The 250,642-nt window shown below is 35.2% G+C and overlaps 1 protein-coding gene across 1 annotated transcript; it reads right to left on the bottom strand.

Annotated features, from left to right (window-relative positions):
• Positions 1–24,015: 24,015 nt before the first annotated feature.
• LOC138804423 (inactive N-acetylated-alpha-linked acidic dipeptidase-like protein 2) lies at positions 24,016–238,406 on the bottom strand (the record flags this gene model as incomplete). Its single annotated transcript, XM_069988680.1, has 5 exons — positions 24,016–31,155; positions 65,268–65,466; positions 81,320–81,413; positions 193,375–193,470; positions 238,260–238,406. Coding segments are annotated over 5 exons (735 nt in total), but the record flags the coding sequence as incomplete, so codon positions are not given.
• Positions 238,407–250,642: the final 12,236 nt, after the last annotated feature.

Genomic DNA, 250,642 nt, shown 5'->3' on the forward strand with positions numbered 1-250,642 from the left:
ACATATGTATATACAAGATGCAGGGTATCAAAATCAAGTGCAGTGAGAACAGGGGATATGCCATAGGAGAAAGGACATATAAAGGAAACAACAACTACCAAAAATAATAAAGGCACATGGTACATTTAGAACAATAACAATAAAAACAGACCTCTTGTGTCCATATCTTGGTGTTCACTTCACTTAGCATCAACTTATATGGTCATTTGTACATGGTTTCTGTTGTTGTTTTTAATGTACTATGTGATTTTTGTTTCCTTTGTATGTTCTTTCCCCTATGGCATATCCCCTGTTGTCACTATACTTGATTTTGATACCTTGCATCTTGTATATACATTTATCTAATTTGAGGAGGGGAAGGGGAACAACAAAATGCTGAAACAAGGACACAGGATGACCCATTGCAACAATGATACTCACAAGACACTATGCTGGAAATGAACTTTACAACTTCAAGGGTGTGAGGAGGTGTGGGGGAGGTGGGGTAGGGAAGGGATAGTAGGAGAAAAAAACAAAGAATGGGGTAACAATGCTCCACAAGAAATGTGCTCATTACCTTACTCATGAAACTGTAACACCTCTGTATATCATCTTTACAATAAAATAAAATTTAAAAACAAGTTGTTTGAGCATAAAAATACAATAAGTGGTAGTTTATTAATAGCGAAACAATGTTATTATGTGAAAGAAATATCCTTAGACATTTTTTGTCTGTCATGGGTTTGAACTTGGGGCTTAGATGCTATCTGAGTCATTTTGCTCAAGGCTCATGCTCCACCACTTTGAGCCACAGCCTCACTTTTTTTTTTTTTTTTGAGTAGGTAATTGGAGACAAGAGTCTCATGTAGACTTTTTTGCCCAGACTGGCTTCTAACTGAGATCCTTTTGATCTTAGCCTCCTGAATAACTAGGATTACAGGCATGAGCCATCAGCCCGGCCATGGCTTTTTAGTCTTTTTTTTAAAGATATATCTATGCCCATATTGTTCTTTAGATGTTTAGAAACTGAATTAATTCAGACAAAGAATGTGGATCTTAGCAAAAACTTGTTTAGCTTTCATTTCTAAATATTACATACACATATGAGAAGATTTCCTTCAAGGAAATGCCTCAGTGGGAGCCCCAGTGATTTCTCCCTCAATTCTTTGCCAAACAAACCTTCTAGATCTTTCAAAATTCGTTTCAGAAGTGCTCCCAAGGAGTAAAATGGTCTGATGTGCACCTTGGGAGTCTTACACACTGTGCTGACCTGAATTCCCTGTACTAAATTCAGATCACTCCCTAATGTCAACAGAAGGTTTGTACATAACACAGGTTAAGGGTATGAAAGATAAATCTGCATAGTCCAAGAGGAAAATGTAGTTTGGATTTGAATTAATACCAGTGCTCTAATTTTTTGAGTATCAAGAAAATAGAATGATGAAGGTAGCATGAAGTACATTTTTTGCATTTGCATTTAGCTAAAAGTCAATTATAAAGTCCAATCATATTTGCATTTTATGTTGCAAAATGCCCTTGACCTAATTAAACTATTCACTGGTGCGGTGCAGTATTTAGAGTTATTTGCTACTTGTCCCTGTCTCTCTCTCTCTCTCTCTCTCTCTCTCTCTCTCTCTCTCTCTCTCTCTCTCTCTCTCTCTCTCTCTCTCTCTCTCTCTCTCTCTCGACAAGAATTTTACCTAGCATTTTCTGGATTCATTTTCCAAGCACTGATTTACATACATCTCTCCATTTTTCCCCCTTTTTTGTGTCAGGTTTTACATGGCCCATGGAAGACACCAAGTCTCATCTCGTAATCTTCTCTATGGTGTTTGGCAAGAAAAGTTACTCAAAGTTGTCTGTCACAGAAAGTTGCACTGGGAATTATTTCTCTTCTCTTTCACAGCTCTTCAATTGGTTATTTCAAAAATGTCAACATTTCCCCTCCAGCCTTTCCTGATTGGCTGTCAGTTTCGAAAGGAATGTGGGAAAGGCATTTAATACCACAGTTACCTGCAAAATCCCTGAGGCCAGACAGGAGCAGCCCTGGGTCCCTTAAACTTTCAACATGGAATGGCAGATCTGTTGCCTCGGTCACATGCTAAAGACAGAAAAGAAAAAAAAATACTTGACTAGCTTCATAGTGCTAGGATGCAAATCTGTCAAGAACAAACAGAATAGAAAAAAAGTATTTTGCAGTACTTACTTTCACTGCTTGAAAATAAGACTCAGGGATAGGCAGGTGACATATATTTTGGTGTTAAATTGTGTTCAACTAGAGACTAGAATTACTACACATCAGACAAATTGAAGCCATGCCACATTTGCCACAGTTACTAGAAGACCAATGTTATGGCCAGCACAGGAAGGGACAGACACAGAAGAAGTTTTGGGAGAGCTAAGAATCAGAAATGCCTTACTGTGATGATTTGTTTCCTCATAGATACTTGAATCTTAATCAGGTTTTTATAAATTATATAATCCTTCACCAAAGGAATTTTGTTGAGCTAATCAGTTATCATATAGTATCACTAAAGTAGGAATCTGGAGAAGGGGACTTGAGACTGTGAAGTAAACCTGAAAGTAGACAGTCCTAGAGGTAAAAGTGTCATTTACTTGATCGATGAGGATAATTAAGTGTGGGGACAGATGGGCCTGGGGCATGATGGTTATTAGTTCCATCACTCTTTTAATAAAATTCTGATGAAAAAATGAGAACTAGACTTGAAGTGACAGGACAAGAAACCAAAGTAATGCCTCATCATAAAGATAGTGTCAAATGCCACTTCCATAACTGTAGTCAGATGTTAAATTTCAGCCTTTCAAAACTGCTAATCAAGCATAGACTAAGATGTCATTTATAGTTTATGTAACTTTTGTGTAGGTGTATATTACAATTACATGTATATAAATGGATAGAAAATATTTTAGATTGAAAGGGGAGGCTCAGAAACAGCAGCAGAACAGACATTCATGCTGCTGAGGGGACAGGGGCTTTCTCTTCTGATAGTGTGACCACCGGGGCAGATCCCTGGGCTTTATTTTTCTTACTTTTTAAAAATCATTGTTGGGCATGCTATAGTATTTCTCTGGCTTTACATACCAACTTTTTCATTCCCATGAGTTCTCTTGTCATTCCTAAGTGAAGAAAATATGGAGAACCACTTTAAGCTGCAAACATTGTCTCAGTGAAGTAGTTGAAGAAGAAAAATTGTAGTTATATTGTATAAACCAGAACCTCTGCTGCATCCCAAAATTAAGTCATTTTCTTTCTCAATTCTCCAGTGGGAAATCTGCTTGGACATAGTTACTTGCAATGGGACAACAGATATCTTTTACTCATGGCCTACCTGTACTTGTCCCTCTGCACAGAGCTTGTAAATCCTTCTTTATGATTACTCCTTGCAGGACATGAACTAGTGTGTCAAGGTTGTTGTTTTTTTCTCTGAATCTTGCAAATGTTTAAAATTGAGCTATCATGGAAAGAATTTGCAGATTTGCTGGGAATTTTGTGGCTCTTTAGGTAAACTCTCATTATATGAAAGGACATCTGTAATTGTCTGTTTCCAACACCTTAACAACGTCAATCTCCAGACATTTATACCCTAGCTCACAGAGGCATAATTCCTTCATGTTTTAAAGCCTGATTCCAAACTGGGCCCTGGTGACTCACACCTGTAATCCTAGCTACTCAAGAGACTAAGATCTGAAAAATCACAGTTGGAATCCTGCCCTGGGCAGGAAAGTCCCTGAGACTTTTATCTCCAATTAACCATCAAAAAACCAGAAGTGGAACTGTGGCTGATGTGGTACAGCACTGGGCCCTGAGTTCAAGCCCCAGAACTAATGCATGTGTGCTCACACCCATGCATATGCATATGGAAACAAACACACACACACACACACACACACACACACACACACACACACACACACACACACACACACACACAGCACAGAGAGCAATTCTAGACCCAAAATTCTATCATAGGTTCCACAATGCAATAGTATATTTTGATGCAGATCTCTATTTGGACATGACAGAAAGCTTGAGGTATGTTATGGCTGTGTAGGAAAGTACAAGGGAAATGGTAATAGTGTTCATTCTTTCCAAAGAATTTCGCTTATCCTTTTATGCTACTGCTAATAGTAACATTGTTTGAGTAACAGTTTCCAATGATCTACTTTTGAAAACTATGAAACATTGGGAAAAATTTATAGATTAATGTCATATTCTTAACTTGGTAAAAGCACTGTTGCACATCACTAAAATGAGCTGTCTTTGAAGAAATTTGATTTATCTTGCAGCATGGAAGTCTTCAACCTTGAATATCTTATGGTATGAAACATTAAAAGTATATTTTACATTACATCCACTACGTACAAAATTATAAATATGTATAGGTATACACACAGAGAGACACATCAAAAGTTTCTTTGAATCTTGTAATCTTATCTAACTTCTTTCTTACCAGATTTTAAACTCTTCTTTGTGATTTTTCATTTATCAATTCTTTCTCTCAATGTAACTGTACTTCTTTTAGTTCTTTCTCTATCGAGGTATTATTTTGGCTTAAAGCCAAAGGGAAAACATTTCCCATTTTGGACAAAATAATATGGACTTAAAAATAGGTAGAAAATCTATTTAGAATTTCTCCTGGAGCCTGTAAAGAACCTTTACAATGAAGGGCTTTCTTTGTTTTTTTGAATAAGGAGGGAATGTTAGTCATTCCTTCCCCTAGCTTGAATCATAGCTATGGTAAAACTTTGTTGCTGTTTGTTTCTGATTTTGGTCCTGTTCCTGGGGCTTAAACTCAGGGCCTAGGCACTGTCCCTGAGCTTTTATACTCAAAGATAGCACCCTAGCATATGAGCCACAGCTCCACTTGGAGATCAGAGTTTCATAGACTTTCTTCCTCAAGTTGGATTTGAATTGTGATCCTTAGATCTCAGCCTCTTGAGTAGTTAGGAATATAGGTATAAGCTACCAGATCCCTGCTTAGCTATGGTATTTTTTTTTAAACATAGAGCTTTGCAATAATTATTTTGTTTCCCATAGCTATATACTGAATTCTGTTTAAAACTTTTGATGTTGAATCATATACTTTCTAGGGAAAAATATATACTCTGTTACATCCTATATAAGTGACCCATGGAGGTTAATATAAACCATAGCATCTACAATTAGCAAAACTTCCAGACAGGAAGAAAGTAGGGGCCACCAAACCATTCATGTAATTAGCCCTGCATCTCATTCTTCCCAAGAGCAAGTATGGACAAACAGAATGCATATATTTACCCAGGACCTGATAGGGATGAAATGTTGTAGTCCAACACATTTATCATGAACAAGCTTCACTCCTTGTCTTAGTGTTCTGTAGCTACCCTAACATGTATAAAAGGACTGGTGGGCTTAAACTGCAGAATTTATTTTCTCACAGTTCTATTGTTTGGAATTCTGAAATATAGGTATCAAAATAGTTAATTTCTTCTTGGCATCTAGATAACCATCTTTTCCCCATATTTTTATGTGGTCTTTCTTCTGTGTGTCCTTAGGTCTAATCTAGTGTTCTCATAAGAATGCCAGTCCTGTAGGCTCACACCTGTAATCTTAGCTAAGAGAATTTGAGATCTGAGAATCATAGTTTGAAGGCAACCTAACAGTTGTATCCAAAAGACTCCATTAAAACAGCAGAAATCCAAAAGACAGTGGCAGTGTGGCTCAAGTGGTAGAGTACCACTTGAGCAAGAGTAGTCAAGCCAGAGTTCAAGTCACTGAATTTAGACAAGCATACATACACACACACACACACACACACACACACACACACACACACACACACACACACACACAAATCAGACATGTAGATAAAGACCCATATTAATTACTAAAATATTAAAGAACCAAACCATTTGTCCAAGAACCTAAAGATAACATAAAATATAAACAATTTAAGAAAGAAAAAATAAATAAATTTCACAGTGTAATAAAAAGGTTTTACAATTTAAAGTGAGAGAGGAATTTTATATGACATCAACATTAGAGTACAAAAATCCTAGGGATTACCTTGGAATTTTCAGTACTCCAACAGAGATGGAAAACATCACTTTGCATGTTATCAGACACACTTCAGATTTAGAAATATGTCATAATTTATTCAAAATGAGTGAGGTGAGGCTAACTCATTGATGAAATAGTGAGGACTGTATATGTTTTGATTCAGAAAAACTTGGTTGTGTTATGGATCTCTGTCATCAAATCCTCTCCAGTTCTTCATAACTACATGATTGAACAATTTTAATGAAAAATACCACTTGAAATAATAAAAGACAAGTTTGGGTTTTTTGTTTAAATTAGTTTTATTTATAGTAAAGAATTTATACATGAAAAACAAATTGATATATTTTTAAAGCTCTTAGAGAACAAGAACTGTTTTTTATACATTATTAAGGGATTGTTTCATTACAGTGAATGCACAGCTATATATGGCTATCTGCCAATCTGTTAGACTCAATTAACCCTCTCACACTATTTTCAATTTATATCTTGTGTAACTCATACTTTTTAATTTGTATTTTCACTATACATATGTATTTTTATATACTCATAAATACACAATATTTCTAGACTATATTATTATTGGGATCAGTCTAAAACTCATCTTTGTCCTCTTACCAAAATGATACATGAAATATGTGAAGTACTAAAAGGGTTATTGAGTAAAAGAATGAATTAACTAATTAATGCATATTTTGGAGTACAGAATACTAAAGACAATTTCAAAACAGAAATATTTTAGGTCATGATTTCAACACCATTTATAAATGTAGGACTAATATTCCAAAAAGAGATTAGTGATAAATATATAGATTTGAGCTAGGTGCCAGTGGCTCATGCCTGTAATCTTACCTACTCAGGAGGCTGAGATCTGAGGATGGCAGCTCAAAGCCAGCTCAAGCAGCAAAGTCCATGAGACTCTTACCTCCAATAAACCACCAGAAAACCAGAAGTGGCACTGTGGCTCAAGTGATTGAGCATTCACCTCAGCTGAAGAGTTTAAGAACAGCGTCCAGGCCCAGAGTTCAAGCCCCACAACACACACACACACACACACACACACACACACACACACACACACACACACACACACACACACAGATAGATTTGAGATATATTGAGAGATGTGCTTCTGTTTTATTTTTACAAAGTTCTTTTTAATATTATGATTTATTTTAAGTCTCCTCACCCCAAGCCCTCTTAAAGAGGTTGTATAAATCCAAATTTTTTATGAACCCATATTCCATATGGCAATACATAAAAATTGAATAAAATTATGTCATCAATGCCTGTCTAACAAAAATTATTGACTGATTTTTATTATATGTCTACTAATTTGGTCTTTTTTCCATTTACTGACATAGATAGTATTATCTTTCCATTTGAAGATAGAAGCATCAAAGTCACAATTGTATATCAATAAATTATTTTATATGTAGATCTTTCAATTTTCAAAGCCTACATGCTGCTTTCTAACTCACCTACTTCACCAAGGGTGAAGAAACATTTTAATAGAGTGTAAATGAATATTGACCCTTACTTCCTGAAAAGGAATTCTTGATTTAGACAGACCCAAGACTCTTGAATTAGATAGAGCCATCAAGAGACAATATTACTACTTAACACACAATGATTCTTCATTAAGAGACTTTTTAAATATAGCCAGCTCAGATTATAGGCTACTGTGTTAATTCTAATAAATAATTGATTGAGTATATCTCCACTAAAATACAGAGACACTTATTTTGGAGACAATAACTTTGGGACAATTAGTATCACTTATTCACTTGACTATGACTTAATGAGAATTTTAAAGCTTATGTCATTATTGATATTGAAATCTGTAATGTCAGTTTGACTATAGTTCAACAAAAGGTGCTTGGTTTAATATATTATAAATTTTTATTGTGAAAATACAGTATAGAGGGGTTACAATTACATGGGCAAGATAATGGGTACATCTCTTATCAATTGCCTCCTCCTTAGTTTCCCCTTCCCATCCCTTCCCATCTCCCACCCCCCTCACCCCACACCCCCCCACCACTCACCCCCTCCTGGCCAGAGTTGTAAAGTTCATTTTTTGACATAACGACTTGACATCTCATTGTTGCAATGGGTCCACCTGAATCCCTATTTAAATTGTAATTTTAAATATTTCTAGTAAAAAAAAGGAATCTGTAGGCTCTGAGTGGTAATGAATTTAGAGTAGCTTTTTAAAAAGAAAAGGAAACTGAAGTTCTGTCTCAAGTGGAATGCTGTGGGTATATGCACTTTGAGTAATACTTCTGAGTGGAAGCAGTGGAGCTACTGATTACTGATTCTCCCTGTAAGTGCTGCAACAAGACAGAAAGTTACAAAGTGAGACATAAAAGGTACATTGATATTATACCTCCCATTTTAGGGAAAAGTGATAGTGAAGACTAAATCTTTTTAAAATATATACTTGAAACATACCAGTAATTTTTTTATTGTGAAAATACAGTACAGAGGAATTAAAATTACATGGGCAAGATAACAAGTACATTTCTTTTTTTTTTTTTTTTTTGAGTCCGGTCGTGGGGCCTGAACTCTGGGCCTGGGCGCTGTCCCTCAGCTCTTCAGCTCAAGGCTAGTGCTCTACCACTTGAGCCACAGCACCACTTCCGGCTTTTTTCTTATGTGGTGCCGAGGAATCGAACCCAGGGCCTCAAGCATGCAAGGCAAGTGCTCTACCACTGAGCCACCTTCCCAGCCCACGAGTACATTTCTTATCAGCATTGTTGCCTCCTCCTTTGTTTCCCCTTCCCATCCCTACTCATACCCCTCCCCGTCCCCCACCCGATCGTCCCCCCCACACCAAAGTTGTGAAGTTTGTTTATCGACATTATGACTTGTACATATAATTGTTGCAATGGGTCCACTTGTATCCCTATTTAAACGATTTGTGTCATATTGAATGCCTCTTTTTATGAAAATAGAGTGTTTTAAAATAATTCCTCCCCAGGAGTATAACTAAAACTACTGAGCAATTATGGAAAACAAAGAAAGGAAAGACAGACTAGGGAACTTGGGAAACCAGAAGGGACACCATAGTGAGATTCTCAGGTCTCTATTAATTTGTATACCCACACTTGTTGCTAAAGTGGGTAGCAATCTAAACATCCCAATGAAGGCAGGAAGAAAATCTCCAACAAAAGCGTATATATCAGTAAAAGGTTAGCTTATTCTACTCTAGCCAAAATACACTGAGAATCCTGCATCCCCCAGTCACCATTTATTCCAGTAGGGATCTAATTGGGTTTACTAGACCTTTTCTTGTTTGAAAAGAGACACCCACAAACCTCCTTAGAATAATGTTGGAGGTATTGAAGCATAGATTTGAGGATCTTGCTCCAACCCAGTGGTGATGCACTGCTCCTTCCTTGAGATATAGAGAAGACCACACGGGCAATGCTGGGCTCTCATCCCTGCTTCACAGTCACCAGGATATCATTTCTTCACTACCTGAGTAATATGAGAAGAGGTCTGAGGAGAATCAACTCTCACTACAGTACAATAATAACTAAGTCACCCTACCTCCATGCAATAGATGTGTCTGAGGTTACACAAGGATAAGTAACAGACAGCTCTATTCATCCATTTAGAAAGGTATCAGTGTACACCTAGAAGAAAGAAGCGAAATGCCCTTCTCAACCTTCTCAGTTGCAAAGTCAGTGGAGACCTACTGGGGAATGTGGACAACTATAATGGCAGAAACATAAGATCTTATAATGTGATAAAAGAACTCTACTCTCAATTTAAAAATCTCAGCAAAGCAAAACTCAGGAAGACATAATTAAAGCATAATTAATAGTCATTAAGAGGGAATTGATAGAAATATTAGAAGTATAAAATCTTTAGAAACCTATGATAAAATAATTCATGAGAAATTATGAACACAATTCAAACAAATGGGAATATAGAAGGTCTCAGCCAATAAATAAAAGATATGAAGCAATAGAATAAGTTTTCCAATCTAAACCACTGACAGAATGTAGAATGTGTGAAGAACAAAAGACAGACCCTCTGAGAACCATGGAACTATGTGAATAATTCCTAACACATGTAATATCATAGTCCTGAAGGACTAGGAGGAGAGTGGAGTACAAAAGTTCTTGAAGAACTAATGATTAAAACATTTCCAAAGTTGACAACAGTATATAAATCTTCAGATTAAGAAATACAATGAAATATATGCAGGACAAGAAAGAAGGGGAAAAAAATCTTGACAGCATCAAGAGAAATGATACCTTCTCTACAGAAGTTAAACAGTTTGAAAAACCACTTTCTTCTCAGAAACTATGAAAGTCAGAAAGAAAAATCAAACATTTTTCAAGTACCAAAATAAAGGACGTTTAACTACAGAATTTTATATCCAATCAAATTATGCTTCAGGGCAGAAGGGAAAATCATGGTTCATCCTTCAGATGAAAGAAAACAAATACACATTGTCCTTTGAAAACTGGCCCTCAATGATGGGCTAAAAGAAGTCCAAAAGACAAGAAAAACAATACAAAAAGATGGAAATTAGTGTGAAATATAAAAATATGAGTAAATGCAATAATACATTTTCCTACCTGTTTGGAGCTACTCAAAGGCAATCTAAAACAGTTCTAAATGCATTTAATGTGATATTATATATATATATATATATATATATATATACATATACATTATAGTGTATTTAAGGATATAGAGTTATAAAAAGATGTGGATTTTCTACTCTTCTATCAACTAGCAATAGTAAAAATATGTGATATATAGCTATATATAGATATACCTACCAGTTGGTTTTACTATCTCACAATGTTAAGATGTATTGATGTTAGTCAGAGGTGTTTCTGTTATGTATAACTAAGAGCACTTACTTGCTAGTACAGGACAAGCAATGACACTCAAAGTATCAGTCAGTGGTTATCTCACCGATTTGGACTTGATGTTAAATGAAGTCCTGCTGGTACTGAGATATGAAATTCTGGCAGATGATGAGATATAGCTCATGACTTTCTAATGGAATTAACATGCACGATTTTTCTGGAATGGAGTCTTCTGAAAATGAAATTGTATAAACCAGCTTGTGTCTCCTTTTGAACAGTTAGAGAGAGAGAAGAAATTCTAGAGCAAGGAACTCATTGCCTACCCTTATAAGGCATCTTCCCAGATGAAAACAGCAAACTTTAGACTAAATGCTGAAAGTAGAACATGAAATTCCAAAATTTCCTATGATCATGCCATAGCTTCATGTGTAGAAGTCATGTGTTTGAGTACATATAATTCCAAGTCTAACACCAAGAGAACCCAATTACTGCCTCCTGGAAATAGCAGAAGTTTTTATTAGATTAGGGAAGGAATTCAATAGTTTGTACTGAGACTTTAGGGAAAGACTCAGAGAATGTGATGTATCCAAACCCAAACTCTATGGAATTTACCTTGATATTTAAAGCAGCTCTTCTTTCCCTTGCATGATACAACTCTTTCTTTCTAGCTTAAACAAGTTTTTTTAATGTATAGTTAAGAGATAATTGTCTTTATTTCCTACCCATGACATTCCATTATATAGATTTTAAGTTTTTATCAGCTTAATCTGTGGCTATAATTGGAGACATATAGTACTTTGGAATAATTGTGCTTTTCAAACATCTGATTATTCTTTAATTATATAGCTTGCTCAATTTAGTATGTATGAAGTTGATTTAGAATATATATCTTGATAGAATTTAAGGATTTACTAGTTAGAAATGCTACAGGCATTTTAGTACAATACATCTAGTGTTTGTTATATGTTGCATAAGATGGGCCAGAAAATACAATGAGATGCAAAATGATGTTTTAAAATGGTTTAATAGTTGTTTCTTTGTGTTTTTGTTTCTTCAATATACATACAAGATATGCACTATTTGGAGATAACACATTGAAAACAGATGTTGTGGTAGAATTCAAGAGCAAAGTATCCATGGGTGAGCTGGGAAATGAGGTGACTTTTATTTGGTAATTTAAAAAATCACACCGCCTGGCGCCTGTGGGTCATGCCTGTAATCTTAGCTACTCAGGAGGCTGAGATCTGAGGATCACAGTTCAAAGCCAGCCCAGACAGGAAAGTTCGTGAGACTCTTATTCCAATAAATCACTAGAAAACCAGAAGTGTCACTGTGGCTCAAGTGGTAGAGCATTCGCCTTGAGCTGAAGAGTGCAGAGACAGCACCCAAGCCCAGAGTTCAAGCCCTATGACAGACCAAAAAATAAAAATTAAAAAATTAAAAAATAAGAAAAAAATCACAGTACATGTGCTATACACTAAAGCTTGTATTATTTAGTAAAGGTAAATATATGACAATATATTTTAAAATATACACATACACTCCAAATCTCTATCTATCTATCTATCTATCTATCTATCTATCTATCTATCTATCTATCTATCTATCTATCTGTCTATAAGCCTATCATGACTTACCCAAATTCGGGCTAGTCCAGGATAAAGAGTGAAAGAAGAAGAAGGGTGTCAGCATCCAGTGAGTGTTCAAGACTGATGTACATCATGTCATTGCAGTGGTGAACTCAGGGTTATTTTGGAAAGAAAAGAGTACTCAAAAATCTAAGAGTGGCTAGGTGCTTATGGAGTTTGCCTGTAACCCCAGATACTTAGTGAAAGAGAATTTTATGGGTCAGTCTTGAATGTAGTAAATGTTACTTAAGATACCTTTCAAGTAGCCAGAATTGACTTATATGGACAAATGCAACTATAGTAAAAGCTGGAGGTGGAACATTGGAAGTGATCTAACTCAATGAAGAGCTAAACAATTCAAAGAAAGATAAAATAATATTTAACATGAGAAGCTTAACTTTGAGTTAAAATGTTGTTGACCTTTATCCTAATCCTTTATCTGGAGAAAGTCTTAAATCAAAGTGCCTTACCCCTAAGGAAAACAGAATGTTTTGAAATCATTCCAATGTTACATGAAATACATGCTTGGTTCCCCTTCCTTCTGAACTTTCCCTATAAGTCTGTAGCTATTTATAAAGAAGATTTTATAAGGAAACAAAAGATACCTAAGCCTTTTGGGAATTATTGATCATGAGCAGATCAATAAAGTTCATCAGAATTGTCCTGGAGATATAGAATTTCATTGTGATCTCCCAGAAAAGTAGGAAAGAGCTCACAAAGTTACATGAGAAATGGAAGTTGGTTCAATGAAACACTGGAGATGTCTTTTTAATATTTTCTAAGGGCTTCTAGTCAAGATCAATAACTTTTAGGAGATATGTTTAGTTGGATTTCAAAGAACCCCATTTTGGTGTCCAGAATACATGGTAAGGGATTGTTAGCAGTTGTAAAATGAGTATATTTAGTAGAATATAGCAGGCAGAGTCTCCTTCTTTACCCAAAATAATAACTCAAATGCAATTTTATATTCCTATGCATTATATTACCATACACAGATCATATTAATAATTAATATGATCAGTAATGACTTAAAGATACAAAGTAGTGATTACAGATAGTGCAATCCTTACACTAAATAAAAAAGTTAGGTCAGTCATGTAAGGCAACACTAGATTACAGTTTCTTAATCAGAAAGTAAATCTGATTACAGCTGGCATTCATGTTTCCAAATTAATACAATTCCAACCAAAATCTTTCACCTATTAACTTACAATTTATTTTCTCCATCTTACTAAGTTAAAAGTATACCATGATATTACCATATTTTGTTATTTTTGTCTTGACAGAGCTTGGTTATACCTTTCCCATCTTTTTGCAATGTTATTTCAAACCCTTAGGTATGGGGAAAAATTAACACCAGATACCATCACTAGCATTAATGACCACCATTCTAAGGGAAAGAGGAAGGCAAGTCATGCCAATACTATTTGCATGATTTAGTATGACCTACATAGAACAAATAAAATTCTATAAACCAGAAGTCTGTAATGGTTAAGTGGTAAGACAGACACAGAGACTTTCAGAAGAATCAACTCACACACTTCGAAAGAATATCAATTTGTTTCCTTTTCACCCCTTGCCTTATCTCTTCATTTTCACTTTAGAGGGAAAGGCATTGCACTGTCTGAGCAACAAAGCTCCCACTCTTCAGTGAGCATTAGGAACTTACAACTAAATAATATTGATTCCTCTTTCAAAGACATTTGGAAATTAAACTCCTTATTTTGTTGCTTTCTTAATCAGAGGATAGAATATCTAAGTAATATTGTAAACACATTTTGGTTTAGTTGTGAAAGGGAAGGGATAAAATCAATCAGTGATTTAGTTTTGGAAATTTTGGGGGTTCCCTCTCACTTTTTTTCCCGTGGGAAAGTGGCTTGAGCTGAGTATCTTTAACAATTTTTCAGCAACAGCTGCTGATTGAGCCAAATACCGAAATACATGGAAGGTTTATGATGGATAGACATTTTACAAAACTTACTCTAGAAATTCCAATGGTGGTCACTTTCTGAATAGGCCAAGGATGTATGTAAGAATATTAGTGTAAAAATGCCTCAGCTTAATCAGAATCAGAGCCAAATGAACAATGGTTTGTAAATGTCAACAGGCTCTGTTTCTTGGTTCCAACCTGAGCTTCATGAATGAGCACATGAATGAGCCACCTACCATATCAAGGACAGAAACTTCAGAGCCAGTATTGTTTTCTGCAAAAGAAAGTTCTCAATTTACAGCAGCAGGAAACAAGGTTGAGCCACACCCACTAGGGACCAGCCTGCTGAGGTGATGTGATAATTCCATGCTGCTGGACTCAAGAGGCAATAAAACATTTTTTTTCTCTTCTGAAATAGACACTTGATTTAGATTTACTTTCTCTGCCCATCATTCTTCTGCCAGCTTCACAATACGTGGACTGACAGAATGTCTTTATATGTCAGCCAAGTATAGAAAAATACTTCTTATAAGAAATAAATTTTAACCATGAAATAAAAAGGGTACTTTTTCATGCTCATGAAAGTTATTGGTCTCCTCTTATATTTACTAGTTTTCTTCTGAATTATATTTTCTAGACTTACAGAGTAATAGAGTACCCTATTCTAGTTCTTTCACCAGTTTTGAGACCATTGTTACATTACTGTCAAGGTAAGTAAGACTTGTTTTTAATTGGGATTGTTCCATTTTCTTTCAAGAATTTACCTATGTATGGAATCAAAGGATGTAAATAGGAGTCTCAGTGTGATTATGACTCACATCATAATTGAGAAAAATCCTGTTTTTTGTACTTATGACAGAGTACTACTGTTTGTGGGTCCAAGAATTTGTGGACTCATCTTGAGTATGGCTTCCAGTGATGCACAAATCTTCACTTTCAACATCCATGAGCAGTCTCTTTCCCTCAGTTGTGCTGGAATTGGCTAGTGAATTGCTGTTAGTGAATAGATAATGTAGCAAAGTGACTGGATGCCATTTATAAACTGAAGTTATGAATAGACATGGGATTTAATCTTGCCAGCCCCTCTTGTACCCTGAGTTGCTTCAGATGGAAGGTAGAGGTTGCCCACATGGAAAGGAATTGAGGTTCTTAGCCCCACAGCACATAAAAAACTGAATTCTGCCAACAATTAAATAAGTAAACCTGAAAGGATTTTTTTCTACCCTGGCACTTCCAAGGGACCTGGTAGCAACATTGATTGCAAACTTTGAGGACACTCTAAGTCAGAAGGTCCAAAGTCACTAATGAATTCTTGTGAGTTTCAAAATAAGAAATGGTCAATTAAAAAAAAAAAAGAAATGGTATCTTATCAAGTTGTTAAATTTTAAGCTTTTTTAACACAGTAATAGATAAAATAGATAACTATATGGCTTAAAAAATACATATTCAACAAAATGTTTACCATTGGTTATAACATTTTAAGTTTTGCCTTTGGTCAAACAAATAATAAAGTTTAAGTTCATTGAATCTAGAACTGGTAATGAAAAACTAAAACAATAATACTGATTTATTATAGATTGTCTACATGAGATTTATACATAGTAAAACAAAATGAAATGATTGCATCAAAGTACATTTTTCTTATTAAGTGGGTGTATTTGTTTTAGACATAGTATTTCTTTTCTTTTCTCCACTTCTCTACCACTGCTGAAGAAGGTTATTGGTTTTGTGGTATACTTAACTTTTCCCACCACCACTGAGGTTTCATAATATTTACATGATAAACACAGAGAATATTAGGAAGAGAAATAAGGAAATAAGCAGATGAACCATCAGCTACCCATCTTCAAGGAGAGTGTAACTATATGTAAGATAAAAATGCTTTCTACTAAAATGTATAATCATTTTTAAATATAATAGAGTTTATTGTGGATACTGAGAAACTTAAAGGAGTTGATCATGGTAGAATTTATTTCAGCTTTTGAAGCAGTCTAGTGTCTTATTTATTTGATGGATAGATAGGGTCCTAATCTCTACAATAAAAGGCAGAATGGGTAGAAATTCTCTCCTTCTGTTAAATGTTCTATAGCTTCAGTAGTGCTATGTAGCCTAAAGTTCCATCTAACAAATGCCGCAGCACAGGACTTAAAGCTTGAAGGTTCGCCACGAAAATCAGATGAATGTTAAAATTTTCCTTGCACATTCATGATGTATTTAATCCCTGGTTAAAATATGAGTTTACTCAATGTTCTTTCAAACTGTCTCTGATGTGGTAATATACTGTTTTGCTTTATTCTCCTATTTTCTGAATTCCTTTGTCAATTCCCTGATTTCTTCAATTTTGTGTTAATTCCTTCTTTGTTTAACTTGGCAGTGTCAGTTTCTTACTCCCCCCAACACACACAACCCTGCTGATAGAAAGAACAAAAATACTGGTGCTATTGGCTCAACAAAGCTACTCAGGAAGTTGAGATCTGAGGATACAGGTTTGAAGCCAACCTGGGCAGACAAATCCCTGAGACTCTTTTCTCTCCAATTAATCAGCAAAAACCCAAAGTGGAGGTTTGACTCAATGGTAGAATGTCAGACTTGAACACAAAAGCTTAGTAATTACTTAAGGTCTTTAGTTCAAGCCCTACTTGTGGCACACACAAAAGCGGAAGAGGAACAAAAGAAACATTTTCACTGTTTAGATATAAGGAAAAAAAACTGATGAAACACTATAAGTTCAAGAATGGCAAGTATCATTTTAGAAGATTATCAAATAAGTTAAATATTAATGATGATGATGTACACTGAAGAACTAAAGATGAATTGAAACGTTTCTTAAATGTATAAAAAGAGCCAGGTGGAATTTTAACCTATATCAAACTATATTTTAACCTATATCAAACTACCTCATCTTTCTTCTCTTCCTAGGCATACTATTAGAAATTTATTAATACAATATGATAATGTTATTAGCCATATGAGCTTTATGCCACCCTTATTTTAGAGATAAACAAATGATTGAAAGTGTTTGTATCTTTCTCCCAACCATCTCAGTGATACAGGTGCTGCTCCAAGACATTGTTTGAACTTAGCTCAAAATCTAATACTGCTTTCTCTATACAATTTCAAAGCACATCAAACATAAGATGTTAGCCACAATGATTAATGTGGCAGATGATTGTATTGGCAGTCCCAAATTACAGGTTCACAGTGTCCTTCACATACAACATTTCTGTTAAGTTCCAGCAACAAATAAATATGTATTTTTTCAGCCCTATGTCAGGACTAAACTTGTAACTAGTTTTGGTCCATTATATATGGTGAGGATGACATTGCTTCACATCCATCCGTGAGTTGGGACCTTGTGTGCATCCCTTCCATCTTAACCTCCTTTGACTATCACTTGAGATCACCATCTATAGTATATGGCAAGTCATCTCAGTCAAAAAGTATATTAGAACCTAGTATGGCACTGATGATTCACTCCTGTTGTCCTAGCTATTCAAGATAATTAGGTCTGAGCATTTCAGCTCAATGCCAATTTAGCCAGAAAATCTAGGAAACTATTATCTCCAGCTGACAACAACAACAACAACAACAACAACAACAAGCCAGAAATGGAAGAGTGGTTCCGATATAGAGTAGCAGCCTTGAGTGTAAAAGCGAAGTGAGAACACAAAAGCCTGAATTCTACCCTCAGTACTCATACAAACTAACAAATAACAACAACAGCAATAACAACAAAACAAGCTATATTGTCCCCTAGAAATTCCAGATGATTACAAATGAGCCCTGCCAAATCAGCCAAGTTAAGACCATATCAGACTCTCAGTCAACTCAGATTCATGAAAAATAAGAAATGGAGGTTGCTTTAAGTTATTCAGTGTTGGAGTTGTTTCATACACAGAAATAGCTGTATTATATAGAGTAATATTTTGTATTCAGAAACATGTTTCCAAGGCATTAATACGCTCATTGGATCATCAAAACAAATTTATGGTCCCTGTAATTTTAACATAATAAATTAGGCATCTTGAGTTTTGGCATTCTGCATATAAAATATCTCTATATGAATAGTTTTATAGTTAAACAAAATTAATTTAAGTAGCCTAAATGGTTTATGTGAAGTATTTTCAGATTTCTAATTACGTTTAAAATCCTGATAGTGTAAACTTCCTGTCTTTGGGAACAAAGAGGAAGAACAGATCCAGTATGTGAAACAGAAATATCACTAATTGGTAATATTTATTGAGTGCCTACTCTGCCAGGCTCTGTGCTAAGTACTCAGTCTTCATTCTCATTTTTAGCCTAGGGTGACACCCACTTTGTACTTTCTACAGGAAATCCATATATCCTCATGGTGTTGTCTAATTAAGGATAAGCTCACAGAGCGTGCATTTACTACACTTTGTCAAAGTCAGTTTGCAGACTGTCAATATTCAGAGCTGTTTTAGGATCACACAGCAGCAATTGCAGCAGCACCTGAGAATCCAGGGAACATCCAGCTACAGAGTCAGCTGTATGCAGCTGCTGCAGCCACACGTTCCTGGCACTAGCAGGATGGACTGGCAGAGATTCATTGGAAAGGTTACCATGTTTTTAAATGCCCATTGGAGCAGCAATAGTAAAGTTACCGTTAGGAACATGTTCTAGGTTCAAGGAAGCTAAAGAATTTCATCATACATTCCCAGTCCGTGAAGACTGTCCCTGGAGGAAGCACTTTTCCCTAAAGAGGTAGAACAGCCCTGTTTTATCTTGCTCTCATGTTATCTTGCTTGTGTTCTTCAGGATCATCTAGGGAACACGATAAACAGCACAGATTCCTTAACTCATTCCCTGTAGTTTCATATGCTGTGGTTCTGGAGTTAAACTTAAGAACTTTTATTTTCAGTGAGCACAGTGTTTATGTGTGTTTGAGACATACTGCGTAGGTGTTTAAGTAGCAGAAGAGTCTCAAGGTCTCTTATAATATGCAGCAAGAGAGACAGTGCAACTCTGTAGCAGGAGATGTAATCTCTGTGGCAGATTGTGCCAAAGTAGCACAATGGCAGACAAATCTGAGGGCCGGGAAAGAGGGTGGTATTTCTAAAGCAAAAAGATGCTGAGAAATACCTGGTCTCTTGCTTCTCTGTGTGACCATGGCCTAAGTTAATGCTTCACTTTTTATTCATTGTTCATATACTAGGCATTATGGTGTGCCAGATCTGAAGAGCTTATTAGAAATTACTCCCACTCTTAAGGCAATTTAGGTCTAGTAGGGAGTTAGGCACATAACCAAATAACAGCAAAACTCATAGATTCCATCCTAATGGGATGAATTAGAGGAGGGAGGAATTAGCTTCAATGAAAGAAAAGAAGTCAGAGGTCCCGTCAACTGGACTTGGTTTTGAAGAATGAATAATGTTTGTTTTAATGCAAAGGGATAGAAAAGCATTCAGGCAGAGACAACAATGGGCAAAGACAGAGAAAGAATCAGATTATTTTGGATGAAAAACAATCATTGTGAACAGCACAGGATAATAGAGGGAAGGAAGCAGAAGTTAGAAACCAAGAAAATTAGAGTCAAGTAGTGAAACCATCTTGTGTGTGTGTGTGTGTGTGCGTGTGTGTGTGTGTGTATGTGTTTAATATCTGGGTTTGTACAAAGGGTTTCATGCTTAATCAGCTTGCTTGCTTAGCTGGCACTCTACCACTTGAGCAATGGCTCCAGTGAATTATTTTGCTGGGTTTTTGTAGTTGTTGCTGTTGTTGCCAGACCCTCTCAGAACCTCCTTTCTGCTTGACTGACTTTGAACTTTGGTGCTCAGAATCTCAACTTCCTCTGTAGGTAGGATTCTAGATGTTAATCACTGCCACCTGGCCTAATCTTATACTAAGAAAGTTAGAAATTATCTGTAATTCAATGAACAAAAGCAAGTAAGTGTCTAATCCATTTTGTTTTAACTGAAGCCAAAATATCAGATCTATTTTAGGGCAGTTTTCTTCATGTTTACACATAGGACTTTGTATATAAATACAGAATAAATTTCTACGAAATGTGTATGTTGAAGCATAGGAGCAAGACTTTTTTGGAGATAGAAAATTTATGAAATAATTAGGTTGAGAGGAAGTCTTGCACTTGAGAGCCCTGTCATAGAACTGGTATCTTTATAGGGAGGCAGACAAAGGTTCTCTATCTGCCATGCAAAGACACAGCCAGAATGCTTTACAGCAAACCAATGAAAAGGGCTCCAATAAAACCAAACTGGTCATCACTTAGAGCTTGATCTTCCCATTATGTGGAGCTTGAAAAATAAATATGTGCTGTTTAAATCACTTAATCTATGAAATTATGGCAGTATGTAAGTTTGCTCTGCATTTTTGTGTTTGAAATAAGTAAGGAGAAACAGTAGGAATGAAGGAAGTGAATGGATGTGCTAACAATGGCAGAGTTAGAAGCCTACTATTGCTGCCTTCCTTACTATAGTAATGAAAGATTACTTTTTCATTTCTACCATTACCTGACTCTGAGCTAAACATCACTGTATACATGCGATGAAGATAGATGGCAAAACATAGAGGTCCACAGGATTAAAGTCAAAAGTAATGAAAATAAATACTTGTGTGGTGTGAGAAATGAATGGCATGTGGGAGGGGTTAAGTTGTCCCATTGTCAAGACCACCATCACTGTGACACACCTATCACACTCTCCCCATAATCCCTCTATTTTCTATTTACACTCTTGCACACATTTCCATTTTGAGAGTCCATCTGAATTTGCTATTCAAATTGTAGAGCGTTCTCAGGTGTCAAGATTCATGAGGTCACATGTAAAGATAGAATATTGGTTAAGCTTTTCTCTCCTAAGTGGTGAAACTAAATCTTTTTTTTTCTCTTTCTTTTTTTTTTTGGCAATGACCTTGTCTTGTCTAGAGATGAATCAATGAATCAACCTAGGACTGGTAAATCATGAATAAATGATTTATGCTTGTCTTGATCAAATATGATAGATTGCTTGAATTTCTGACTATTACTGCATATAAAGATTTATATAATATACAAGTAGCCATGGGTTGGAAACAGAATTGATGTTTTTCTCCAAGGATATAGTCCATTGTGACACTGTAAATATTATTCCTAGCAAACTAGTCCTTGAGAAAATAATAGGGATATATAATCAATTAAGCATGATTTTTCTTCCCTAAATTCTTCATTTTCCGGTGCATTTCCTCTACATCTTTCTTCTCTGTCTCTTTCTGTTGCTATCTTTTACTTTCCTCTTCCCCCTCTCAATCTCCCTCTTCTTCCTCCCTACCTCGCCCTTCTCCCATCCCTTTTCCTTCCTCTCTTTTCCCACTCTGCCTTCCCTCCCTTCCTCTATCTTTCTCCCTCTCCCATCTTTTTGTCATATTCAAATCATACAGATAGCAAACAAATCTATTTATTAACAAGTTTTCCTAATTAATCTCATGAATCTCTCTCTCTATCCATCTATCTGAGTGTATACTCACAAAAATATCTCACATATACACATCACATGTTGGGAAATTTATAGAATTTATGAATATATAGTAAGAAGGACAAGGATTTCCTATTGGGAATTGGTTCAGTCCCCAAATCTGCAGTCTGCAAGCTGGAGACTCAGCATAGCTGATGGTGTAACTTCCACTCCAAGTTCAATTCTAGAGACAGGAAATCAATGTCCCAGTTTGGAGACAGTCCAGCATAGAGCAAGGATTCTTTATTTAGCTTTTCTTTCCATTCCATCATGGCTTCCAATTGATTGGGAGGCTTTACTCCAGCTTCTGACTGAAATATTTATCTCATCTGACACATGTTAACACTCACTAACATATATCTGAGTTTTATGACTGTAATATCTTCCAGAGAATTCTCTTTCTCAGAGGTTTCTTCACTCTCTGTATAAACATGGAGGCAGAACCTCAGTTGAGGCTTATTTGAAATATGGATGTTATGTGGGTGCTATTGCTATTGGTTTCCAGTTTACACTTCTTAAATGCACCTGGGTTTACCTCCTATGTAGCTGGATGAACAGGCATGCACTACCAAGCCCGGATCTCAAATATACTTTGTATTCGTCTTTTTTTTTTTGTACTTTCTGAAATTTTTCATTGTTTCTAGATCAGTTGGGGATGCTTTTCCTCTTCTGGCTATTTTTCTTTTGGTTTGTTATTCATTTCTTTCTGTTATTCTGGCTGGGAATTCAAGATAAATCAGGAAAGACATGATAAAGCTCTAGATATCTACCTTTACTTGGAGACTAGTATTTTTCCTTCAGTTTTGAACATTCTGATCATGCTCCATTAGATGAAGTTTGGTTTCTCAGGGCTCTGCTTTGAAAGTTGTGCCTAGTGCTGAATAAAACATTTTATTTGTTCCATCACCTCCATTGCCCTTCATTTCACTTGTATGAATAGAGTATAAGATTAAGTTAACGCTTTTCTCAGGCATTTCCTAGATTTTTGCAGACATTAAGTCAACCAACACTACTAGATCATTTATTTGTAAATATACAAATAAATGTAGATTGTAGATATACTACACTAAAATGGGAAATTTATATATTATCTGGTTGAATTTTTGAGCCATTTTATCGTTTATTTCCACTCTTTTCAAACATGGTTTTTGATTCAATTTATTGCATATCATTTTGTTTTATGCAAATTATAATCACTATGCCCCAAAACAATTTTTCAAAATACCACTGTATTTTTTGTAGGCTTATATACAATCTACTTATTCCATTAGCTAAATGATCCTAGGAAAGTTAAATCTCAATAAAAGTTAAACTTATTTAATCTAATCATTATATATTTATATATATATGTTTATATATATATGTAAATTTATTGAGCACCAAATCACATTCTAGATCTTAAACATGAGGAAACTCAGACAGATTCTCATGAAACCTGTCAGAGAGGAGACAACTTGTGGCATCAGGAATGGGTGAAGTAAGAGAAGGGCGGAGGCATATTGAGAGGCGAGGTAGGTGAATGCAGTCATAATATTATATACACACACACACACACACACACACACACACGTGAAAATGGAACTAGAAAAGTGGAGGAAAAAAGTGGGGTCAAGAGAGATGAAAAAGAATGATGAAATGGTGACATTGACCAAAATGCTTGATATTCATCAACTGAAAGTTTGAACTGAAAACACTGTACAACTACTTAAATATAATAGAAGAAAACACCACTAAAACAGGTAAGAGCAGAAAACTTGAAAGATCATAAATGTTTTGTTTTGCAATATTTGTCCACCTTTCATCTCCCAGGACTTTTCCAATCAGGACCCACAGTCCAGTTCAGGCTTAGGTAAACCAATTCAGCCACCAAGGTGGTCAATGGTTGTTTTTGCTACAAATGTGTTATTATTTAAAAAAAAAAGTCAGAAGGTAAAGAAAAGAATGAGAAAAGAAAGAAATGAAAGGCCATGTAGAGGATTCCCTAAACTAGTAGACACCCTCTTTTGGTTTAACACATTTTGCAAATATACTTTATTAATAAAACATAACAATGATGAATTTATTTTGCATATTTAAAATGCTATATAATCTTGTTATAAAGAATGTACTACAGCAATGATCTTCAGTTGTATTTAATATTTTAAATTGCTGCTTTAAACATTACCATCTCACTATACAATTCATTGCCTTTATGAATCAGAGCATGTTTTATAAAAGATGCCTCCATTTCATAGCATGATGTTCTAATTATGTGCAAATACAATGTTCATTTGTATTTTAATGGAAGAGGCATCCCAATCCCTTTTTGACATTCTAAATCAAAACAAATCTGCATACTGAGTCATATTAAGTAACACATAGCAGGTCACACAATAAATCCAGATCACATTGGTGCTGCATACACAAAGCACTAAATTTCAGTTGGGCATCCATACAAAAAATTACACATTCAACCATATATAATAATTAGAAAATCACAGACACATGCCTCTAAATTAATGCCACTAAAGTTACAACACCAACAATGACAATGAAAATCTGTATACAATGAACAGATTTCTGAATCACAGGTGATAATCAAATAATCCTGAACAAAACTTAAAACTTAAAACTGCAGTTCAGTGCAGTTTACTAATGGGACACCACTTAAGGTGTTTTTAATCTAATTAAATTAATTTATAGTGATAATCCTTCCAATTTTACTCCTCATTAAAGACTTCTGCTCACACTCATTTTTAATTTTAGAGCTAAATTGTTATAGCACTGAGATATTTTACTTTATTTAAGCATACATGAATATACTACATATCATATTATATATCACATTAAAATGTACATAAATAAACACAACAATTATATATATGTCAATATTTCTCTAATTTCACACATAATAAAAATGTTAAATTTATGATATATGTATATGTGACATTGAAATGCACATATAATTATCAAAAGGTCTTTATGATTTTCTGGCTGTATATAGAAGACACCAACATTGGACCTTTCAAATTGGCCTTAGAAAATTTATTTTTTTCTGAGTATAACTCTATTCTTGTTCTCCAAATAATAAGTCTGAATGTGTGATATATATATATATATATATATATATACATATATATGCACATTGCAAACAGACTCTGTTTGCAATGTATATACTAAATCAACTAATAGAGTGCCATCTCAGAAGTTAAATAGAATTTTCATAACATATTTGAAGTAGAATTCACTTATGTGAGTTATACTTAACCTTCTGGGTATTTTGCCCTTTCAGACTATTTGAGATGGTAGAACCAATATTTTGTTTGGACATTGTTTCTAATTAAGCAGATATGCCAAAATTGTCATTAAAGAGTAATAACATTTGCTTATAACTGAGAATACATATTTCATTCTCAAGAGGTTGATATGAAACAAAAACATCATTAATGTTAATAACAGTCATGTAAAACTACCAATATGCTGATAAAATGGTTTGAAAATGGTTAACAAATTTGAAAGACAAGATACATTAAATATTAATCATCTGCCTGGCAACACATTGAATAAAGTTCCTTTGACAGAGTCAGAGATTTATGATGATTGAACAGACTAATTAAATAATTACACATTTTGAATGAAAAAAATATACGTAGTTCATTAAAATAGATACTCCAACTGTACTCCTCTGGCTAAATTCTACTAAGACTCTAAGTGTGCATTTTAATTAGAACAAAAGACCAACATTAACTTCAATACAGCATAATAATTCATAATATAATTGCATATTAATCTATTGAGCTTATAAGAATATAGGCCATGACATATGCTATAGTACCAGCACTTGTGTGGTCTTTTGGTGTCTGAAGTGGTGCATATAAATTAGCCCCTGGAAAACAAAATCTATTTTCTCTGAGAAAATTTACTTCCATGCTTATTGGCTTAAGACATCAAAGGAATGAGATGGAATACTGTTAGGCTCTACTGCACTTATTAAAACATTATGTGGATATAGCAATGGATCAGCTGTGTCTGAGTTGATTTTTCAGTATATCCTGAATAGAAAAATAGAGTAGCTATACATTTCTTTGGCTTTGATGATTTGATTTTGGTTAAAAATATTAAAACTACCATTTTGATTACACAGTAAGCTCTGAACCTGTATAATTCCAACACAAAACAACATCAGAAAAATTAAAATTTGAAGCAGCTTGCACTTCTTGCATATTACCTGAAACAAACTCAGCTTAGTCCATTTGTCTATAGAGACTGATCTATTTTGAACACGGGATTATAATGTTTTCAAGAACTATGTCATCTTGCAAGAAGCCAGGACTCATGATTCTTGTCATCTCAGCTACCCTGAAGGTACTCGGAAGAACAATGCAAATTTACTAAACTAAACCTCTGGCTGATGAATAGACACATTTATCTTGAGATAGATAGAACTCAAAATTAGTTCTCTTGGGAAAAGAAGTCTAAGCCTATTGTCAAAATGAACCTAGAAAATGAAAACAGAAAAATTGACTGGAGATGGGGATGGCTGGTTTCAGAAAGAAAGGGTATATTTTACAGAAACCCTTTTTTTTCTGCATAAAACAAATCCACTTGACTGAAAACCATTGACAGTTAATGGGGTGTTTAGAACTCTGTGAAGCTTTTTCAGATCTTTTAGAATGGTAGGTTTAGATGAAGCTTTTTAATTTAGCAGATTGGATTTGTGTAAGTAATTCAAACATAGTAAGATGCCAGGGGTAGATATTTCTTTTCTCAAATACCCCACTGTTTGTCCCTCCACAACTGGTCTCCACTTAAGATGTTTTAGTAAAACTACTATATTGTACATATATTTACTGGAATTAGTGGGTCTATTTATTTCTATCAAACACATGGCTTAGTAGAAAAAGAAGTAATCTTTTTGTTTTGTTTTGTTTTTATCCTCTTTTCAGTTCTTTTTTCTTTTTTCTTTTCTTCCTTCCCTTTTTCTTTGGTTAATTCTCTTCTGTTGGTGTTTTGTTACTTCTGTACCCTTTGTCTTGTATATAAGTTTATCTGATTTGGAGATGGGAAGGGGAAGCACAGAAACAGTGCAACAAAGGGTGAAACAATCCAGCAGTGAACCCATGAGAGAAACCCACTAGACACTCCACAGCTTTGAGTGGAGAGCAGCCAGAGGGGAAAAATTGGGAGTGAATGAAGGAAGGGAAGACATTATTAAAAAGGAAATGTACTTATTACCAGAATCATGTAACTCTAACCCTTCTGTACATCACCTTTACAATATAATTTAAATAATAAAATAATTCCATACTATTAAGCATGTGTGGCTGAGTTACACTTAAATGGTCTTTTAAACCAAGGAGATAACAACTTGTTGTCCTAAGAGGAAACTTAATTTTGGTATAATTAATTACATATATCACAGAATGTCTGAGAAGATTTTTTTCCCAAGCCTATCAGTTTGTTGTATAAATAATTGTTGGTTTTTATTTGAGGCAAAGATGCTGATTCATCACTAGAGAGAAGATAACAAACCATTTCATAACAACTAATTTATTTTTGTGACATTTGTTTTACCAGTGGAGGAAACTACTCTATGTTATCTGTGTATTTAATTTAAAATATTAATTAGCTGGGGGTAGTAGCTTTAGCTACTTAAGAGGCTGAGATCTGAAGACTATGGTTTAAAGCCATCTCAGGAAGAATTAGAAATCAGAATTTTGTAGATTTGGGATTATTACAAAAGTAATATGTCTGGAATAAGAAAACATACTCCGATGCCCTTCTCAATTTTCAATTTGAAATATTCTGATATAGAGTGCTGATTTTATAACAAGATAGCAGGTCCTTTGTGAAGATGCTGTGCTTTGTCCTGACTTCAGGTGTCTTCTTTAAACACTTCCATGTTATCCCAAGTAACTTTTCTCTGTGTCCTTTGACTGGATTCTCTGGGAAATTGTATTAACCAGATATAATAGAGCAACCTGGAATTGAAAACAGCATACCTGCAAAGATGACACCCAACATACTGGCTTGGCTATATGGATTACATAGGAAAAGATTATCTATTCCCGTGTCACCGAAGAAAGAGCAAAGTGTGCTTCAGAAGAAATCACAGAAGCTTACAAAAGCCAGTAGGGCTTTTGCTAGTAAGTAAATATATGACTCCATTCAAGTTTCCTAATCATGATCATGTTTTGTTTTGGTTGAAGTCAGGGTCCTAAGGCTTACACAGGAATGTTTAACAGTTTTTTTCATCTCTTAGATCTAGGCTTTTCCACAATGTTCCATGGAATTTCTGTATAAACATAAATTTCACAGATATACATCTGTTTCATATGCTTGGGAAAAGAATTTTGTATGCTCCTCTATCTCCTGGCACAATTCTATGTATGAACTGTTTTGAGAAGTACCAGCCATCTATAATCCATATAACACTTGCTATTAGCTTACTCTGGACTTTATTTTCTTGGATTTCTCAGGGACAATTTAAATGGGATAACTCTGGAGCAGGCTGGATGTAATCATACCACAACCATAATCCTGTGAGTAAAGAAGTCATAGATGTAGAATACATATATAGAATTATTGGATTTTTATAAAAAAATTATAATTTAGTTTTTCACCCAGGCCTTTAAATAGACTAGTAGATATAGTTAAATAAATTATGGACATGAGAACTCACAGTTAACTGCTGTTTTCAAATAGCAAGTAGCCTATCATATATAAATTAAGCATAATGAGAATTTGAAATATAGAATGTGATTTAGTGGGATAGATTATTTTTAAACAAAAATAAAGAAGAATCTGTTCTGCTTTCAAAAGGATAGTGGGTTATAGGAATTTATTTTGGATTCTTTTCTAAGATGATAAACTACCAAACTGAAGCTAGATGGGTATTCTTTGTTTTAAATTAAACTCCATATGAAGTACTGAATGAAGACTGAATCAAAGGTTGACCTTTGCTTAAATATTTAAGATCCTTTGAGCTAAGGCTTTTTACAGGCGTATTCACGCATATCAGATCTTTGCAGAAAAAGAGAGGATATTGCTACCGACTCAAGAGGAACGAGAGGCTTTTTCGACTTCTTCTTATATATACTCCTGAAGAAGACAAATATTTTCAAACAAGTACCCTGGTTAAATTGTAAGGTAGTTTCATTTCTCATATAAAATTGTGTGCACACAGGCAATTCAAATGAAAATGAAGTTCTGCTTGAATTGCTTAGCTAATTGCCCCAATTTTCTACCTTGCTTTGAGCATACAAACATTACTTAAAATAGCAACGTCTGACCCTTATAAATCAATGAATCAATACTGATAAATTATTTTCCCTCAACTTTAGTTTTTTTTTAAAAAATAACATTGGATTTAGGCTCATCCATACCAAATGGACAGTTAGACACACAAGGACTATTTGAAATTTTCTGGTGAATTTATAAACAGAATGGAGAAATGCGTTCAGATATTGATTTTGAAAGAGAAATTTCATGTGGGATATTCTGAATTTGAATTACCTGATACCAAAAGAACATTTTACAAACTAGCTTTAAAGAGAAGAAGCAAAAAGTTTAACCTGACTCTTAATTGGAAGAATTTTGTTTGGTGAGATAGTTGGATGGTGGAATTACTGAATGGCATAGTCACACTAAAAAGCTGAATTTGCCAGAGGGGAGAAGGCTGAAAACATAGGAAAGGCAAAACCAAAAATACTGTCTTCATAAAACACAAAAACACTGTATTCATGGGGCTGGGGAGGTGGCTCAGTGGTAGAGCGCTTGCCTTGCATGCATGAGGCCCTGGGTTCAATTCCCCAGCACCACATAAGCAAAAAGAAAAAAAGCCACAAGTGGTGCTGTGGCTCAAGTGGTAGGGCGCTAGCCTTGAGCTAAAGAGCTGAGGGCCCCAAGACCGGACCCAAAAAACAAAACAAAACAAAAAAAACACTGTCTTCTTAAAACTAGATGCATGCATATATCCCAGTTACACCATAGCCATTACTAAGGGTAAAGAAAGAAAAAAAATAAGTTTTCATCAAGCATTTAAAGTCTTCATTAATTGATAAAATCAAATGTATATATATTTTTTAGAATAAGTTTATTTTTCTGTCAGTAGTGTAAAAAATACTTTGGTGCTTTTTGATATTTTGGGTTTTCAAATTGAAACTTTGCCTTGTTTTTTTTTGTTTTTTGTATTGGTCCTGAATAAATTATATAGAATTCTGTGACAAGTACCTTGCATTAAGGAGGAGCTTCAGAAAAGAAGGAAAAAAATCTCCTGGATGCTTTCATTTTATGGATGCTTCCTTTCTCTTATTTTAACACAAGCCAGAGAAAAAAGAAGAAAGAAATAATTTCTTTCTCATAAGACACGCATCACTCCTGAAACTCTTATAAATCAACTTGGGCAAAGTTATGGCGGGAGGGGGAGCTCAGAGCTAGTCACCTTATATGTTGTTAGGAAAAAAATTTGCATTTAAATTGCACTGTGCAGCTATCTGGAGATTTTTCCTTGGAATGTTTATAGCTCCTATTTTTTCATTAATACTTAAAAAATACAATTTCATAAACAGTGTATTACTACATTGAGTTGTGTTAAGAAGAGAAACTTCATTTCAGAAAATAGTAACATTCAAAGTGATTTTGGGCAACCCATTCAGAATACTTGGAAATCATTACACTGAACATTTCATAGAGAAGTTAATCTGAAACTATATCAATTCTCCATTTCTATTCTAAAAGCTTTCATTAGGAACATGTCCTGTCCACAGGAATGAAGGTGCCCCAAACTTCTTGAAATTTGACCCCCCATAAAAACACTTTATATATAAAAATACAGCAGATGTCTTTTTAATGGATAAATCTTAAGTATTAACTCAATAACTTGCATTTACCTATTCAGAAATAGATATATGAATATCAAATGTGCAAAATGTGTTTCATATGTTCATTAAAAATACATTGGAATAATAAGAAAAGCAATTAGAAAAAAGTCTTCAATGTCAGAAAATCTGGTCAGATTAGAGCTTTTGCTTGCAGAATTGTAAACAGTTGTTTTTTTTTTTTAATAGAAGAGTTTTCTCAGTTCTTTCCATCCAAGACACTCTCGAACACATGGAGTCCTGCTTTGAAGTACACCTGAGCTGAATTAATGCTACTCCACACATCTGATATGGCGGCTTGGAAGGTTTCATTTGATGGCTGTGACTCGCAGTGCTCCAGGATCTCCAGGAGCACTGAGAACTGTGGTGTCTTCTCATCCATGCGGTACAGGATGTTTCTAAAAGGAAATGTGAATGCATAAATGTTTAATGCACAAGGCTGCTTTCATAACGAAACGTAATGAGTATTGCCAGGAAGCAGAGAGGTCTGCAGTAGAGGATGCTATTATAAAAGTGCAATATCACCACTTTGCAACCTCTAGTGAATTAATGTGAATGGTCATTGATCATCAGTAGTTTGACATGTTGATGAGACAAGATGAGAGATATTAGACATTATATGCTTCCTGGTAGAAACACATGACACTATAAGAATGCAAAAGACATTTTCTAACATAATGTTGAATAAACTCTGATAAAGCTTCTAAGTATAATTGCTAACAAATATAAGAGATTGTGTTTATGTTAAATTATACCATGACATGTCCTACCAAAGTACAGAACGTGGGAATGCCTACATGAAAAGTAATTCAATTTATTTTAAAAATTACTTAGAATCAAACAGTTGGGAAGGATGACCCTTCAGACCAAGGTTTGCTGACTCTGTTCACTTAACATTTTGGTCTGTATTATTCATTATGTGGCAGCTAACCTGTATTTTATAGGACAACTAAGAGTAACCTTGGTTTTGTGATGGTAGATACCAATAGCTTCTCTTCTTCTTTCATTATTTTTAGTTGTACAAAGAGGTTTCAATACCACATGTCCATTTATGAGTGCAATGCATCTTGATTGATGTCATCCCTTCTGTTATTCTATCCCATTTCTCCCAACACCATTCCTCCTTTAGATGTAAGCACACACAAACATTTATATTTACACACACACACACACACACACACACACACACACACAGAGTCTCTAGATATCTCCCAAATCCTCTAGAAAGACAAAATTATCTCTAATTGAGAAGTGCTGTTTCAGACTAAAAGTGTCATCTGGTCACAAAGTCACAATTTTCCTAAATATTTACAAGGAAACTGTTTAAAATGTGATTATTGATTATTGGGACCAGTTAAAATTTTAAGTATGGTTATGGTACCATCAATATGTCTTTGAAAAGCATCCATGTCTTCTAGAAATATGTTACAGTAATATTTGTAAAGGTAATGTTAGTTGGTCTAAGGAATTGCCTTAAAATATTTGGAGGGAAGGGATTCATTATGCTATTCTCTTCTTCCATGTTTGAGATTTAGATTTTTCTGCATGTTTCAATTGTACAATAAGTTAGTGCCCTATAACTTGGAAAAAACCTGAGGAAGGAATATGATGTGCCTAAGTCACTTTATTTATTGATAGATAAAAGATAATTTTTTTTTTACAGAAAACTAATGACTTTGGCAACCTTGGTTCATTTGCAAACCAAAGTGTCTGGCAGAGCTGGAATTCTGTGTTCTCAAATAAGAGTCAAACGTGCAAATAACTGAAATACATTTCTCTAATTGTAATTGGAGAGTAGTCAGATCTAGTGGTAACAGGTGAAGATTACAATATGTGAAGGTGGAAAAAGGTACAAAACAGACACTATTGGACCTCTAGCCTAAAAGATCATATCTTTGACAAGGTCAACGAATGGAAGGATGTTAGAACAAGTGGGAAAAACAAACATTTGCCAAAATATGAAAATCACAAAATATCACACTGGGCTATGGAATCCACGTTAGTGCTCTTGTATGACCAGAGTGAGCAATTTTCAGAGAAGACCTGAAAGCAAGGCATCTCTGTGACAGATGGCCTGTTGTGTTGAGGGAAGGACATGAAACTCATTTTTAGGTGTAAAGGAAAATCAGTGAAAGTTTTAAATAAAAGAGATAGGTAATAATGGCAATGATAAATTTGGTTTTTTGGAAAATGTGGAGACTATTTAGTTCAGAGGAAAATGACAAAGACACGAACTGTCTAGTGATAGTTGAGTTTGATAAAGTGGACGGAGAGAGCTAGAGCACAAAATTTAATTGATTCACAATTTGACATTGTAAAACTCAAAATTGCTCTTTCTGGCTTTGCCATCCTCTTCCGCCTCACTCATTTTGAACTTTTCCACATGGACTTTTAGGTAGTTAGGAGGCATTGAAATCGCCATGGCCAGAACTCAGGAAAATGAACAATGGGATGGGTGGCATTGGCCAAGATGCATGACACTCAAAACCTGACTTATGGAATTGCAACCTCTGTGTGCAATCATTTAATAATATTTGGAAATTTTTTGTAACAGTTTGTGACACTATTGGTATAATTATTTAATAATATTAAAGGAAATTAACTCTTTGCCTTACATATCCAACTTACCTCTCCTATGTGCATGTCTTTTTCTCTGTTGTTATAGCCTGACTCTGATCAATGTTTTCTTTTTCTTTTTATAATGTACATGTTATTTTAAGAAGCCAGGACTAGAGCTGGAACTCAGGTCCTCATGTTGTTTGTTGTTAGCGTTTTGGTCAAAGGTGGTGCTCTGCCACAGAAGCCACATCTCCACTTTCAAGGATACTTTTTAATGTCCTTTGCAATTACTTTACCAGTTTCAGGTGTCATTATTAATCATTATATAACAAATAGAGTTCCAGAATTTCTGAGTATAATGGTTTCAAAAACAATATCAAATATTTCCATTCCCTGAGGACATTTTGTTCAGAATGCTAACAAACAAAAGTCATTATAATCATTATCATGAAACTTCTTTTAAATGAGATGTACCACTGCAATTTATATATTAGAAAAATATGTTTAATGACTCTCAAGCTGTTTCAGTGACTTTCCCATATCAATTTCAAACCTGAAATGAAGTAAATTTCTACACTTCTCTGTTTATTAAATGACAGATATTATTAATATTCCATTTAATGGTAAGATGATATTAGTAAAACATAAATGGTACAGGATTAATTCCTCAGTCAGAATTTCTTTAAGTATGGGCAGTCTCTTGTATATTGATACAAAATATCAACCATGACTATTGTATCGTGAAATATGAAGAAGAGAGAGAACATAAAAGAGGAAAATTATTCCCTGACAAGAAGGTTCAGACATAAAGCATAAGAAATTCAATGATTATTATTACTTTATTGAACCAGAAATGATATGCATATTTCTTAAAGACTGGCGCAGAGGAGCCTGCTCTATGCTGACATTTGTTTTCCTAACTAGTAAGCAGGACAGTGACATTGGTTCATGGTGACTATAAACACTCCAAGTGCATAGACATGGATCTTTCTTTGGTTTGCAAAATCCCACAAGGAGATAAACACATTTTCCATATGCTATATGATTCAAGTAATAGACTTGTGGCAAGCTATTATGTAAGATAAGCACTCACATTCATTTCCATCCAAATTTGTTGCAAATCAAAATAAGCCACAGATACTGAGATCCTAGTTGAATATAAGTGACTGGAAAGCTTTTATCTTCATTTGAGAGAAAATGTTCAATTTGACTAGGTGCTCATATATGTTAGGATAGTTTATCTTTATTATAATAGTAGAAATATATTTTTTACCTCCATAAATCACATTACCCGAAAAACACATTGGGAATAACAAAAACATCTCCTTTAAATTTTCATTAGAATGATCATTTCTCCTTCTGATTTTTAGAGGTGGCTCATTTTCTCTAATTTTTCTCTTCTGTGCTAAACTCCATTTCACTTCCTGCTTAAATACAATATATTTCTGTGTATAGATCTCTTCTTGATGAGGTAGTATCATATAATTTTAGTCTAAGTGTTTGAATTGAGAGTGAAACAAAGCCTAAGTTATGATTCTGAGAATTTATGTACTCAAATGTTAACCCTACCTGTCCCAATCATCTATGAAAAGCACAACTACTATTTGTTTGTTTGTTTGTTTGTTTTGAGAGGGGCTGCTCCTGGGGCTTAAACTCTGGGTCTCTGTGCTATCCCTGAGCTTTTATGCTCAAGGCTATTGCTCTACTACTTGAACCACAGTAGTACTTCTGGCTCTCTGTGGTTAAGAATCTCACAGACTTTCCTGCCTTAGTTGGCTTCTAACTGTGATCCTTAAATCTCTGCCTCCTGAGTAGCTAGATTATACGCATGAGCCATTGATGCCTGGCACATTTTTAGTAAATCAATTTTCCTACCTTTGAAAGGTTTACAGTAGATCCACACTTCTGGGGGAAGTTTTTCAGTGAAAAGTTCTCTGTATGCCCCTATAAAGTCATAAACTTGAACTTTACTCAAATGTAGCTTAAACATTTCAATAGTATATACTCTAAGAGTATTTGAATCTCTCTTTCCAAATTCTGACTAGAGCAGACTAGGAACTGACCAACTGCCTATGAAAAGTCTCGTGTAGGACAGGAAAACAGAGTGGAAGGAAAGTAAGAGATACACTTGCAGAATTCCCATGACAAGAATGTGTTTTTTACAGTTTCAAGGTCATATATTCCATATATTCCTGACCTTAGATATATTTGCTTTATTTTAGAACTCAGAAAAATTTTCTTGCAGAAACAATGACTGTTTGCACAGTTCTGATTCAATAAATCATTATCCCATTTGCATACATACAGCATGCATTTCAGTACGGCATGGTTGAGACATCAGACATAATTAAGATATGGCTTAATTGGAATCATTTTGGTGGTTATCATGTTTAAAATAACATTAATTCCACCCTCATGTCTATCTTCACTCATCTGTAACAATTTGGAATTTATAAATGTAATTCATACAGTCATCCTGACCCACACACAACACAAAGAGACTACTAAAAGGAAAGTGTAATACATTATTGATGACACTAATGAAATTACAACACACATCACTCATGTTAATGGATCTGTTTCAATGACACATCACAGTGACCAGGAAAGAGCAGCACCAAACTCAGAAACTAATTAATCACTCCAAGAAACATCTGTGAAAGAGATGAAGTATCTTTACTCAAGTGACAAATCTTTCCCATTCAACTAAGGCAAAAGAAAACTGGGAGGGAAATGGATTTTGAAACAAAGGCATCTAAAATCTTCATGAGTCATTTCCATCTGTGTGAATTAGCAAACCAATGATGGAAATGCTGGCTTCCTTTCAAATGCTCCTTCTTATATTCTGCAACGGGCATAAGATGCCACCCATTGCAAATCTTGAATTAACATTCATTATACCACACGTTGAGAAAATCTTAAATGAAATCACAAGAAATAATAGGCCATGTCTTTCAAACCTGCTTGGGTCTACAGGCAGGATGCAAAAAGAAAAGGCCAGCTCAATTTCTGACAATTGTTTCTTATTATTGTAGGATTGTGCAAACTGTACTTGTAGTTCACGGTGGATTACTGTATTTATATTGACATTAGAAAAGATTATTTGACTTGGATACCACATCCCTGAGAATTCACGAAACACATAGTTGTACTGTTGCTAGTACAAATAAATTATCTTTTTGGTTAAATTTAAGTTTGAATTCTCTCTTAATAAAGGCAAAATAGGAATTAGGAGCATTGTTGATATTGTCAAAGTGCAAGCTCACAATGCAAACAACAGAAGCAGAAGGATATGTGTGATAGATTATTTGCAAAAATGGCACCCTGCTTGGGGTGTAGTTAAATGGTGTACTTGCTTACTGTGTAGGAGACCCTGAGTTTAAGCCTCAGCACCAGGCAAAAAGAGGTGAATAAAAAAGAAAAGCTATAATTATTCTTCTCCTTGTATACCAGAACCTTTAAACCATGACCATGCAACTCAGTCTATAAAGGGTATATTCTATTTGCTCATGTTGAGCCCCTAAATCTCGTTTGGTTTTGGTATTTCCTTGGACAAACAGTGTGTGGTCTATGTATAAATAAATGCCTTAAAGATCCTAGACACTACCTTTCTCTCACCCAAGCCATCATGTGATCAGTTCTGAGTTGGCCTGCTAGAAGAGGAGACTGCCTAGAATGCAAAACCAGCAACCAGCCATAAATACAGCCAGGAGATATCGAGCGCACCCAGTCCTCCTCTACAAGGGCCTATGTGGCTACATTGAAGAACTATGACCAAAATTATTTTAAGTTTTAACTTTAAAGGCATTGTTAAAAGCCATTTGACTTTGAAGTGAATTTGAATAGATAAGTGATATCAGTTAATAGCATTTGTCTTCCTTTCACACAGGAAAGGAAGACAAGCACTACCAAATCAACACTTTATCTAGAATATGCAGATAGGGAAATCAGTCCTCTACCATTTCTTCCTATGACAACAGAATACAAAGTATGATGTGGGTTAGGATGTTCTTTAAGTGATCTTCTAAATTCAAAGAACTGTCAGAAAATCATGACAGGCAGTCTTTACAGACATGCATGTCTAAACTAGGTTATCTCTGTTGCTTCAATAAGAGCTTTTACATGTATTTACAGATATTTTGGCTTCAAAGAAAAAACAGAGTTAACCAGCATTGTGATCCCATTTCATATATCAAAGCCAAGCAATGTAATGTTATTAGAATATTAGAACGCAATTAGAATTAGATGAGCTCAAGAGGGTGGGGCTCTATGGTGGGATTAGAGACATTATAAGAAGAAGAAACCACTGTTTGTTCTCCTCCCAGCCAGAGGAAGCAAGAAGGATGTAACAACGTGCAAGCCAGGATCAAGGACCAAGATCCTCACCAGAACCCAGCTACACAGCAAGCCTGATCCTGAACCTCCTAGCTTGCAAGTGTGACAAATATCATTTATCAAGATATCAGTTCCATGGGGTTTTCTATTAGACAATCTTCTTTCTATGAGACTTTACAATGAAATGTATCCTATAGCTGAGATATAGCTCAAGAAACAAAGCTAAACATTATTATGGACTAAATGTTTGTGTCCCCTGACCTGAATTCATGTATTGAAGTCTAGCTCTCATAGATGGGAGTATTAAGATATTAAGAAGTAATTAGGATTAGTTGAGTTCAAAAACTAAGGCTTAAGGATGGCATTAATGACCGTAGAAGAGAAGCAGAGATTACAGCATTTTCTCTGGACTGCATGAGGAATTAATTATTATTAATCATTAGTAATTAAAATTGAGTAATATTCCCTTTATTAGGTGCACTGTTCTCTGTGATCATTTTTTGATTAAGAAATGGTTCAATCTGTTCTTAATAAAATTGTACTTAAGTGATTAAAAGTTATGTGTACTTTGGTTAACACTTACATTTTATGCATATTCAATGGTTTCCTTTGCAAAATCTATGTTTCTCTATCTGAAATTTAAACTAGGTTGGGAATTTGTTGATGTTGGTCAATGAGCTGACCTCTAGTAATCTTTGTCTACCTTCTTTCTTGAAGCCTAACACTTAATATATGCAAAAATAATACAGACAGCTCTTATCTGAGACCTTTGGAACAGGTGGCCTACATTGAGAAGAAGAATACTAATAGATTTTTTGAAGTCAACTTCTTGGCACAAGTCAACCTGACCTTGTATTCCATGCTAATGAATGTTTGGGGAGACATGTTAATCCAATAGTCTAAAGACATTATCATCCTGTGAACTCAAGACCTCTAGTAGCAGAATATGTTCTCTGTCTAAATTATACAAATGTTAGCCAGTCTGTGAAATGATTTTTTAATCTAAAAAATTCATGATAATTAAGTAAATATACTTAAATTATAAATGTCCAATTCTTGGATTTCACAAACCAAAGAAAATCTAAATTTTGATGGAAATAAAAGAAAATAGCTACAATAATGTTACTTTCATCTGAGAAACATCCAGAAAAAGGTTTAAAACAAATCAAATCTCTCCACCTGTCCCTGTACACAGGTAAACTTGGCTTACCTGTTATAATGTAATTTGAAAATTGTTTTCCAAATGGAGATGAGGAAAAGTGGCAGCAGGCAATTTTTCTCTGGTATTCAACAGCTGTGACTAGATAAAAAAATTGAGGATAAAAATGCCAGCTTTGCCCTCCTGAGGTTTCGTTAGCACATAAAGCATCCACTCAGAGAAGAAAAATAACATCTCAGAGCATTTTGCAACTATTTCTTACCAATGTCTGCCATTTTGGTTTTTATCATTTGTTTATACCCTTTACATTCTGTAAATGTATCTCCTTATGTGTTTTTCTATATGTAAATTAACATATCTAAAACTTTTTTCACATCTCTTGCACATGTATATGAGAATAGATATGCACCTAATCATATATACATATGTATATACACACACACACACACACACACACATACATGTGGGCATGTATATATTCAGAGAAATCGTTTTGTTCTTAATGGATCAAGAGGCAAAACTCTAAGTATATTATGCGGACCTCTACAAATCTAATAACTGGACAGAAAGCTGTTTGTTACACTGTAAACTCTTGTGTTTAGTAGTAATAAAAATCAATAGGAATAACAGCTATTCCAAACTAAATAAATATATTATGATCTAACAGATAAATGTCTGATTATGTTGTTTGTGGTCAGCATAGTAAATAAGCGAAGACAGAAATCTTTGTATTACTTAGAAGAATAAATCATTTCCAAAGCAGCCTGGTTTAATGTTTATTCTCAAATCACCAAATTTACTCTTCTAAGAGTAATCTTCAAGTTTTAATTTTTATTATACTTGTTTAAATTAAGACTTTCTTTACAGAAGTGCTAATTATATTAGTAATCTTCATACTTAATTACCTAGTATGAGTGTGAGCTGCATACCTGAGTGGATTTGCTGTTGGGTACAAAATAATCCAAGAAAATATAATCACCTTTTCTATATTGAGAATGGAAAGATAAAAAATTGGACAGTTTTGAAAGCAAATTATGAATTATACTCAAGTAATAATGGGAGAGGAAAAAATAGAAGAGAATCCTAAATGTTCAGTATCAACATTGTATCTATCTCAATTTGTGCTCTTTCCTCTTTTTTTATTTTTAGTTTTTAGGAGTCCAGGCTGACTTTGAACTTTCAATCCTTCTGCCTGAGCCTCCAGAGTGCTAGAATCACAGATGTAAGCCATCATGCTCTTTTCTATGTAAGTATATTGCTCCTAAACATGTTACTTTGTTGTATGTTTATTTTGAGTTGAAAACACTTAAAGACAGTGATCCTCACCCACCCACCCCCCAAAAAAATTATCAGAGTAAACTTCGGTATGAAAGGTGTTCTCAATACTGGAAGGAGCAATGAGTCTTATCACCAGCAATAGGGAATAGCTGAGGGAAAGTGACAAACAGAAACTTGTTAACTTAGCTTTTATATTCCTAACCACATTCTCAACTAACTACCTAGTACTCTTTCCTCATTAGTTTTTCAAAGCTTACTACTTATTATTTAACACAGTATCCAGCATCAACTATAGTTTTCTTACTTTTTTTTGATGAAAGTTGAACTCAATACCACAATTGCTGGGATTGTTCTCTGCCACTGAGCCATGCCTCCAGCCTGGCTTTTCACTGATTATTTTGAGTAGAGTCTAGGAAACTTTTATTCCTAGCCTAGTTTTGAACTACAGTCCTCCAGCTCTCAGCCTCAGTAACTAAGAGTATAAGCATGAGTTTTGGAGCCTGGCTTTAACTTTCTTTCATTCTTCATTTTTCCTCTTGAAAGCTCTCATTTGTATTTAAAATTATCTCAGAGAAAATCGGTGTGTATCTCTTAATGTCTCTTGTGTAAATTTAATCTTGGACCCAATGAGAGTCCCTAAGAGAATACCAGATAAATTCCCCTGCCCCCAAACCCATTACACCAGCTTCTAGATCCATTTCCAAATGTTTAATCCATCCAAAATATTTTATCCACTTTTCACTTCGGCAATGAGAAATATTAGTCTTTACAAGAGTATTTATATTAATTCAATGGATGATAACATGGAAATTGCTTAAAATGATGCTTGTCATAAACAAAAAAGTGTTTTTTAAATATAATCACACTCATTATTTTAATATTTCTTTATTTACATATTCATTTACTTTTGTGCTATTACTAAGGTTTTAACTCAGAATCTGGTTGCAGTACCATAGCTTCTTCATTGTTTTTTTTTTACTTAAGGCTGGTACTCTCTCACTTGAGCCACAGCTCCACTTCAGCTTTTATTTCTTCTTATTGTTGGTTAATTAGAGATAAGAGACTCATGGACTTTCCTACTCGGTCTGGTTTGAAACTGTGATCCTCAGCTTACAGCCTCGTGAGTAGCTAGGATTAAAGGCCTGAGCTACCAGAACAACTGATAGAGGATGGTGGTGAGGAGGGTGAGTGACAATATATGCTACAATGTCCTTCTCTACATGTCATTAGAATAGAACATGTCACCATGTGCTCTTCCTGTGACTTCTTAATGCTGCTTCTTTTATGATTTTCTGAAAATAAAAAGACCTTCTTTTTTTAATCATACACTAATTGCATCATGTAAGAGCATTATGGTATTTCTGTACACACACATATATTTTTCTGGGTTCATATACATCTTCTTATTTTTTTTTCTTTCTTTATTTTTTCTTTCTCTTCCACTTCCCTTCTACCTCACTGCCTCCCTGGCAGTCCTCTTCTTTTTGTGGGGCTTTTGTTTGTTTGTTTACTTTCATGCCCTTTTTCACCCCTCTCCGAGTGTGTGCATGTGTGAAAATACATGTAATATTTATCTGTGAAAGTCGGCTTATTTTACTTAATATGATAATCTCTTGTTCTATCTATTCTACAAAATGTTCTGATTTCATTTTTTTCATTCTCTCTCTCTCTCTCTTTCTCTCTCTCTCTCTCACTTTGTGCTATTACTGGGGCTGTTTCACTCAAGGCTGTCACTCATCCCTTGAGGCACACATCCATTTATAGCTTTTTGGGTTACTTGAAGATAAGTGTCTCACCGACTTTCCTGATTGCTGGCTTAGAACCATCATCCTGAGTTAACAGTAGTTAGGATTATAGGCATGCCTGACTTTCATTCTTCTTAATGGCTGAATAAAACTCCAAAGCACCACATTCTCTTTATCCATTCACCTCTTAATGGGCATCTAGTCTAAGTCCATGAACTGGCTATTGGCTATTGTGTACAGTTCTGATAAACAGGCTCTGCAGATGCTCTGCAGATGTCTTCATAGTCAGCTGACTTGAATTCTCTTCATTGATATTTAGAAGTGGTGTGGCTAGCAATGTTGTGGTTCTATTTTTTTTCTCTTTTGAAGAGTTTCCTTGTGAATTTCCATAGTGGTTTGGCTAACTTAGATTCCTAAACTCCACCTCTTATTTCCTTGCCAGGGTTAGTCACTTTGTTCTTTTTATGACAACCATTCTGAGTGGTTGGAAAAAAAATCTATCTGGCCTTTTGGTTTGTGATTCATATAGTAACTCCTCTCCTCTATATTTATAGTAAGTCTAGTAAATAGCTTTAGATTTCCTTTTATATGACAGCATGGGTATGTTATATTTCCTTTTAATATGACAGTATTGGTATTTTAGTTCAAAGTATGTTAGTTATAAAGAATATAATTTTTATTGTAAAGGTGATGTACAGAGGGGTTACAGTTATATAAGTCCAGTAATGAGTGCATTTCTTTTTGGACAGTTTCACTTCTTCCCTTTTTTTCTCCCAGCATTTTCCCTCCTGACACCAACCATACATGTTGTAAAGTTCATTTTCTTTTTTTCTCTTTTATTATTTTTAGTAGAGTAAAAAACATGGAGAAGCATGAAATTTGCCCAACTTCAATCTGAGAGCCAAGGTTTAGAAAAGAACAAAGTTGAAATGACTTTATTTTCAATAGATCTGTTTTTATACTTATATCCAAACAATATGCCAACATATACTAAACTTAAATCTCATGGGTGACTGATAGATATGGATAGAGAACATTTAAAGTAGAAATAACAAAATAAACCTTTTTCAATCTTCCAGTGCACAGCATATCCCGAACTTACCATAATTCATGGCTTCATCAATAAGAAAACGCAAATAAATTTTCCTGCTTAGACCTATGACAATGTTTTCCTTTTAACACTCAAGTTAGTGATTCTTGCCTGAGGATGTTTCCTCACTAAAATTGGTGAGTCTTAATGTAACAATGCAGAGCTGAAACAGCAGGAACTTTTCAAGCATAATAAAAGCACTGTCCTAATCTCTCACTGTATCACCCATTGTATCTCTGTTAAATGACTTCCTCTTTTGATGGAAGAAAAAGAAAAGTAACATAGATGTTACTTGGATGTTATCATTCATTCTTAGTCCATTTTCTACTGCTGTAGTAAAATCCCATAGACAAGGTACTTAATAAGGGAAATAATGTCTCAAAATTTAAAAAGAATCTTATCTAGTTTGAGCCTTCTCTTAGCATAACAAGGTGGATGGGATTTTAAATTCTGAGAGCATGTGAAATTAAGAGTATAGTTGAACACACACCAGAAATAAAGCTCATTGTTTTGAGAATGACACTCCTATAGAAACAACACCTAGATAAAGGTATTTGCCCACCAGAGAAGTTTCTCATCACCTCGTCATCTCTTCAATGTACCATCTCCCAATAGTATCATGCTACATGTTAAATTTTAATCAATCATTTGGATTACATAAAATCTTTTGCATCTTGACTCTAAGAAAAGTATTTGCTCAGTTAGAAGGAATGTTTTAAAGTGGTTGAAGAAAGGAATATCTCTCATGATAAGGGTAAACCATCGATAGTAGGATGAAAGAACCTGTGACCAAGACAGTTGGGCCCAAGTTCACTTCACTATGGATGAAGAAAAAGAATAAACGTAATTGTCTTAAAGTCTATTAGGAATTTAAAATTCTTAAAATCTTAATTCAGACTATATACATCTCAAACCTTTAACGATGCATTTGGTGGTGGCCACCATATTGAATATAGATCTCAAAACTCAGATCTCATAACTACGAATAATTTTAAAATTAAATAGACTTAATTGAGTTTCTTTAAAATCTTTACCGAGGATGTTTTGTTTGCCTGTGAGGAAGTCAAGGAATCAATCTTTTGTCTGTTTTATTGTATTGTTAGCTCTCTGTAGATATTTGATAGTAGAATAGAAAGAATTTCAACATTTAAGAAATAATGATTACCTAAAAATGTCTTCTTATGCTTTATTATTTAAGATGACTATAAGCAAAAATGCCTAAAATCTGATATGTTTCATTCTTGTAAGTTAATTTTTGGCTGTATAATGTTGCCTGTGTATAGATTTTTTTTTTTGCTTTATTTGTTCTCTTTTTGTTTTGAAGTTTTTCTAAAGCATCAGAAAATAGATGAAGCTTGAATTTTATTTAGCCTACAAGTAGCAAAGAAAATACAAAGATAGCTGATAATCTTGTTAAAAGGATTTGAAAATGCCCTCCCAAAGCTGAAGCCTGGAGGCACATAATTCAAGGAAGTGTAAGGATAAACGAGCTTGTTTTCTAACCCTGAAATAATAGTGTATGTTGAAAATGGTGACAGATCTTTAATTGTAACTCCACAAAGTGCCCTGCTGAATGGACCATACATCATTGACAAACAGGAATATAGGATGTAGGCAGTCGCCTTGACCTTCAAGCTCCAACTGTGTTTTGATCATCAAGAGTACATAAATTATATAATTTATAGTCTTTGAAAAAAGACTGTGGACACAAAGTTATAAGCCACATAAGTTCTTAGGGAGAAAAAGGGATAAACAGCCTCATCATCTGCAATTCATTCAAACTACTGACAAAATTCATGTAACACATGGCTTTTCAATCAGGGGCAAATAGCAAATGTTTATCGTCAGTTCCTTATTTATGATCTCATAATGTGGGTTCATTTTTGAGAATCTTAGATTTGGGCCTTGCAAGTCTGAAGCTTTCAAGTCTCAAAGGTCTCCAAGCAAACTTTTGGCTGGTTATCACTCAAAGATGAGTAACTCTGAACTACAAAAACTACAAAAATACTAAAATTACACTCTTTCTTGTACCCTCTAAAAGGGAGAACTAAAACTGGGATGATTGTATTTGTGCATGGTAACATTCCTGCTTATGCTAAGGTCATGCACCTGGAACAAAGAAATGAAACAAGATAAGCTATAGTAACCCTTGGAAGGGGATGTAACTGCCACCAAACTCAACCAAGGTGAACATGAGCAGTGCCAACAACTAGAAACAATGACATCAATTAATAGTAATCAATAAAAACACAGGAATGAATAAAGCAAAAAGATCAAATACTGAACTCTTCACTGGTTTTTCAATTTTGAGCAGCAGACTAGCTGCTAATATTTGCTCATGGGGCAAATGAGTCAATCATCTTTGAATGCCTTACTGCATGTGAGAGAATGTGGGACTCAAATGACTGCCAATCAACAGAAGAGAATGTTCAACATTACTAAATAGGTTTTGAGACACATAAAAAACGTATGTGTTTTTGGAAGCCTGCCAAGAAAAATCTCTCATTCTTCCATTTCTATCTCTGGAAGACCTACATCTCCTGGTTTATGAAAGCCAGCTTAAGCCTTTTTCCTGCAGAACACCTGCTAGGTCCTTTGCTGTTGAGGAATACAAAACCAAAAACCCTCTCTCCTTTTCCCCTGTAACTCTGCATTCTTCAACTGATTTGGAATTTGTACTTAGAGATGTTTTCTATCCCTTTTGGATACAAAGGGCCAGAGAATCACACTAAAGCACCACAGAGGTCACAAGAGCAGAAAAGCCCCATGATCCCTAGGATTGAGAATAGAAAACTTGAGAGCTGTAAAAACTCAGAAGCTGAAAGGAAATGTCTTTTAAAAAATTCAGCCCCCTGACTAGAGTCCACTGCTTGGCTATAACTAATATATCTGAGTTCAGCAACAAGGCCCTGTGATATTGCATCTAGGAGGAGAGAAACTGGAATCTACACCTAGGAAGATGCCAAACTCTAGGGTCTCTGGTGACCATGGAAATACAAGTGTAGTTTGTGGAGTCCCAACTCCCTGTATATCCTACTGTGTATACAAGGAGGAATCACGTGCAGGACTGAAGGTCAGTAAGTAGCTTGTATGCCTATGTTTGGTCCCCACTTATATCTATTGTGTTACCTGCTGTCATGAGATGAACACAGCCCAATGAACATCCCCAAATCCCTGCGCCTGAGACTTATAAATGTTGTGTTATCTAAAATGGTGTATTTCATTCTTAGCAGAGACTCACAATAGCCCAATCACAAGGCATATCAAAATGATCTCCAATAATTGGAAATAAGAGGTTTCTATAATGTACTTTTGCAGTTATTTCATTTTTCTTTCTTACTCTTTTTTTTGGTGTTTTTTTTGTTGTACCCTTCCTTTGTCTTGTATATAAGTTTATCTGATTCTCCTAAGTAAAAGGGAATCCCAGAAACAGCAGGACAAAGGTATAACTAATGCAACAATGACACTCACTAAACACTAAGTTGGAAATTAACTTTACAATTTGGAGAGAAGGGGAATGAGAAGGGGAAAGTGGAAGAAAATGAGAGGGGGGAAGGGTTCAAAAAAATGTATTCACCACATTACTTATGTAAATGTAACCCCATCACCTTTACAATAGGTAAGAAAATAAAATAGTGTCTTTGCAGATATGATTTATTTAAGGATCTTGGTAGGAAATTATTGTCTATTGTCTTGATGTGCTCTTAACTATGAATCTACATTTTAAAATGAAGCAGATTGCTGGGTCATAAGAAAGCTGCATGTTTAGGCTTTTCATGAACTTCCATATAGCTTTCCAAGTGGTTGAATGAGTTTACATTCCCACCAGCAGTTCAGTAGCATTCCCTTTTAGCCACTCCCTGCTAGCATCTGTTATTGTGAGTTTTATTGATAATGGCATTCTAACTGGGGAACCAGCCATTCCACTCCTGGTTATTTACCCAAATGACCACAAACCAGGCCACACTAAAACCACCAACACAAGCATGTTCACTGCAGCATTGTTTACCATAGCTAAAATATGGAATCAACTGAAATGTCCCTCAGTGAACAAATGGATGAAGGCAAATGTGGTATACATACGCAATGGAATTTTATGCTTCCATCAGAAAGAAAAAACAGCTGCGAACATGGCTAACATAGTAGAGTTGCTAGCAAGTGAAAGACCCTGAGTTCAAAGTTCAGCATTGACAAAATTAAAGAGAGAAAGAGAGATTTATAAAATATTACTAGAACAAGGGAGTGCTGGAGGCCACAGGAATGGACTTTTTCTTAGAGGTAGAGGGAGAATTTCTGCTGAAACATTGATTTCAAACTTGTCTTTCAGATATGTGAGAAAAATGAATATCCCTTGTTTTAAGACACTAAGTTCATAGCATTTGTTATGAAAACCATAAGAATATGCCTTATAACAAAGACCTATTAAAATTTATGAAACATTATAATGGTAATCACGAAAGTTTTCATTTTCTTATTTAAGCAAAGTTGTATTTACATAGGGAATTAACAAAAATGCTAAATACTAAGCAAACCACCCATTTCAAGGGGACACATTCCAGAATCTTCCCTGTTTCTGAAACCACAGACAATACCAAAGTCTTGAAAACTGTTTGTTTCCTATATACACAAAATGTGTACAGAAATGAACACAATAATTAAAATGGAAAGAGTAGTTATCAGAACGCTCCTTAATAAAAGTTAACAACATCATTATCCCATTCTTCTTTCCTTTCATTATTCTTTGAAGGAATTAAAAGGGGGGGTTATTTGAATAATATAATGATAATCAACCCTCACCAGGAGGTCACTACATGTGTAAAAAGTGGGTATCATAATACTGTGGATACTCTTGAAAAAAGGAAAAAAAATAGTGCCGGTCCTGGGTTTGAACTTGGGGCTTGGATACTATTCATAGAGCTTTTATGCTCAAGGCTAGCACTCTGCCACTTGAATCACTGCTCAATTATTGCTTTTTGGTGGTTAATTGGAGATACGAGTTTCATGGACTTACTGCCAAGGCTGGCTTCCAGCCACAATCATCAGATCTCAGCTTCATGAGTAGCTATGGTTATAGGCATGAGCCATCAACCCTGGTTCAAAAAAATATTCTCTTCTGAGTAGAACACAGGGGATGACATCATTCTCCTTAAAAGCAAGTGTGGTTGAAAACTTTGGAGTTGTTTACTTATGAATTTTCCCTTTGATATTTTCAAACCCGAGTGACACTAGGCTTTTAAAATCAGGGAAAGCAGAACCAATAAGAGTTAGGCACTGTGGTAGTACGCTGAGGTTAGTGAAATCTGTCTAAATTTCATCTAAATTGAGTACAATGTTGAATATAAATTTGATGAACTAATTTCACAAATTACCAAACCATAATGATTTATAGTAATACTTGTACAAAGTAAAAAATGTTTTATGAAATAAAATGAAACAAGGGCATTCATCACCTCTAGAAATTATCTTAAAGCATGTTATATCCTGTTCTGCATTGGTAACACTCAAAATCCACAGTGGTGTTTCTGTTTTGAAAATGAAATGGCAATGTAAATTACCCATCCCAAATATTCTTTTTTTTCCCAAAACTGTCGATTTCATAGGTCAGCAAAGAAGAGATGGAAGAGAGTAAGAAAGTGTTACCTCCTGAGCAATCAGTGGTACATTGAGTGTTACCTCTTCCTCCAAAATTTGTGTATCTGGCTTTTGAATGCTATGATATTAGATTACACTAAACCCACATATTTTCTAGGGTCATGGAATAGAATACATAAGCTCTGCTTGGAAAATGAGGTTTAGTATGACTACCCATAAAAATTATTGGAAAGTCCAACTGGCAAATTTGAAAGCTACTCCTTCCAAAGATATTTGGCTATATTCCTCCCATTTCATGTTATTGCACAAAAGTCAATTGCTATTTACATGTGATTATTTCTAGATGAGAAAGAGTAGGAAAGGTGAATTTTTTTTGTCTACATTAGGACTTGTCAAACATAACCATGCAGATACAAAGAGAATTTATTTCCAAGATTATTTAGACACTTTAAAGTACATAAGCAAAGTAAACTTATTTGAGCTGAAACCAAAAGAATTACTTAATTTGATTTTCTTTTAAACATGATAGGAAATTTCACAGACAAAAAAAATGAAGCCAAGCTCAGGTAAGTCACACCTGTACTCCTAGCTACTCAGGAAGCTGAGGTATGTGAATAGTGGTTTGAAGCCAGCCTGGATACATAAATCTGAGAGATTTTTTTTTTTATCTCCAATTAACAAATGAAACAGTGAAGGTATGGCTCATGTGGTCGAATGCCACCTTTAAGCAAAAGCAAAAGCTAAGAGAAAACACCAGGGCCCTGAGGTCAAGTTCCCATATTACAAACTAACTAATTAATTGACTAAATAAATAATTAGAGAGAGAGAGCACAAGAGATCACATGGCATTTATTTGCTGCTATGGGAAGATGGCACTTCAGCCCATCTCAGCCACCTTGTGCAATCTATGCTGTTATAAAATTTGGCTTTTACTAGGGAGAATTAAGTCCTTTACTCTCTCTCTCTCTCTCTCTCTCTCTCTCTCTCTCTCTCTCTCTCTCTCTCTCTCTCTCTCTCTCTCTCTCTCTCTCTCTCTCTCTCTCTCTCTCTCTCTCTCTCTCTCTCTCTCTCTCTCTCCTTCCCTCCTCCCCGTCTCTCTAGCTCACTGCCCTATTTTCATTCTCAGGCAGGTTTTGGCTTGTCAGCTTATCTTACCATGTGCAAGGTTTAGGTTATTTGATTGTCTGCCTTTCATTAGCTCACCTCATTATCCCACCTCTGAAGAAGTAACTCTAACTGCTGTTTAGGACTCAGAGTGACAGCCACTGTACATATTTCCTGTTGATTTTGGGACATGGATAAGGAAGCATCCTTGCCCAAGGAAAGCCAGTCTACAGAAGTCAGGGGTGGGCTCATGCAAAGTTGCATTTCCATGACCATCTGAGGCTTGATGGCACAATACCTTTTTAGAAACAGACTCACTTTATCTACAGCATGGCTGTAAAAATCTACTCTCAGTCCAGTATAGTAGTACGTGCCTACAATCCCAGCATTCAGAAGGCTGAATAAAGAAGTTGATAAATTTGAGTACAGTATGAGGTAAATAAAAAACTCCAGTCCAGCCAAGTGCAGGTGGCTCATCCTAGCTACTCAGGAGACTGGAATCTGAGGATTGCGGCTCAAAGCCAGCACAGGCAAGAAAGTCTGTGAGACTCTTATCTCCAATAAAAACCATTAGAAAACCGGAAGTGGCACTGTGCTCAAGTGGTAGAGCACTAGCCTTGAGCTGAAGAGCTGAGGGACAGCGCCCAGGCCCAGAGTTCAAGCCCCAAGACAAAAAAAAGAAAAAAGAAAAAAGAAAAAAGAAAGAAAAATTACATGAATTGAAACTTCAACTTATAAAATAAAAATAAGAAGCAGCTCTGTTAGTCTTGATTTTTTTTCCTCTGATCAATTATGAGCCGTTAGAATCTTTTGTAAAATCTATCTGCACATATTACAAACTCAACTTTATTTTTCTGTTACTTCACTAAATAGGTTCTCTTACAATTTTGTTTCACTTTAGCTTGGTAATAAATCTCAGTTGCTTAGTTAAACATTAGTCTATCTTTTGTTGCATACACAACTAAAACTTATGATTCTTTGGCTTGGAAACTATCTTTAGTAACATTGTTGAGCCTCTCCCAGTCATTTAAAGGCCCCAAGGAAAAAAACCCTGAAGTTCCCTAGCCAAAAATGAATTTGATTCCAATGTAAAAACAGCTATACTACAGATTTCAGCCCTTCCAATACTCTGCTTTACAGATTGTAAACTCATCACCTTAACTTCAACTCCTTCCATGATCCACAAGCTGGCCAACTGTGTGGGTTTAGCCATGTACAATCATGCAAATTCCTCTCCTTCCTTCCTTCTTCCTTCCTTCCTTCCTTCCTTCCTTCCTTCCTTCCTTCCTTCCTTCCTTCCTTCCTTCCTTCCTTCCTTCCTTCCTTTTTCTCTCTCCTTTTCTTTCTTTCTTTCCTTTCTTTCTTTCTTTCTTTCTTTCTTTCTTTCTTTCTTTCTTTCTTTCTTTCTTTCTTTCTTTCTTTCTTTCTTTCTTTCTTTCTTTCTTTCTTTCTTTCTTTCTTTTTCATTAAGTTGGGGTTTGAACTCAGAGCCTCCACTCATCCACACTTCCTGTCAGGCTTTCTGCCAGTTAATTGGGATGTATAGTTTTGTGGACTTTTCTGTTTGGACTGACATCAAAACCTAATCCTCCAGAACTAAGACTCCAGAGTAGTTTGGACTACAGGCATGAGGCCAGGGACAGCTAGCATCTGAGCCAAATTTTAAAAGTATTTCTCCCTCCTTCTCCTCTTCTTTTCCTCCCTCACCCCCTATGTTTCAATACTTTTCAGCTTTGGGAAACAGCTACATTTTGATTAGACAGCAGCATGTCATTTCTAATGTTTACTCCTTTCATTATCTCTCCCCTCTTTCTCCATATTGTAGTCAGAAATATCATTATATACTAAATGATAGATCAAGCAAGAGATAGGTTGATAAATTATGTTGGTATCTACTTATAATCACTCTTACTCTGTGGTCTTTAGTCCCTCACCTAGCCTCTAATCATGGCTTAAGTTATTCCACCAAATTGATTCACACCCTTTAAAAGAAAAAAAAAGAAATCATATCTTTTTAAAAAGTTTAACCAAATTTACAAGATGAAATTAAAATTATGTGATTGCAAATATTAATCTTAAAATTTGGTCATTTTGCAAGTTTAGAATTTTTGTGAAGCATGAGACATATCTCAACCTCACTTCCACCAACTTCAGCATGAGAGAAAACAAGTGAGAAGGTGAAGGAAGTTCAAGTTTCATAGGAGAAAGTAGGCAACAAGTGCTTTGCAATAGTTAGGAGGTAGAAGAGGAAATGATGCTGTTTGTTTCTGCAATGGTTGTACATAAACAGGTGGCATGAGAGCCACGGGTTCCTGAGAGTGCCTGACAAGAGCTCACTTGAGAACTGCAACAGCTGATACAGTTACACTGGGATATTTCTTTTTCCTACTATTCATTGATTCCATAAAAACAGGTTCAGTAGAGCTGGATGCAGCGGCTCCTGTTTGTAATCCTAGGTGCTCAACAAGTAAAGATGAGGAGGATCATGTTTCAAGGTAAATCCAGGTAAAAAGTTCTTTAGAACACATCCTAACTCATAAAATGATTAGCACAGTGGCACAGTCTTGTTATCTCAGCTAAACTATTAATAAGATGATGGCTATCCAGGAAGAAGAGGGCAAAACGTGGAACTTTATTAAAAAAAAAAAACAAAACAGAAAAGGGTGAGAGGCATGTATCAAATGGTAGAATACCTGGCAAATTCTATTTCAAATTCTAGTATCAATGAATAACAATAATAAAAACTGTATCTCTGTCACTTCCCACACATAAACTTTCGATTCTCTCATAGTCTCATAAGGTTAAGGTTAACCTTATCCTAGATTCTCTGTTTTTTTTCTCCTCTCAGCTTAATTTGTCTGACAAAGAAGGATTGAAAGCTGGGTGCCAGTAGCTCATGATTGTAATCCTACACACTCAGGAGACTGAGATTTGAGGACTGTTGTTCCAAGCCAGCTAGGGAAGGAAGATCAGTGAGACTCTTATCGCCAAAAGATGCCATGGTTTCCCTTATTTGCAATAACTAGTATATGTCTGAGTCAAGCAGAAAAGGTCAGTTAAGTTGATGTTAGGGAAATGAACCCTAAGATATGTATTCAAATGTTTTTTCTTTCTTTCATGCAATTGTTTCTGACACTTTTATAAGATTATTTCTTTGTTGCTTTGTGTGTCCCTCCCCCATGGTATAACCCCTGCTTTCACTGTATTTGATGTTGTTATAATTTGTGGAGGGGAAGGGAAAAAACAAATCGTTTAAATAGGGATACAGGTGGACCCATTGCAACAATGAGACGTACAAGTCGTTATGTCAAAAATGAACTTTTCAGCTTTGGTGGGGGGGAAGGGTTGGCTAGAGGAGTGGGGGGAAGATGTGATGGGAAGGGGAAACAAAGGAGGAAGCTACAATGCTTGTTAAGAAATGTACTCATTATCTTGCCCATGTAATTGTACAGTACTTTCACAATAAAAAAAAAAAAGATGGTAGTGGAGCTGTAGCTCAAGTGCTAGCTAGCCTTGAGCAAAAATTCTGTGGGACAGTACCTAGGACTGCAGTTCAAGCCCCGGGACTAGAACACACACACACACACACACACACACACACACACACACACACACACACACACACACACACACACACACACACACACACACACATGCCAATAAATAAATAAGTAAATAGAGAGGAGAAAGATTGTGAGGAAATAGTAGTATCCTATCATATATAATATGAGTGTTTTATTTTTCATTTTATTATATGAATCACATATTACCATATGTGATCATTTTATAGATGATGGGGTGAGTACTTTGTAGTGCGCCTTTTATTGTTTTCATAAAGTTTCAAGTTGATGCCTTCTCAATAGAACTATCAATTCATCTGCCTTTTTTATTAGTTAAAACATGTAGTCCTGTGCACTTGAAAAAAATTGGATCAGAAGCAACAACAAAGATTGTTAGGTGACAACTCATTAAGATTTTCAAGTGCCTACAATGGAAAGGAATAACATATCTTAAGAAGAAAATGCTGGTACTAGTAATCTATTTATCATCAAGAGCAAAATTATTCCTGAGATTATGAACTACTAAGCATGATGTACATAACACTTAAATCCATTTTTTAACAAAATAAGTTGTTCCATGCTTCAGCGGACACAAAGAAAATAGCACGGATATTCTTTTCACTTAATTATCTTTATATCACACTGTCTGTTGGATACTTGTATATATGAAACTATTGAAGGATGCCAGAATGATAATAAAATAGAGAGAAAATAAAGGAGAAAGAAGCAAAGGTAAACATTTCTAGCATGGATTCATGAAGAACCCAGATCTCATCAACTTTATTAAAGTCTAGAATGCAGTTTTAAAGTAATCAGAAGTCAAACTATGACTTTAAAATATTTCTCTAACTTTAGAGAACCAGTAGCTTATCTTTTTATGTAATTGATTATAGTGATGAAAAAGTACTTTATGTATGTGTGTGAAAAGGGAACAATAAAGCTTGTCTTGATTTTCAGATTGGCTACCCTTCTTATCTTGCCAATGTGACCACAGTCCTTTCATTTTCTCAGTTGATATGAGAAACCACCGTAACACTGACAAACTTCTACAAAATCCAAACAGAACACATGCATGGATTTCTGTTTTCATCATCCAATAGCTAGGCTCTCACACTAATTACCTTTATAAGTGAGTCATAGTCAACTTAATTTTGTGTGTGTGTGCTGGTATTGGACTTGATCTTAGTGCCTGGGCATCTTTCCTTAGTACTCTAGTACTTAAGTCACAGCTCCACTCCAGCTTTATGATGGTTAATAAGAGATAAAAAAATCTCATGACTTTTTAACTGCAATCCTCAGAGCTCACCCTCCTGAACAACTAGGATTATAGTCATGAATCATCAGCTCCTGATTCAACTGACAATTTAAACAAGTGGCTAGGGAAATGTCATGTGAATGCTGTCTTTCATGCTGATGGGACACATTATTTTGTTTAAATATTAACAAAATAAATGACAAAAAGTGAGGCGGGAATGTAAATAATTTTGTTTGTCTTAAAATTTAGGAGCTTTGTCAGGTACAGGTGGCTCACACCTGTAATCCTAGATACTCAGGGGGCTGAGATCTGAGGATCACAGTTCAAAGCTAGCCCAGGCAGGAAATTCCATGATACTCTTTTCTCCAATTAATCACCAGAAAACTGGTATCAAGTGATAGAGCACTCTCTTTGGGCTTATAAGCTCAGGGACAATGCCCCGGCCCAGAGTTCAAACCCCACAACAAACCAAAACAAAAACAAAAATTAGGAGCTTTCCTTTCTTCTTTTAGAAATGGAAACTTAACATAGGAAAGACATATATATAAAGCTAATTTATGCATTTATTCATAAAAATAGAAAAGTATGTATATAATGATCACAATGTAAAGATCTGGTGCCTGATCCAAGTTGTCAACATTCTTTTGGAAATTTTACATTGTATAGATTCTAAATCTCTTTATTCAGATAAAGATTCTTTTGTGCAATCAGTCGCTTTTATAAAATATTTTCAAAGCTTTGTGGTAATTCTTAATCATTAGTTGCCTCCCCCCACATAGTCATTACTGATAGAATTAATGACATGAAATACAATGGAGGGATTTTAGTTCCATTCAGACCACCCACTTATCACTAAAATAAAGGAACAACCAGAACAAAGCAGTCATTATCCTGATCCAACAGCAAGCATGAGGTTTTATTAGTTCTTATATAACTAACTTTAATTAAAACAGCATGAAAACTGTATAATAAGACTTCTGTTATATTGAAATGTTTTTTTTGGGGGGGGGTGGGTCTTGGGTTCAATATCTGCAAGGTTTTAGGATCAATTATATGTACTGAATATACTGCTTGAAATCTGATCACAGAGTATCTGAGAAATGTGTGTTCTACTGGTTTTGCATAATTCTTCATTTTGTGCTTTCCAAAGTACAAATTAGATCTAACATTTTTCAGATACAGAGGTGGGGAGCTTCCATATTTGAAAACTGCTTTTAATGGATTGCTTGCTTTGTTTATTCTCAGTTCAAGGCAGAAACATCCTGACATTTACACTGCTATTTTCCTGTTTTCAAGAAAGTGAACAAAAAATTGTGTTTGCTTGGATTCACTTGAAATAGTCCTCTAAACTTTCACAAGGCCATTCTAGCTGTCTCCGGAAGTCCTTTGTTATGGACCTGCTGCCTGCCACATTGTTATTTTTTTATTTATTTTAATTTTTGCTAGTTCTGGGGCTTGAACTCAGGCCCAGGGCACTGTCTCTGAGCCTCTTTGTGTTCACAGCTAGCACTCTAGCACTTGCGCCACAGTGCCTCTTCCAACTTTTTCTGAAGATGAGTCTCATGGACTTTCTGGCCAAGATGGCTTTGAACCACAATTCTCAGATCTCAGCCTCATGAATGCTAGGATTACAGGTGTGAGCCACTGGTGCTTGGCTCATATTTTTGTTAAGAACACAAGCCTATCTCTTTTTCTCTCTCAATCTCTCTCACACTCTCTCTTTCACACAAGCATGCAAACACATTCACTCTCATATATATGCATATACATGCATACACAATGCACACACGTGAACATGTGAACACACACAAGTAAATACATAGGTTCATGTCCAGATACTTTTCTTTAAATTACAAGTAAACCCTTCTCCCTAACCTCCTGATTATGGCCACCATTTGATACTCAGACACATCCTCTATAGAAATAGAGTAGAAATATGACTACCTAGAGAGCCTCTAGGGTAAACTTACTCAAGATGAAGCTGAAATTCTATAAGCTTAGGAAAACATGTAATAATATTGTTACATGCTCAACCCATTTCTTTTAAAGATAATAAACATCTTTAATTCATTCTTTATAATGGAAGCTAAGGCTAGTCACTTTCCCCAAGTCCTCATATCTCCTTGATAGCTGGCTTTAGACACTGATTCATGTTTGATTTGTTCTCAATTTTTCACGCTTCACACTGAAAGGATTGAAATGCAAAGATCCACTTACACTGTTAGTTCTATAGTAGTGTGTGTGTGTGTGTGTGTGTGTGTGTGTGTGTGTGTGTGTGTGTGTGTGTGTGCATTTGTGAATGAGAGGAAAAGTGAGCGGAGAGACAGGGAGAGAAAAATGATGGAGAAAGAAGAGAGAAGAGAGGAGAAAATGAGAGGATGTCGAGGGAAAAAGTATTTATTAGCTTTTTTCTGTGTAATTGATATTCCTTTACCTGTGTAGAAAGATTAACTGATTTATTCCATCCCAATGTATGAATTCCAGGTCATGTTGCTATAACTTGTACTCAAATATTAGAGCTTCTTTTTGACAGAAAACTTTTGCTAATCCCTTGATTTTCCTACTTGTAAACAAAAATTCAATATCAAAGACTATCTCTGCCTGAAAAGGAAGGATGTGACAATGCTTTCTGCTCTCACAACTTTAAGAAAATATAGGCTCATGTTTGAGTGAGAGGAAAAGAAAATAACAGGAAGAACACATCAGCCAAAGAAATCATCCCTTCACACATTGCAAAAATTACTGGCCAGGAATTAGGAGCAATTTGTTAATATAAGCTTGCCCAAAGTCTTACAAAAACAATACACTTCAATCACAAAATGTGAAAACATCTCACAAGAGTTCATATCTTAAACTTTATCTCACATAACAAGACTGTGAACTTTAAAGACGTGGAAAGAGAAGTTGTTTTGTACACTGGAAAACGTTTGTCAGTTGTACTACCCTAAATTATTTTGGAATTACTATTTAGATATCATTTAGTATTTTTTCCAATACTAGAGATTGAACTCAAGAACTCAGGTTCTCAATCAAGCTAGTGCTCTAACACTGAGCCACATTTCTGTTTCCTTTTCTTAAATAAGTTTTTTTTATTGTGAAAATACTATACAGAGGGGTTACAGTTACATGAGCAAGGTAATGAGTACATTTCTTATCAAGCATTGTTGCCTCCTCCTTTGTTTTTCTCCTCCCATCCCTTCCCTCCCAATTCCACAACTACTCTCCCCCTCCCACCCTCCCCTGCACCATGCCTAAATTGTAAAGTTCGGTTTTTCAACATAGTGTTTTGTACATCTTATTGTTACAATGGGTCAACCTGTATCCCTATTTAAACATGTTGCTTTTTCCTTCCCCTCCCCAAATTATACCATCAAATACAGGGAAAACAGGGGTTATGCCATGGGGGACGGACATACAAAGCAACAAAAAAATCACATGGTACCTTATAAATACGTTAGAAACAATATCAAGAAAGAAAAAAAAGACACTGAGTCCCTATCTTGGGGTTCATTTCCCTTATTTGGTCATATCAAAGAAAGATTGGACAAATGGGATTGTATGAAGCTGCAGAGCTTCTGCATGGCAAAGGACATAGCTAGCAAGGTCAATAGAAAGCCCATGGATTGGCAGAAGATCTTCACTAGCCATACAATGGATAAAGGTCTCATATCTAAAATATAATTGGAACTCCAAAAATTAAATTCCCCATCAACAAATCCTCAAAGAAACAACTGCCCAATAAAGAAGTGGGCTAAAGACTTACAGAGAAACTTCTCTGAAGAGGAAAGAAGGATGGCCAATAGACACATGAAGAAATGCTCAACCTCCAAAGGCATAAAAGAAAATGCAAATCAAAACAACGTTGAGATTCCACCTCACCACAGTTAGAATGGCTATAATCAAGAACCCTTATAACAACAGATGCTGGAAGGGATGTGTATTACAGATGTGTGCCACTGATACTCAGTTTATTTACTTTTTTAACTGAATATTTGTTTTCATCCAAAACTGTTGAAATTCTCCAGAGAGCAAGCAATCAGTATATGTTTATTAAGAATGATATATTCAAAATATAAGAAAAATGAAAGATATATCTCACTGCAGTGATGCAAGGAGGGATAAATTTGGGTGTCATTTGATTTTAAAACATTTTCTTCCTTGGTAGTGTACTATACAATTATTTTTATTTAGTAAATTTTGTATAGGATTTTACAGTTTATAAGTAATTTTCTCATATCTTATTAAATTTTTATCTTAATATGGATAGCCCTTTGAGATTTCTCATTTTAAAAATAAACAATGAATACACAGATATGATAATTAACTTGAAACATGTTATCCAAGTAGAAAAGGCATATTTATCTATTCAAATCTCCCCCTGCATTAACAGTTTCATTCTGTTAAAGATCTTCTGAAAGATCTTCTGTTGAAAGGTGCTATGCTGACAATAAATGGCAATATTAAAAGTAGATTACATGAAAAAGAGATGGAATAATTCCATACAGAAAAGATAGCCTTCAAATTAAAATGTGGAAAAACTGCACAATTCTGGACAAAACTACTGAATCTACAGCCACCTATTTATATCATGAAAATAAAACATCTAAAAGACAATGCAGAAGCAAATCTTGGAGACCTTGGGTTTGATCATCGCTTCCGGAATGTAACAATGAAAGCACAGTTGGTAAGCTAGAGATCATCAGCGTTAAAATCACCTGGCTCATAACTGATACTGAATAGAATGAAAGGTCCACTATATGCTAGGAGGACACCTTTGCATAACACTTAACTGATAAATAACAGATATCTAAACTATAACAAGAATTATTAAAACTCAACAATTAGAAAGAAAAGAAGCAAGTAAGCAAAATAATCAGAATGAAGCCAGGCACAAGTTGCACCTACCATGATCCTAGATACTCAGGAGGCTGAAATTTAAATATTTCAGTTTGAAGCCAGCCTGGGCAAAAAAGTCAGTGAGACTATGATCCTCAGTAAACTATTCAGAAAAAGCTAGAAGTGGAAGTAATGCTGTGGCTCAAGTGGTTCAAGTGGTAGAGTGCTAGCTCTTGAGCAAAAGAACTTAAGGATATCATGCAGGCCCTGAGTTCAAATCCCATGACTGACAGAAAGAAGGAAAGAAAGAGAGAGAGAGAGAGAAAGACAGAGACAGAGACAGAGACAGAAACAGAGACAGAGACAGAGACAGAGAGACAGAAAGGGAGGGAGGGAGAAGGGAGGGAGGAAGGAAGGAAGGAAGGAAGGAAGGAAGGAAAGAAAGAAGGAAAGAAGGAAAGAAAGAAGGAAAGAAGGAAGGAAGGAAGGAAGGAAGGAAGGAAGGAAGGAAGGAAGGAAGGAAGGAAGGAAGGAAGGGAACTGAAAGTGTTGCTGTGCTATGGCTCAAGTGGTAAAGCACTAGCCTTGAGCACAGAGATGCTCAAGGACACTACCCAAACCCTGAGCTCAAGCCTCAGGACCAGCAAAAAAAAAAAAAAAAAAAAAAGAACCATATCTCTGCAAAAAACATAGGGGTGGAAAATTAGCATATCAAAAGTAGTTCAATATCATATGTAATTAAGCAATTGTGAATTGAAATTTCTAGATACAAATGTACTTTTTTTGTCCATCACGCAGCTTTTACTCAAGGCTGGAGCACTGTTGCTGAGCTTTTTTCCCTCGAGAACTCCAGGAAATGGAAACGAGAGGTTTCTTAATTGTACGATTGGTAGTTCTTTTTTAATTTTTCTTTCCTTTTGTCTTTGGATTTATTTCCTTTGGTAGCTGTTTTTGTTTTCTGTATTCTTTGTTTTGTTTTATCTGATTTTGAGAGGGGAAGGGGGAGCACAGAAACTGTGGGATAAAGGGTGAACCAACAAAAGGACCATATAAGATGATGCTAAGCAAAATGAACCCATGATAGAGACACAGGAGGTTTTATTATTCTTGCTGTTGTTTTTAATGTATTTATGATGTACTGTGTGATTGTTTTTGTTTATTTTGTAGTTCTTCCTCCATGGTATAACCCCTGTTTTCACTGTATTTGATTCACTGCATCTTGTTATATACATTTTTCTAGTTTGGAGAGAGGAAGAGAAATAACAAAATGCTGAAATAAGGATAGAGTTTGACCCATTGTAACAATGAGATGCACAAGACGCTATGCTGAAAATGAACTTTACAATTTGGAGGCAAAGCGAGGAGTTGGGGAGGTGGAGAGGGAAGGGATGGTAGGGGAAATACAAAGGAGAAGGTAACAATGCTCAATAGGAAATGTACTCATTACCTGACTCATGTAACTATAACCCCTCTGTACAGTATTTTTACAATAAAAAATATACACTAAAAAAGTGTGAACCAAGTCAGCAGTGATACTTACTCAACACTATGTTGGAAATGAACATTTTTGTGGAGGGAGTTGAGATGGGAGGGGCAAAATTGGCAGAAAATGACAGAGAGGGTGACACTGTTCAAAAAGAAATGTACTATTTTAGATATGAGACCCTTGTCTGTTGTATGGCTAGTAAAGATAAATTAAACCCCCCAATAACAAATCCTCAAAGAAACAACTGCCCAATAAATAAGCGGGCGAAAGACTTAAAGAGAAACTTCTCTGAAGAAGAAAGAAGGATGGCCAATAGACACATGAAGAAATGTTCAACATCCCTAGCCATTAAAGAAATGCAAATCAAAACAACATTGAGATATCACCTCACTCCAGATAGAACGGCAAAAATCAAGAACTCTAACAACAACAGATGCTGGAGGGGATGTGGACAGAAAGGAACCTTACTTCATTGTTGGTGGGAATGTAAACTTGTTCAACCACTTTGGAAAGCAGTATGGAGGTTCCTCAAAAGACTTCACATAGAACTCCCCTATGACCCAGCAATCCCACTTTTGGGCATTTACCCAAATGTTTACAAACAAGACCACACTAAAGCTACCAGCACAACTATGTTTATTGCAGCATTATTTACCATAGCTAAGATATGGAACCAACCCAGATGCCCCTCAGTAGATGAATGGATCAAGAAAATGTGGTATATACACACAATGGAATTCTATGCCTCCATCAGAAAGAATGACATTGCCCCATTTGTTAGGAAATGGAAAAACTTGGAAAAAATTATATTAAGTGAAATAAGCCAGGCCCAAAGAAACATAGGTCCCATGGTTTCCCTTATTTGTAATATCTAGTATATGTATGAGTCAAGCGGAAAAGGTCAGATAATGTGATGTCAGGAAAATGAACCCTTAGATGTGTATTTTAATGTTTTTTTCTTTCATGCATGTGTTTCTAACGCATTTATAAGATTATCTCTTTGTTGCTTTGTATGTCCCTCCCCCACAGTATAACCCCTGCTTTCACTATATTTGATGTCAGTATAACTTGTGGAGGAGATGGGGAAAAACCAGTTGTTTAAGGATACAGGTGGACCTGTTGCAACAATGAGAAGTACAAGTTGTCATGTCCAAAACGAGCTTTACAACGTCGGTGTGTGGGGGGAGAAGGGGGGAAAGGAGAAGGATTGGGATTGGGGGGGAGGGGGGAGGCTGGGAAGGGATGTGAAGGGTAAACAAAGGAGGAGGCTGCAATGTTTGGTAAGAAATGTACGCATTATCCTGCCCACGTAATTGTAACTCCTCTGTACAGTATGTTCACAAATAAAATAAAATTAAATTAAAAAAAAAAAAGAAATGTACTCATTAGTGACTTACGTAACTGTAACCCCTCTGTACCTCACCTTTACAATATTTTTTAAATGTACTTCTTACAAAATCTAATGGCAGCGGCTGGGAAGGTCGCTCAGTAGTAGAGTGCTTGCCTTGCATGCCTGAGGCCCTGGGGTGGATTCCTCAGTACCACATAAGCAAAAAGAAAAACCCGGAAGTGGCTCTGTGGCTCAAGTGTTAGAGTGCTAGCCATGAGCTCAAGAGCTGAGGGACAGCTCCCAGGCCCAGAGTTCAGGCCCCATAACCAGACTCCCCCCAAAAATATCTAATGGCAATCAATATCACCAGCAAATATTAGTTTGAATTGGAGTAATACAAAAATCCAATTTAGTGCTAGCCTAAAGGAAAAATGTAACTGCTATGGTTTTCTTTCTTTCTTTCTCTATCTTTCTTTCTATCTATCTTTCTTTCTTTCTCTTTCTTTCTTTTTTCCTTCCTTCCTTCCTTCCTTCCTCCCTTCCTTCCTTCCTCCCTTCCTTCCTTCCTTCCTTCCTTCCTTCCTTCCTTCCTTCCTTCCTTCCTTCCTTCCTTCCTTCCTTCCTTCCTTCCTTCCTTCCTTCCTTCCTTCCTTCTCTCTCTTGAAGCCAGGACCTGGACACTTTCCCTGAGCTTTTCTGCTCAAAGTTAGTGTGCTACCACTTTGAGTCTTAGCTGAAGTTCTAGTTTTCTTGTTGGTAATGGGAGATAAGAGAACAGGAAGTTTCCTGCCTTAGATGGCTTTGAATCATGACCCTCAGAGTAGTTAGGATTACAGGCATGAGCCATCAGCACCTGGTTGTAACAATCACTTTTGAAAACAATTTCTTACAAAGCTAAACACAGACTTACCATTTGACCCTGAAATTGAGCAACCTTGTAATAAATGAAAATGTAATATAGTGCCAAAATATAGACCTACAGGATTTCAATATTTTAAAAAATTTCTGATGTTAGTTATAATATTGTTTAACCATCAACATATTAAAGCTTTCAAACTTAAGATATATGATTTGTTGTAATCATAATAACCAGAAAAAACTTGTTTAATGAGTATTCAATGAGGGGTAGACAACTGCTTCTCTCTCAATTCAAAAGAAGTTCATATATATTGCTAAAAGAGGAATAAAATGCAGAGAAATAATTCAATTTTATAGAAGGATCTTGTGCTTTGAGGCTAAGTGCCAAGAAGAGCAAATGAGGAAAATTGAGTACCTCATCCTATACAGAACTAATATCTTCATGTATAATTTTGTTGTTTTAGTTTGATAAGTGAAGGAAACAGAATAATTTGGAAATGTACCCTAAAACATAATTTTCCTACTCTGATAAGTATAGAAATTAAGATGTGGAGTCCCAGGAGGCTGCTCCCTGTAAGACTGCAGTCTGAAGCCTGCCAAACAGAAAAATCTGAGTGACTCCATCTCCACAATAACCAGCAAAGAGCCTGGGTAGACACTTGACTCAAGTGGTAGAGTGCCAGCTGTGAGCAAGCAAGATGAGTCACTTCAAGGCCTAAGTTCAAACACCATTATTGCCATAAAAACTAAAAAGAGATCCAGAGGGATTAAGTGCTTGTTATATCACAGAAGCTGGGAGCAAAGCTCACCAACCTAAACCTCATATTGCCCAAATAAGCAGGTGCTTCAAGACCCAGCCTGTACTCTGAAATTTACATAGACAGAGCATCAATACCTTATAAGAAACTCAGTATCATTAGTCATTCAGGAACATTGTTTCTTAGATTCTTTCTCATGTATAATTAAGATTTTTATACCCTTATGTCAGTTCTTTTGTTCCAATATGACCTTTGCTCATATGCATTTTGTCTTGCCTAAGGCTTATCGTGAGAAACTTTAAGAATAAAGAACAAAGAAATGCCAGGGAGAGCAAAGAGCAGAGGAGTATTTAACCTGAACTTTCATTCATAGATATATATGTATATAAATGTGTACATACATATATGTTTCTGTATCTATGTATATATACACATACATATGTGCATACATATACATGTAGATACAAATATATGTATACGTGAATTTTGACATTAATTTGACATATTAAGTGTATAAAAATTATTTTGTACTTTCAATTGCAATATATTTTTTATATACTATATATCCTAACATATACATATACATGTATGTTCACATATATACGTATTACAGCCTGTAAAAGAATCAATACTCAGTTGAATAAATGTATGGAAGTTATAAAATTCCTATCTATCAAAACACCCTAAAAGCAGAAGGATGTTGTACTTATTTTGTAATCTATATATTCTTATCTAATACCCCTGGTATTGGATAATTTTTAACATATCTCTTGTAGCCTCGTATGTGATATATGCCTGTAATTCTGGCTACTGGGAAGGTAGAAGTAGGAGGATTACAAGTTCAAGGCCAGCTCAAGCAAAATGAGAGATATCATAAAAAGATAAGAAGGATTGGCATGGCTGGAGTGGAAAAGTAATTGGTAAGCAAGCATGAGATTTTGAGGGATAACCCTCCCCTAGTACTTCAAAAATAAAATGTACTCTCTTGTAACTCTAGACAAATATTCCTACATCTTTAGTTATTTTGAAAACCATCTATATTTAGTCTCATCTGAATACTAAGCTTGATTGCCATCCTCATAAAAGGTAGCCTTTACAGTTAAATATAAGGTTGTAGATATGGTCTCACAGTACAAAATAGCCTGAGATCCTCACTCCTGCCACTTAGCTAAGTACATTTTCTCCAGTACAACTTTAACTCCATTGGCTTTTCAATAACCATGTCATATCTGACTCGTTGAAATTCATCCAAAATCATCTGGCCATGTTCTTTGTGATACTTGATGTCATACTGCTCAACAAAGTTCTATTGCATGTATGTGTGTGTGTGTGTGTGTGTGTGTGTGTGTGTGTGTGTGTACTATATACTTAAAATGCATAGAGACATGCACATACATTTGAGCTTCTTTTGGGAGGAGGGATCTGATTCTCAATTCATAAATATGCTAGCTGTTTTATAGTCTTCATTAGATAGTGCTTTGGTCTCAGAAGATACACAATTTGGAAGTTAAATAAAAACTCCGATTGAGGGAATATATATACACTTGATGGTGTATATAACCTACCTGTAAAACCCTGGTGGCACCTGTTGCACCAGAAAGCTCTTCTCCATGTCTTGGAGGATGTCATTCAGCATGCGGACACGGGTGGGGGCTCTCTCCTTGGGGTCGTTAGCTGGTCGCATCTCATTTGACTGGAAGAGTTCAGCACTCTCCCGCAGGCGTGAGGCTATGTCTAGCAGTGGATGAGTACAAGGCTGATCACCTGGTGGAAACAAATGAGCCCATTTCAGAGCAGACATTCTCAATGTGGCAAAATAGTCATGCCTCTAAGGTACAAACCACCAGACCACTGAAGACTGAGTGGGTTATTGTAGGCAGTTCTCTTCTTTCTGTGGCCTACCGAAAGCAAAGCTTTATGTATTTAAATCTCACCTGGCACAAGGTCAAAGCTTCAACGTCAATTCAACATTGATGATATATTCATTCTGTCCAAAGTACCATCTAAACTTGTTTATACTCTATTAAAATAAATTCACTGCTACTGTTAATAATAATTGCAGTAAAGAGAAACTGATAAAGTGTGTTTTGCTCTAGAAGGTAAACATTGTACCGAAAGAAATGCAACCATTACCTGACTTATGAAACAGTAACCCCTCAATACAAAAACAGTAAAATAATATTTTTAAAAAGTATGCAGTGCTCTAAATGTTATATCAAGCATTGTACATAATTATCTTATTTAATATTCATCACATATTTTAATTCTTATTTAAAATTTGCCAATTCTACGTAATTTCCTTTTCCTTTGATATCTATCACACCTTTCATCTGTATTATAGAACTTGAGAGTAAAGTTAAGCAACATGTAACAAGTCAATAAGTAACATACAGTACAAGTTAAGAAACCTAGTCTTTCTTTGGTCAGTCATGGGGCTTAAACTCCTGGCCTGGGTGCTGTCCCTAAGCTTTTCAGCTCAAGACAAGCACTCTGCCACTTGAGCCACAGAGCCACTTCGGCTTTTTCTGTTTATGTGGTGATGAGGAATCGAACCTAGGGCCTCATGCATGCGAGGAAAGCACTCTACCACTGAGTCACCTTCCTAGCCCCTAGTCTTCCTAAATTAAAACATTCATGCTCACCATGTCAAATTCTGTATTTGGGGGAAACCATATATGAAGCCATCTTTTCTTCTGAGACTAGGAGATATGTCACTACATGCTGTAGATTTATTACCTTTACTAGAAATTTTCTGTAATGTAAACTTGAAACTATGAAATCTACCAAAGATTGCCCTAAAAACTTTACATTGTTATGTTTTGCTCTTCAGATGATTAGTCTTTTGCTTTGTTTCTTTCTAATTTTGGAGAGTTACTTATTGGAATCCATTCTTGTATTAATCATACTCCGTAAAGATCCACAGTCATTCTTCAGAGAAAAGAAACTCTAGTCCTTTAATCCATCCCTGGTTTTGGTCAAGTGACTTTAACTGCCTGCTCTAGCACATTGTACTCCAAGTTACTATTCTTAGTGTCCTTAACTGTAAAGTGAAAGTAATATAATAAAGTAATCAAACAAAGCTACTTGAAAGGTTTGTTATAACAATTAAATGATGAACACTTACAAATTACATCATTTCCCTTTGACATTCCCAGGCGTTATGAGTAGGCAGCCCTCTTCTCCCACTGCTAAGCCCAGCCTGGAAGTACCAGCATCTCAAAGACTGAGGACTACTTATACCACAAAGGGGCAGAGGGTCTCTTCCTCCCTAGGTGAAGAAGGAATATCTTCTGGGAAATCTAAGTCGGCACTCCTAAGAGTGAGGATTTGAAGTAGGCAAATGGAAGGATAAAAGGGGGCATTAGGGGGTCTTCATTCAAGATAACTTTTTCCATGTGAAATGTACAAATGTCACCATTTCTCCCAACACTTGGTGTTGATAACAATGCAAATTCCCAGAAGTGTTCAATCTGTCTAGGAGATTTCAGGAATGTCTAGCTTAACATGCCTGTTGAATCAGTCTGTGTGCTCTGTAGTTTAAAAAACACTGTCCGAAGGATATATGCTAATTAAAGAAAAAAAAACAGTTAAAGGCAGAGCTGATACCTAAAATGAGACTGCCGCATTCTGATCAGTAACTTCTAATGGAATGATTGCTACAGGCCAGAAGTTTTTCACTAAATGAAAGCAGATCCAGTATGGTATGTTTATAAAATGTCTAAGGAACAATGAAAGAAAATGATGTAAAGAAATAATCCATTAAGCCGGGCATGGGTGGCTCAAGCCTGTGATCCTAGCTACTCAGGAGGCTGAGATCTGAGGATTGCGGTTGAAAGCCACCAGCTTGGGCAGCAAAGTCTGTGAGACTCTTATCTCCAACAAACCACTAGAAAACCGGAAGTGGTGCTGTGGCTCGAGTGGTAGAGCGTTCACTGAAGAGCTCAGGAACAGCTCCCAAGCCCAGAGTTCAAGCCCCACATCTGACCAAAAAAAAAGAAAGAAAGAAAGAAAGAAATAATCTATTATATAAAGGTAACAAAGACATATACATCCAGACTTACAAGGAACATTCTACCAGAATATAATAACTTTTTTGGTTTTATATTTTTATAAGTCTGTCTAGTCAACGATTATGGTAGAAGAAATAGGATTTGAAGTATCTTTCTGTTCACTGTAGTTAATGAGTAAAGTGTATTTTAGTAGTTTGCAAGTGTTTAACATTTTCTGTTTTAATGTGCATTACATAGACATTAATTAATTATTTTGTTCTGTTTTACAACAAAACCTGACATTACAAGAGGATATATTTTATTCATTTTTGAAACCATAGCCTCCAAATAACAGGACCTCTTTATGGAGACAACTCATTTCTTAAATTATGGCTGTTCACAAAAGTTAAAGTTTCAAGGAAATATCTTTGCATAAGGACAGAGTAAGCTGAATAAGGCACATTTAGACTTCAGTAGAATAGAAAGACTGAACAACAGAAAAAACAAGTTTGACATCCTTGAGAGTCTTCCATTTAAAAAAGAAAAATCTCTTCTGATCTAACATACACTGCAGAATTGAAGCCATTATTACTGAATCAAGTGAGACAAATTGTACCATTCTACCTTATTTATCTCTAAATGAATTTATCCCTCATGGTAGTGTAGATGTAGGAAATTGACAGTTTTAGGAACCAGTTGGTTCCAGAAAAGAACCTGATAATAGAAATCTGCCGACCACACCATACTTCTAAGGTATGAGGTTACAAATTGAACAGGAGTTCTACTTTCAATGTTCACTCAATCATTTTGATATATATCATTTCAAAAATTCCTACTAGTCATGTCTCTGTCAATTAGAGCTTGTTGCTACTTTAAATAAGACCCAGAAAAAATGTCACTCTCTCTAGAGAAGATTTGTGACCTAAATGACTGATTCCTGTTGGGGAGGAAATGAAGGTCTGTTTATTCATTGTCATTTACCTGCACATAGAATTTCACCAGGCATATCATTCAATCAATGAATTAATGGGTTAGATAGTTTTATCCTAGCATTTGCAATACTGTTATCCTTCTCTACTTCATTTGTCTTGTCTTTATGATGGAAAAGAATCCCACAGGATCAGCAATTACATTTTATTTGCGTTTATATCACCAGATGCTTACACAATAGCTTTTCTGCAGTTGCCATTTATCAAAAAATTTGTTGATTCAATGGTGAAATAGAAGATACTATCTAATTTGAGATATATTATTATATTAAGCAATGTCTATAAAACCATTCAGGGAGCTGAACCAAAAGAGGAGACTATTTTATGGTAATGTATGTTAAATGAAACTAAATTGATTAAAATATTTCGTACAAATAATCCATGAAAACTACATATATGTATATCTACTTATATAGATATACATATAACAATTTAATAGGCCTACTGAATGTCAGAACATAGTGTGAAATGAAGGCTGGGAATAGCTGAAATGTTAAAAGTATCAAGTTCTAGGGCCAAAAAAACCTAAATGGAAAATAGATATTTCTTTGGGGAAAATTATTACAGTTATTTTTATGTTATATACGTGGAGTCTAAATTTCAAGAATTTGGTATCAAAGACCAGATAGGAGTTTGGTCTGCTTAATTACTACCCAAGTGGTCTCCAGTAAATTATTTTAATCCTACTCTTCTGTATCTTTGGAGAAAATGGAAAATTGGCCTTTTACTTTCTAAATGCACAACTCACTATGCATGAAGAAATACAAGTTCCTTCCAACATATTTTTGAAAACCATGGAAATAAATACCCTTGTGGCATGTTTTAGTTTATCCTCAAAAGTTTACATTATCATTTTTAATGTCTGTGACCTACCAACTGCATTAAAGTCTTCCCTAAATCTACTTTAAGGAGAATTCTTGATTCTCTTCTGTAAGGTCTATGAATCTAGAGCTATATTTTCCTTTCCATAAGTTGACACTGAAGAAGGGAAATGATAGGATAAAGTGACAAGAATTACATAGATAACTTAAAATGAGTTTCATATATCTTTGTTCTTGAGGAAAAGCCTCTGGTGTTATAGAAATATTAACATTCAAGCAACATAATACAAATAATTAAAACTGCTTGCTAAATTTATCTTATGAGAGACAACTGAAATTCACTTCTAAAGTTCAACCAGGATATTTGCATCTCAAAGTAAAATGCATTTATGCTCTTATATATCCCTATTTTCTATAAGTACTAGGAAATAAGCAATGACACCTAGGATTAGATCTCTAATCTTCAGATTTTTCCAGATCTACTTAGAAATAGACCAAATAGAGTTAAACCTACAAAAATTGTAAATCTCATGTTACATAAATGCTTGGGAGGATGAGTAAATTGTGTAGTAGAATGTTTCAGGGGAAAGCCTGCAACTTAAAGAACAGATTGTGGTATTATCAAACATTCAAAGATATCTCAAGCTCTTGCAAAGTCTGGTCTTTTATCTAGATTAAAGCATTTGAAAAAGCATGTCCCCTAAACTGTGGGGACATGAGAGCCCCATGGGAGCTTAAAGCAGTAGAGGAAGAGTGATTGGATGATGTGGGTATGGAAAGCCTGATGCCAGCAGAGTGAAACTGCTGGTTTGTATGTTTGCGTTTGTGTTTGAGTAAAGGCTTATGATTCTAAGTCCTTGACATTACACAATGATCCTGCCCAAACACAGAATAAATGCTTATTCTTTCGTTCCCCTAATCTTTTCTTTTTTCATTTGCCCACTTTATTTATTTATTTATTACTTTTGAATATTTTTATTTACAGATGTAAGTAGTTGTACATAGTTGTACACCATTCACCAGAGTTGTTTATGAATACAGTGCATCCTGATCAATCTCACCCCTTTCATCTCTCCCAACTCCCACCCCCCACTTCCTTTATTCATCTTAATTTTAGGCTATGTATTGATATTTTTTTTGCAATTTCACAAAGCAGTTTATATGTACAATGCAGCTTGATCTGTGTTACCACCTCAACATCTTCAACCACCTTCAACCCACCCTGTCCCTTATATTTTTCAATTCTGTGGTATATTCAAGGAGTTATTGCCTGTTCTCCCCTCTTCCCCTTTCATTCCTCTACCCCTCTCACCTTGCTGCACCTGTTCCTGTTGAAAGTACCCATTTCCCCAGTCCTCACTCTTTACTACATCCAGATAGCCTGTTCTCTACCTGTAGAAATTGCCCTTTGACCTGTACATCAAAACTTCCTCAAGCTAAAATGTACTCTCAGACCTATTCAAATCACAGGATGGAAGAAATTATGGAGTTTCTTGGAGTCTGTCAATCAAACTCCTCACATCTCTTCATTTTATGAATATATATTATCAATAATCCCTTCTTTACCAACATAACTTCCACTGGACAGAACCAGAAAATAATGCTCACATCTTCTTTTCCTCTTCCCTCAGTACTTCTATAAGTACTCCTTAACTTCAAACTATTACATTCTATTAGTTTCTTTTAATAAAAAGAAGAGAGCTGGATATTATAAAACAATATTAGTAAATAGAAGAAAAGAAGCAGATAGATGAATGATGAGAGGAAGGGAGGGACCAACAGTAGAGACAAGGGATATGGGGTAGATTTTGAGATCTCTGCATTCCATCTTAAAAGGGTCTAAAGTGTATGAGAGGTGACAAATTCTCCCCACTAAGGGAATTTCTTGACTTCTAGAAGGTCTTCACTCAGCATTCTGCCCTGAGAGTGTGGTTCATGAGGCTGTTCAGGACTTGGAATCTGACAGACTTGTATTCTGTGGTATATACAAGGAATTCTTGCCTGGTTCATGTTATAACTTGTGACTTCTTCAGTGCACATTTCTGGACAAGATTCAATATCTCTATGAGACTGAATTCCTTAATCTTTAAATTGGAATTAACACTTAGGTCAGCTCTTTGAGTTAAAATGCACTTGAATTATGCACAGACCTACTATTATAACAAGGCACTTCATAACTTGGTATCTTATTGGTATAAACCCCTATGTATTCATTCTGTTTTAAAACTCTGATACATTTTGTATATATGTATGTGTGTATACATATATATTCCTATATGTCACATATTTGTCATGTATATGTCATTGTGTTATAGATATAGATAGATAGATAGATAGATAGATAGATAGATAGATAGATAGATAGTAGAGATAGAGGCAAGGGATCTTTCCTGGTGCTTGCTAAGCAAGTGATCTATCACTCATTACTTAAAAAAAATCTTGCACAGGTATGTCTGGACTATCCTGGACTATGATCAAATTAAATACATTTCTTATCTATTTGAGATGACAGACATATACCACCTGTCCTTGTATTGATTAGTGCAAGGTTTTCACATTTATGACTAGACTGGCCTTGAACTGAGATTCCCTGATCTATGCCCCTGGCATAGGTAGGGTTTACATCCACGTTGTCAATTCCCATCTCTTCAACCCCCAGCTATAACTGTCCTATTATAAAGAGTGATTTTACAGTCTACTACTCTACTCTGGTCCCTTAAGAGTTTCATAGTCTAAAATTTTTCAGATTTTTATTTAATATTCACTTTTGCATCTTCCGTTTCCATTTTATGAGGGTAGTTCTTAAAGCCCTGTCAATTTTCTTTTAAATTAAGAGAGAAGTATACTGCACATACTTTAAAACTACATATTTCTATTACAAAGACATTCTTTCATAGCATTTCACAGAACCTATTCTTCTATGGATGAGTCTATCATAGTTCTAAAGGTGCTAACAATTGCACAATCACAGGTTTGACTTCACTGATTTCTAGTGTCAAGAAATACTTTGATTTATGTTCTGAATAATACAGTAGTTAAGAGCAGAATAGAAGTTATTGGGTATGTGTGTATTATTTAATAGTATCTTCACAACATTTATGGCATTACTAAGGAAAAAGAAAGAAATTGCCAATACAATTTTAGCAAGTGGAAACAATAGTTCTTCATTATCCTCCGTTTCTCTGATTCATGTTGCCCACATTATGATTAATCTCAATGAATCATCTCAGGTACTTAAAGACATTAAACAAACTAAACTCAGATAGAGAAAGAAATTTGGAGACTAGGGAGCTACAGATATTTAAGTAATCTAACACTGATTTAACAATGTACAAATAAAAGGATATTACTTACAAACAACTATGCCTACATGCTAGAAATTATCCAATATTCCCAGGAGCCAAGACAGCTGCAAATCTAAGAAAATTTTCAACACTACATGAAATAAATTCCCCCACCAGTGTCTATTGGCCTGGTGGAGAAATTGACCCAAGAGCTCCTTGCATGTTTCACAGATGCAACACAGAGTTCACGAGCACTGTGTGCGAGGGAGCACATGATCAGCTGCTGAGAAACTGTGCAATTCGTTCTCAAATGAACTGTTTTCATGTATGATTCTTCTTAGAATTGTCTGCCCGAGGCAGATAGTAATTGGGGTGTTTGTGTGCATAGAGAGGTGCTGTCCCTGAGCTTTGGGGCTCACGGCCCAAGGCCTCAAGAATCTCATGGACTTTCCTGCCAGGGCTGGCTTTGAACCACAATCCTCAGATCTCAGCTTCCTGAGTAGCTAGAATGTCAGGCGTGAATCGTGGATGCCTGGCTCGATTGTATATTTAATAATATATGTGACTTTACACCATATAGATTGGCTAAACTACAAAATGGAGGAAAAACCCACAAACAAAAATCAAACAAAATTGGTCAACATGACAGTCAGAATACATAAGCACTATGTTACATCAGGATTCAGGTAGTTTGTTTGTGTTGTTCTGTTTTTCATTTTTTATTTTAAAATTAAAACTCAAGGCCTTTTGCAAAAGTATTTTTCTGTAAGTCAGGCAACAGTGGTTCACATCTGTATACCTATTTAGGAAGATATGATCTGAGGATAGCTGAGACAGCTTAAGCAAGAAAGTCCATTAGGTTCTTATCTTCAATTAAGCACCAAAAAGCTGCAGTGGAGCTGTGGCTCAAATAGTAAATCACCAGGCTTGAGAGAGAAAGCTAAGCAAGGGTACAAGGCCCTGATTACAAGCCTCAGTGCCAAAGAAAGAAAGAGAAAGCCAGAGAGAGAGAGAGAAAGAGAGAGAGAGAGAGAGAGAGAGAGAGAGAGAGAGAGAGAGAGAGAGAGAGAGAGAGAGAGAGAGAGAGGTATATAAACTTTGAAGTGTTACAAGTGAGACAGTATGTATAAAATAAGGGTGGAAAGCTCTTTCCCGACATAGGCACAGGCTTTATCTTGAAAACACAGGTAGAGAGAAAAATGCAGTACAATAGACCATTATTATAACAAAGTAGGAAAACTGAGAAGTCAGAAACAAATTGCAATCAATGTAATGCAAAAAGCAAATGTGGAGAAGCTGAGAGCAAGGACAGAAAGGATGATCACAAAGGCAATCTGTATGAATAGCTGCAAATTGTCAGGCAGGAGATAAACAAAAGAAGAAGCACAATTCTGAGGAACACAAAAGGAACCACACTTCTGGAATAAAAACTGATGGAGGCTATCTGATAATAATGTTAGTTCAAAGAAAAATAGGAGGCAGGGAGAAATCCTAGCTTAAGTAAACAAATATTACTAACAATGTGGATTGAAATCAAGTTTTACTAGTGATCCAGCTTTCCTCAATCTTTTGTTGGACTGCGTGTGGATTATCAATATAAAACACAATCTTTAATATAGTGATACTGTCCGAATTCACAGAAAAGTCCAATGAGAATTGAGACCATCTCTTTTTAGAAGTTAACACACAGTGGATTGACAATTGTTCATAAAGTTGTCCCTCTGCTATTTAAGCAATCAAGCTAAGATATTTCTCATGGAATGCCTTGAATTTCTAGTTACATAAAATAATACTCATTTTCAGAAAGACCTATTCAGGTCAAATCATAATTGGAATTCCCATGGGAAGAATATCTTTCTTTAGAATTGATACACCCTAGGGCAGACTATCCTGGACTTGTTAAGGAGCTCAAAACATCAGGAACAAGCCCACTGATTATGCTGTGTACACAAATAGACCCACACAGAGCTGGAACTGGTAGTAATTAAAACCAAGATTGGAGACAGATGGGCTGAGAACTAGAGTCATGCAATTTGTACTGCCCATAACTTAATTTTGCCAATTGGGAAATTCACTTTATATTGCTCAAAAAGAAAATTAAGCAGATTAGATAGGTCTCGATCACTTGTGATTGCAGAAAAGGACCAAGTGACACTTAAAAATTCAAACTGTAAATTGAAGAAGACACAGGATACTTGTCTTAGGGGCATCTTCACCTTGAAATACTATTTCTTCTTCTAAAATGAAGTGACTGGTTTTAATGAACTATTAGAGCTAATAAAAAAAAGCAAAAGAAAACCCCAATCAAATCTTCAGTGTCAGTTATTCGAGATATGAACAGAAATGATGCCAACAACTATTTGATGTTTATCAAGACAACCAGGAGGTGGCAACAAGCCACACTGTTCAGAATTATATTTCCTGCTGAGTTTGCTTGCACTAAATAATGTCTACATAGCCTGATCAAATGAAAATGGGCTTTCATTTTATTTGGTCAAATGCTACTTTGATAATAATCCAAGATAATTAGCATTCAGAATTTTGACAAAGTAAAATAGCCAAAAATCATCAGTACTATAAAGTCATTAATTATTTTATATTATTGTTTTACACATTCACAAATGGGTGAAGTAGATGACAGAAAACAGAGAATATTAAAAGCTCCACTTTTTATTCTGCTTCCACGCTAAGTGTGTGGTGCTATTTTAGCTTTTTTCTGGCTGTCTTATTCGGGGGGTGGCTAACTAGTACCATGGCCTTCTTCATGGAGGTACTCTTCTTTGTCACAAGTACCAGTGAGTCTTATCAGTTATCTTATCAACCACAATTTATGCTGTATCTCCATATACCATGAATAAATATATACATATTTATCTTCTATTATGTGTTTGGCATTGACCAAATATTAACGGCCAAGGTCACTCAGTCAAAATGAGCTTTCAAGAATGACACAATAAATCACCTCCAACAAATTATTCACTGGTAAATTATCCCTCTTTCTGGTGGTTGTGAGAAAGGCAGAGAATGGTCTGCTGCTACTATAAACTAGTGTAATAAATAAATAAGATGGCCGGTTGTCAAGGGGTAAAAATTACACTGTTGAAAATGCAATTGGTTTCAGGGACCTTCATACTTATACTGTTTGCAGTAAGAAGAAACAGTATTTTATAGTTCAGCCTTGAAGGTCAATTTTTTTAACTGTAATTTAGAACTTTAAAATAATCGCTGCTCACTATCATAGCCAAATAAAAATAGATGAAAAATTTAAGGTGTATTAAATAGCAAAATTATGTTTCCATTAACAAAGCACGGCAACTCTAACTAATGAAATTATCTAGCTTTGTAGCTAAAATTGAAATACATATTTACATTCTAAGTCACTTTCTCCTATTAGCGTTTGAATTTATTCTATTTCAAAAATAAGGTTATAACAACCATAATCAATGTCTGCAATTTAACAAACACTTATTAATGTTTTATCATAAAAATTTTAAGTAAGGATGATTAAATGGTTTAAAGGTAACAAACCCTAAGACTTTGATCAAACACACACTTAAAGCACGTTAAAAGGAAGATTTTTTTTCAGTCTCCATTTTTTGTTCCATTTTCTTTTGCCTGGCTTTGATTTTTTTAAATGTAAGTACCTCTCAAGTTTGGCCACATCTTTGTGAGTGAAAGTGACAGTGGGAAGATTCACAGAGTTTCACATCAAAAGAAACAAAACATAAAAATAACCAACAATCAAAGGGAAGTTCTTCACCTTCAGCAAGAGCAGTCTGAAAAATCAGCAAGAAGCCAAAAGTGCTCCTGGCCATTCCAACAGAAAGCCACAACGCGAGGAGAGTTGCATTTACACACAGCACTGTCTGTTCTGAAGTGGACATATGACAAAAAGTTGGATTTTGTTTTTCTTTTGCTTTACTTTTTTTTTCTCTTGAAATGACACATTCCCGAATCCCATCATTCAGATTTTCTTTACCTTCTTGCATTAACCAACTGCCTTTCTTTCACCTCCCTCTCAAGACATGACTCTTTGTCCTTCTCTGCCTTTTCCATCCCGTGGCTCTAAAGAAGAATTTTCAGTATTTCTAAGTTCTTGCTCATCCTCTGACATTTTTAAATCCTGACTCAGTCATTTCCTCTTTCAGGACTAAGCTCTTCATTTTTGGCAGTTTCAAAATCTGCATAGACATTATGGTTTTTCTCTCTTTTTTTCATTTTTAGCATCTTAATTACCTCCCTAACCACAATCTAAACATGACTGATACCAGTATCTACATGCTATGATATCATTTTTTTAGGCATCTCATTTTGTGCTATATGCTTTCAGTAAAGACATGAAGTCTATTGGTCCGTCTTTCCTTTCATTTTCGCCAACTTTTTCCCCCATAATCTTGCTTTGTTTCTTTGGTCTTTCACAGGTATTGCTCCTTCACCTAAACGTCCTTAGTTTATCATCTTTCTCTAAGAAAAATCTGTGTCATTGTTTACACTTGTATCTGCCTGATCTATTCTTCCTAAGGCATTTGGAACATTACTCCCAGAATGTGTATTTTAAGACACAGAATGGATATTTAAAGAAATAGTATAATCAAGAAAAGATGATCTTCCTCATCCTGAATCAAGCCACAAGAGAATTCTCCAACCTACTTCTACAGTCAGTCACAAGATTTTCATGGTACAGGTACCCTTATAATACATGGAGGAAGAAGCACTCTTTCTTTCTAAGACACAGACAGGGGTGCAGAGTAGTCTAAGCAAAGAGGCTTGGTAAGTTCCTCCCTGGTTAATATTTTTTGAAACAAACTCCAGGAAATGGAAACAAGAGTTTTATTTTTCTTGTTTTTAATTACGTTTTTTATTGTGAAAATACTGTACAGAGGGGTTACATTTACATGAGCAAGGTAATGAGTACATTTCTTATCCAGCATTGTTGCCTCCTATTTTTCTTTGTTGCTGTTTTTGTTTTCTTTTCTTTTTGTCTTGTTTATTCCTTTATCTGTTTGGGGGGGATGGTAAGGGAGGGGCAAAGAAAGGGTGGGACAAAGGGCGAACAAGTGCAGCAGTGATATTCACTAGATACTGAGTTGAAAATCAAATATACAACCAGGCACAGGTGTCTCACACCTTTAATCCTAGCTACTCTGGAGGCTGAGATCTTAGTATCAAGGTTCAAAGCCCAGCCCAGTCAGGAAATTCTGTGAGACTCTTATCTCCAATTAACCACTAGAAAATAGGAAGTGGTGCTGTGGCTCAAGTGGTTGAGCACTCCCCTGAGCTGAAAAGCTCAGAGACAGTGTGCAGGCCAAGAGTTCAAGCCCCACGACTGACAAAAAAAGTAAATGAATAAATAAATAAATATAAAGAAAATGAACTATGCAGCTTGGGAGTAAGGATAGGAGGGAAACTGGGAGAGAGAGAAAGAGAGAGTTCTTAACTAAGGCAAAATCTTCTAACCTGGCCCTTCTCTTTCTGATGAAAATGAGACCGGCAATGTTCCTTTTCTCTTGTGAATGCAGTTTTCTCCATGCTAGACTCATGCCATTGGGATAAGCATCCTAAACCTTCTTTGCCTCCACAGTTTGCAATCTGCCACACATGACCTCAGTTTATCAATATCTATTCCCTTCTGAATCCCTCCACAAAGGCTTTTTCTTACACCACTCCGTAAACTTGCTTTTGTTGAGATCCCAACCAACTTCAAATTGCCAAACCCAGTGTTGAATTCTCAGTCCTCATTTTCCTTGTCTTGTTAGATAATGACTCCCTCCATTTGGATGTTATCCATGTGCTATCAGGATGTTACATTCATCTGTTTGTTCCTTTTCTCCTTTGACCACACCTTCATGAGACCCTTCTCTGACTACATCATTTCTCCCGGTTTATAAATCTTGAATTACCTCCCAAATCTTAGACCATTTATGTTCTCTCTGCACACAATTCCTTAATAGTCTTACCTAGGACAGTGCTCATGTTTCTATTTCCAAATCAAAGCTCTCCTGTGCATGTGGGTACAGCTACTAAGTTCGACCGTAACTCTTACTTTGAGATTATAAATTCTATCTACAGAGAGTAATATTAGAGTTCAACTTGAGTCTAATGCTATATTCTAATTTGCTTTATTATTTTTGTGTAAGTTCTCTTCTGCCATAGGAATGTATATATGTATATTTCTTAGGTAGTGAGTTTAAATCATATTTTATTTAGTTCTTTTTTGGCTGAAGTGTTCTTCAGGTATGTTGTAATTGAATTATACCAGACAGACATACCATGAATGATTAACAATTTTGTTAAGTGTGTAAAAGAAGAATTCAGGGGATCCTGTGATCTGCTTAGGAATCACATGTTTGTTTTTTTTAAACTGGTAGTGGAGCTTAAATGCACCTCCCCATCATACTCCCCACCCATGGCCCTATGCTATTCCTTACCTTAAATGCACCTCCCCATCATACCCCCACCCATGGCCCTGTGTTATTCCTTACCTTTTTTGTTCATGCTGCCACTCAAGTTGTACTTCCACTTATAGTGCTTAGCTGGTTATTTTGATGTAAGACTCTCACAGCCTTTCTGCTGGGGCTGGATTTGAACCTATCCTCAACCTCAGCCTATTGAGGATCTAGTTTTATAGTATTACAGAGCCACCAGTGCCCAGTTTACATGCTAAATATATATACATGTTTAACTTTGTGAAGAGAAAGATCATATATTGAAATAGATCCTTAGCTACACGCAGAAACCTGAGTAATTATATAATTCTAACGATGAATAAGAAGTCCTATTTTGGTTTCATAGTCTACCTTATTCAAATCTTCATATTGCAGTTATGATATTGAAACACTATAGCTATTAATGGACACTTAAAAGTGTGTTAAATTAATAGAACTTACTATTTAGAATAGTTTTGTAAACACATTTGTTTCTACTGGTTTTAATCATTTAACTTTTTTGAATATAGCTTTTGTATTTCTTACAAAGATATTTTCAGAGACAATACAATTTTAAATGAGCCCATTTATCATAGAAAATAGGATTCAAGGAAGAAACTTGTTTATAATTTATATATCTATTGTTCAATGGTATTGCTTTGAAATAAATGCATTTATGTTCTTTTGCTCTGTGTGATAGTTACTCCTTTAGAGATAGACAAGTAGCTATGTATTGTATTGTAAAGAACCTCTTTATTCTCTGAAGCTTTAAAGCATTGTATGCAACACCAATGACATTTTCTGGTGGGTGAAAATAAAATCTAAAGAAAAAGCCAAATGGTCTACAGCACAAATAAAATAGATACTTAAAGATTAAGCTTTCAGAAAAGTGATTATTATTCACAGAACTATTTAATATTTCACTTATATCTGTTCTTATTTGGTAAAATTTCATATGCTTGGTTTCCCAGTTTCAAAGCCCTAAATAGTTTAGAAATAGACAATTTGAGGGGAACTAGTGACTGCTTTCATAGACATCCAGAAAACAGTGAAATGCAAGTCTGGTGATAGTAAGAAAGAAGGAAACTCTTCAGACTGACTTAAACATACAAAAAGCACTGCAATATGAAGCCATTTTATTTGAGAACAAATAATCCTAAATAGCTCAATAATTCCCCACATCATTTCCCAGCCACTACAATAAAAGTTATAAAAGATTCATTGAGGGAAATGTGTAGTTGCATTGGAGAATTTTTTGAGTAAAAAGGAATCTAGAATGTTTAATTTAAAAGAAAATACTTCAAATTTTAGTTATGGGTAAACATTTGGGTGGATAGGATGGTCAGTTTTCAACGATTGCTACCTAAATACCATAGTTAAAGTATTAACTTTGTATTGAAAAGTAACTGCCTACAAATCATTTATGAAAGATCTGAGGAACAAATGTGTAATTCAAGAGGAGGGTGAGATTTTTAAGCACAGTATTTCCCTTTGCATTTGGTTAGTGGAGATAAACAAGAACTTCACTGAAAGGTTTCTATATGAGTAAAGGGTAAATGGAAGCAGTGATGAGGACAGGTCAAATTTTGTAGATAGATGTACTCCACCACGAAGAGAGTGAGACAGAGATGATGGCAATAATTCTCTGGTTGTGTCTTCCTTATCTTTAACCCTAGCCCACATATCAATTGTAAAGAATGATGCCCAAACCTCACAAAAACCATCCATAGAAGAAACTTCTAACTCCGTCTTGTATAAGCAGACTGGGTCTTAGTTACATTGTTGAAAAATAATTGGAACCCTGACTGAAATTATTTCCCATGTACCTGTAAATAAGAGAAATTGTTCATCAAAAGTATCTCTGATAAACAAATGTAGGTGGGCCACTCTTTAATTCTGATGACTGGCCTGATACTCTCACATAAATACATCTTGTTTTTGTTGATATGTTGCTAAAGTTTTGGATCCTTCTCATGATAACCATCTAGAAGAAGCAAAAAACAACTTGCTATAGCTAAAAAAGCCATAGGTACTTCACCCATTCCCTAGTGAAGCCTAGTTGGACACTTTGTTATTTAATAAAATTACCATGATTTAAAAAGAAATTACCTTTAAGTCTGTTTTGCACTTCTAAAGCTATATCAAGAGCATTAAAAGGAAGAACTGGATCGCTGGCAATTTGCAAAAGCACTTCTCCGGAGAGCTGAAAGAAAAAAGAAAATATCTTACCATTATTCCATAATTAAGAGATTTTTGCTCTTTTATTTGTCTCCTTGCATATATTTTATACAAGCCAAAACTTCAAAAACACAGAGGGAAAATATATTTTTATAAAACCTCTCTTTCTTAAATCTTGTAAATTTTTATAAAGAAAAAAGCTCAATAACTTGTTCATTTCAAATAAAAGCATAAAGAAACAAAACAACTTGTAGTGAGTACAAGTTGGAGGAAATTCAGCTAATAAGGAGGCTAAAGGAAGTTGAAATGGTAGAAATGGATTATTTCCAACTAGGAAAATAGAACAATAAACCTTGTTGATATTGTTTTGGGGAAGCGGAAATGTGTAGAACAATGTGTAACAATCAACAACCCCCCCCCCCAAAATAATCAAAAGTAATTAAAAGGTTTTGTCATAGCTTGTTCCTTCTTTGAGCTCCAATGCTCATAGTTGAAGAAATTGTAATCAAATTCAAAACAATTCCTTATATAATAGTTCTGAATTTGACCCAGAAAGGACCTATTAAAAACCAATTCTGATTTTGTGATTTGATAAAACTTCAGCCTAGCAGCTAGGCACTGGTGGTTCATGCTTGTAATCCTGGCTATTCAGGAGGCTGAGAACTGAGCTTGAAGCCAGCCCTGGAAAGTCCATGAAACTCTATTTCCAATGAACCACCAAAATGCTAATGTGGAGCTTTGGCTCAAGTGGTAGATCTCTAGTCTTGAGCACAAAATCTCAGAAATAGCACCCTGGCCTTGAGTTCAAGCTACAGCAAGACACAAAAGAAATAAAACCATTAAAAAACCCCACAAACTCAACTCCAGACTAAATTAATAATCAGTTTTCTTCTCTTAAAATGTAATTCAAACCGAATGTTCTTTTATTGTTTTAACTACTGTTTTCCTTTTGATTTGCCACACTCCTAATCTTTTTCCAATGCTATTTCTTCATTTTTCAAATCACTGTTTAAAATATTTCAAATAAATAAACATTTAAATTATACCCTCCAAAGCTCATAATCTAACTTTTCATCAACACCTATTCTAACACCACCCCATTCTAAAACTGTATTTGAAAACCAGCATATGCACTACAGCTGACTAGCATCTGCTTTAATACACTCAACAAGTCATGTGCACTCATATGTATCTCAAAGGACCTCAGGGCTGACAGTAAATGCCATTGTTATCTCTCCCTCTGTCTCATAAGTGATATTTAATATTTATCTGGGCTTAACAAATGTCCCTATGTCTCTTAACATAGGATTCCCTGAACCCAACACACAGGGAAACGTGTCAGTGTTGATATTATTAATGTACCATGAAATGTGGTTAGTGAATGAAAATATTGTCTTGTGTAACTACACAGGGAAATCAGTACACTAACTATAGACAGTGCAGAAGCTGTAAAAGATAGAAATTACAAGGAAAAATAGAATTTTAATATCCAAATCTATATATTCAATAAGGACCAAATTCCATTTAATGTTTAAAATTGTATTTCCCAGTTGTTTGTACAATTCATCTCATGATAAAAATATAATCGAATCTGATCTTCTTCTATATTCTTGGAGAAATAGCTCTTAGAAATAAAGACAAAAAAGAATCCCTCTGATAGCTTTTATTCCTCTGAAGTATTTTTTTCTCCCAAATGTAGCAACCAGTTTGTTCCCAATGCCTAAGATGTCCTCGCAGAGCTCCATCCCCAGCATATAGTGATCACAAACCCCCTGGAAACTTGCCAGCTCTGAGCATGCTGTGCCTTGCAAATAGAGAATTGTCTGCAGTAGGTTGATAGGAATCCTTCTGCTACTTCACCCAGCCCATCTACATCATGCAAGAGCAGTGATATTTGGGAAAGTCTATTTATAAAAAGGAATTTTTAAAGAATACTTAACATCATAATTGTTTCCTTTTCCCCAATTTGTACTGGGTAATAGAAAGTATAGAATAAACATGTTTTGTTTACACTTTTGGAATCTGGAAAAAACTCATTACACAGATTAAAATGAAAGAAGAGGGGCAAGAAAAGAGACTTTGTGTTCTGCTTTTAAAAAAAGGTATTTTATTCTTTTTTAAAAAAAAAACTATTTAGCGGTTTCAACAATTATATGATCTGTCAATGTCTTTGCTAGGTTTTTGTTTTTCCTAAAAGAACTTGGCATCTAAGAGTGGGAATTCTAAGGAACCTAGACCATGACAGAATGTGTAGACCAAATTTTTTAAAGCAGCTTCATAAGCTCATATCCCAGCCTGGGCTATATCGCATGCACTTCTTTACCAAACTGGAATTTAGTCCTCTTCAGGAATGGAAGAGCAGCTCTTCCATAGTTCATATAGGAAAGACATTCTTTTCAAAGTGTTTCCTAAGTATGCATTTTCTTTTATTATACTGTTAACCATAGAGGATGGTCAGAGATATATGATCCTAACTGATTTGAATGTGTATGTTATTTTTATTGTAATATATGACATGTTAGGACCAAATTCTCTTGGTTGGTTATAAAGAACTGAAACCAGATTTGAAATAATTAGCTTGTATATATATATATGTATACAAATATATACACATATATGTGTACATATGTATGTATCTATGTGTGTGTATATATACATATATACATATATGTATATATGTATAGATGCATTGGAGTTTGACCTTGGCCTCTATCTCTCATTTGGCTTTTCTTCCACTAAAAGATGTTGCTCAACCACACAAGCCACACCTCTACTTTCAGTTTTGTCTCATAGACTTTTCTTTCTGGGCTAGCTACAAACTATGATTCTCATACTACAATTTTCTAAAAAGCTAGGATTACAGATGTGATCCACTGGTATTGCCTGGCTAAACTCAAACTCTTTTACACCATCATGTTTTCTTGTATGTATTTCTGATAATATTTTACCACACTCTGAACTATTTCTTTCAACTGTGTATGGTTATACTACAGTATTTCATTCTCAGTATGGTATTGTTTGAAATTGTCCTACCAGTATATATGCAGGTAACTAAATCTCAAATTCATAGTTGATTATATTTGAGTAAAAGCAGCTTTGGGAGATAATTGGGATTAGATCAGATCATAAGATTTTGGCACTATATGGGTTTAGAAACTATAAATAAAAAAGGAGTGTGTACATTCTTGAGCTCTCTCAATATGTGATCATTTCCATCATGCTATGACCTAGAAAGAACTTCAGAGCCTACCCCATTGATATTGGGCTTCCAAGCTTTCAGAAATGTGAAATGAATATACTTCAATTGTTTATAAATTACCCAACTTGTGATATTTTGTTGTAGTCATGTTAAGTGAATTAAAACAACTATAGCACAAAGCATCAGTAAAGAATTATTCAACATTTGTAAAAGTCCATGATTCTAACTTTATACAAATACATCAGTGTCAAGATTTCTGTCATTTCTTATCTCTATTCAGGCTGTCTCAGCTTCTAATAAAAAATAAAGGAAGAGTGAATTAAGAAAATAAATTATTGGGCTGGGAAGGTGGCTCAGTGGTAGAGTGCTTGCCTTGCATGCATGAGGCCCTGGGTTCGATTCCTCAGCACCACATAAGCAAAAAGAAAAAAAAAAGCCGGAAGTGGCGCTGTGGCTCAAGTGGTAGAGCGCTAGCCTTGAGCTGAAGAGCTGAGGGACAGCGCTCAGGCCCAGAGTTCAGGCCTCACGACCGGACCCAAAAAAAAAAAAAAAAAAAAGAAAATAAATTATTCAGTGCTAAGAATATATGTACATATACACACATATATATATATGTGTGTGTATATATATAATATATAATATATATATATAATATATATATATAATATATATACATATATATGTATATATATTATATATATATATTATATATATATATATATACCCATCCTGGGGCTTGACGTCAGGGCCTGGGCACTGTCCCTGAGCTTCTTTGGTTCAAAGTTAGCACTCTACCACTTGAGCCACAGTGCCACTTCTGGCTTTTTCTTTTTATGTGGTGCTGAGGAATTGAACCCAGGGTTCATTCAGTCTAGGCAAGCACTCTACCACTAAGCCACATTCCCAACTCTGGAACTAAGAATATTTTTAAAGCATTTCATGAATTAATACTACATAGTAAAGAATTGCTATCTCACTAAGTAGTGTTGACTCCCACAAATAATTTTGATACTAGGCAAGAATTGACTATCAAAAGAATAAAACTAGAAGTAGACATGTGTCTCAACTAGAGTGGCAACCTTGATCAAAACAACCAAAAGCCGGGCACCGGTGGCTGGTGGCTCACACCTGTAATCCTAGCTACTCAGGAGGCTGAGATCTGAGGATCACAGTTCAAAGCCAGATAGGGCAGGAAAATCTGTGAGACTCTTATCTCTAATAAGCCACTCAGAAAACCTGAAATGGAGCTGTGGCTCAAGTGGTAGAGCGCTGACTTTGAGCTGAAGAGCTGAGGGAGAGTGCCCAGGCCCAGAGTTCAAGCCCCACAACTGACAAAAAAAAAAAAAAAAAAAAAAAAAAAACGAAACAAAGGAGAGTGAGAGATCCTGAGTTCAATCCAGAGTATTGGCACAAAAAACTTAAACTGTGGAGTCTTCTTTCAAATTTGAAGGAAATAAAGCCAAATGTAGTTATCTCATAAGAAGATGACCATAACATAGTTAATGCAGATAAATATTCAACAGAAAATTTTAAGAAGAAAACTAACTGGGTGCTGGTGGCTCACACCTGTAATTAAAATTACTTAAGAAGCTGAGAGCTGAAGATCAACCTGGGTAGAAAATTCTGTGAAATTCTTATCTCCAATTAACCAAACAAAAATCCAGAATTGGAGCTGTCACTCAAGTAAAAAACCTTGAGTAAAAAAAATCCAAGTAAGAGTAAAACACACTGAGTTGAAGCCCAGTATTGGTACTAGGTGTAAGTATGCATTTATGCATGTATGCACACACATACAGACATACTTACATTTATACATATGTACATACATTCATATATACATAAATTAAACACAAATTAAAGTAACCATAGTTCATAGCTCATGTATAATCTAAAACATTGCGAACTTGATTTTATGTCTTCAGTCAAATTTAAAATGCAATGGAACCCTGGAAAAGAGGTTGATTTTGTGAGACAATTACAGCTTCTGCTTATAGGTACACAAGAGTAGGGCATTGCATAAAACTTGGTCATTAGGCCATGATGTGACATAATATGACAAAACAAAGGTCTATCACAAAGCATTTGTCTTGTAACTGACTGAGTTCTGTGTATTAGTAATGTAATCACTACTGCTCTGTGAGAAACAAGAGAGCTAAAATGTATAAAATCATTTTAAGTTATTCCATTTTTAGCATCCCTGGAATTTAACTTTACACAGTGAGAAAACATGAATGGATGGTTTTTTACAAAACAGCATATCTTTTCCTACTTGTAAATACACCATGTAATTACTCCACATTTATGGGTTTTAGGACATGTGAACTAGTGTATAACAGAGGAAATGTATTTCAGAGTTGGGGAGCAAAAGCAGCAAAATGAGGTAGCATGATGCAAAAATACTTTTTATATAAACATGAAGGATCCAGTATAATGGGAACAGAGATCCTGGTTAGTAGGAGGTAAATTTTGTGTAGTGTCAGGGAGGAATAAGAAAACCTAACGTTCAACCAGTGCATATGACCATCATTCAACACTCATGGAGGAGTCCTCTTCCCTTCTCTTAAACTTCAGAGCAGCAGCATTATCTGATAAATTACTACCTAGTGAGAGTCCTCATGAATAGTGATGTTCAGACTTTTAAGTTCATCCCAATATTACCAAATTCTGATTGATGTCTCTCTACAGTAGATGACCCTCGATTTAGCACTCAATTCCCTGTGGATAACAAACCTTAAGGCAAGGAGATAGAGGGATTTCCTCAAAGATAAGTAGAATAAGAAGCAGTCTCTCAGACCTGATGATCCATTTCTAGAGCTGTGGTGAAATCAGTGCATCAAAAAGAGCAGAAGTATTTGTTTTCCAGCAAAAAGAAAAAATTATATGGTCTTATCTAAAACTAGTGCAAAAAGTCTATGCCCTACTGACAGCAAAAGGCACTCTGTAGAATTCTCAGGATCTAGGAGGCTGGGAAGGTGGCTCAGTGGTAGAGTGCTTGCCTTGCATGCATGAGGCCCTGGGTTTGATTCCTCAGCACCACATAGGCAAAAAGAAAAAAGCCAGAAGTGGCGCTGTGGCTCAAGTGGTAGAGCGCTAGCCTTGAGCTGAAGAGCTGAGGGACAGCGCCCAGGCCCAGAGTTCAGACCCCACAACCAGACCAAAAAAAAAAAAAAAAAAAGAATTCTCAGGATCTGTCATCTAAAATATTCTGCAAATGTACTAACTTGTCTAAATATCTGCATCCATCCTATTCTTCTCCACATTATAACCAGAGGATATTATTATTATTATTATTAGTGATGGTATTGTGGCTTGAACTCAGCCTTGAAATCTTGTTTGGCAGGTTCACTCAAGGCTGGTGCTCTATCACTTGAGCAATATCTCTATTTCTGTCTTTTTGCTGGTTAATTGGAGATAAGAATTTTTCAATCCAGGCTGTCTTTGAACCATGTGCCTAAGATCTCAGCCTCTTGGGTAGCTAGGTTTACAAGTATGAGCTAATTACTTAAAATGAAATTTGTTAGCTGGGTGCTAGTGGCTTCCTCTTGTAATCTTAGCTAGTCAGGAGGCTAAGATCTGAGGATCACTGTTTGGAGCCACCCTGGGCAGGAAAGTCTGTGAGATTCTTATCTCCATCCTTTAAAGTTTAAAGTTACTGTTGTTTTGTTTTGTTTTTCACAATTCAGTTTTTTGTGCTTGCTAGGCAGATGTTCTTCAAGTTGAATCATGTCTCTAGTAATTTTGGGGGTGGTTTCTCATGATTTTGCTAGGGACACAGTCAGGCTATCCTCCTTCTACTTGCTGCCTTCCATGTAGCTGCACTATGGACACAGCCATTTAGCTAATTGATTGAAATGGTTTCTTGCTAACTTTTGCCAGGGCTGTCCTTGAACCATGATTCTTTTGATCTCTTCTTTACAGGGATTGTAAGACTAACCCCCCACACCTAAAAAAAAAGGCTTACTGTTTTTGACTTTTGAATACAGTGCATTTTCAGTTAGTCATATGCTATGAATTCTTAGTGCACTAGAAGGAAAACTTTTTTAAAATTCCAACTTTTTTAAGATTCTCATTCTTAACATGTTTTCCAACATTTTCCCTGGGCTGATTCACAAACTAATTTGTACATACATTTTGTGAATAATTACCATGTGATGTTAATAATAATTCAGCTCTTCCTATGTGCCAGACAATACTATAAATTCTTTTCATGAAGTAATATATTTAATTCTTATAGGGGCCTTATTCAAATTTACAGATGAGAAAACAAAAGCATTACTCAATTAACTAAATATCCTAGGGCCATTCATTTAGTACCTGGCAGTTTTAGGACTGCAACCTGAACACTGGCTATGGCATCTGGAATCTTCATCATAGCACCGTATAGCACATTTTTCTTTATTTTTCAAACTCCTTTGTCATTTGAACAAATCATTGGCTACTGGAAAATCATTGGAAAACCATTGGCTACTGACACATTTACCAAAATTGAACACAGGATTCTGAGAAATAAACAAAGGCATTATATACATCTCACAAATATTTAAAGTAAAAATATGTACTAAAAATATAGTTATAGCCCTATAGGATTATAACTTTTATACTTGTCATTATTAATTTCTAACTATGCAGATTCTGGCTGCCCACCTTGGCAAATGGATGTAGAGATTTGTGAAGTAAAACAATCTTTAAGATGCCCTAGGCTAGTTTTCCTCATTTTATTACAATAAAATATATTAAATAAACATGCAAGATTGATTAAAGTATTGATTAAATAGATATCCAAAACTGATTAAATAGATGCACAAAAACTGAAAAATCAAGGATGTGAAAAGGAGACAGTAATTTATTGGCTGGTATTTATCAGTCTTTGTCAATTCTAAGTTATAAGTCCAACCTTTGGCGAAATGATTCTGAAAATGGTTCAGGGAATATTTCTAAAAATGGATGCAATTTCAGCAGTTGGCCATTCATGCCCACTCATGCTGCGTAAAGGTAGTTCCAGGGTTAGTTAAATATTTATTGGAACACAACTATATGTCAGGGCCTCTGTCAGGTCCCTGGGGTTTTTAAAGTGTTTCTCATAAGAGAAGACAGATAGTGACTTCACTTATAAAATAATTAAATTCCACAGGGTGCTATGGAAAAGTACACAGGGGAACTAACTCACCTGAGGGACCAGAAAAGGCTCCTATTAGGAAATTCCTTCTGTGAGCTAGGCTCCATATCAGGCTTTACTTCACCCAGTAAAGAATCACAAGAAATTTGACACAAAGCATGCCTGCTTTCATTCATGTATACAAGATTACTTACTTGGATTTTATATGTATTGGCACAAAAATATTTCAAACTTAAAATTATTTTATTGCTTATTTAGCATATATGTGTATCTATGTATATATATATATATATAACACCAGATATGCCCCCACAACTGGAAAAAAATAGATATTACTGTAGCATCTGTATGACAAACAGGAAGGGGTTAAATCATTGTGTATTCACTATATCATTCACTTGATAATTTATCCAAATCAATCATAAAGAGATAGATTAGAGTCTACTTAGCAGTTTGTAATAATACTAAGGTATATATACACACTTAGATAATTCATAGTACAGATATTTCAGAAAGAAATCTCAATGCTTTGTTTATATTTTTTTAGAGATTGTGTTTGTACAACATAATTCCAACTGTATGTACAAAATAAAATTGTTTTATAAATTAAAAACAAATACTTCAATGGCTCATAGCTATGTGCATATGACCAAAATAAAATGAGGCTTATTGAAATGAACTCAAAGTAATTGAAACAAGAGTTTTTAATTTTGTTTATTGTACTGTTTGCAGGTATTTCTTTCTTCTGTTTCTTCCCACCCTTTGGTTTATTATTATCATTATCATTATTGTTCTCATCATTTAATTAATTATTTTGCTTTTTATTTCTAATTATTATTATATTATTGTGATGTCACAGTTTTTTATTTCTTTACCCTTTGTCTTGTATATAAGTTTATTTGATTTGGGGAAGAGACAGGAAATCACAGAAACGGTGCGACAAAGGGTGAAACATTCAACGGTGATACCAAATACTATGTCGGAGACGAACTTTACAACTCACGGGAGGCAAAGGAAGGCTGAAAGGGGAAAAAGTGGGAGAAAACGAGGAAGAGGTAACACTGTTGCAACAATATGATGTACAAGACGTTATGTCGAAAAAAGAACTTTACAACTGGTGCGGGAGAGGGGGGCAGGGAGGGATGGGAGGGGAAGGGAAAAAAACTAATTAACTAGGGACACAGGTGGACCCATTGCAACAGTGAGATGTAGAAGACATATCGAAAAACGAACCTTAAACTTGAGTGTGGGGCAGGCGGGGTGGGGTGTGGAGGGGTAGAAGGGGGGGCAGATTGGAAGGGATGGTAAGGGGAAACAAAGGCGGCAACAATGATTGATAAGAAATACACTCATTACCTTGCCCATGTAATTGTAACCCTCTGTACAGTATTTTCATAATAAAAAATAAAAATAAATGTACTGATTACCTGATATATGTGACTATAACCTATCTGTACATCACCTTGATAATAAAATTTAATTTTACAAAAGAAACAATGCTTAAGGATGAAGGCAGCATCCAAGATAGAGTTATCCTCATCTACAACTACATAATTAATTGATATTTTTACTTGAATTCTTAATTAGTTCTTTTTTTATGTGCTAGTTGAACACCTCCAAACTAAACCTCTGTTCTTTATAGATTTGGATATCTGGTGACATAATATCTAGACATAACACGTGCTGACTGTTGTTTCAAATTTGAGTAAAAATATCAACATAGAAAAAGAATGACAATAGCAAGAAAGGAAAATCCACTTGTGTCCCTATGTTGGGGTTCATTTTGCTTAACATCATCTTATCTGGTCATATGTACACAGTTTTTGACTTTTTTTTGCTTGTCCCAGACATATACTAGTTACTGAAAATAAAGGAAACCACGGGACCTGATTTTCTTTGGGCTTGGCTTACTTCACTTAATATAAATTTTTCCAAGTTTTCCATTTCCTAGCAAATGGGGTGTTGTCATCCTTTCTGATGGAGACATAGAATTCCATTCTATATAATTATATATGTAAAACTATATATAATTATATATATAACATTTTTTGATCCATTCATCTACTAAGGGGAATCTGGGTTGGTTCCATATCTTAGCTATGGTAAATAATGCTGCAATAACCATAGTGGTGCTGGTAGCTTTAGTGTGGTCTTGTTTGTGATCATTTGGGTAAATGGCCAAAAGTGGGATTGTTGTGTCATAGGGAAGCTCTATGTGGAGTCTTTTGAGGAACCTCCATGCTGCTTTCCAAAGTGGTTGAACAAGTTTACACTCCCACCAACAATGCAGTAGGTTTCCCTTCTGTCCATATCCCCTCTAGCATCTGTTGTTATAAGGGTTCTTGAGTATAGCCATTCTCACTGGGGTGAGGCGGAATCTCAATGTTGTTCTGATTTGCATTTCTTTTATGACTATTGTTTCTAATGTATTTATAATGCACCATGTGAATTTTGTTTCTTTGTATGTTCCTCCTCCACCATATAACCCTGTTTTCACTGTGTTTGATGTCAGTGCCCTGCATCTTGTATATACACTTCTCTAATTTGGGGAGGAGAAGGGAAAAAACAAAATGATTAAATGGGGATATAGGCTGACCCATTGTAACAATGATATGCACAAGACACTATGTTAAAAAAAGAATTTTAAAATTTGTTTTGTGGGGGGATGTAGTTGTGGAGATAGTAGTGGGAGAGAAGGGATGGGAAGGTGAAACAAAGGAAGAGGTAACAATGCTTAATAGGAAATGTACTCATTATCTTGCTCATGTAACTATAACCCCTCTGTACAGTATTTTTACAATAAAAACATATTAAAAAGAAAAAGAATAACATCATATTTTATACTATAGAAACTATAAGAACATTAAAAAGCAAAAGAGATATAAAACAACAAAAAAAGAAAATGGTTCTTTTGAACCTGATCCTTCCATGTAGGGATAAGTTGAATTTAAATATTGTAAAAAGTATAAAATTATATTACTAATGCAGTTTGTTTCCTGGATATAAGTGCAGTAAATGCCATTTAACACAGTGAAACACAAGGACTTTGGATTCTTTGATATATTCACTACAAGTTTCTCATAGCAATTTACTCTGGAGTAGACAGTGAGGTTCAGTTGAGTCTAAACCATATGCATGGAAACAAGGTGTGATGCAAACAGCGCACATTGTCAAGCTTTACATTCTCAAGATTACTCTTGCCTTTCTCTCATGTTGCTTCGTGACTGGCAGAACTTCCCCTGCCTCTAGCGCTAGCGATCATAGATCCCATGATGATCCACAGAAAATGTGAAGAGTTTTGATACTTCACTCAAGTTAGCCAATTAAGCTGTGCAAAGGGGTTTTTTATCATTTTGTTAGAATAGTTCACTTGCAAGGAACCTAGAATTCTACAATTTGGAGCAAGTCCTATAGCAGATATATAAGTCAAGATGTTAGCAAAGAAACAGAAAAAAGAGATGTATAGCAGTCTATACAAATGTTCCAATTGCTATGCAAACTGGGCTTTGGATGTACAAAGAACTATTCTTGGAGATTAAGTTTTGCTGAACCTTAAAGGAAAATGTGTGTGTGTGTGTGTGTGTGTGTGTGTGTGTGTGTGTGTGTGTGTGTGTGTGTGTGTGTGTGCAGGTGCACACATGTGAGGGTGTGCATGTGCATGTGTGTGTGTGTGTGTGAGAGAGAGAGCGATAGAGGCAGAGAGACAGAGACAGAGAGACAGAGAGAGAAAAGTACTGGGGCTTGAACTTAGGGCCCCAGCTCTCACTCAAGGTTGGAGCTCTATCACTTGAACCATACCTCCATTTCTAATTTTTTGCTGGTGAATTGGTGAAAAGAGTCTCATAGATTTCTTCCTAGACTGTCTTTTAGCAGCAGTCCTCAGATTTCACCCACCTAATTAGCTAGGAAGACATAAGTCACTGGTGACTGATTGGACACGCCTTGTAATAATTATTCTATATTAAAAAACAGAGGTAGGAACAGTTGGGCAATGTTGCAGTAAGAGGTGAAGTGCACATTCTAATGCTAACCATTGAGTGATTCAGTTTTGTTGGAAGGAGTCTTTTAAATAAAAAAAGAAAAAATGAATTTTTAGATGTCTATTACAGTGTTTATCTTTCCTTGTCTACCAATTCCCTGTTAGAGTAAAATATATTCCACTTAGATTGAAATAATTTGACTCATGAAAAGTACTTTCTTAAGGCAAAACTGTAGTATTATTGATGAAATAATCAGGTAAAAAACATAAGCTCTTCCTTTCAAGAGACAAAGGAAGAACTTATTTGGAAAGATTTAGAAGAACGGTTTACATGTCTTCCTTCATCAGATGATTGGTAACTCACATTACCATGTAACCAATATCACCAAAAATTATGAGTATTGAAAGCACAATGAACTTAGAGTACACAGAATTAGTCCTAGAAATCTCTGTAACCTCATTTGATTACTTCAAGTTTTAAAATCCAATCATAATGCTCTATTAAAGTTTTAGTACATGGTTGGCTTTTGAGGGATTCTGATAAAAATATAGATGATTTAACAAGCTTTTTGTTATGACTGTTTTCTGGAACCTAAAGTAGGCGAAGCTACTTTACGAGCCCTGAAAAACTTTTTTCTTAGGCAGCTTCTGTCTCCAAGTTCTGTGAACTCAACAGACTTCTACATTCTGAGCTCAGGCAGAAGTGCCCTCTGTTATGAAAATTCAGAGAGAGAAAACTTGTCCACAGCTTTAAGAATCTGCATTATTTGTTTTCAGAAGTGTGTGTGATCTTTGATCCTCAGAGAAATTAGTCACTTTGCAGTATATTGCATCACTTTATTATGTCTATTCACATTGCAAGAAAACTGCTCCACTAGTTCAGTAAAAAGGTAATATTGGACATCTATAATTTCAGTATGTTCCAAGGGAGGGAAGAGGAAAGCGGCAAATATTAATTAAAAAATCTACTGTGTGCCAGACATTCTCTAGAATAGTAAATACCTGATTTCATTTAATTCTGTCAACAAACCTGCCAAATTATATTAAGCAGTAATGTTATAATATAATTTGTGCCAGGCAATGAAGTGTCTAATAGATTACAGTAAAGAGCTGGAATTTTGTACTGCAGATTAGAATATGTCGATGGGATTTCTGGACTATTTTAATCAGAACATCATGAGGATTTAAAAAAATAATTACCTAAATATTATACACATACACATATATAAAACATACAGACACAAACACACACATGCATGCACACACACATACACACACAGCTGATTTAAGACCTTGAAAATCAGCACTTTAAAAGAAGCAGTCTGATGAATGAAGACTCAGATATTGGAACCAGGGCTAGATACATAAGTATAGATGTTGATCAAGATGCTGTGTGCTTATGAGTTGATGCATTGAATGGAAAATTCTTTTTATAACTACTCAATAATTTAAAATTACTTAAAATACATTTTAATAATATTTACATAAAATGGATATAATCAGAGTTTCTTGAACTCTGTAAGTGTATATTTTTATATTATGTAGCTTTTATGTTAAATGCCTTTAAAATGTAAAGAGGGATGAGATGGGCTTATAAAAAAGTACAGTTATAAATAATAGAGGAGGTACTAGGTATTAGTAAACCTGAGAAAAAAGTAATAAACTGATTCTGAAAGGCTTCTCAAATCATCCAGGTAATTTTTGAAAATGAAAATATGTATCAGGTAATACAAGTTCCACCATTTAAAATTATCATTTACATAGCAAAAAATAGGAAGAGTAATGTCCTTGTTATATTTTTTCATTCATATAAGTTGCTGGCAAAGTCTCTTTTAATGGTGACAATTTACCTATAGATTTAGGGTAATTGTAATGCAATACATAATTGTAATGAGCTACCTCATTCATTGAAGCAGATTAGGAAATGCCTGAATTGTATCCTAAATCTTCATTATGATATTCATAGAATAACTAGGATAACTTTTCATTTGTCCTCATTTATTAATGACAAAATTAATTGCTGGACAATATACCTTTTGAAATGTGTAATTTAAATATGCATGTATATGCAACCAAACTAATTTCCCAAAGGTCAAAAATTTTATAAAATTTACAGAGAAGGAACTGATGAAAGAAATCTTGGCTGTGTGATCTCATCACCTCAATTTGCAGATAAGTAAATAGGGGTTGCAAATTGAAATGACTTTCTGAATATCACGTGGCTGTTTGGAGACACAATCAGAAGTGGAAATAAGGTCTTAGATCTCTTTGTACATTGTTTCTATGCACAACAAATTGTTAGAAGTAGAATCCAAATTGGCTGATTGATTATGTGTGTGTGTATTTGCATGTATTGTGTGTACATGATAAAACTATTAAATAATAAACTTGACAAGTGTAATAAAAACAAAAACTGTACAAATTATAATAAGCTATGAGAATTCCACCCCCTGTATTTTTCATGGCACATGAAATACAGTCTCCTTATATTCAATCACCTCAGGAGTAAAGCTCAGCTCCTCTTATGACATTAGCATGTATCATCTCTATGGATTGTCCTTACCAGTTCTTATCCTGTATTCACTTATCCTGAATGCCTCTGTTCCCTTATCAATGGGTACTCATCCATTTTAAGGAATTATGTAAAGATTCTATATTTTCTTGTTACAATGTGGTTATTGTTTTGATTTGCTAAATATACAGAGACACTATAACTTCTTATTAATTATTCCTTTATGATGTGGTGTGTGTGTGTATGTGTGTGTGTGTGTGTGTGTGTGTGTGTACCAGTCTTGGAACTTGATCTCACAACCTGGATGTGATTCGTGAGACTTTGTGTACAAAGCTAATATGCTAACACTTGATCCACAGATCCACTTCCAAATTTCTGGTGATTAATTGGAGATAAAATGCTTAAATAAGGATACAGGTTGACCCATTGTAACAATGAGATGTAGAAGACACTATGTTGAAAAAACAAACTTTACAATTTAGGTGCGGAGGAGGGGAGGGGAGGGGTGGAGTGTAGTTGTGGAGGTGGGAGGGATGGGAGGGTAGGGGAAAAAAAAAGGAAGAGGTAGCAATGCTTGATAGGAAATGTATTCATTACCTTGCTCATGTAACTGTAACCATTCTGTAAAGTATTTTGACAATAAAAAATGTATATAAAAAAGAATCAAGTAGACTTTCCTGCCAGAGCTGGCTTTTAACAATCCTCAGATCTCAGATTCCTGAGTAACTTGGATTACAGGCGTGAGCCATCAGAGCATAGACATTTGTATTCATTTTTAATATACACAGATAATTTTAAAAAGTAAAGACCTAATTTTAAAACTGTTTTAATAGAATGTTGTAGTTATTTAAGAACAGTCTAGTAAACGATTAAACATTATATGTACTATAAAATTTAAAATTTATTAGAAGTCACAGAAATACTTTTAAATATATTGTAGCAGTTAATTCCACATACACACTCCAATAGTAAATATATTTCAGACAGTAGACTGAACTCTGAAGAAGTAACAAAGTTAGCTGTTTATATTACATATATAACATTACATATATAATATACTATTACATATATAGCCTAAGATTATTTACAATATAATCTATGAGTATCAATAATTTATTGTCACCACCTTACAGATAAATCTACTACTCTGCAGTTTGTATATGAAAATGAAACTGCTTTTTGACTTCAGATATCAAGATGGAGAAAAAAATGAAGCCATTTATAAAGTTGGGTTTGGATTATTTTCCTGTTAAAACAGAGCCTCTACTAAAGCATTTATATAAAAACATAGATTTATGAGGTTTTATAGTTTACTGATAGACTCAGTTGTGTTTCATTTAGGAAATTAGCCTTCAAGTTTGTCAGTTAAATACGATGTTGGTTGACTGGGGATTTACAATTGTTTAGGGTCCACTTCTGTTTTCTGTTTTTTAATACCATAAACTAGATGGTTTAGAAACATAAATATGGACTTCTTACAGCTCCAGAGGCTGGGGAGTCTTAGGAAGGTCCTAAGATTCACAGTTACTGGCCAGGGCTGCTTCCTTGAGATGCTGCCTTCTTGATGCCTCTTCATTCAACGGAAGAGCAAGAGCACATGAGCTCACCCGCAGCACCCCTAACCCCCCAACTTTCTGCCTCTTATGTAAGTCATGAAGTCTAATTGCTAATAAGCAATTTTAGGGAAGGTCACAACTACCGCTCCCACAGAATTTACTTAGTAAACTAGAGAATTCCCTAAAACCCCCAACTCTCAATACTATAGCACTGGGAACACATTTTAACCTACTAATTTGGGGGAGATACAAAGCCTACCTCATATCTGTCTCCCAATTGAGATTGTGATTTCCATAATGTGTGAGCAGAGAGAGCTGGAAGATCATTGATGGATGGTCAAGGGCTGACACTCGGAATTGATCTAAGTGTTAGAACCAGTCTCATTTCTCCAGCTGACTGATAAAGGCCTGTGAAAGGTGAATACTCTCATGTATATTTGGCCAGCAGTAGAGAGTTCTACCACACAGATCTGTGAATGTCAGCTCTGCTAAAAATACAAAGGGCTAAAGTTAATTAATCTTCAAAAAATTACATAACCTTACTCGGCTCCACCACTGTCATATACAATTGGACTAGATGCATGTTTTTAAAATTTTTAAGTACGTATCAATACTATATATATATATGTATATATATATATACACACACACATTATATATATATATATATATATATATATATATATATATAATAACGTTTTGGAGAAATGCAATTATATTTTCCTAAATTTTTGAAAAACAAAATGAAGATAAGATCATAAGATCATGAAATGAATTTGAGAGAAGGGAACCAATAGGATAAAAAAGAATGACAGAAGGGCTCATTTTGATCAAGGAGCACTGGACACTTAGATGGGCATGTTAACTTGAAACTATTTTGTGCAACCTGTGAAGTTTAGACAATAAAGTTAAACTAAGGTTAGGAGTAGTCCCTGCTTTTGATTTGGTATCCTGTCTCTTATGTATATATGTCTATCCGATTTTGAGAAGAGGAGGGGAAATAACAAAATGATGAGACAAAGGACAAAGAGTGAACCAACAGCGATATTCACAAGACACTATGTTGGAAATGAACTTTACCACTTGGAGAAAGGGGACTGGGGATGGAGAGGAAAGTGGGAGAAAAATGAGGGAGTGGGTAACAATGTTCGACAAGAAATGAACTCATTGCCTTATTTATGTAACTATGACACCTCTGTACACCACCTTTACAATAAAATTAAAAATTAAAAAGAAAAGAAAAAAGAAAGAATAGATGGATGAATAGAATTTTAAATAGATGATACATAGTGGAAAGACAGACACTTCCTCATGAGAGAAACAACGAATTATTAATGTTGAAATTCAACTGCTATTGTCACAGTATAAAGAAGTGGGATCTTGAAGAGGCGACTCAGTGTTGAGGGGTGCACCTTCCTTAACAGGCTAATGCTTTGATAAGGAATGACTTACTTATCAGCAGTATAGTCTTCATGAAAGGTAGACAGCCTGAGTCTCCTCCCTTTGTGCTGGATGTCCTCATTTCTATTCTGTCATGTTACAGGGTAGCATGTGACCCTCACCATATGCTGAACACATGCTTTCAGACTTCTAGCCTCAAGAGCCTTGATCCCATTGAAATTCTACTGCTTAAAGTTTTGTAGAACCTCAAAGTTTTGCACATTATGTCATGACAGACATATGTCACTACATGTGTACAGCTGCTTTTCATACATGTGTCTGTAAAGCTGTGCTAGTGGAATAACTGTCATTGGTATCTTTCCTAGTGGGCTCAAAGAACAATGGTACATTTTCCTTTGCTGTAGATGCTAGGCCTCCATGAGGTTCAAGGTCCATATGACTGGCCATCTGTGTAGGAGTCCAGGAGGGTCTTTCTTAACCCTTCTTCAGAAACTTTACAACTTTGCTTCCTACTAAGATTTCCTTCTTTAAAATCTGAATTTTACTTATCAAGAGCAGACAAAGACTACAGACAGAAATTTTGTTTTGTTTTGTATACCTTACAAGAAGGACAAAAACTGAATGTTAGTATTGCCTTGCAGGAGGATGACACATATTTGATTTATTGATATCATTGGGCTGTCAACCAGCACAGAAGGAAGGGAATAATTTAGGTCCAACCTGGTAGCTAGCATTTACATATTTTTCCTTTAAATTTTTTTTTCAGTGGTAAAGACGAAACCCAGAACCTCAAGCATGCTAGGCAGGTGTTCTAACAGAGCCATATATTCATACCAGATTTTAAATATTTATGATTTAATTATATTCTGTAACTGTTGTTTTTATTTCTCAACGACATCTTCTGATCCAGGAATAATGTATTATTATATTTGTTTTAGAAAAAAGGTTCATAATTTCAAATTGTATCATACTTTTTATGTATTTTATCATTATGATGAATAGATTTCATCATATACTCTCTCAGAAACATAAATAGTGCCAATTTTCAAGAAATAAATGTGTAGTTCACTACCATGAAATTCATTTGGGTTAACTCCATACTGTATCTTAGCTATTAGAGATAAATATAGATTTAAATTTCATTTTTAAGGAATTTAAAAATAAATGATAACCAAGGGTTTAAAATTTTAAATCTCTATTATTTGGATGGCAATAAAGAATATACTATTTTTTCTATTATATTTTTCTCTCCTTATAGCTAATAAAATAAACCAGTGGCAAAAAATGTTCCCATTCAAATGTTACCCAGTTGAAAGCCTTAAATGGAAAATAAACTTTATAAAGAAGGGATAATCAAGGCCAATGGGTTGGGGTGATGTTGCCAAATAGTCTGAATATGAGAAACACTTATTTCTGAGGCTCACTACACACTAATTATAAGGTAGGCTGGCATGGGTAGTTGTCTTTTATGAATAAATGAATTTTTTTTAATTTGTCAGTACCATTAAATCATAGATTGATTAAAACATATAAGCTAATCACTCTTAAGCTGCTTATATTAATTTTGAGTTCTGTAGTCATTAACTAGTAAACTATACTGTAGACATTTTTAAATTTAAAGTAGATATTTTGATGACTCAAAGTCTGATTCTAATAAAGTTTTTTCTAATCATTCATATTATTGAAATGAATTTCACTTAATTGAATATGCAAAACTTGCACTTTAATTATATCATATCTGTAGATACTTAATGATTCAAAAAGACATATGTACTTTCAAGCACACTTAATTAAAATAATGCAAATAATCTTAACTATTATTCTTTCTTGGTGCCTATTTTAAAATAATTTATATCATTTCTTATCCATAATTAATATTTTGTACTTAGTTCTGAACAAAAATAAAATTTAAAATAATTAATACTCATACCAATAATCTACTGAATAGTGTCTGTGTATGCTAGACATAAACATAAACATAAAATTCAATATATGGACAAATTTTGTGAAAGAATATATAGTAAATAGCAACACCAAGAAGAATCCTGGGATTCATTTGTTATTAAACAACAAAAAAATAATGGGATTGTTTTTCCCAGTAACCAGCATATAGACAATAAACAACCTACTTCAAAAGAATGCTAGGGGCAACAAAGAAGATATACATATATATATATATATGCAATTAAAAATATATGTATATATACACAGATATATTTTTACATATAGGTGCATATATATATATACACACACACATAGATGTGTGTGTGACAAAATATATTTATATATGTCTTTGGCCTACTCTAGATTCTATATGTGTATATTTGTCTGTATATGAATATTATGCTTATAATCATGTAATTACACATATACACTTATAATAAACTGCCAATCCTACTCTTGGCCATTTATTTAAATTAATTTTAGTTAGAATATAACAGAAGCACCTGTAAAGTGTCACAATTTTCACTTATGGAACAGTCCAGATATCATATAAATGAAGAATAGACTAAAAATAGGATATGTGCATAATATCATATATTATATATATATATTTGTTGTCCAAGAACATCTATCTGCACATACATATATAATCGAATATTACTGAGCCATAAAGAAGAATGGAATGATATGGAATGATGTATTTTTCCAGGACCTAGATGGATCCGGGAACCATCATATTAAGTGATACAAACCAGGCTTAAGATGACAAAGTTCTTAAGTATACTTTCATATAAGGAGTTTAGGTGTAAGGTATATTATATACAAAAGCACATGAACATGTATATATATGTGTACTATGTATGTATATAGTTGTGATTTATGTAATGAGACTCACTAAAATATGGAATATGTATTGTGAAATACCATGGTGAAGACCCTTTGGAGATTAGCATACAGTTTAACAAAGGACAATATTAGGAACTTGTAACATGTCATGTCTTGGTGTAGGTTCTAGGTGAAGTACTAAACAGAAGAACAAAAAGGAGGGGTAAATATAGTCAAAGAATTTTATACACGTGTATGAAAATGAAACAAGGGGATTGTGATACTCTTTTGGGAGGAGAGATGGGGAGAAAGTAAGAATGTTGGAGGAAGTAAATTCTAAACCTTCTCACTTTTCATCTTTTTGCAAATCACTACTTAAAATAATCAAGAAATATTTATCATTCATAGTACTCCTTCAAGATCAGGATCCCAAAGAAAGGTATCTAAACACTGAGGAGTCAATATAAGTGTCCAAGATCTGTGGATGTGTCCAGAACAGGCTCAGATAGGTATTGTACCCCTGTTTCCTGGATGATGGAAAGTTTTATAAACACCTTTTCCCAGACTAGGGCTTAAACCTGTTGGCCTCTTGTGCTGAAATATCCATATGGTCCAGCATTGAGTTTTGTCAATAATTGCAGTTTTAAGAAGTTTAGTTACTTGACATTTTGACACAATATAGGACCAGATGGGACCCTGATCCTTTGGTAAATATGGCTCTGATATATAATTGCAAACCAAATGTAATTAAATAAGCAATTGAAACCCTTAATAACCAGAAATGGTATATATCCTTTCTTGTGCATATTCCTTTCCACACTCCTGCTGTTCTTCATGCTGCCTTTTAAACCTTTTGCCATTTGTATGTTCCTATGCACTCATCATTTTTTTTTTTTTTTTTGGTCGGTCGTGGGGCTTGAACTCTGGGCCTGGGCGTTGTCCCTCAGCTCTTCAGCTCAAGGCAAGCGCTCTACCACTTGAGCTAGAGCGCCACTTCCGGTTTTCTGGTGGTTTATTGGAGATAGGAGTCTCACGGTCTTTCTTGCCCGGGCTGGCTTTGAACCGCGATCCTCAGATCTCAGCCTCCTGAGTAGCTAGGATTACAGGCGTGAGCCACCAGCGCCCGGCTCATCATTTTTTTCCATAAATGTGAATGCCATTCAAAGCCATGCAAATGCCAGGTTATCTATATGAAGTATACAATATGTCTATATGCAATATACACAAAATATATTATCTATAGATGCACATATTATATATTTTAAACATTTATATATTTAAATATTTATATATTTTAAAATTTAGTGGAAAAATCCAGTTACTGCCTTTACTGTGATATGTCTATTTTTTTTTTTTGGTTGCTTGTGAGACTTGAACTCTGGGCTTAGGAGCTGTCCTTGAGCTCTTCTGCTCAAGGCGAGCACTCTACCACTTGAGCCACAGTCTACTTCCAGTTTTCTAATGGTATATTGGAGATAAGAGATTCACAGACTTTTCTACCAGGGATGGCTTTGAACTGTGATCCTCAAATCTCAGTAGCTAGGATTACAGGCATGAGCCAGAGCCTGGCATGTCTTTTCTTTTATCTTTTCTTTTTTTTTGTACTATTCCTGGAGCTTGAATTCAGGTCCTGGGGACTGTCCCTTAGCTTTTAGGTTCAAGGCTAGTGCCAAACCACTTGAGCCAAACATTCACTTCCCGCTTTTTGATGGTTAATTGGAGATAAGCATCTTGTAGATGTTCCTGTCTGGGTCGGCATCAAACTGGGATCCTCAGATGCCATTCTTCTGAGTAGCTAGGATTACAGGCATGAGCTACCAGCACCTATCTAGGATATGTCTCCTTAAAGGCATTATCCTACAAATCATTCTTTCATCCATATTTCATCATGAGTAAAAAGTTTGATAAGATGTTGAATGATTTTGGCCTGGATCAAGCATACAGATATTGTAGCCTGAGCTTGTCATCTAATTGGCTGCTTGACTTTAGACAAGTAAATTAAACAAAGTTTTAAATTCTCAATCTGTGATTCCTGATCTTTAAATGATGAATTAAAACATTCAACTTATAAAAATGTGGGCGGGGGGAGGATGGGAAGGAATGGAAAGGGGAAACAAAGGAGGAGGCTACAATGCTTGATAAGAAATGTACTCATTATCTTGCCCATGTAATTGTAACCCCTCTGTACAGTATTTTCACAATAAAAAATAAATAAAAATAATAAAAGATATTGTGAGCACCCAAATAATGTAATTTGAAAAATATTTATTAAAATATAGCATGAAAGCCATGAACCGGTACCTAACACCTGTTGTTCTAGATACTCAGCTGGCTGAGATCTAAAGACCAACTATCAAAGCCAGCCTGGCCAGGAAAGTCCGAGAGACACTTATCTCCATTAAGAACCAAAATGTAGAAAGTGGAGATATGACTTAAATGGTAGAGCACCAGCCTTAAATGAAAAAGCCAAGCCAGAGTACAAGACCTTTAGTCAAGTCCCAGTGTGGGACTACAAATAAATAAACAAATACATACAATAATAAAACCTAGCAAAAAATAAAACCCCTGCCTTATATTATTCACTCTTCTGACCTCTAATTACTTTCCACATGAGGTTTTGATTCATCTTTCAGATGTGGAGGCAAATATGCCTCACCTGAAAGATGAACTAGAATTTCATCCTTTCTTTATTCCCATCATCATGTGAGGCTAAGATATTCTCTGTGTATGTCAAGCCTCAGATTTGAAGAATAGATGCTAGAGCTCTTTGACATCTCAGTACCAAGAAGAGAAAAAATGTACAATCTTTATCCAAGTACTACATAAATTATGCAGTTTTGGAAACTTTGCAAGTTATCAAAATATTGAGGTTTTTGTTGTTATTGTTGTTGATTTTTCACTGCATTGTTCACAATATCCAAGTTATGATAGCCCACATATCTTACTATGGATGAGTCGGTCAAGAAAGTGTGGTACATACTCAGTGGAATTTGTTGTTGTTGTTCTATCCATTGTAGGGCTTGAAGGCTAGGCTTAGATTCTGTTCCTCAGCTCTTCAGCTCAAGGTGAGTGCTCTTCCAGTTGAGCCACAGCTCCACGTCTGGTTTTCTGGTGGTTTATTGGATATAAGGGTTTCACAGACTTTCCTTCCTGGGCTGGTACTGAAAGGTAAACCTCAGATCTCAGCCTCCTGAGTAGCTAGGATTACAGGCATGAACCACCAGCACTGGGCTACTCAGTGGAATTTTAATTATTAGACTGAATAATATGTATTTTTTAGAAAATTAGATGGACCTAGAAAAATCATGTTAAGTGAATTAAGTCACATTCAGAGAGACAAATAGTACATGCTCTCTTTCAAATATAGAAGCCAGTTCTAAACTGCAAGTATAAATGATATTATATACGTATATAATCATTTTAGATGATGCACACACATACACAAAACTAACTAAAGGATTTTATACATGGGGGATGAGTCCACAGATATAACTCCTTTGAACAACTAATGAACTGTGTGAAAATGAATACCAGGAAGCAGAAACATGGCTTTTTGGGAAAGGCAACAAGGGGCAAGAGTTTATGCAAATATACTCAAGGGATGTAGTAGGGTGAAGAAAGAAGACCTAGAGAATAAATATTACCTAGCTTTCTAGTTCATATTTTCATTGTTTTGACACAACAGTATTTGTAAAAAAAATAAGTCTGTTTATTATTATTATTTTAAATCTGTTTATATATCCCCAATATGAATTAAATGGCTGGATCATCAGGGATGATTGTAAACCAATCTTTGATATAGCTTTGCTAGTAATAGACTCACAGAATATGAGTGGACTTTAGAAATGATCTCTTCTAGATCCTTTCAAAGTGACACAGGACAGAGGAAAAACTTGGCCCACAGTAAACAGATCCACTTCCTAGGAATAACTGTAACCCCTCTGTACAGAATCTTTACAATAAGACAAAATTTAAAAAATACTGTTTCCCTGTCTTAGAGACTGTACAGTTTCTCCTCAGACTATTTAGAAAACACCAAGCCTGTCTGCCTTACAGTAGTTTGTGGAATGTTCTAGACTTCCTGAAGTATTTTGTAATTACTGTTGTTGTTTCTGAGATTTAATGATTTGCCATCAAAGAATTTCACTCTGAAAAATATAATACCTTCTTGAGCTGGAATTTAAAAGCCCAAAAATGCTTTTGAAAAGTTCACATGGCTTACAACAGTAATACTAACTACTCCAGAGGTTGAGATCTAATGATCTGATGATCAGCTCGAAGCTAGCAGAGGCAGACTTTGAGACTCTATCTCCAATTCACCAGCAAAAGTCTGGAATTGGAGCGCTGTAACCTTGAGCAAACAGCTCAGAGACAGCACCTAGGCCCTCAGTTCAAGCCCCAGTATTGATACCAAAATAATAATAAAAATAATGATAATAATAATGGTTTACATGTAGGATTTTTACAAGAGAAATTCTTGGGCTAGAAGTGCATTAGACGGGATAGTTCTGCAAGCCTAGGTTAGTTTGCTAATGGAATGATTTTTAGGCTTTCTGAAGACAAGCCAATGATAAGATTAAGTTTAATTAAAACAATTTATAGAGCAGCAAGTAAAGCATATTAATACCATTAGAGAAGATATCTGTAGCACATGGCTGTTTATGAGAAAAATCTCACTTTCACTTCTATTTCATTTTATTTTTTTCCCCTTAAGTGTATTGCTTCTCACATTTAGACATGATCTGAAGATCTATTTTTTTCTGGCCCACACTGTTTTCTCCCAGAGATTTTTTCCCTCATAATTTAATTCAGTAACAAATGTTTAGCAGGTGGAGAAGATTCCGTATGTACCAGAAATAGATAGCAAAGAAGTTGCTGTTTTTCATTCTTTGACCACTGAGAAGAGTTTTCATTCTTAGCTGCTTCAGGTTCTAAAATTAGGACCAATATGAGAACTTCCATAAGAATTTCACATGAGCTGGGAAACAACTCTATTATTCTGTACCTAGAATGACTACAGCTGAGATGGAAAGGTCATGGTCATTGACCTTGTTTAAAATAAGTTTGTTCATTGTTCAAGTATGTATTGTTGTTCTTTAACTTTGTAGGCAGCAAGTCTATTTTCAGTCCTTTCCTGTTTTCCACAAAGCAAGCACATCTTCCTCTTTAAAGAAATTTTGATTGATTTTAGTAGTAAAATCAAGTGTGTTTGTGTGTGTGTGTGTGTGTGTGTGTGTGTGTGTGTGTGTCTACCACTACTGGGCTTGAACTCAAGGCCTTGCACTCTTGCTTGGCTTTTTCACTTAAAGCTGGAACTCTGCTCTCTTGAACCACACCTCCACTTTCAACTTTTGGCTGGACAATTGGTAGTACAATTCTTACAATTTTCTACCCCAGCTGGCTTCAACCCATGATCCTCAGATCTCAGCCTATAAGGAGACTGCGAACACTAGCCCTTTTAAGAGAATGTATGTTGAGGGAGATGATTAGGGAAACTTTATCTTCTAGGATCATTTGTGAGAATTCTTTTTAAGAATATATGGAGATATATATCACCCTGCACCAGAATCAACTCCAAATGGATCAAAGACCTTGAAGTCAAAGCAGACACTCTGAAAACATTACAGGATGGAATAGGAGAAACCCTAGGTCTCCTTGGCTCAGGCCGAAATTTTTTGAATAGGGACCCGGAAACACAACAAATCAAAGAAAGGTTGGACAAATGGGATTGCATAAAGTTGCAGAGCTTCTGCAGGGCAAATGACATAGCTAGCAAGATCAATAGAAAGCCCACGGATTGGGAGAAGATCTTTACTAGCCATACAACGGACAAGGGTCTCATATCTAAAATATACTTGGAACTCAAAAAATTAAACCCCCCAACAACAAATCCTCAAAGAAACAACTGCCCAATAAATAAGTGGGCGAAAGACTTAAAGAGAAACTTCTCTGAAGAAGAAAGAAGGATGGCCAATAGACACATGAAGAAATGTTCAACATCCCTAGCCATTAAAGAAATGCAAATCAAAACAACATTGAGATATCACCTCACTCCAGTTAGAACGGCAAAAATCAAGAACTCTAACAACAACAGATGCTGGAGGGGATGTGGACAGAAAGGAACCTTACTTCATTGTTGGTGGGAATGTAAACTTGTTCAACCACTTTGGAAAGCAGTATGGAGGTTCCTCAAAAGACTTCACATAGAACTCCCCTATGACCCAGCAATCCCACTTTTGGGCATTTACCCAAATGTTTACAAACAAGACCACACTAAAGCTACCAGCACAACAATGTTTATTGCAGCATTATTTACCATAGCTAAGATATGGAACCAATCCAGATGCCCCTCAGTAGATGAATGGATTAAGAAAATGTGGTATATATATACACAATGGAATTCTATGCCTCCATCAGAAAGAATGACATTGCCCCATTTGTTAGGAAATGGAAAAACTTGGAAAAATTATATTAAGTGAAGTAAGCCAGGCCCAAAGAAACATAGGTCCCATGGTTTCCCTTATTTGCAATATTTAGTATATGCATGAGTCAAGCGGAAAAGGTCAGATAATGTGATCTCAGGAAAATGAACCCTTAGATATGTATTTTAATGTTTTTTTTCTTTCATGCATGTGTTTCTAACGCATTTATAAGATTATCTCTTTGTTGCTTTGTATGTCCCTCCCCCACAGTATAACCCCTGCTTTCACTATATTTGATGTCAGTATAACTTGTGGAGGAGATGGGGAAAAACCAGTTGTTTAAGGATACAGGTGGACCTGTTGCAACAATGAGAAGTACAAGTTGTCATGTCCAAAACTAGCTTTACAATGTCGGTGCGGGGGGGGGGGGGGGGGAAGAATGGGGGGGAAAGGAGAAGGATTGGGATTGGGGGGGAGGGGGGAGGCTGGGAAGGGACGTGAAGGGTAAACAAAAGGAGGAGGCTGCAATGCTTGGTAAGAAATGTACGCATTATCCTGCCCACGTAATTGTCACCCCTCTGTACAGTATGTTCAGAAATAAAATAAAATAAAAAAAAGAAATGAATACAGCATATCAAGTAGTGTTTGAAAATTAAACTTGAAAGTTAATGGATCTTGCGAACAAACATCCAATAAGAAAAGAACTAATTAAAAGCATTACCAATGCCTCTGAATGTTTTTATACTTTCAAATTGGAGGAGGATTATTTCCTTCTTACAGGTGGCTCCTTTCACCAGTACTGATAGATACACACAACATTAAAGGGCTAGAAGGCAATTAGTGAAAACATTTTCAAAGGGGCATCGCATTTTCAATTCAAAACCAAAATTCTTACGTTTTATGCTTGGATCTAAATGTGAAAATAATCATGTCACACTGTGCATGTAGCACATGAGAAGCTACAAGGATATTTTCTGTGCATGTCGGATTATCAAAATAAAATTTTAAATTATTGGTAAAAAAAAAGAATATATGGAGAGATTGTAATTTCTAAATAACAATGCCTTTAGTGCTTTATAACTCACACAAAGGAAACACCACAACTTTGGCTCCAGACTTCTATCAACTATTGCCAGCCCAGAACTATAACATTAGCCTTGTATCTCTTTTCTTTAGTACCATTTTATAACATTATTTGTTATCTTTTTAAATGTTAGAGCTCGGATGTCTGACATATTCATAATTTATTGCCTCAATGAAGAGAACCTTAGAAGAAACTGTAAATAAACACTTGAGGTTAGATGGTCTGAAATATTTACATTAATACATTAGCAATAGTGAGAGCCAGAGAACATTATTCAGAAAATTGAAATGGATGAATTAGTGTGGCATTCATCTAGTTTCTAAAACTGGACACTTATAGTGATGTTGAAAAGTGCAATAAAAAACAAAAAGACAAAAACACGTGTCGTCAGTATTATCTAAATAGAGCAAGTGATATAATTACAGTAATGCATTCATGTTAAGTGCATTTTTGAAAATATGAAAGATAAATATTGCGTGCAAGAGAATCCAGGCTTAAGAAATGTCTTTTCATTGCACAAGCAAGCACAGTTGCTATGTTAACATCATTGTTGCTATAAAATAACATCATTGTTGCTATAAAGTTGCACTGGAGCTGGCTTCTGCCACTATTTCATTTCATTTCATTTGTTATGGCTCTCACTGTAGAATCATAGCCAATGAGCCAGTTGGTGTGGCTTTCCTCCTATGCCTACAGTGCAATTTTTCAATGGAAACCATGACATTTCTGGGGAAACACATGTGTGAAATCAGCTGAAGTTTGTAGGCACACATGGGCAGGTGAAGGCCATAGGTCTACAGTGACAGGAAATACAAATGGAAAATTATCTGACCCATATAAAAATAGAACACCTGACCTACAGTCTGAAACAACCAGCACAGGAAGCAAAAGCTATCAGCTGAAAGCCACACTTCATCAGTACTGAACAGCTTCGCTCCTTTTGAATCTAGGACCAACAAAAAGTCAAATATGCAAATAGGCCCTCCTGATCACTATTGAATGTCTCACATCCAGTTGGCCTGTCTTTATTTTCCATAAACACACATCCTCCAATTAGATCATTCCTGAGAACTTCTCTTTATATGCTACAAAATATGATCACATAATTTTGCTTGCTTTTGTGTCTTTGCCCAAGGAGAGTGACCGTGTTTGACTCTCCAGCTAAGCACAGAACAAATAACCTCTCTGAGAGGTTTTTTTCTGACTTCCATGACAGTAACCAAATTTCTTGAGCCATCTCTCTCAGACTCCATCATTCTAAAATTCTCACGATGGTTTCTCTGTGATGTTCCCTTCCCATTACCAAAAGTGAAATACTGCTGTCTGTCAAATGGATGCAACTAACCATAATTTAAGACTCAAAAAAACACTCCACTGCTCTCGTATGCTTTTTCCATGATAAAGATTCATTTCAAGTCAAAACAATTTATGAATATCAATCAACCATAATTTAATTAAATATAGACATGTAAACAAGGTTAAGTTTGAAAAGAATGATGAAAAGTAGACTGGATTTCATTTCATAACATTTATAATAATTTCTTCATATAGAAAGTCAGGAGAGTAGAGAGACATCTCAGGCTGTTCTAAAAGCCAATGCACTGTTTCTTCACAAATTTCACATTGCCTCCTGTTAGTGATTTTAAATAGTACAAGTTCTGGCTCTGGAAATCTCATATGCATTGAAAATCTCATATTCCTTGCAAAGAGTAACATCTTTAATACCTACAAGAATTTCAAGATAGTTCTCTTTGTAGGCTCAGCTTTTGATAACATTCTTCCTAAGGAACATCATTGTCTTTTCATCAAATTTGCTTCAGTAGCCTTTTCCTATGAAGGAACAGGGTTCTGTGATCAAAAATCTTATTCATAGAAGGTTCTTCAACTTTTTCTGTACTCATATCCTATCTTCCTCTTAAAATATTCACTTTTTCTCTATTTGTTCTAATCAACTGACTCAACTGAAGCTGGAGATAAACTTAGCACTTCCTCTATTTTTAGCAGTCAGATTTTCCCTTTCATTTGCACTACATAAAATTTAATAAACACAATTCAATATGTAACATTTTACCATCAAACGAAGGCTTTCTCAGAGACTTTCACGTTTGCTTTCCAAAGAGCAATATAGAAGATAGTTGATTGCTAATATATAGGTGGTAAATTCCCTTGGATAGAGAAAATTAGTTTGACAACTTTTTTTCTTTAAAAGTTAAAGCTCGAAATATAACTTGGAAATCATAAAACAAAGTTTACTATCTCTGACATTCTAACTAGACTATAGAAAATGCCTTTAGAGATTGTCAAGTCTCTGAATTTCCTGTTCTCTGACATTACAAGTATAATATTGAAAATGTCTTGAAAAAAGTATTACAGAAGGTGGCATTTATTAATTATTTAAAGGACTTATTTTAATAATGCCTGTGCTGAAAAGAACTCCTATGATATAGATAGCAGGATAAAAATTCTTTCTAATTGTCATTCAGTCATTCAGCATATACTAAGGCTACATTTATTTGTGTTTCTGTGTGTGTATTCTACCATAAGCCTTAATGTGTGCAGTTCTATAAAGGTAATATTGCCTACTTAGTAAATGCTGGAATAGAATTTGTCTGTGATTCATCAAAGGTTAGGAGAATAAGTCTTAAGACAAGTAATTATTTATAGCAGTAAATTTCTGGCCTTTAAATTCAAAATAAAGGCAAAGGGAGAGAGAGAAGCCTGGGCATCTCATGGCCTCTCAGCATTAGGCTTTCGATGTTCTTGAATGGAGAGTTATCATTCATTGATCCTGGAGAAAACTCAACCAGGAACTCCTGAAGGGTGTGTTACATGCTAGCACACTCATGACAAAAGTCTACTCAAGAAAACAACTGACTCAACTGATATTTTTATAGGAGTACTGGGGCTTGAAATCAGAGCTTCAGACTTTTATTTAGGATTTTTACTCAAGGTGGAAACTCAACCACTTACACCACACCTCCATCTGGAGGAATTTGCTCTTTAGAGGGAAAAAATAATCTCATGGGATTTGTCTACCTTGGCTGGCCTCAAACTTTGACTGTCTGATCTCTATCTCTTGAGTAGGTAGAATTATGGTGTGAGTCACCAATGTCTGGCTTTCTACCAACTTCTTTATTTTTATTGTTCATATTCATAATAGGAAAAAAGTTAAGAATACTGAAGTCATAAAAATGCACACATATTGATTTCTGCTAGCATTTTTGTGAGCATTACTGAGATTGTTTTAATGTATTTCTGTTTCCTGAACTTGAAAGCTAACAGACTCAAATATGGCATTTCATCAAAGATTTGCACAGCCAGAACCTTGACACTCTACTACAAAAATTTAATCATATATATAAAGAAATGTTATTAAAAAATTTGAAAGAAAATGGAATTTGATAAAACTATTCAGAGTACTTTTTAAAATAAAACATTAGGCCACAGAATGAGAAGCATTCTAATTGCTATATGGGCTTCATATATTAGTCTATAATTCTGAGTGGGAAGCTGAAAATATTTTTGATGTTTAGTACTTTTTTGTGTTTGTGTTTCTATGAATGTATTAATGCATGTATCTCAAGTAATATTCAAGTCAAATTAATTCTGATGCTTTAGCTTCCCAAAATAAATGTTCCTCAGTTAAATTCTCTTCCTTATGAAGAACAGGAATCTGGGACTCCAGTATTCATGTGTATGAAAGATTATAATGTCTATGCTATCTTTGAAAGCCCCTATCAAACTCCTGTGGAACTTTAATTGCTACTGTCATGGTATGAAGAAGTGATACCTTTAAGGAGTAATTAAACCAAGAATCTTCCATCCTTATGAATGGTTAATAACAGTGTCATGGGGCTGGGAAGGTGGCTCAGTGGTAGAGCGCTTGCCGTGCATGCATGAGGCCCTGGGTTCAATTCCTCAGCACCACATAAGCAAAAAGCCGGAAGAAGCTCTGTGGCTTGAGCTGAAGAGCTGAGGGACAGCGCCCAGGCCCAGAGTTCAGGCCCCACAACCAGACCCTAAAAACAAAACAAAACAAAAACAAAAGTGTCTTGGAAAGCACTTCATTATTAAAAATGAATTTTGTCTTACATGTCCACTTACCACGCAGTGTGTGCCTTAATAGTTTGCAGGAAGAAATCTCTTACGCAGAGACCAACTCCTGGACACTGGCAGTGAATATTTTATTGCTTATAATTTAATGAGTATATGATATTTTGTAGTAAGAGAGGAAAACCAGAATAAAATAGTCTGTGTCTTAATAAATGTAACTCATGCACATACCATGTTCTAAATTCCAAAGCTTTCTCATATCCATTGGATTGACATATCTGAAATGCTTCTGGGCAGTTTAAAATCTCCGAATGGTTTCCTATAAATGTATTAACTAAATTCATTTATACAATGAATGTAATCCTGTAAATGCATTAACTAAAGTATGTGCAAGGGTAGATTCCAATAGTGTAACTCTTTTGAATGACTAACAGTTTAACAAATGAATACCAGCAAGCTGGAAGCATCGGTGAACATAGTCATAATATTCAGTGTATGTTCCTGAAAATGAAGCTAAGAAAATGGAGGAGCAAAATACAATTGGAAGAATGATGAAATGGGCAACATTGTTAAAGATGCATTGTACTCACAAACAGATATGCTGAACCTCCTTTGCGCAACTACTTAAAGATAATATTTTATAAACTGTAATGGGAACCATATATAAACACAAAAATATCCATTAATAAATTTAATGTAGATCACCATCTTAAATGAGTATATTGAGCTATGATCTAGCCATGAGCATCACAGCTTCTCATTACCCTTCCTGATCTTGTCTCTCTATGGTCCAGTGGATAAACCTATTTTCATATGCTGCAAATACTTCCCATCTGCTCACATCTCTGGCTTTTATTCATTCTGTTTCTTCCACTTAGAAGGCCGATTGCCACAATCATTGTATAAATTTTTTTCCTTTCAAGCAGTGGGTAAATGGATTTCCAAATGATGCCCCAAGCTGAGGAGGAAAAGACTTCCTCCTGTGAAGTTTCATTTATTCACATTTCTTTCATAACATTAATTCACTTTTCTTCTATAATATAGTTTGTTCTGTACAGCTCATTTCTCTTCACGGATGCTAACTTCCTCAAGGGAGGGCCTATGTCTGTCTTGTTGTTATTTTCATAGCATCAAGCAGAATATTTTGCACACCTTAGGTGCTCCATAATACATATTAAATACATGTTTGTGATAAAAATGTTCCCTGAGAACATGACAAATCAACCTGACTTTCTGATGGTGTTAAGCTCAACCTAAGTATTCGTTAGTCCTGCTATAAAATGTATAGCTACGCTGGAAAATATTTCACTGTACCTTTCCTTCAGAGAGACACAAAGAAGAGATCGAGAAACAGAAAGCTGGATGGCATTTGTTTTTGGTTTGTAATGTCTAGTTATTAACTTCCTCTTTGAATTTTTAAGTCATGCATTGTATTACCTTCTTAATTTTAATTGGAACAGTGGAAATAATTATGACTAATGAAAATATCACCAACTACGACGTTTACAGTGTAATGAATTAAATTTTAGAGATTAAATTCATTTATTCCTCAAAGAATACATCCCAAAACACCTCTTTCGTATTTAAAAATATTTTTGGAAGAATTATGCCATTTTTGAAATGAACCCAAAATAAAGACTCAAATGATTTTTCTTTTTTGCTATTGTTTATTTCTTGCAATTGTTTATAAGATGATTTCTTTGTTGCTTTGTATGTCCCTCCCCTACGATATAACCCCTGTTTTCACTGTATTTGATGTTGGTATAATTTGTGGAGGGGAAGGGAAAAAACAAATTGTTTAAATAGGGACACAGGTTGACCCATTGCAACAATGAGATGTACAAGACTTTATGTCGAAAAACGAACTTTACAACTTTGGCGCAGGGCGGGGGAAGGAGGGAAAGGCAGGGGAGCAGGGGATGGGAGCAGGGGATGGAAAGGGATGGTAAGGGGAAACAAAGGAGGAGGCAACAATGCTTGATATACTCATTACCTTGCTCATGTAATTGTAACCCCTCTGTACGGTATTTTCACAATTAAAATAAATAAATAAATAAAAAGAATTGTGCCATTTTAAGGGAACATTTTGTGAAATGACTTTAACCATTTTTTCAAGTACTGTCTTTCTAAAAAAATGTTGGTTTGTAGCTTTGAATCTCAAAGAACAAATGGCACTAATTACACCTACACAGACAAAGAATGTGTTAACTGTGTCTACAAAATCCCAACATATGTCCCTAGACTAAGAATTTAGGCTATTTCTTCAACAAGCATAGTTTTAAACATCACTGTGAAAATCACTACAACAGATGTTGGAAAGCAAACTCCAACAACAAAATTGCAATGTGGAGCCTACAATTTTGATAGTGCCATGACGGAACAAATGGGAAAACAGAAAAGTCCCTATTCAAAGAGTGAAAGGATCTTGTTGGAAACCATAGCTTATGTATAATTGAAAAAAATCATTCTACATAACATTCCAAGTGTGTATTGAACAAAAATGCCCAATTATCCAGGAACTGGGGTTTCTGGGGCATCTTTATAAATCTCACCATGAGCACATCAAATTAGGTGATTGTCAACACAGTGAGGAACCAAGCATCTTACAGCAATAAAGCTCATTAACAGCTTAGTGCTGAATCTAATTTTGTGTTTACCAATTACATTGTTAGACTCTTACAAAAGCCTAACTACCAGAGTGATGAGGAAAGGTTGGTCATGGGAAGAAATTACTTATCTGGATTTCTATTTTACATCTTTAAAAATGTAACTACTGTAAAGGGACATTGAAGAGCACTACTGCATTTGTTAAATTACAAAGAACTCAGAAATAATAATAGAAAGAGATGCCCTAAACTCAGAAGCTCACATTTTGTTTTTATGATACAAACATCATCTTCTGGACATTCTTTGCCCTCATCCTTCAAATTCATTTCTTATTTCTATGGAACCATCCTAGGCTCTTCAATAGAAAACACTTAAGAAATATTTAGCACTAGAGTTGCTGAACAACTCTGTTATAATTATTGACTAAAGGTATCATTTTTATTCTCTTTCAGTAGTTATACAATTCCAGAAGCTCCCAACATGTCAATTTAAAAATATAACCCATCTTGATCAATGTCACATCCTTCCATCTTTTCCAAAATAAATACTTTGCAATAGTACAACTAATATGATTTAAAAAACCAGCCTGTATCTTTTACCAGTTCTCAGGCAACAATGTTTGTCAGTAAGGATTTTTACTATAGTTCTTTAGGATATATTTAGTACATATTCAGTTTGATTTATGGTTTTGTGTGTGTGTGTGTGTGTGTGTGTGTGTGTGTGTGTGTGTGTGTGTGTGTGTGTGTGTGTGTGTATGTGTGTGTGTGTGTGTGTGTGAATGTTGGGGCAATCATCTCAGAAGATTTCATCACATTGTCAACTTGAGAAAGTAGAATGCTCTACATTTTTATATCTCTGTTAAGACTTTGATATACCTCATGAGCACAATTGGTATTCAAATCTACTATCAAAACAAGTGAACAAAATTACAGCAAACAACTTATCATTCCCATAATTAAAATGAATGTAAATAACTGTAGCTCTCCAATTAAAAGATATAGTTGATTATCTAGATAAAATCAAGATCCCAATATTTCTTGTCTTCATGAAGTATACACACTGACAAAGATATACATAGGCAGAAAGTAAAAAGAATGGACAACAACAAACTCAGAGCAAGAAGAAACTATACTCACAACTAACAAAGTGAACTTGAAACACGTGAGAGGAGACTAAAGAGACGCAATACTACTAACAAAAATAACCCATGAGAAAGGTTTAACAACTAGAATTATATATGCAATGACTACTACTGAGCCTGATTTAATAAAACATACATTAATGGACTTAAAGTAAAAGATAGGTCCATACTCTCATCAATAGACATATCATCTAGAAAAAAAATCAGCAAAAGAATTTCAGAGTTAAACTGCAACATACACTACATTAACCTATCCATCCAACTAACATAAAATATATGTTTTTCTCGGAAGCTGATTTAACTGTCTGCAAAATAGATTGCATTTTGTGCTCTTAAGAAAGAAATAGAAATAGAAGAAAATAAAATAACTTTATGTTATCAGATGATAACAGAATAAAATTAAAAGTCAATAGCAAGTGATTCCTAAAATCAGGAAGGGTGTAAGTATGTCTATTCTTATTCAATAAGTGGTTGAACACTTAGCAAGAGCAATTAAGCAAGAGATAAAATTTCACATAACTGCTAAAAAACAATCATGTTTATTATTTACAAATGTGGAGAAAGTATGTATCTAGAAATAGAACAACAAATGTGCAATATTCATGCACAAAAAAACTTAAAAATTATTTTGAAGGCATGAAAGGAAGCTTTGCCACAGTGAAAAATGTCCTATATTCCTAGAAAGAAAGATTAAGCTACAAAGATATCATCTTATAAATATGTTAGAAACAATTGCATGAAAGAAAAAACATTTGAATACTTATCTTGGGGTTCATTTCACCTAACATCAACTTATCTGACCTTTTCTGCTTGTCTCAGACATATACTAGTTTTTGCAAATAAGGGAAGCCATGGGACCTTTGTTTCTTTGGGCCTGGCTTACTTCATTTAATAGAATTTTTTCCAAGTCTTTCCATTTCCTAACAAATGGGGCAATGTCATTCTTCTTTCTGATGGAGGCATAGAATTCCATTGTGTGTATATACCACATTTTCGTGATCTATTCATCTACTGAGGGGCATCTGGATTGGATCTATATCTTAGCTATGGTAAATAATGCTGCAATAAACATAGTTGTGCTGGTAGCTTTAGTGTGGTCTTGTTTGTGATCATTTGGGTAAATGCTCAAAAGTGGGATTGCTGGGTCATAGGGGAGCTCTATGTGGAGTCTTTTGAGGAACCTCCATACCACTTTCCAAAAATGGTGCTTTCACTGTATTTGATGTTGGTATATCTTGTGGTGGGGAAGGGAAAAAACAAACCATTTAAATAGGGATACAGGTGGACCCATTGCAACAATGAGATGTACAAGTCGTTATATCGAAAAACAAACTTTAGAATTTTGGTAGGGGGGGATGGAAAGGGGAAACAAAGGAGGAGGCAACAATGCTTGATAATAAATGTACTCACTATATTGCCCATGTAATTATAACCCCTCTATATGGTATTTTCACAATAAAAAAAGAAAGATCAAGCTAACTACCACTCATTCTCTCAAAGGTAATTACAGATTTTCATCAAATTTCAATAAACCTAACAATAGATGGGGTAGGGTTTTCTTATAATGTAATTATCTGTGCTGAATTTCAAGTGTATCCAAAAAGCTAGCCAGTGAAGTTTTGAAAATTGCACAGTTGTAGGAACTTAATAAAAACAATCAAGTGCCATTTATACCCAGTTTAAATCAAATACTTTGAATAACAGTAAGATTTGGTAAGTCTTAGTTTCTTATTCAATTCCTATTGTTCTTTTTTCTAGACAAGAATGGGTTTACAAATTTGATAGCATTTTCAATAACCTGAAAATAAGGAGAGTGGAAATAAAACCCTCCTAGAGTAGCTCTGGGGTGTGATCCAGGATTCTTAATTAAAAGTTCCCCAAAGAAACAGCATTCCTCATAGAGGTGGGAGGGAAACTCAGGTACACAAGTGAACATCTGTGAAGCATAGCAAAATAAATCAGATGAAATTAATGCTTAATTTCTGAGTTTCATATTGCCGACTAAATCATGCTGTGAATTACAGGGTTTCAAATTATGCAGCTAAACCAGAACTTACTTTTTTAATGTGGAATTTTTAGTTTTTAATACAGTGAAATATCCAGGCTTGAATTTAGTCATTGCCTCAAAATATATATTAAAACAAAACAAAACAAAAACCTACATCATTTTGGTTCAAAATACCTTCTTTTACTTTTCTCGTATTTTTTCTGAATTATAGTAGACAGATGAAAAGTGTGCCTTTGTGGTAAAAGGAAAATATGGAGTCAAAATTGGACTGAATACCAATCCTATGACATAATCTGTATGCAAATTGTGAGCAACTTCCTGAACTCTTCTGACCCTCACTTTCCTCATTTGTTAAATGTGGATGATGATATTTATTACAGAACTGTTCCAAAGATTAAACGTAATAATGTATGTAAAGCAGCTAATTCATAGCAGTAATTCAATAAATGTAATTATTGCAAAGTGGCTCAAGCCCAGGTATAAAGTCATATTTCAAAGGCAGCTTGTGGATCAATAATAGGTCTTTCACAAATATGAGAGTTAGGATCTTGAAGAATTATTAACAGAAAAGACCTGACATGGAAGTATTTAAGATCTCATAGGAAAAAAAAGGATTTTGAGGACTAGGGTAATAAGAAAATCCATACAAAGTCATAGCACTATTTTAACACTAAAACAAGACAAAAAAGAGCTTATTAAATAAAATGCTCTATATGACAATTTTATATGCCCTAAATTATTAATGTAAGTAATTCCCATTTATCATCTCTCAGCAGCTAGAAAACATTCTTAATCTCCCCTTTTTGCAATTCTAAAGTAAATTTTAAACACCTATTTTCTAAAATTTTTCAGGCTATGTATGTAAAAGGCTGCCTCCACCCAGCCCACTCCATCCTCTCCACACCGGACTTTGTGTCTATTGGTGGCCTACATTTTCTGATTTTAAGATTCCATTGTGTGTTACTGGGGTTTGAACTTATCACCTCAAATTCTTGCTTGTTTCTAATACTTGAGGCACAGCTCCACTTTTGGTTGTCAGTGGTTAATTGGAAGAGTGTCCTGGACCTTCCTGCCTGCAAGCTTCAAATCTTGATTCTCAGCTCTCAGTCCCCAAAGCAGGTAGTATTACTGGCATGAGCCCCCAAGCTCTTCTTCTATTGTGTGTGTGGGGTGTGTGTGTGTGGGGGGGTGTTTTTGTGCTTATGCCCACATGCTAGCAGGCTTGTCCTGCAGCATTAACTCAGGGCCTGGGCCCTGTCCCTGACCTTTTATGCTTGAGGCTCATGCTTTACCACGTGAGCCACAACTCCACTTGTGGCTTTTTGCTAATTAATTGGAGATAAGAACCTCAGACACTGTCCTGCTTGAGCTGACTTCTAACCAAGATCCGCCAGAGTAGTTAGGTATACAGGAGTGATCAGCCCGTGCCCAGCTTCTTCCACAATTCTTTAATAGCTTTGTGAATGTAGTTCAAAGGAAATTTTGCTTTTGTCTCATGCTGCTCTTTAAAGGCACATACTCTTTTTCATTCTTCTATGCTTTACTTTTGATACTCACAATCAAATTTAGAAACGGGGTAGAATAGGTGTGACCCATATCATAGTAAGAATTTTAAAGAAAAAGTTCTCCCAGGTATTGTGAAAGACTGGAAATTTAAACCTGAATACTTACACAATCAATTTATTTTCTGTATGTATTTCCTGTGAAATTCTTCCTGTATTTCCTGTGAAATTCTTCCTTACAATAAGTATCAGTGCAAGAAGGATTAAGTTCAAATTTTTTGAAGGGCATTTCTATACATTTAATTGAAATGTAATTAAATCCAGTCACAAATAATTCCATAGATGGAAATTAGAATTGGAAAGAGAAAAGGGAATTAAAGTTAATAGGAAAGCAGAGTGATGTGCATATTCTTGGGACAGAGTTAATAATGCCCACTGGGTAAAAGGGAATTCTAAAGTTTCAGATTCATTCAGCCAGAAGCTTATGGAGATTCTGAAGAAGATAAAGAATGTGGATGTTAGAATGCCAAGCATACCTGTTAGGGAGCTACACAACTCTCCTCATCAAAAAGAAAGTATTTAAGTGAGTTTAGCCTGCAAATTATATTGAGTTCCAGCATGATTCACAAGGAGTATTTGCAGTGGCTGGGGAGGAATAAACTTGTATTTACAAGACTGACTTGTGATTAAAATGATTCAAACAATTTTATATATGAAGTCACACATATAGAGTCAAGACCCTGGCTAAAAAGTTATCTATGTTGTCATTCTTCAATTATAGAAATTATCAATCATTTTGCCTTCTTTACATATATATATATGTGTGTGTGTGTGTGTGTGTGTGTGTGTGTGTGTGTGTGTGTGTGTGTGTGTGTGTATGTTTGTATATATGTGTGTGTGTTTGTATACATACACACGCATATATATTCTTATATATATGTGTATGTATACACGCATATATGCACATGCTAGTCCTGAAGTTTACACTCAGGGCATTAGTGCTGTCCTTGAGCTCCATTACTTAAGGCTAGTGCTCTTCCACTTTGAGGCATGGATCCCTTTCCATCATTGGGATGGTTAATCAGGGATAAGAGTATGAATGTTCCTGTTTGGGCTGGTTTTGAATTGAGATCCTCAGATTTCAGCCTCCTGAGTAGCTAGGATTACAAGTGTGAGCCCTGCTGCCTGGAATACTTTACTTTTTAATCAGGCAACATACTCAAAAAGTCTACAATTTGACTGCCTTATATGAAAATAGGAATGATAATATGGTAAATGACATAGTTGAGATTAACTTAATACACAAACAATGCAGAAAGGAACTTACTCAATGTAAATTTAATTGAATTTAATCACTTATAATTGTGCTCTAGTAATTTTTACTACTATTGTTTTATTTTGAATTCTTTTTGAGATTATGCATCCTACAAATTATGATACACTTGAATATGATTTGCAAAAAATATACTATTTTACATATGTACAATGTTTGAGTGGGTGTGTCTCTCTGTGTGTGTTACTGCTATGAGTTAGCACAAACACAGGCATTCAGAGAATTGTGGCCTATACAGCTTGCAGATGGCAGGATACACTGATAAACCAAAACCTGCTTGACAAGGAAATGGGAGCAAGAAGCTACAAAAGAATGAGTAAGTAAGAAGGACAAAAGACTGAGGAAACAAGGCTCTACCTGAAACCCCAAACACACAGCAAGGTGGCTGAGATGGGCTAAAGTGTGGTCTTCCTTTCTTTTTGAAACAAAAAATTTATTGTGAAAATACCATACAGAGGGGTTACAATTACATGCCAAGATAAGGAGTACATTTCTTATCAAGCATTGTTGCCTCCTCCTATGTTTCCCCTTCCTATCCCTTCTCATCCACCCCCTGCCAAAGTTGTAAAGTTCATTTTTCAACATTATGACTTGTACATCTCATTCTTGCAATGGGTCTACCTGTACCCCTATTTAAACGATTTGTTTTTTCCCTTCCCCTCCACAAATTATACCAACATCAAATACATTGAAAGTAGGGTTTATACCTTGGTGGAAGGACATACAAAGCAACAAAGAAATCATCTTAAAAATATGTTAGAAACAATCACAAGAAAGAAAAAAACATTTAAATACTTATCTTGGGGTTAATTTCACCTAACTTATCTGACCTTTTCTGCTTTTCTCAGACATGTACTAGTTATTGCAAATAAGGGAAACCATGGGACCCAAGTCTTTCCATTTCCTAACAAATGGGGCAATGTCATTCTTTCTGACGGAGGCATAGAATTCCATTATGTATATATATCACATTTTCTTGATCCATTCATCTACTGAGGGGCATCTGGGTTGGTTCCATATCTTAGCTATGGTAAATAATGCTGCAATAAACATAGTTGTGCTGGTAGCTTTAGTATGGTCTTGTTTGTGATCCTTTGGGTAAATGTTCAAAGTGGGATTGCTGGGTCATAGGGGAACAAGACCTCAGAGTCAAAGTAGACACTCTGAAAACATTACAGGATGGAATAGGAGAAACCCTAGGTCTCCTTGGCACAGGCTGAATATTCTTAATAGAGACCCTGAAACACAACAAATAAAAGAAAGGTTGGAAAATTGGAATGCATGACATTGCAGAGCTTCTGCGTGGCAAAGGACATAGCTAGCAAGATCAATAGAAAGCCCACAGATTGGGAGAAGATCTTCACTAGCCATACAATGGACAAGAGTATCATATCTAAAATATGCCTGTAACTCAAAAAATTAAATCCCCCAACAACAAATCCTCAAAGAAACAACTGCCCAATAAATAAGTGGGCGAAAGACTTAAAGAGAAACTTCTCTGAAGAGGAAAGAAGGTTGGCCAGTAGACACATGAAGAAATGCTCAACCTCCCTAGCCATAAAAGAAATGCAAATCAAAACAACATTGAGTTACCACCTCACCTCAGTTAGAATGGCTATAATCAAGAACTCTAATAACAACAGATGCTGGAGGGGATGTGGACAGAAGGGGACCCTACTGCATTGTGGTCTTCCTTTCACATGCTGTTTATCTCTGCTATATTTCTTTTCTAATAAAAATTCCTATCACTTTCACTATGTTTGAGTCTTGCCTGCTTTTTTCTCTGGCCAGACATAAATTCTGAGTGAAAGGTATCCTTCACATCCATCCCAGGGAAACATGTGGAGGCAGGCAGGCACCACAGGAGAAAGACTATTACCAGGTTTATTAGAACAGCTGTATTTCCCCCAAGAGAGAGCACAAGGGCACCCTTCACTATCTAGGTAGCAGGAGGGGTCTGGGGACAGGAAGTGAGGTAGGTCTGAGTGGAGGGAGGGAGTGGCCAGCTGTAGGGTGTGAACTCCAGGGCTTGGAGAAGCTCAGGTCTAGGGAGAGCTGAGGACCAAAGGTGGGCATCATGCATATACTACAGTCAGTTTAGCTGCCCTAAATTTCCTGTAACCTTGCTTAGGTCATTTCTTATCCTAGCAAGCATTCCACACCTCAGGAAACTATACTCCCATCCCTAGAAAATATTCTTAAGGAGCAAATAGGACTGGACAGCCTGTCTTTTGTTATATTGTTGTCAGTGAATCATCCCAGAAGCCACATTTTGAAATATAGAATATTGGAGTCTTTATTACACAGTTAGCAGGCTGCAGGCAGCACTTTGGTACAAAGGCCTGCAAGCACTCAAACATAACACAGCTAGGAAATAGGCTAAAGAGGAAAAGCAAAAACGAAAACAAAAACAATACCAACAAGCCAATTCAACTCAATGGAGAGCTGAATTGGGATGCCATGATGACTGGAGACAAGCCAGGAGGTAGGACACTGGACAGGATCACAGAGACACATGTGGCCTTGCATCCTGGCGGTTAGGCTGGTCTGGGCCTAAATAGGTGGGCACTGGGGGCTGATCCCCAGGAAATTCCAAGTCCCAGGCACTAGACTGACAGATTCAGTAACCTATCAGCTAAGCTCCCACCCCTTCCTCCCAGAATCTGCACACGCCCATCACCTAGGAGGCAGGTGATGAGCAGGAGTGTTTCCTTCTTCTAGCTAGAAGAGGAGATGCGAGACCCTACAATCCACCATGTGGCCAATATGGTGCCGGCTCTACTTGACTTCTTCGATATAACTTTCCTTGCTAGTAATAATCTAACGCTAAGAATGTATTTTCATTATTTAATCAAGCTTTTCATACTTAGAACAATATTTAATATGCACATATGTACATATCTACTAGTATTCAAAGTAGGAAAATTCATTAAAGTACACATTTAAAAGTCTCTTTAAATGCATATTGTAAGTTTATTTCTTATTTGTTTGCTTTTAAATGTTTGAATACTTAGTGGACATTTGGAAATGGAAAGCTTTTGATGTCAGTAAGGAAATTATACCAAGGCTTTTTGTATATTTTATATCATTGATTATATCTACAAACATGGAATTTAGGATTAAAGTTATTCTTCAAATGAAGCTGTTAGTGGCTTTCACATTGAAAGGATATGCACAACCTTATTGATTTGTTTATCATTAGTTTCATAATAGTTACACATCATCTAATCTCCACAACACTACTTATTTATGAGTAGCATGACACTGACCCAAATATTTTCCAATCAGTTTTCTGTAAAGTTCATGGAGGAATAATTAAATACTTAGGAAAAATGAAAGCGTCTTCAATGACTGAATCCAAAGAATACAGAAATAGCCATTAAGACAATTACTTGTTTATGTATCTAGAAGATTAATTAGTGATGTCTGTGAGTGCCAGGATATTGGACTAAAAACAATGCCTGCTGTTTGGATGACATTACCATCTCAATAGAGAGACTGAATTGGCCTCTCTAAACTGGGAGATTCTCACCAAAATAATTAAAAGCCTGAACCAAAGAAAGTGGGAGAAATCAAGAAAGGGGGTAACACTGTTCAACAAGATATGTTGAACATTTCTTGTACATCACCTTTACAATAAAATAAAATAAAAACAAAATACACTTCCACAGATAATAGAGAATTCTTTCCTAACTTAGGTCTTTGTCCTATGACGGTGGATCTGTACTCTCTCTTTAAACTCAAACAGAAATATTTTCTTTCTTCCTGTGGTTTAAATCTGTCAACTTTAAATGGAAACTACACCATTAGTTCACTTTGTTCTTTAGACTCAAAGTAGAATTAAACAATTATTCTTGTGTCTCCAGTTGGGTTTCAAACCTGTAAGATCTTGAGATTTTCCTTTCTCTATGTGAGCCAATTCCTTATGATTTTATCTAGCTAGCTAGCTAGCTAGCTAGCTCTCTGTCTGTCTTACATAAAATGTAAACAATCTTTCATTTGCCTTATTATCTATGCATCTGAAAAATCATAGATCAACATAAAAATGGAAATTCAGGCAGATTACTGTTGAATGTGATCCTAGAGTCTAGGGAATCTGTGAACTAGGATGAAATCTGTTTGGGAAAAGCCTCAGTGGTGCATAAGGCCCTAAGAACCATAGCTCTTGCCTATTAGAATCCTGACCCTGTAAATATCCAGGAGAGTCCCAGGTAACCAGTACATAATTAAGAGTGTAACAAATAGGTCTCCTTGAAGTCATATATGGGAGTCAGGCAGCAAAATATAATCTTGCTTATAAAACTGAATTGTACTAACAATAGTCTATAAAACTCTCCCCAAACTTCTACTGACCATGTTAATTTTTTTATTGTGAAAATACTGGGGCTGGGAAGCTGGCTCAGTGGTAGAGCGCTTGCCTTGCATGCATGAGGCCCTGGGTTCGATTCCTCAGCACTCAAGATAAGCAAAAAGAAAAAAGCCGGAAGTGGTGCTGTGGCTCAAGTGGTAGAGCGCTAGCCTTGAGCTGAAGAGCTGAGGGACAGCGCCCAGGCCCAGATTCAGGCCCCACGACCAGACCAAAAAAAAAAAAAAAGAAAAGAAAAGAAAAGAAAATACCATAATTTTTCAGTGTGTATTTTAATTAAAAAATAAAATTTAATGGTAACACTTTTTAAAGTACTATAGTGGAGGATGAAATAAAATAAACATTCTCTAATATTTTACTTTATTGATATTTTTGTTTATGAGATAATATCTTGCTAGTTTAGAGCTTGCATGTAGCTGAGGTTTGACTCAAATCTTCTGTTCTCCTGCTCTGTCTTGTCAGTGCTGAGATTACAGGTGCACCTCACCACACTGGCAGCTTAAAGATTTTTAAATATGAGTTTTCAAAGATAGCTTTAGTCACATTTTTGCAAAGGTAATATTATAAAGTAATATCACATCATTTACTTTTGGAGATCAGAATTTATATACTCACTACAAAAATAACAAGAATGGACATAGAATCAAAATGAGATCATGGTTATATTTGTACTATGTAATTTTAAAAAGTAGATTACTTTTAGGTTCTGTTACTTAGTCCCTTGGCAATTAAATTTCTCCATTTTTTATATTTTGAACGATCAAAGAAGAGCCTAGATTTTTTTTTTCTTGTTTGGCAGTATGATATCCTTTTTTGTTAATGGTTTTAATGGTAATGATTTCCTAAGAATCATCTGACTCTTTAACTTTCAAGGAAATTTTACTTCTTTACAAAAGTATTTTAAAGATTACATAAAGGCTCATAAAAATGTATTTCTACTGTAAGGTGATATATTCTAATTACTATTGCCTAGTATTACAATAAACAATGATCTCTTTTGTCTTTCATTCTTTTATCGCATAATCTAAATGAACTACACTATATATATATATATATATATATATATATATATATATATTTTTTTTTTTTTGTCAGTCATGGGGCTTGAACTCTGGGCTTGGGTGCTGTCCTTGTGCTCTTCAGTTCAAGGTGAGCGCTCTACAACTTGAGCCAAGTGCCACTTCCGGTTTTCTAGTGGTTTTTTGGAGATAAGAGTCTCACAGACTTTCCTGCCACAGCTGGCTTTGAATCATGATCCTCAGATCTCAGCCTCCTGAGTAGCTAGGATTAAAGGCATGAGCCAGCGGCACCCGGCTAATATTTTTCACAAAAAGTAAAGAATGTGTTCTGGAATTTTAAGGATAAGAGTTATTTATGTTGGGCAACTAAAATTTACAGAAATATGGGGAAATGTGTTTATTAATCGATAAATATCCCTTTAGTTAATAGATATATAAATAGTAATAAACCATAAATAATAAATGCTAATTTTAACTGAAACTCTTTAAAAGGCTATGCATTGATTTTTAAAACATTCCCTTTAATTACTTTTGTGTTGGATTTTCAAATACTGTAATTCTCTCATTTGCTCCCTTCTCTTGTTCTGGACATTGTTCTGGGTAGCTATTAGGTTTCTTCATTATTCTGTAGTCTGTTAAAGTTGTTCTTTTGTAATAGTATGTCTTGATTTCTCAGTATTATTTGTCAATTATTTTTTCAAAGCTGACCTTGAGTGTATTAATTCTTTCCTCATTTGTGTCTACTCAAATGCAAAATTATTTCATTTTAAAAACTAAATAGCTACAATTTTACTTCCAACTTTTATAAGTACCTTTATTTCCTTTTTCTACCTTTAATCTACTTAATAAGATAAAATATATGCAGTATAATATTTCACAGTATTTTCTATAACAATTTGATTCTAAATTATTTTAGCTATTTTCCTCAAAATGAGACTTTTTTTCCTTTAGAAATTGTGTTTTCAGGTTAGACTTTATGAGTGTAAAAACATTTTTCTATCTTTTTCTTTGTTGTTAGGGACCCAAGGATCCTAAAAGAACCTGTAGAACTCTTTGTACTACATGGCCCTGGCTTACAGTTATAATGGTGTTTTGTCATTCTTTTCCTATAAAGTTTGGAAAGAACAGTCTTAGTAAAAATAAATAAACACAAAGAGCAGACGACTTGGATCAGGTACTAACCTCTTTAGGACTACAGTTTATACAAAGTCACAGCAACAAATGGAAACTGTTACAGAACTTGAGTTTTTAGGACACTTTTGCACAACAATCTTTCATCCAAATCCAGTTTTGTTCTCCATTTCAGACATTTACACTGCTCATTTACACCAACTCCCTTCCACACTTTTTTTTTTCTTTTCTTTTCTTTGTGTGCCAGTCCTGGAGCTTGAACTTGGCCTGTGTTCCTGAGCTTTTCAGCGCAAAGCTAGCGCTCTACCACTTAACACACAGCTATACTTCAGGCTTATTTTTTGGTGGTGGTTAATTGGAGATTAATCTTACAATCTTTCCTGCCAAGGCTGACTCTGAACTGTGATCCTCAGTTCTCAGATATCTTAGTAGCTTGGATCACAAGCATGAGCCACTGGTACTTGGCTCCTTCCCCCTCTGTTTTTTTTTTTGTTGTTGTTGTTTTTTGTTTTTGTTTTTTTTTGTTTTTTTTTTTTGTTTTTTTTTTGGTCCTGGGGCTTGAACTCTGGGCCTGGGAGCTGTCTCTCAGCTCTTCAGCTCAAGGCAAGAGCTCTACCACTTGAGTCACAGCACCACTTCTGGTTTATTGGAATTAAGTCTCAAGGACTTTTCTGCCGGGACTGGCTTTGAACCATGATCCTCAGATCTCAGCCTGCTGAATAGCTAGGATTGCAGGTGTGAGCCATCATCGCTGGGCTCCTTCCCCTCATGAGGCTTGTACTCTTGGCTTGGGCACTGTCCCTGCTCTCTTCAGCTCAAGGTGAGTGCTCTACCACTTGAGCCACAGGGCCACTTCCGGTTTTCTAGTGGTTTATTGGAGATAAGAGTCTCACCGACTTTCCTGCCCAGGCTGGCTTGGAACCGCGATCCTCAGATCTCAGCCTCCTGAGTAGCTAGGATTACAGTTGTGAGCCACCGGTGCCTGCCTGCCTTCCCCCTTTTTTATGCCTACATTGGAAGGTATTTTTAGTTTGCTATGTCCACTTTTTTTCCACTATTATGTGATATTTGAAAGGAGGTCACACATTTGTGTATTTTTAAAGCTTTCCACTACAATGAAAGCATATTTTACAGAGTCAAAAATCATTGTAGATCACTTTTTGTCTTTTGGAAGCTAAACCCATCACAGCTAAATTCTTTTTTAAAAGTGTTTTTTATTGTAAAAATAATTTAGAGAGGGGTTACAGTTATATGAGTAAGGTAATGAGTACATTTCCTATGGAGCATTGTCACCTTCTCCTTTATTTTTTCCCTACCATCCCTTCCCTCTCTACTTCCCCAACTCCTCCCCTACCCAAGTTGTAAAGTTTTTCAACTTAGTGTCTTTTACATCTCATTGTTGCAATGAGTCAAACTATATCCTTATATCGCATTTTGTTATTTCCCTTCCCCTCCCCAAATTAGAAAAAAAATGTATATAGAAGATGCAGAGCATCAACATCAAATACAGTGGAAACAGGGATTCTACCATGTGGGAAGAACATATAAAGAAACAAAAAAATTCACTTAGTACATTTTAAATATGTTAAAAACAATAGCAAGAAAGAAGATAACAAGTTGTGTCCCTATCTTGGGGTTCATTTCACTTAACATCATCTTATATGGTCATACGTAGATAGCTTTTGATATTTACATCCAAATTCTAATACTTACAAAGTATAAATATGGTTTGAAAGGAGATTTTCATTAGCGTGGTTATATGTAAATCATTTTGATTGTGAATTATACCCTACTTATTTGATATTAATTTAAAATGCCTTATTCATAGTTTGCAAATCTGTGGTTGCAACATATTAGGAAAGTATGTAAAACAGAGTATGTAAATTGAGAATAAAATTTAACTAGGAATTTCAAAAATTTTTGATTGAACACACATATACATTCATGCATGCAATATGACTTAATGCTTACATAAAGAAGAAATTTAACCTAGTAATTAAGAACTTGAGATCTGAAACCAACAGGTCTGGATATGTATCCAGGCACCAACATTCATTAGTGTTTTAATTTGTCTTGGCACAAAGACAGTCAAATTTAAAATCAGGTAATATGGGCATGGGTTCTACTTATATGTCTTCAAATATTATAAAGATTTTTGTCATATCAAGAATGTTAAGTACCATTAAACTTAGCCTAGGACTGGGTTAATACATAAATATTATTATTCTAAAAACAATAAACAAATTATTTCTTTTCTTTTACCAATCTATGTTTTCTTTTGATTATATTTATATAGCTCTCTATATATCTATATAAGCATAGATATAGTTATAATTACAAATATATTTATATATTTATATTGAGAGTTATATATACAGTTAAAATTATATAAGTATATTTAACTACATATAATATAATAATTATATAATTAAAGCTATATAGCTATAACTGTATAGAGAAATAATTTTATATAACTTTATAGAGCGATATGTTTGCATTTCTAAATTTTAAGTACCTATAACCATCTACTAGTGACATTAGACTATGAATTCCTTGGGGGAAAGACTTTTTAAGACACTAAATCCCAGCTATGTCTAGAACAGATTAATAAATCAGTGAGAAGTATAAACACTCCTTTAGAGAGCTCTGAAATAGGAAACAAAATCATTTTTACTGAAATATTAGACATTTCCCATACAGTCAAAATCACCATAAACTTTTTATGTACAAAAATGAAAGACATTTTAAAGATACTGAACTATCAAAAGAGCAAGGCTTTACTAAAATGGTATGTTAGGGTTAAAATACCCCTGAGCCTATAACATCTGAAAGCAATTGCTATAAACCTCAGGGCACGTCTGAGTTATTCAAAGCTCTCAAAACCAGTAATGATAATTTCATCCAATGGTACAGAGAATCTTTATTCCTCAGCATTTTCCCTTCCTCTTTCATGCAGATGAAAATGTGTGTGTGAAGCCAGCCATTTTTTCCTCAATTTCTCTCCTCTATCAACTTGATTCTTTACCATGATGTCTGAGCTCAAGCTCTAAATTCTTGCCTTGTTTATTTGTTATACTCTTCACTGACAAATCTTAACTCAAATTGAGTCTCTGAAATGCATGACATAAGCAATTTCATGGTAAGAAAATCACCGGCAAAGATGGCTTTCACTCACTTCTCGGCCACAGCAGTTGCTAATGTTAATAAGAACTAGTCATTTGTTTATCACCAGTGAAATACATTTCATATTGATTGCTTTGCCCCAGGCCTACAGTATTCCTATTAAGATTGCTAAAAAGAACTACAGAATTAATCACAGAAACAATAGCATATGTTCCGTTAATACTCTGCTTCAACTCAGAAAATTTTCTGCACAATAAATGAAGTTTCAAGTTTGTTCTCAGCAAGAATATGTAGTATAAAAAATGGATTTCAGATTATTAAAAAAATCACATTTAAGCCAGGTGCTAGTGGCTCATGCCTATAATCCTAATTATTTAGGAGGATGAGATCTGAAAATGACAGTTTAAAGCCTACCCAGGCAGAAAAGTCTGTGAGATTCTTATCTCTAATAAACTACTAAGAGAAAAGCCAGAATTAGAGCTGTGGCTCAAGTGGTAGAGAGCCTTGAGCAAAAGAATTTTATGGACGGTGTCTAGACCCTGAGTTCAAGGCCCAGGACCAGAAAAAATTTAAAATCACTTTTTATTGCTGAAATTTCCTTGTTATATTGGGATCATTCATTTACCAGCAATTGGGCTATGTCTTGAATCTTGCTCATTCTAAATTATTACTAACATTTTTGTAAGAACCCTCTTCACAAAAACCCATAGCCTGTTGATAGAAGCATACATCCCAATTGAAATGAAAATAATATTATCATCTTATTTTTTAGTGCCCCAGCTGCAAGGCTCTGTCTTGCCATTGGAATCTTTGAAATTCACCAAAAAAAAATCTCTGAGAGGTTGTCTTTCAGTTAAATCTAATTTAACTATGAGTATATAGAGACAGCTGAAGACTGATTAGCAAGGTAAAACTGAGGTTAGGTTATTACCATAGCAATTTAGGAAGAGCACTTTCCTACTGAAGAATAGAATGCTTGCTTGATTATTCAGATTGGTTCTCTATGATAATTAAATGCATGAACTTGCTTCTTCACTTTACTTTGCCTAAGAAGCTGCATTAAAAATATTCACACAAGGCCTCCCAAATATGTGTGTTTGTAAAACAGTCAAATGATTACTTATAAAATATGTTAGTATCTAACTACTTCCGTATACTTTAGACAAAGAAATCTCTGGGTAGTTAAAATATACTATGTAAGTTATTTTGATTTTCTAAGATCCACTCTAACTTAGTGATCAGACGTGAGAAAGTTCAAGAACATACAGAGATGGTATAGCATTCATCACCAGCAGAAGTCTATGAAGCAATTTTAGTTAATTTAGTGACAACTATTATAAAAAGGTGGAAGAAAATCCTTTACATTATATGGCAATAGGGAAGCTCTTCAAGTAATTGAAGATAGAGGTCTTTACAAAGCCTACAATTTCCTAATTTATTTCCATCTTTAATTATCTAGCTCCAGAGCTTGTCAATGAGATTCTCCAATTGTCACCACCCCTTCTTCACTCAGCCTATACTTGAGTCCTTTCATCTTTTTGTCACCATTCACCAGTGTAAATTTGGTCAAAATATACATTTTCATCTTGTCTTAAAAAATGCTGGGAAGGATGGGGGAGAATAACAGGAAGGATAACACTAATCAAGATGCATTTGACTCACAAATTGACATGTTGAGTTGAAGGGAAATAACAAGATGCTGAAATAAGGATACAGGATGACCCATTGTAACAATGAGATGTACAAGATACTATGTTGAAAAGGAACTTCACAAGTTTGGGAGGGGGAAGGGAGGAGTTGGGAGGTGAGGAGGAAAAGGATGGTAAGGGAAAACAAAGGAGTGAGTAACAATGCTCCATAGGAAATGGACTCATTAGCTTGCTCATATAACTATAACTCCTCTGTACAGTATCTTTACAATTATATATATATATATATATGAAGTCAAATCTTTAGCTGATATATTGATTAGTCTAGAGTATACTAGTTTGAAATACACAGAAGGAATAAAATCAGTCATAGGGAAGAACTGCTGGTAATTAGTTCTAAAATTCCATGATGCAAACTCCTCTATAAATGTGGTAGTTGTAACTGCAAAACAGAACATTACTAAAACCACTACAATAAGTTCAGGGGAATCTGGATGATCTGAATAGATTGGGTAAGAATGGAGTATCTCAGAACATTCCATCAGTCACCCATTTTTACAGAAGGGTAGGTGGGCCTTTTTATGTTGGACTGTTGCCAACCCCAAAACTTGTCATCATATAAAAAATAAGCAGATGCTGAATTCTGTAGAGAAGTCATTTCCACATCACTGAAAGAAAGATGTATGAATCTACACTTCAACTGATCAATTTCACTTCATATAAAAATCAAAGAAACACAATTTACCTTTTCCCTGATAAAAGATAAGATGTTTGACCTGTAGGTTATAGGTACCACACATAGTACTGTGAGATTATGTACCATGGAAAACTTAGTAGGCAAACTAACCCTAAGGCAGAGTATACCTGGGTCAAGAGATGCCTGTTGAAGGCTTACTTAACAGCCACATTCTTATACTGGGTGATATACTAGAATGAAGAAAAACTATAACATTCTTCATAGTGTGAACTACAGTATGATACAGGAAAGAAAAAAAAAACACCTCACTGCTATAATAAACTGATTGTCTTTGTTGAAAGCTTAGGCAGCTGAGATGAGTTTATTAAGAAACTGAGAGGACACAGATGGCCTACCATGGAAATTACTGGTGACAAGCAAAAGTCAAACAGGAACATCTCTGAGTTCTAAATTAATTCAAACATGGGACATTTCCTATCTTAATTATTACATATATGGATTCTAGAGGACGAGATGTGGAAGGCTGTAAATTTATCAGAAATTAAGACTGATTAATTCCTCAAAATTACATATATGAAACAATTTTCGTGTTTTTTTAGTATTAGTACATATGTGTTATTTTCACAAAAGTACATATACAGTATTTTGAACTATAATAATTTAGTGGAACACCTGAACTTACAATAAAAAATAGCCAAAGACTGGTCTGGGAAGGTGGCTCAGTAGTAGAGTGCTTGCTTTTCATGCATGAGGCCCTGGGTTTGATTCCTAAGCACCAAATAAGCAGAAAAAGCCAGAAGTGGCACTGTGGCTCAAGTGGTAGCGTACTAGCCTTGAGCTGAAGAGCTGAGGAACAAAGTCCAGGCCCAGAGTTAAGGCACCATGACTGAAAAAAGGAAAGGAAAGAAAAGAAAAGAAAAAGCCAAATACTAAATTAAATAGAATTAAAATTTATTTTTCAAGTCTGTTATATGTACTTTAGCTTTATATATATGTATATATATATACATATATATGTTGATAATATAAATAGCTAAACTACAGAATTTTAGAAATCAGGTTTAGTAGGAAGTGACAAATATGCTGAATATCTTATGACTTTTATAAACACAATCTTAAATTAGAAGAGACATCAAAATCATAGTAAATCCATCCTCTCAAAATTCTTCAGATTTTTTTATATTATAAAGTTCTTTGAAAACTAACTTATGATAAAGCTAAATGAAATAAAATAACTTTTTCAATTTCATTAAAATACTTCTGTCTATTCTTGTATCTCTTTCTATATGTTTTTCCAATTTTATACATTCTGAGAGATTATTACAGTAGTGGTTATGAAACATTAACAGTGGTTATTGTGATGGTGAGATTTGCAGTAACTTTAAATGTTTTTAAATGGGCTGGAGTTGTATGTAGCACAGATGATAGTACTTTTGCCTATGTGTTAGGCCCTATGTCAAATCTCTAGCATTGAAAAAGAAAATTTATTAAAAAAGATAGGTTTTCATAACAAGAGGAATAATTTGCTTAGGTAATGTGATAGAGTTAAACTAACCACTGGCTTTCCATGAGTAAGTTTAAAATTACAAATCTGGTTGATATCTTAGTAATTGAAAAATGAAAATTCAGTTAAATAATATTATTAATTTTACCTAGGTTTCACAACCAGAGAAGTCACTAACATTTTAATTTAGCCCTTAAAGACTGTTTTTCCCTTATATTTGTCTCCGTCAGCCAAAAACCCTTGCAAACCAAGAAATAAGCATTCTAATGTTTGATTAAAGGAAAGAAACATGAAGAATATTATACATTTATTCATTTTAATTTAGATTGTAGATGATGATCTAATCTGACCTCCCCTTTACTTAGCTTTCTTACTAAGCATGGTCTAATTCAAAATACACTACATCAGAAATAGGAAGATCTGTTGGGACTTAATGACCTGTACAAAAGCCTTGCTCTTAGAAGACAGGATGCAAATTGGTGGATTGGTAGAGGGAAAGGGAATCTCAGAAACAGCATGACAAAGGATGAACTAATAGAGCAATGATACTCACTTGACATTATGTTGCAAATGAACTATACAACTGAGGAGAGAGAAGTAGAGAGGGCTAAGGGAGATAAAATGAAGGAGGAGGTAAGAGTGTTTAAAAAGAGATATACTTATTACCTTACTTTAATAACAGTAACCACCCCCCCCCCCGTTCATTATCTTTACAATAAAAACTAAAACTAAAAATAATAAATTGTGGGGAAAAAACTTTAAAACAAGAAAAATAAACTATGTAAAAATAAACTATGTAATTGAGGCTAGGTAAGGGAGGGGAAAACGTGGGAGAAAAAAAAAGAAGTGATGAGCATTGTACTCAGAATCTGATTTATGGTACTGTAACCTCTTTGTGCAACTACTTAATAACAGCGATTTTTAAAAGTTGAAAAATTCTAAAATAAAGTTCAAATGAAACAATCTTTACAAAAATAACACAAACAGGTCTTTCTGCTAATGTGATTCTTAATGTGGTTAAAATGAAGTGATAGAAGTGAGTCAGCTGCACATAGAACAGAAAACAAAGAGGTGTTACAAGGGAAATAACCTTATCAGATTATTACCAACGATGATACACGTGCCTGAAAAATTCATTACCATTCCTCAGGAAATGATTTTGGCAGCTAGAGCATCAGTACCAGGGCAGCTGATCAAAACAGAGCAGGTCTAAACATATGACGCTCCTGTTTAAATGTGACCATTTTAAGAAAGCAGTTTGTATTTATAAGATCTCCTGCAGTGCTCCTGTATAATCACTTATATGAGTGTCAATAGTTCTCAATGAATACTAAACTAAAAATATTTTTGATTTACATATCATTCCTATTGAACATAGTAAGACAGAGAGAAAGAGAGATGCAGAAACAGAGACAGAGGCAGAGACAGAGAGACAGAAAGACAGAGAGAAAGAAAACCCTAACAAATTTACAAAGCAGTATTTTGGGACCCATATTGTGTAAACTATTTTTGGATTAGTCAAACATGTGATTTATAAATTCTAATTGGCTCTTTTTGTCTTTTGCTTGTTGAGCCTTTTGAAGTTTAGATTTTGTAATGAGCTCCATCAGAGGTTATGTAATTTATTTTCCTATCTTTTTTCAAAAGCTAAAAAACAAGCAAAATCCACACACCCTTTCCCTTTGTCTAGCTGCCAAATGTAAGAGTTTTGATCAGTGGTATTTTCATTAAGGTCACTAGGAGTTGAATCTTCCCTAGAGAGCTGATGAGATGAGAGGCCCAACTTCCCTTTGTTCAAGAAGGATGTGTGAAGACCAGCAGAATAATGTCAAACTTGGTACTTAGGCAAAGCACTCGGTATGTATGTATACCACTCATTATCTGGCAGTTAAGGTTCAGTCAGAAACCAGTGTTTCCTGAAGGGATTAAGATAGGAATATGCTTCTGGCAGTTTGAAACAAGCATCAATGAAAAGATAGCACATTTCCTAAAAATGATTAACTCTTGACTCCAGTTCTAATTCAGCAACATTTCCTTCCTTTAGCAAGTCCTGTTCTACCTGGCTTCAGTAACTAAATTCAGTAATTAAAGTATCACATGGTATGAAGGGGTAGGATCTCTCTTGATAACAATAATAACAGACAGCATGAATTATTATTATTTTTTGTTATTGGTCGTGGGGCTTGAAATCAGGGCCTCAGTACTGTCCCTGAGCTTTTTCACTCAGGGCTAGTGCTCTACCATGTTGAGCTACAGCACTATTTCTGGATTTCTGGTGGTTAATTGAAGAAAATAGTCACATCAACTGTACTGCCTGGTCTGGCTTGGAACTATGATCCTCAGATCTCAGCCTATGGAGCAGCTAGGATTACAGGCGTGAGCCGCTGTTGCCCAGTTATGAATTAAAGTACTATTATTTTAGACATTCTCACAGGATTTCAAAAATCATAATTTCATGAGCATTTAAAGAAAGGAATGAACAGTTTTGAAACTAACAGAATATTCAGAAAAGGAAAAGAAAGTTTAGTTTTATCTACTTCCTGAAGGAAAAGGAAAAGTTCAAATCTAGGTAGCAAATGAATGTTAGAACGTGAAGGTGGTAGTTTGTGTCTGTAATCCCAGCTCTCTCTCTCTCTCTCTCTCTCTCTCTCTCTCTCTCTCTCTCTCTCTCTCTCTCTCTCTCTCTCTCTGTTTCTCTCTCTCTGTCTCTCTGTTTCTCTCTCTGTGTCTCTCTGTCTCTGTCTCTATCTGTCTATCTGTCTGTCTGTCTGTCTCTCTCTCATGGGTTTGCTCTACTACTTAAGCCACAAGCTCCATTTCTCAATTTTTGGTAGCTAATTGGAGTCAGGAGTCTCACAAACTGTTTTGTCTGAGCTGATTCCAAACAAAGTTCCTCAGATCTCATCCTTCTGCGTAGATAGAATTACAGACATAAACCACCAGTACCTGCTTTAGCCAGCCTGGGCAGAAAAGTCAGTAGGAAGGTTATTACCACCAAATGCTGGAAGTAGAGGTGTGGTTCAAGTGGTAGAGAGTCAGCCTTTAGTGAAATGAAAACAAAAACAAAAACAGAAAAACGGAGCAAGTGGGGAGGCCCTGTATCAGCACAAACAAAACAAAATTTAAAATTATATATATATATATATATATATTATTTTTAAGGATCAAATGATTTTCTCTTGTGAGATGCTTGTAAAACATCCTTTGTTAATTAAGATTAACATTTGTTGATGTGGAAGTTGCTGGGAACATAGCTTAATTTGTAAAATGTGTGAGATTCAGGATTTGATCCCTTGCATTGAGGAGGAGGAGGAAGAGGTGAAGAAGGAGGAAGAGGAGGAGAGGAATAATAAGAACAAATAAAGAAGACAAAAAAGAATATTTTTCTGTTTCCTTTGTTGTTGTTCATTTGTTGTTGTTGTTGTTGTTAACAATTAGCAGCCAGTGGTTGTAAAATACAAAGAAAATAGTTTACATGTATACTAGAAATATTCAAACTTGCTCCTGGTTGATATTTTACTTTAATAAAAGATTTACTAAGAAACATTATTTGCAAAAATGCTGGACATTTGAATTGCCATGTTCGGGAATTTCAAAGTGTCACAGGGCAAAAAACAACTAGAAAATTCTCCTTTATTTTACTTACATAAAACTTATATGTCTAGCCGGGCGCTGGTGGCTCACGCCTGTAATCCTAGCTACTCAGGAGGCTGAGATCTGAGGATCTTGGTTCAAAGCCAGCCCGGGCAGGAGAGACCGTGAGACTCTTATCTCCAATAAACCACCAGAAAACCGGAAGTGGCACTGTAGCTCAAGTGGTAGAGCGCTCGCCTTGAGCTGAAGAGCTGAGGGACAGCGCTCAGGCCCAGAGTTCAAGCCCCATGACCGACCAAAAAAAAAAAGAAAAAGAAAACTTATATGTCTTATAGGAATAAATTTCCTGTTAGAGGCTGGGTGCTGGTGGCTCACGCCTGTAATCCTAGCTACTCAGGAGGCTGAGATCTGAGGATTGCAGTTCAAAGCCAGCCCAGGCAGGAAACTCCGCGAAACTCTTATCTCCAATAAATGACCAGAAAACCAGAAGTGGCACTGTAGCTCAAGTGGTAGAGCGCTTGCCTTGAGCTGAAGAGCTCAGGGACAACGCCCAGGCCCAGAGTTCAAGCCCCACGACTGACAAAAAATAAAAAAATAAAAAAATTCCTGTTAGTAGAAAAGTTGTCAAAATTTTGAAGTTAACTGAATGTTTTATTATCAAAATAGCAGTCTATAATTTAAGGGGATTTGGGCTTTTTGAAACATTCTTTTTTTTTACAACTTTCTTGAATTTTTTTTATTGTCAAGGTGATATACAAAGGGGTTACAGTTACATAAGTAAGGAAATAAGTACATTTCTCGTTGAACATGTTACCCCTTCCCTTATTTTTCTCCCTCATTCCCTTCCTCCAGCACCCCTAGTTGTACAGATCATTTCCAACATATTGTCTTGTGAGTATAGCTGTTCCATAGGTTCCCCCCTTGTCCTTTGTCTCACCATTTTGTTGTCCCCCCTCCCTTCCCTAGTTCAGATAAATGTATATACAATACCCAAGATACCAAAATCAAATACAGTGACAACAGGAGATAAACGATAGGGGGAAGAATACACAAAAGAAACAAGAAATCACATAATACATTAAACACAACATCAACAAAGACAAACCTCTTTTGTCGTCTTTATGAGATCACTCAATGTAGTTCCTGCATTCGTTCAGTACGGTTATTATTGACTGCACCAAGCTTCAGCTATGAGCATCCATGCTGCAGTTGAATTTCTGTGATTCAAGTGCTAGCTTATCTCTTCTGGCTCTATTGTCTTCCATGCAGTGGGATGAAGATATGAGCATTTACCTTATCAAGTTGTGCATAGCAAATGAATTCAAGGAAATGAACCATATAACAAGCACTATGGAAGTATTTGCTATGATCACATTTTATACCCTTGACTGTGAAATCATTCCTAAGCATTGAAATGGGTGTTTCCAACTGCAAACTGGGCTTGATCATTTAAATAATAGTCTTCTCAATGTAACATTTTGGAAATAATCCATTTGTTGTCTATCAAAACATTTTACAGTTTTCTCCTTTGGAGTAATTCCAAAGGCAAATGAGGAAATTAATCTCCTACCTCCTACTGCTGCACCTAGTCTTTACAAATTGGACTTAAAATATGATAATATGTAGCTGTACCATATTAATATTAGTAACAATAATAACAAAACTAAAAGTTACAGAGTATTTTTTCTAATTTACATATAAGAACTAAACTTTTAATGATTGTAGTAACCCTATGGGATTAACACATTGAAAAACTATGCCTTCATCTCAGTGAATAAAGAAGCATATCATTGAGACTTCCTTCTGTCCTTTCTTCCTTATACTTCCTTCTTTCTCGCTTTCCTTTTTCCTTCCTTCCTTCTTTCTTTCTTTCTCTTTCTTGCTTTCCTCATTTCCTCTTTTCCTTCTTTTCCTTCCTTCCTTCCTTCCTTCCTTCCTTCCTTCCTTCCTTCCTTCCTTCCTTCCTTCCTTCCTTCCTTCCTTCCTTCTTTTTTTCCCATGCCAGAACTGAGGCTTGAACTTAGGGCCTCACATTCTTGTTTAGATTTTTCTGCTCAAGGCCATTGCCCTACCATTTGAGCCATTCTTCCTACTTTCTGTTAGTTAATTGGAGATAATTCTCTGGTGTTTGTCTGCCTGGTTGTCTTTGGACCACAGTTCTAAAATCTCAGCCTTTTCAGTAGGTCTATGGACATGGACCACTAGTTCCTGGACATCATTGTCTTAAAGGAGATAAGGAAAAGTTTAGAGATGATTTACAGACAAGAAACCACCAAAAGTTTTGCACTATGATACAACTGTGTTATGATGCTAAAACAGTATATTTCTTCAGATGTTTTGATGCAAATAGATTGTCCTATGCTTTCTGAATTGAAAAGACAGACCCATGATTTGTGTGAAAGCTGTAACTAATTATAATTCAAAACCCCAAGTAACTCATAGTTCGTTCAGCTAGACCTTTTCCTTTAGTTTAATTGCTTTGAGATAAGAAAGTCATTTAGGAAAATAGAGCAATAAACATATGTTGGTACTCATTACTTTAATGAACTCTATGTATAAAAATATTAATGAACTATAGATATAATATTTTCCAAAATCTGGTTAGCCATTTTAAAGGATAAATTTTAAACCTCTTTTGGCCATTGGTTGAATGGTTAAATGGAAGTGATATGAACAAAATGAAAAAAAAATTAAATTTGTGGCACATACGAAATGTATAAAATATAGTAGTTGTTATTAGTAATGGTAGAGTAGGATCAACTTTTGATTATTATCAGATTACAAAGATCTTAGTCTGATTTTCGATGGTACTCAAGTTCTGGGGCACTAGCTATCATGATCACAAATGGAAAGTTAAGGCAGCCTAACAGTTTTGTCAAAGGGAGGGGGGGAAATAGCTTTATGTAGAAATACTACTGTCATTTCTACTAAAGCATGCCAAGGAGGAAAGAGTTATTGCAAAGGGAAAAGCAATCACGGGACAATAGCAGAAATCTTATTAAGATTTGAATACAGAAACACAATATAAACTGAAAAGAATAACTTGAAGTATGGTTTTATTTCCTCTCACTAATGTTGCTTGGTACTGTGTGATTTCTGTTATTTATTCTGTGGTCACTTAAATAGGACCACCCTCATTCACATGTGATATGGTTACAGTTTTTAAGCTATCTCATTTTTTGTTTGCACAATAAAATTCACAAAAAATGCAGTAAAAGCCAGATTAAATATAGAATTAAATCATGCTATTCTTAAGGTTATCATAATACAACGAACAATATCTCATAAAATAGATTTATGGCCATGCTGTTAAACTTCATCAAAAGTCTCAGTAGTTCTTCTAATAGCGACCTAGGCCAAACTTCAGAAATATTATTACATTTGTGTCACTCTAGTAGCTATAAATGCTCATTGCAAAGAAGGAAAGTGCTAAAAGAAATAATGTTATCAGTCTTCTCCACCTCTCTGAGTAATTATTAGAATAATAAACTCCAACAAGAGGACTCATGTTTTCCAATGAAATCATTCCTCTTAGCAGGGAGGTACAGTCATTTTTGCCTATTTAAGGATCATCTAGTGCTGTATCAATGTTAAGCCCTCATCTGGTTCATACTGGTCATAAAGATTGTACTCTGCATGGCAGGATGGCAGTCTAGCATGCAGCAAATTGGGTTAACAAAGGATACATTTGCTGCAGTAGCTTGGGTCATCTTTGAATAGAAATCATAGATGCCAAGGATGTCGAAATCAACAGACACCAAACTAAAACAGATATATGAATGTCTTTCTCATGAAAAACTCATTTTGTAAGCAGAAAAGTGAAAAACATTCTGGGGTTCTAGTTTCACCTTTTTGGAACTAAAAGAAAATATCCAATGTTACCAAACCATCTCAAGGGAAAATGAAAACCAAGGTGCTTATTTCCTATCTTTTACATCAGTGATCATATGTTAAATCAGATTGTATAATAGCACTAACGAAAAGAGGGTTCCAAGAAAAAGAGAAACCAGTGCCACATATCAGCTAGCTTCCATATCCCCTAATCTCCAAGTTTATGTAGGCAATAAAGTAGTTTTCAATAAATGAAGATATCTTTTGTGATTTTGAAATATGTGGCAATTTTGTGTTTTTTGCTCATGCTTTCAATTTCTGAAATATTTGAGCTGGCATTAATGTTGGTGTTTGAAATATCTGAACTAGAGAAATGTAATCCTCTCATATCATCCCCTCCAGCAGCCTGGGATTACACAGTTTTTTACATAAAAAGGAACATTTGAGAAACTGAATATTATGTTATTTACCACAGAAGGCCACATGTAGAGACAAAAATACACATTACTAACCCCATGTGCCTAAAACCTAAAGATGGTAATAGTAGAAAGAGCTAGATCAATTAACTCAAATAGAATTATTAATATACTTAATTTTTCATCATTTATTTTATTTATACTTTAATTTTATAAGCCTATTTAGAAACCATTTTGGGAGGTTTTTTTTGGTCATGGGCCTGAATTCTAGGCCTGGACACTGTCCCTCAACTCTTCAGCAAAAGGCTAGTACTCTACCACCTGAGTCACAACACTACTTCTGGATTTTCCTGCTTATGTGGTGCTAAGGAATCAAACCCAGGGCCTCATGCATGCAAGGCTACCACTGAGCCACCTTCCCAGCCCCCAGAGTTTGTTTTTAACCACCCACCTACTTATATTAAAAGGAAATCTATGCTACAGAGGTATTGAAAAGGAAAGCTATAAAATGAAGCAAATATTAAGCCACATCTTGTTACCTAAAGTAATATACAAAGCTACCAAAAGGAATTAAATAAAATCTTAATTTGTATCATTATGCCCATGGTGATAAACTGATCTTTTCCCTTAAATTCCAACAAGAAATGTTTTGTTTTAGGTTGGTATATGGATATATCCAAGTTTTGAAAACAAAGACTTTTTATAAAATAAATTATATTAATTAGAACAAGATTGTTAGGAGAAATGTTAAAATACTGATAGAGACAATAAATTTATTGTAACAAATAAAAAGGTGTTTTTCTGAGTTCTTTTTAAGAGAAGTATTAAATCTGGAAAAAAATTTTGATCAGTGAGTAGAGGAAACTGAATCAACATGTTTGTTTTAATCCTTTCTGAACTTTATTTTCTCATCTATAAAATCAGGTTGGAGCTGGTGCTGGTGCCTCATACTTGTGATTCTAGCTACTCAGGAGCCTGAGATCTAAGGACCCAGGTTCCAAGCAGACTGTGTAGTCAAAGCCCAGATATGACTATCTCCAATTAAGTAGTCAAACATTAAATATGGAGATGTGGTACAGTGGTAGAACACCATCCTTGAGTGAAAAAGCCAAGCTAAAATGGGGGGAGGACTCTAACTTCAAGCCCAGTACTAGGGAGCACACACATGCATACCTGCAGACCCACACACACACACACACACACACACACACACACACACACACACACACACACACACACACACACACACACACACACACACACACACACAAATCAGGTTAGTTATACCACATGATCGCCAGGTCCATTTCAGCTCTGAAATTCTGATGTGTTGCTCAATGCTTTATGCTAATAATTTCTGAAACATAAATTTCTGCCAGTCAGTCCTACAATGTTAAAATCAGTCCTGGATTCCAGAGAAGACAATTCTTAACCAGCTTTATTGTTTTGAGCAACTCTTTAGCCTCCTGAAATTTCAAATCACATGTATTTCATCTATAAAATAGAGCTATATCAAGTGCTCATTCTAGGAAGAAAAATACCAGGATATTATGTTAATTTGCTTTGCAGTGCTGGGATTCATTGTTAGGGCTTTATGTATAAAATGTTTTTAGAAAGAGAGAAGCAAGATGACTGACAGCAAACATGATTCTTACTGATAGTAAGAATTCAGTGACACAAAAGATGAAGAATGGAAGAAAGGAGAAACACCAGGATTTAGTGAAGATCCAGGAATTCACAGACAAGCAAACACAGCAGAAAAACTTCATCCCGGAGTCCGGAGCTACAGCTTGTCCAGTTGGTAAACTGGGGAAGGGGACCCAGCCGACTGCAACACCAGGTAAGTCCAGAAGGTTTTCCTAAAGGGTCCCTTGCAAGAGCACACAAGTCCCTCAGCTCAAGGATTAGCTGAGCTTCCCAGTGGGAGATAGTCCCAATCTGTTGTGAGAGTGTGGACTTGGAGCAGCTAAGACTTTCTTGGTCTCCCCTATGGCTGAGAGATATGGAGAGTCGCCATTTTGGAAATGGTTCCTTGGGAGCACATATCAAGAAGCAATCATAGTTGAACAACTCATAGGACATTGTGCTATAAAATTTCGTCATAAATCAGTCATAGGAGATGTGTTAAGCTCGTTTGGAGTGAACAATAGGGAACAGAAAAAAAAAGGCCTGTGGGAGACAAAGGATTGGGACCCCCACCAAACCTGAGCACAGAGAGACCAGAACAGCAGCTTTAGGTCCCTGCCCAGAAAAAGCTGTGATTCCCCAGAAAACAAACAAGCCAGAAATTCATATTGCTCTTTCCTCTTAATGGGTTGAAATGTTCTGAGTGTTTTATTCGTTTATTTAAATTGTTTCTTTTCTGTAAATCAGACGAAGGTGATTTACCTTTTAACTTCTACATTCTAGCATAACTCTCTTACCTCCTTCTATCTAATTTTATATTTTGGTTCTGAGTCCTCCTCTCTTTGGAATCAATGTTTCATCCCTGCCCTTACTCCCTCCTCATTTATATCCTCCTTATATATACAGTCCTATATACCAGCACAATGACTCACTGTCACCTAACCTTGCTTCCCCACCTCTAATGAGGAAGACCTCGTTAACTATTAAATACCTATATTACTTGAACATTTCTTGTGTTTTTTGTTTGTATTTTGCTTTCTCCTTTGTTGTATTTTTTGTTGGTGGTGTTTTACTTGATGTGTGCATGTTTGTGTGTGTGTGTGTGTGTGTGTGTGTGTGTTCAAATCCCCTTACTTTATCATCTTTTCTCCTTACCCAAACACAGAAATAATTGATTTTTCCTACTTGCATCACTACACCTTCCAATGGACCTCTCACTCAATGCTTAGCCTCCACCCTTTCTATTATCTCACATTAATGCAATATGTCTATCACTTCTTTCTTCTTCCTACTGCTACCTTGGTTAAAGAAGGCCTTTCTAGAATATAAAGATAAACCTTGGATCCCATATCAATGACAGTGACTGATCTTTATTTGAACTTACTACAAACACAAGGATGTGGTTTGCTATCTGTAATAGAATGAAAAAGAATCTTCCTCACCCAAGTGGAGAAGATTGCCTAATACAATGTCTCCACTTCTGAAATTGAATGTTTTTCAACCAACACTCACACTGCCAGTCCACACATTGCATTGCAGCCATCACTCCATCTTAATGAAGCTGAAAAAGTATACAGGATATTGAAATCTCAAAAACTCCTGGACCCATATGCATAAATCCCAGTGAAAATTCATAAAATTCATGAGTAAACAGGGTAGCATGTCTTCCTCAACCCTCACAATAATGAAGTGACTGTGAAGAGGAAGAAAGGCCAAACAGTAAGCTCTATATTTTTAAATGCTAGAGATTTTCACATATTAAAATGACTTCTGTCATTTAAATCTGATAGCTATATAGAAAAGTGTAGATTATTTATAAAGTATTTTTAAGATACCAATTTTATCATCATAACAAGCCAAATACTTTTCATTATTTACCTCTAATTTAGCCTGTTTCTTAATGACTGCATTTGAAGTCCATAAAGAGTTGGTTTGAAGCTGCAGAAGAGTGAAACATGCATTTCAATGAGTAACTGATTTCATCTTTATTTAAATATTTAGACATTGACATCCAATTGTTTAAAAATATGGTCTTGTAATGGTTTGCATTATGTCACCATGCATGTAATCTTGATTACACCAATCTCATTTTCTTATTGTAAGCTTCAAATTCCAGTGGGCTTACATCATGAACTTTGATGGATGAACTGGACTGTTCTGTCTGTCTGGGCAGGTGTGAGATAAATTGCCGGCAGGCTCTGATCTTTGGGCAAATTACTCTCCTTGACTACAATATATATGGATGAGATGTGTCAGTGCTCATATACACACTTGTCAGCTGTATTACCCAGATGATGAAAATACAAGTTAAGGGACCATCAAAATGAAGAGGGAGAAATTCCTGTGTCATAGGAAATTAGTGAAAGACACATCACTTTAATCTGGAAATACAATGAGTTAAAACCTTTAGTAGATTTTGATAGGCAAAAACATTTGAACCACTTAGTCAAATACAAGTAATTATGTTTCTCCTCTTCATCTAAGTTAGTTTTACTTAATACAAATAAAAATCAACACACTAATAATTTAGGAGTTTATGTGAAATCAGGTGAAAAATTTCTAATGTAATTCCAATAAGTTTTGACCACTTGTTGTAATTAAGAGTTTCTTGGTTATTACTTTTGCTTTAATTGAAAAATATTGCTGCATGAAAGGAACTTTTCGAATACATGAATATTTTATTTAAAAATCTTTTCTCCAGCTGCCCAATCTATGTGCACAAGCCTTGCAGAATATTTTAAAGAGTCAAAAGTAACTCCCCTAAGGAAAGATGGTTTTCATAAAATAATCTTCATCTTTCAGCTTCTTAATGAAAACATAAATTAATCTTGACTTTAAGAGTCAGGCTATTGGTCATAACACACACACACACACACACACACACACACACACACACACACACACATACACACACACACTATTATCTAAAAAATTTCAAGAAAATGTCAAATGACTCCTATTAAATTTGTGCTTCATCAAACTAATTTCTAACCAACATTACATTCCCTGAAGATAAAATGACACTAGTAAGACATCACTAGATGAGTTATTTATGACTAAGAATCCAACGTATATCCTAAAAAATATGAAGAATGAGGGAAGATATACATGGGGATGTTAAAAGGTTGACACCAATCAAGATATATTGTTTTCCTAAACTGATTTGTTAAATGGCAACTTCTTTGTACAACCAATTAAAGATACCCCAAGATAGGGACACAAATGGTTTTATCTTTCTTGGTATTGTTTTTAACGTACTTAAAATGTACTATGTGAATTTTTTGTTTCCCTTGTTATCTTCTTCCCCTACAATATAACCCCTGTTTTTACTGTATTTGATGTTGGTGCTCTGCATCTTGTATATACATTTATTTTTCTAATTTGGGGAGGGTAAGGGAAATAACAAAATGCTGAAATAAGGATACAATTTGACCCATTGTAACAATGAGATGTAAAAGACACTATGTTGAAAATGAACATTACAACTTGGTGGGGGGAGGAGTTGGGGAAGTGGGGAGGGAAGGGATAGTAGGGGAAAAACAAAGACGGAGGTAACAATGCTCCATAAGAAATGTACTCATTACTTTATGTAACTGTAACCACTCTGTACAGTATTTTTACAATAAAAAACATATTAGAAAAAGATACTTCAAAAAATTAAAAACACTAGTTACTTGATATGCGTGCGTGCACACACACAGTATTATAATTACGTTTAAGGAGGAGTGTTTATGAGAAAACGTTTAAGAGCTACTCTAAAATGCTACAGCAGGGGGATGGAAAGGTGCCTCAGAGGGCTGGGAAGGTGGCTCAGTGGAAGAGTGCTTGCCTTGCATGCACAAGGCTCTGGGTTCGATTCCTCAGCACCACATAAGCAGATACAGCCAGAAGTGGAGCTGTGGCTCAAGTGGTAGAGCGCTAGCCTTGAGCTGAAGAGCTGAGGGACAGCGCCCAGGACCAGAGGTCAGGCCCATGACCAAAAAAAAAAAAAGCTATAGCAAATTCAATTTTCTTTTCCTCTTGATACCACTCACCCAATTGTGTAATTCCATATTACTGAATGCATTTCTCCCAGATAAGACTCACATCTGTATCCTAAGGTACCTTACAGTCCCACAAAAACATGTCATGCAAGTATCATTCATATTTCTCTGTACATTCCTTGGGCCAAAACCTTAAATTGTAACAATAAAAGAGCCAGGCACCTGTGGCTCATTCCTGTAATCCTAGTTGAAATCTGAGGATTGAAGTTCAAAGCCAGCCTGGGCAAGAAAGTCCATGAGACTCTTATCCCCAGTTAATCACCAAAGGACTGGAAGTGGAGTTGTGGCTAAAAGTGGTAGAGTGCCAGCCTTGAGTGAAAAAGCTCAGGGGGTTCCAAGTTCAAGCCCCAAGCCCCCCCAAAAAAGTATTTTTATGTAGTTTTTGAAAATTACGTATTCTGCAATTATAGAAATACTACCAAACCAAATTAGCAAACTTCAGTGTGTATGTGTATGTGTGTGTGTGTGTGTGTGTGTGTGTGTGTGTGTATGTGTGTGTTACCAAGGAATCGAACCCAGAGATGCACTCTACCACTCAGCTAAGTCCTTGCCCCAAACATCAGGTTTAAAAGTATGTTTAGATGCTAAATGAAGCAACAATATATTCAAACTAAGTAAATGTTCAAAATTAAGATTAGTGTATCAAATATTTTATAGTTGCTATACATTTTCTACTTTTTTCATTCTGAAAACAATCCGCTATTCATTATGCTATAATAAAAATGTTTTGAATTCTCATCCTTTACAATTGTACATTGTTTTGCTTTACAAGGAAGAAGAAAAGCTATCCTAGCTATTTTTACCTAGTTTCAGTGTTTTCTCAGGGAAGCACCCAACTATTTCCACATGCCTCATTAGCTAACCACAGCAGAACAAATGCCAATCAAGGGGGCAGCAGTGGTACCATTAAAATATATAGTATCACACTCAATCATCAGTAAGTAAATATGCAAGATTATATTCCTTCAGGGCAGAAAATATTTCCTATAAAGGAATTAGCTACTTTTCAGGAAAGATTTCTGCGATTGTGAAGAGTTTATGTTCTGAACCCTGTGCCTCAGTTTTGTATCCCATAGCAACCAAGGCATTTGGATTACGTAACTCTTAACAATCACAGCAAGTGTGAAAGAATTGCAAGAGAAACATCTCTGAGGTTGTAGTGATATGGTATACTGTTAGTTTCTTTAGGTCTATCTGTACAACATCAGAGAAATTTCAGTATCTATAATGCTGAATTTTTTTGTTGTTGTTGTTTTGGTTTGTTTTTGGGTCTGGTCGTGGTGCCTGAACTCTGGGCCTGGGCACTGTCCCTCAGCTCTTCAGCTCAAGGCTAGCGCTCTATCACTTGAGCCACAGCACCACTTCTGGCTTTTTTCTTTTTGCTTATGTGGTGCTGAGGAATTGAACCCAGGGCCTCATGCATGCAAGGCAAGCGCTCTACCACTGAGCCACCTTCCCAGCCCTGAAAATGTTTATAGTTTGTTTTTAACGAATGAGTACCAAACTCACTGAAGACTAAAAAAACAAACAAAAAAAACAAATAAAAGAATGAGTACAATTTCCTTCTCACATACCTATTAGATTGTAGCCTGGTAATACTGGTAAAGAAAAATAAAATTCTAAAGATTTAGTTAAAATCAGTAAAATATAAGTATTCCTTTCTGATTCACATGAGTGAATCTATCACTATGTTAGTAAGCATGTAGAGACTTTTTATCTGCCTAGATAAAATTCTTTGATTTCCTTTCTATATCTTCATTCTAAAAACTAGGTAAATATCAGAATACAGCAAAACAAGATTCCTATGACTTTAAAATATTTCTTTTTGTTATCTTTAAGTAGTTGTAGAGAGAGGTTTTAATTCATGAATACAAGGCATCTTGAAGACTATATGACTTTGCCAAAAGAGAGGGCTGTTTTTATCTTTTACCTTTCATTTGGCTAATATGTATTTTACATTATATTTGAAGAATACAATGTATTTAACAATGTATTTTAATTAAGTATACAAGATATAGTCAATAAATCTTTGGACTTAGATATTCCATCACCATTTACCTACCTAAACCATTGTATAAATAGTGCATTTATACAATGTTCTGAACATAGAATCCTGGAATTAAATAGAGTGTGACTAAGAATAAACAAATAAGCAGGCCTGACTCTCCTAAGAAGGTACACTGTCATTCTAATATTTTGAAATCACTTTTTTTCTTTTTTTTATTGTGAAAATACTGTACAGAAGGGTTACAATTACATGGGCAAGATAGTGAGTACATTTCTTATCAAGCATTGTAGCCTCCTCCTTTGTTTCCCCTTCCCCCCTTCCCATTCCTTTCTCCCCCAACACTCCCCCACCCCCGTACCAAAGTTGTAAAGTTCGTTTTTGACATAACAACTTGTACGTCTCATTGTTGCAATGGGTCCACCTGTATCCCTATTTAAACAATTTGAAATCACTTTGAAACACTAACTCAAGTGATCTTGACTTAGTGACCCTTTCTGAATATAAAAAAATAAAATAGTCATTAATCCTTCAAGGCTAGTAAGAGAGTAAAATAACTTTATAGAACTATGCCTGGTGCTTTGTTTTGGGGGCCATTATTATGGGGCAATTAAAGGCATTCATTTGAAATAATAATCCAGATGGGCTTTGGTGGATCACATGAATAGTCTTAGCTGCTCAGAAGGCTGAGATTAAGAAGATCTTGGTTCAAAGCCTGTCCATGCATAAAAGTGCATGAGATTCTATCTCCAAATTAATAAGCAAAAAGCAGAGCTGGAGGTATGTTTTAAGTGGTGGTAGACCAGGTAAATTAACAAGCAAGCCAAGCAAGCAAAATGCAATGAATTCAAATCCCAGTATTGCCAGTAAATAAAACATAAACAAATAAATAGTAATACACTGATTTCATTTACCTAGTGCAAATAAAGTTGATGGCTATGTCACAGTCAAATATTTACTATTAGGAGAAACATTTTGATTAATTTAAGAGTGATATTGGTTACTGTTGCCCCAACTACTAAAGTTTTCAACTTGCTCTGAATATTTTGTGGATCAGAGTTTAGATCTCTGCAGGCCTATTCTATGTAATAATTCTCTAAAGAAAGATTCTTGTTAAATTGTGCTCAAACTATAGTAATATATGCTCATAAATTTTAGATACCAGAATAAACCAAGTTTTGTAAAAAAATTGAGATTTCACAAATTCCTTGAAAATTAACTCTCAAGAAACATATATCCTTTTGTTATTTCCCTTCCCCTCCCCAAATTAGAAAATTGTATATACAAGATGCAGGGCATCAGCATCAAGTACAGTGAAAACAGGGGTTATACCGTGGGGGAAGAACATACAAAAGAAACCAAAAATCACGTAGTACATTTTAAAAACGTTAAAAATAATATTAAACAAGAAAAAAACAGTTGTGTCCCTATTTGGGGGTTCATTTCACTTAACAAAATGCTGAAATAAGGATATAGGTTGACCCATTGTAACAATGAGATGTACAAGACACTATGTTGAAAATGAACTGTACAACTTTGCAGGGGGGAGGAGGGGAGGAGTTCAGAAGGTGGCTGGCGTGGGAAGGGGTGATAGGGGATAAACAAAGGAGGAGGTAACAATTCTCCATAGGAAATGTACTCATTACCTTACTTGTAACTGTAACCACTCTGTACAGTATTTTTACAATAAAAAACATGCAAAAAAGAAACATTTGCTTTCTCCTATTTATTTATTTATTTGAACATACTTGTTCAAACCTCAAGTGAATTTCACCCTAATCCAACAGAAAGTTTTGTTTGCCAGAAAAATGCTTATTTACTTCAAATGAAAGTTAAGTTTTAGAGAGTTTAAACATAAAAGAACACTTTAAGTTATTGTTGTTCATTATTGTTGTGTTATTGTTTTTGTGCCAGCACTGGGGCTTGACCTAAGAACCTGCAGCTCTTGCTTAAATGTTCTCTCAAAGCTGTTTCTCTACTATTGGAGCCACACCTCCACTTCTGGCTTTTTGCTTATTAAGTCTGATGGACTTTCCTTAATTGGCTGGCTTCAGATCAAGATCCTATGAGCTCAGCCTTCAGAGTAACTAGGTTTACTAGCTGAGCCACCGGTACTTGGCCATTTTAAATCATTTTTTTGTGAATTTTTGTAATATCAAGTAACTCTGAGGTAAATTTTCAACCACCAGAGAGTGTAACTGCTAAAACTAACTCTCATCTAACATGTAGGCCAGGAAAGGATTGTAGTGTATACTGAATAGTTAATAGTATACTGGAGTAAAAGTCAGCATTTTGAGAATTGCAACTAACTATAATATCAACTTCTTCGAAACTTCTGCCACATAAGTTTATATAAACCATTTGAAAACTCTGTACTTCAACTACTTACAAAATCAGGGCCTGGAATGGGCAATTCCAAAAGCCCCTTTCAATGTACCTAAAAATGCCATAGTAAATGACTTAAAAACAGGAAGGGCTAGTTACTTTATTTATACTACTTGCTTTTCTTCTCATGTGAATTTTCCTTTCACAGGGACCTGACTTCACAGTCCAGCATGTGTAGCAAGCATAATCGAACTTTGCAAACAGAAAAAATGGAAAATTCTAGTGTTGTAAAGCAACATGGAAAACTCATCTTCCGATCTGAAATACTTTAAGGGTACTATAAAAAGGGTGCTTTAAAACAGCAGTGATCTTTTCACACTTAATACTTAAATCTGGAGTACTTCATACTGTGGAGGTAGGATTAAACTTCTTTTACTGAATGCTCCTGTAACTTTCAAAAGTGATTTTCTAGTGATTTTCAAAAGCATTTTCAATAAGCACAAGACTATATTAGCATGCATGTTCTTCATAATGTAGGAAGAAACAACATAAACATCATAACAATAATAATCATTTTGCATTTTTGGTAAATTTCAAGTGACAAACATCTATCTATCTATCTATTTAGGAATGAATCTGTCATCTATCCATCTGTCACCTATCATTGATCTATTGTTATAAATATAAATGATATAGATATGTTTATAGATATCTATTGTTATAGACATAAATGATATAGAAATATTTATGGGTATAAATGATAGATATAGATACAGAAAGATATATAAATATTTTATGTATCCAATAAAAATATTAGAAGTGTTTGGTCTTCTTTTATTTTCCCACACTTCCCGATAGCAAGAATGGTATAGCTGGCCACCAGTGGCTCATGCCTGCAATTCTAGCTACACACGAGACTTAGATTTAATGATAAATGTTCAAAGCAACCTTTCTTTGATTTGTTGTGTTTCTGGGTCTCTATTAAGAAAATTTCAGCCTGTGCCAAGGAGACATATGGTTTCTCCTATTCCATCCTGTAATGTTTTCAGGGTGTCTGCTTTGATTCCGAGGTCTTTGATCCATTTGGAGTTGATTCTGGTTCAGGGTGATATATAAGGATCTAGCTTTAGTTTTCTACAGGTGATTAACCAATTTTGCTAGCACCATTTACTGAAGAGGCCTTCTTTCTTCCATTCTACTTTTTTAACTCCCTTATTGAAGATTAGATGGCTATAGGTCTGTAGGTTCATTTCTGGGTTTTCAATTCTATTCCATTGGTCCTGAGGTCTGTTCTTGTGCCAGTACCAAGCTGTTTTGATTACTATGGCTTTGTAGTAGAGTTTGAAGTTACGTATTGATATTCCTCCAGCACTGTTCTTTCTGTTAAGGATCATTTTTGCTTTTCGGGGTCTTTTATTATTCCATATGAATTTTTGGATTGCCTCTTCTATTTCCTTGAAGAATGAGTTGGAATATTGATAGGTATTGCATTGAATTTGTACATAGCCTTGGGAAGTATTGCCATTTTCACGATGTTGATCCTTTCAATCCAGGCACATGGGAGATTTTGTCACTTTCTAAGTTCTGTTTTGATTTCCTTTTTTAGGTTTTTAAAGTTTTCATCATAGAGGTCTTCCACTTCTTTGGTTAATTCCTAGGCATTTTATTTTTGTGGGGCTATTAATAATGGAGTTACTTTCCTGATTTCAGCCGCACTTTCTCATAGTTTAAAAGGGATACAGATGGACCCATTACAACAATGAGAAACACAAGATGCTATGTCGAAAAACTAACTTTACAATTTAGTTGGGGGGTGGGGAGGTGGGGGGTGGGAAGGTACAGTTGAGAAGGTGGAAGGGATGGGATGGTAGGGGAAAAACAAAAGAGGAGATAACAATGCTGGATAAGAAATGTACTCAATACCTTGCTCATGTAACTGTAACCCCTCTGTAAATTATTTTCACAATAAAAAAACATATTTAAAAAAAGGTCAAACCTGCCGGGCGCTGGTGGCTCACGCCTGTTATCCTAGCTACGCAGGAGGCTGAGATCTGAGGATCGCAGTTCAAAGCCAGCCCGGGCAGGAGAGACTGTGAGACTCCTATCTCCAATAAACCACCAGAAAACCGGAAGTGGCACTGTAGCTCAAGTGGTAGAGCGCTCGCCTTGAGCTGAAGAGCTGAGGGACAGCGCCCACGACCGACAAAAAAAAAAGGTCAAACCTGAGAAGACAAATTCTGAGACATGCTTATCTCAAATTAACCATTAAAAACCAAGAAATGGAGTTACAATTCTAGTGGTAGAGTACCAGTCTTGAGCCCAAAAGCCAAATGAGAGTAAGAAGCCTTGAGTTCAGGCCTTATTACCAGAAAAAAAAAGACAGAAAGATGTGACTTTGATTAAGAGTTCCTAACCTATTTTTATACAAGTGATTATAATAGTTTATGCATAGCTAAAACTACATTTCACAGCTTTATTTGCACTTGCACGTGTGTGTGTGTGTGTGTGTGTGTGTGTGTGTGTGTGTGTGTGTCTCAGTACTACGGCTAAAGTTCATAATTTCAAGCTGCTATCCTCAAGTCTGGAGCTCTACTCAACCACTTGGGCCACACCTCAACTTCTAGCATTTTGCTCCTTAATTTGAGATAAAAGTCTTGTGGACTTTCTGCCTGGGCTAGCTTTGCAATCCTCAAATCTCAGCTTCCTGCATAGATAGGATTACTGGCATGAGCAAACAACCTCTGGTTACTGGTCTTCCTGAGCTAAGGCTAAAATTCTAAATATATTTTGCAAAATTAGAATGCATATAGATGTCCTAGAACATGAAATAAACTCACATTTTAAGAAAGATCATGTAACATATCAATCCAAAAATTCATATGGAACAATAAAAGACCTCAAATAGCAAAATGATCTTCAACAGAAATAACAGTGCTGGAGGAATATCAATACCAAATTTCAAACTCTACTATAAAGCCATAGTAATCAGCACAGCTTGGTACTGGCACAAGAACGGACCTCAGGACCAATGGAATAGAATTGAAAACCCAGAAATGAACATACAGACCTATAGTCATCTAATCTTCAATAAAGGAGCTAAAAATAATAGAATGGAAGAAAGACAGCCTCTTCAGTAAATGGTGCTGGCAAAATTGGTTAACTACTTGTAGAAAAATAAAGCTAGATCCTTATATATCACCCTGCACCAGAATCAACTCCAAATTGATCAAAGACCTCGGAGTTAAAATGGACACTCTGAAAACATTACAGGATGGAATAGGAGAAACCATATGTCTCCTTGACACAGGCTGAAATTTTCTTAATAGAGACCCAGAAACACAACAAATCAAAGACAGTTTGGACAAATGGGATTGCATAAAATTGCAGAGCTTCTGCATGGCAAAGGACATGGCTAGCAAGATCATTAGCAAGATCAATAGAAAGCCCACAGATTGGGAGAAGATCTTCACTAGCCATACAATGGACAAGGGTCTCATATCTAAAATATACCTGGACATCAAAAAATTAAATCCCCCAACAACAAATCATCAAAGAAACAACTGCCCAATAAATAAGTGGGCGAAAGACTTAAAGAGAAACTTCTCTGAAGAGGAAAGAAGGATGGCCAATAGACACATGAAGAAATGCTCAACCTTACTAGCCATAAAAGAAATGCAAATCAAAACAACATTGAGATACCACCTCACCCCAGTTAGAATGGCTAAAATCAAGAACTCTAATAACAACAGATGCTGGAGGGGATGTGGACAGAAGGGAACCTTACTTCATTGTTGGTGGGAGTGTAAACTTGTTCAACCACTTTGGAAAGCAGTATGGAGGTTCCTCAAAAGACTCCACACAGAGCTCCCTTATGACCCAGCAATCCCACTTTTGGACATTTACCAAAATGTTCACAAACAAGACCACACTAAAGCTACCAGCACAACTATGTTTATTGCAACATTATTTACCATAGCAAAGATATGGAACCAACCCAGATGCCCCTCAGTGGATGAATGGATGAAGAAAATGTGGTATATATACACGATGGAATTCTTTTTTTTTTTTTTTTTGTCGGTCGTGGGGCTTGAACTCTGGGCCTGGGCGCTGTCCCTCAGCTCTTCAGCTCAAAGCGAGCGCTCTACCACTTGAGCTACAGCGCCACTTCCGGTTTTCTGGTGGTTTATTGGAGATAGGAGTCTCACGGTCTCTCCTGCCCGGGCTGGCTTTGAACCGCGATCCTCAGATCTCAGCCTCCTGAGTAGCTAGGATTACAGGCGTGAGCCACCAGCGCCCGGCTACACGATGGAATTCTATGCCTCCATCAGAAAGAATGACACTGCCCCATTTGTTAGGAAATGGAAAGACTTGGAAAAAATTATATTAAATGAAGTAAGCCAGGCCCAAAGAAACATAGGTCCCATGGTTTACCTTATTTGCAATAACTAGTATATGTCTGAGTCAAGCAGAAAAAGTCAGATAAGTTGATGTTAGAGAAATGAACCCAAAGATATGTATTTAAATGTTTTTTTCTTTCATGTGATTGTTTTTTTTAACACATTTATAAGATTATTTCTTGTTGCTTTGTATGTCCCTGCCCCCACGGTGTAACCCCTGCTTTCACTGTATTTGATGTTCGTATATGTACAAGTCATTATGTTGAAAAGGAACTTCACAACTTTGGTGCTGGGTGGGGGAGTGGGGGTGGGGGGAGGAGGATTCGGGGGAGCCTGGAGGAGAATTGCAGGGGAGGCGGGGGCGGGGTGGGGGGGAGGATGGGAAAGGATGGGAAGGGGAAACATAGGACCAGGCTACAATGCTTGATAAGAAATGTACTCATTATCTTGCCCATGTTAACCCCTCTGTACAGCATTTTCACAATAAAAAAGAAAGATCATGTAACATAGATATATGAATGGCATATTCATGTATCTTCATAATCAGCTAGGTAGTCATGTAATAGAAATATTGATTTTTTTTCAAGCTGAGAGTAACTTTCGAGCAGTGATATGGCCATGAAACATTTTAGTACCTCGAATCTCTGAGTAAGTTCAGAGATCCTATATGGGACATTGTTGGGATGAGAGGGTGCTGCCAGTAAGTCTTAAAAATCCTCTTTAATTCACCCTGTAGGTGAACTATAATGTGTTCAGTCTAACAACTGTATCTTTTCTTCATGTATTCTCCCATACAAATAGTTAAAATTTGACCTGTGCATATAAAATATAAAATTAAATAAAATATTAAAGCCTGGTTTGATATCCAAAAAGGGGCTAATTAAGAAAAACTGTGCTCATGGGAACTCTTGAAAGTGTTTAAATCTTAGGTACAAGAGTATATCATATCATTACTTTTTATTTTTATTGTTTTAAAAATTATTGTTTGTTTTATTACTGGAGAATGGATAGTTCTTAAAAATGTCAAGCTCAGATTACATTGATGATTATATCTATTCTTAAAAATCTCTATTGGGTGAAGAACTTATACAAACTCTCAACAATACTTGGATCTCTATTTTTGTTATGTTGTTCCTATAAATCCCTAGTGACTTATTCTGTCCTATCTTTAAATAATAGGAATCTTCTGAAGTCTGTTTTTCTCTGGATTAGCTGTGATAAAAAACCCTCTCTAAAATGAATTAGAGTGTTGCCACAAAGCCTCACCTTAGTAGATCTCATCATTTAATCATTAAATACCATATGTTCATTCAGTCTCCATAACCTTGGGTAAAGAGACTTAAATCATATCAAACATATTTGACCTGAGCAATCTTCTCAGATTGCCCTTGAAAAGTAAGTCCATTTTGTCATTATACTCAAAATGATAGTTATATTGTCATGTCCCTATACTTTGTCACGGATTCCATAATTTTCTTTAGTTATAGAAATGCATTTCATTAAACTAAAGGCTACATAAATTGCAAATTATAATGTGTCTAAATTGTAAAACATATTAAAGACTATAATAAAACATATTAAGAGATTATTTTTCAGAAGTGGAACAAGAAAATTTCTTTGATTGTATATAATTGATTCAACAAACATTACAGTAAAATATTATAGTAAGAATAGTTCTTCACCTGGGTTTTCATAGTTCACACTTGAAATCCTAGCTACTCTGAAGGCTGTGAATTGAGGGTCACAGTTCAAAGCCAGCCAGGCAAGAAAGTCAATGGGACTGTTATCTCCATCTCATAAATTATAAATATATAAATATATATCCAAAGTGGAATCGCAGCCCAAGTAGTAGAGTGAGCCTTGAGCACAAATGTCTGGGACAGTATCCAAATTCTGAGTTTAGGCCCCTAGACTAACACCCAAAAAGAGAACAAAAACTAAATAATTTTCATGGTACTTAGCAATTAAACATGAGGAGAGAAGCTCAGAGGCATTATGAAACTTAGATAATATCCTTCAGTTACTGTTCAGCATAGCCAAGATAAGAATTTAAGACTTTCCAATTCCATTGCATGGCCCAGGCAATTTGAATGATATGACCCTTCAATTACTCAGACTAATAAAGTTTCTTCTTCTAATGTATCTGAGAAATAATCTAGAGATCAAGCATCTTTAATAGGAAAAGAAACACTATGCTTCAGGTTGCAGAATATTTTTTCCTGTGAAGCTAGTTTACATTTTTAAAATATCTACAAGGGTCACAAGGTATGTTTATGTCTAAATTTGCAGACTTTTCAAACTGATTCCTACAGTAGCTATACCACTTTAAATTCAAAGAAGCTTGATTTTTATTTTCGAATTAAAACAGAAACCTATCCACTGATATAAATTGCAAGCCTGTCTAAAAATTAGGTGCTAAAATCTTTAATGAACTGAATTTTTGTGTTCACTCCAACTTTCTATGTTAATAATCTTACTTTCAGTGTGCCTTTATTTGGTGATGGGATATCTACTTCGTGTTAAATTAAGGTTAACTGAGGTCATAAACATGGGCTTTTATTTGATAGGAATAGTATCTTTATAGATGCAGAGTTTCCTCCCACTCTTCCATTTTCCCTCTCTGCCTTTAGTTGCCCTGTCTCCAATTGCCTTCTCTCCATTTCCCTCTTTAGACTTCTCCCTCTCCATTGTCTTTTCCTCTTTTTCTCTTCCTCCTGGCCCCCTCTCTTTGTATAAACTGGGATAAAAGGCTCTGGAGGCCTAGGAGAAAATTCTCACAAGACCCAATCCCTCTGTGCACTTTGATTTACTCCTTTCTTCAGAACTCAGAAGCAACTAGTCTCCAACTAGTCTCAACAAGACTAGTGAATATTTCAAAAATAAATTCAGTTATGAACTTGGAAGGTATCATAAGACCAGGAAAAGCATTCGATACTGAAGTTCAACTGGAACTTCAACTGAAACCTCGAAGACTTTATCTATCTGTCTACCTGTCTATCTGTATGTTTGTCTGTCTCTGTCTGTCTACTATCATCTATCTCTTTATCCACCTATTTATATTCATTAATTTTTTAGTGCCAGTACTCTGCTTGACCTTAGGTCTGAGGCATTCTCCCATAGCTTTTGGTACTTAAGTCTAATGCTGTATCACTTGAGACATATCTCTACTTCTGGCTTTTTGCTGGCTAATTGGAGATAAGAACCTCACAGACTCTTCTGGCTGAGCTGGCTTTGAAGCTTAGTTCACCAATTTCAGCTCTCTGAGAATCTAGGTTACAAATGTGAGGCATCAGCACCCAACATATGTCTTTTTAGGGTGGTTATATTCCTTTCAGAAAACTATCTTTTATAAAAAGAGTAATAAACTGTTTGGTATTAAAGAGCTGATGCTAGAATATAGTAACTTAAAAGAACATAAAATAAACTACTGATGTTATATCTGTACTTACAGTTCATCTGTAGATTTTTAAAAATAGTTTATCTTGTTCTCACAGGCATCCATCTCCCTAATATATGCAAACAATAAGAACCAAGCTTCTTCTGAAAGAATTAGCTCACAACCAGCAGAGACTGCCTTTGGCTTGACGGAAGAACTTACCAGCATTAAAAAAATAATTTAAAGTTTTAATTCCTGAATTAAATGTTTGTAGCTAGTGTTCAAAAGGGACAACTAAAGTTATATAGAGAGAAGACAAGTAACTCTAGGTGAGTATTTGATTTTCCTTACTGGAAAAATACAGCTTAACTGTATCCATTTTACTGATGGCATTTGTAAAGAGGAAAAGAATATTTTCTTTTTCATTTTTTTCCCCAGCTTTCATGAGATGTAATAATGCTGTTGAAATAGAAAGTGTTTGTGTCTAAGGGAAGTTCTCTGGAGTACATACAGATTGACCTAGAACTCTGAGTGTGTAATCAAAGAGCCAGCTGAAGTAAACGCTTTGGAAGCACTTGCTTGCAGCATGTACAAGTCTAAAATGTATGTGATAGTGGCATCTCTATTAATCAATAAGCATTCTTTATAATCCAATAAGAATTAAACTATGAAAGAAACAAAATTATTTGAAACTCAGAAGACTTCTTTTGAATTAAAGCCAAAGAAGTATTATGCTTCCAGAAACTTGTTTATCTTGTATATGCTTAATATGAATTACATCTAGAGTCTAAAAATAGTTTCATATATTGTGTGCACACATGTTGCAAGCATTCACATGCTATACACTATAGATTTTAATTAGCTAGTAAATCATTCACCAAAGATTCCTACTATCTCTGTATTTGATGTTTAACTTTTTTTCTTTTTTACCTGATGACCTTCAGTTTTTATTTGTTTCCACATTATTATTCAAAAGGACATGAATTTTATAAGTTCAGACTTTTCTTCATAAGGAAAATAATTTTAAAAATTTAAACACTTTCTATAATAAATCTGAAACATTTAAAGATAGAGTTACACCCATACTGATTTCAGTAATTAATTAAGCATGACAACAGAACTTTCTTTCCAGGATTGTCCAGACTTGATCCCAATTATTTTTCTATAGACTTTGTACAATTGGTAAGCATTCCTTACAGATAAGTAAGCCAAAGGAAAATAGTGAAAAACAACTGTTTTGCCTCCCCTGGTCACATTGTAGTGAAAGAAAAAGAGACACACAAAGGAACTTGATGTGTGTGTCTATAGCTTTGTTGTCATGACATGCATGTGTGTTCAGTTGTGCTATGTTTCAGAAAAGTACCTAGAGCAAGAATAGTAAATTTCTAGCCCCATGAACTGAATGTTGACAAGCTGGGGCCAGGCAGAACATGGTTTTGGAAATCTTAATTGTGATTATTATTACAAATCTCTGCTGGGGTACACATGATGTAGATCAAATCAGCATTGCCAAGGAGTAGCTTTGCCTCAGATTATTGTAAAGGAAATTTGTAGACAGTAAATTCAGAGCTGTAACAAGCATGAACAATTAGAGCCACCGGCTAGAGAATGACAGTCAAAGAAGTAACTATCAAGAAGTCCTTGATGGACAAAAACCCAAGGAGTGCAAAGGTGGATCCTCCTTGGTTCTTACATTTCCACAGGCATCTATGTGCACCAGAATAACTGGAGCCTCACAAAACAATTCATCATGCTTCTGGGCATATTGTGCTCCCTCCTGAAACTCACAATCTACCAAGCAAAACGCCCCTTTGTCTGGTCACCTACACAAGCCATCCACGGCTGCACTTTTCCAGTCCTCTGAAGAGACTCTTGAAACCTATTAAAGTGAACAGTCAGATACTCATGTGCATTTAACTGCCATCAAGAACAAATAAGAGGAGAGCACTCTGTAGCCACCTGTGATTGGCTGAAAGCGTGGTACAGGCAGCCATGTCCCAATGTGGAAAATGCTTGGGCAAGCAAGCTAAGTCAGGGTGCATTCCTGTTTATACACTAGTTTATATTGTTGAGGATTTCAATAGCACTCCATGTAAACATCGCTCTTTTCTCTGAACACTCAGGCCAGACATACAGGAAGAATTTCCAAGGTGTACCTGCCAGCTCAGACTCAATGGTGACTTGTTGCATTTTTAAATTTTCAAGAGTTCTTATAAAAACCAAATCTTTGAGCCAGGTGCCAGTTGCTCAGATCTGAGAATTGTCCTTCAAAGCCAGCTCTGGCAGGAAAATCTGAAACTCTTATTTCCAATACACTACCAAAAACTTAGAATGCTCCTGTGGCTCAAGTGGTATATGCCTGCCTTGGGCAAAAAAAGCCCTGACTTAGGATTGGCCAAAGAAAAAAAGAAAGAAAGACAAACAAGCAATTAAAGTAATCTTTGCATTCTCAAATGCCACTTGTCTTGAAGAATGATGCAGACTAACATAGCAGTTTTGAAGATTTAAATGGCTATTTGATAGAACCAAGTGTTTAGCATTTTATAAGCCACACATCATATAAGATGTAATATAATAATTAGAACTAAGATTAATGTATCATATGTAATTTGAGGGGGGTTCTACATATGTGAGTAAATTTATTTTTAAAACTATGTCCTTCAGAAATACTTCTTTGGTTTTTTTTTTCCTTTCATGCAATTGTTTCTAACATATTTATAAGATGATTTCTATGTTGCTTTGTATGTCCCTCCCCCACAGTATAACCCCTGCTTTCACTGTATTTGATGTTGGTATAATTTGTGGAGGGGAAGGGGAAAAAATCCAAATCATTTAAATAGGGATACAGGTGGCCCCATTGCAACAATGAGATCTACAAGTCATTATGCTGAAAAACAAACTTTACAACTTTGGTGTGGGATGTGGGGAGGGGTGAGGAGGGGGAGGGGGGAGTATGGGAAGGGATGGGAAGGGGAAACAAAGAGGAGGCAACAATGCTTGGTAAGAAATGTAATCGTTACCTTGCCCATGTAATTGTACGATATTCTCACAATTAAAAAAATAATAAAAAATAAAAAATTTTAAAAAAGAAATACTTCTTTAATGAGAACTCGCAACTTACATCCTATAATTACAATATAAGAGACCAAATTATTTGATATGTTTGTCTATAATGATTAAAATGATTAAAAACTATACTGTAAGAGTTAATATTTGTGTGTTTGTGTGTATGTACGTCCATAAGGGCTGATGTACACACACATACATATGTGTACCAGTTCTAGGATTTAAATTCAGGGCCTCATGGTATTGGATGACTTGGGTATTAAAGGCTGGCACTCTGCCATTTGATCCACACCTCCATTTCTGGCTTTTGGTTGGTTAATTGTAGATTAGTCTGCCCAGGATAGCTTCAAATCTGGTTCCTCAGTTCTGAGCCTCCTGAGAGCCAGGGGTAACCAACTTACAAGTTTTTCTATAGACAGAATTACAATTTGTTTATTTTCAGTCATCTGTTTAAAATTCTGCTCAAAGATACTGAAAAATATTAATGACTATAATGTCTTTCTGTAGTTTATTTTTGAACTCTAAAATAATTCCCTTCAATCTCACATAATTTTTTTTAATTTAATTTTATTTTATTTGTGAACATACTGTACAGAGGAGTTACAATTACATGGGCAGGATAATGCATACATTTCTTACCAAGCATTGCAGCCTCCTCCTTTGTTTACCCTTCACATCCCTTCCCAGCCTCCCCCCTCCCCCCCAATCCCAATCCTTCTCCTTCCCCCCCCTTTCACCCCCCCCCACCGACGTTGTAAAGCTCGTTTTGGACATGACAACTTGTACTTCTCATTGTTGCAACAGGTCCACCTGTATCCTTAAACAACTGGTTTTTCCCATCTCCTCCACAAGTTATACTGACATCAAATATAGTGAAAGCAGGGGTTATACTGTGGGGGAGGGACATACAAAGCAACAAAGAGATAATCTTATAAATGCGTTAGAAACGCCAGCACAACTATGTTTATTGCAGCATTATTTACCATAGCTAAAATATGGAACCAACCCAGAAGCCCCTCAGTAGATGAATGGATCAAGAAAATGTGGTATATGGGGCTGGGAAGGTGGCTCAGTGGTAGAGCGCTTGCCTTGCATGCATGAGGCCCTGGGTTCGATTCCTCAGCACCACATAAGCAAAAAGAAAAAAGCCGGAAGTGGCGCTGTGGCTCAAGTGGTAGAGCGCTAGCCTTGAGCTGAAGAGCTGAGGGACAGCGCCCAGGCCCAGAGTTCAGGCCCACGACTGGACCCAAAAAAAAAAAAAAAAAAGAAAATGTGGTATATATACACAATGGAATTCTATGCCTCCATCAGAAAGAATGACATTGCACTATTTGTTAGGAAATGGAAAAACTTGGAAAAAATTATATTAAGTGAAGTAAGCCAGGCCCAAAGAAACATAGGTCCCATGGTTTCCCTTATTTGTAATATCTAGTATATGTATGAGTCAGCGGAAAAGGTCAGATAATGTGATGTCAGGAAAATGAACCCTTAGATGCGTATTTTAATGTTTTTTTTCTTTCATGCATGTGTTTCTAATCCCACATAATTGTTGCTTTTAACCCTAGAATTAAAATTCTTATTACCACTAGTATAAAGGATTTTATTTTTGTGTTTGTAAAATGTCTGAGATTGTGTATAAAAAGAGAAGATTTTAACCAAAATATATAGAGAAGATGATAAACAAGAGCCTCAGTCTTAACCTTATTTTACTCCAGCAGATCTTAAGCCTTACAGCTTACTTCATTTGAGAAGTAGAGAACTTTGACAAGGCTTCACTGGAACATTTCCTTCACATGCTTCTAAAATCTGATTTAGTAATATGACCTATCATCTTCTTGTAACATGGGATGGCATACAAACTTTTTCAAAAACAATTCCTAGATTCTCTATTTCTCAGAAAATGTGAAGTAATTATTATAGCATAGAATTGCCTTGAAAATGTAACTTGATCACTTTCATCATTGGGCATTTTTATATATAAAAATACTTAAAAGAAAGAAAAACCAGCAGCATTCGTATTCGCACCATTTGAAGCAGCTGTTAAACCAAGTTGGTGAAAAGTTGTTATTAAAGACAAAATAAATATTCAATTTGCTGTTCATTATAAACTATATTTCTGCATGGACAAATAATTTTATTTTATTGAATAAATAATATTAACTAATAAGGCAGAATATTTCTTAGGATTTTAAAATAATAAAGTAGATTTATTTTCTTTTGGGGGGGGGAATGTCCGGTCATGGGGCCTGAACTCTGGGTCTGGGCGCTATCCCTCAGCTCTTCAGCTCAAGGCTAGCACTCTACCACTTGAGCCAGAGCACCACTTCTGGCTTTTACTTTTTGCTTATGTGGTGCTGAGGAATCGAACCCAGGTCCTCATGCATGCAAGACAAGTGCTCTAACACTGAGCCACCTTCCCAGCCCCTAAAGTAGAATTCTTAAAAACAGATTTTATTGCTTAAATATTACTTCTAAAAATAAATCTTTAAACTAAGTTTGATTTTTTTAATTGAAATATCACCTCAAAATTTCAGAACATAAAGTTAAGAAATGAACTATAATAATGCTGAAAAAGACAAAAGCAACAGATATAGACAAATTTACTTATAATCTAATTTTAACCTAAGCCTCCAATTTATGATTTTACAAATTAACAAATATTATTTTGTATTGGATTTTCTTTGCCTATATTCTTTTTTTTTCTTTAAATTTAATTATTGTCAGATCATTGAACCAATTGCATCCCAGACATGTCATTTCTCTTGTCTGGTGCTGTTTACTGTCAAATGAAAATCAATGTCATGTCATCATTAACTGTTCTAAAGAATGTGAGTATTGATTCCAAAACCCCATTTCACTATTTTTGGGAACCCTTTATTTTCTGTCTTGGGAGTTTCTTTTCTTTCACAAATGGGATCATAAATGGGATGAGGCATCATGTGGTCCTATTTTATCGACTACCCCAGCTCTACCTCTTTAGTCTGATCATGTTATCATTAGTTCTGTTCTGATTTCCAGTGGCAAGGCTTTCTTTTATTTCCTAGAATCTCTGCTGTTTTTCTTTTAAACCCAGAGCCTTTCATAGACATATTTCTTTAACTTGACTCTTTTTTTTCTTCTCCTCCTCTTCTTTAACTAGAAAACTTTTACTTACTCAATAGGTAGAAACTCAAAAATAACTTTCCTAGCAAATAGTTAGAGAGATTCCTTTAAACTAGGGAAGACTCTTCTTTGTGTTATTGGCATTTGATACCTTCTATCAGAGCTGCAGAAAGATTTGTATGTATACATACATTTTTGTGTTAGCTATTTCCAATTGACTCTCAGATCCATGAAGACAATCATTTGTGTGTATTGCTAGGAACATTGTCCAGTACTTTGAATGTGTTTAGCAAAGGTTTGGCTACGGAATCTTTAAGTGTAGAAATAATTGGCAGCAGCATGAAGCAAAGTGAACTGAGTAAGTATGGTTTCTTAACATGTTTGTGTTCTCTCTCTAGGTATACATATATGCTGAGTAATTTTATGTTTGTTTTTAACAAATGGAATTGGGGAGAAAACAACTCATTTAGTTCTATTTTAGCTACAAACATTTGTAAACTTATTTCTCATTTTTTGGGGTCACAAATAGTTATTTAATTTAAGTGGATTGTTTAAATGATAATTGTAAGTGTATTTTTTAAAACACTGAACAGTTTTGAATATAGATTTTGCAGTTATTTATTTTGTGGTTGCCACTAATGAATTAGATGCAAGCGAGGAGAACAAACATCAGTAATAGATAAACCAGAATTTACTGGACAATTATATATTGATTTTAACTCTTGTCAATACCTCAACAAGGCTTTTGTGGAAATTGACAAGCTAATTGTTATACTGCAAATAGTGAGAACATTCTAGACATTGCTAAATAACTATTAGATATGGAATCATGAAGTACAAAATGCAAAGTCATATCTTAAAGGTATAATTACAAACAATATTGTGCTTGGAACACTTGGACATGTAGAATGAGAAACAGAATCTACAAATCAAGACAAATGCATGGAAATAAATCTATACATATAGTTAAGATTGTTAGATCATGGAAATCTATTACATAATCCCTAAGAAAAGATACAATTATCAGTTCTCAATGGTGAAAAAACATGAATGATTCTCTCAAAATAATCATCACCATTGCCAAAGATTTAATATTTTTAATTAATTTACTTATTGTTATTATAAAAATGATGCTTAGAGGAATTACAGTTATATGAATAAGGCAATGAATATGTTTCCTATCATACAGTTTCTCCTGTTCCCTCCCTCTCTCCCTCTCCCTCCCCCCATCTCTACCACGAGTTGTATAGTTCACTGTCATCAGTGTCCAGTGAGTTCCACTGCTTTATTTTTTCACACTTTCTCCTTCTACTTCTGAAAATTATAAGAATTTATAAACTAACATGTCCAAATTTTCCTACACTCAGTAAGAATTTAAGTCCCTGGAGGCATAAAACATAAACAGATTAGTAAACTTGATTACACTGAAATAAAGAACTGTTTATTCCAAACTTCAACATGTAGAATGCACTTAAAAGCCAATATCATGGAATTTATTTTTATAACACATATAAGTGACAATAATATCAAAGCAGAAATATATAATGATTTTCTATGACTCAAGGAGAAAGGCAAACAATCCAATGTAAACATTAGTAATGATTTCAACAGACACTTAGAAAATATACAAAACACATTGCCCAGGTTGTGAAGGCACACATGTAAGATCATTCAACTTCACTAGAAACCAGAGAAAACTTCTAATTGAAACCCAACCTAGGAAGCACTGGCATATATTAGTCTGGCAAAAGTAAATGAGTAAAATAAAAGAAAATACAGTTTGCTACAGGATCACATTAGACAGAATTACCATAGTGGTTTCTAGAATTAACATCACCTGCAGTACCCTTGCTTAACCAGGAGAAGAAAGTACTAAGTCTACCTGTGTCCACAGCTATGTATTTCGTGAGATGCATGCTTATGAAGGTAGGATTTAAAATCAACAAGTACTACTGTTCATTTGAAAAACAATTCTGTAAGTCAGTAAGGATCTGGTACTTCATGTGTGTAATGGTGGCTACTCGGGATAAATATATGAAGAGAAATATATGAGCCATTTCATCCTATATTGTTTTGTTTTGTAAAGATCCTGTCTAGGGGAGTTACAGTTACATGAGTAGGGTAATAAGTGCATTTCCCATTGAGCATTATTATCCCCTACTCTGTTTTTCCCCTACTATCCCTTTCCTTCCTACCTCCTCAACCTCTCCCTCCCACCATCCCTGCCCAAGTTGTAAAGTTCTTTTACAACATAGTGTCTTGCACATCTCATTGTTACAATGGGTCAACTTGTATCATTATTTCAGCATTTTGTTATTTCCCTTCATTTAAAATTAATCAACAAAAAGCTGGAAATAAGGGTATTACTCATGTGGTAGAGCATCAACCTGGAGTGGAAAAAGCCAAATGAGAACTGAGTTCTACGTTCTGGCCCCAGCAGTCATACCCAAACACATATATTCCTGCCCCCCCCAACACAACTCTCTCTCTCTCCCTCTTTCTTTCCCTCTTTTCCTCTCTCTTTCTCTCTCTCCCTATCTCTCTCTCACACCACTACACCCCCCACACACACACCACATACATACACACAATAAATTCTGTAATTGAATATGTCCAGGCAAGTGGCTGCTGTTCTGTTCAAACATCTCTCAGAACAATGAATTTCTTGCCCATCTCAACAAAGAGCTTCTTTATCAAATATCCCTCTCCTCATATCTACCCTTCCTAATTAGGTGCCATGAAACTTTCCCATGAACTATAGTTTCTCCAAGTTAAAACATCCATCTTAAAACTTAAAGAGAATAAAATACCTTAGAAGTCCTACTGAGATGGCATTCAATTTTGGTCTACTGTTTCCCTCTGTGAAATAGTGGTAGTAAGTATTGTTTGATCAAGGCTATTATAATGGTTTGGGGGAATTTGATTTTTAGCTCCCTTAGCAATCTAGTAACATTGGAGACATTGATTCCTGAGGAAGTAATAAATCCATTCCAGGGTGTATGTATGTGTGTGGGGTGGGTGGGTGTGGGTATCCTAGAAGAAGTACTTAAAAGAAAATCCTAAATTGCTCTTGGAAAGAATCCAAAAACCCATCAACATTAGAACAATAGCCTGTTTATACAAAAGGTTGTTTTATAGAAATAAAAAATAAACAAATTATTATTACAACTACCACCATGGCATAATTAAAGAGTAAAACTGTCCTCTATTATCAATGAGTATTTGTACCATTTTCAAATTTAATCTCTAATACATATGTTTGATAATGGTACTTAAAGTCTAACATAACTTTTGTTTTCTGAATTAATATTGTGACTTTCCAAATAGATTCTTGATACTCTTTCAGAAATGTACATTACCGTGTTTATTGTGCCTCTGTTGGTCTCAAAGGATATACTTGACTTTCTCATCACATAGATATCTGATATTTCATATTATCAATCACTTGTTTTCAGTTTTCAAAAAATATGTATTTCAATCACTTTTCAAATGTACTCTAGGAACCATTAAATATTTGTGTACCTTTATTCTCTCAAAACAATTTCTATAGAGGATTTTAGGGGTGAATATGTTGAGAGTATATGTGTAATTAAAAACCTTCTTAAATGAAAATATTTCATTTTGAGAACTTTGCTGTAGTCTAAAATTCTGCCTGTCAGCTTTTTCATTTCTTCTAGTGTGCAGATCTTGAGTAATCAGTAAAAGCAGTGTTCCAAATTCTTCTGTCTATAGTTTTATGCACACAATAAATCTCATAGGCCAAAAAAATACACAGAGGAAGAAATGCTTGAGAAATAAATGAATGCTTTAGAATTTATTTAGAAAATTAAAAATCTGAATGAAAGGATACCTATAGGAGAGAATTTTTTTCCAAAGAATTTAATAGGCTATTTACCTCTCCTAAGAAGAGTTGGGATTAAGACTGACAAGTGTCACCTTAGGTTTCATTCTCCTGCATCTTAAACTGGATTGTGGTTACAAGGGCTCATTTTAGATTGTTCACTAAGTTGTAGACATTGAGCATATTCTCATTTGTATGATAAACTTTGTGCTGGAAAAATTAAATTATAAAATTATATTCCAATTTAATGATATTGGTAAATAAGCAATAATTACTACAAATAACATTTATTTGAATTATTTAAAAAATTACATTTTCATGCTTCACAGATTTTTTTTTGGGGGGGGGGTCCGGTCATGGGGCCTGAACTCTGGGCCTAGGCGCTGTCCCTCAGCTCTTCAGCTCAAGGCCAGCGCTCTACCACTTGAGCCACAGCAAGACTTCTGGCTTTTTTCTTTTTGCTTGTGTGGTGCTGAGGAATCGAACCCAGGGCCTCAGGCATACAAAGCAAGCGCTCTACCACTGAGCCAACTTCCCAGCCCTGCTTCACAGATTTTTAATGGGAACAACATATATTTTCACTTTTTTTGCATGTGTGTCAATGCTGGAGATTGATCTCAGGGCTTGTCTTGATAGTCTTTTTCCCTTAAGACTAGTGCTCCACCATTTGTTCCACGCCTCCATGTCCATCTTTTATTTGCTGGATAATTGGTAACAAGAGTATCATGGACTTCTCTGCCCAGTCTGTCTGTGCACTGTGATCCTCTGATCTAAGTATTTGACAGCTAGGATCATAAGCATGAACCAGAAGTGTTCGACTATTCTCACATTTTCTTGATTTATTTGAATGATATGAAGGGATGCTCAACCCTAGGAATCTGTGGAGGCTATTTCAAATCATAGTGCATTTTGTCTAAACTCTGTGAAGCCATGTGTGCTATAACAAAATGGAGTGTTGTCTTATGTCCACCCCTCAAATGAGATGGCTCAGTAAGTGAACAGGTGAATACAGAACATGTACAGAAACATGGAAGGTCTTCCCATTTCCTTAAATCTTCTTCAATTTTATTTCAAATTTTTAAAATTTTCACAATAGAGGTCTATCCCGCCTTTGGCTAAGATAATTCCTAGGTTTGTTTTTATTGCGTTTTTGAGGCTATTACAAATGGGGTTGCTTTCCTGATTTCAGTCTCCATCTTCTCATTGTTGCCATACAGAAAAGGCCTACTGATTTCTGTGGGTTGATTTTATACTCTGCTACTTTGCCAAAATTTAGGACCATGTCTGGTAGCTTGCCACCTTCAAAAAGGGATAGTTCTACTTTGTTCCCTAATTTTCTTTGTTCCTTATTTTCCGTTTACGTTTTTCTCTTGCCTAATTGCACTTTCTAGGAATGCCAATACTATATTGAAGAGGAGTGGAGAGAGATAAGGAAATGGAAAGACTTTCCATTTTCCTGGATTGAAAGAATTACCATAGTAAAAAATGGCAATACTGCTCAAAGCACTTTACAAATTCAATATAATAACCACCAAAATCCTAACAATATTCCCCAATGAAGTACAGAAAGCAATCCAAATATTCATATGGAATAACAAAAAACCTTGGCTAACAAAGGAATCCTAGCAGGAAGAACAATGTTGGAGGAATATCTCTACCAAACCTCAAACTCTATGACAAAGCCATAGGAGCTAACCAACTTTATACTGGCACAAAGTTAGCCCTGAGAAAAAAAGGGAACAGAATAGAATACCCAGAAATTAACCCATAGACCTAAAGCCGTCTTATATTTGATAAGGGAGCCAAAAACCTCTATCAGAAGAAAGCCAGTCTCATCAACAAATGATGCTGGCAAAACTGGCTGTCCATATGGATTAAAACAAAGCACAAATAAGGCCACACTAAAGCTACCAGCACAACTATGTTCATTCTATCATTATTTACTATAGCCAAGATATGGAATCAGCCTTAGATGGCCCTCAGTGGACGAATGGATCAAGAAAATGTGGTATATACACACAGTGGAATTCTACTCATCCATTAGAAATGATATTGCAGCATTAATAAGGAAATGGAAAGACTGGAAATATATATTAAGCAAAATAAGCCAGTCCAAGAGACATATGAGTTGCACAATTTCTCTGTAGCTGGAACATGCCTATAAATTGTCAAGAAAACACCTTGGTTCATAAGCAAGGGATTACAAATGAATTAACTGAAGTGTAATACTCTTTATGGAGAATGTGGATAATATAATTCCTTAAAAAATATTGTCAAAGCCCAGTGAAATAAGTACCAGAAAATAGGAGGGTGGAGCCATGGAAAGAAGTAGCAGAATGAAGGGGGATGGGGAAATGCAGTTAAGAATTCAGTGTATATACCATAGAATTGAGGAATAGGAAGGGTTGAGTTGAAGGGAGGTGAAGGTGTTGAAGTGGTGACACAAATCAAGATATATTGTACATGTAAACTGATTTGTTAAATGGTCAAAAAAATCAATGCATACTCTGAAATTAAGAAAAGTGAAGGAAAGAGTGGATTGGGAGCAGTGGATGAGAATTTTGAAAGGGGTGACATTGATCAAAGTGCACTGTATTCATAAACTGCTCTGTAGAATGGCAACACCTTTGTACAACTACTAAAAGAAAATAAAAATATTCAAAAAATATACTTAAATAATTATGGTAGAAAAAAACAAAACTTGCACAGAAAGAAGAGTCCCTTGATTTGTGTTTATTCATATTCTATGCTGTTCATTGCTTTTTAGTTATTTAGTCAACAAATAATTTTTAAGTACTAAATATTCACCATCTTCCAGAACTAAAGTAATCATTATTTCTTTCATTATTATTATTATTATTATTATTATTTTACTATTATTTTTATTTCTTGCTTTTGTTCAGACCCAAACTCTGCCCTGGAAGGATTTATATTCTAGTGCAGGAAAGAAAAATAATGGTAGTGATATATGTGTTTGTGTGTGTGTGTGTGTGTGTGTGTGTGTGTGTGTGTGTGTGTGTGTGTGTGTGTGTGTGTGTGATTGAGACAGACAGACAAATAAGCAAGCTGAGGAGAGAGATAGAAGAGGGGAGAAAGAGGAGGGCTGAAGTATGAGAGGGGAAAAAAGGGAAGATGAAAGAAATAAGAGAGATGTAGTGGTTCTGTAGGAACGTCCTCAGAGAAAATTAAACATTTGCATAGAACAAAGAAAGGAGCTTCGGAGTGAGACTTAAGTGTATTAGAGAAAGCTGCCTCTAAGATGGGAGAATAGAATAAGTGAGACTAAGAAGTTGAGGTCAAAGCAACATAGAAATTATCTTATAAATATGTTAGAAGCAATTGCATGAAAGAAAAAAAAACATTTGAATACTTACCTTGGGGTTCATTTCCCCTTAACATCAACTTATCTGACCTTTTCTGCTTGACTCAGACATATACTAGTTATTGCAAATAAGGGAAACCATGGGACCTATGTTTCTTTGGGCCTGGCTTACTTCACTTAATATAATTTTTTCCAAGTCTTTCCATTTCCTAACAAATGGAGCAATGTCATTCTTTCTGATGGTGACATAGAATTCTGTTGCTTTGTATGTCCCTCCCCCACAGTATAACCCCTACTTTCACTGTATTTGATGTTGGTATAATTTGTGGAGGGGAAGGGCAAAAACAAATCGTTTAACTAGGGATACAGGTGGACCCATTGCAACAATGAGATGTACAAGTCGTTATGTCTAAAAATGAACGTTACAACTTTGGTGGGGGGGGGTAGGATCGGATGGGGGGAGGAGAGGGGAGTATGGGAAGGGATGGGAAGGGGAAACAAAGTGGAGGCAACAATGCTTGATAAGAAATGTACTCGTTATCTTGCCCATGTGATCATAACTCCTCTGTACGGTATTTTCACAATAAAAAAATAAAAATAAATGCAATGAAAAAAATACACAAACTTTGATAACTATATATATATATATATATATATATATATATATATATATATATATATAATAACCTGTGTGTAAAACACAAAAATGCTTCAAAGAAATACATTAAAATGAAGAAAAAGAAGTTGAGGTCAGAGGGAGCTGGGTGGGAACTTTGACAACTAGCATAGAAGCCAAAAGACCAACCCATTTCTCTTTTTCCCCCTGACTTCATTGAGCTTCCTTGTCTGTTGCATGTTATTGAGAAAAGGTAATGTGAATTGAAATAATCATATTGATGACACAGCTAAGCATCTCTCTGTCCCTTCTTTTGCAAAGAAAAATTCCTATGCCTCTCTTAATCATGATAATTATTAAATCATATTGTATTTTTTCTAGCTTTTAATATTTCACAATTTTGTGATATCAAAAATATGCATATCATGTTGAATGTTATCATTAATTAGAAGGAGGTTACTCTGAACCTCAGTTCTCCTTTCTGAATTAAAATTAATATTATTTTTCTTTGTAGGTTTACTATAATGATAAATTGGGAGCATATATATATAAAATCAATAAATATTATTTAATTTTTATTCACTTATGTTTTTAATCTGGGCGAGAATCTATACTAAAGCATTATATTTTACCATGATGTTATTAAACTAATATAATTTGCATTTTCTCTGATGAACATATGAATTCTACATCCCTTGTGTTCTGTCACCTTTTATTTATAATAATCCATGATTGTTCTCCATTGTGCGTGGGTAGGTAATATAGATGAGAGTTCTCCTATTTGACTGAAAGTTTAAATGTGACCTGAAGATGTTCAATAAAGTCTATACTGTTATAGAATTGCAATAACTTCTCTTGTTTTTTTTTAACCTTAGAGTACTTTTTTATTAGTTCCTCAAGCCATCTGACATAAAATTACACTTAAAAAATGTTTGCTTACTAAACTTCTCATCAGTTCTGTTTCATGCATTTGCCATTTGGTCTGACATACTCAGTTCTTTAGTATATCCACTCTGGCATGTCCATCCATCTGCAAACCTTGTCCCCATATAATCACTAGAATGGATTAGCCAGGAATATCAATCAATCCAAGTACAATCCAGGTACAATAATTACTTGATCTCCTTTAGCTCCATTCCTTCCATCCACCTGGGCATTTGGAATGCCCAAAATACTTATTTTAAACACAAAACAAAGAATGAGCATAAGTATGGAGACAACACAGTTGAAAAAACACTAAAATGATAATTGCTCTCTGCATTTAAAAATAGACTACTTTGGAGGTATTTATCATTATTCTTAATTAGGTGATTTGTTTAGATGGATTTGTTTTTATTCTTGGTGCTGGGAATTGAACCCAGAACCTTGTACATACTAGACAAACCCTCTACTATTGCACTCACTGCACTTCAATTCATCCCCAAATAATTCTTTGTGAAACTAGATGTGCCAGTAAGCCCAGATTCTTATGTTTATTCAAATCCTCTCGATGGTATATTTGAATTGTGCAGGTTTCTTGGATATAATGACACAAATTATTTTGAGAGTAAGGTCTTTTTAATTCAATTTTCCTAAATTACTATATAAAAGGTACACAAATTTGGCACAGGTAACTCAAACATATAATCCTAGTACTTGGGAGGCCAGACCAAGCCCATAACACTCTTATCTCCCATTACCACCAAAGCACCAGACGTGGGGCTGTGGCTCAAATGTTAGAGCACTATTCTTGAGAAAAAAATCTCAAGGGCAGTTTCCAGGCCCTGACCTCAAACCCCAAGATTAGTGCACACACACACACACACACACACACACACACACACACACACACACACACACACACACACACACACACACACACACACACACACACATATTGTACATAAACTTGGATTTTAGTATCTAATAATATTTGGTTAATTTAAGCTATCAGTTAAGGGAATAAGCTATTTCATGGCACACGAATGAAATGTAAACCATAAAGTCTTGGCATAATGATGACATTTTTTAAAAGACAAATTAAAATTAGAGTCACACAGTTTGATTTCCTAACTGAATCCCTAAAATCAGGAAATGTCCCAGAAATCAGAGATTGCTTTTCCTTATAGAGTCTAAGACATCAAAATGAAATGAATGTTGAACCATTTTGGTAAGAAAATGTGTGCCTTATTCCTATACCTTGGCTGGGGAAATAGGTAATAAAAGAAAAAGAAAGGAATCACAAGCTCCATCTTTCCTTTCCATTACTATGAAATTATACCATTTCCTTAGGTCAGATAAATGTTTATATAGCTTATACATTCATTGACTTTTGGGAGTTGCCACTGAATGTATTTATGGAGGCTTCTTATGGTTCATGTATTTTATGTTTGTCTTCTATGCATTTGCATCTTCAAAATTATTTATATACCACACGTCTCTAATCCTTTATTCTTTCTATATCAAGCTTATTGGTAAAAATTGAAACTAATTTTGACTAAATTTCTTTAGGTTCCTAAATATACATATTTTCTCTTTTGACCTATGAATTTGTAAGAAACATTCATGTGAATATTGAATGTGAATACCTAACATAAAACATATACTCTGTTGTTATTAAAGTTCTTGATTACAGCCATTCTAACTGTGGTGAGGTGGTATCTCAATGTTGTTTTGATTAGCATTTCTTTTATGACTAGGAAGGTTGAGCATTTCTGAATGTGTCTATTGGCCACTCTTCTTTCCTCTTCTTTCCTCTTTAAGTCTTTAGCCCACTTATTTTTTGGGCATTTGTCCCTTTGAGGATTTGTTGTTGGGGGATTTAATTTTTTGAGTTCCACGTATATTTTAGATATGAGACCCTTTTTCGTTGTATGGCTAATGAAGATATTCTCCCAAACCATGGGCTTTCTATTGATCTTGCTAGCTATGTCCTTTGGCATGCAGAAGCTCTGCAATTTCATGCAATCCCATTTATCCAATTTTTTTTGATTTGTTGTGTTTCAGAGTCTCTATTAAGAAAATTTCTGCCTGTGACAAGGAGACCTAGGGTTTCTCCTATTCTGTCCTGTAATGTTTTCAGGGTGTCTGCTTTGACTCTGGGGTCTTTGATCTGTTTGGAGTTGATTCTGATGCAGGGTGATATATAAGGATCTAGATTTAGTTTTCTACAAGTGATTAACCAATTTTGCCAGCACCATTTACTGAGATACTGCCTCACCCAGTTAGAATGACTATAATCAAGAATTCTAATAACTACAGATGCTGGAGGGGATGTGGAATAAAGGGAACCCTACTGCATTGTTGGTGAGAGTGTAAACTTGTTCAACCACTTTTGAAAGTAGTATGGAGTTCTTCAAAAGACTCCACATAGAGCTACCTTATGACCCAGCAATCCCTCTTTTGGGCATTTACCAAATAATCACAAACAAGACCATACTAAAGCTACCAGCACAATTATGTTTATTGCAGCATTACTTACCATAGCTAAGATATGGAACCAACCCAGATGCCCCTCAGTAGATGAATGGATCAAGAAAATGTGGTATATATACACAATGGAATTCTATGCCTCCATCAAAAAGAATGACATTGCTCCATTTGTTAGGAAATGGAAAGACTTGGAAAAAATTATATTAATTGAAATAAGCCCAGCCCAAAGAAACATAGGTTCCATGGTTTCCCTTATTTGCAATAACTAGTATATGTCTGAGACAAGCAGAAAAGGTCAGATAAGTTGAGTTAGGCAAAATGAACCCCAAGATAAGGATTCAAATGGTTTTTCTATCTTGCTATTGTGTCTAACCTATTTATAAGATGATTTCTTTGTTGCTTTGTATGTCCCTTCCTCACATATAACTCCTGTTTTCACTGTATTTGATGTTGGTATAATAATTAGGGAGGGTAAGGGAAAAACAAATTGTTTAAATAGGGATACAGGTGGACCCATTGCAAGAATGAGATGTATATGACATTATGTCGAAAAATGAACTTTACAACTTTGGTGCAGGGGAGGGGTGGAGGAAGGAGCGGTGGGGGAGTGGGAGGGGGACGTGGAGATGGGAAGGGATGGGAAGGGGAAACAAAGGAGGAGGCAACAATGCTTGATAAGAAATGGACTCATTATCTTTCCCATGTAATTGTAACCCCTCTGTACAGTATTTTCACAATAAAAAAATAAAACATGTCCTCAAAGGCTAAACCAATGCTAAAACCTTTTTTTGGTTTTAAACCATACACATAAAAAATAAATTAAGCTTCACAATGTACTATGGTTTGGGTTCTGGAATGTTCTTCAAGAATAAATGTACTAAAGGTGTAGTCTTTTTCCCATGCTTTATGAGGAGGTGATAGACCCTTGATCTAGGGCCCAGTGACATCTGTATTAGGCCTGTGTCTTCAAAGGTTATTTGGGGGCCTCCTCTTTCCATTCACTCTCCACCCTCAATTAAGCTGCTCCTGCTCTGCCCTACACTCCATGCATGATGTGTTGCCTCAAAAGCAATGGAGTCAGCTGTTCATGACTGAAATCTCCCAAACCTAGGAGCTAACAAAAACATTTCCTTCTTCTAAGCTGATGTGAGGGATTTTTACTCTAGGAATGGAATAGATCCAAACCACGAAGCTCTTATAAGCTTATATCTCGATCAGGATTTGGAGACAAATCACTAAGAATCATGCCACATTCAAATATTCACAAATGTGTCTCAGACTGGAAGACGAAAAGTCAAATGGAAATATAAATCCATGGGGCCAGACAAGTTGGAAGGTACTTAGAATGCACAGTGTTTGAATGTCTTGTGTTTATTTCATTCATTGTGAATTAGGGATCATGCCTAAAACCCGAACCAATGTCAGAAAGAACAAATAATGTAAAATCCTTGGGTAATCAATGGAATGAATCAATGGAATGAGCAGTATATGTGAAACATTTCCATCCTCAATAAGCATATTAGCTTTTGAAAGAAGATGGTCTTAAAATACTTTGTTTTTCTAACAGCCTTCATATTTTGAGTAAGAGCTACTACTGAAGAAACAGTTATTATATTGCTCAGTTAGTACTTGTGCTTCTGTAGCTCCTCACCTTAGTGAGGGGTCTTTAATCAGTGATTCCTCAAGAATCTAAGGGTCACCCACCTTTTTAAAGGTGGAGTGTGGTAACTGATGAGCTTTTGAGATCCAGGTTGGCAAATAGGTTTTTCTCATCTGTCAAATCCAATCAATTTGTAGTGGCATTATAAGGTGATATATTAAGGAGGACTCTGAATCTCAGGGTGAATATGCACAGTTGTCTACTAAAAGTCATACAGAGACATTTGCTTGATAAATACAGAGTGGTGATTTTAACCCTGCTTAAATCCAATTAATACTTCATAAAATATAGAGAGCCTTGAGAATTGCAATGAATCACACTCATTTTATGAATACTTTTCATAATGTAGTTTACTTTAAAAAATTCCATCTCCTGATCCATTTCAAGTGGATTTAATAACTAGATTTATCAAAGTACTTGCAATCTGCAATCAGAAATGACTGTGTTATTAGCAATAGCTTTGGATTTTCCAACAGTCTTGTTCTTATTCCTTTGTGGACAATTATATTGCTTATAATTAGAGCAGATTTAAGGGTTGTTTTTTCAACACTTCTGCATCTCTGAAACTCACTTTTTTATAGTAGATACAAATTAAAGATGAGAGGATCACAACTTCATCAGGGAAATATATATATATATATATATATATATATATATATATATATATATATATATATATATATATATATATAGTGTGTGTGTGTGTGTGTGTGTTTGTCTCCTGGATTATACAGGGTAAATTTCATCTGTTTCCTTCAGTGACTGATTTTGGTAAAAATCCAGTCCACAATAACCATAGTTATATATCTGATCAAAAAGAATGGTTCAAACCAGAGTCTGAAAGCATCTAAGACCATGTGGTGGAGGTTAGTTTTGCTGGGAACTTTCTAGAAATCAACACCATTATTATTTTGTTGAAAGTCACCAGGAGAAGGCCTGTTTTGAATTCAAAAATTCTGTACAGATATGATTCCGGCAACAGCTGTCATATGTTCTACTGTGAAGGAAATCTAGATAACATGCAAACATATGGTGGCTCTGAGCTGTGTTTGCTCCACTCCTGAACTGATATAGAGCTCCTGAACTCCGATATAGAGACTTCAATTACTTTAGTCAATAGGATTTCTTTTTATTTATCTAGTGATAAAACACCATTACCCCCAAAAGCCTGGGATTTGAGTATTTTCCATTACACCAACAGTAGGACTAAGTTTTAGTAAAATAAACAATAGCATCATCACTATAATTTGGAGCTCCTCAGAAAAAACAGATGTAGAAATGTAGAGATATAGATGTGTGTGTATATATATGTGTGTGTGTATGTGTGTGTGTGAGTGTGCATGTGTGTGTATCCATCTATAGATATATAAACATTTGTGTATATCTAGATGTATAGATAAACCATATATGATACATATTTTAAAATAGTAAAAATATTGTTTATCATAATCTTTTAACACAAATTTTGTTGATGTCTTTAAATTTATTATGCATCTATAAATAATAAATAGATGCAGTTAAAGATAAAATATATACCTCCTCAAATATGAATATGTGTATATTTGTACAAGAAGATTAGGTACACTGATAACCTGTATTATTCATTGGCTTATAGCATAGTATGTATTTAGTTGTGCCTTTTCACATATAGGAACCTCTTTGATTCTAATCATTGAGGGCAATAGTAGGACTATCTTCAAGTCTTAAGTATCCAGATGGAAATTTATCATAACAGCTTACAAAAAGATTTCCCAGAAATTTTCTGGCATGTTGTGACATATTAAAATTTTTAAATAAGTAGACAGTACTTACAACTGTTAAATATTTTTATTATCTAGAAAGTACTTTCAACAGCAATGTTTGAAGGGATATTGGGCCTTACTCTTTTGTTCATCTCCTATGTATAGACATTTCTGCTATTCGTCTGTGTAACTCTATAGCACTTTGAAAATGGTATTTTTCCCATTTCCTTATGAATGGTAGAACATCATACTTTCTGATGGAGAAGTAGAACTCCGTTGTGTGTTTAAACCACATTTTCTTGATCCATTCATCCACTGAGAGCCATGTGGAATGATTTCCTATTTTAGCTATGGTAAACAATGATGAAATTAACATGGTTGTGCTGGTAGCTTTAGTGTGGCTTTGTTGGTGCTATGTTGGATAAATGCCCAGGGGTGGAATTGCTGGGTCATAGGGAATCTTTGTATTTAGTCTTTTGAGGAGCCTACATACTGCTTTCCGGAGGGTTTTAAGAGGTTTACATTCCCACCAGCAGAATAGATTTTCCTTTTGGCCACATCACCATCAACATTTGTTATTGTTAGTTTTCTTGATAATAGCCATTCTGACTGTGGTGAGGTGGGATCTCAATGTTTTGCTTTGCATTTCTTTTATGGCCAGAGATGTTGAACATTTCTAATTATTTATTATTTATTTATTTATATTGTAAAAGTGATGGAGAGGTTACAGTTACATAAGTCAGGTAATAAATACATTTCTTTTTGAACAGTGTCACCTCTTCCATCATTTTCTCCCAGCTTTTCCCTCTGGATCCTCTTCCTACAAGTTGTATGGTTCATTTTCAGCATAGTGTCTAGTGAGTATCATTGACTTGTTCACCCTTTCTCCCACCATTTCTGTGCTTCTCCTCACCCTCCTCAAAACAGATAAACTTACATACAAGTAAAAGCTACAACAATATAAAAAAGAAGTTCCATAGGAGAAAAAAGGGAAAATGACAAAACCATGTTTCCATTTCTTTATGTGTCAATGGGTCATTTTTACTTCTGAGAACTCCCTTTAAGTCATTAGTCCATTTATTACTTTGGTTGTTGGTTCTTTGAGGGTTCATTTTTGAAGTCTAGGAATAATTTAGATATGAGGCTTTTGTCTGGGGCATAGCTGGTAAAAATCTCCCATTCTGTGGGCTTTGTCTTGCTAGCTATGTCTTTTGCCATGTAGAAGGTTTTCAATTTGATGCAATCCTATTTATCCAGTTTCTTTGATTTGTTGTGATTCTGGATCTTAGGGAGTTTTAACTCATGCCTAGGAGCTGGAGGGTTTCCTCTACCCCTTAGTGAATATTTTCATGGCATCTAGCCTTACTGGCCTTTGACTCATTTTGAATTGATTCTGGGCAGGGTGCTATATAAGGAACCAGCTTCAGATTTCTGCATGTGTACAGGCAATTTTACCATTCTACCATTTGCTGAAGTGCAGTCATCCTTCCAAGTTGTGTTTTTTGGCTCTCTCTCTTTTTAAAAAAAATATTGTGAATATACCATACAGATGGGTTACAATTACATAAGATATGTAATGAGTACATTTCTTTTTTTTGGGGGGGGTCCGGTTGTGGGGCCTGAACTCTAGGCCTGGACGCTGTCCCTCAGCTCTTCAGCTCAAGGCTAGCGCTCTACCACTTGAACCACAGCGCCACTTCCCGCTTTTTTCTTTTTGCTTATGTGGTGCTGAGGAATCGAACCCAGGGCCTCAGGCATGCAAGGCAAGCGCTCTACCACTGAGCCACCTTCCCAGTCCCATGAGTACATTTCTTAACAAGCATTGTTGCCTCCTCCTTTGTTTCTCCCTACCATCTCTTCACATCTCTCCCTGCCCTCCCCCAACCTTCTGCCTGGCTCTCTTATCAAATATTAGTTAGTTATATATCTGTGGGTTAATTTCTGAGTCTTCTATTCTGTTTCATTAATACTGAGGCCTATTTTTGTGCCAATACCAAGTTGATTTTATTAATATGACTTTGTAATAGAGTTTGAATTATACCAAGCAAAGTAAACCAGACCCAAAGAAATACAGATTGCATGGTTTCACTAGAACATGCTTATAAATCTACAAGTAAACACACTGGGTGGTAAAAAAACAAAAGAATGCACTAGGACATGATAAGTTATACAGGTCTCTAGTCGTTCACACAATGAAACCAAAGGAGGATATTTTTAGGAGAAGATCACTAAGGCTCAAGAGCTATTTGTATAAGATCATATAAAATAGTATTTACCAAAATGAGCTCCAAGAAATGGAAAAAGAAGCTTTTTTATTTCTTTGTTGCTGTTTTTATTTTCTTTACCTTTTGTGTGTCAGTTTTTCTTTTTGGGGGAGGGTAAGAGTGGGACAGAGAAAGGGTGGGGCAAAGGGTGAACAAATGCAGCAATGATAATAAATATTATATTGAAAATGATTTATAAATGTGTGGGTGGGAAGGGAAAAACAAAGAGAGCAAGGAAAGGAGTGATATTGTTTAAAAAGAAATGTACTAGTTACCTAATTTATGTAACTGTAACTTCTCCTTTACAATTATATATATATATATATATATATATAAAGAAACTGTGTATTAAAGTTATTTTTAATGTAAAAGTTGAAAAAAAAGAAAATGGTATTTTTTCAAGAATGATATGTAAAGGTTGTATCTAATTCAAATGAGGGAGAAAAATGCAGAATTCAACACAGAAATTCACTTTCAAGTTCTTGATATACCCTTAAAAGTAACAAGACTTTTTTTTGGAATATAGAAAATTCAATTATCACCAAAAATATAACATTATGGAATGAGGTTTCTGTTTCCTGAAGTAGATGTGAAAACCTTCTGAAATGTTTATTGCGTCTTAAAAATTGTCATATTATTTATAGTCACATATATTTACAGCTATCATAAACTCCTGTTGTGATTTATATTATGAATACATTAATTCTGTTACAAAGAACATTGAAAATCCATTATTTTGAATATATGAATGGAGAAAATGGATGCTTGTATACTAATAGTCTTTCTGTTTTTCTTATGTTCAGATGCAATGACTTCTTAAATATACTGAGACCTTAAATAAATATATATGGAAAGGATCAACTTCTTTTTAAAAAGTGAGTCAAATTTTGAGAATTTAACATTCTGCAACATTGAGTATTAAAAAGGAAAAAGAGAAGCAAAAGACAGGCCTTTTGAAACTGTATTTGTGCAACAGATTAAAAAAACACAATAAATCAATTCTCTCTGGATAAGAGAAAATATAGTCACAATACAATCTCCAATTTCAGTAAATGGATACATTGGTTTAATTATATATTTATGAAGAAAATATACACCTGCAATATTTCCTCTTCAAAGCAGAGGCTTGGTTTTTAATATACTATCATCTCCCTTGAGTAACTAGCATTTTTTATTACAACAAGCAATCTTTGCATTGAAAATTTATACTTGGGATATTTTCTGTTTGAGCTTATGTCATGAAAACCTACACAGTAGTCCCTGTAGAGACATTTTGCTTCTACAGTAATTTAATATAGTAGGGGAAAACAGCATTTTTAAAAAACAGAACCTTTAAATCCATAGCTTCAGAATAACCTCAAATGTAACACATGTAGAATTAAAAAAATCCCTAATCTTCCTTTCCTAAATAAAATACATTTTTATATTGTATCCCAACAATTCGTCCTCAGCATTAGAGATTACAGGAAGGTACTCTAATTTGTTCACTCAGATTAAAAGTCATACCAGGTTTGTATATATTTAGAGACCTATATCAGAAATTCTAATAGCCTCATGAACAAAACATGCTTTGAAACTTACTAAATAGAAATGAAAGGTTTGGCTAGGTATGGTGATACATGCCTCCAATTTCAGCACTTGGGAGGGATGAAAGGTTAGGCTAGGTCTGCTGATTCATGCCCTAAATCACCGCACTGGAGAGGTCAATACAGGAGGACTGCAAGTTCCAGGCCAGCCTTTGCTAAGTAACAGGAACATAGCAAGAGGATGGGGGTGAGTGCCTTTCTCTTCTTCATCCTACATGTGACTGCTGAGCTGGTTTTCAAAGCTGTGGTTTAGAATGACAACTCAAAAGAAAGCAAATGATTCTGTACTTCCATCTGCCTCTCTATTCCCTAGAATTCTTTATTGGGAAATCATTAGATTATTTAAGCTCTTATTATTATGGGTTAAGCATCTTAAGAACATTATAACAACAGGAATATTTTTAAAGGAAAATTTTAAGTAATTGAAGATTTATATTTCAAAACTCATATTTAGACTACTATGTGAGCAAATGGCATCACGGTAATCTAATACATGTTCAAATGCAATAAATATTAATGAAATGAATATTAATGAAATAGTTGGAAATTCACGCACATCACTATAGAAATGAATTACATTTATATCTACAAATTAAAGGCAAGTATTGTAGAATTCAAATTGTATAATATGTGCTAACTTTGATTTCTAGGCTTTACCCAAATACTGCCTTACAATGAAATTGAAGGTTGTTTGACTCTCTTAATATACCTAACAGGTATAAATATTAATGTTCCAACTAAGTCCTCTTTGTGATATTGTTCTCACAAATAGCTTTAATAAAAGATACTGCTTAGAAATAATATTAAAAAGGGGAAATAGGGCCGGGCGCCGGTGGCTCACGCCTGTAATCCTAGCTACTCAGGAGGCTGAGATCTGAGAATCGCGGTTCAAAGCCAGCCCGGGCAGGAAAGACCGTGAGACTCCTATCTCCAATAAACCACTAGAAAACCGGAAGTGGCGCTGTAGCTCAAGTGGTAGAGCGCTCGCCTTGAGCTGAAGAGCTGAGGGACAGCGCCCAAGCCCAGAGTTCAAGCCCCATGACCGACAAAAAAAAAAAAAAAAAGGGGAAATAGGGTTATTTTAAAGAACAATATTTTTGAAAGCTCTAATATTAAATCTGATACCAATTAAAAAGAAAGATTTTTTTTGCTTAAATAAGATGCAAAAACAATGGGAGAACTAAGATACTGATATTTGTTGAGGAAGCTCACAAACAGAATTAAGTCATTGGCTGGTTTCCATGGTATCACATACATGATCTTTTCTGCCCTGCTAAAGATACCATTCATATACTGACATATTTATATATGACCTAGAAGTTTGAGAAATCAAATGAAGCATATTATCAAACCAGTACTACAAAATTTGAGGAAACATCACATCAATCCAGTATTAATATCTTAGCTATCCTCTGGTACTATGTACCTTCTCCATTCACATTTGATTTTAAATTATTCTAAGCCTACCTATAATCTTTGATTTTGTTTCATTTTCCCAGAATTCTATAGCCATCATTAAATTAGTTTATATTAATTAATGAATTTATTTTGAAGAGCCTCATAGTATTCTCTTCTTACATGCACCATTCTCTCGATGAGTGTCTATCCATCCATACCAATCATCTTCTCACGGGTCTTAGTTCTTTTCCATCTCTATAGAAAGGTTAGGTGACTCATCACTGATGATGATGTTACATTACTGACTGCTGCTCTTTGGAGCAGCCCCTAGCTTACATGATCTCTAAGTGTATGATATGTGGTGTCACTGAGAAATTGATGTTCCAATCTGAATATTTTGACTTAAATCTATATGTGAAGGATGACCACTACGTATAATGTTGCATTTATAGACCCTATGCACAAAAAATTCTCAGCACCTCATTCATGCATCAGACCACCTTGATGTGCCTGCCAAGATGTCTGATGGTATTCCTAACCTCAAGTCAAATGTCAACCTCTTCACTTTCTCCAAACCGGTCATCAATATAGTTAATAACCAACAATAATACAGACTTTGTTTAAAAATAGAACCAGTTATTCTCAATGGGTAATTGAAGTGGAGTGTAGGTAACCTGCTTCATGCCTCAAATCTTGCAAGATCTATTATTTCATGCCAAAGTTGTCTCTCAAAGCTGTCATTATTTTTCCATCATTGCTTTCCACACACTGTCACCAACAACCTGATCTTTAAGACACTTGCTGGGACACCTCATTGACATTCAGACAAAATTGAATGACTTAAATTCCTCAAATGTCACCTCTCTGGTGACATATTTCAAGCCTTCTTTCCTCCCGTATGTTTACTGAAGATTACTAAAAACATTCTATCCTGGGTCTTTTCTTCTCTTGTTTTGTTCCTTCTATACTTTGCCTACATTCCTATCATCTTTTGCAGTTTATTATATTAAAAGATTTTCTGTGCTTGATTATTGCTTTGAAGTAGCTCCTGTGTATTCATTGTCATTATATTTCAAGTGTTGTTGCTCCATTCTTGGCTTAGAGTAGACAACTAGGAATGCTTACCAGACTAAAAACAATTTATGAGCTAAGTGCTGAAGATTTAGCAATATAACTAAGAAAATTCCTGGGTGTAAGAGGAGAAATAAGCTTATTTCAAAACATGAATCCATGGTGATTTTTATTCACTTATTAAAGGATAAGCAGCTAGGATTTATACTGGTATTTAATTCATGTTTAGTCTTTGAAGGAATTAGTTTGGCTTCTACAATAATTTAAAAAACCAAATGCTGTTTTTAAGCAATTACAGAGGATAAGAAAAATATCTCCACATCCATTCATCACGTGTCGCCCTTTAGCAAGTTTTACACAGCACCACCTGGCTGTCATGGAAACCATGATGGATTACACCTTTTGATATCAATATTGAGCCTCATTCATTACTTTCTGAAGTTCCATGCTTTATATCAAAAAGACAAATGCCAAGAAAAATTCAAACTTTTCAAACAAGCAACAACAAAATCTACAGGACAACTTTGATGACCTATTTTCAAGGACTCACAGCTCATGTAATATAAATGAGCGTGGTTTAATTAAAAATACAATTGAAAATCAACAAAACACTCTAACTAGCTTTATAATATGTACAAATGAAAACAAAATTAGACACATAATCACACTTGTGATTTATAACAAAGATCTCAAAGACAAATAATCACTTGGAAAGAAAAGTAAAATTTTGGTGATACTAAATATCAAATTTTAATCCAGTACTAATTATGTTTCATAACTTTATAAAAAGTATTCTTACATTTCATCATAATTGGTAGATAAGAAGCTATACCTAGTCGAGGTCTTGTTCAGGTGTGTGTGTGTATGTGTGTGTGTGTGTATGTGTGTGTGTGTGTGTGTGTGTGTGTGTGTGTGTGTGTGAGAGAGAGAGAGAGAGAGAGAGAGAGAGAGAGAGAGAGAGAGAGAGAGAACGGAGAGAGAACGGAGAGAGATGAGAGAGAGAGAGGAGAGAGAGACAGAGACAGAGAGTCAGAGACAGAGACAGGGGGATCAGATTCTGAACTCATGTCCTCATACCTGTTAGGAAGGCATTCTATTAATTGAGTCACACTTCTTGTATCTTTTTCCATGTTATTTAGATGTAGAATTTTCTCTTTATACCTTTACTAGTTTGGGCTACAAATTCTCCATATCACTGCAGATCATAAGCACATACTATCATGCTCACTGGTTGAGATTGAGTCTCATGAACATATTTTGCCCAAGCTTATATGAAAACATAATTCTTCGATCAATTTTGCCCCTCAAGTAGCTGGGAGGAAGCTTTGAGTGACTGCTGGATTTTCAACTTCAAAGTCGTTTCATTTCTAAAATAATCTTACTACTATGCAAATAGGAGTATAATAATACATAATATGTGGTTGTAATATTGCTATTATCCTTAGTGGAGCAAAATATTCTGAAAGCTTCTTAAGTCTATAATTCATTTGTATACATGTGGTGTATTTTCAAAATTTAATTAGTTTTGTTTGCACAACTACTTTATATATGTGTATAAATACATGTGTTGCATAAAATAAAATACAAATTCAGAAAATTCACATTAAAATGTACTTTGAATATCTAAGCTCTAGAAAGTAGTTCTAATATTGTTACTAACAATATGTAATTGCATAAATATTTTATTTGTAGAGAAAATTTACCCATTATGTATTTGAAATGATAGATTGATTGCTAGTGAGAATGGTTATTATGCAAGAATTCATTTTGGCATAAAACTAAAATAAATCTTTTACTGGAAATTATGATATTTGGTTAACAAGCAAGAACCTAAATTCATGCACTCTACTTCATAATTCATAATCATCTACACTATTCAACACTATCTATTATTTGTTTTTAATTATTTATTTATGCTGGTGCTACAGCTTGAACCAGGGCTTGTATTCTCATTGTCTTTTCTCTCATGGTTTATGCTCTACCACTTGAGATACATCCTACAATCTGGACTCATCTATGTTTACTAGGTGGTTTTGTTTTGTTGCCGATAAAAATAATAGCATTAAGATCAAGTCAAAATGCTTTTTGTAGATATTATGAGTTCTACTAGTATGAATACAATTAAACTGCGAAGCAGAAGAACCTCGGCCTATTTCTGCAACATGAGTTCAAGGAAATTTGATGAGTTAATATTGCTGAGTGCACATTTCTCATAGAACTCTTGCTTTTGCATTTAAGTCTTCAATTTCTCACACACAGAATTTTCCCCAACATCTGTTTAATGAGTTAATAAAATATCTGTTAACATATTGAAACAGAGGTGTAACAGATGTTAACAGATGTGTCTTCTTTCTAATGATACCCTGTCTTCTGTTTGTTTTCCACCAAGTATTGACCTGTTTTGACCTGTTGTATGAGTCCAGGCTACGTTCTATGCTCCTTGACTAATTAGTGCTTTACAGCATGCTCTCAGGAAATTATTTCATACATGTGGTCAAGAACTTGGGTACTGAGAATCAGTGTGGGTTTGTGTCTCTACAATAACATTTTCCTATTTAGAGATTTCATGTTCTATACACCATAATCTTATTACATATCTAATGTCCTCATGATCTTAAATTGCCTCCCCTACAAAAGTCCCCCCCCCTTTTTTTTAAAAAAGAAACCAGTAACATAGTTTTATTATCATCATTATTAGGCACAGTTGTCTGTACTATATTTTTAATTTAATTTTATTGTCAAGGTGATGTACAGAAGAGTTACAGTTATATATGTGAGGTAATGAGATTTTTTTAGTGAAAGAAAAACAGGAAAAATGAAGAAAAGATTATGATTCTATTATCTTATAATTTTCTAGTTCATTGATTTAAAATAATATACAAAAGCTGGGCACCAGCAGCTCATATCTGTAGTCCTAGTTCCCAGGAGGCTGAGATCTGAGGATCATAGTTTGTAGCCAACTGAAGCAAGAAAGTTCATGAAACTTTTATTTGAAATAACCTTCAAAATAGCTGGAAGTGAAGCTATACATCAAGTGGTAGAGTATGAATCTTGCAAAGAAAAGCTATAAGGGACAAGTCCTAGGCCCTGAATTCAAGTCCCATTCAGGCCACCTCAATTAAATGAATACCAATTTTACATACCCAGAATACTTGATTGAATCTATATAGATTCAAGTGTATGTATATGTTCATCCAAATATGTAATATAGCTATTCATTCAGATATATTTATACATTTTGTTAGATATGTGTTTATATGTGTATATATAATCTCTAAGCATTAGGAATAAGGATAATATTTTAAATACTAAGGAAGTATTTAGTGCCCACTTCTATCTTATTAAATATAAAGAATAATGGACAAAGGATAGATATACTAAAAACTAAATCAATGATCTGGGATGGACTGCAAAGAAAAATTAAAGAATCATAGTTAAGACCAAGGTATTTTGAGATTAAAATAATTCTAAATTAAACATAATTCTAATGCAAATTATTTTAGGGATACAATAACAATATAAATTCACAAAGTTCTTAAATGTCAGAGATGAATAAAGTTTATATTTTTTATTTTTGGGTCCGGTTGTGGGGCCTGAACTCTGGGCCTGGGCGCTGTCCCTCAGCTCTTCAGCTCAAGGCTAGTGCTCTACCACTTGAGCCACAGCGCCACTTCCGGCTTTTTTCTTTTTGCTTATGTGGTGCCGAGGAATCGAACTCAGGGCCTCAAGCATGCAAGGTAAGCGCTCTACCACTGAGCCACCTTCCCAGCCCCATGAATAAAGTTTATAAAACATGTATCATGAACTCATTTTGTTGCTTCTCCGTGAGCTTCTTACCATACTTCCTTTTATATTAAACGAGAAAAAGAAGCTGTAAAACTTGATTGAGATGTGAGGATGACTAAATCTTTCAAATATTCATAGGGAAATATAGATTATTTTAAAGAAACTAAAATGCTGATAGTCTAAATTCTGTTCTCAAAAGACAGGTTTTGACAGGTTTTGTATCAATAACTGGTAAATATAAACATTCATATATATCATATAATGTCAAGAATGTTAAATTTATTTACTTCATGGTGTAAAACATATTTTTTCACATTATAAACTTATGACTAAGGAAATACTATAACAATGTAAGTATTCCACCATAGAATAAAAACGTCCTATAATAGGTCCAACCTTGTTCATTATTACAAAACAGCTATTTTTTTTTTTTTTGCCAGTCCTGGGGCTTGAACTCTGGGCCTAAAGCTGCCCCTGGCCTACTTTTGCCCAAGGCAAACACTTTACCACTTGAGCCATAGCACCACTTCCAGTTTTTTGAGTAGTTTATTGGAGATAAGAGTCTCATAGAGTTTTCTGCCAGGGCTGGCTTTGAACAAATATCCTCAGATCTTAGCCCCCTGAGCAGCTAGATTATAGGAATGAGCCACTGGTCCTCAAGAAAACCTCTTCTTTTTTTTCTTTATTTTTTTTTTTGGGGGGGGGTCTGATCGTGGGGCCTGAACTCTTGCCCTGGGCGCTGTCCCTCAGCTCTTCAGCTCAAGGCTAGCACTCTACCACTTGAACCACAGCACCACTTCTGGCTTTTTTTTTCTTCTGCTTATGTGGTGCTGAGGAATCAAACCCAGGGCCTTATGCATGCAAGGCAAGTGCTCTACCACTGAGCCACCTTCCCAGCCCAAACCTCTTCTTTCTTTATCACAACTAAAAAATATTATAAATGAACAAATATCTCAATTATTTGGAAAGAGTAATGCAAAGATCCATTTGGCATGATGATTAAAGCAGAAAATTGTATCTACAAATATAATGCAAACATACTTTCAGGCTAAAAGGAAATCTTTATTATTTTACTGTGGATAGATGCTTAAGATCATACACCAAGGTGATGATATCTATGAGCTTGAATAGAGGTTTTTCTAAACATTTGTTTATCATCTTTACTTCTTAGGAAAACAATATGATGCCACAAAATCCTTTCTAATATATTTCACAAATTCATAATTCAAGATTCTTCTTGGGTGGTTATTTAACTTTCTTCATTTACCAAAACCAAACAAAGTAAAACTAAACCACAACTTTCCCAATACTATTCAAAATTACATCCTTCTACATACCTTGGCAATTGTTGTATGAAAGTTGAAAAAAGGATCTGTTTCTTCAATTTTTGTTGCAGGCTTAGGAAAAATGGCCTCAGAGAGAAAACTTGGACCCTGTGGCAAATCAAAAAGGAAACAATCAGACTCCTTATTGATTTTACTCTTCAAGTGTTATTGGATTTTCTTTAAAGATTCAAAGAACTCTAAATTGCTTTAAGGTTTTTGTTGATTGTTGAATTTCATTCTACTGATCTAATTACCTATCACAAAATATTTGTGAATTAAAATGGGGAATATTCTATAGCTTTTGACATAAGATATATTTACAAAATTATGTTTTCTTAAAAGTCATATTTTTTCCATCTCCCCTCTTGTTCCTTTCAGTAGAGACTTGTATATGAATATCTTGACTACAATATCAATCTCTTCTCCATTTTATATATTCTATATCATAATCTGGTAGAATATTTTTTGGATAAATATGATTATCTAGAAAAACCTCAATAAAGTGTGCATGACATTTTTAATATCATAATACTAATTTCAAATCTGTAAGATATATATGGGGGTAGAAATCCTACATGTTCTCATGGGTTGCCAATTGAGACATAATACATAGTATCAGAATCTTAGCATTAGACAGTTGAAATAAATCAGAGATAATCTAATCCATTTCTGACAGATTTAGTCAAGTTTCAAGATGTAAAAAGCATGAATACTAACAAGATTATAATATAAATCAATAATTTTGGAGTTTTCAACATTATCAGCATAAAAGATATTGTTTATATTATAAATATAGGATTCACTTGAAAACCTCTAGGTTGTATGTACAGAAAACCATTATCTAGGGACGGGATACATGTGGGTAGAAAGATGATAGATTTATAAATACATGGGTGGATAATATCTCTGAAGACTATTGTGAGAAAGGAAATGTTGAAGTACTCTGCATCAAAAAGGACTTCAAATGAAGAATTAAACTGTATTTTATTGGATATTAGAGACACTCAGTAGCAGAGCAGATAATTTTGGAGTATATCAGTCAGTGTTGAAGAGAAAAATTCTGGAATTTTAGATTTGGAAGTAATTGATGAGGATTGAAACCAACATAACTTTATTACCATATATTAAACAATTCTGGACAATTTAGACTCCCTACTCTCTACTAATACTGAGATAAATCCAAAGTAACGTCTGTGACTAGTGCAGCACAGTCTCAGTTTAAATAATAGGACCATGAGTCAGCAAATGACAATAGTACCTACTGCTACTAGATGTTCATCAAAATATAGTTCTTGTTCTTCTTCCCATTTCTCCTCACAATTGATAACACATTTGTGAGAAAGTCTGCCCAGTGTTAATGACAACTTTGCGGACTTGCCATGTGGTCCAGACTTAACATCTCGAAGTATTCCAAATTAACTAACTGAAATTGTTCATATAAGAAAGCAAAATATTTTGATTGGAGGGATTATGAATGAGGAAGATCCACTCTGCAGCTCTTAGCTCCCTAAATGGTAGTCAATGCACCTACCTAGAATTAACGGGATAATGGTGGTGCATCCACAACCCAGGGCTGGACCCCAGTGCTTCCATTCCACATGTATCACCTAATTTAATCACATGGACATCCACAGGGTACCTTCTCTTTAAAAATGAGAACCAGTGAGCTGTTGTTTTGTACGTTTGTTTGTGCCAGTACTTGTGATTGAATTCAGGACCTGGGCACTATCCCTTAGTTTTTTCTCTGAAAGTTGGCACATTATTACTTGAGCTGCAGCTCTACTTCTGAACTTCTGCTGGTGGTTGGAGATAATGTTCACAAAATTTCCAGCCCAGTCTAGATTTTTGTTTTCTGTTCGGTTTTCTGTTCTCAGCCTCCGGAGTAGCTAGAACTAAAGACACGACTCACCAGCACCAGTCTAAAATCAGTAAGTTTTAAGTGCTGTTTCAAGACCACACCATTATTGGCTGTGAAAGCCAGGTTTATGTAACCGCATAACTCACAGTTTTCTTCTTATTCCATGCTTGCTACACATGGCTAACGTTTCTTGAGCCCCAGCAAGAATCAGCATGTATAAGTTAGTAAGGATGACTTCTTTAGCTTTTGTCCCAGTTTCCTCCAAGCCTTCGTCTACTTTCCTTAGCAGCACAAGCACTAAGTACAGTTTAAAGGATAAAATCAAAGACCCCCTGCTTAGACTCACTAAAACTGAAACTAGGAAGTCTCATGTGGGCTTCAATCATTGCAAAATTCTCCTCTCTGCAATCAGAAAATCCACAGATCAGTAATTAAACTCAATCTATGAAATTCAAACACTTGCAACCTTTGAATGACACTGACATTCATACTTTGCTGGACTCAAGAAAAGGTAATTCTGGCTATGATCTTTGAAACATAATATTCATATCACAATTCAGTAGGGAAAAACCCTTAGATAAGGAGGACTTTAAAGAAAGTAGAATCACACATGCGCCCAATGTAGAACACAATTAGAACACTATTTTCTGAATGTACTCGTTTTATATCTTAATTATATTTTTTTCAGATTTTAGGAAATTCCGTAGGATTAACTTTATTGAAAATATTCAAAGTACCTATTTAAAGTCTCCTATTTATTTAGTTGCCAAATCTTAGGCATGGGAAATGCATTTAGATTTTTAATTCAACTCAAATACACAAAGTAAAGCATGGATTACTTAAGTAACTAAATGCTTTTACAAATATGCACAGTTTCTAGAAATTCAATAGTAGAAATCAGCTATGCATCTAGACACTGTTCGCTCACATCTGCCATTCTGGCTACTCAGAAAGTTGAGAGCTGAGAATCAAGGTTCAATGCAGACCAGGCAGAAAAATCTGAGACTGATATCCACGACTAACCTGCAAAATATTGGATGTGGAGCTGTGGCTTAAGTTGGGCCTGAGTTGAAAAGGCTAAAGCCAGATTTCAGATCCCATGTTCAAGCCCCAGTACTGACACAGAAAGAAATAAGCTAAGCTTGTGTGTATTTGCACACATTTTCAGGTTCCTGTACTGTGAGCAGTTTAACCTTGTCTACCTGGCTCTAATTCCTCACTTGAGAATGAGAAGAATGGTTTGAGATCTTAGTATGGTTATAACCTTACCTTTGATCCATCTACCTCATGATTATATTCCTAATCATATAAACTTTGAGAGATTTTTATCAGTACTATTTAATTTTACTTCTTTTAAATTTTATTTATTTTGTGTATGTGTTTGTGTGTGTGTTGGTCATGGTGCCTGAACTCTGGGCCTGGGCGCTGTCCTTCAGCTCTTTAGCTCAAGTCTAGTGCTCCATTACTTGAGCCGCAGCGCCACTTCCAGCTTTTTCTGCAAATGTGGTATTGGGGACTCGAACCCAGGGCCTCATGCATGCAAGGCAAGCTCTCTACTACTGAGCCACCTTCCCAGTCCATTTTATTTTACTTTTTTTGTGCAGGTCCTGGAGTTCGAACTCAGGACCAGGGCACTGTCCCTGAACTTTTTGTGTCCAAGGCTAGCACTTTAATACATGAGCCACAGCCCCACTTGCTGCTTGTTTTGGGGTAGATGGGTGAGGGGTAATTAATTGAAGGTAAGTCTCATAGATTTTACTACCCCAGCTTTCTTGAAACCACTATCCTCATATCTCCTGCCCCTGAATATCTAGGATTACAAGTGTGAGCCACCAGCAGGTCAGGAGCAGGCCAGGAGCAAACAACAGCACAGGCTCAGGAGAGTACAGGGACTACATTTCTTAGAGATGACACCTGTAATCCCAACTAATCAGGAAGCAGGTAAAGTTATGGAGACTGTTTCACAAACAGGCCCAGGATACTGCTACAAACCTGTGTGCCTAGATTCTCAGGAAGTGAAGTAAGAGGATTGTGTTTGAGACCAGCCTAGACAAAAATGAGCTGAAAGCAAAATGTCTGACTTGGTGGCTCAAGTGGCAGCATGCACTATGTGCCAGCACAAAAAAGCAATAACAATAATGATAAGATCACCAATTAACATATATAAATGCAATAAGTAAGCATAGAATATATACACTAATGTTAAATGCAAATATTTCTATATTGATTTGAATATTTAGATATTTATTTCATATACCTTATTAAAATATACTCTTTGGCACCTATAAATGTGCAATGTATTATACTATTCTATAATATTACAAATATTCATAAATAATTGATGCATATTACTAATAATGATTGAATATATAACAGTATTTATAGACTATGTGGTATATGACAAATTAAATTGTCTGTGCCTAAATTTTCTCACTTATTTGTAGAATGAGTATAGGTTTTCTTTCCATAAAGTCATCACAAGATTTATTAGCTAATGCATACAACATTCTTTTTTAATTATCTCTAAGTAGTTGTACAAATGGGTTTCAGTTCAACATGTCAGTTTGTCAGGACTATGCACATTGATCAACATCACTCTTTTCATCATTCTCTCCTCCCAGTCTATCTCAACCCAACCCATGCCCTTCAAATCTTTAATTCAATTTTTAGAAATATCTATCCATACAACTCTGTCAAAGAGTTATTATTTTTTTCTCTTTTCTTTTTTTTTTTTTTGTTGGACGTGGGGCCTGAACTCTGGGCCTGAGCGCTGTCCCTCAGCTCTTCAGCTGTAGACTAGTGCTCTACCAATTGAGCCTCAGCCCCACTTCCAGCTTTTTCTGCTTATGTGGTGCTGAGGAATCGAACCAAGGGCCTCATGCATGCAAGGCAAGCACTCTACCACTGAGCCACCTTCCCAGCCCCCAAGGAGTTATTATTTTTCTAAGTTCATAGATGAAAGAAACAAACTGATGAGGGAGAAGAAATTTGCCTAAAGAAACACATTTACCCATTGGTAATCTGAGCACAGAGCTCATTAACTGATCTTGAGCCCATTGATTATCAAATACCAGTTGATGAAGTAGTACCATACTTGGGCCTAAAACAGCCTAAGAATACAAGGACAATGCAGATTCCTTTATAAAACTAAATATAACCTAAGCAAAGGGTTATCCAATACCCTGACATTAGAGTATTGTTTTTATCTTATAAATTGTGTTGAGAATGGATTGTGTTTTTTTTTAAATTCTCTTTGTCTGAATAACCTTATATTTAAGGTTAAAAATTGGTACTTTATGTTGGTCTCTGAATTTTATTTTATAATTCATTTCAATTGTCCTAGGAGATTAAAATCTGAAAAGTACTTATTAAATCCTTTCAGGCTTCTCATCATGCAAGTTTCAGAGATAAAAAATTGATTTTTAGTGAATTTATTAAAAATTCTACACACTCTGTGTCAGAAGTGAATTTGTCTAAACATTCAAACTCACAATCTAGGATCCAGCTCCACCATTCGATGGCTTCAGAAATACAACCTTACAAGGTTAGTGGGCAATTTCATGACTTAAAAACAATAAAAAATAAACAGAACACTTACCAAATACTAGAGAAATAATAGCTACAAATGTCAAGATAATACGGACTCTATGATTGGTTGGTGGATTAACAGATTTTTCAATATATATGCTAAATACTACTTAGCAGAAGGTCATCCTCTCCCAACACTTAAGGATAATCTGGTTGCAAAAGAGACCTTGTAATTTAATGCAGACTTCCTAAACCTTTTAAGCAAAAGTACCAGTTAATAATAAAAATTAAATATTCTGATTGTTTCAAAGATTCTTGCATACCTGCTTTGTGTGAGAAGATTACAGGGAGAGTATATGTGGGTGTAGAAATTTCTGAAAGAACCACTGATGTACAAAAGATATGCATCTTAACAGATATTCCACACAGTAGACAGAATATCCATACATAGACAGATCTTAATTGCAGGATACGATACTAGCCTCACTCTGAGAAATAGATGGTAAATGTAATTTCATATTATGAATAATGGCTAATAGTACCACCATACCAGCTTGACTAAGTTTTATTAAATTGCTATGAAAATAATATTACCACTATTATATAGGTAAATAAACTGAGGCAAAATGATTTTAAATCTCTTGACAAAGCAGTGAAGCTGAAGCTATATAGCAACAGGAAGTATCTGTGCTTTTTCAAAATTTCAAAATACATCCTTTGCACATATAGCATGTAAGTTATCATACAGTATAAGATTTACTCATACATTGTGTATGTATATATATGTGTGTGTGTGTGTGTGTGTGTGTGTGTGTGTGTGTGTGTGTGTTGTGTGCTGAGGCATGAACTCATTCAGCAATTTTACTCAAAGCTAGCACTCTACAATTTGAGTCACACTTACACCTCCATTTCCAATTCTTTGCTGGTTAACTTGTAGTTTCATGGACTTTCCTGCCTAGTTTAGTTTTGAACCATGGCACTCAGATCTCAAACTCCTAAGTAGGTAGGAGTACAGTTATGAGCCACTCAGCTTCCAACACTTATTCATGCTTGATAATCCTTTCAGGGACGCAAAATGTACAACCTATGTTTGTGTCATATAAATTTCATACATGATTATAATATATATATATATTACTTTGGGGTAAAGAAATTCTTTTCTTGCCTTGATCTTATGTCTTTGTCAATAATTTTCTATCTAAGCAGAAAATACTATGCCACACTTCAGTTTTTCAGCCAGAATATATGAAATTTTAACTCCTCCAAAGATGGTGGATTTTGCACACAAATCCTGAAATAGAAGATGCAAATCTAAATCCCTACTGTCTAGGAAACAAAGTAGGGAGGCCTGTAACCTCCAGTGAATGAGAGATTAGCTGAGTGCCATTTTCTCTTCAAGTTCCTCCATTCTTTGGTGACATGAGAGGATGTTGCCCTAAGGTTACCTGAGTCCTCTCAAACTTCCTTCCTTTCTTTGGTGACATAAAAGGATGTTCTAAAACTAGTTGTTATCACTTAGATTAAGGGTCCAAGAAGAGCCAGTATGGATGGAGAAAGGACAGGTCAGAGCTCAGAGCTACAGTTATCTTACCAACTCTGCTGACATATTTTGTTCTTTTGTAAAGGTCTCAATTCCATGAATGTATCTTGGCTATATGTGGTTTGGGTGCCACACTCAATATTTCTATGTCATTATATTTCACAAAGACATTGAAGGCAGAAAAAGGACTACTAGTTTCTCAGATCTTGTCATAAAGAAGAAGTTGGCTGAGCAAAGAGGACTTCATGTTTCAATGTGGTTTCTGGTAAGGTCTGAAGTCAATTTAACAGATTATCTCTGAGGCCAAAGCTTGTTCACCTACTGGGAAACATCCTATTGGGCAGTTGGTGTTTTTCTCAGGATTGTACTTAATCAGCTGTGAAAAAAACTGAAGGATTTGAAGGTCTTAAAATTAAGGTCCAAAGAATCTAAACATTGTGTTAAGAAGAAACAAATGCATTATTCAAATCCTGCAAGACGTATTTATCACTTCAAAGTCCTTTCTTTAGAAGTAGGAAGATATTAAATTCATAGAATTTACTTCCTATTTCATAATCTGGCTAAAACCATCCAGGAAAATTAAACCTGAAATAGCAATCAGTATTACAATTTTACCACTTGTTATATTATTTATGTTATTATCTTAAACCTTTTTTTATCCAATACTAAGTCCAAGGTAGATATTAACTGTGGAGAAATCAGAAAGATATCTTTGTGGAAATGTCTAGTTTTTAAAACCTTCTCAACCCTTCAGCCCTTTTCTTGTCCTCATTTAACCATATATGAATGGCTTCATATTAATATTCTAAGATATCCCTGGGAAATTATGTATTTCTCCTTACCAGACTGAATGAAAAAAATATTTTTTTCTCTTTGTAACCTAGGGACTATAGACAGATTAAATTTTAAAGAATCCTTCAATGTCTTTAATTTGGGACAATGTTTTCCTTCAGCTAAATACATTTGTTAATCATTCCTTCCATTTATTAATTTAGAAATCAAGAAAGACAGCAAATTAATTCTGTAATTCAGTAAAACAAAATCCTATTTAATTGGATAGATATTTTATAAAGGAACTTATAATTCATTCCCAGTGGGTAGAAAACTATACAGGATGCATTTGTCCCTAAAGACTTTATCTAGGTCCACCTCAAAGAATAACTCAACCTCCATCACAGGCAGGCTGTATCCTTTGTACATTAAATATGAAAAAGAAAATCAACTTTGAGACAATTTGTGTTGTAAGCCAGTACTGGGGCTTGAACTCAAGGCCTGGATGAATTAGCTTAGCATTGTGCTGAAGGCTAGTGTTTAACCAATTGAGCCATGTCTCCATTTCTGGCTTTCTGATGGTTAGTTGAAGAGAAGAGTTCCATGAATTGCCTTGCTTGTGCTGGTTTCAAGCCATGATCCTCAGATCTCAGCCTCCTGATTAGCTAGAATTATAGTATGGGCCACCAGTATCCAGCAGTTTTAGATGGTTTGTAATGGTATCATTTCTTAATTTTTACTGGAAAATGATCAGTTATTCTGGTTTGGGCCCAATCCACATTTAATGACAGTAAAATTAAAAAGATGTCAATGTTCTACTTTTCAAGCAGTGGGTCATGTCTGATGAAACTTTGACAGAACATTGAACTTGTAGGCTTAAAACGTTACCAAGATTTGTTTTCTAATCTGACCAAATACCTTACCTTTGAGTCACTTGCTGTGATTGCTTTATCAACCAATCAATCAAAGAGAGATTTCAGCTTTTTGTTTCTTTTTTAAAATAAAAACAAGCTCTTAAAAAATATCACTGCCTAGCACTATTATCTGAAACTTGAAATCCTAACTACTCAACAGTTCAAAGCCAACCCAGGCGTGAAGATCCATGAGAATATTATCTCCAATTAAAAACACGAAAAATACCTAGAGAGGATGTGTGGCTAAAGTAGTAGAGGCATGACCTTCAGCAAAACATCAGTAATAGTACCTAGGCCATGAGTTCAAGCCCCAGATACACACACACACACACACACACACACACACACACACACACACACACACACACACTACCACAAACATTTCAGAGATGACATATTATTTTTCAGATCATAAGTTGATAACTTTGCAAATTCATAATAATAAGGTAACTTTAGGAATGTTGCAGGTTCAAAGTTAATGCCATTTGAGCTTACTCAATACTTATGCTTGGAGAAGTCTTCTTCAATTTCCGTAACACACTATGCAAGCATTAAGTTATCCCATCCAGCTCTGAAAGAATAAGGAAGTCAAGAGGGATAATTCTTGCCAACCTCTTGTGTAAGTTAAACTGTAGCTTTGGGTCTGAGCAAGAATATGGCTCCATTACTCCCATTGTGACAGAGCAGACAGCTTAGTTTTCTGGCACTCAGTTTTTGTGTTGCAAGTTTGAGCAGGGCTTCCAAAGTACTATTGCACAATACGTTATTTATACATTAATGGAATATCCTCTTGTAACAGTATTTCCAATAATAAAATACAACATAATTAAATAAGAATACAATAAGCAAATCACCTAGAATATAGCTGTCATATAGTAGTTGTTGACTAAATACTTACATATTAATCCAATACTCATAATTGCTACATTGATATTTTGAAATTTTTATTTGATTAGTGTTTTTTATGATATTAAAAACACAATACAGAAGAGATAGCGGTTGCTTTGTATTGCTCAAAATTGCCTAGGATATCCTGGAGAATTTTTACAGTGTTATTTGAGGTCAAAAATTCAAAATAGTAACTAATAATTCATCAACAAACCAATCAACTGAAGGCAATGGCTTAACATCTGACTGATAAAAGTAACATAGCCATCTGTGAGGTGTTGGAAAATGTCTTAAATATTCTCATCTTTTCTCCTCGCATTTGTCACAGTTCCAAAGGTTTAGTTAATATATGTGAGAATCTGCACTTTTCCAAAGAAAAGTACAACCCAATGATGGAGCAAATGAACTGGACAAACAAGAGAGACACAATGACATAAGTAGACAAAGAGATTCATAAATTTGTGTGAGAGACAGTACAATTTAGTCAATCACATACATACATATGTGTGTGTTTTATGTCTGTGTGTACGTGTGTGTGCATGTAGAGAATGGATTTCTTACTAATAGCAAAATGTGTCACTCTTTTAACACTAAAAGCACATATTACATCCCAAGGTGCAAGCCTTTTCTCCAGGCAGGAAGAGGGGAACCTGGCTTCACATGAAATGAGTGATACACATAAATGTGAAAACACAAGGTGTTAATCCTGAAGGATAGATTGCAGGCCTGGGAAGCAGCTTTTGAGAGAAATACATTCTGAGATTAATCTTGAAAACCAAGATGTAGTGAGAAGAGTCCACATTTCAAGCAAAATGAAAAGCAAGAACAAGAGCAGGCTGATAACATCTTGTTCTGAAGCTGGACACTGAGGTGTATGCTAATTACTTAAAGGATTTTACCTGGTAAGTATCAAGTACATGAAGTATTAGAAGGCCAATGGGGAAATTAAAGCAAAGGCATGTTTAGAGCCTACATTATTACTAATCAACAAATTATCATTAGGAATTTAAACAGAGAATGAGGAAGTTTGATTTGCTTTTCTTAATAACATTTTAGAAACTATACTATTATCATAGTTCACTTGAAAAATAATTGTCAAATTGTTTAAGTAATAGCCAAGTTATGGAATCTTTCTAGATTCCCAACAATAGATGGTTGAATAAAAATAAAATTATGGAATACTATTCAGCCATAAACAAGAAGAATATTTTGTTACTTGTAGAGAGAGGAATAAGGTAAAAAACACCACTTTAAGTAAAATTAGCCAAATTCAGATAAATGTCACATTTTCTCATATATAAACAATAGATTTCTAAAAAAAAAAAAAAACAACAAGCAAAGACATGGTCTTTTAGAAAGGACTATGTTCTACCAGGTGAAGAATGAGTCGGAGGGTCACAGAAATAGAGTAAGGCGTGAGTATGATTGACATACATTGTATCCATGTATGAAAATGTCATAATGAAGCCCATTATTTTGTAAAATAAAAATTCTGCATTTGAACTCTAATAACAGAAAACCATAACCACATACATTTATCAGTTTTATAAATCTGTACCTGTATTTTACAGCATGGAAACAGTATTATTTTGTAATTCATAGGAGAACCTGCTAGAAAAGATACTTGGTAAAGTTGTGCTTGATTTAAAAATTGTCAAATTTTCATTACAGCTCAATGACATAAACTATCTCCAACAGAATATGAGGATAGAAGCTACTACAACAAAATTCATCACATACCAATTTTTATAAAACGAAGTTCTTTTCTTATGTTAGCCAACTGCAGGAACAAAACTGCTTATGCCATTGTATCCGGCAATATCCAAAACATGCAATCCAGTTGAGCAAATGATAATTTAGGTCTTATTCACATAATTATCCCTCTTCTCTAATAATAGGCTACCGGCCTGTGTATTGTTCACAAAACAATTCTCACTTCTTAATTTACTAAGAAAGCTACTTACATAAGATATCCTTCTGTGTTTGTTTATTCTTAAATTAAGATAATGTACTCATTCTTAATATAGTAAAATTATACTGTATAATCTCAACAAATATAAACTTTTAAGTAATGTTAGAAATAACAAATATAGTAGTATTGTTTTACCAGTACCAGGGTTTGAATTTAGAACCTTGCACTGGCTCAGCTTTCTTGAATTGTACTCTAACACTTGAGCCATTCCTCCAGCTGGGCCTGTTGCTTTTTATTTTGAAAATAGGGTTTCAGGGCCTTTTTTCTCCAGGTTGGCTTTGAACTGAGATTCTTAGGATCTTAGCCTCTTAAACTTGCCTGATTATGGGCAAAGGCATGAGGCACTGACTCCTAGCAAAAAAAAATCATTTTCTACCCTGTCCTTTAGAATTAGTATTTCAGGACTGAAAATAACATTTAGGAATGACTTTGTACATCTCAAGAAACTTGTGAGAGTGGGAAAAAGCTACAAATTTACCCACTGTGGAGAACAGGTCTGTGAGGCAGCTAAGGAGAGACTGAAAACTTTACTAAGGAGAGACTGACTTCGAAGCCTTTATGAGGAGAACAGCATTTATTTTTATTTATTTATTTATTTTGGATCCCGTCGTGGGGCCTAAACTCTGGGCCTGGGTGCTGTCTCTCAGCTCTTCAGCTCAAGGCTAGCGCTCTACCACTTGAGCCACAGTGCCACTTCCTGCTTTTTTCTTTTTGCTTATGTGGTGCTGAGGAATCAAACCCAGGGCCTCATGCATACAAGGCAAGCACTCTACCACTGAGCCACCTTCCCAGGCTGAACAGCATTTATTTTTATTAACATATTGTTAGTTCATGTTTTTTTTTTTTTTACAAATCATGTTTTTTTACAAATCTCCAAATTGTTTACCAGAGCATCATCTACCTGGGTGCCAACAATTCATGCCTGTAATATTAGTTACTCAAGAAGCTGAGATCTTAGGATCAATGCTTGAATTCAGGCAGAAAAGTCCATGAGACTCTTATCTCCAACTAACTAAATAAAGCTAGTAGTAGAGTCTTGTTTATGTGATGAACCACCAACCTTGACAGAAAAATCAGAAGCCTAGAGTTCAAGCCTGAGCACTGGCATAAATAATTAAATAATCCACTCACAATGCAAAAAAAAAAAATTAAAAGATTCAGCAATTTACCTTTCAACTTTGATAGGTAAAACTGATCAGTTTTAGACTTATCATCTCAGATATAATAAAGACCAAGTGATAGAGTGCTAGCTTTGGCCAAAAAAAGCTCCGAGAGACTTGATCTAGAGTTCAAGCCCCAGGACTGGCAAAAAAAAATAATAACAGTGATAATAATAAATAAGTCATAAGTAAAGGATTACCATTCAGGCCAGCATGGAGAAAAAGTCGGGACATATCTCAAAAGTAACCAAGGCCAAAAGAAATAGGGACTAGATCTTCAATGATAGGTCACCTGCCAAGCAAGCTCTAAGCCCTTGGTTTTATACTTTAATAAGATAAAAAAAAACTATGTATAATAGAAATATGAATGTTCCCCAAATAGAAAAACTATACTTTCACAAGCACAGTGTAAGTTGTATGCAAAGGATAAAAATTAAATAGATGCATCCATGTAAATGCAGCCCATATCTTTAATAGATTAATGCCATACACAGAATCAATAAATTATATGTGTATATATTAACTTGAAAATTATTTCCATATCCTTTTCCATTGGACTCCTTTTAATAAATAACCTTAAAGATTCCCAGTACTGATTCCCAAACCTTGCTGGTTCCCAATATGTGTGGGAACTTTTGTATGCTTGTTTGTTTCTGGCCAGCTCAGTTGTGTCATGTTACTGAGATGCAAGTCAGGTTTCAGTAGCTGTGGGGGTTAATAGGCCTGCCACAGCAAACATGCCTTCCATGGCATGCGCTCTCACTCTATCTAGCCATCTTGTCACTGTCCACTGCTATCCTGAAGACAAACTGGCTCCACAGAGAAAGATGCTGAAGTACCAATCAGCACTAATAGAACAAAGGAAGATGGGCCTTGGATACACAGGATGATATTTTAAGATGTGCATTATGGCGGTGACGAGAGAGTGTGGCTCACATAAGCATTTATTTTGTATTGCAAATATTGTAGAAGTAACCATAGGCTATAATATTGACAAAATCTAAATACTAAAACGCTAAATACAAAATCTAAACTAAACATAGAGGCAAAATGGAGGCTCTGGCGTTTTCATGATGCTGTCACTTTGGAGGCTAGTTAGACTTGGCATGGCACAGACATGCAAAAACTTGTGACGGGAGAGATAAACCAACATTAGGATTTCCTTGACTCTGACTCATTCTAATCTCTTCAGTATTGTTAATTGAACCCATATTTGAATGAATTACTGTTCCCAGATTCTGCACCCCTGCCCAACTGCCGAAAAAACATTGAAAGGATCATCTCATTTAGCATTCAAGGTGCATGCCAGAGTCTAGGGAAGCATGAACGAGAAAGAAACTCTGGGAGAGAAGATAAAAAGAAATGCAGAATAAAAATACTTCTTCACTCTGCCCTGCAGGCTCTGTCTCTCTTTTGAATGGATTTACCTTCCAATAAATAACATGTATAGACAGCATAAGACTCCTTTTGCAGATGAACTGCTGGCTATAAATTACATCTTCTGGAAATTTTTAAACATTCAAAAATATAGATGTGGGAAAATTGGGACTGGTCTACCTTGTTAAACAGAATGAAAGGAGAAAATGTTTTAACAAAACATCTATTTTTGGTGGGTACTGCATGATGTAAAGTAGGTGAATGTACCATCCATTAAATGAAAAATGCATATCTGTCTACAGGGCACAGGGCCATAGAATGGCCAGACACAGGGTCACATGTCTGGGTAGAGAGAAATAATCAAAAGATAAGATTTTTAATTCAGGCATTGTCACTGCTGTGGTGACTTAAGCAAAACCTTTCAAATATTGCACTATTTTTGAATCAATGTGTCTTAATTCTGAATTTCTTACATTTTAGATTTGATATGTGTTTTGTATATTTTCCCCTTGTCAATGTCTCTTCTGCTTCTACCTACATGTTTCTCAATTGTGGCTACAGCATAAAATCACCTAGAGAGCGGAAAAAATTACATTATACGCTTAGAATCATAAGATTGGGATGATAAGATTGACCTCAAAGTCCCTGTCCTTCCTTCCCTCTTTTGAACTATGATTGAAAAGAAGCATTATGGGGAATATTTCATGGATTCTAGCTCATAATCAACTTTAACTACATGGTAGCTGTTATCTGATTTTATAACATCAATAATGATGTTTTCTTATTCTTGGAAATAAATACATGAAAAGAACAGTTATATAATATACTGAGAGCTTTATAACATTTTCCCCTATAGAGTCTATTTCCTTTGCCAACAAAATGTAGACTGTTTCTATTTTTATGTGTATGTGAACCTGTCAGAGATGACCCAAATGCCAAGAAAATTTTTTTAATCATAACAGTGTGATTTTACATGATCACTGGAACAGTGCTTTAAGTTAGTAGAGCGTAGAAAATAAGTATAAGTATAAATGCATATTACATCTATGTAAGATACTAGGAAGAACAAAACCATCCCAAGAGAAGCCTTGAAACAAAAAGAAATGTATATAGAACTGTATTTTTTGCTTCTTTTATATTGTCATTACTTCAATTTTTCTAACAATATTTATGTCTAATCTTTACAAATGAAGACATTGTAAATTGAGAAAAATATGTAATCTAAGTTTAATGGAACTCTCCTTTGAAAAATGTTGAACTTAAAACCAGAACGTTCTTCATGTTCAAGACTTCACAATAAACTTGCTTCCTCTGTGTAATTATATACATATGTATAAATATATACATATATATATATTCATTCAATGAGCTGAAATTCAACAGCTTTTATACTACTCATTTCTCACTGTTTGCTATGGGTATAAAAACATTTCAAAAAAAAAGACCATCATAAACAACTCAAATTCTTGTCCAATTAAGAATTTGCACTGACCCAACAAAATCACCCTGACAGGCAAAGAGGAGGCTGAAATTTAAGTGTTTCTGCCTCCAACTTGTTTATAGAGAGAGTAAGTGGTGAACTGAAACTGCTTTGCTCTTCTCTGACACTTTGCTTAGAGGTCCAGGAGAAAACATGTTGGCTGTGTTTTCTACCATATTCTGCTTGTTGTAAATTGGGGCTAAGTGTAACAGGGATTAAGAACAGGTTGTACAAAGTGATTCACAAACTTGAGTGAAGAGGTCAGCCTTGTATTGTCAGGAAATCCTGCACCACCAGGAAGATTTTTAGCAGCATTTTCAGTATGGGGACAACAAGGCTATTTTGTACATGGTATATGTATTTTAGCTGACTATATGTTGATAGAAAATGTTTTGTGTCTGTGTGTAGGCTTGAACTCCTGTGAGGGCCTGAGAGCTGCCCCTGAGCTTTTTTGCTCAAAGCTAATTCTTGACCCATAGCTCCAATTGATGCTTTTTCTGGTAGCTTAATTAACTACCCAGAGATAAGATAACAATTTAAGATAAGAGTCTGTTGGGCTTTCCTGCTGCTTTTGGCTTTGACCTTGATCCTCAGATCTCAGCCTCCAGGGAGTAGCTAGGATTACAGATTACAATTGCTGTCCTATATTTACATTTATTCTCTCTCGCCTGGACTATTACAGTTTTCTTATTAATGAGTCTTCATAGTCTTTGCCCGTATTATTTTTTAATATTAGGTTACCTTTTCTAATATACAGACCTGACAAGGATATTTGTATGCTTAAACATTTACATTTTTACTTCATTGTATAAAGAATCTGTTCCTCAAGAAAGGTATAGTGTTTCACCTGAGAATATATACTCTTATTCTTATCATAAGGAAAAACTAAGCTCAAAATGAAGACTATTTTATTAGGTAGTAGAATGAAGGTAAGATCAAACTTCATTTTGAAATTTTATTGCTCTGAAGTCAAAGAAAAAAAATCACAATGTCACACCACTTTACACTCAGTAGAGTGAGATCTATCTATCAAACAAATAGAAAAATAACAAGTGTTGGCAAGGAGGTGGAGAACTAACACTTAGTGCGCAGTGTAACTATGGCATTAGGGTGAAATTGGAATAGGAGAGGGAAACAGCGCAGTGGCTCTAAGACTGCCCACACAAGGGAATTCCTTCAGGATGCGGCCGTTCCGCCTCCACACACATTCCTATGTATTGAAAGCAGGGATTTTTACAGATACTTGTACATCTGCACTCCCTGCAGCACGAGTCACACAACTGAAAATAGTCCACCTAAATGTCTATCTACAGATGATTAATTAAGCAAAAGGTGGACTCTGAATGCAGGGGGATACAGAAAGAAAGGAAATTTCCACGTACACTACCACACGGATGAACCTTGATGACAGTAAGCTAAGCGAAGAAAGCTAGTCACAAACAATAGGGCAATGTATGGTTTCACAGCTCGGCCCCAGTCTGTCCTTGCAACCTCTTTTTAGTTTCTATAGCACAGTGAGGACACAGAACATTTCTGAATCACTGTATGGATGTTCATTCAAGCCCTTAACTACATTATTTCCATTGCATAATAGATATCAACCGATGCCATAAAGCCCAGCTCCAAGTACTCTTTCCAGATTCTGCTCATCTTTGAACTCCATGATCCTTATTGGCCTAATCAAATGACTTATGTTCTTAGTAGGTATTATACATACACTAGAAGGCTTTTAAATATATATCTTCTGGAGAGAAACTTTCAGGCTATCAGAATTGCAGTTCTCCTAATTTCATATTAGTAACATTAAAGTATACCTGAATACACATTCACAAATAGTATATAGATATAAAAACTTAGATACATACCTATCTATGAACACTGGCTTAAAAATCAATCCTTCCTCCCTTCCTTCCGTCCTTCCTTCCTTCCTTCCTTCCTTCCTTCCTTCCTTCCTTCCTTCCTTCCTTCCTTCCTTCCTTCCTTCCTATTATCTCTCTCTCTCTCTTCTCTCTCTCTCTCTCTCTCTCTCTCTCTCTCTCTCTCTCTCTCTCTCTCTCTCTCTCTCTCTCTCAAATAATGGTAAATTTGACCAATACTGTGAGATTCTAAGGAGCATAGCAATTTTCCTAAATCAAAAGTTCTGTGTCTGTAATTACTGTGGTAAATGCATATACAATGGAGTTATTCTAGTCATATAGCTCTACTGAAAGTATAATTTATGGATGAAGATAGAAAACTGTATAATCAACTCTCTGGTTTTGGTCTTAGTGGGTGGAGATTCTGGAAGGTGTAGAATTTATGTGTTAGGGAATAAAGCCCAACATTGTGTGTGTGTGTGTGTGTGTGTGTGTGTGTGTGTGTGTGTGTGTGTGTGTGTGTGTGTGTGTGTGTGTGTGTGTGTGTGTGTGTGTGTGTGTGTGTACCCACTTCATCAACTGACCTCAATTTTCCCTGGGACAATAAATATCTTTGTGGGAGAAAGTATGATTCCCTTTTCATTTTCAATCTATTAAGAGCATTGCAAGAGTTTTAAAAATGCCTAAATGGCAGATTCTGACACTCTTTATATCAGTAAAAGGCTGCAGACTTATAACTTGCTCTAAGTTACCAGATATCCTGTGTTTCTCTCTCTCTCACACACACACATTATATTTAATGATTTTATTAAAATAAAACTGGATTTTTTTCATTTTAAGTCCATATCTAAAAATACTAAAAGATATTTTATTGCTTGGGGTAAGAAAACACTGGATGAATACATTTATGTTGCTAGTTATATAAAAATGTCATATAAATAAGTATGTTGTATATATAGATAATTTTTTCATTTTTTATAAGATGCTATCAATTATTTCACTTTCAATTACTTTAAGATTAAATATGAATGGTGTGTAAACCTTTGTAATAGTATTAGGATGTGTTTTAAGGTAAACTTCATGTATTTAAATCATTTTGTAATTGATGAGAAGGTATTTTAAGGTGTAAACTGAAAAGATTGTCCTTCATTTAGCCTTATGCCTATATTGGTCTATCCTGAGAGAAATTTTTAAAAAAAGAACTCTTTGTTCAACACAGATTTTTTTTTTCTGTATCATAATTGCAAGTGCAGATGGGAAGCTTAAATTAGGCAATGGCTGGCAGGAGGAAAGACATTTGCTTTAAAATTGTTGGGAGTGATTTCAAGTTCAAGTCTTTGAAATGAAATAAGGTCCATTTGCCACAAAATTTAATTCAATGGTGTGCAGTCTGAGAGTTGGCTTCTGTTTTTTTGTTTGGTTAAGACTGAAATGAGATTGTGGGACAAAAGGCAAATAAAAAGCATACGGTGAAAAGAGTGCTCAGCGCAGAGGGATATGTCTTAAACTCCCAACAGATGACACATGAAGGTCTTTCAGATCTCTCCAAGGGCCAATCTAATGCTTTTCATCGATAGCTTTTATCTTAACAAGGAAGTAGCTGCTATACAATTAAATCTGATTCTTACATAAAATAAAGGTATTTAAGTTATGTAACAAACATTACATGATGAATTATTTTATTGGCTATACCACTAAATATTATATAGTAATATAGTCAACAACAAATAAAAGAAAAATAAGAAAAAGAACAATAAACAATAACAATAAACAAAAGTAAACAGATGTCAGGATCTTGGGGTACATGCCTGTAGTTCTAGCTACTATGGAGACTGAGATTTGAGAATCTCAGTTTAAATCAGTTTAAAACCAGCCTCAGAAGACAAAAACAAAGCTAATTTGACATTATAGAATTATATAATAATAGAATATTGAAATTTTAATTGAAATATAAATTAAAAATGCATATTTAGAACACACATTTAAACATAAAAACATATTTTGAATATATTATGCTTTATAATAATATGATATCTCTTAAATATTTCATCTAGCCAGGCTATAACAGGAGAGCATCATACTGATAATTCTTCAAAGTAATTAGGAAGTGTTGTGTAAATTATTTAAAATACTCACAACTTACTTTAATTTTTCAAACTTTTCAATAGCATATAATCTACTGGGCTTTTATTTTTTCAAATTTAAATATTAAGGACTATGGGATTTGCCCATTTCTTACTCTCACTCAAGCCAGATTGGCCAAACATTTTCATTCATAAAAAATATTGAAGTATTCCCATGATATTAAGTCTACTCAGCTATGCTAGCAATCTTTCTCTAACAATATTGACTCTATATGTAATAATGGGGGAGAGTACTGTCAAAATAAAAATTCAAGCTGGGTGCCAATGGCTCATGCTTGTAATCTTAGCTACTCAGGAGGCTGAGATCTGAGGACTGCGATTCAAAGCCAGCCCAGGCAGGAAAGTCTGTGAGACTATTATCTCCAATAAACCACCAGAAAACCGGAAGTGGTGTTGTGGCTCAAGTGGTAGAGCAATAGCCTTGAGCTGAAGAGCTAAGGGACAGTGCGCAGGCCCAGAGTTCAAGCCCCACGACCAACACAAAAAAAATAAATAAAGTAAAAATTCACTTTGGTCCATCAAAGCCTCACTTACAGAAATGTTGCTACTAGGTAAGCTAGTAATGAGCATGTTAAAAATATACAATCTTGATTTTCTGTTGGCTTTCCTTGATGGTGGTTATGAAAGCTTTCAACTCCTGATTTGGCTTTAGTAGTGGCAGTAAGATAAAGCATATGGAGGTGAAAAAATCAAAGTAAGTTTTGTTAAAGTGAATCCTTACATTAATCAATACCTGATATCTTAATACCTGCTAAGTCCATCCATGAGCAACTCTCTTTCTGATCACTATCAAGACACCTGTCACTCATATTCATAGTTGATCTTTTTTTTCTTTTTGATTTATTTGAAAGTAGTTTCCTATGAATACATATGCAAGAGTCCATGCAACAGAAACCTCAATTTCATTTGCACAAGCAACTAATGGATATATTGTCTAATTTTGTAATTCTAAGTTGGAAATAATTTTTCAGTGAAAACATTTAAAACAGTTCCTATTCTGTGCTACCATATTGAATGCTGAGGAAAAAAATCTCATGCTAGGCTTATTCTTATTTCTTTGTGGATAATCTGCCTCTTTCTTAATTTTATTTATTTTTGTTTTTTTGAAACTTTTTTTTTGTTTCTTACGATGATAATGAAACACTTTAGAAATAATATATTAGAATAGGTCTATTGAAATAGGGCAACTCTTACTAATATTTAAGATAAGAGAATTATGTTTAAAATATTAAATGTTTCTGGGTCTGAGGGCTTTTGTATCCCTCTCTTGAAATATTTTTCAGTACTGGCATAATATGGTATAATATAATGTCCATAGCTAAGTTATTATTTGCTGTAAATTGTAGGTATTTTCAAAGGCAGAATAATTAATTAATAATTCATTAATTCAGTAGCACTTACCAAATGCCATAAGCAGTAAAGTTAGTATTGGAGTCATATAACTGAAGAAAAATAGCTTTCCCAGTGAGAGCCCTTGCAACTTAGAATATATTTATGCATTAGTTTATTATCTATCAAGATTCTGAAAAATTAGTAGAAAGATGTCAGTCAATCTAGTCTTAGAACAAATCCAGATAGCTGAATGCTAGCACAAATAAAGACCAAGTAGGGAACCAAAAACCTAGTAGTCTTGGTTCATGGTCCAGGTCAGTCAGTAATGTATTATATGAACAAGTAGACATGAGGGCTTAGGAAATATAGCCAGAAATCAAATATTTCCTTTAGATTCACCCTTAATATTTACATAGTTTTAAAAAGTTATTTATTCTTCATAGGATATAAATGTATTTATATACATTTTTATTTATTTATGTATTTTATATACATATTTTATTTAATGCCCGGTGAATAGTATACATTGTCTAAATGCTGGTCATTATCATAATAATTAATACCAGTTAATAATTTTTCAACCTAGGTTAACTGATTATAATTATGATTATTAGTCATGTCATGAGACTGTTGAATTAATAATAATTTATATGTGGGAGATTTCAAATAAAATGACAATCTATTTGTAAAAGCCTTCATCAATGTTATAGCATATTGCCTACATGCCAGTGGAAATTCTTTGTCAGTGATTTTTCCTGGATCACATTTCAGGCCCTGTGGTTGAGGGAGTACTAGGCTTGTTAATATGGTGTCACTATCAACAACACCCCATTAAGGAAATAATAAAGATGTTCTTCCTAGGTAGGAAGTGCCACCTGAATGTAAGGCCTTCCCATTGTGGAATAAAACCATCCAAACAATCTATCTAACCCCAAATGTATTTCAACTTGTAAACTAACCTTAACAGTATTAGTGTGCTCTTACTATAAAACTGGACCAAATGACTGTCCAGGGGAATAGTTAAAAGCACTATTTAGTTTAAGTAATGTGCTGAGAGCATTAGCGAATCCTGTTAGGGGGAATTACCTTGAACACCTGGGAAGGATTAAGTCACTTGAAACAGTGAGTATGTAGGTTAAAAGGATGGAAAAGGCCAAGAGTGAGAATGGTATTTATGTTTCTCAGAACGATTGGCAATTGACTGCTGTTGAAGTTATGGGATAATGGGGGAATGGGAAAACTTCTTTTAGCCATGAAATTTTCCCCAGCTCTGTCACTTCATAAGGCTATTTTAAGTCTCTCCATCTATAAAATGGTGACAGCAACACCTATTTAAATTGCATAGCTTAGACAAAGTAAAGGGACCTTGAAATAGAAAAAATAAAATAAAATCAGGGTGTTTTATCATTATTAGTACTAAGAAATAACAATTACCTAAACTTGAAAACCTGAGTTCACATTTTGACATAAAACCTCCCATTTTAGTTTGTTGTTGTTGTTGTTCTTTTGTTTTGTTTTTTGCTTGGGAATCTTTCTTAGACTCAATAAAGGAAAAAATATCACTGGCCACAACTCATAGAATGTTATCTAAAATACAATATTTCCTTCTCCTCTATTCTATTCTCTAGCTATCAATTTTGCCAATTGAGTTAAATAGAAACAAATGTAAATAAAAGTTCATTTTGTGAATTTGAGTCATTTGTAAAATAATAGGAAAGAAAATTAATTTAACAAAGCTTGTTATTTTTGCTATGTTTTTCTTTACTTTGAATAATAGATAAGTGATATGAAATACGCATCTTTTTCCATGTGTATGCACATATTAAAAAATATATGCACACATGCACATGTACAGAGAGAGACAAGCATTTTATTCTTGTGGCTATTCAGAGTGGATATAAATGCTATTTATTTATAAAATATACTGAATGTTTACTAGGTTCCAGCAACTGAACAAAGCTTTGACGCTAGATAAATATAGAACAGATATTCAAGTGTTTCTCATGAGGAAGCATTTTTGTTTTCCAGATAGTGTATGGAGATCATTGTAGTTTTCACAACTAAGGAAGAAAGATCATCACACTGGCAGTTTGTAGCAGAGGCAAGAGGTTTTAAACAACTTTCAAAGGACAATCACAACCACGAATCACTTGGCAGACGTGCCAGTATCGTTGTAATTCTATAAAAATGAGGATATTACAGTAAGGGAATTTGATAACCCATGAAAGGATACAGATAGTAAGAAAATAAAGCTGAAGTTCAAATTTTGCAAGTCTTTCCCATACTCCCATTCACAAATTCATTCTCACGAAACAAAAACAACAATCATAATATTATATCTTGCTATAGAAGGAATTAGACACAATCTTTCAATAGTATCTCTTGGGAATTAGTAGATAAAACAGTTATACCTGAAATATCCCGTGCATAAGTAGTGCTTTTCCTCTACTGGATCATAGAATTGAAATCTCAAACCAATGACTGAATTGTTGATAAGTAAACATTCATTCAAATTTCATCTATTTGTACTCATTGTTTTCACATAGATAGGAAACTTGCTTTGAAAAGTGCTAATGGGAGTTGAAAGTTACCTTCAAGAAGTTCTGCATATTTCAGAACTCAAAGTCTTTATGCATTCTCTTTAAAGAGGAAACAATCTCAAGCTGTCAAAACCCTAAACTCTTCTACATATATTACATATAAATGCCATCTTTTAAAAAGCTCTTTCCATTTTTTTTTCTTCTAAATTAGCTTAGTGGGCTATGGTATTACAGTAGCTTGGACCAGCCTGTGAATAATGTGACAGGTAATTTCTCTACTACTTCTTGCTTGTAGTTAAGTTTGACGGAGGATACGGAAAACAACTTTTATGACTTCAGTGGTAAAAATAAATGTTCTGTAAGTCATACAGAGCAGGGTTCTGGACAGCTAGCATAAAATATTGCATACTGAATTTATATCTCTCAATAAATAATTTTTTAAACTAGAGAGATTTTATACTAATATATACTAAAATATTTTCTCAGAACAAATTGATAATGCTAGTAATAATCTTAACCCACTTGTCATGTTTCTGGAGAGCAGGTTTAAGAACATTGAAAAAAATATTGCATCTTGACATGCTCAAAGCAATGAACAGCAAGTAAATAACAATCAAAACTACGAGGTGCTGGTTTTAAAAATTAAATTATTCATATGGTGAAGATAACAGAAATATTTTTTTAAATCCTAAAGAAAATCTACTTTTGTCTCTACAATGCATAAAGGACTGCCTTTAATGAAAGCCTGTAGTTGCAAATAACATAAAAATTCTCACAAAGGTTGTATAATTTATTTGCATTTCCTGTATAATGACCATGATTAAATCTGAACTATTATAAGCAAACCACCATCTGGAACCACATCGAATCAAGATTCTATTTTCCATGATGACCGATCATGGAAAGCTTATGCAGTCGTCTACTTTGCAATATTGTGTAGCAATGTGATTAGATAATCATTCAGAGCCATGAACCTAGCTAACTGGAACATAAACAAATACACAGTGTGAAACGTGGAAATGTTTCAGTAGTTTGTCAGATCCTCTTGACTCAAATCACTCAATTTCTTTGTAAAACAAGATTGAAACTTGGTATCAAGTGTTTCTTAAGTCTATGCTAAAAGAGGGGTATGGAAAGAATAGGAAAGTAAGACATTTTATAGGCATGTTATAGGGTCATAGGAGCACTTCAGGAAGAGCAAAAATAGGAACACAGGAAATAACCTGCAAACTAAATTCTTCAATAGCCATTGATCTATATTATTGCATCGACATGATCGTTGTGAATTGGGCTCACCTCATCCAAAAATAGACTCTGTTGAGTAGTAAAGTCTTCAAGCTGAGATATCAAAGGAAATTTTACAATAAAATGTTTAAGGTCGTATTAATAGAGAAAATTTAGACAGCTAGATGAAGTTTAAAAAAAATGTGTTGATGGAAATTGTCCTGCAACAGGCCAAAAAAGCTTTATAAAAGCAAGGAATACCCAAAAGCCCACTGTCTTCCAAGTCCTCAGAAGCAACCAGCCCTACTTGGTGACCTCTCAACCTTGAACTTGTAGTCTCTGGACAGAGACGGTAATGTTTTTTTTTTTGTTGTTGTTAAAACATCTGATTTCTGGTTCTCTGTTATAGATACCCAAAACCTTAACAGACTAAAAATTATGCACTAAATCTATCTCAATGAACTATGTGAACTATTTGTCTTTCTAGACTCTGGGCACAAATGCAGTAGATAAAAGGTCTAGGAAAAATATCATCAACCCTCAGTGAACTATTAGGAAAAAAAAAGGAAATCAAATAACTTCATACTCCTGCTCTCTTAAATGTCATGAGAATGCTAAAGACAACAGGAAAGAGGAAAGACTATAGCCAGACACAAATGGATCTTCACAGTAATCCTAGCTACTTAGGAGGTTGAGATCTGAAGATTCAAGCTTAAAGCCAGCCTGAGCAGGTCCATGAAACTCTTTATTTCCAATTAACCACCAAAATCCAGAAGTGGATCTGTAACTCAAATGGTAGGTAGAGGGCCAGCCTTGGGGAAAAACTTGGCTGCTAAGGGATAGTACCTAGGCCTTGAGTTCAGCCCCAGTACTAGCATTAAAAAAAAAAAAAAGAAGTAAAAGATAGTAGTAGTTATTTATGGTACCATAAAGAATCGTTCACAGCAAACATGGAAAGTTGTTCAGACAACCATTTTCAGGTAATGTAGAGGATGATATGGTTGGTGAAAAGAAACAAGGTCTAGATGTGAAAGAATGCTGAATGGCATGAATGAGTAGTAATTATTAGTAATTAATTGGTGGCCATGATACAAACTCTTTAAGGAGAAAAATGAACTCAACTACATAGTACTGTCAAAAGTAGTACTTCTAAAAACTGACTGGAGTGAGAAATGAAAATAGCAAACAATAATATGAAGCATTAAGATGTTGGTAAGTAGAAGTATGGCTCAATTTGTACAGTACCAGCCTCAACAGAAAAAGCTCAGCACACATGCTTATAAAGCCCAGTACCAGCACCAGAAAATAAATCCAAATCAACACTTAGATTGAGGTGTTTATAACAATATTCCCTGTGAGTGGTATTAATACAAGTCTACATTTTGAAATAAATATGTTATTATATGGAAGTCTTTTTTTGTCAGTCATTGAGCTTGAACTCTGGACCTGGGTGTCCCTGAGCTCTTCAGCTCAAGGCAAGCACTCTACCACTTAAGCCACAGTGCCACTTCCAACAGAAGCCTTTAAAAATGGATTCTACCTGTTTCTTGGGTGATACTAGAAACTGACTCTGATTACTATACAAAAGTAATCTACATCATTTTTGGAGAGTGGTTTGAAGACTTAAATACCTGCTTTTATCTGAAACCACTATCTCTAAGTTATCACTGGATAGACATAGCTTCATTTTTTTTCTTGTTACTCAAGATAATTTTATCTACAGTATATGTATCTTTACTATCCAAGGAACTTTAAAATAGATATAACTGTAGGTACATTTAAATATTCATTTATATTTAAATGGATCACTCTGATATGCCACAGATAACCTTACTGTCTACAGAAATCTCTTGGCATTGAGCCTTGGCTTCATTTTATTGCCATTTATTTGTTTATGCTCATGCTTGAATGCTCTAATGAGATTATAAATCCCTTGAGGACTATGGATTATATCATTGCTTTATCTGTTCTTTGCAAATGCTATAGTATCATGAAGAATTATGATTAATATTCTTAAGGAAGAAAAGATGAAATTACTTTCCTGTTACCATACCTGTTTATTTCCACCTTCCCCAATCTGGATTTTTTTTTTTTTACAAATATATGCTTGCCTAATAAATGATTGTAAGAAATCTCTAAGTGCTCAGGTCTGATGTTTCTTTTTAACATAAGAGTTAGAGACTTTTTAAAGATTTAATATTATGTTATTATAAGGGTGATGTCAGAGGGGTTACAGTTACATAAATAAGGTAATAAGGCCATTTCTTGTCAAATATTGTTACACTCAACATTGTTTTATGTTTAACATAAATTAAATTCCATTCATTATTCTGAAAAAATTGTTTTACATTGCATCATATATGAAAAGCAGATATAATCTAATAATAAAACAGATGCATTGAATAGAATTTAGATTGAATAATCTATACCTGCACCCTCCACACTGAACTATCTACCCACCAACCAAAGCTGAAGTGTAATTTTTTCTTATGGCACTTTCTAAAAAATGATTTCAGAGAATGATAGAAAGCAATGTGGTGTGAGTCTATTTTTCTGTTGCCTTACAGGTTAATCATAGTGTAGTAATAGCACAAGCTATTTTGAAGGGTGGCATGCTCACTAGACAGAGACATTAATCATGTCTTGAGTCCCTTAAAAACCTGCACACCATCCATCCTTAAGCACACACATATACCTTTGTTCAGCACTAAAAGCAAATACCTGTAATGTTAAAATTATGTCTTTGGAATGATTAACCTTGATTTTTGCACACTTTTAGCTCAGATTCTTTTCATAATCCCCCTTTCTTCCTTTTCTTAGGATCTGTTCTGACCTTCCTGAAGGAGTTCTATATGCTATTTCCTTGCAGTAGTTTTGGGGAAAAAGTAGTGAGACTTTCATAAGGAAATCTCTGACACCTGTCAAGCTGGTTGTCACACATTTTCTATGTTCCAGTCTCAACATTTCAAACACTTCAGTGCTTCTTACATCTCAAGAATATGTGAGTATGCAGAAACACTCAAGCAGTGCTAAACTTAAACATAGAATCTTTTATGAATGCCATCTTGGCACTAACTAGTAAATTAATTACAAATTCATATTCTCTCATGGTTTGTCCTCAGGTTAAATTTGATGCCATATTTCCAATTTTTATTTCTGAAAGGAAAGTTCAATTTCTTGTTCTATGCTAATGTATTCATTTCCCAAAACTGACTTTATATTGAATATCTTTAAAAAAAAATCCACATCAGTAAACTACAGCTGAGCAAGTTAAATAAGATAAAATTGATTGGAACACAGATCTGTAGACTTTTTAAAAAATATACACTAACAGACAGTAAGAGTCACTTTAAAGAATACTTTGATCTCTATATAAAGGTTCTGAAATGTATCACCAGTGAGGCCAGTTTCTTTTCAGTACATTTCAGGGCTTTAAATATTTATACTTTGATCTAAACTTTATGGATAGGAATTTATCAAGACAAACTAGAGACAAGTACAACGATCAAGTCTAAAAATAGTCAATAAAATATTTTATGGTTTTATGGTAACTTCTAATTATGAGTAAATAATTATAATAGGCATGATGATACTCTACACTATTATCATGTTTTAAAATAATATGAAATACCATTAACATTCCTTAAAATAAATAAATATAAAAATATGGACACCACAAAAAATAAAAATAAAAAAGGGAGGGAAGAAGAGAGAGAGGAAGGAGAAGGAAGGAAGGAAGGAAGGAAGGAAGGAAGGAAGGAAGGAAGGAAGGAGGGAAGGAGGGAAGGAGGGAAGGAGGGAAGGAAGCAAAAAAAGGAAGGAAGAAAGAGGAAAAGGAAGAGAAGGGAGAAGAGAAAGGAGAGGAAAAGAAAGGTTAAGGTTTAGAAGTATCTTGAAACTATAATCAAAATACTAATAACATTGCTGTATGAATTTACTCACCCTTTCATTTAACAAATATAATATCAACTTAATTATCTTTCAAGTAAAGAATAGACTTATTTACTTTTCTGGTCTAATATTTTAGTTTTATTAGTCTACATGTTGTTTCTTTTGGCACGATAGAACCTAAATACCATGGCTAATGATAGAATATAAGGAACCTGAGTTAGTTGACCTGAATACTTAACATTTTCTACTTTCCTTTTAGTGTTTAAATCTAGAATTTACATTTTCCCATTAGGATTCAAACATATAAAGGTAATACCTCTCTGTCAAAAACATGCAAGATGTTGCATTGCTTGAAACATTTTACTACTCATACCCATACACTCTGTTGCTCTAAACACACAAACTACCATGTATGTGTTCATCAGGTCTGAAATGGAGCTGGTGGCAGACAGCACTGGAAGCAGAAGCTTGTTCAGTCATCCACATTCAGTAATGCATTCCTTTTTTTTTTTTTTTTTGGTGTCAGTGGTGGGGCTTGAACTGTGGGCCTGGGTGCTGTCCCTCAGCTCTTCAGCTCAAGGCTAGCGCTTTACCACTTGAGCTGCAGCAACACTTCCATCTTTTTCTGCTTATGTGGTACTAAGGAATCAAACCTAGGGCCTCTTGAATGCAAGGCAAGCACTCTACCACTGAGCTATCTTCCCAGCCCATGTATTCCATTTTTAGAAAGTCTTCTGCAATGAATTTTCCCTTAAAAGTATACTACCTAAACCAAATGTGTGTATACCATTGAAGACTCTTCATGATAGGCCAACTTGTTAGGTTTGTTTTTTTTTAATGTTCCCGTTAAGCCTGATATCTTTGAACAAATTTTCAAATTCATCTTGTATTACAGTATCTCCTAAGCTTCAGCCACAAAGCCACACTTTGTAAACCCAGTTTTTCACAATATACAAATGAAATTGCCAATGACATTTTAATAATTGGTTAGGTCTCTAGGTTTGTTAGTGACAAACATTTCACAAGTCTAATGTCTCTGAGCAGCTGTCTATAAGAAGTTAACTTTTCTACACTGGGACTATCATTTGGGAAACTGGACCTCAAGTTCTAGAGCGTAATTATTGTTTTTTACTTTTTATGGTTTGTAGTCCTTTAGCCTACTCAAAAAGACATATTTCAGCTAGCCAAAACTCTCCTTTTCGATACCCACTTCTCATTATCCTTATTTCTGAAATCTCAGATATGCTGATTAGGCAGCCCTTTCCCCAGGTCATTTTGTACATAAAGATACCATTTATTTCCCACTTTTACCCTCTTCTCAGTATTACATAAATACTGTACTATTTAGGCTTAAAATGCTCTCTCTGATAAGAGAAAATAGGGCCAGAATAATTTCAAGATGAAAGCTATTGATAACTTTGTAGTAATCTTATTCAACCACTTTGGAAAGTAGTATGGAGGTTCCTGAAAACACTCCACATAGAGCTCCCCTATGACCCAGCAATCCCACTTTTGGGCATTTACCCAAGTGATCACAAACAAGACCATACTAAAGCTATCAGCATAACTATGTTTATTGCAGCATTATTTACCATAGCTAAGATATGGAACCAACCCAGATGCCCCTCAGTTGATGAATGGATCAAGAAAATGTGGTATATATACCCAATGGAATTCTATGCCTCCATCAGAAAGAATGACATTGCCCCATTTGTTAGGAAATGGAAAGAGTTGGAAAAAATATTATTAAGTGAATTAAGCCAGACCCAAAGAAACATAGGTCCCATGTTTCCCTTATGCAAAAACTAGTATATGTCTGAGACAAGCAGAAAAGGTCAAATAAGTTGATGTTAGGAGAAATGAACCCCAAGATAAGGATTCAAATGTTTTTTTCTTTCTTGAGATTGTTTCTAACATATTTATATATATATATATATATATATATATATATATATATATATATATATATGTCCCTCCCCCACGGTATAATCCCTGTTTTCACTATATTTGATGTTGGTATAATTTGTGGAGGGGAAGGGAAAAAACAAATTGTTTAAATAGGGATATAGGTGGACCCATTGCAACAATGAGATGTACAAGACATTATGTCGAAAATGAACTTTACAACTTTGGCGGGGAGGCTGGGGAAATGGGAAGGGATAGGAAGGGGAAACAAAGAAGGAGGCAACAATGCTTGATAAGAAATGTACTCATTATCTTGCCCATGTAATTGTAACCCCTCTGTACAGTGTTTTCACAATAAATTTAAAAAAAAGAAATCAAAAGTCTGATAAACACTTTGTTCTCTTCCAGTAGAATCCTCTCTTCATTTAAAGAACAAAATAAGAAAGGAGACCAAAGACAATCATCTCTTTCTTGAGACTTAGAGAAAAGTCAGAACTTTCATTAGGAAGTAATAAGGATCATTATATGGCAAGTGTCCTTGGCTTTCATCTGAAGAATTTTTTTAATGTCTTAAAATTTTTGGGACTTAAGAAACATGTCATTCTTTGTAGTTCATACAGAAACGTTTGCTTATCTAAAAAAGAAGCCCAAGTCGGGGGTTGGGGGAGGTGGGAAAGAAGCCTGAGAACTTAGAAACTTTGGTTTATGTAAATGGTGAAAAATAACCCAGAAAATCTGTGACTCCAGACACAAATGAAGAGAAATGACAAAGGTATCAAGGCAAAGAAAATACAAGATATTTCATTGTTGGCCACAGCCCTCATTCAAACTGTGAACACTAGGTAAGTCCCTCCTTCTAGACTTCATTACTAAAGGAAGTTGGTACCAAAGTTCTTAACATTTTCGTTTGATGTTTTGAAAAAAAGAAGTTTTCTAAATTAGTTCTTCCAAATGTTTGTAGATCTAAAAATATTCAAAGAAATGTGGCATGAACACTGAATTAGAAGAAAAGAACTTGTCTGTTTTCTAGCTTCCAAAATTAACTTGGAAATGAAATTAGGAAACAGAGGATGGAATGTGGGCACACACACACACACACACACACACACACACACACACACACACACACACACACACACACACACACACACACACACACACACACACACACACACACCCAGCTGGTAGCTGTTACATAATGTGGACAATTCTCAAAGAAAGCATAAATAAGCCAAATAATCATCAAATCTGTTTTATTTTAATTAATTAAATTTAGTCCAATTGATTTAATTAAAGGTACGATTCTCTTGGATTTGTCAGCCTAAAGTGGATTTGTACCTTGATCCTCAGCACTGAGCCTCCTCATTGGCTAGGATTATAGGCGTGAACTACAGGTGCCCCAGCGTCATATCTGCATTTTATTTTATTTTTTGGTCAGTCATGGGGCTTGAACTCTGGGCCTGAGTGCTGTCCCTCGGCTCTTCAGCTCAAGTCGAGAGCTCTACCACTCGAGCTACAGCACCACTTCCGGTTTCCTAGGGGTTTATTGGAGATAAGAGTCTCATGGACTTTCCTGTGCTTTGAACCACAATCCTCAGATGTTAGCCTCCTGAGTAGCTAGGATTACAGGCGTGAGCCACGGGCACTCAGCTTATATCTTCATTTTTTTACATTTATGGAAGTAAATGGTCATATTTGGAATAGCTTAATTTTAGCTTGTTTTTGCATATTTTAATTCAGTCACTTGAATATCTGGAATGTAATTTTGGGTTTGATTCCTCAGCACCACATAAGCAGAAAAAGCCTGAAGTGGCGCTGTGGCTCAAGTGGTAGAGCACTCCCCTTGAGCTGAAGAGCTGAGGGACAGAGCCCAGGCCCAGAGTTCAGCCCCCAGGACTGCCACAAAGAAAACCCTTTTACTTAAAGTAGAACTTTTAAAGATAAACATACTATAAAAGGCATTTTACTTCATATTAGATGCAAAATGCATCTACACTAATACTAAAATTCTTCAGTCTCTGAACATTGCCAGCTTCTCTATACATATTTTTTTAACTACAAGCTTATTTTTGTTTGTGTTATTTGGTACTGGATCTAATATTTGCTGATTGTATTTGCTTAGGTATCATTCTACCATTTGAGCCATGTTTCTAGCCTAGTTTTATTTTAGATGAGATGCACAGTACCTCAGACTTTTCATCACTAAAGCTGGCCTTGAACTGTTAGCATCCAGATCTCAGACTTCTGGGTAACTAGGATTGCAGGAATGAGTACATAGCTCTTGGCTTTAGATGCTTCTTTTTAAAGTAATATTATTTTTTCTTACTTATTATGCACTAATTTATGTAATAATTAAATTATTTAATTATGGGTTATACATTCTGAATAGACACAAATTTATATAATAATTAAATTATGTAATTATTGATTTTAAATTCAAGGGTCATATGTAGATGCAAGGATCTCAGAGACTCCAGGCAATCATACCTCTGAATCTGAAAGAATAGAAGTGGACAAAGTTTAGAAAGGACTCTTTGAAGGGGAAGATGAAGAGATCCTTGAGTATTGATCATTATGAGTGAGAACTGTCTGCTCAGCCTGTGAGTCAACAACATGCTCTTACCTTGTAACTCACTTGACTGTTTATATCTCTGATTCCTAATCTAGACTGTTGGCCACTGAGAGGCAAAGTTCTTTTCTCCATATTTATGTTTTCTTGATTTCTGTATTCAGACAGAGAAATATATCACAACTGCTGGCTAACTACATATATAAGTTGATTCAACCAAATTATTAACAATCATGTTGGATTTGCCTTATAATCTTAACTTAAATGTTGACATTCTTTGTATGTTCTATTGATAAACTCTCTTGAAAGTGCTATAATTGAAGTGACCAAAACATGTATTATAAAATTGGTTCCCTTCTAACTGGGATAATCGAGGGACAATGCCTGAAACAGTGTAAGCTTTAAAACAGTGTTAGAGTATATGTGATTGGCATTTTTGATCCAATGATGGTCATTCAGAATATGTGATCTGATTTAGATTCTCAAGCAAGGAACACAGCTCTGGAAAGTTTGTTTTCTTGCAGCCATTGGAAAATAGTAGGCAATTTGAAATATAATCGTTTGAATTATCCATTTGAGTCTTAAGAGTTTCTCCATTCTGTGTATGTGTGTGTGACTTTTTTTCAATAACTGTCTCATATTTCAATTTCTTGTGTTTACTCCTCAGGCTCTTGGAAGCACACAGCCACTTTAATAGCATTCCCTCTGTGACAGGCATTTCATATATTGTACAATCAAAGCTTTTCCAGTCTGGTCTATAACTGTTGATTTGTTGATTGGGGTTTAACCTTCTCTTCTAAAGAAATGCCTTTAAGAAGCAGAATGCTGTGTAGAGCCAGAGTTTATGAGAGTATTATATTCTCTAGTCTGTGCGGTTTGTCAATTGAATGGGATGACAATACCTACAGATGGCCAGAAAAGACACACCAAGGTTTACACAGAATCACAATCAAGCTCACACACAAGAATCAATGCTGAACTCCTTGTCATACATGGTAAACTGAAGTAGACTCACTTAACTGAGTCAGATTCCTCAAATCAGCTTTGCTCCAAGCCCAGCAGTCATGAAATCAAAAGTATATTCATAGCTTGCAATCCTAAGTATTTAAGAGGCTGAGATCTGAGGATAGAGGTTCAAGGCCAGCTTGAGTATTGAAAAGTTTATCATACTCCCATTTCTAAAATAAAGCCATGCTGTAGGAATGGCTCAAGTAGTAAAATGATAGCCATGTAAACACAAGGAACAAGCATTAGACCTTCTATTCAAATCTCTATTCCAGTTAAGAACAAAACAAAATGTACTTTGATAACACTCCAGAAGATAAGCTTCTAGTAAAAAATTTAAAAAAAACACAAGATGCATTGGAGAAGGATGGGACATTCAAACATTGTAGGAAATCAGTGTTAGCTAATAGATACATTCTGCAGTTTACCTCATGCGATTTTTTAAAAGTTCTACTTTATATGAAAGATTTACATCAAAATACTGTCCAACAATAAAAGAAATGCAAATCAAAACAACATTGAGATTCTACGTTACCCCAGTTAGAATGGCTATAATCAAGAAATCTGGAGGGGATGTGGCCAAAAGGGAATGCTACTGCATGGCTGGTGGGAGTGTAAACTTGTTCAGCCACTCTGGAAACCAGTATGGAGGTTCTTCAAAGGACTACACATAGAGTTTCTCTATGGCTCAGCAATCCCACTTCTGGACATTTACCCAAACAATCACAAACAAGGCTATCCTAAAGCTTCCAGCACAAATATGTTTACTGCAGCATTATTTACCATATCTAAGATATAGAACCAACCCAGATGCCCCTCAGTTGATGAATGGATCAAGAAAATGTGGTAGATATAGATACAATGGAATTCTATGCTTCCAAAAGAAAGAATGACACAAGCCCATTGGTAAGGAAATGGAAAGACTTGGAAAAAATTGTATTAAGTGAAGTAAGCCAGACCCAAAGAAACATAGGTCCCGTGGTTTCTCTTATTTGTATTAATTAGTGTACATCTAGGATAATATTAGCAGATGAGCAGAATAGCTCAACAGCTATGCACATATGACTATATAAGATGATGCTAAGCGAAATGAACTCCAAGACATGGATGCAAGAGGTTTTATTTTGTTGTTCTCAATGTACTACATGATTTCTTTTTTTCTTTTGTGTTTTTCCCCCTATGGTTTATCCCTTTTTCATTGCCTTCAATTGTGGTACCCTGGTTATTGTATATATGTTTATGTGAACTAGGGAAAGAAGGGGAACAACAAAATGGTGAGACAAAGGACATAGGTTCATCTATGCAACAGCGATGCTCACAAGATAATATGTTGGAAATAATCTACAACTTGGGGGATATTGGGGAGGAAGAGGGAGAAAAACAAGGGAAGGGGTAACAATTTAGACAAGAAATGTAATCACTACCTTAGTTAAGTTGCTATAATCCCTCCATACATCACCTTGACAATAAAATTTAAAGAAAAAATACTGCCCAATAAGCCAGAAGTGGTGATGCATACCTGTAGTTCCACATACTCAGAGGAGGAAGTTAGGGAGATTTCATTTTGAGGCTATACAGAGAAAAGATGTTAGATCTCATTTTCACAAAAGCCCTGGGTTCAATCACAAGTCATAGCGTACAATGACAAAACAAAAAATAATAAAAGAAACAAAAATAACAACTCGTTGGTCCTCATTAGTAAAGAGTAGGTAAAGATAGGTCCTGCTCCAGGGGTATCCATGTAGATTAAATTAGGTGATACTTATGGAGTTGGCACTTAATTAACTAACAAAATTCAGAAGTAGAGCTGTGGTAGGGCAATGGCTCTCATCAAAAAAGCCATATGCAAACACATGAGTTCAGGCCCCAGTTCTAGTCCATGCGCACGTGCATGTGTGCATGCTCTCATGTGAGAGCATGCACACATGCACACACACGCAAACACACAAACACACACCAATGACAACTATTGTCTTAACATTTCTTTTTTTTCTGTGTTAATCTATAGCTACATGTTAAAGGGTACAATTAGTTTATTAATATGGGTTTAGGTCCTCACTAAAATTAGCCTTTAGGAAACTATCACTTGTCAATTTTAAGTGTAGCATCAAACAAAAATATCTGTTGTTACACAAAAAATATTAATCTAGCATTTTTTATGCTTATTCACCAAAACAAGACATTACAGAAAGCAGATGCAGAAACAGGAAAATCCAGCTGCATCTTGCTAAAAGTCTTTTGTAAGAAATTTGCAAAGATGAGAAACAAAACCACTCTTCTAATTTATTTGTTTTTGTCTTCTTTACAAATATGGTTATATTTTGTAAAATGTTCTTTACATATTTCATATTAAATTTAACTTGACTATCACTGTTAATTAATATTCATAAATTTAACAATAGATCATTAATAAATTAGGGATTCTTGTCATTTAAGTGGATAAATGAAAGTTAAATAAAAATTAATTCCTAATATGATAAATATTTGCATATATTATTCAGAAAACAAAATCTATTTTGGGGAATCAATTTTTAGAATTTTAGATGGTCAGATCAAAAATGGACAAGAACTTCCTCAAATGAAGCAAATTTGATCAGGAAATAATAATGCCATGTATCTTGGTACAATTTTTTCAGTGGTTTTGCTAAAATAAAGTACAAAGACTAGGCCAGAGAAGTGCCTAAAGAACCTTTCTTTCTGGTTGGCATAATTTGAAGTAGAAAAGATCTGAGTATTGAGTAGCTCAAGCTTATTATCCTAGCTGCCCAAGAATCTGAGGTACATAGGATCACAAGTAAGCAGCAAAAAGCTGGTCTGGTGTCATGATTCAGCTATTAGAGTGCTAGCAAAACAAACAAACTGGAGTGAGAATGAAGATATTAGTGCACTTATATATTGCACTACCCGCAAATTAATAAAAAATGAAACAAAAATTCTCATCTCAGAGTGAGTGGCATTGATTAAGTACATTTAGCACTTAGTATGGAGCACATTCTATCATATACTGCAAATCACTTGTAGAACACAGACAGAGTGAAACAGAACTCTACTGGTTATTATAATTGACATTTATACTAAAAATATCTATTAACTAAGCAAGGACAGGAGCAAGTTCCAAACAGAAAATAGTGATCTCCAAATAAAGTACAAATTCTTCTTCTATTTGGAATAAAGCATGATGCATCAACATGTAAACTATTTATTACTTTGATCCAAAATATGTATATATTTGTTACTGAGCTGTATTTTACTATATCTGCAAATATAAATGATCGGTTTTACTCCATAAAATTTTCCATGTCAAAGTCACACACATACATATGCACGCACACACATGTATGCATGCACACAAATACTTTCCTACATGCTGTTGAACATTGATTCAAGAATCTCAATTGGGAGGTGGTGGGATGGGAAGAGGAAACAAAGGAGGAGGCAACAATGATTGATAAGAAATGTACTCATTACCTTGCCCATGTAATTGTAACCCCTCTGTACGGTATTTTCACAATAATAAAAAAAAATAATCTCAATTGTCACTCAGGCCATCTAGCATGTAAGGAAAAGCTAATAAAAACTTTCAATACACTAATGCTACTTAGATTTATACCTATGATTTACTAAATGATATAGAAACAATGATATCATGAATTCAAATATATAAAAGCTATAATACCCATTCAGCCTATTATTATTTAAATGTCAAAGCTCTATTCTAGAGGTAAATTTGGTTTAAAGTAGAACGTTTCAAGCAAAAGAGCAAGAAATACGAGGTTAAGCAGAGTGAGGAACCAAAGCTTCTGTCTGTGGCATGAAGCTTGATAGGTTATGAATTGATCTCTTGATATACTAAGAGAGGGAGGCCCTCTGACATGGCCTACAGGGAATAACTAGAGCAATCTGGAGCAAAGAGTGAGTGAAACAGCTGGTAAGTGACAGAAGAAATGTGCCTTGGACCACCAGCCTGTCATAAATATTGCACTCTTAATCAGAAAGCATCTGTCTTTTTATTTCCTTCCCAGCCATCTCTGCCTCACGTTTAATCGATGCAGAATGCTTCTCTTAACAGGTGCACTAGTGTTTACAAATTTAAACCCTTATTTAAATGAAGCTTACAACCAGAGATGTTTCAATTAACAGCACAATACCTTAGAAAAAGGAATCACATTAACATTTGGGCAAATCCAAAGCTTGTTTTGCACTGGTGAAATTTTGTTAATAGAAAATTAAGAGTACAGATGCCACAAGGAGCTAAAGAAGACTGGAGTTTAAGTAATTTTAGAGAAACAATATAACTGAATGGGACTCACATAAAATATTGGAAAAAGATGTTAAAAATGTCAAGGTCCATTAAAAATAGAACAAATAATGTCCTGCCAACCTGTAAAAAAATTATTTTTATATCATTCACTTTTTCCCTACAGTATAGTTTTCCTCTTATCAAGATTTAATCATTAAAAAAGGGTTTATTATGTTATCCATGGCTTTGCGCTTCAGCTTCAGTTACATACAATTGATCATAGTCTGTAAATATTCAGTGAAAAATTCCAGAAAGAAACAATTCATTAGTTTCAAGTTGCATCCTTTTATTACTGATAGCATAGTGAGATTGGGAGCCAGGTTTCTTCATCCTGGCAGAGAGTGTAGCTCACTTCTCTGCAGTGTATCTGTACAGCCTACACTACTCTCCTATTGATTACCTAATTCTGTCAGTCATCAGGCTGACTGATGCTCTCACTGCAAAAGAGCTCAAGTAGTCTTTCTTTGATTTAACATTGGGTCCTAAATGTACAATAGTGTAATTGAGAGCTATATTACAGTATATTATCATTTGTCACCATTGTTATTCACTACCTGGAACCAGTTTGTTTTATCATAGTCATGTACGGAGAAACCAGTCATGCAGAGTTCAGGGGTCTCTGCCATTTCAAGCATGCATTAGGGTTCTGGAATGTTTCCCCAGTAGAAGGCTAATAGTCTCATATTTGTCCTTACATGGTAAAGAGCATATATTTTCAGAAATTCTAATATATACAACATAGCAACATGGGTTAAATTTTAGGTTATTCCTTCAAAATGTGGATAAAATTTGGTTACTTTAGAATACATATACTTTTGTGTGTGAAAGCAAGAGAATTGTTCATTGTAGATATTTGTTTAAAATGAGTACACATAACCTGAGTTTCAGTGGTTCATGCCTGTAATACTAGTTACTAGGTGGCTGACATCTAGAGGATCACAGTGCAAAACAAACTTGGTCTGCAGAATCTATGAGATCCCATTCTAAAATAAATAGCAAAAAGCTACACCAGAGGTGTGGCAGAACATCAGCAGGAATCATCCAGCAAATAGCATAAGAACCCTGAGTTCAAATCCTGGAACCGGCACCCCCCAAAAATGTCATAGATAATATAGAGAAGCCAAGTGAATATTGAATAAATCTTTAAAACCATAGCCTCTCTGTACTCTATTCTCTCTTTTTATTTATTTATTTTTACAGAAAGAGGAATTGAACAATTACTCTTCTTAACTAAAGTTTAATTTTCTATTTTTTTTTGGGGGGGGGAGGAATATCAGTATTGGGGATGGAATTGAGGGCCTTATAGTCTCCCTCACAGCTAGTGACAATCTGCTCACAGCTGGTGCCTTACCACCTGAGCCGCACCTCCAGTCTATTAACTGCACTCTTAGACAAACACCACGGCAGATTCTTTGGGAGAGATCATGGCAAACTTGGGAGAGTAATGTTCAGTCATCTGATTATTTCCATGGAAAAGGAGAACCCCAATATTTCCAAAATTTTATTTTTAATAAGCAAATTAAATTGGTGGACTGAATCTTGCCCTTGGGCTTCTAATTTGGAACCTTTTATGCAATAGTTTAAAATGTGGGCTGAGTGCCAAACAGATCTGAAGAGAGCTTCTGTGCTGACTGTTTAATGTCTTTGTGACCTTTAATATTAAATTCCATTTCATTTTCAGTGAAAAAGGAGTTAATGGTAGTAGCTGGATTATAACTTATAAAAGATTAAATTATAAAAGGTATACCTTGTTATAATAGCAAGCTCTCAATAAATGGTAGACATTGCCTAGATGAAAATAGAGAAACAGTTGGGAGCTGGTAGCTCATGCCTGTAATCCTAGCTATGCAGGAGGCTGAGATATAATACTCAAAGTCAGATGGAGCAGGAAAAAAGACACATCTCCAATTGATCAACAAAAAATCCAGAATGGAGCTGTGGCTCAAGTGGTAGAGTGATAGCCTTGAACACAAAAAGCTCAGGGATAATTCCCAGGCTCTCGGTTCAAGCACCAGTACCATCACTAAATACATAGATAGACAGAAAGACAGACTGACAGACAGACAGATTGAAAGTTTTCAAGTTAGAGAAATAGAGGCATGTAATTTGAAAAAGGATCTCTGTAGCTTGATGAATGATACACAGATACATGAAAACTCAGGGTTCCTAATTCCTAATGTACCCAGCTATCTTCCTATATTTTAATTGTAATTCTAATCGAAATTTGAAATAGGCTTTATCTTATAATAGTGTTACTACCCCAGCCTGTTTATGAGGGCCACTTTTTTGGAAGACTTTGTTCTATACTTTCACTTGAATAGTTAATATTTGAAAGCCTCAAGGCCATAATTAATGAAAGATGAGGAAAGACAGAGGAATTGTTGCAGATTAGGTAAGCTAAGTAGACAGGATAACTAAGCAGGCTAGATTAGATTTTGTGATGGAAATAGAGTATTAGTGAAAAATGCTGTTGAGTATTAATAAAGCCAATGAACTAAAGCAGTTTAGTTTAAAGCATTATACCTCTTGGTAGTTACACTATGGTTCTGTAGGTTTTCAGGCTTAGGAGATGCTAATAAATGACAGGTAGCTCTTTGAAATATTTTTGTAATTATTCTATATATCTAAAATTATCTCAAAATAGAAAGTCAAGGAACTGTATTTCCCCAAAGTCTCTTAAGTAGACTATAGGTACTGTTAGTGGTTTGGGAGGGCACAAACTTCACAAATTTGAAATGTATTGTAATATTGAAGTTAGTTATTATGATCCTTACAGAAATCCTTTTACTCTCTTACTGTACATTCTTCAAAGCACACCTATGCCTCAAACTTGGAACCAGTCAGTTAGTAGCTGGTGGCCTTTGTGTCTTGGTAGATATTTATTTAGTATCTGGGGACAATTTACCACAACCAGTAAGTATACATTCAAGTTGTTGATGTTTTGTTGCTTGTATTTATTGAATTAGCATTTTTGTGGTTATCTTTGTGTTATAGCGTATATTCTTCTCACAGCCATGCATCAATAGCTTCAGAGATTTGTAGGGGTATAAAATTTGAGACAGAAATGTTAATGAATTATCTCTGAATTGCCAACACAAATGTAAACTGAGAAGAGTAATCAATTAAAAGGAGAAATTGCAAGTATGTACTATCGAAAAGCTGAGTTTAAATGATTTGTTACATATGTATGTTGTTTGAGAAGGAACTTTGTAAAAAATAGCTGCAAGAACAATGATGTTTTCTTCAATGGCATTTCAACAGAATGTTTCAGGACATATTTTGTAAAACTAAGGATATGGATTAAAAAAAATGACTACCACAGACCTTGTGTCCAGAAACCTAGACTTAGTTGTGTAAACTTGGAAAATAAGTTAAATTCTAAAAGTTTTAATATTCTCACTAGAAAGTTGGGGTAAGAAAATACTTAAATCACAGCAGTAGTGAAAATTAAAAATACATAATACTTAGAACAAACATGAAAGTTTCAAGTGTCTTACAAGAAGAAATATTGTTATTGCTTTTATTGTTATTGCTCCTGTATTATTGTGACATATTGGAAAAATTACCTGTAACAATGTGCATTATAAAAGAATTGAAAAATTATATTTTAACATTCAAGCAAATTAATGATAGGACTCTAATTTCCTTAACTTCTTTACTAATTGACATAATATAAATATTATTACCACAGATAAAATTCTTCTATAGTTACAATTCCTCATAAAAGCTGTATCCAAGTATTTTGCTATAGGCTAACCCAGAAATAAAGGTTAGTATTTGTTCTTTGGGGATTTCACACAAAATCTTCTCATCCTAAGCATTCACATTTTGTCAGGGAAAAATCCATTAAATAATTCTCTCAATCTTTGCTACTCATTAGGCTAAAATCTGAGGACCAACTTTGAAGCCAGCACAGGCAGATGAACCTGTGAATCTCTTCTCTCCCATTAACCTGCATGGGAAATGAGGATCTGACTAAAGTGGTGAAATACCAGCCATGAGCCAAAAAACCTATAGGACAGCACCAAGGCCCTGAGTTAAGCCCCAGTACCCAGTACACACACACACACACACACACACACACACACACACACACACACACACACACACACACACACACACACAATTCTCTCTACAAAATCAGTATGAACAAGGTTATTTTTCATAAATGATTGGGTCTCTTTTTAGCTACTTTTACAGAATGGTAATAAAAATATTTTTGATGTTGAGAGTTACATGTTTGGGTGTCACTGGAATATTTGATTAGCTCCTTCAGACTAAGCCAGATCAGCACAGTGTTGTGAGTTCTCACCACATCACCAGGCCTTGTTTCCAAATCTTCTCCTATTCACACCTGAGATCCACCCACTGTTGTTCATCAGATGACATCTTAGGAAATTTGTTAATTGTCAATTGTTAATAAGCTCCTCCCTTGCCAGGATGTGTCTTAATCTTAAAAGTTGGAAATTTTCCACCAATACGTTGTCCTGCAGTCAAATAATAACCACTGCAATGGTCATAGCTGACGGAGCCACAATCTGAGCTCAACATTATCTAATGCTCAGTTTCATTTAAACCTCACCATAGTTCTATGAAGTAGATTCCTAAGTACACCCAAGAATCTCGTTTGTAAAATTATGCTGAGCAAAGTCCAATACTTTGCCTACAAAGTGTCAGAGTCAGAATTTTGTCCAATTCCCAAGGCTATACTAGATTAGTTCTAAATTCTTGGCAGAAAAGTATAGCAAAATGAATTAGACACATGGAAAAACTGCTGGTGTTCAACTTGCTAATGAGATAGGAGCTGAAACATTGGGATGGAGGAAATGATACGAGGTATTAGAGATATATCAGGCAGGAAAATTGAAAATGACTTGATTTCTGAATTCACTGGAGATTTCACAGGAGAAGACATACCTCTCCAACTGTGCTTGTTTTTAACAAATGGCATGTTAAAATCCTAACATACAAAGCCAGACAAGTCCAGAAAAATAATCTTTCTTATTTCCTATAATTCATCTCAGCACAACAGGTTTCATACATAGTTTCTCCATTTCATGAGTTTGGGTTGTCATTATTATATATTATGTGTTATGTAATAGAGTTAGTGAGGATTGACTATTTCCATGGCATTTAAAAGGGAAGGGCCGAGAGGATGGCTACAGAGAAATGTGAACTAAAAGTTGCTAAAAAGCTACTATGTAACTAGAATCAAGATTTCCACAGATCATGGAAAGACATTCGGCACATCACTATTTCAAGAGCAATATAGGCTTCACTCAGTTAAATAGTCATAATTATTTTAATGTAAAAATTATTTCAAACTGACTATTCTCTAAACCTTCAAATAGTTCTCAATAATGTGTGACCAATTTGTAAAGGAAGATAAAATATCCCAAAAGATTTATATTTATACTCTACAATGATAGAATTGTGAGATGAAAAGTAATGACATTTATCCCATGGATGAACACAAGCTAATTAAGATAAATCATACTTTCGAAATATTTCTTGGGATTAAGATGGTGGTTTCCTTCTTCAGAAACTGTCATCTCACTTAATATAATTTTTTCCAAACCTTTCCATTTCCTAACAAATGGGGAAATGTCATTCTTTCTGATGGAGGCATAGAATTCCATTGTGTATAAGTGAAGTAAGCCAGGCCCAAAGAAGCATAGGTCCCATGGTTTCCCTTATTTGCAATATCTAGTATAGGTATGAGTCAAGCGGAAAAGGTCAGATAATGTGATGTTAGGAAAATTAACCCTTAAATATGTATTTTAATGTTTTCGTTTCTTTCATGCATGTGTTTCTAACGCATTTATAAGATTATTTCTTTGTTGCTTTGTATGTCCCTCCCCCACAGTGTAACCCCCGCTTTCACTATATTTGATGTCAGTATAACATGTGGAGGAGATGGGGACAAACAAGTCGTTTAAGGATTCAGGTGGACCTGTTGCAACAATGAGAAGTACAAAATGTCATGTCAAAACCAACTTTACAATGTCGGTGTGGGGGGGGGAGGGGGGTATAATTGGGTGGGGGGAGGGGGGAGGCTGGGAAGGGAGGTGAAGGGTAAACAAAGGAGGAGGCTGCAATGCTTGGTAAGAAATGTATGCATCATCCTGCCCATGTAATTGTAGCCCCTCTGTACAATATGTTCTCAAATAAAATAAAATAAAATTAAAAAAAAAAGAAACTGTCATCTCTTTTTCAAGCAAGCAAACTATTGACAGATCTTGGGTGGCTCATTCACCAGGCTCCCATAACATAAAGCTGATGAAATGCATTTTCCCTCAGGCCAAGAATTGAAGATCTATGGCCTATGTCATCTGTTTCTGTGAATACCAAAGATTACAATTATGTTTTGATGTTAATCCAACGACTACAAATTTCTGGTTGCAAAGCATACTGTGAAAATGTGAGTGACAGCATAAATCTTTTCCAAATTGAATTCGACACAATTGGAAAGAGCTGATGTTTTCAAATATTGTTAAAAGTCTCTGAACAAGAATAACTCTCTTATTGAAGCCACTTTCTAGAGTGACCTGTTTGGTATGACAGACCAGAAGCCATAATGAAATTGAATTCCTCCCAACTGCTTCACTGCCTATGACTGTGTTACATTGCTTAGAACAATCACCTCCAAGGCCTTCTTGTCCTCATACATGAACTGCACAGTAGGAATTCCAAGATCGTTGATGAAGTACTGGGCATCACCGTGGATCTGTACAGAACTGACATTGTTCTCCCAGCAATGTGCTCTTCTGGTACAGTTGAACTTAATTTTCTGAAAAAAAAAATTAAATGTTTAATGGGTATTATGTTTTGCAGGCAATCTCTAAGTCATTGCTGCTCAATATGGTCCATGGTTCAGAGCATTAGTGTAGCGGGGGAGTGTAATACTTAAAACCTACATTCAGAACTACCCTGTAATAGCACTCAGACATTTATCCACAGAAGAGTAAGTCAGAAAATGATAGAAACAATGTACCATACTCTTTACAAGTGTCCAAGCTTTACAAAGAGCCCGGATGAGCCACAACTGGATAATGTATCAAGAATGGGTCATATACACACATATAAATTCTTGTATGTATATATATATATATATATATGCTACATATATATCATTACATAACATACACACAAAAATGGAATATTATTAACCAAGAAAGAATAAAATATAAAACAGATGGGTCTGCCATCCATTACATTATATGGAATATATTATATGGAATCCACTATAGTAAGCAAAGTAAGCCAGATTCAGAAATAATTTTTTTTTTTGGTTGGTCGTGGGGCTTAAACTCTGGGTTTGGGCGCTGTCCCTATGCTCTTCAGCTCAAGGCAAGTGCTCTACCGCTTGAGCCACAGCACCACTTCCGGTTTTCTAATGGTTATTGGAGATAAGAGTCTCACGGAGTTTCCTGCCTGGGCTGGCTTTGAACTGCGATCTTCAGATCTCAGCCTCCTGAGTAGCTAGGATTACAGGCATGAGCCACCGGTGCTTGGCAGAAAGAAAATATTGTACGTGTTTTCTCCTTTAGAAACACTAAACCTAAGGCAGAAATATGTGCGTTCACACCTAAGCGTGACACATGAACACACACACACACACACACACACACACTTATATATATACCTATGGACACGCACGTATATGAACATCACATATCGTTCTGAGCACAGACTATGCAGGTAAGAAACCTGATAGGACCCGTTGAAACAACTTGTAGGGGAACAAGAATGACTGTGAGGGAGTGGACAGCTGTGTGGTGTGTAGGAGCTAACAGGTGGGGTAGGTGACAAGAGAGAAGAAAGGAGAGCAATATGGTCACAGTGTGGAAATGCAACTGTGAAGCTGGCTGAAACTGGTTTGGGAGAGGGGAGAGTAGGGGTAAATAAGGGGGGACTCTAATCAAGTTGTGTTTATATATATATATATATATTTATGCATACATATGAGTATATATAAATGCTCATATTAAAAATGAATCCCCTTGCATACCCAATTGATGCTAATAATAATAAATAAAATGTATGGCTAAGGAAACATGCAAGTGCTCAGTGTTTTGTGTGGTGGACATGTTTGGAGTTGGAGGCAGGACTATCGAAACCCTGTTCTGGGGTCCTGATACTCACCAAATTGTGACAGGCTTTGGCCAGTCATGGTTGCTGATTTCGCTTTTGAAGTATTTTATTGTACGTGTATTTTGAACAGAACAATTTTAGCTTAATTTTTTTTAAAAAGGAATTTTGACTCATAAATGTTATACTTAGAAGTTTTTCTATTAAAGGATAGAAAAGTAGCATGTAACTCTATTCTGAAAATATTTTTCCTCAAACTATAGACCAAGCAAGGAAATTCATGCCTATCATCTCAGCTACTCAGAGCTATCTAGAGAATCATAGTTTAAGAACAGTCCAGGCATAACATTTTGAAGACTCCATGTAAACCAATAAATCTGACCTCTGTTCTATTGTAATAATTATGCAGGAAGAATGAGTAGGATCTCAGTCCAGGCTAGTCTGAGTAAAAATGTAAGACTCTATTTGAAAAAAGTCACCAAAGCAAAAAAGGCTATAAGCATGATGCAAGTAGTAGCCCAACTACCTCGTAAATGCAAATCCTAATACAACCAAAAACATAAATGATAAATAAGTAAATTATTTTTGAAAGAGCCTACAGAAAGAAATCCTTCATTAAGTTATATGTACAGAGAAGCAGCCATAGAGAAGGGAAACTTAAGTCTGTGCCTCTGTATGTGTGTGTGTGTGTGTGTGTGTGTGTGTGTGTGTGTGTATGTGTACCAGCTCTGGGCCTTGATGTCAGGTCCTGGGCACTGTCCCTTAGCCTTTTACACTCAAGGCTAGCATTCTACAATTTGAGTCACAGTTCCACTTTGGGCTTTTTGCTGGCTAAAAGGAAATAATAGGAAATAAGTCTTCCCAGGCTGACTTTGAACAGAACTCTTCTGATCTTAGTTTCTTGAGTGACTGGAATAACAACTGTGAGCCTTTCAGGCCTAGCTAGGTATTTCTTTTTTATTTTATTGTAAAGGTGATGTACAGAGGGGTTACAGATACATAATGAGTACATTTCTTATCCAACAGTGTTACCTCCTCCCTAATTTTCTACCATTTTCCCTCCCCTTGACTCCACTTATTCCCCAAGTAGTAAAGTTCATTTCCAATATAGTGTCTTATGATTATCACTATCGCATTGGTTCACACTTTGTCTTTTGCCTAAGTAGCATTGTCTAGCTTATAAAAACAAATGCTTTACTTTGCAAAAAATAATTAAACATTAAATACTATGAAAGGCTTACTATTTTATTATCTTTTTAATATTTTTATATTGTAAGGTTACTGTACAGAGGAGTTACAGTTACATGAGTAAAGTAATGAGTACATTTCCTATCGAGGATTGTTACCCCCTCCTTTGTTTTTCCCTACTATCCCTCTCTCCCCACCTCCCCAAATCCTCCCCCCACCTCCATCAAGTTGTAAAGTTCATTTTCAACATAGTGTCTTGTACAACTCATTGTTACAGTGGATCATCCTATATCCTTGTTTCAGCATTTTGTTATTTCCCTTCCCCTCACCAAATTAGAAAAATGTATATGCAAGATGCATTCACCAGAATCAAATACAGTGACAACAGAAGTTATACCATGGAGGAGGAACATACAAAAGAAACAAAAAAAATCATATAGTACATTGAAAACAACAGCAACAAAGAGAAACTTCTTATGATTAATTGTTATCTTTAAGTAGTGGTACAAACTGTTTTAATTCTACATGTCAGTGTATGAGTTGAATGTATCCTAATCAAATATCTCCCCTTCCTTCATTCTCTCCTATCTCCTCCAACCTCATCCATCCCTCCAAGTTACTTCATCCATGTTCACATATGTACATTGAATATTATGACTCACCCAGCCTTCTTCTCTCCATTTGTCTATTCCCCTTCCCATAACTCTGCCCCCCAACACATGCTCTGGCTTCCTACTATTCATTTTTTATTAAACTGTAAAAACAAGTTTTTTATAGCTAGCATTATTAAAAATGCCTTCTTTAAGTTGTTCTGAAATCTAGAGTCTATGCACAATGCAGGCATCCTAGTCATGAGACAGAAGAAACCTAGTTTCCCAGGCAGTTGCTGTGGGTCATGGGTATAACATTTACTGTCAGGCATGAGGTAGGGCTCAGGGCATCTTGTCTCTGAATCATTACACTGACTTTGTTACTTTGCATGTTCCTTTACCATGGTATCATTCTGAAAATAAATTCAAATATATCCTTTCAAAACACTTGAAGGTCAAAGTGTGGTACCATGCACTGAAAATGATCCTATCGGAAGAGACTAGAGGATGGAAGAATGGAGAGTTCGAGGTCAGTCTGTGTTGTACAGCAAGATGTTGTCAGGAAAAGGAGAGAAAAAAGAAACAAACAATGACACACTTATAAGGTGCAGATTAATATTAAGAATGTCCCTGATTGAGGTCAGGGACCTATGAATTTAGGACCCTATATTGCTGCAATATTGTATGTCATTAAAATCAGGGTTGAGGGGGGAGATGGGAAGAGATGGGAAGGGGAACAAAGGAGGAGGCAGCAATGCTTGATAAGAAATGTACTCATTACCTTGCTCATGGAATTGTAACCCTTCTGTATGGTATTTTTCACAATAAAAAATTAAATAATAATAATAAAAAATTAGGATTTGATAGAATCTGGTATTTATTTTGCTAAATGCCTAGGAGATGAAATGGAAGATCATTATTTAAGTGTTCTGCATTTTCTTTTTTAAGGTAGCATCTGCAGCTTTTGCAGACAGTACGGACACTTAACGCCAGTTTTAATACAGAGTTGACTTCCAATGATTTTGTATAAATAACTCACTAAATACATTGGAGCTCCTTAGCTACTCTCCTTAGACAGATTTTTGTTCTTTACAGAAAAAAATGGCATGTATGAAAAAGCTGACAACTCAATTCTACCCTATGTGTCTGTCAAAGAATTAACTTGTTAAAATAAACATATTTATTTAAGTACAGACATTGATATAATTTTCATTTTGTATTAAGTGCAAAAGAAAACACCAGGTTCATTTGCAGTATTCAAATCCTAGTTAATGACATAAAACAGATCAAATGTTCCCTGGACACCATTCGGTCAATTTGAATGAGAAGATTGAAGATTAGACACTACTGACACATTCTTTAAAACATTCAAATTCAACTAGAAAAAAGAAAACAGAAGTACCATAAAGTATTCAGAAAAATATGTGTTCTTAACATGTTATAATAATGCTTATTATGTTTAATAAATAGAAATTCTTTATATATAGTCTAACACTTTGGAGTATATCTTCTCTGAGAACACTCAAGATCATTCTATGCCCTCCAAAGTGTATATAAAACTCCCATGGGTGTAAAAACATCAAGAATTTAAATATTACCAGATGTCTAAAATATCTAGCGCTAATGCTTCTCATATATTTGTCTCTAAAATAATTATTTTTTCTTCTCTTCTCTTTTTATTTTCTTTACTCTTTTCTTCTTTTCTGATCTTTTCTTCTTCTTTGTTTCTAACAATATTTCTAATTTATCCTCAACATTTTTTTTGGATTAGGACATTCTATATAAAACCAGTATGGATTTTCTTCAAATCTCTCTGCTCTTAGTATAACTTGACTTTAATATTTTCATTTCATTCTATTTTCATGGTTACTTCTAGCTACAACATTATTTACAGGAAACTAGAAAGGTCATATCTGGCTTTCAGGATTATATTCTTCTTCCTTACTCTAGTTGGTTGTATTTCATCAATTTTCTGAAAACTCCTTTTCCAAAAATTTCTACTGCTACTTCTGTCCTGTATGAACTCCTTTAGTAAATCAACTAAAATAGTGACAGTGTATTACCAAGAGAGAATTAAACTTATTCTTCTGAAGGTTAGAAGCTATGAGACTATGTATGTAGTGCTAAATATGGATTGTTTACAGAGATGGGATAGGAGCGAATTGGATGATCCAAGGGTAGTTAGGGCTATTGATTCATGAGGTCTTGTCAGAGTCAAATCCAATTGGATGCTATGCCTTCAAGGAAGCCTGTGCAAGGTTAGAGGCTCCAAAGATGACACAGAGATCTCTGGGTCATCCTTGGAGCCAAGGCTCCCATGATGAGCCCTGACTCTCAATGAAAATCTTGCAATAATCTTATCTCTATACCCCCAACATAGTTTCTCTCTGTCCAACACACACACACACACACACACACACACACACACACACACACACACACACACACAGGTTTATTTTCTTCTTTTTTCTTTTTTTGTTGTGATATATTGTGGTTATTGTGATATATAGAGTGGTTATGTTACATAAGTAAGGTAATAACTACATTTCTTGTCAGACTTGTTACCCCTTCCCTCATTCTCCTACTTTCCTGCCCCCCACACTTAGATTCATCAATGATAAAAGAAAATATATTAGCTAGATTTCTATGCTATTGTGCCTTTGTTCCTCAGTAGCCACAATGTCATATACTGCTCCTGAAAGTATCTCCAGTATTTCCTCACAACTTCTACACTGGCTGCCAGGGGTTCAGATGTAGAATTTTTAAGACACAGGAGGCTGAAATCTGAGGATTGAGGCTCAAAGCCTACCTGGGTAGAAAAGTCTGTAAGATTGTTTCTCTAGCTAATCAGTAAAAAGCCAAAATCAGAGCTATGGCTGAAGGGATAGAGTACAACACTTGAATACAAAAGCTGAGGAACAGTGCACAGTCCTGAGTTCAAGCCCCACTATAGGCAGGTGTGTGTGCACGTGCACACACACACACACTCACTCACAGAACCCTTTCTTACATAGAAAATGTTCCAAGTCTTCATTGCAATAAAATCAGAGTCAGAGGTGGTGATTTTACAAGTCAGTAGAGGAAACATGCTAGCATACACAAAGCCCTGATTCCCAACCCTAGCACAAAAGAGTAAATTCATCAATGATATAAATAAATGAATATCAATTAATTCTGGGTCAAATTCATAGATCTGTGGTGAACTTAATGAGCATGTTTTTTCACACAGCACTGCAGTGTATTATCAGATCCAAACGAAGTAAGCAATGTTCATCTACTCAACCCCCACAAGCCCAGATATCTGAGATGGAGACGAAAGAAATGTTGATTTCCTTCATTTTATTAGAAGTTAAGCACCCTGGGAGAGGGAAGGTTGGTAACAAATTTGTGCAGGTCAATTAACTTTTTAAATTTATTTACAAGGTTGAATAAGTTCATATTAAGTATTTCATCTCAGGAGTTCAAAATGTTCCATATTTAATGTTTGATAACAAGCATTTTTATTCCAGTTCATAAAATCAGCAAGTTCAGTCAAAGACCATGGTTGTCACTGGTTTAATTTTCTACCACCAGTCTGTCAAGGACTTGAAATGAAATCAGGCCATGAGCTCTGTACACACACAAGTTAAAGCTCTAAGGCAAAACTTCAACTATAGGACATAAAAGTTGGTTGTTGTTGTTGTTTTCTTCCTTCCTTCCTTCCCTCTTTCCCTCCTTTCTTCCTCCATCCCTCCTTCCTTCCTCCTTCCCTCCCTCCTTCGCCCCTCTCTCTTTCTCTCTCTCTTTCTCTTTCTTTCTTTCTTTCTTTCTTTCTTTCTTTCTTTCTTTCTTTCTTTCTTTCTTTCTTTCTTTCTTTCTCCTTCCTTCCTTCCTTCCTTCCTTCCTTTCTTTCTTTCTCCCTTCCTTCCTTCCTTCCTCCCTCCCTCCCTCCCTCCCTCCCTCTCTTTCTTTCTTTCTTTCTTTCTTTCTTTCTTTCTTTCTTTCTTTCTTTCTTTCTTTCTTTCTTTCTTTCTTTCTTTCTTTCTTTCTCTTTCTTTCTTCCTTGTCTGTCAGTTGTGGGTCTTGAACTCAGGGCCTGGGCACTATTCCTCAAATTAATTCTAGAGAAGTGGCTCCAGGTGATTTTTCTGCCTGGGCTATTTTCACCACATTTCTCAGCCTCCAGACTAGGATTTACGATGTGAGCCACTGGCACCTAGCTCTTTTGTTGTTGTTGTTGTAATACTGATGTTTGAACTCAGGGCATGGGCACTACTCCTTAGCTTTTTTGAATCAAGGCTGGAACTCTACTACTTTAGCAAAAGCTCCATTTTTTGGCTTTTTGGGTGTTACTTGGAGATAATAATCTCACACACGTTCCTTCCTGGGCTAACTTATAAATGGTAGTATCACTAGTTAATGAGTAAAAAGCCAAGTTGCTAGGTTTACAAGTGTCAGCCAGGGGCACCCTACTTCATAAAAGTGAACTATGAAGAAATGAAGGCTCATGATTTCAAGGCTGAGCTGGGAAAAGCTAGCCTGAGATACTATCTGCAAAACAAACGAAAAGCACAGCTCTGAAACATGACTCCAGTTGTAGAGTGAGAGTCTGAGACCCCAAGTTTAAATCACAGCAGACCAAAAATTGAAATTAAAATGAGCAGGAGAAGTAAGCAGGTATTTTTCTCGAGGGAAGAAGAGACGTAGGTATATTATTGTCATTCTCTCATAGAAGACTGAGTCCCAACAGCATGGGGCTCTGTAAAGATCACTAAAATGGACACACTAAATACCAGGAAATTGCTTAAAGAGAACAGACGTCCAAGAGCTAGACAGTAAAGACAGAAAGTAACACTATTAATCCTTATCATAAATTTCTCCAAGACTATGCTTACATAGTATGTGTTTGCATTTTTGAGACAATCTAATTTTCCAAATGTGCTGAATATGAACTCTCTCACTTAGCCCAAGGAGACAATTAAATTAGGACTTTCCATTTACAAGTAGACATGGTATTAGATTGCACAACATAGTGCTCTTATGAGATGGAAAGCTGGTATTATTACTCCATTTTACAGACTAAAATATTTGTCCCTCTCTAGAGATACAGGCAGCCAATGGAGTTGTGGGCAGGGATTTTTTAATCTAAATTGCCAGCCTCTCTGTCAAGCATAATGACTATACACAAAATCATATGTGTACACACACATGCATGCACACACACACATCATTTAACAAAGGAAATGAGGAATGATTTCCTCAGTTTATAGAGAGCTATTAGACTGCTGAAACTAAATTAAAATTATTTTTCAGTTTAGGTAAAATGATGATTTAAATTAAGGTTAAAAGATGCCGTAGATATCTGCTATACTTCAGTACTTCTTTAATAGGTTTTGTATTGGTCATTGCAATAAACCATTTCTATGTGAATTGCAAACTATAAGTACAAAGATAAACTCAGCCCTTCAAAAAACTGTATCCTCTTTCTATCCAAACTCGATAGGAAACATATTAAGAAGGTACATAGGACCACCAGTCCAAACACCTGTGAGATGGGGACAATTCCCTTAGAACCTTTAAGGACCAAAAGGAACAAAGGATAGATTTTATGTCTCCATGGAGGATAATAGCTCAAGCCCCACCATGCTGGTCTAGTCTGAGGAATTGGCTGACATAAGTTCGACTATTATTTCACCAGTACTTCTTGAAGTTTGTCTCAAATAGCTTCTCCTAGCCTCACAGGCAAAGCTATTTAAATAATTTTGTGTCAGCATTTCAGTGAGAGATTCCAGCTGCCAGACGTTAAAAAAAAATTAGCTGGACAAGGGGAAAAAACCACCGTAACTGCTTTTCAAATCAACATTAACTATCTCAGGCTGCAAGTATTTTTAATGAAATATTTAAGCAAATCTTTCTATAGATGAAACAATGTAGTGACTAGGCTTAAAAAAAAAGTTGAGCCATGTAAAAAGAAAGTATCCCCAGAAGCAAGGAAAATGGTACAATTGTTTTGCATGTATTTAGACTCATTCGCTAAACTCCAGGAGGAAAAGGCTGCTGTCCAGGCTATGACCAGGGTTTCAGGGCAGTTGTAAATCAGATGGGTATGCTCAGGTTCCTTAGAGGTGATTCATTTAATTTTAGTAGGGCACAGGGAGAAAAGGCTGAAAAATGCGGACTTGGCAAGCAGGAGGGCAAAAGGATGTGGACAGCATAGCATCACACATTACCATTTCAAGCAAGCTAAATGCTGAGAGTAAGAAATTGGACAGAGGAAATAACACCATCAGCAGGAATGTGTCTCAGTCTGACTGATGGTAGAGTCATCCCATGACCTTAAAACTCTGGATCAAAGAGCTGCAAGAGGAACAGAATCACAACTTTGGAGGGCAAGGTTATATCACAGAGGCCCAGACATTACCACCAGCTGGAATGCAAAGCCAGTCTTCAGGCTAGGATGCTTTGTACCAGACATAAGCCCTATTGTTTTGGTTAGAATGTCTTTCTCAGGGAGTCTTTCAACCTTTCTCTTCTTCATATATTTTTCTGACTCTGATATTTTTTCTTGAGGCCAGAAAATGTATCCATCTTTCCTTTTGTTTTGTTTTGTTTTGTTTTGTTTTGTTTTGTTGGTACTGGGGCTTGAAGTCAGGATCTAGGTATTGTCTATTAATTTTTGCTCAGTGGTGGTCCTTTACTACTTGAGTCACAGCTCCAGTTCTGGAATTTGTTGGTGATTGTTGATGAGAGTCTCACAGATTTTCTGCGTGGTCTGGCCTCGAACTGTGATCATAGGATCTCAGCCTCCTTAATAGCTAGGATTATAGGCGTGAGGAGTCAGGCACAGCTGCCCATCTTTCTTTAGTTTTCATATCGATCAGTACAATAAAAGTAAGTGTTATGCCATTTGTAATGCTGATGACAACTCAGGTCCTATCATTGTTTTCCAATGTGAAGAAATGGCAAGCAAAAGCAAAAAGAATTCCATGAGCACTGTGTAGCTTTGACTTAGGTGTGCACCTCACCTTAATGAGACTGAATACTAGCCAACCAGCAAGACCTCTGAAGTTACCTTGAGGTAGTTCCTTAAGTTTTAACAATTCAGATGACATTCTCCTCTTCTCTTTAGCAGGCAACACCAGTTTTCAGGTGATCTGTAAATCTCATCGAGCAACTAGAAGAAGTCAGAATGTGCTGACATCAAAGAGTACCCTGTGAGGAGCAGGGCCTTCAGATATAAATACTAAATAGTCATCAAAGTCATGACTTAGAATAGATTACACAGGAACCTGCTAGTCTTGCATTTTATTTGAAGGAATATTGATATCTCTTCTCAGCCAAGCAATGACTTCAATTTCTAAGCCTTGACTACTCCAAATATGAAAGGGATAAGTAAATATGAAAGGAACAAAAGAAAAATGCAAATATTTCTTAAAAGGTTGATAGGAGTATGTTAAATAATGCATACAAAATTTTCTCCACCTAGTGCAAAAGGCTGTGTAATATATAACAGTAAGTGCTATAAATTATCATTACTCCTAAAGTAGCAAGCACACATACGCACACACACTCAGACACACACACATCACACACACACACACACACACACACACACACACACACACACACACACACACACGTCCTGTGGGTTTGGCAATATGTTCCTAGCAAATCTGTCTAAAATGATTTTCCCCTGCCTTCTAAGTGGTAGAAACAATTTACAAAACAATCTTTTCCAAGGTGACATCCAAGGTTTTCCTAATAAATTCTGTTTTTATTGGCTTATGTTAGTTATACAGGGGGAGGGAGCATTTAATTGCTACATCCCCACGTGTTCACATAAGTATTCTAATCAATTTCACCTCCTTACACCTTGGTGTGAAAGGGGGATTTTGTTTAACTCATTTTCTTGTTCAAACAAATCTCTTCACCAAATATGAACTATTTCATGTCACAGTTCTCTCATATTCTTCTTTAGCTGGGCACGTGGCTCTGGAGGCCCCACCTACGATCCTAGCTTTTCAGGGGTAAAAATCAGAGGATCTTGTTCAAAGCTAGTTTGGATAGCAATGTCTATAAGAAACTTATCTCCAATAAAACAGCAAGATGCTGGAATGGAGGTTTGTCTCTGGAGTTAGTGCTATCCTTGAGAAAAAAAAGTCTAGTGAGAAAAAGATGTCTTAGATTTAAGCCCCAATACGGACACTAATTAAATTAGTTCATTTTCTCCTTAAGAAAACTGAATACCCTAAAATGTTATATATAATGTGTGTATATATATATATGTATATATATATATATATATATGTTCCCTATTGTAAAATGAGTTTCCCTTTGAAACCTTCACAGAATGTAAAAATGGGGAAGATTTTCTGAAATTTTAATGGAGTTGGAGTTGTGTAAATTATATTATACTAAATATAAGCAGAGAGAAAATTTGAATACATTGTATAACTTAAGCTTCATATCTTATTATACTTTTATTAAATATTCAACTGTTAGCAAAGCAGTAGATAGCTGTGCAACAAAACAGATATATTCATAGAATGTTTCTTTAATGAATTATAAGAAAGAAACATGCAGATTTTTGACAAGAACATAAGAGTAAATCTCAATTATATGAAAGTAGGGCTGTATATTTCAACAAAAACTACATGTTCAATGGTTTAAAATACTAGTAGTAGGAATCAAATAATTAAGTGCCCTATGTCATTTGCAAACTATTGAAAATATTCATGTAAAATTCAATATTCTGTTTTTCCCCACTGGAAGACTGGTAGAAGTGGGAAGAAAAGGGAACAAATCAGAAATTATGTATTCAGAGTACATTGTACGTTCAGAAACTTTATGTAAATAAATAGTCACATTTTATCTCTTTTGATTCCTCATAGAATTTATACTTCTACAAAATATTCTTTATAGTCATTTTGATGTTTGCATAAAAGTCTGGTTATAAACAGTATTGTCCCTATAGTATTTATCATGCACTTTATATACATATTTTATATGGCTTTGAATATTTACATAGCTTAAATATCTGTAGCACTTGTTTATAATCCATGAGGGTTTGTGCCAAGGTATTCAGTGGATATCAGAATTGTTGGATAGCAATGAAACTTACACATAGTGTGTTTTCCCAGTAAATATACTACTAGATAAAGCTTTCTATATACCTTAG

The sequence above is a fragment of the Dipodomys merriami genome, unplaced genomic scaffold, assembly GCF_024711535.1.
Source record: "Dipodomys merriami isolate MVZ:Mamm:240054 unplaced genomic scaffold, mDipMer1.0.p SCAF_362, whole genome shotgun sequence".
In the NCBI taxonomy this organism is placed as follows: Eukaryota; Metazoa; Chordata; class Mammalia; order Rodentia; family Heteromyidae; genus Dipodomys; species Dipodomys merriami.